Source organism: Patella vulgata, chromosome 6 (assembly GCF_932274485.2).
Source record: "Patella vulgata chromosome 6, xgPatVulg1.2, whole genome shotgun sequence".
NCBI classification, from domain to species: domain Eukaryota; kingdom Metazoa; phylum Mollusca; class Gastropoda; family Patellidae; genus Patella; species Patella vulgata.
Genome location: NC_065884.2, coordinates 51039705 through 51307880, shown reverse-complemented (window position 1 = coordinate 51307880; position 268176 = coordinate 51039705). Strand labels below are relative to the sequence as shown.

Genomic DNA, 268176 nt, shown 5'->3' with positions numbered 1-268176 from the left:
AACATAGGCCAGGTAGCTCGGACTGGGGAGTAACATAGGTCAGGTGGCGTTAGTCTACCACTTCCGGTTTCGGAGTTATGACCCCCGAGCGAAGCCGGGTATCCTGCTAGTATAATATAATAATGGGGGGTTTTGACCAGAGGGGGTTCTGACCGTATCCCGTTTTGCTCCTACTGGGCTAATGAAGACGAGCATACGCCATACAGTGTACTATGAGGGAAATTTTGCCCGAACAGCGGCACTACGGCCTACTCTTATATGGAAATATGGAATTCCAACTGTCAAGTGATCTTTTACGTGCACACGGGACAGCGGTTTTTCACACCATCCGAACGACTAGACAGCTGTCCTTGTCAGGCCCTCCGTCCGGGGAACCACGCCTGAAAATCTGGATGAACTTTCTCGGCCAATGCAGGGATCGAACACCAAACCTCCAGGCTAGCGAGCCAGCGTCTTACCCACTTAGCCACCGTGACCCCCGACAGATAACAGCCGATGCCCCCAAAATAACCATAAAAACCTACTTTTTATGCTGTTTGCATTAAGGTAACACCAATGCCAAAAAACCGAGGCCCACTCGATCCTCATACAAATGTTTCAATTTCTTACTGAAGAAGAGTTGAATCCAATATTTACATATCTTATTAGTGTATTTATATATAACTGTCATTTTAATGGGTTATTTGTATGTATCTGTTCAGCTTTGTAAAAATAGAGGGTGAGAATCGTATGAGCATGACAATTCAAATTGTATATAACTATTTACATATCTCAGTTTACTACAATAATGCACACCATCCGTCTTGATAACCACTCCACACTTTGGCAGTCGATGGCAGTTTACCCAGCTTCAAATCTTGTGTAGAGATCGCCATGAAAACTGATGCCCTTTAAAAGATTCGTTAACCAAATCCCACTTGACAATGGCATAACGCAAGTCTGCTTTCCAATAATAATATTATTGGTTTGTAGACCGGATCATTCAGTTCACGATACCTCCATAACGGTCGATATATAGTGGTGATGGATGTTGTGCACGAGACGGACCATGTCCAATATTTCTAGAAGACTTAATACCACATTTGATTACATCTTATATTCTATCTCTCGATATTCGTTGATTTCGGACATAATCGGCATTCCTCGATAAATCTCAGTTATATCCGTCGTGTTGGGTTCGATGTTTCAGCTGTCGACAGTTATTGAAAACTGATTTTTAAAAAAAAACCCAAAAAAACCAACAAAACTAATAGGGCCTTTTGGGGACATCCACGCGAGTGCCGTGCTTTAGCCATAAATGTCAACTAGACAAATGAGTTTAATTCATTAATTTGTCAACATAGTGACAGCAGATTGTTCTGATGTCAGGGAAACAATACAAACGAAACAGTAATTGACACTTTAAACCACGCAGTTATGGATATCACGTGAGTTCATGACATTGATTGACAGATGTCATTTGTGCAGAAAAATTCCCTCAAATGTTTCTTCCACAACGTCTATTAATTCCATAACAATATTGTTGGCATGTTTCCTCTTGACTATGCAATTATAGTGGTCCTCTAGACAGTTACAAATAGCGTATTGCTTGTACAGGTGCCAATTGATAACATTTCATTTCATTTCTCACTACTTTTATTTTGACAGGTCCTTCATTGTTTAAATGATGACCAACTTATGTCTTTGATAAGCTACCGGATTTCATTTCCACCCCTTAAATTCACATGAAAATATGTTAATTCCCATCCTTGATTCGAAGGGAGGATGACACAACGAGAATGTATTTGTCCCAGTGTTGCTAACTGTTCTAATTCCTGAAGCAATGATCACCAAATGATTTGCTCTCTAAAGTTGTCTTTTTGATTAGTCATCGTCCCCAAATATAGTTCAGTGAACAAAACTGATTAATTATACTGAAAGTTTTGGAACCCTTTATTCTGGATCCAAGTTTTAAAATTTCCGAAGCTCTTGGAAACGTTTCCAAAGAGACATTAGCGTCCAATTTGTCCTGTTGACTTAGGGACGAACAACTTCATAATTATTTCGCTTGTGTCTGAATAAACCTGTCTATAACGTAAACCTATAGTAACATCTTCATGTGATATGATCTTTTTCTTATCTCTTTATCGCGAGGAATATCATTTATTTTAGCTTATTGCTGTGTTTTATAATTATAATTACCTCGTGAAAGGCATAGCAGGGAACTTACATTTTATTCGTCCGTCTGTCTGTTCGTCCGTCACATGTTATGGGACACAATAACGTGGTTTCTTATTGGGCCATAATCTTCAACCTTGGTGCAGTTGCCATAACAGATCGAGTTCGGGTATGAACATAGTTAGTTGATTAAAGTTTAGTACACCCTATTCCATTTAGACGTGCTTGAGTCTTAAAATGCATCCAATACAGAATGTGTTGGGCCACTTGGGGAAATGTATTTTCTGTATTGCTTCATCAACACTGTAAGAATGCTTGTAAACTTATTATCCCTGTCACAGAAAGCTTGGAAACGCTCCGCTGCTCACATTTTCAACAAGTTGGGATTGCTTGATTATTGATAAGGAGGATTTACATAGATATTGCTTAGGTCACCGAAATCTTGAAATCGCTTTAGAAATAAAGTTACTGTATTTGATTGGCCATAAGAAATCATTTAGACATTCAGCGAACCGATGAGTCTGTCTCTTGAGCAGAACGTATTAGAAAGTATTCGTGATATTAAACTCCAAGCATGCCAGAATACAATTTTAATATAGAGTTTAAGACCTGCGGGATAAAACAGGACAGAACTAACTAAACTAATAAATTAATCTTTTAATAACCCATGCCCATACTTGCATTATATAGCCCTTGTCACGTCACTTTACATGCGGTAAGGTAAGGTGTTTATTGTTTATTTTCTAAAATTTCTTGCATAATTACGAACTACGGTTCTCGAAAATAATGCCAACTGGAACTGATTTAAACACCGACATTTTAGAGTTGAATTTCGTCTTTGGAAGGGGGGTTGGATGGCTGAATGGTTAGCACGCACGCGCTGTATCATAAAGTCTGTCATTGAGTCAACTGGCGTGGTTTCGAATCCCCGGTTGTACGTGACAAGGAGTAGGGTCGCCTGTCCAACCTCGTGGGTTTTCTCCGGGTCCTCCGGTTTCCCCCCACTGCTAAAGACCCCTACGCGCAAGCGAATTATTGAAATAAAATTAAACCATATGTTAGTCCCGAAATGACCTAGTTTGTGTCGAGTGGACGTTAAACCCCATTTCTCTCTCTCTCTCTTGTCTTTGGAAATCCACGCACAGGCCGAGATCTGGGAAGTAGGAAACATAACAATCTTATACTTGCATTTTAACCAACTTATTATGTAGTAACAATTTAAGACCGCAAACGTCGATATAAACAATTAATTTCTTACTGTGTATACCGTTGTTAGCAGACACTGTGTCAATCTGACATCACATCAAATTTCTAATAAGACAAGTAAACAATGTGCTTTAAATATAAAGATTTGATTTGTGTAGGCTTATCTTTCTTTTCTCTGGAGAATTAAAATACATGCGTATGGCATATATTATTAAAGTATGCATAGTCTGTTGGCCTAAATAAATGGGTAGTTAAATAAAAGGTGTTATGTGTTCGAACGAGATTAAATGTGGTTACATGATAAAATGATTCACAGATTATATAATCCTGTCTATGCATGTAAAGGGATTACCTTGTCTTTATCCAATGTCACAACAAAGGGATTGTGTTAATCTATATAAGGAACCCTCTATATCAGCTGGCATATGTAGTATAGTAAAAGTATTTGCCTTAGTACGCGAGATTTAGATCATATATCAAGCGCGGACATTTTGTTGCTATGATTAAGATGTACCCATGTATCTGCCCAAACGGTTTGCTAATCTGGAGCATAATTTAAATTTAAGCAATGGCGTGGCCAATAATTTAGTAATGCCCGCGATTGTTCCCATTTGAATATAAGAATCTCGAGAAGCAAACACGGAGAGTTTGCTAGGTCGATCGGGGACATGCTCTATGGATAAAATTTTGGTTACTTTTAGAGCAATTTCAATGGATTAGATGCTGAAATTTGGCTGATTGATTTGAAGAATTTGTATCAAAGGTATACTGTTTATTACCAAGGAAAACAATTCAACATAAAATTGATCTTGCAACCAGTTTGAAGAAATAAATGAAATGGATGTCTAAGCCCTGTTGATACGAGACAGCTAACACAATTTGGGCGAAATCGGAAATTCTCATATTGTTGATAGAATTATAAAACCTGTACAAATCTTTATGATTTGCATAATGATCTAATTGTTAAACTGTCCAGTTTTTCAAAACTATCGCGAATGATGCAATGTTACATGAAATCTTGATTTTACCATTATGGTTTCAGAAGATGAGTCGGCTACTGATTAAAATCAGAACCATCATAGCCTTGAAGAGCTATAAAGGCAGTCACGGTGACCCAGTGTGTGGGACATTGGCTCACTGGCCTGGAGATCCCGTGTTGGATCCCTGTTTGACCGAGAAAGTTCATCGGGATTTTCCGATGTCCCGCCCCCCTGTGAAAAAATTGTCGACCATAAAAAAAATAGATATACATTGTCCGTCAATTTTACAGCACTCCTGAGAACACTTCCCACCCCCCTCATTGCTCTGAGCTAGTTACGGCCCTGTCCGCATTGTAAATGTAACCATAGATATTCCAAAAATGACGGATGTAATTGACGAGGCATCATGTTCGTCGATCCTCGTAGTCCTTTGTTAAATTGTCAGCTCAGCATCCATAATTCCCACAGGTCACCAGCTCAGAACCAGACCGCGAAAGAAATGAAATGGAAATGAAATGGGGTTTAACGTCCTACTGTTCTGCTCCTAAACTGGGCTAATGAAGACGGGCATACGCCATACAGTGTGCTATGAGGGAAATTTTTCCTGGACAACGGCGCTACGGCCTACTCCTATATCGAATTCCAACTGCCAAGGGATCTTTTACGTGCACGCCAATGTGTACACGAGACAGCTGTCCTTGTCAGGCCCTCCGTCCTGCATCACTGACAAGGGGAAACCACGCCGGAAAATCTGGATGAACTTTCTCGGCCAATGCAGGGATCGAACACCCGACCTCCAGGCTAGCGAGCCAGCGTCTTACCCACTTAGCCACGTGATTCCCCAGACCGCGAAAGAGGCCCTAGATGGCATATGTAGCCTACATTATGTTGGTCGCAAAATAAGTAAGTCACTAAATGAATTAATGACGTAAACAAAAAATGCCAAAACAGAAAATAAGATCCAAAATAATATCTTTGCTTGAATCGGTGCACTTACATGTAAATTGCATACGTCACGCTCACGCAAAACTATAGTATAAAATAAACTTGTCATGTTTGAAAAAATGTTTTTCACTCTTATTCAGTTGTTCGTATGTTGCCATGTTAATCTAAGAAATGCCCCCCCCCCCCCCCACCCCCACCCCGAGTGAAAAAAATAGTCGGTCTCAAAAATAGTCGGTCACAAAAAAGTGCTCACCTCAGTCGGTCTCAGACTCAATGAATTATAATAATGAGGTAAACAAACAATGCTAAAATAGAAGGAAAAATCCCAAATACCTAAATATGTATTTGCGTAAATTCGTGCAACTAAATTGCATATGTCACGCCACGCACGCAAAACTATAGTATAAAATAACCTTGTCAACTTAATATGTTTGAAAAAATGTTTTTCACTCTTTTTCTGTTGCATGTTGGTATAAAAAAAAATTTATCCCAGGGAGAAAAATAGTCGGTCTCAGAATCAATGCAGTCACTGCATTCGGTCTCAAAATTATGCATCGGCGACCAAATGAATTAATGACGTAAACAAAAAAAATGCCAGATTAGAAGAGAAAAGTCTCAAATACTTAATATATGTATTTAATTTTCGCAAACTCGTGCACCTAAATTGCATACTTCACACAAAACTATAGTACAAAATAACCGTGTCAACTATCTCTCCCCCGTGAGAAAAAAATATTCGGTCTCAAAATAAGTGCTCACTGCAGTCGGTCTCTGACTAAATGAATTAATGGGGTAAACAAACAATGCCAAAATAAGAAGGGAAAAATTCCAAATACTTAAAGAGTGAATCTCGATTATGTTTTGGAGAATAAAACTGCTTAATTTTGTGTTAAAACCCCCTAAATCTCTACCGTCGGGCCGAGCAACTAACTCAATATAAGTGATACGATTTCAAACAATTTAAACCCGCCAGTCTTCGTCTGGAAATGGAGACCTGTGTCCCAAGCTGTATTATACGGTATCTGGATGGAACCAGACTTTTATTTTATAATAATAACGTGTGGGTGAAATTTACCTTTCGTTATCAAGTACATCACGTGGGTCATACACTGTATAGACCTCTAAAGGAACGGCAATAGATTATCAGGTCACCAGGTCACCAACGAAAAAATTGACCCCAAAATCTTAAAAGGGTTGCGAGTCCGGATAAGCGGTTTTGTCTTATACGTCCAAACGACTCCATAGTTTGAGCTGAATTAATTTTAAGGCAAGGTAAACACACCATTCCTCTATATTTTGGCGCTTAAATTTCATATTATGTACACAGACTTGTATTTTTGAGACTGTTAAAATAGGGAATTGCCCCTTTAATATAAGTATTTGTGTGAATATGTGCACCTAAATTGCAACGGTATACTATAAAATAATATTAGCCAAACAGTTTATTAAGAAGTTATCGGAAGCAAAGTTTTATCTTTTGGATTGGTAAAAGAAAAGGCGAGTTTGTTACGAAATTGAGAGAGCTTGTTACGAAGATTTTGATGTTTCAAAATATATTCTTGATTGTCATACGAATAATATTAGCCGAACAGTTAATTAAGAAGTTATCGGAAGCACAGTTTTATCGTTTGGTAAAAGAGAGGGTGAGTTTGTTTCAGAAATACGAAAAAAATCTGTAATTTATGAAATGTTAGGGCGATCTATTGAACTTAAAAATTTTTACTTGTTGCATATTCAATTAATCCCATTATATAGAAATTAAAACGTATATTACTTGTGTTAAAAGTGTTTTCTGACCATCAGAATTCTGCAAAATCTGCCCCAAACTCCAGGAAATGGCATTTCAGGGACATGACCCCGGACACCCCTAGAAAACTCGCACCTGCAGAGCTCAGATCGTGACTGCGTCACTGGTATTAGAGGCAAGTGCATCAGTCGATTGCATTTTTGCTAGACACCCCCGCCCCCCACCAACCCAAACAACCCTGGCTACCCCTTGTATTAGGTGACTAATTTGTATCAAGTTTTGATATAATAAATATTTGTGAATTCCTTACGCGGAACGGGGAGCCGCGGTGACTCACTGAGTAAGGCTCTGACCCAGGTGGTCCGAGGTTCGCTCCCGGTGTCGGTGAGAAAGTTTCGAGATTTTCCAGCGGTGGTTTCGCGGAGAATCTGGAAGGACAGTCTGTCGAATGGGGCGAAAACCGAGATCTCGGGTTGGCAGTTGGAATTCGATATAAGAGTAGACCATAGCGCCGCTGTCCAGTCTAAAATCTCCCTCATAGCACACTGTTTGGCGTATGCCCGTCTTCATTAGTCCAGTCGGTGCAGAAAGGTAGGACGTTAATCTTCAATTCATTTTCAGTTCTTATACAGAATCCATTATTACCATGAAATATTATAATGTGCATTTTGGTGGGAAGAAAGATTGTTTCGTATTTGGTATAATAAAAGGGCCTCTTTATTTGACAGTCAAAATTGAAGTGCAAAATTGATTAGATGTGTTGTTTTTGTTGGTTAGATGGATATCTCCTACGTTCAGATAAAAGTAGTTGATAATGTTTTAGCTGGCGGCCATTTAAACACACAAACGCATTCCTGAATTTTTGTCCCCCGCCTTTGGAAGAAAGCAGGGGACTATTAAAATGGGTTCGTCTGTCTGTCCGCCTGTCTGTCTGTCCGTCTGTCTCTCCGTCACACTTTTTGGGACACAATAACTCTCTTTCTAATTTAGCTAGAATGTTCAATCTTGGTGTAGGTGTTTATTAGGTCAATGCCTTGATGGAGTTCGAAGATGAGCATTTTCTGCTTAGGGGAAGCAGAGATAAGCAATTTGATTGGGTGATGCTTTGGGACAAGATATCTTTAGTTCTTATTAAGTGAGAGTGATGGAACTTGGTGTATAGTTTCATTACATCGATACCTTGACTAAGTTCGATGATGAGCAATTTCTGCTTAGGTAAAGCAGAGCGATAATCAATCTGATTGGTCAAGACTTTGGAACATAACAATTCTGCTTTTAATTGAGGTAGAATATTTAATCTTGATGTAGATGTTCATTAGGCGAATGTCTTGGCCGAGTTCAATTATTAAGATTTCGAACTGAAGCCAAGCAGAGCTAATCAATTTCATTGGTCGATGCTCTGGGACGAGATAATCTTGATTCTATCAGATAAAGAGTGACGAAATTTAGTGTATATTTTGATTGCTGGATACTTTCGAAAACAATAAATCTGCGATTAATTAATATGTGTCATCTATTTATTTTGGGATTTCATCGGGGGACATCAGCCTCACTGTTGGCTTGTTATTTATACAAAAATTGGCACCGATAAATTTTTTTTATATATATAGTACATTTGATTTAAAATGTTAACATCAGATATTTGAATACTTTTGGTATATTTATAGACTTTTGATTGTGTATGGTCTCATAACTATACTAAAACTTAATTTAATCGTAGTTAGGAAGATTACCGTATCAATGATCAAAATAAACACCAGATCTAATCAATTCCAGTGGAATAACTACTGTGGTACTGTCGGGAGAATCGGTATGGAACTGCAAAAGGAGCATTAATTAATTTGTTTGTGTTGTTACGTGTGCAATGTGGGGTAGGGAGTTCACGAGCTGTGGCGTTGCCTTTGCTTGTCTTCGAATTTCAACTGCCAATGGATCTTTAATTGCATATAGGACCTCGTTATTTTCTCCCATGAGTCCTTATGATCATTTGCCATATTTATGTGTCTGATAGAGACAATTTTGCCCGGACTGTGGCGTTTTAGTCGTTTTCAGCTGCATGGGGATCTTTTACTTGAACTAGTAATTGGTACACGTGCCCTCATTAAGTCCAACAAACACAACCACCTGACTTCTTGAATTCGGGCTTGAAAAATCCGAAAGGGTCTTCTCCACCCACGGCTATGTCCTATGTGATAATCACCCAACCACGGCAACCCCTAGGGATAGGTAATAAATATAAATTAGAACTACTCTGTGAAATTCAATGTACGTTTATTATAACTTATTCTAAAACAATTTCTTTTCACATACATTTACACCTACTTCTAATAAATAGCTCACCATTTACTTTTCCTATACTCTGTTATATCTTTTGAATCGATATGGTTTCATAATAGGTTGGGTTTTTTTGATGCTTCGGTCTAAATTTTTTATTCTATGGAAACATATGTATGTACTTAAAAGTGGTTCCAAATTAGATGTAGGATCCCCAAGGAAGTTCCAAAAGAAGAAACATAATTCATTATATTGCGATAAAAAGTATATGAAAATTATTTTTATCAATTTTAGAACATCTCACGTACTATTTCAAATAAATCATGATGATACGTTTCTGGAAACAAATCAGATATCAGAAATGTTAGGTTGTATTCATATTTATTTATTTATGGATATTTATTACACGTGGCCTATATTTTGACATATAACGTGTAAAAACAAATTTTCATCTTCGAGTACCTGCTTTTAGGTGATATACCTTCCATAAATGATTTACGGTAGTAATAATAATAAAGCAAACATTCTGCGTGCCAAATAATAGGTGATTGTTTCGGGGTTGTGGAAGGGATGTAAAAGATTTTAGGAATCCAATCCTAGGAAACATATGTTAATGTGTAGTTTGCAGAGACCTGGAAAACAGTCAGAAGATTCGAAATGAGGACATAACTTCGTCAAACAGTTTTAATTGGTATAAGATCGTTTCTCATTTATTTTAAAAATAAACAAAATATATGTAAACTTGAGGAAATTATTTTGAATGTAAAGACAAACAAATATTGGTATGCACGAATTAGTTAGTTTCAACCATATCAATTCAAAAATATATTTTATCACTATTGGCAAATATCATTGGTAAGCTTGGGTTAGTTATATCTTTATTCTGCCAAGAGAATGCAACCAGTTTTGAGTGACACATGTCAAGAACGGAGAAATCTACATCTATTTGTAAAACACATGATAAGGTCTAATATTGTTGTAGTATCTTTGTGTCATAAAATACACATTAACTGGTTATATATTGTCGTCATTCTGAAATCTTTATGACAAATCCATCTGCACTGCACCTCAACTATTTGGGTCGTACAACTTTAACACATAGAGTTTTACATACGCTTAAAAAACAATAAAAACTGTTAGAGATGTTATCTAGCAACAGATGAACATTACGTCATTAACAAATTCATTATAAAGCACAAAATAATATTTACACAAACACCTATAATAAAGCACATAGCACAAAGCCATTTGGGAAAAATTGAACGTCTGATAAAAATGAAATAATATTAATAATAATAATAATAAGACAAGGAAACATCCTTTGTTCACAATTTCTCCTTCTTCATAATATCATTATATACACAGCACTGAACACGTCTGTGACCGCCAAAACAAGAAAGTCACTCTTGCAATTGTTTATGCATGATGGAAATAATTATGATAAGAATACGTTGAAAGTTATATTTATAGATTTTTTACCGCTATTTTTTTTCATTTAAAAAAAACTTGCGTGCATTTTTTCGTCATTCTTAATCGCAGCATATCATGATATCATTTTGAATATATCCATTTCAGAAATGGCTAACATATGCCAAATCTCTCAATATAACTTCTTCTATGCACACATTGGATTTTAATATTAGAAATCTCTTATGGATACTTGATATAGTTCTATTAAATCTTAGGATTTCGGGCAAACTTTGCATCTAATACAGAACACATTCACAATTGACACATAATGTATTCCAAAAATATACAAATATTAAAGCTCCGTTTTTAATAACAATCAAATATGTTATTTATATATTTATATATTTTAATAACAATCAAATATGATATTTATATATATATATATATCAACGTGGATAGTTGACTATTTTTGTCTCTACTGGCTTTCAAAATGCATTCGATATTAAATATTTTCTTTCATAATAAATCGTTAACTACGATCACAACACTACGTCCATTTTCGTAGGACTGTAAATTCACTAACGCAAAACATTATCCGTACTATGAACTGTTCAGTTTTATCACATAACTAATTTGAACACATCCGTCATCAGTTTCCTCCTTCAGGTTTCGGTATAATTGTGGCTTCGTTATTTTCCTTTTTTTTTGGCCTACGTTTCCTATTCTTGTCGCCTCTACGATTTTTTCCCTTTTTTCCCTTATTTCGTTTCTTGTTTTTCTTCCTTTTGCCTTTTTTACCCTTTCCCTTCTTTTTGCGTCCGCCATTTTCTTTTTGTCCTTTGGTTTTATTATTATCTACTTCACCAGCGGTAAGTTCTTGGAATATTCCTTCACACAGATCGCCTTTTTTCATGGCACGAATGGCGCGCTTGAAGGCTTTGTTTTTACGTTGCCACGGCGTAACAAAAGACACAAACAATTCGTCTTTCACCTTATTTCCCATAATCAAGTATTTCCCCTGGGTTGTATTTACGGTGTCACAGGAGCACTTTTTACCATATTCTATCATAGGAAGCATTTTCTTCCTATCCTTTTTCGTTAAGTTTTGCTTTTTGAAGAATTTTTTCTTCTTTTTTATAAGGAAGCCCTTGTGACCGCTTAGAAGATCTCGTATTTCGTTAACTTTTGCCCTAACCACTGAAAAATACAAAAAAATACATGCCTTTAATCACACACCATTATTACTGTAGTTTTCTGCAATCGGATCTGGGGAAAAATCCGAAACAAATGATTCTTGCTTTTTATGAAAGGTCTATATGAGTACAACTTAAGGGAAAAAACCCCACCAAAATCGGCCTTGAGCAAAAAAGGTTATAGGCGTTCTGGTTTTCGTACCCACAATTTTTCTAACTTTTCCTCCCGTTTTTCGGCATGCTGAGAATATTTTTGTGCATCACAAATGCTTTTCCGCTATTAGACCATTGACAAAATCAGTAAATTCCCATGTTGGGAAATTCTACCCCACCCAGTGCATTTACCAACTGCATGAATTTGTTGCACAATGTTCAGCATCGTCATGTGCATCAAAAATGCCAAATGTCAGATATTTTCAGTGATGGAGTAAACTCGTCAGGCGTCCCTAATCGCCCCACCCACCATTCTAGCTCATTTACTAACCACACGAAACATGTTGCAAATGTTCAGTCAAATCACATGTATTAACAAAGACCACCTCCAGACATTTTCGGTGGTGGCGCATCCCCGCCGAGCAGGACGATCTACCCTCTACTACCAAACACTAACTAAACACTACCGAATACTATACCTCACTATTGTGGAAAACTAACATAATACTTCAATTATATTGGGTAGTATTGGGTTAACTTCCTGATGTCCCAGCCAGACGTTCCTATTTCCCCACACCAAAGGCTAAGCCAGATGGGCTAATTTACTTATCGCACGAAACTTGTTGCAAATTTCTCAACAAAGAAGGGCAATGGCCAGATATTTTCAATAGTGGGCAAAAGATAATGTACATTACCAAATTACTAACGTATAAAATGTACCTGAAAACCATCAACATATTCCAACGAATCATAAATGGCCACTCCCAGGCATTTTCAGTGATAAAGTATTCCTGCCACGTGGAACGTACAAACTATAAATCGGACCGTTCCCAACAATAATTGACTCACTGCGGTCACTGTAACTCTTTATCGCGAGAAGCATTGGCCCGAGAAATTCCTCCCTGGCCATTGCTAGATTGGCTTCTGATACTTGAGCTCTCGAGTCATGACGTAACATTATGTAAACATATTTGGTCCAATTTGGAGCTCTGTTTAAAGCGTAATGATATTGTTACACAGTTAGCTATTGGTTGTTAATCGGACTATTGACCAGTCATAATTTGGAACAGAAATTTGCTTCCATTACAGCAGTGTTAAGTGGGATTAGCTCTAATCAAACGAAACACTGCGAGGAGTGTGGACTACTTCAGCACTGTCAACACTCTTCAAGACCAAGCAAACTACACACGGGTAACGAAAGACCCCATTTCTACTCATCAAACCAATGACCCAAAACGCGTATGCCACCATCAAAATCCACCCAAAGCCAGGATATATGTGTGCTACCGAGGCGCTGTCTACTACAAAACTGCCCAATACCTTTTGAAATCCTTATTTTCACTTGACTGCAAAAACTTTTGTAATATCATCAACGTAGGTTCGTCTCCTACGATGTATATGAAACCAGCCCAAAACAATCAGTATCTCCATTACAAACCCAACGACCCGTATCAGACCAAGAAAGCCATCATCACGACACTCACCAACCGTCCCTCAATATTTGTGACCATGATCTCCTCCATAATGCAATCTCAAGCAATTTTTTTCAACATTTAACCAAACACCAGCTACTCAACACCACAAAGTCAACATAAACTGAGCCATCGCCCGTCCACGTCAGCATACAATGACAGTTCACCAGTTCATCCTACCAAATGAGACGATTGTGGTGGATATTAATAGTTGTGTTAATAATATTATTTTTAAAATATCATGGAGCTGAGTGCGTTTATGGTTACTTACAATTTGATAATACATTTAGAGTGCGTAAAGTTGGGGATAACGTAAATAGGTTTTTTTTTACAAGGATCATTCATTTTGAGGTCGGATGCCAAAACTAAATCGTTCATTAAAAAAATTGCCAAGGATTTTTTTTCTTGGGTGCTATGTACATACCGCCTTATAAAAAACAAAAATCATTTGTTTCGGATTTTTTTCCCTAGGTTGGAGTGTCTCCTACCAGCCTAAGCCGCTGCTTGCAGTAACTAAATTGTCTTGTAGTTGTACAGCGCTTTCTCTCTCTTGGCGAATATTAGTTTACACTTATGGATGGAGAACACACTGACATATGACAGATTTGTATCGTGAATCTGTGCAGGAGCGGCGGACTGGGTGGCTCTAGGTCCTCGGACCAGCTGGTTTCCTTAATGCGCCCCTATTGCGGTGAAGAATACGTGACCTGACGAGAAAACGAAACTAGCTTGATAACCCTTTCCCGCACTAGTCATAGGTCATTTTTCTCTTCGGATTTAGGTCAATATATTTTCATCGGATGCAAAGATGAATTTATTTATTTTGAAAAAAAAGAACATGTCAATTTTTTCCAATGAGAGTCAATGGGCCTCCGAACCACGTCCAACGGTCCGAGGCCCAATCCGCTCCTGAATCTGTAGATCTATTCACCAAAGTATCGCCATTTTTAATTCTGGTTGGACTGTACGCTTATGATAAGACTTCGGGTTTCGGAAAGACCTCTACGCTGTCATCATAATCAGATTGCTATACACGCTTGCCATGGCAGCCATTGTTATAGAACAAATAGTCATGGACCATTAACAAAATTAGAATTTCTTTGTTGATACGGTCAAAAAGTTGAGGTTCGTGTAATTAAAAGTGGGAGAAATGGAACCAAGTTAATTGGCTACTCCCAGTAATTATTAATGTCAATTGACCACATTAAGCAATTAACTTTAACACATCTGGCCGGGTTTTGCCGAAACCTGGGTTATGTGTTGGACTGTACGGAATAACTTGTTTTGTTTGGAATTGACGAGATAAAACGCGAATCCCCTAAAATCGCTGGCAATGGCCTGAATCGAGTGTAATTTAACTGATTAAAAGACATATGCCTATATGGGCTGCTTAAAGAGCTCCCAAGATTTGTCGATTTTGTAAACCTATCTTTGATTTATAATGCATTAGGTATCTCATTAGGGAATTCTCAGTCCAGGACTTCCAGAAGTCTATGAACAACCTACAATTTAACTGGCTGAAGAGAGTTCAATTCGGAGGTGAACAGCTCTCACTTTACAAAATGATAAAGTTTCAGTTACTGAAGTGTGACTTTCGAGATATATAACTTATGTCAGACAATGATTTATGACTTGTTACTTGAGCAAAATTATTTACACTTTTAACAATGACACGATAAAATAAGGCAACATAGTCATTAACGAAATGGCATTTAACTGACAAAGATGATAAACCAGGGACAATAACGACCTATCACACGTGATATGCCGAAAGTATCCAATTCATTTCGCGATAGGTTCGAGAATTTCTTTAAAATATCCAATGCCATTAACTCGCTGAAATCCAAACCATTTGTAAGATATATAACGAGAAACAATTTCTAATGAAACACGGGTGATATGTGTAGAGTGTGTATGTATAAGAAAAGGTATGAGTGTGGAAATATGTAAAAACGAGGAAAAAAGACTCTGATAACGTTTTTAATCTAAATACAAGGAGTGACTGTTTGCTCAGGTTTCAGTGGCTATATAATCTGCCGGCTTCAAGTATTCTAACACCGCGACATGTTGAGAATTTTAATGTAGAAAGAATTCATCTGGTTGACATTTCATGCAGACGTATGTGCGTTTTTTTTTGTCCTGCCTTAAATCTTTAAGTTTATATACGACGTTTATTTAAGTAAGTCTTTTTACATGTCATATAGCCCAATCCATTCAACGTAACAGACGAGCTTCTAAAATATTAAAGGAACGATAATATTTTTCTGTTTTAAAGAAAATTATCCGGACTCTCCCCTTTTCGCGCAGAGTATACTTTTTTCCCTCTCACCCTATATTCTTGGAATGATCAAACGTGCGATCAAACGTCCAACCCATTCAACGTAACAGACGAGCTTCTAAAATATTAAAGGAACGATAATAGTTTTCTGTTTTAAAGAAAATTATCCGGACTCTCCCCATTTCGCGCAGAGTGTCCTTTTTTTCCTCTCACCCTATATTCTTGGAATGATCAAACGTACGATCAAACGCCCAACCCATTCAACGTAACAGACGAGCTTCTAAAATATTAAAGGAACGATAATAGTTTTCTGTTTTAAAGAAAATTATCCGGACTTTCCCCCTTTTCGAGCAGAGCATACGTTTATTTTCTCTCGCCCTATATTCTTCGGATGATCAAACGTGCGAAGCTTTGTGGCTGTTTTGGCCTAACTCCACTCTAATCTTAAACACTATGCAACGAAATAAGCAGGCATCTTGTCTCAGCTTTTGATTATATAAAATTCTCGCGTAATCCCTCAGACCTCGAGATCAACTTTATGTTGTCTTCACCTTGAACCCCCGCTGCTCGAATTCCCGAACACGCCCCATCTGGTGCCTACATTAATTCACGCGACCATGTATTTCCATTTATCGGGCACAAACATCAGAGAATGGGATACATTTAGTTGTTTTTGCTTGATATTGCTGTGTAATTAATTAAAACCATCACAACTTTGTGGAAATTCGATTTAGTTGATGATTGATTCATTTTGAAAATTCGGGTGACAAAAATTTTTTTCGGACAAATAGCCCTAAGCCCCAGCTCTCCCAACTGATATTGCCCCCCTATGCCTATCCACGCGACGAAAAAATTATGTCAATATAGATAACGTCTTATATATTAGTTCTCGTGGCGTATAGAAGGGGATTTGGGGGTGTTGGGACTTTTTAACAGTTTACCCTGATTGACTAAAGATAAAGAAAGAAACATATTGCCTTAACAAACTTGGGTGGGGGGATGCTTAAATCGCTAATATTTGGGACCTAGAAATTGACAGAAGCGGGTCGCAACGCATATAATAATGTAATATGAATGTATATAAACTGATTTACATTCAATCGATCCCGTTTTTACTCTAATTTCAAATCAGTTATGTTCGGCGAAATACGTCAGAAGTCCCTTGTTATAAATGGCGCTGAAACGCATTATGGTACACGGTTCGTGTACCAATGGTAAAATGTTTTTTTTTTTCATAAATATTGGATATCAGAAGCCCATCTTTTCCCAATAAGATCACATCAATGTTGATTTAAATTGACAAATAATTCCTGTTTTCAATGTCGACGGCTTTGGGTGGTATTGAGTTAGAGACTTAGCTACTTTAACCACCTTAAATTCTTTATTTGGACTAAGAGAGTAATGAATTCTAGCTTGTTATCGTTATGTTACCTTCGGCAATTTGTTAAACGAATTCTTTTTACTGGACGAAGATACTCGAAAGCTAAAAAGTTCAACATCATGTTGTCTTTACACCCAATCAGTTCGACAGTAACATGACGTCGTTTTACAATTTCTTTCTATAATCATTCACAAATAATTAATTCATAATATGTTTGTGAATCATTTCGTTTTAAACGTGAAATGAAATTGGGTTTAACGTCCTACTGTTCTGCTCCGAACTGGGCTTATGAAGGCGGACATACGCCATACAGTGTGCGATGTGGGAAATTTTGCCCGGACAGCGGCACTACGGCCTACTCTTATATCGAATTCCAACTGTCAAGGGATCTTTTACGTGCACGCCAATGTGTACACGGGACCTCGGTTTTTCGCCCCATCCGGACGACTAGACAGCTGTCCTTGTCCACGCCGGAAAATCTGGATGAACTTTCTCGGCCAATGCAGGGATCGAACACCCGACCTCCAGACTAGCGAGCCAGTGTCTTACCCACTTAGCTACCGTGATCCCCGTTTTAAACGTAAAGCTTTAACTATCATGGATTGTCGTGTTAAAATTGATTATCCAGTCCTTTCAAAATTGGTGATTGTCTGGAATTTAGGACATTTACTTACAATTGTTTACCTCACTACACTTCACATACTATTCAAGGGCGCAGCCCTCCCCCCCCCCCTCCTCTTTTTATTCGAAATTTTCCGAAGGAGACCACCCGAACCTCCCGTTATGCGCTTCGTGACTTCGGCGTTCGCAGCGACTTAGCCACCCATGCCCCCCATGATTTTCTACATTGCTTAAAAATCTAAAATATATTCAGAATGCACGATACTTTAGAGGGTTTATAAATAGATCAGTAGACGATGTCCTGGCGTGATTGAAGCTGTGGCGTTTTCATTGGTTGTCGATAGTACAAAACTAAGAACACGACACAATGATATAAGTGCATTGCAGTATGGTAAAATATAAAATACAGAATATAAAACGAAGGAAAACGAATTGAACAACATCTGATTTTAATCAGATTGTGGCCTCCCCATTTCCCGGTTTATTTCCTAAGATCACCCATTCCATATTATAATACTTTGGTTTTGATATATAATCCTTAAAATTCTGTTTGTTTACTTTAAGTTTCTATACCAGTTGATTTTATAATACCAATGTGCACATGCACATTGCCCATATCTAAACATTAATCACCTACTGTTTTTTTTTCAAATCTGGGTGAATGGCGTAGCGGATCTAGAAGCTGTGAATTGGAGGGGGGGTGCAAATCTAGGGCCACATCCACAATCCCACTCCACAATGAAAAATTAATGAGACTGGCTATAACATAGATTGTGTTGTCTATATATAGTTGTTCGCCGATCGCTATCTCGTCGGAAAGCAGTTTTATTCCTGTTGACATAAAGTTCATGTCATATTATGAATGTTATTGATTTAGTTATCAACAACACCCCCCACACCCCAACCCTTTAATACCGCGCCAGTTAAAAAGTCTCATAAGGATCATAATATTCACAAGAAAGTGCTGACGAACAATAGAGACTTTTGGCAAGCGGAATTTGGCAATGTAGTTTTAGAGTATTACAGCATGATGGCAGTTATCTATCAAGATCACCACCAGTACTAGTCAAGTGCCTAGCCTACAAATTCCCAGAGGGAGTAAAGTCGATCGACAGTCGCTGAGCTATTAAAAAAATAAGTAATATCGAATCTTATTAAAAATCTTCGACTTCGACTCGATATCACTTTTTGGTTTCACTAATGCAGTGATTCTCAACAGGTGTGCCGCGAAGATCTTCCTCACAATAAAAAAAATGTGAAAAACCACGTGATCCCAATTCAGTATTCACTGGTGTCTACTGATAAGTTTATTGCTGTGTTTTCATTATTTAGTTTGAGTCATTGTATGTGTCTATGACTAGTCCCTGTATACGGTTGTATTCCGTCTGACTTACGATGTTTTTATTTTGCTAAATTCAAATATTTTTCATATATATATATCTAACCAGGTGTGTCGCTATTTTTTATGTGTTCCAAGGTGTGCAGTTGGCCAAAAAAAGGTTGAGAACAACTGCACTAATGTATCATTTCAGAAAATTTATACCCCTTTACCATAGAATCACATCATTTACAGAGTGCAAGGTCCCACCTCTCTAAATTTAGCACGTATATCAACCAGCATACAGACAGACGGGAAAAATATGAAAATTCCGAGAAAAATTTTATCAAAAACAATGATTCAATTCCAGTCTTTACCATGGTTAAAATCATCACATCAAATATACGCCTTAGTGTTCTAGGATACAAATAGATTCATGAAAACGTTATGGCACAACATTTCAGCGTCTAAAAGTAGCAAAAATACGGTAAAAAGACGGACCTTTTCCGCGAGAAAGCTGTTCGATACGTGCTGCCGTATCCGCGTGCCGTATCACCTATGAAAAATACACACACATTGATGACGTCACACGCAAAATCAATACGGATACGCGATATTGAACGGAGGTGAAGACAATATACTTTAGGATAACGTTGTTCCACAGAGGTCTGTTCTGGTTTCCCTTTTTTCAGCTGAACAAACAATACCACATTACAGTGAATGTAGAAATCGAAAACATTTTATTAACTATTAACTTTGAAGGACGACACATGTCTGCAGGCCCGGCGGAGTGGAGGGGCGGCTTTAGCCCCCGAATAATTTGGCCGTAAGTACTCTTTTCTCCAGGTTATTGTGGCCCCTGGACCCTTGCCTATAAGGACCTAGGATGGAAACCACCCTAATCAAGAATTGCTTCCGCCGGCCCTGCATGTCTGTACATATATCTCATTCGAGTTCCCTTTAATAAAAAACAATATACTATTATGTTAAAGAACTGATTCCAAATAAATGTGACAATGTTTACTTACCAAAGTCTGCTCTGCAAAAATTATCAACGATAGCTTCATACGTTAGAGGATGTTTACAGGCGGTACAGTTGTTATCTGCTGTAACATGAAAGGTTAAGACTTATCCCTTTATAGGCTAGCATGCAACTACAGACTAATGTTACATCGTCTCACTAGTACTACATTCACACAATAAGGTGCACTATTTAGATAACATTATATTTTTAAATTAAAAAATAAATAAATTATCATTTTTAACAGTGTAATTCCAATGGTTCACGTGGTTTGTTACTAACAAAATATCGACCAAGATTAAAATTTTATGCTTTAACCAATTTAACTATGAAACCGAATCCAATGTGTGTTTAGTGTGAATATTTTAAAGAAAAGGAAATATTAAATAAACTTTAAATAAATCTAAACATTACACCTGTATTACACAAGAAAGAACCCATGCAAACGGTTAAACAACAAATAATATATAAATACATAAGAACATACATCATGTCATCAATATATAGATATACGTTCTAGTCAAGGTCAAATTGTTGTCTTTTAATTTCTAAAGAAATGCCTGCCGTGATCAGTTTGTGTGTGTTTGTTTTGGTTTGGTTGTTCTTCGTTTGTTTTGGTTGTGGGTTTGTATTTTTAAAGTTATTTGATTGTTTGTTTATTTTGTTTGTCAGTTTTTGGGTTGGGTTTTTTTGTTTGTTTGTTTTTTTTAGTTTCTTAAGGGGGGGGGGGGATAATAATTTTTTGGGGTTATGTAAATGGAGCCGAACCATCAAAATTTAATCCCCTACCTTCTGTCTAAAAGGGTAGCACAAAAAGGTATGTAGACAGACAAGGAAATATGGGGTGTAGGTAGATCTACAACAAAACATAATTCCAAAAGATTAGATACTAACCGTGACCTCAAGAGTTTTAAAAAGGTTGTGTGAGATTGTCTATGGGTTCGATGCCATGGCTGGAAATTAGCCATGGTCTCCGGGTGATTCTTTATTTTATTTTTTCATGTTCCTTTGGGTGTAGGCTATACATAAACGTATAGTCTAATTGGCATATGCAGTAAAGTGTTTCTTTTTTCGCTCTTTTTTGAAATACCATTATACATTTTCAGAGAAGAAAGGCTGGGAAAACAACTATTCTTTTCCAGTGACGACAGGGTGTGCAGTTCGGGGTTTCACAGCCAATTATTAACGGTTATTTATATAAAATCTACAAATATATGCCAATTACTTTTTGAGAGCCCTCTTTAATTCTATCTATTTTAGATTTATTTACACCGTGTCCGTATTTTGACATCTTTTGTTCGACTAAAGAACGGCGCATTATATGTACTATGTTCTGTTTTTTTCTGGGCGTGGTAAAATTACTGGCTCACTTACCCTTTACAAAGACCTCCTGTTGAACAAATTGATCAGAATATGGAAGAATAGGATGAGTACTGAAAATACATCTCTAGACTTCGAAGGAAATTATCTTAATTGTTTCGGAGAATTCAGCTTGTTGTGTGTGTTTGAAGCGGAAAAGATGACACTTGGTTCACTCGACTGATCAGACGACCCCCCTTGTGGGATTCCCCATCGTTAACTTCAATTATGTACGAATAAGAAGCCGTTTTTCTTTCATAATTCTATGTCTTTATTACCCATCTCCCCCATTTGGTCTATTATTTTATATCGGTGGTGAAATAATTTAAATACTTGTATGTCGAAGTCTGGGACTATCTGCCTTTCGAAAGTCATTATTAAGGAGTGCTAAAGATCATTGCACCCGTCGCATTAAATCTGTATTATTTTGATACATGTTCTATAAGTTTCATTAGGTTTTCTTTGATCAAGATAACAATTAATAGTAATAGTTTGTAGAAAACGAAGAATGTTAAAGAGAGCAATAGGCTTCACCTTTTGTAACATTATTTATTTAGCTTTCCACGTTTTAACTCCCCACCTAAGACGTTTATCTGCTATACAGCAATTCAACAGTGTGTAAAATGAAGATGATTTTTCATGATCGACTAATGGTTTTCAAACAAGACGGTGGGTTTTTTTGTCACTAACATTAGTGTGTCTCGCTTTCCCCCACTCTTGATCAAAAGAGTCTATCTGTCCTGTACAACTTAATTCCAAAATTCCCCGCAGTAACGTTTTTAGTTTTTGTTTTGTCTTTTGATTTTAAATTCAAAACATGTTTACCATCCTGTCCAACCTCGTGGGTTTTCTCCGGGTCCTCCGGTTTCCTCCCACTGCTAAAGACCCCTACGCGCAAACGAACCTTATATTAGTCCCGAAATGACCTAGTTTGTGTTGAGTGGACGTTATCCCCCCTCTCTCTCTCTCTCTCTCTCTCTCTCATCATTTAACGATCATGGTTGCTTACGCAACACTATTCGGCTAAGTGAACATGTAGTAAAGTACGTGAATTGGTTAATTTTTTGAGTAATTAAATTCATTCATTTTCCGGTTGTTGGAGTAACAAGATTACATGTATATTGTCCACAACTTATACCGCAAGTTAAAGGGGGCAGACGTTGAAGCAATACAAAAGTATAAATGGTAGTAAACATTTAATAGACCCGATATGCTTAACAATGCATATACACGTGTAACTTGCAAATCTATTAGCTGTAGTCTTGTTCAGCTTCTACTAGATGTTGCAATATCATCAAGATTAATTATATCAGAAATTGGTGGCACTCAAGAACGTATAAATTACTACAATCCAGTTAAAATTATATCTTTAATCGGCTTAATCCTCGCGGTTTTAATTTTTGTACACTCCTTGTGCGCGAGTCCTTTTGTTGTTGTTGTTTTTTTTTTTACATAAATGGAACTGCAGCGTTCTCACTGGTTATTTACAGTACACCACTAATAACACGACATGGTAATTCAGTTCGGTAGATTATAAAAATCATAATATAAAATGAATTGTAAAACAACCGATTTAAATATTTGTCAGCAATGGCCAAGCGGGTAGACTGATATTGTTCGTAACCATTGCTGCAGGAATATCGCTGTAGCAAATCTTTAAGTAATTATCCGAAATTTTTGAATCCCTAAAAGTTTCTTCGCCCACTAATGTGCACAAAACCATAGATTTCAAAACGATATGATGATACATTTAGTATGTAGAGCGTCCAAAACATTGTATAGTATAACTAGGAAGCAATTATCGGGAAATCGTTTCACTAATGTAAGTAATGCATATAATTTTTTTTTAAAATAGATTTCATAAAGTGATATACAGCAATTATCCGAAATTCCTAAACCTCAGTGGGCGCAAAACTTTCCCCACAGCACACTGCATGGCGTGTGTCCGTCTTCATTAGACCAGTCGGGACAGAACAGTAGCAGGACGTTAAACCCCATTTCATTCACTTCGGTGGACTCTCCAAAATCTAAATCGGGGTGTTCATATTATTTTCAGTAATATTATACGACACAATTTATTTCTTGGTTAATGTATTATTGCCTCTATAAAGATGCATTATGTAAGATTTAGATAAAGAGCTGACAGTTCTCGTTATAATAGTTAAAAATAGATAATGAAATGGGAATATCTTGAACATTTCAGTTAAATTATTTCATTCTGAGCGACGTTAGGGCTGTTTGGAGAATGGCGGAGTCTCGACTGTCAATGCTACCGTTGTTACGATATTAAACAAAGTCTCGATTATCCATTTTTTAATTAAATCATTAACCGCCAATCGTATTTAAATCCGTTGAAAATCCGATGGCATTGGGAGTTGATTGGTCTTGAAAAGTTAATAAATATCTGATTAATAATTTATATAACATTTAAGAGCTAGAGAAAGACCTTCACTGGTCTGATTTAGCTCTATCATAATGCATCTTTAAGTAAAGGTGTTGAAAAGAATTGCCATATCGTGAGGCATGACGTGTTTGACTAAAACAAACAACATTGACAGTTAGTAGCGTACTTGAAATAAGGCGAGCTCCGTAACTCATATCAGAGTGTGTGTAAGTAAAGTAGATCTATAAGGATGTAAGTACTAGGTACATAGCCGTAACGTGTTATGTAACAAACTCTCTGCATGCTGTTGGTCGAGATGCATTTTAAACAGTTCTTGGGAATGGAGGGGTCATTCGGGGCTCAGAATGAAGGGGGCATTATCACTTATGACACGTTCGACAGTTGGTAAAAATCGGTTTGACATGATTTGACTATGGACAAATTAAATTCTTAGTGATTTTTAAGGAGTATACCGAATCTGTTTTACTTTGTATTGCCGTAAGACCATTGGAATGTCAGAAAATATGTCGTATCTTATAGGGGATTGGCAGACGAATATAATCTACATTTGAAAAGATCAACGAGATACCTAGTTTCGCTCGTCGCCAAAAACTGTGCTATGTTATCATAGTTGGAAATTTAAAGAGTCCCAAGGCATCTTTTCCTCCCCCAATACACCATGTAAACTAATTTTGTTAGTCCTTCTAATACAAAGAACCGAATGTAATATGTTCACAAAAATTAAAGAAATTTCAGATAGCCTGTGTACCTCAAATTAGCGGGAATTATTGATTGGCACTGTGATCAATGTGTACTATTACACCGATTTGTCATTTGGTATTTATATAAACCTTTAGAATTAAAGGTATTACTTTTTAAATGGTTTTAAAAACTGTTACATTTTTATAGTGTTTGACTTGTCTTAAATTACAAACACGAGACACTTGGGCCCATCTTGCTGAAATCAAAGTCAGCCATTCATAGTAACACAACTTCTTCGATTATTACATGCGACGTTTCTTAACTCTTATGTATCTTTATTTGCTTGATAAAGATATATGTTAGACTATTGAAACGTTACATGTAGTAAATCCATAAAGTTGTGTTATTATGAATGTTATACCTCTACTTCTAAATGGCATTTATGGATAAAACACGACAGCCACTTTAAAAAATATCGTACCTTTCAGGAAAATGTCCCTAATGGTAATTTAAACCACGTAGATATCTAGTCTATTAAACTAATTTATATATAGAGAGAGAGAAAGAGAGTAAATTAAAGTATACTTTGTAGTATGTAGGTTGTAAGTAAAGATGTCATGCTGTCTAGTCTAATGTTTAACATTTCAACAAGTTAGATTAGTGTCACACTGAATTTAGTGTTAAAATGTTACAAAAAAACCCCACAAATACCTTCACATCGTTACAACACAACATCAATAACAAAACAAAAAGAGAGAAAAATGTATGTTTACAGGGATGATAGATCGGTAATTTTCACCATAGTAATAGCCAAAGTCAGTCCAATGTGAATTTCCTATATTTAACAGAGATACATTAAATACCGTCTCCCATAGACCCATTGATAATCTAAATTACGATATTTCAATAGCCGCTTGTCTAATAAATCATTAAACAGGGGGTACTTGAACAAAATGATTTGAAAGATATATACCGCATCATCCCTTTCCACTGTTAGCTAACAAAAAAAACTCTACTATACTATAAATATTATTTATACCTGTTATTCTATCATCTATAAAGGGATAAGATAAAATTCATACTCCATTAATATATCATCTTTAAAATGTGGACATAATAAAACATAGATTTAAACTTTTTTTTAGCGGCATTATAAGATACAGCTATGAAATCAATCCATGCTAAAGTATATAGGCCAGTCAAATTGAAATTTGAACAGGTATAATCTAAGTCTAAAAAATAAAAGATCGTGTATCATAGACCTCTTGTTTATTTTACAAAAATATAAAATTAATGGCTTAAAAAATTATTTTTATTATAAAAGGAAATAATAAACTTACGTTTGATATGATTTTGTTGCTCAATACAGAGGTCGTTATCGACAGGAAATTTGTCGCACTTGAGCATATCAGGCCATGGGAATCCGTAAGGCTGCATTCGAACCATACACGCCTCCTTCACACTTTCACATAAAGACCTACATGGATAAATCGGTCTGTCTAGACAAACAGGGGAGAACAAAGAACACAGGAATAACTTAGTGTCTGGGTGACAGTGTATTCCTAATAACGGTACCCAAGATTTGGCCTGATGGGTTACTTCGTTTAATGTATCATGGTCCAATAAATTAGGTAACCGCATTCTAGAATATCCTATGTCCTGGCACAGAGTTAAATTTGCAGGAATATCTATACATTTGGGACGCTGTATACGACCGCTCATCGTCGCCCAATCCTGAGTCCAATCACTTAGGTAATCCCCCTGGCCGTACGTATCACTATAATATCGGTAATCATAATCAGCCGCTACCAAGGCCACCACAAACACTGCCAACCACCACATGTTAACGCCAATCCTCATTTTTTAAAATATTCTATTCTATACGCTATGCGATTCCTAGATTTAAGACCACCGGTTGATCGGCGTTGAATGAACTCAGGAGTGCCTCTTTCGCTGAAGATGTTTTAGTCGTTCACATAAAAGTATGAGGTTCAGCGCTGAATCATACTCGTCAGGATTCGTCTGCAGTTTGCATCCAAATGACACTGAGAACTAAGGAAAATGTGATTCTTATAATATGGAGTTTTTGAATTGTGATTATTTTAAAAAGTCACACATAATTTAACTCGCATCCAATAAACTTGCAGTATTATAAATTCGCGAGATCGAAGTGTCACAATCGGGTTCTTTGCTGACTAAAGTCAGTAGATCTATAACAATCGTACACCGACTCTTGGAATCTATAAAGTATGCCTATAGCTATTCACACGATTCATATGTTATATCTTTTAGATTTGACTAGCTTGGTTTATATTTTCGACATGTATTTATCTTCTATCACGTTCATAGGTAGCCATGCCTCGAGGCGGTTTGTCTAGCGTCGCCGTACTATTATTACAACCTCTATCTTCTTTCAACCATCAACATGACACGATGCACTGCAATTTAGAAACAGGAAAGGAAAAAAATATGAATAAAATATTACTTTCAATTGAAAACAGGGTTTCTGTTAAGACTTGAACACTTGTGTGTATATCTACCTTTTAAATGTATCTGCCAACAATTGAAAGCACATGCTCTTTGAAGAGAGCAAGGAGAAATAAGAGACCGGTGTTGGCTGTTCAAGATTGGGTGAGCCGTGTGGCAGGTTGACAGATCTGAAGCGGTTAAGATACGCCCCACAGAGATAGACATAATATAGCTGATGATGACATGGGTAAACTTTAGACGTGTCGCTACTAATTCAAACTATGCTCAAATATCTCTACTGCTCCGCCTACAGACAGTCTATAGTTTACATATCATACACGGTAAATGGACTACTTGATAGCCCCACTCGCGTCAATCAAGGCTGTCGAGGGGGTAAAGAATAGTTTGGGTGACCATTGATCCATGCTATTCTGTTCGTCAATCCATTCATTTATCTTATATGTGTACCATACAACATAATATAGATAACATGTAAATTATGCGGTTTATCAAATTATAAATCAGGCGGGGTTTTTTTTTCATTCAGAAATATTCGATTCCGCCATGACATAAATTTATCGCTAAACAAAATTGAAAATGCCGTATATTAAAAATATGTTTCTCATTTTGTCATCATACTGGTAAAAACAAATGTATGGTCGCATGCCCGTCTTTATTATGCCGGTGGGTGTGACCGAGTAAAACAATATGGAATCATATTGAGCAAGACAATTAACTTGGAATTTAAGAAGTCCACGTCCTTGTCATTTGTGTAAAATTCCAAATATATTTCATTTAAGGTTGCTTCCTATACACAACATAGAATTCGTCTATCAATTTATTAAGTAGACATATTCTCGAGTTTGAGGAATGTGTGTAATAGAAGATAGTTGGATTATACCTAGACGTACTGCTTAGACCCTTTACAACTTTTAGCACGTCAGATTATGATCGGTAATAATTTTTATTACGAACATTATATTGTTTGCTTAAGATAAGTGATATGCTGGCACGTTTGGGAGATCTAGGGGCTTTAAAAACAATTCCAATAGTTATATGAGAATAAGAAAGAGTTAAATGGCGGAATGTTTTACATTTTAAATCGTTTATGTACACGATGTTAAATCTAAATAGGTTTATCGCCAGAGTAATACTCGAGTGTAGCCCGCACAGTAGCGACGTGTCTCGAGTAGTAATTTCGTGGTGGCTGACACTTAAATGAAAATTCATTTACGTTTTGAATAATAAAAAAGAAGTATCCTTAACCAAAAGATAACTTGAGAAAAGGAAAAAACACATGCACCACCTGTCCAACCATCGGCTGTGGTATTAATTGTGTGCCATATCAGTTAAAGATACATTATGGGAGATTCGATAACGAGTTGGCAGTTCTCACTTTTATAGTTAAAAACTAGATAATGTAAAGGCTGAAAATTTCATTCAAATTGATCCACTATGAACCAAAAACTAAGCGATTGAAATTTCCGCCTAGCCTCGATCATCATTACTAAAGTCAGTACGATAAACATCATAGTCTCGATTATCCATTTAATCGTGAAGGGAAGTTATATGCAGTAAATCGGCTCATAATCCACTAAAGATCGAAGGCTAGCGATGCCAGCTAGAGTTGATTATGGTCTGGATAAGTTATTTAATGTCTAATTAATAATTTAGATAACATTTCAGGTCTAAAGAAAGACCTGCAATAGACAGATTTAGCTCTTGCATAATGTACGTTTAACTTTCATGAGCTTACCACCAAAACTGAGTAATGAAATAACTATTAGATCGAATTAGACGACACTTTTAATTTATCATGCTATCTGACAAGCTGTATACTTATGAATATAACAGAACTATGCCTATTTATGATCTTCTCCACGGTCGCTACCCCTGACATGTGGCAACTAGTGTTCCGCACGAATATTCGAATATTGTCAGTAATTGTTACCCGAATTTTCAGAATAAATCAATCTTTAACTAAACCGAGTTTATACAAAGCTCCACTGAAGTATTATAGTATTTAAAACGTACATCGCGAGCGATTTCATTTAAAAATTCTATTTCTATGTTATATGACCTCATTCTCTGATGTTTTTGCCAGAAATACGGAAAAACATTGCCCCAAAAATGATCAAGGCGCTTGACTGCCGCGGCCCCGTCATCTCGGAAGTACTTGTTATAGTTTTAACCACATTTAATTTGACATAAGTGACACAATATATTTGTATTTAATGACATTCCGTTTTATTGTTTTACTAACCTTCCTGGTTATTTAGGTCATACTATAGATATAATTTTAAAGCAATTACGTGAGAGAAAATAATTATGACTATCATCCTTCTATCCTTCTAATACATCATTCTGATGATGTCGGCAAATGGTAAATGACCTTTTCCGAACTTATATGAGAAAGAGAAAGAGAGAGGGAGAGGGGGAGAGAGGGTGGGGGGGGGAACTTTCACATCCACTCGACACAAACTAGATCATTTCGCAACTAACTTGGTTTAATTTCAATAATCGCATGCGCGTGGTGGTCTTTAGCAATGGGAGGAAATCGGGGGACCGGGTGAAAACCTATACAATGAAACTATATGAAGTTTAATAAGTCTTAAGTCAGTATTTTTGTGGTTATTCTCTATTTAAATAAAGAATATTGATAGTGCATTATAACTACTGCCGAACCCATATTTTCACCCAAAAGATAACCCCTCTAGCTTTATATCAAATATCACAACAAAATATACAAATATCTTAAAATCTTAAGATGTAATTGGAATTCAATCTTTTCAAAAATACAAATGCAGTGGTACGCTAATTACCCCCGTTTTACATATTTGGAATTCCTAAATACTAAGCTGTATTAAATTTCGCTCCTAAAATGTTCAGATAACATCTTCTTCTTTTATACTTTGTTGTAGGGCTCTGTAAAATTGAGATTTACAACTCAATTTAAATTTGCACAAAGAAGACTAATTGAAGATCTCAGCCGACGTTGTAACAAGAACGAAACCAGACAACTAAAATATTGCTTTTAGCATGGTTTTACTTTTCTCAAATATATTTTGTCTTTGATATTTAAGAAGTTCTGAGACATAAAACAAGAGCCATGTACCTATAAATCTCTGTTAGAAACCACATATTGAAAATTACTTACACGTTGATTGTTCTGGTGTACAGGGAAGGGTTAGAAATTCACTCTTGAACATGAAACGCGGGCCTTCTTTCCTAGACTATATTATTCAGAGTGCGGTCTGTTGGATATGACACTTCCAGATATCATGAACTATCTTGTAGACTGGTTGACTAGAAATGACAGTGTAATGGTATAAACACGCCGTTAAAGGGTATAGGTAAAATTGAAACGAGCGTTGTTGACATGTGTGATTAGTTAACGTGGACAGGTGTAAGTCCCTTTAATGATAGCGCTAACCAAATAAACTCTTTATGTTACTTGTTTATCACATAATGACAGTCTTCTAATATTATTATTGGGCGGTGGAGTTAAATAATCCAACCCACTGTGTCATTCCTCTCACTAACGTCGTTTATGTAAGGTCGTAATAGCGTGAAATAATAATTGTGACGATAATTGCTCGCCTTGCGTCAGCCCATCATCGTGACTCTAATTGGTTTGTATATTGTTCGCGTCAAATGAAGCGGATTTTAATCCCCAGGAAAAATAATAAACTCAGCAAAACACGTGGTGTCTTTGATGGTTTTCGTTTTAATTTAAGTGTCTACTGATATCAAATAAAATTGTGTAATATTCGAAATTTCTGGTTGTTTGAAAGTTTCATATTTTTACAACGATTTATTATATTTCTTTGACCACTCACGAGAACAACACGTTTAATAAACATTATGACATTTAATTTAGTTTTAGCACGATTCAAAATAAAATACGTCCGAATTTTTAAAATCCCACAGCCGTATATAATATCAAAAACATGTAATCCACTAACTTTTTCCAATATATATTTTTTTTTCTTATTCCCGGTCTTATTCATCATTGTTTCAACAATCTATATATCAAAAGTTAAACATTGCAATTGTCATAATGGTCGCGGAAATGTAAAACGTATGGATTAGAATTTATAAGTGAAGAATTCAGTAAGAATTTTAAGTAAATATATATCTTTCAGATACAATTAGGAACTAATTCATCAAATATTTTGAAACGGAATACACTTTCCGGTGTCTACAAATTTTAAATTAGATTTATCATTAGTAATGAACATATGCAATACATAGACTTATATACCATGGTATGCTACAATATGACTAGTTTAAATTTAACAATCTAACATACTGAAACATGCTGAGAATAAATCTGGAATCTAAAATTTGGCCGAAATGCAAAATGATTAAGTGAATTAATATAAAGATTTCAGAGATAAAATTTTTAAAAAGGTACAGCTAATTCGTATATAATTCAGTTTGTACATTTCAATCCACGTGGACGCTCTATTATGATTTTAACTTGGTTTTAATGCATTACATTCTTGTCACGGTAATGTCTATCATTATAATATTGTCACACAGCACAATCGACTTTGACGTCAATGTACTTTACTGCTTAGGAATTCACATAAAACCGCATATCTTCATTTAACGTTTACATTCCAATAAAATGTTTAACAACAGAAATTCCCCAAGTATTATCCTTAAAATGTCATTTAATATCTACAATGAAGTTTAACACCTAATTAAGGAGTTGGGTTCAGCGAACGCATAAACTTGTCTATTCTGAGTTTCCAAATGATGGACAGTGTGGGCCGAGGAATTGCTTCTAAGATTAGGTTTTAGGGTATAAGATTATTCCTTAAACTTGTACTATGAATATGCTTGTATAATGTGAGTTTTAAGTTAAATATTTTTGGTGCATATTCGGAATTTTCAACATTTAGAACGAAGGATATTATCAAATCTCTAAATCGTATTCAAAAGAAAACAAAATTAATAGAGACGTGGTTTCTTGTTTTATGGGACCTGGTACCATACACCCCTGAACACCGAAACAACGCCACAGAACTACTTCCCGGATTCATGTTTAGAAAGATGCTTATCTGAATCATGGAGATAGAAAATGAACATAATTAATGAAATCAGACAGATTGTACGTGAATGTTTGACAATAAAACCCCGTTAACAACCTTTAGTAAACGCTATAAAATCAACAGCTTTGTCGACCAGCCATCTTGCTCGGAAAATCATTCATAACTTCTATATCCCGTGCTGAAGAGCTCCACTCATCATGAACATCATCTATTTGAATGATATGATAATAAAACTGGTTAGAAATGAGGTGTGAACTATAAAGAGAGCATTTTACGAGCAAGAAAGTTGTAAATAGGCGTTGTGTTTAAAGATTTATACGTACATATATATATATATATCTAATGGAACGAACAGATCATTTACACAAATAATTACAAATGGCTAAATGTGCAGAAATTGTAATAAAAGCAATCGTGATACCATTAATAATTAGAGATAGAGAAATGCCTTTAGTGAACTCTGAACTAAAAGAAAAGAGCAATAATTATGCCACTGTTACATGGATGGATCCATACCTATATTATTAATGTCTATACACATCTATTTCTTGATTGTTCGTTCCATAACTATTACAAGGTTTACATAATTTGAAAAAATGTTCAGAAGAGAATTGTCAATGGTTAAATCGTTGGGCGTGTGTGTCAAATGATGAAAATTCATGGCATTGTATGCGCTAGGCATTCACCACTGGCGATATTTCTTTCCATTGGTCATAAAATATGTCATCCAGACAATATTTCTGGTCAATGAATATTTTGTGAATAAAATATTGTAAATCTGTAAAATCGGAACTAAACGTCACATTCATCAACACTTCTTTCCCTCATAGAACTATACGAGAAATCTATGTTTCGACTGCATCGCTGTTGTGTCGATTTTTAGTACCTAGTGTCGATCTTACCGGTCGCGACCAACATGTTGTTATCGGGACTGAAATAAATATTTCTTTCCGACACATCTCCAACGCCGAATTACCGATGACACGTGACATGGATACGTCAAAATCCTTTATGCTTTTGTGTACTAAATAAGTACAATTAACCATTTATTTTAAATATAATAAATACAACAAATGAATAAATAATTTGGCTACAAGTTTCTGATTTGGCTAATGATATGTGTATCTGACTAAAACAAATTGGCTAAAGGTTGTTGAAGGCTAGTGCGGTACTTACACCATGGTCATCAGGTAGGATACATAATTTGTTAAAAGGGGGGGGGGGCTGAGCCAACAACTTATAGGCAATTCGTGCATCTTAATAAATCAATTAAAATTTGTTCAGTTATCTTGGAAATGTGTTGAAGTCGAAAATGATTTTTACAGAGATAATACTCAATAGGAGAACAGTCATCATGAGAAAACCTGCAACACAGTGGCAGACAAAACTACATAAGAAACTTTGGAGAGTGGTGATTTATTCGTCTTGTGCCATTTTCAATCTAGAATCAACATATTTTTGTACCATCTCGCGTAATGCAATATAACGAAAGCCAGGATATGTGCTAATTAACATTTAACTACCTTATTACTCTGTCTTTTTTGTACCATTACTTACACCGAAGACGTTTAAATAACAGATGTTTTACCATTTCTCTTAAAGTTTTCTTGTCTGATGTAGATTACAGCACAGCATTGGTTATATATATATATCAACCTAACAACCATTGTAATTATTTTTCTTGTAGAATTCTCATATATTCTACATTACCATTTCTATATCTATTATTACATAGTCTAGACGATCTCTATATATAGAACTACGAGAATGTGATAAATTAATATCGATTACGATTAGTTTTATTCTAAATAGGCTTTACTTATTCATGTGCACGTTTCTGTCTTGAGGTGAATCCGGCCATGTTTATTACCAAATGAATGGGAAAAAACACAGGCACGTGAAGGGATTAAAATAAAACTTCTTACTACTGCTTGACTATATATTACAACGTATATCACCCGCCATATTGTTTTGACTTGTTGACGACATTTCGTCTGCTATCTCACAATACTCACTAGTTCAGACATAGAGATTTTATTTGATCATTATACAGCTTTCAATGTAATTAAATTGGTCATTTTACAGCGTTATTAATTACAAATCAAACCCGAAGCGCTATCACGTGGTGATTATCAACTTCGTCGGACCGGAAGTAACGCGAAATGATGTCAAAGGAATTCCCCTTTGTTTTTGTTAGTAACAGCCTGTATCACCCAGTCATATTAATGCACCGCAGTACAGTACATTAGTACATTAATATATATTTTTGAAAGATATATTTCCAGATCTCTTGGTTAGCCCCAATAACGGAATAAATATGAAGAATTTAACTTAATTGCAGAATTCATTTGATTTTTATTGTTACATAACTTATTTAATTATCTATATGCCGCTTTTATTAAAGCTTTCGTGTACCGATTGTTGCCAGTTGTATCAGTTTTACTCCAGGTACCATCATTTGTCAAATATGCAATGGATAATATCATAAAGCAAAGTACATGTATAATATATCTCGGCTGTTTCATTAGTGATCCGATATTCTATGCAATTCAGCTGGTAAATAAAGCAAAAAAAAAAAAATGATTTCATATCTAAAACATAAAAAAAAGACTTCCCTTTTTTCACCGGCGGAACAATATATTCTTCTAAAGTGATTACTTTTGAAAAAAAAAATACTACAGGAAATGAACGCATTATCTATTTCACACGGCTTCTTCGTGGCAAATAATTTTATTATATAAAGCCATGATAATTGCAGGATTGCTATTGATAAGATCTTATCATCGCTAATGTAAAGTTAAAAAACTAAATTACATGATATTAGAGCACAGTTTTTCTTCTTCATTCTAGCACTAAATCACCTCAGGGAAGTAAAAGACCTCCAACAGAATTCAGGGAAGAAACCTTACAATACTTATGTAATGCTTGATGAGGCCTGTGAAGAGGATTACAGATAACACACATCGACCAAAAAGTAAAGATTAAGTAGAATTGCATATGGCCTACCACCTCGAACACAAATTAACCATTGAAAATCATGTTTGTGGATGATTGATCACACGCACATGTTAATCAACAACTAGTTTGCCAAGTGACTAGAAATAGAAAGCCAAAATTCGTTTCTTGTCTGCACTTCTTATGATTTATCTAAGTTTGTTCAAGATCCTCAAAAAATGTTTCAGGCGTTGATAATGTCTGAAAAGTTCTGATACTGACGCACTTGAATTTAATACCATTATCTAACTAGGCAATTATTCATAATGTTCTAAGTATTGGGTGTGCTATTATGTAAGATTTTTGTGTTCCAAAAAGGAATCGACATGATAAAACATGTTTTGGACAAACTAAGCTCCTCAGGTAAAAAAAAGAATGTTCCACTGCGGGATGCAAAAAGATTAGAGGTCGAAATATTAGACTTTTCTTGACTACTAGTATGCAGTACCAAATAAAACAAGAGCAATAACTTATAATTCGAGAATTTAATTTTGGTATAGACAGGTGAGCCAAGTATTCCGTGGTTTGACGCCCATTCGACACAAACTAGGTCATTTCGGGACTAACAATATGGTTCATTTTTTTTTATTTCAATAATTGGTTTGCGCATAGAGGTCTACGAGGTTGGACAGGCGATCCTACTCCTCGTCACGTATAACCAGGGAATCGAAACCACACCAGTTGACGCCAAAAAAGACCTTATGATACAACGTGCACACGCTAACGATTCGATCACCCAACCTCCCGAAAGGCCGCACCTGGATTAAATAATCGCTTTGTAGTCGGTTTAATTCTTCTTAATGTAAGTTTGTATGATTTTGGATAATATCAAAAAATAAAATTATAAACCTCGTGCCTAACGACAACATAACAGTTTAATTTCAGACAACGTTACTGAAATCAAGAAAAATTAAGATCAAGCTTACTTTTGAACAGCTTCTCAGAACCAGGTTTTGTGGATACAGAACCCTTTGGTTTTATTGTAACGACATGACACATCTTTATGTTCTTTTAGAGGCATATATATAATTGCTCTACACATTTGTTACTGTACTTGCTTGAAAACGTTGAGAGAATACTCTTCGAAACGTCGCCCAAATAAATCAGTAATTGTTCTTCCATAAGTATGTGTTATAGTTTATTACATCTTTATGTCTTTACCTTTTTTCACCTTTTTTTTTCTTTTATCCGAAACGACATAACATATCGCCTAAAATTACTATTACAATACTTTTCCGGAACTGTATGTTGGACAGTAAATATAGAATGAGCGACTGGCCTTGGTAGTTTTTAGCATCGATAATCAGGAACAAAAAAACAATGATTCGTGTTCGCACGAATTCAAATTTGAACAGGACCCTTCCTTACGGCCAATATATAACAATAGCCGCATAATCTTGAAAGATTACTTTGAATTATATTTAAGTAGGTTTACGATATATTGTCCATATTTATTATTGTTGTAATATTTTACGCCATCGTAAAACTAATCGATATTTCAAATTGGTTGTTTTACCCTGGTAAGGAAATCTTGAAATTAATTAGTGATCTGACGCCCATTGGGAATCTTTTTACAAAATAAATAGTAAGTTTATACTTACATTAAGAGAACATCGTATCCATTTCCGAAATTCTATGCAAAAACGCGTCTGTAAATCTGGATTTAATTTAAATCTTGAGTTTTCTTACAGCGGACATTGACGTTAGCATTTTCATCTAGCTGAGGGCATAAAGCTCAATGCTGAAGCGTGTGCAACATAAGAGAATCCTGAGAAGGATGGTCGTATTTAGCTCACAAATAAACTTAACAACTGTCAAAATACACTATCTATTTATTTATTATCAAAAACTCATTAGCCTGTGTGGAAACACGATGACCCAGTGCTAAAGGCTAAGAATGTGCAGCAAGAATGAAATATGAGATAGCTTGCACTGTAGTTCTTAGTGTCGAATTCTGTTCACACGAAAATTAACTTCGCCCACGACGTAGATTCGATCGAGTACAGATCTTTGGGTGTTGTTTTGAAATGAAAATCACATTAAATGATTTCTTGAAAAAAGAAATAAATGCGGTTTTGCAGCACTTGTTTGCTCTTACGTGGTCTAAATCTAATTATAACAATATTGATCATGCGGGTGTGAAATTCATATTCGCTATAAGGCAATCACTCGCCATTCTAAGATACATCTACAGGAGTCCGTTATTTCAATAATAATGTTAGAGATTTTAAAACATAAAAGAAGTAAGCGTTCCAAATTCGAATGCCTTATTCATGAAAGCTTTGGCAGGGAAAACCAATCTCGTGCAGTTCTCAGGATTCTGGTTGTTAAAATGTTAATCAAGTATTTTATTGTTAGCTTGCAGTGTTAAGCCATTGGGAAATGGTCCGTCTGCCACAGCCCAAGTTTACCTATTATTACTTTACACGAAATGATATGGGATTTAACGTCCTCCTTTTCTGCATTGCTTATCACTTTTTCTTTTTAAGACACTTATATAGTTACTCTGTGTTGCACGGATGAAAAATCTCCATTTTTCTAACATAATAACGCAATAATCAATAATTGTCAAAGCAATCAATAAATACTGCACCTGATACAAAATAAATAGAACAATTAAATTCCTTGTAAACAAAAATAGTTATTACGAAGTTATTTTAAAATTTACACGTTCAATCGTTTGGATTCATATGGCGAAAAAACAAACATTCAAAGAAACGTCACGTTAAATCTTATTTAAACGTTCTCTTTAATATGTTAGCGGAGTTACCCGGTGTTTCACGTGTGAAAAATCTTTATTTTTCTAACATCCATAATAAAGCAATAATTATTAATTATCAATTTGATCATTAAATACTGCACCAAATACAAAATAAATCGGATCATTACCAAGTTATTTTAAAATTTACAAGTTAACCGTTCAAACAAAGTTTAACGCTCTCTTTTATATACGAGCTCATATTCCCATTCCATTAAGGGTGAAAAATCTCCATTCTTCTAACATCCATAATAACGCAATAATTATCAATTTGATCATTAAATACTGTAATAAATACAAAATACATAGCACCATTAAATTTCTTATAAAAACCCTGGTTATTTTGTTCAACCGTTTGGCTTTCCGTGGCGAACAAACAACTCTTCTCTATAGATTATAAAATTTGTAGTTTCGAGTTTATTGTCAAAATGTTTCAAGAAGAGAAATTGAAGATAAACCCCCATTAATCCTGTCATTAAATAACTCCATAAATTTTAAACTATAATAGGGTAATGTCTGTCAAATTCAGAATATTTGCTAATCGCATATGTCCGCCCTAGATTGTAATAGGCAGTAAGCAGAATGGTGATGTTTGAGGATAAATGTGGAGATCTCACCAGCCCATGACAAGCTAAGGACCGTGGTCACAGCATACACTTCTCTAGTTTATAGATTCAACCAATTTATCAGTGTTTGCGTGTCATGATTCGTTGACAAACCCAAGTCAACAGTGGCACACTTGTCTCGATTTGTTAGTAACTTTTTTCAACATGTTAAACTGTTAACAATTGTACGCCAAAATGAGTTAACGTCACCGACAAAAGGCGCTCTTTTTTCTGGGCTTAACTTTTCGACACCCGTCTACCGACATGAGCTAGGTACAATTTTATTTATATATAGACTAGACTATATAACGGAACCCATAAATAACGTTTTGTATAGTATACTCTAACTCCGAACAAGTTTGTTCTGAGCCTTTTTTTAGATAAATACTCCACCAAGGATCCACAAAACGTAGAAACACTCCCATGATCAAGGCATGGAAATTTAAAAGCAAACCAAATAAGCTGACACTACAGTTTTTGTATTGTTTACAAACTACAAATAGTATTTATAACAATGAACTTTTCTCTGAAATAATTCTCATAAAATGTCGGCTGCCTCTGGGATCGTTGCTTTGTATCTCATTGAAGCAAAATAGATCTGATAGTCGTAATAGACCCATCGATCCATATTGGGATTTCTGTAGAGAAAAGTAAAGCAGATCTAAATCGTAGCCCTACAACAGCGTAACAGCAAGTCTCACCAAAGTATAATTTAGTTCTACAAGAAACTCCTTTACCAAATGCGATGTGCGTATTACCCAATATTGACTGGGTAACGGGGGGAAACTGGTGTTGAAAATAGCGTTTTTTATTATCCACAGTGTAACCAACACAAGGGTATAATAGTTTAATGTGGAGAGCTAAGCCGTTGTTTATTAACATAGACTTAACTGTAAATTGTTGATTTGCTAAACAAAATGTATTGACATGTCACGAACCTAACACAGGCACGCTTGTCACCAATTGTTTTCTATAGCGTAATACCCTTTGCTTGTCGTTACGGCAGTTGAAATATAAAAATGCAATAATCCTGAGATAACAATAAAATTTATTTAAAGGGAGAAATCCCACGCTGTCTTGTATAACCGCTTCAACCACCAATGAGAATTATATGGAACAAAACGGAATTGTTTACCTAATGGTGAAACTGTTAATCAAACCGCACTAGACTCTACGCCATACATCGTACACCGTTACATTATCGGTGCATTTATTTCAAATTCAAACCATTTTACGAAACCCTGCTAAAGCCCAGTGCCAGTGGGCAAAAATAATACAATGTCAAAAGAGTTATTCCCCTTTCATACACAGAACACTAGGTCAGTCGCCATATCTAACCGGGCTGTGTCCATATCGATATCAGCGGTGTATCCAGGATTCCCGAAGGGGTCAGGCATTTTAAATTGTAAAAGTTTCTTAAAGGCAGATTCAAAAAGCGGTGGGGTGAGGGGTTTACCACACTGCCAATAACTTATTAGCTTCCCCCTAAAATAATTGTACATGTAGTAGTAGAAGTAATAGTAGCTGGTGGTATAGTGATACCACAGACAACCCCTAAAATGCGCTACTGAATTCTTGAATCCTTGTAGCCAACTGTTTATAATCAGATGACATGTATACAATCTTAGATATCCGGTCCATCTTGCGCTTCAAATATAATAGCTTGTAATTTCAATTTCATTAATTGTTTTGTTCTAAGGTCCGTCACTTTCCTCATTTCGTTAGCCAAGTATTTAGCAAAGGTCATATCCTCGTCCTCTGAACAATCTGTTACAATTGGGCGTAATTTCTTAAATCTACTAGATTCTAGTCTTGTTGATGTTCTTGGAGTTGCCTTGGAGGTACTTTGAGTTAAGCTCAATTTTCGCTTTGTTTCTACCCGTGGTGTTCTTTCGGAATCGGAATTATTATCGGTTTTAATTTGGGTCTCACTCTTAACATCCAGCTGCTCAGAATCGCTATCAGCTCCCTCGTCAATATCAGCAATCTGGTCAGCCGCTGAACCATTGGTTTCCTTTAAATAAATGTGACGATATTAGTCCATACGATGCAATAAAGTGTTCTCTTCAAGACTACTGAGTGGATGGGGTTATTGGATTCACGATATGAAGATCCTGTGGGATTTGTCAATCTTATATGGTTCTCTCTCAATCTATTATGGTGAAGCTCTGGGATAAGGGCGATACGTCGTCCTATACCCCCGGTCGTCTAACCTTGCCCTTTCTAGAACACGCTATGCTATACCACCTGGAAGACAGATAGCTAACCAATCTTCGTTCTACTATTGTAGATCTACTAGTATCTACCTGTATAAATTTACACGGGGCAGCGGTGGCTCTGTGATTAAGGCGCTGGCTCACTAACCAGGAGGTCCGGCTGCGATCCCAGTGTTGGCCGAGAAAGTTCCTCGCGATTTTCTGGCGTGGAGGGCCTGGTAAGGAACAAAGTTTAGTCGTTCTAATCGGAGGAACAACCGGGGTCCCGTGTATACTTTGGAGTGTACGTAAAAGAACCCGTGCCGCTGCCCAGACAAAATTTCCCTTATGGCCCACTGCGTGGTGTATACCCGTCTCATTATTTCGCTTGGTGCATTTTTTCATTTCTATAAATTACACTACTGGACTAAGATCAAACTCCACTCAGTGGTGTTTGGGTAAGTCGTTTTAATAACCCATACCATTTTACCTGTTCTCCAACTCTTTTAGGCATCACGTGATTTCGTAGAAAGGAGTCCAAGGAATCGTAATATATCCATAAGCATTGATAGTCGTCTCCGCCTTTCTTCGCCGCTATCTTTTTGCGAGTTTCCCGACAGTAATAAGATCTGAGGTTCTGAATTTTATTGCTTACGTATTCCGCTGGAAAACAATATTGAACAAATTAAGATAACTAATCGAAAAAGAAGTTAAATTAATCAATAAAAAAATTCGGAGATTCGGAAAATTGACAAAACGGTGCGTTTTGGTTCTGACTAAGCTGGTCGCCAGCCTTTAAAAATAGACTAATTCAAGCAAGCGCCGTTCCATCTAAATAAGCAAACAAGAAATTTTATTGAATTGTAATTAGGCCCCTAGGCCATATTGAAATTCACCCACAATTATTATTTCGTCCTCTTCGTCTTATCTATTTAGAAGTATAGGTATGAAATTTATTTAAAATAATATTTCCTACGGTAACTGATCATCCCCCCCCCCCGCCCCACACACCCGCCTCACCCCCGACCCTTAAATATTCCGGGTTCTTGGCTTCAGTCAGACAGCATCTGTAATAGCGTACAAATCAGTTCGGGTAGGTTTCGGTAGAGACTAAACACTTTAATTTAGATGTTTTATTTATTTAGGCCTATTCATTCATTTTTCTTTTTTTAAACTATACCAAAATAAGACCTTTTAATTACTATATTTTTGAAGAAAACATCAAAAGTTTTAATTAATTAGTAACCTGTAAATTCAGTTCCGAAACTTTCTTCCATTGCCTCTATAATATTGTCCGTAGATTGATTTCGTGACTCTTTATTATAATATGACGGGTGTTTTGTGTTCCATAAACATTCCTCACAACGATACATTTCTATTAACATATCAATCTGATCTTTTGTCATTTGCTCTCGAAATTTCGACATTTTCACCATCAATTTCCTGTCCGTATATCTTTGAAACAATATCTACAAAAGAGCAAATTATTGGAACACTAAATGCACCAAACCTCTTCGACAGACAGGACTTTGTACGATACGACAAAAAAGACGAATCCAACATGGCGCATAAGATTTTAGGTCGGATAATCATAGAAATTGTAGAGAGGGCTAGTACAATCTCTAGCGCGGTGAACATCCATTTTTTCAGCCATGCGCTACATTGTGAATCATGTGATATGAATGTAGTCTATTTATTTGGCCAACAACTCAAGTCTATTTAGATATTTCAAGGAACTAAGAATGTTGATTGTACTGTTTTAATTCAGACTACCAGCTGTACTGTAAATTTCATCGGAAGGACTAAACAGACTTATCAGCAAGACAGCAGTGAATATATTCGCTAAGCTAACAACAATCACTATAAGATATGACATCGGGCGCGTAGTAACATAAACCAGTCCGGACAGAGTGGTGCCTTTTACTCATTTTACGCCTTCGCGTACTATTATATACTTCAAAGACCTTTGTTTATTTTTCTAATACTTCCAAAAAAATGTTTTAAAATTTAATTTGCAGAAGGAAAAAGTTAATATTGTGAGTTAATTGACTTTTACGTAAGTCATCTCTTTCAGTAATTGTAGCGGCCTAGCGAATATTCACTGCTGATCAGTTTGAGGACTAAATTGTTGAGACGACGTCATCGGTCGAGACCCTGAAGGATGACTCGACCTTTGACATCGGTCACCTGCTATCACGTGATGTAAACAAAATGGCGTCGTGGGACAAGCTCTATCCAGAGTTGCAAAAGTATTTTACTCAGTATGCACTGCCAATTACTGTGTCTGCAGCCACAATCGGAGTTATTTTCTTTCTGAAGCGTTTTGGCATTATATACCAGTATTTTCATAAGGTTTTCTTGATTTTTAAACACATTTAGAAAGCAATTTTCAGCAAGGCCATGATTCACATAATAAAACTTGACAGTGGACTTTGACATATTTGGTTTGTGGCCTAATAATATTTGTCATCATAATTTTTACCTTTTTTGTTCTTTATCATAATTAATTATTTGTTTAACAATAATATTAAGATCTATTTATGGGTCAATTATTAAGGGAACCTCAAAATAGACGAAAATAGATCTAAATAAAATATATGAGTATGAGTGCTGATTTGCATTCAATTTTTAAAATTTTATTGTCATTTTTAATAAATTATGGTCGGTGAACATGCAAACAGTCCAAACTGAATGGCAGTCGTTTGCACCTGCTTAATCCATTCTACACTTTTTTTGTTGTTGTTATATTATCATTTATGAATCAGCTATTTGTAATTACTTCTGTGTCTTCTGGGGTATGTTTCACTTTGTTCATTACAAATGGTGCTGGAAACCGTTATGTCCACAAAGTAAACCACCTCCTGTACTGATTTTAAAATGTTAGCCTTGTCTTAAATATTGAATATTAGGATCCCATATTTTTGCGGTAAGATAAGATTATCTAATTCATGTTTTTAATTCTCAATATTATAGATAATATTGAGTTAGAGGTTTATAGCTCCTTTAATATCACTTCAATTTTAAATCATAAGTTTTTACAAATTTGCCATGATTTTTGTCCTGCCAGTACACAAATGAATTTGCTCTTTGTTGCAGGCAGATGAGACTTCAACAAGACATGGAGGAGAACTGGTGGCCCAGGTTTTAAAGGTTGGTTTGTCTTATTTTGAAAAGTTGGCTTAAAGGCCCAATTCTATAAACCCATTAATGATTTTTCCTGCAATGCCGATGAAACTATATTTGTAACTTAAAACATTAAATCATGAGTTCTTCACTATTTCAAATCTAAATATACTGTCATTCGACACACTCAGAGATGAATAGGATAGCTATCAATGCTTATTAATAAACACAATATTCATTGTAATATTGAAGTTAAAATTTATTAACTAAGTTACTGATAATAATAAAGCAAATGGGACCAAATTAAGTTAACGGATTATAAATGTTAAAATAATGCATACCTCAAGTAATAAGGCAAATGCACATATGAATGCTATTTAGAGCATGGTAACCAAATTCAATAGTGGGTCCTTTTCAATAAACTGTCAAATAGTGTACACTGTACAAAAGTACAGAATTTTATGATTATCTCTTGAACTGTGACATTTAAACCATTTTAGATATTGTATATTATTATTGACATCAGTTACAAGTATGTTCAGTTTGATGTTACCACTGCTGGTGCCAATAATTGTAACAGTCAAATTTCTCTTTGTACTGGTTTGATCTTTGCTTTGTCAGGGCTACACATCAGAGGCAGATGCACCACAAACTTCCCGGTACTGGATATATCTGCCCCAAAAAAACCCTCCCCACCCTCCCTGGGTAGTGTAGCTGTTAGACAAGGTTTGGAATTTTTCAAAAGATTGTCTATTAAGTATGTGAAATCTGTGTTTTGGTTTTGTAGGAACATAATATAAAACATGTATTTACGCTAGTTGGAGGACATATATCACCTATACTTGTAGCTTGTGAGAAGATTGGTATTAAAGTTATAGATACAAGACATGAGGTGATACTTTTGTTAGCTTTTATTGTGCTCATCTGCGCTTTGTAACACCTGTAATAGCCTCTGGATAGACAATCAGGAGACAACCCTTATCAAGAGAATAATGGCAAATGATATTCAATCAATCATATGTATGCATTTAGCATATCCTACATATTTTCAACATATGATTTATGGTCTTATGATCCCTGGTAAACATTTTCATACATGTGGGACTTCACTATCATCAGTTTAAAACAGGGATGCTGTTATAAAATTTTGTTCTACAGACATTTTTAGTGGGAAAGTAATAGAGGCCATTATAATCAATCAGTGGTACATTTAAAAATGTCAGTTGACACCAGGCTTCAAGAGAAAGGAAATATGCTGTTATATACCTACATTTTGTATATATTTTAGTTTGTCAAACTATTTTAAAACATTGCAAGATTAGGGAGTTTTTAATGGAGAAACCAGTAATCATATTAATTAATTGCAGGTAACTGCAGCTTTTGCTGCTGATGCAGTAGCACGAATGTCTGGTACTGTTGGTGTTTGTGCTGTGACAGCTGGCCCCGGTAATTATAATTTTCCTTCATAAATTTCTTCATTTATCAATTTATTGCATCAAGCACCTCAAAATGTTTTTTGATCTGGAAAATCGCAACATTAATGTACATATCACCTGGGTCATATTTTTGAGTACACATAAAGAATCACAAATCTATTGAACTTACATGTAGCGAGATGAGCCATTGCTTTATTGACAATACTTTTCACGCAGTGAGTGACTCTGACATTTCACTGCTTTTCTTAATTTCAAAGACGCTCTTTTGATACAGCCTGTCTTCAATATATTAACAAGTGATTAAGAGCTCACCTGAAAGTTTGGAAATACATGTATAGTCTTTGTGAAGATGAAATTTTTCATGTAACCAGGTAAAAGTCTGAGTAACTCAGGGTAAGATGAAAATACTATGAAGTGTTTTAAAAGTTTAAAATCGTTACATAGAATCTGATGTAACTGTTCTTTATAGACTGGATTTTACCTAATCTTCCCATTAAGAGTTATTTCCCTTAGCACATGTTATAGATTTGATGAATTTTCCTTTTAAATGTTACAGGTTTAACGAATACTGTAACAGCTATCAAAAATGCTCAGATGGCTGAATCGCCTGTGTTACTTTTAGGTGGAGCAGCAGCTACATTACTAAAGGTAAGAAATTCATGTGTAAAAACTATAGATACAAACTAATACTCAACGTCCCAAGGTGCCATTGGTTTTTGTTGCTAGAATATTACGTTTGTCATCTCTTAATCCATGCTAATATATACTCAAATTGATGATTTAACATTTTAATAAGACAACATAATAAAAATACTAAAGCTAGATAATGTCCTGGCATGGATTCAATTGGATTTAAAGCCAACTTTTAGGCAACGATAGAACAGGATCTGTAATGCTATTTTCATTTTGTAACGTACTTAGAAGTTTGTAAGTTTCAAAATCAATGGTCTAAAGGAGCCTTCAATGGGTATCTGATAATAGAATTAGGTTTAGATAATAAAACGCCAAAATGTGATGAAATAGTTACAGAATTTCATTGTTACGGAATTAGCTGTATTGAGAGTGGTAATATATGTAATGTCATTTTCCAATCTGATTAAAACACAGATCCTAATTCATTTCATTTTTATACGCCCACATTGAAATGTGGTCGTATATTGTCGTCACCCCCGTCCGTCCGTCAGTCCGTCTGTCCGTCTGGCGTCCACAATTGCTTGTGGACGCCCTAGAGGCTAAAGTTAATATCCGATTGACTTTAAATTTATATACAGTGTTTAAGGCCATGAGACAAAGAAGCCTATTGATTTTCAGCGATTTCCGATAATTACTGCCAGAGTTATGGCCCTTGATCACTTCAAAAAATCTTGTGGACACTCTAGAGGCCAATGTTAATATCCGATTGACTTTAAATTTATACACAGTGTTTAAGGTCATGAGACGAAGAAGCCTATTGATTTTCAGCGATTTCCGATAATTACTGCCAGAGTTATGGCCATTGACCACTTTAAAAAATCTTGTGGATGCTCTAGAGGCCAAAGTTAATATCCAATTGCCTTTAAATTTATACACAGTGTTTAAGGTCATGAGACGAAGAAGCCTATTGATTTTCAGCGATTTCCGATAATTACTGCCAGAGTTATGGCCCTTGATCACTTCAAAAAATCTTGTTGACGCTCTAGAGGCCAAAGTTAATATCCGATTGACTTTAAATTTATACACAGTGTTTACGGTCATGAGACGAATACGCCTTTTGATATTCAGCGATTTCCCATAATAACTGCCAGAGTTATGACCCTTGATCACTTAAAAAAATCCTGTGGACGCTCTAGAGGCCAAAGTTTAAAATCCGATTGACTGCAGATTGATACACAGAGTTTAAGATCTTGAGACGAACATGTATATTGATTTTCAATGAATTTTTATGACTTGGAACAGCTAAATTCATGATACAGTATTAAAAGATTTGTATACAAAACGTTAGCATGGGGCAGAACGTTATAAAAACCAAACAAATTCTAATGGTTTTCTGAGTTGTTGCTCTTAATCAGATTTTAGTGTATTATAAATGTTTCATTACCTAAAAAAGTAAAAATATGCGACAACTCTCTTGTTGACTGCCCGGACGATTTAGCTGCTGTGGGCGTATGTTTCGTTGCCTGGCAACCTATCTTTTATAGTTCAAAATACTACACTAGGATCTGGAAGAATTGTTATATTACCGGCATTCTGGTTGAAGTGAGGAATTAGCCAATGAAACGGTCTGTTACAGTGAGTTCTTGGCATGCGATGCACAAAACTGTGGGTAAACCACTAGAAACGTCATTGCTGATTGATTAATCAATGTTTGAAGCCAGAGGGTCTAAAGCCGCTCATATGACCCCTGACGCGACCTTCCAGTACAACCGTTCAGATCTTCATGTAGTGTAGGCCATCAAAATTGTAAAAAAACGAAACGAAATATAGATCTGTATTTTAATCAGATTGGTCGTTTTCAGACTTACTGACAATGCCACATGTTAACTATATTACTCATGTTATAATAATTTAAAAAAACCCAGCTTTATTCACTAAAATACGTTTGGGAAAGTGCTTTATTATGAGAAAAGTCAGTAATATGTTTGGGACTGTGTCTTTAATATGAAAAAAGTTAGTAATATTTTGATGAATATTTGTGTTACAGGGAAGAGGAGCTCTACAAGATATTGATCAGATGTCATTATTTAAACCACTGTGTAAATTCTGTGCTACTGTTACTACTGTTAGAGATATAGTACCTACAATACGTCAAGCTTTACAGGAAGCCCAATCTAATACACCAGGTTAGTTTTTACATTTTATACACCAGGTTAGTTTTTTACATTATATACAGCAGGTTAGTTTTTACATTATATACACCTGGTTAGTCTTTACATTATATACACCAGGGCCCTTATTCACAAAAACTTAAACTAAGTTACAACCAAAATTTTAAGAAATACTGCAACTTCATTGGATATATGCAAATTGATTTTACTGGTAAGCCAATCGAATTGCAGTATTTCTTAAAATTTCGATTGTATCTTAGTTCAAGTTTTCGTGAATAAGGGCCCAGGTTAGTCTTTACATTAAAATCCACCTGGTTAGTTTTTATATTATATCCACCTGGTTAGTTTGTTACATTATATATGGGTCATTCTTTAGTGGGGGGGTCCAATGTGTGACATAGATACAAATATTTTAAGTAATCTCAATCACTGATAAAATTATACCAATAATAGGAGTAATGTATGCCATTTGAAGGACAGTTGCTGATTTCTCATTGATGAGTTCCAAAGAAAAGATATGAACATCTTTACATGACAAGTTACGTGTAGAATTCTTGTGTAGATTTTTAATAAAATAAAGATTTTACAAAGTTGTTGAAGTTTGTTTGACCTTAACAGTCCATATGAACTATTTGTAAATCAATATCATGTATCAGTATCTACTTGAGGTATGTCTATCATGTGACCATAAACTAAACATATCTCTCTGCCAGCAAATACAGGGCGTTACAATTGGCATAAACAAGCACTTCATATAATGAACGAGGGACTCGAATTTACAACATCGACAAAGCTAATCAAATTTTCACAGATAATTTTACACAATACATCTGATTACGTTTTCCGAATTTGTTATTTATTTATACTTCAATGAAATGGAATTAAGATGAAACATTTTGTTTTGATTTGTCAAAGTAAGATCGTGACTAAAATGACAATAATACAATGTAAATATTAAGAACACAAAAGTTTACGTTGTGGGACGTGATTGAAAATCCTCCTATTGGGATTACTTACCACTTGTTTAGAAATGAAAAAATTGTAAATAAAATCTTAGATTCTCTGGTGCATGTTTTGTGAAAATAATTGGAAATAATAATCTTGTGCTTAATATGGTCTAGTAGTTACATTGTTAAGTACAAAATGTCCCCAAAATGTAACATAAAAATTCATGGACACCACGAATTGCAACATTGAAAAATTTAACCACAAACCGATTTTGAATATTTTAAAAGTAAATAAGTATAAAATAATAAACATATTACATGATCAATTAGATTTTTCAACAATTGGTAATCAGAAAATAAGTGTTTTTGTTGCTTTGAGCAATGATATATATACATTTTTATTCGGACCCCATATTAAATTTTGTGGAATGACCCATATACCAGGTTAGTTTTTAGGTTATATATTACAGTGTAGACACTTTATGATTATATAACTTGAGTTTTACATCTTAAGGTTGAGATACCAGGTTCGTACGCGTCAACAGACCATACATAATTTTTTTTCACAGGCAATTATATTTGTAGAATGATCTATCTACCAGTAGATGATTTTTATACGTCCACATTTTCAGGTGGACGTACATTGTCGTCGATCCTGTCTGCCTGACTGTCCACAATTTGTTTGTGGACACTACACAGGTCACAACTTTTATCCGGTTTTGACAAAACTTGAAATATAGGTTTATATCCCAAAGATCACGGTTCCTTTCAATATTGGCATGTATCAGACTGTAAATGTAGATTTATCACCCAAAGATCTCGGTTCCTTTCTATATTCGTGCATATTGGACTGTAATTTCATGGATTATGGCCCCTGATTGTACAAAAAATCACTTTTTTTAGCTTGTGGACCCTGTAGAGGCCACAAATTTTAGCTGATTTATGTAATTAGAATTAATACACCATATAAATTATATTTACAGGACCAGTATTTGTAGAATTACCTATAGATGTTTTATATAATTACAAATTAGTTCAAGATCAAATGGGTATAAAGGGTTCAGGAAAAGGCATTGTAGATAAAATTGTTCAGTGGTAAGACATCTTTTTTATTTTCGTCCGCCTTTCGAAGAAACACAATAACCCTGGTTTTAACTGAGTTAAGATGTTCAAAAGTGTTACAGATGTTCACTAGGAAAATGTCAGTGATGAGCAGATGATGGAGTGGGTTGATGAAAATTGTCTTATAACTTCCGCACATCAGTAATGTTACTAAACATATTTTATTTTGGGATAAAGGCAGCAGACATCAGATTTTATTGTTTTCATGTTATATCAAAGCTTTTATTAATAATGTGTCTGATCTACTGTGGAACTGTATTTACCATTCCTTCTAGACATGTAAAGCAAATCTGTTTTGTACACAGTCTAAACTTGACGCACATGGTGGAACTAAATTAGTGAAATTGAAAATAGGATCTAGGTTTTAGAGGTGATCACCATACAGTGCATCTTTATAACTATAAAGGAATGGATTATTCTTGTCTGATTCACAGGTATCTAAGAAATCATTTAGCAAATTTATTTTCTGGAGCCTGGGAACCTAGACCAACAGGACCATTGCCAGTTAAGCAACCCATGGCCAGTAGATCTCAGGGTAAGAACAATTACATGCAGCTTCCCTCTATTTTGACCCATGCCCACCAAGAGCGATGATTTCATCGTTGAACAGATTGGATTTTTGGTTTTCCTCGATGTTGATTTACACCTAGAATCAATTTCTACAAATCTGCATTGTTATTATACCAATTTATCTTAGAAGAAATTATGCATTCTTGGAAATTGGATCATTATTGCAGTTGCGTTAAATCTTTATGTTGCCATGTCATGACACTCTCAATGTATATGGGACAATGAAACTGCCATTCTCTTCAGTGTTAAAACCTGTCATTATTTACTTCCTATTTACAATAATTTCATGTTTTTAGTAATAAACTAGAAAACTTGTTAAAGCTATGTTTTGTATTAAAGATACAATATGGGAGATAAGATAACGAGATGGCAGTTCTCGCTATAATAGTTAAAAACTAGATAGTGTAAAGGTAATTTGCTGAAAATTTCAGTCAAATTGATCCACCATGAGCCGAGAAAGAAGCTCGTGAAATTTTGGCATAGTCTTGGTCATCATTACTAAAATCATTAATATAAACAGCAAGTCTCGATTATCCACCTTTATTGATTTAATTATCAATGGTCGTTAGTGGCATATAGGAATCTAATCCAGCCAACATCGAAGGCTAGCCTTGACATCGAGAGTTTATTATGGTCTGGATAAGTTAGTTAATGTCTTATTGATAATTTAGATAACATTTCAGGCCTAAAGAAAGACTTGTAATAAGCAGATTTTGCTCTTGCATAATGCATGTTTAAATGTTGCTGAGAGGAGGTTGTTTTAAATTGATCATTGTGCTGTTAAAGTACGATATTGATGCTATTTTAGTAAAACAGTGTAGTGAGTTAGTGTCTAGATCCAGGAAGCCTGTTGTATTAGTTGGTAGTCAAGCTACATTACCACCTACAGATGTCAATGATCTAAGATCAGCACTGGAGGTATAACATTTATTCTTACTTACTTACATATCAACCATAACTCATCTACAAGATATAATGGAATTATAGACCGGTTGGTATTTGGAGATCTTTACGGTATGGTTATAAAAAACAGAGGTTTCAAATTAGATTGTATGAATTAACAAGCTGGATAATTTGTCAGTTCAGGGATAATTAAAGCAATTAAACAGGCCCCTTATTCACGAAAACTTAAACTAAGTTACAACCGAAATTTTAAGAAATACTGCAACTTCATTGGATATATGCAAATTGATTTTACTGGTCAGCCAATCGAATTGCAGTATTTCTTAAAATTTCGATTGTATCTTAGTTTAAGTTTTCGTGAATAAGGGCCCAGTTATCATCTTTTTCCACTTTCTAGTGAAACTGTCGTTGAATGAGTGATTCTCAGTACAACTCTTTAGATTCCATATAATGAATAATGATCTGAGGGGGACTTTGACTTATTTTCTCAATATCATGGCATGGAGCAGTTTAAATAGAGCATGGTTTTGCTTGAAAAGGGCATGGGAGGGTGTGGTAACACTTGTAAAATCTTAAAGTCGATTTTTATGTATTGAAAACTGTATCATATTTGAATTGGCCACACCAATTTAAAGTAGCTAAGTCTCTAACTCAATATCATCCAAAGTCTTACACATTGAAAATACGAATTATTTGTCAATTCAAATCAACATTGATGTTGTGATCTTACCAGGAAAAGGCAGGATTCTGATATCCAATATTTAAGAAAAAATAAACGTTTTACCATTGGTACACGAATCGTGTACCATAGTGCGTTTTAGCATCATTTGCAACAAGTGACCAGAAAGAACGGGGCTAGACATATTCAACTGGAGAGCCTGCTTAATAGATTGGAATAACCTGACGCTATAAATCGCTATAGGGTTGAGACACATGCTGTATTTCGCTGGACATAACTGATTTGAAATTAGAGTCAGAAAGGAAACAATTGAATGTAAATCAGTTTTTATACAGTCAGATTACATTATTATATGAGTTTCGACCCATTTGGGTCAATTTCTAGGTCCCAAATATTAGCGATTTAGCTCCTTTAAACGTAATTTTTTGGGGAACCGCCTGTGAAAAATTTGCTTATTATTTCTTCAATAAACAATTAAATTAAAAGATGAACAAAAAATTTGTTGTTATTTTCAATGCCCTTAGCCGCCTTTTTTGTGGGTGGAAGTTAAAATAAAACCAGCGCTCACATAAGGTCTATTTGTCAAGATCCCAAATAACTAATATCAGATTGGTTTGGCCTTATAGAAATCTTGTTGATCTTACAGAGTATGGGTATACCATGTTTTTTGGGTGGTATGTCTCGTGGTTTACTAGGTAGGTACAGTAAAATACAGTGTCGACAGAAACGGCGTGATGCACTACGTGAAGCAGATTTAGTTATTTTAGCTGGTATGTTATACAATAATATTTACATTTATATTTAATACTGAGATTGAACCCTGGACCTCCTGGCTACTTAGCTTACACAAAGAGTATTGATCCACCATGGCCCCTCTACTAATTATATAAATGTGTTGTAATAAGAAATGTTTTGTATTCTGTCATATTATAGATGATAATGATTGATATTTATATTGATATGTATTTATGTTTTCTATTTGTTTAGGGTCTGTATGTGATTTTAGATTAAACTATGGCCGGGTGTTAAGTCGTAAATCAAAGATTATTGCTGTTAATAGGGATTATGATCAATTACATAAGGTATTTATAACATTTTCAAAAAATGTATAGATCAGATACTTTAAAAACAAATATATTTTTCTGCTTTTCCTCTAACAAGCTTCAAGAACTGGAATAAAACACTAGAGTTACAAGGCATATCAACTTGTCCTGCAAAAGGAAGGTAATGACCCAGCAGTCAGCAAGCTAGATATCTGAAGTCATGCATTTGCCTGATCTATCCTCACTCAAGTTTTGTGTCAAATCCTTGTGTCCTTGAATAAGACACTGTTTACGTTATTATGGTTTCACACTTTGTAACTAGTGTAAAACACTATTATTTTTGGTCGGATTACTTTTTATATTAGTTTATATTTTTTTCCATTAGGAAGTACTTGTGAGGTTGTTTTGCAGTCCTCGGCTTTCCTAAAAATGTGCAGTGACTTGGAGAATATAACTGTGTAAAATACTCCAAATCTTTGAATTTGTGCTGATTGAAAATATTGATAGAATTTGGACAGATCTTCAGAGTTATTCTGTGCCAGATTGCAAAATGTGAAATTTAAAAAAAAAAGCTTTTTTTATTTGTGGATATGCAGTTTGCCCTAGCACTAATTGCAGTAACACATCAGATCAACTGAATTAAATACTTGATTTTGATCTTTTTAAACACATATTTTTCAATGAAATGTTTTTTTTTTTTATCTCACTAACTGCAGTGAATAACATGGCTTAATTTTGGGGAAAAGACTCTTGCAAACCTTTACACTAGGGTAGCCCTGTGTGATTATTTTTTTATATACAAAGTATATAGGCTACATTCAGTACATTGTCACATTTTGTGACAGTAAACTGTTATAAATTGAAGTAAGTATAAATGCTGTATCCTGTTTACATGTCAATTGCTTAAAGATGCATTTCCATGTAGATAATTAGGGCATCCATTGCTTATTTCTAACTTAAAATTTGAGTTACATTTCACAAACTGAAAAATTGTGTTTAGTAAATTTTGTAGTTTTAGCCAGCAAATCAATTTGTACTGGTATTTTAATATATCATCTAATCAATGATTACGAAATTTAAATTCCTGATAACAACAGAATATATCATTTAAGTTATATTAAACAGTTAAAGGAAGACATGTAGGACGTTAAACTCTTATTTCATTTCTGTTCATTTCTAAAACACTTGTCTAAAAAAAAAAAAAACACTAAAGAAAAAGTATTTATTTGAAAAGTGGAATATAAACAAATAAATATTTTACATAGTTTTAAAGAAACTGTTTACATAATCTCTATTTTGAGTTTAAAAACGGGTTCTGCTTGAAATGAAACTAATGACATTTAGGATCAACAACATAGGCCATTTCATTTAATTTCATTTCTGTTTTTTTCATAAGACACATGTCTGAAATAAAAAAAATATCAAACACTAAAGAAAATATATTTATTTGAAAAATGGAATATAAACAAATAAATAATTTATAACAATCTGCATAATTTCAAAGAAACTGTCCCATAATCGCCATTTTGAATTTAAAGATAGATTCTGCTATGAAACCAATGGCTTTATAAATTGTTTTGGTATACCAGCTTTAAGGCAGACTTGTCACTGAATGAGCCTATTAGATTTATAAATTGTTTTAATACACCAGCTTTAAAGAAGAATGGTCACTGAATCTAACCTGTTAAACAGTATCTCCTCATACATTGTAAATCACCCTTTTTTTTGCACATCTGACACATAATTCTGGCCAGAATTGTACCAGTTAAACCTTCCGTGCCTGAAATAAAGTAAATTTTCATTTAAAGACATTAAAATTAATTTGTATCCTATTCCATTGCTCCAGGTTTTACACAGGACATGTTTCATGATGTGTACATAAAGTTCGGATCGGGGAGCAGACAGCGTCTTTGTCTATGTAATCCCCCTGCCTATCCACCCCCCTGCCATTCTTCTGTTGGTACAAGTCAAGCCAAACTTAAGATTTAAAGTGATTCCAGGGTAAAACATTGAAATAGATAAGTAATTAATTAGATATGTTGAAATATTCAGTTGATGAACATAAAGGATATTCAAAAGTAATTGATATCTTATTAATTTAGTTTGATGAAATCAGAAGATCATCAAACATATTAAAGATTTTGATATAAATTAAGGCTCACATTTTTGCTAAAATACCAAATTTCTCATGCCCTAATAAATGCTAAATATGTACTCAGATTGGATATGTAATATTTGATTAAGAAAAACAAAATCAAAATACCAACACTAGATAATCTACCAGCTTGGATTCATGTTAAAATAATCATACAACAGATTTCCAAGAGTAATTCAATTCTTTTTATACACCCACATTTACATGTGGATGTATAGTGTCATCGCCCTTATTTGTCCGGACGTCCATCCACAATTTGTTTGTGGACATTCTACAGGTCCCAATTTATTTTGATGAAAATTGTAAAATATGTTGATCTCCCACAGATATATCGAATCGTAACTTCATGGATTATGGCCTCTAATTGTATGAAAAATCATGTTTTGATGAAACTTGAATATATGTTTATATCCCAAGGATATAACTTTCGGGATTATGGGCCCTGATTGTACGAAAAATTGTGTTTTTTGGCTTTTGGACCCTCAAAATTTGTATCTGATTTTAAAAAACGTTCAAATATATTAGCGCATACAACTTCTTTGATTATAGCCCCTGATTGTACGAAAAATCATGTTTTTAGCTTGTGGTACCTCTAGAGATCACATCGAAAAAATCATTTAAATATATCACTGTTACACCCTAATGAGGGTTATGTTCAAATTTTGTGAAAATCAGACTGAAACTGCTGACAGAATGGTTGCTCGTATGCAAATAGGGTAAAACTATGTAATTTCAAGATTATTGACATCTAGAAGTTATGATTTTTATCCGATTTTGATGAAATTTGAAATATATGTTTATAATTATAACCAAGAGATCTTGTTTCCGTTCGATATTCGTGCATATCGGACCATAAATTCCTGGATTATGGTCCATGATGTACCAAAAATCACATTTTTGTTTAGCTCATTTTCGGTCCATCCCTTGCCAAATTTGGGCATATCTTCCATGTCAATAACTTGCTTGTTAAATTGGTCACAAACTATGATTTTGGGAACCGTTGTGTAAATTTTTTGTTAATCAAGGGAAGTTTCAATGTATTTGCTCTTGAATATACAATATCTGAATGAGAACCTAAATATAAAGTGATTAGAATCTTTCAAAATACACATAATACTCATACTTACCTCTCTGTTTTGCAGAAGTTACACTTAACAGAAATATACATAATATCCCCAGTAGTAAAACTTTAAAAAGTAGATTCATTGTGATTGTCAAGAATGAATATATCAGACTCCACTCAATGACAGAAACTAATATAATACATGTAGTTGTTAAAACTATGTCATTTTTATTGTCCTTTCACTCATATCCCTGTATTATATTCGTCTCTTATTTACTATTTCGTCAGATCCTATGGAATTATTGTAAATAAAGTGGTTGATTTATCATAAAGAGGCATTGGCACTTTGATTTTCGATTTGACTAGATTTCAGACTACTATGCTGTCACGTGAAGGGTTTTATTAATAGAATTGTGTGCAATATCTCACAGACATATTGGCCAATTGAGATAAGCCTAATTCACTCGTGACACTGTGACTGTGACAAATTTCCCAAAACAAACATGGGATAACTGCTGGAGTTTCAGAATATCAGCCTGATTTTATTATAAAATCTATAGTTAAATTTTAATTATGAATATGAAATTAATTACATTTATTTTCTTTTTGAATGTAATAATGCCTCTTTAATTCTATAATAGGATATGTATCATTGTTGCTATAATTGAACAGATACTTCATACTAATGGGTATGTAAGTGATATTTTCCAGAAAATTGTAGGATATTTATCATTGTTGCTCTAATTAAACAAGTACTTCATACTAATTCTTATAAAGGATCTTTGTACTGGTTTTAAAGTATCATGTGTATGTGTCAAGATTCTTTCATTGTCGGATCATTCAGAACGCTTCAATTATTATCTTGAAAGTGTGGCTGACTTTAAGATTATATCTGTTTCTCAAGTATTGCGACTAACCAACGTGTCCTAAATATTTCAGAATTTGTCATTTTCTAAATTATTGCTGTCTATTTTTATAAACCAGCGGCTGCCAGGCAAGATACACCCACATTTTGCAAGAAATGGATAGAGAACAAGCTAAAACAAATGTGATGTTTCATAAAGAAATATTTCAAGTTTCATTATAATCGGATCCAAATTGTGACTTATAAAGGGTCCACAACCTTGATATACCATACATTTACGAGGGGTGGCATTTTGTCCGGAAGTTTTGGTCCCATTTTCACAAAATTTGAACTCGACCATCATTTGGTGATATATTCATATTTTTTTTTAAACCGAAAAAGATTTGTGACCTCTAGAGGGATCACATGCTAAAACACGATTTTTCGTCCAATCGAGGGCCATAATTCAGGAAGTTATGATCCCATATACGTGAATATCGAAAGGAACCAAGATCTTTGGGTTATAAACATGTATTTCAAGTTTCATCAAAATCAGATGAAAATTGTGACCTCTAGAGTGTCCACAACCTAAAAATGTGATTTTTCGTACAATCAGGGGCCATAATCCATGAAGTTTCAATCTGATACATGCCAATATCGAAAGGAACTGAGATCTTTTGGAGATAAACCTATATTTCAAGTTTTGCCAAAATCGGATAAGAATTGTGACCTGTAGAGTGTCCACAAACAAATTGTGGACGGACGTCCAGACAGACAGGGGCTTATAAAAAAGGGTCAATGTTTTGATGTTCAACAAATCATTACAAATGTTAGGCATCAGGTTTTGAAAATTTGACTCTTAACAAAAAACAATTATTTTTTAATTTGTATGGCTTTTTCCTAAACTGCAATTCTCTGATTCAATTTATGTATCCCAAATAATTTTTTTATTGGCCGATTTGTTTCAAACAAGTTCATATTATTTTTCCCTAATAAAACATTTATCAACAAAGTTATTTTCTCAATTATCAGTAACCTTTTTCGAAATTGTGTTTTTGGCTTTAAACTAATTAATAACTATCTGATTTACACAGAATTGACAGCATAAGATGCATCTTGGCATTGGCCATGACATAGGATCAAACAATTTGAAGAGAATGTGACGAAATGTTTAGCAAACCTTTACTTTTTACCTTTTTGGAACACTATTTGGGTGGTAAATAATATTAATTAATCTGATTCTTACTTAACTATTATTTCTGGGTAACTTTCTTGAATCCTTATTACAAATTTTCATACCATTTTGATCTAAAGGTGCAGAAAGTAAAAAAAACCCTATCTTTTTTAAATGCATAAATGTTTTTAAGATTGTTCGATATTTATTGTTAATGTTTATAAATATATAGCATTAATGTCTGTAATTACAATCGTATATAATATCAAACATGAGCAATCGCAAAGAAATATCCTATTAAACATGAATCTCATTTCAAGTTTTGCTGTCTGAAAAAAAGGTGATTTTTTTTTTTAATTTTCACCAATTGATGATCCATGTCCAACTGGTGATCAGTATATTCAACCAATTGCAATTTTGTATTGTCTCACACTGAATTTTCGAACTTTTGGAAATACCTTTGTAGAGAAATTGAATACTAGTACACATCAGATATTTCTAGATATTTGTTGCAATGTTTCATTGTTAATGGAAGTTATGTGATTTGCAGGTTAAAGGATACTATATCTGTGAAACCAGCCATTAGTTAGTATTTTTTATCAGAAACATATTTTCAAATAGTAATGAAAATATTTTAATGTTTATTATAGAATTCTGATATGTTCTGGAAGCCTACTGTTGGTGTACAGGGTGATGTGGCTAGTTTTGTTGTAGAATTACAGGCAGAATTAGGTGATAATTATAAATGTGATCAAGATTGGGTTAAACAGCTTACTGTACGTGATGATGAAAAAGAAAAGGCCAATAGGTATGATGAATTTCAGAATTATTTCTCCTAAGTTAAATTTGACAATTTCAAAACTCTTAATCATTCTCAACCCTAAGTCTGATGAAGAATGGTAAAAAGTGTGTTAAAAAAGGTCAGTCAAGTACCGATATCAGCTTTGTGCTTTTGTTGGAGTTTGTGTTAACCTGAGCTTAATTATCTGATGTTCTGGTCAGCAAAAAGATTACACCTTGGAAATATATTAAATTCTAACATGGTCAATTTCATCAATTAATCTGTTCATATACATATATTTACATTATTAGTGGAGAATTATATGATTCCAATGAGACAAGCACTTAAAGACTAATTCACTATTTTGACCTCCACCAAGTTTTCCCATTATTCACCATGGGCTTGTGGGGTTGAGTGACCAAATGGTTAATGCTTGTGCATTGAATCTGAAGGTCTTTCATTCAGCCAAGTGGCGTGGTTTTGATTCCCCACTTGTATGTGACATGGAGTAGGGTCACCTGTTCAGCGTGGTGGGTTTTCTCCGGGTTCGCCTGTTTCCTCCCACTGCTAAAGACCCCTACGTGCAAGCGAATTATTGAAATAAAATTGAACCATATGTTAGTCCCAAAAAGACCTAGTTTATGTCGAGTAAACGTTAAACTTCATTTCTCTCTCTCTCAACATGGGCTCCCGTAAGACAGTAACACAAAATCTGGAATTTCAAGGCTCGACATCTCTTGAAATAGGTCATCAAATCTTAGAAGCAGAATAAGTGGAAACTATGTTAAAATTTGTTGAAGCCTCTATTGTAGTTTGCAATTATCTCTCTTTTTGCTGAACACTTTATTTGCTGTTACTCAAAAACACTAACTCTGTCTTTGACCTCACAATGTTTGTAAATATATTGAAATTCTTGAATTTTAATTTTCAGAGCTAAAGCTGAGGAAAGTACCGATCAACATTTAAATCCATTAAAAGTTCTACAGATAGTAGAAGAAGTAATGTCTGATAATACTATTATGGTTGCTGATGGTGGAGATTTTGTAGCTACAGCTGCTTATATACTCAGGTATTAATATCTCACTATCACTGACCAGAGAATTTAGATTGAAATGAAATGAAATGAAATGGGGTTTAAAGTCCTACTGTTCTGCTCCGAACTGGGCTAATAAAGACCAGCATACACCTTACAGTGTGCTATGAGAGAAATTTTGCCCGGACAGTGGCACTATGGACTACTCTTATATCGAATTCCAACTGTCAAGGGATCTTTTACGTGCATGCCAATGTGTCCACGGGACCTTGGTTTTTCATCCCATCCAAATGACTAGACAGCTTTCCTTGCAGTTCCTCTGTCCTCCTATCACTGACAAGGGGGAACCTCGCCGGAAAATCTGGATGAACTTTCTCGGCCAATGCAGGGATCGAACACTGTACCTCCAGGCTAGCGAGCCAGCGTCTTATCGTGACCCCCCAAAATTTAGATTGATACTAACTTTAACTATATAATGTACATGAACAAGGAAGGTTAAGGATTTGTTGGACCCTAAGCCTAACATTGGACCAAACAAAATCTTTCTTTCCAGGACTAAAGATTATTAAATGTTTTTCTTGTCCTCTAAACAATTTAGGATTTTCCGCACCAAAGGAAAAACACTAGACAAAACCTCTAGGGATATAGGAATATATTACTAAGCATAGAGAGAGTTACACAATCAATTTTAAAATCATTGCGTAGTAATAAAAACATCTAACTTTAGACTATTGATTTATAAAATGTTTAAGTTGTCATTTAATGTTTTCGTTATGATAGACTCATACTAAACCAGGGAATAATGAACAGAAATGTATTTAAAATAGAACAGGTTTATGCAGGCGTTTTGAAGATTTAAAGATACATTATGTAAGATTTAGATAAAGAACTAGCCATTCTTGCTATAATAGTTTGAAAGTAGATGATGTAAAATGAATAATTTGAAAATTTCATTCAAATTACTCTATTTCAAGCGAAGATATTAGCCTTTGAAGGTTTGACAGACGTGTGCAATAATTTCAACCACTGTACTGGTTGATCGAAGCTAAGTCTCGATCCTCCATATTTGATTAAATCAAAGTATCGCTGAACCCTTCTAATCTATTTAATATCGGAGAAATCTGATTCCATCGAGAGTTGATTAAGGCCTGGATCAATTAATTAATGTCTAATTAATACTTTAGAAAACATTTCAGGCTTAAAGAAAGACCTGCAATAGGCAGATTTAGCTCTTGCATAATGCATGTTTAATGAACTTTTTTTTTGTAATTTACAGGCCATTGAATCGCCTAATACAACTGTATTATAATTTATGTTAATGAAGACACAATTTATTTTCCACAATAGTCTATTTTCACTACACATAGGAATACGATATAATGTAAATATTTATTTGTTTAGACCAAGAGGGCCCTTAAGATGGCTAGATCCTGGGGCATTTGGTACATTAGGTGTTGGAGGAGGGTTTGCTTTAGGAGCTAAATTATGTCGTCCTGATGCTGATGTATGGATTATATATGGAGATGGTACTGTTGGTTATAGTATAGCTGAATATGATACATTTACTAGACATAAGGTTTGTATATATTGTATACACCAACATAAATAATCTACTAATCTTCTAAAGTAATAACTTTATTACTGTATAATAATAAATTGATAATATCTGTTTTGAGGCACTGTTTACAAAGTATAGCATATTAAAACACGGGTTCACATATATCACAGAAAAGTATGGTAACACAAATTATTAAAACCAGTTAGTTAAATCCTCCCTAAACAAATTAGTCTTCAGGTTCTTCTTAAATCTTCAGTATATTTTAATTGAATTCCACAGATTAGGGGCAACCAAGTTTAAACATCGATGATCGAGATTGGTGTTCATTTTTGGTACGACCAAATAAATGCTCTTAAAGAGTAATGTGGTATAATATTGCAGACACAGCTCCTTAACAACCTTTTGCTGTATCCATTAAGTGTCTGTATCTTTTTTTCTCTGACATAGTAAGCAAATCCTTTTGTTAAACAATTGGTAATATCCAAATGTTAGTTAGCTTGTATTAAAAAAATGGGTGATTGCTGTTATTGTAGTTACCAGTTATATCTGTTGTTGGTAATGATGCTGGTTGGACACAGATAGAAAGAGATCAAGTACCTTTATTACATAGTGATGTAGCTTGTAAATTAGCTGTAAGTACTTTTATTACATAGTGACGTAGCTTGTAAATTAGCTGTATTACCTTTATTACATAGTGACGTAGCTTGTAAATTTGTTGTAAGTAACTTTATTACATAGTGATGTAGCTTGTAAATTAGTTGTAAGTACCTTTATTACATAGTGGTGTAGCTTGTAAATTAACTAAGTACCTTTATTACATAGTGATGCATTTTGTAAATTAGCTGTAAGTAACAATAAATAGAGTCCTTCATTATTGATTTGGATTATGCCAGAATTTTTAAAATTATAACTTTTATTTGTAATTAGTGCTTAACTGCTCATCACTATATTAACGCCTGTCTAACATGGTGGGTTTTCTCTGGTTTCCTCCCACTGCTAAGTCCCCTACGTGCAAGCAAATTATTGAAATAAAATTGTACTAAATCTTAGTCCCAAAATAACCTAATTTGTGTTGAGTGGATGTTAAACCCCATTTCTCTCTCTCTCTGTCTTTTTATAGCCAAACAGTTGCAAATTTTAGACTCTGAGTAGGTTTGTATTCCTGTCCATACATTAAATACTTTGACCCAGTTTTAACCCTTTATGCCTTTAACTCTGTTTAAGTACTTGCAAATAGGGTTAGGTAATTATTTATACTAAAAATAAACGCTGTCTAGCATGTTGTGAAAGTTAAGATCTGCATCATAGTAGCCAAAGTATAAATTTGAGCTGTGCTTTGATTTCAATTAGTATTATTTATTGTTTGTTCTTTTGTCATGTGGAAATCAGTGCATGATAAATATTCCCATAATTACAATTTAAAATTTCTATTTTTAGTTTACTGATTATGACAAAGTAGCAGAAGGATATGGGGGTAAAGGTTACCGTCTGGATAGTACCAACGAAGATAGAATCAAAGAAGTTCTACAAGAAGCTCTGAAGGAAAGTCAAAATGGAAATGCTGTATTAATTAATACATTGATTGGAAAAACTAATTTTAGAGAAGGCAGTATATCGATTTAAATGAGTGACAGTAGTAACTTCAAGATGGCCAATAAAAATCAATTAAACAAATAAATTTTGAATGAAATGTGATCGTTTCAATTTTGCAAAAATCTAGCTTTTAAAGATATCTACTTTTTGCATGGTTTCAGTTGCTTGGTTGTAACTAGCAACTTAAATTATTGTTTTGATTTTGAAAATACATATGATCTAAAATAGTATGCACCTGTGTGTGAAAAGGGTTAATGATAGTGAACATTCTCGATTTGTATAACATTGCTTCTTTGTAAACATCCTCTACTTTCACATTAATTAATGAAATGTTTTACATAAATTCTTACGCAATTCAATCATATCAATATTATTCATATTATTTATCTAATTTGCAGGAAATATAACATTTATTATTTATGATTATTTTTTTTTAGTTGTTTTTTTGTTATTTAAAAAGAAAAACATGCAAATTTGTTATGTTTAATTTTTCTACCATTTTGTATTTGTTTCTTTAGTATTTTTGCTTTAATATTCCAAGTATCAATAATATTAATGATTTTATTGTTTGTATAATTAAATTTGTTCAGAATTTATGCCATGTTTAGCAATATATACTGAGACACAAGGAAAAACATGCCACTGAGTTGACTCAAAATGTTAGTTAGACATATAGTTGACATGATCTTGGGCTGGACATTTATCAACAAAGAAAACCAACAACAATGTCAACAACCTACGGAGGCCTATAGTGAAAGTAGGCACAATCAGCAAAAACAGTGTAGTCGACAATGAAGCATTGTCAGCATTGACAAAACCATGTGGACTCCTCACTTTAGCACCAGTATGGAAAGTTTGAAGTAATATAATTTTATTATTTTCGAACACAATTTCTATATTTAGCCTTATAATATTATCATGTTATAAATTTACTGTATCTCTAAAGATTATTAATAAATATATCTGTTGAATTCTTCTTTGAATTGAAAAACTTGACCATTGTCTTTGAAAGAGTTCAGTATGACAGTATTGTATACTTATGTAATGACTTCTCAAGCCAAACATCACAATGTGTTCTGTCTTTGAAGATATAGGTCACTGAGTGACTGGCATGACTTAAAGATGTAATGGGGTTTTACGTCCTACTGGGCAAATGAAGATGGGGCTGAAAGACCAATTACATTGCTATGGTACTATGTAAATCTGGATAGCTTTTCAGGCTGTAAATTGATATCACATTAACCAAGTTGAATGGTTAATGGGTAACGTCAACTTCAGTGGTGTGATACTTCAGACAAGAAATGGAAGTAGCAACTTGAAATGCTTGTTACAGTTTTAATCACTAAATATGCCTGATTTAGTCGTTAATGAATGGTGCATATCAAAATGTGCCCTGCAATTCATAAATTGAAGCACTAGAACAATACTTACTTAAAATTGTTTATGTAACAACATCGTCTTTGTCAACTTAGCATGCTTAAAAAAAACCACACTATTTAAAAAAAAATATAAATTTACTTTATTCCATAAAAGATCTCTACATCTAAATTGAAGTCACAACAATATTAAATTCATTTTATTTTGTTGAAAATGCTGCACATCAATAAATATTTCTAACAAATGAATAGTTTGCTATTTAATTTATATTTTATATGAATCAAATTTAAAATACAATGGCCATTACGAAAATTAAACAGTTCAACTTTGGTAAAGAAAATATAATGAACATTTATCATAAAGTTGGCACAAAAAACACAAATGTTATCAGTGAACCTGAAATGGTTACTTGATAAATTTTGAGTTTTTTTTTTGATTATTATCATTACAAAAAATATTAATATTGAATGAACAATAAAATACACTATAATGGAATTTAAAAAAAGAGCTGCCAGTTCACTAACTTCTACATAAAAAAACAATTTTTCGATATATTTCTTAATTCTTAACAGTTATCTAAATGTAACCTATTACTCTAGTTAAATACAATTCGTTAACAATGTTTAGTCCTGTTAAAAGCCAGTTTTAAATATAATGAAAAAGCAAATTGGAATTGTAGACAATAAAAATACAATTGACTAGCCATATAAATAAGCATTAACAGAATATGCCACAACACAGAATAATTCAATTATAAAAATATCTGAATGCAACTAATATAAGTGTATTTAAAAAAAAAAAGAGTTATGTACACTGAATATATATTGAGATATACATTATGATGATCCAACATTGATTATGCAAGAATATACACAGCAACTAAATTAGGAAATATTTTTATATCAAGCATGTACCTGAACATGAGTATGCATCTGATATGTGTATCATATAAATTAATATTAACAATTATTTTCGAATGAATTAGTCTAAAATATTTGACCGTCTTAAGCCTCTAAAACCTTCTTTGGTGGCTGGTAGAAGAGTCAAAATCTTTAAGCCCTGTTTATTGTGGATAATTCCTCACTGTCAATGGGACAAGGATTTTTGGGAAGATAAAGAAAACCAAAAAAAAAAAAAAAAAAAAACCAAACAAAAAAAACTACTCACAAATGTAGGCTATATATCATTAAAGAAAAAACATCCACAATTTAAATGCACAGTGACTAATTTAATTGAGCTACTTTAATCAGTTCTGATATTGTTTGTAACAGCATTAAATCCTATGACATCATTCCCAGGCAGACAGGTCAACTCCACAGGATTCAGAAACATATTTCCATCAATAAATAGGGCCAAATACTTATGACTCCCTTCTATATTCTAGCAAACATGTGTCATCAAAACCTTATAATTCTCTTCCAGCCACCATGTGTCATCAATATAAGTCAGAGGCCTGGCAGAAGTCAAATATTTAGTACTCTTAATGGAAAATGGTAAACATAATCTTACAAGTTATTTCAGCTATTACATTTTTTCTTATTGATAAGAATTTACATTAATATGTATTTATGTAATTATTATAACTGACATAATGTACTAGAAAACAAAAACAACACAAATATACAATGACATTATTTTCATGTTAGAAAAGCACCTTTTAGAAATATGCACTTCTTTTATTATGAGGTTAAAATACAAGCAATAACAGGAACAAAAAGAAATAACATATAAATGACAACTATAAAATCTATATGAGAGATTCGTTGATTACTCAGTAAAGGCAACTTATCAGTTAATTAAGACCACTTGTAATACCAACTTAACAAAATATAGTTTCACACAGCTAACCATTTGATCATGCGCCTTACTCCACATCCTATTTTAACTAAAAAATTATATTTTAAAGATAATATATTTGTGGCTCTAAAATGTTTTGCTTAAGCACCATCAATGAAAACAGGACAGGTTTCTACTAGTATGTGCTTCGTTAATAATAGTCTGATATATAGGGTCGTAGATCCATAAAATTATCCCAGGTTGGCTTACAATAACATCGTACTCGACTAGCACTTGGACTTCTTTCCCCACTATATAAATATGAAAAGAAAATCAATATTAGATACGTATTATGGTAATGTATTATTCAGAAGAACATAATTCATACTTTTCAATACTATTCTCTTGTATTTATCTTGTACACACAAATGGCAGTTGTTCAGTCATTTTCAATATGGGAATACTCGATTGAATGTTCCGGAATGAAATTCTCTCAATTCCAAAAATAGTGTCAATCGATTGAAAGGAGAATTTCGGACTACAATGCATGTGTGCCGACTGCATAAAATATCTCAACCATTTGTGACAGATGAAACATATTTATTACTTAAAATACATCACGATTCTACTCATACCGTCACAGATTTAGGGACTGGCAGAATTGTGACTGCGTTGAATTCCGTGACACTCAATTGCAATTTGTCAATTCGGGACTGACAATCAAGCACCCGGCTATTTAGTCTTTCAAGGGAGATAATCAAAGACTTTAATTCCCTGACATTTTTGGCAATATTAATTTAATATCAGAACTGCTTTGAAAAAGAATTTTCAGGTCAAAAATTTTAATTCTTTCAATTGATTTCATTGAACATATCTCAAAACTTTAAAAAACTAATCATTATTATGGAATTGATGTGTCAAGGGAGATAATTCAATAGTAGGCCCACATGCAATATTTTACATTTTTTATGTGGGGATTGTTTTTGCAGTTTTCTCTAAATACATTTTGAGCATTCTCCAGATACTCACATACAATTATTACAATCAGCAACTTGCCTCGTATATTGTTGATTATTAGGAACACAATCATTATCCATGATGTCAAGACTAGCTTCATTCTCTAAAGTAGAATTGCTGTACGTTTCATCACATAAATCCATGATCATATCATTCTAACAAAAATAAAATCGAAAATAATGAATTACTACATTGCAAAATGTCACTCACAAAAATAATTTCCCTCATTTTAAATTACTGTGTTCAAGGTTTCTAAAAAGCCATTAGTTCTCTCAAATGACGATCAGACTCAGAGACTTTAAGGGACATGTAATGATTAACAAAATCAAGATTTAAATATGTGTGTTTCCTAAATAGTGTGTAAGTATACCAAGCCAGAGAAGCTGGGGCTGGGCTCTTATTAAACAGTTCACCCGGAAAAGGTAACCATAGCCTTCTGTATGAAATCTTGCCGGAACTAATAACATAAACAAGACTTGTTTCTACTTATCCAAATAAATAACAGCATACCTGTGGCTGCGTTATATTTTGAGATTCTATTTGTTGACTATTCTGAAAACATGGTGCTGCTGCTACATCTTTTATACATCCATGAATTTCCTGAAAATAATTCATACAGAATAGAAATAAATTGTTTCAACCAATATCAAGCAATATCTAATATCATTTTTATTAAATTTCCTTTTACCAAGTAACAAAAAGCAAAAGATAACAAAATTTTACCTGATGTTGATCTGAGACAGGTAAAAATTGTGTTTGATGATTGAGATCTTGATGAATTGTGTTGTGGTTAATTTCACTTTGTTCCATCTGCTGAGATTCTTCAAACTGTTGCTGAGATTCTCCAAACTGTTGCTGACAAAGGCGTTTGCTTGGTACCATCTATAATTAGAAATAAATTCAACATTTTTATAACATTAAATATTACTGTGGTGAAAACATTTTCTGTTGCAGAATGAATGCCTTTCAATTCTACTTTAGTTTTAGTAGTAAAAGTAGCCTATTTTAAAGTGGGTGTGAAGACACAGGTCTGAAAATATTTGTAATTAAAATCGTTTTATCATTGATTGCCAATAGGTATTAAACTTGTCCTACAAATACAATTAAACAATATTGTGGGCCACTGGGTTGGAAGAATTATCACAAACCTCACCTGACAATAATATAAACCCATTCCTGAAGCACTAAAAATTAATGGTATGAGTGCTCTTTCTGCACAAAGACCTTTACTTACTTTATCTAGGCCTGCAACTTCATTCTGTCGGCAAATTATTCAATAATCAGAATAGAACTAAATCTTACCCCTGATTCTAAGCACATTGTTTCTTCGTGATTTTCATTGCTGTGTTTTCTTTTGTTATTATACACTGGATAGACAGCAGGTTGCTGGAATTGCCAACCTCCTGAACCATATTCAGATCCAGGAATTAAAGGCATCTTATGATTTTAGTTAGATCCAGTAGGGTAGATATAAATATATTTTTCTGAAAAACAAATTATTATCAATGATACGGAAGTAAAATAGAATTAGAATTCGCGGCAAAGCTGAAGTTCGTGCAAAAACAAAACAGAGAAAACGTTTGCCTCATGCCTGTGGCTGTCTTCCCTGTATTACTTAGGCCTAGACATAGATCTAAATTAAAATACCCATATTAATTGAGAATTTTAATTAGTAATCACCTATTAATAACCGACAACAAGATTTGAATTCGACCACCGTTATATCAATTTATTATCATTGAATCAACCACGCTGGTTTCACAACCAGTGTTTAGTACAACTACTGAACTAGGTCATCGGTCAATCAACTCCTGTTTGATTGCCGCCGCCTGTGTTATATTTTGATCACGTGACCTTTTATTTTTTTCGGGTGTTTCTTGTATATTTTAAAGATCTTTTATATTCAATTTCAATAATATGACGAAAGTGAAAATATGAGTTGAGTGGTAAGTAATATTATTGTCTTTTACAAAAATATATTTAATTAGCGCTAACAAATAACCCAGCATGCCCCACATAGTTTACATCATGGCGGTAGAGATGAATGTGTTCAGAAACAAATTAGTGTTTGTTATTGTTTTGTTGTTGACACAATGCTCTGTGAACATTTTCGTGTTAGCATCAACGACGGTACCGCCTACTGGAGGTTCTACGGCTCCTGTAGGAACAGAGTCCTCACCTGCACCCACATTACCAGCATCCACAGTCCCTACGCCGCAAGTCCAGACAACAACCCCCATTACCGCGACGCCATCACCGATACCTGTCAACACTGGTAAATATCACGCTTTAATAATGTAACCGTTTTGACTACTTTTATGCATTTACTTTGGTTGAAGGTGACAAATAAAACTGTCGATTTTCATTTTGACAAAGAATGGTTTCTGGTGATCAGAATGGAAACAAGGAATCTGCTGGGAGTAAAACCAGCAATATGGCTGCTACTGTAACTACGACAACAGAATCTACAATAATTCCGGAGCAATTAGAATGCTCGAACTTGGCAAACACAAAAGAGAAAACACCAATGTGTCTACTAAACGAGTTAGCTCGTTACAACAAGATCTCTCACCAGTATATAACTTATAAGGAGCTATTAAATTGCTAGGACCTAGAAATTGGCACAACAAATGCCAAATGGGTCGCAACACGTCATAATACATTTGTAATATGATTAAATATGAATGTAGGCCTATATAAACTGATTTACATTCAATCGTTTCCTTTTTTACTCTAATTTCAAATCAGTTATTTTCCGGCGAAATATGCCAGAAGTCTCAATCGAATGGCAATCTCTAATGCCTGGTTATTCCAGTCTACTCTCCGCATGCTCTCCAGATTAGAATATGATGTCACTATTTGACATGAATTGTGGAATATGTTTAGCCTTGTTCTTCGAGTCTCTTGTTACAGGGCGGGGTGGATGGCCGAATGGTTAGCATGTGCGCGCTTTATCATACGGTCTGTCTGTTGCAAAACAGTAGGACGTTAAACTCCATTTCATTTCATACGGTCTGTCATTGAGTCAACTAGCGTGGTTTTGATTCCCCGGTTGTACGTGACAAGGAGTAGTGTCACCTGTCCAACCTCGTGGGTTTTCTCCGGGTCCTCCGATTTCCTCCCAATGCTAAAGACCCCTACGCGCAAGCGAATTATTGAAATAAAATTGAACCATGTGTTAGCCCCGAAATGACCTAGTTAGTGTCGAGTGGATGTTAAACCCCATCTCTCTCTCTCCCTTGTTACAAATGACACTGAAACACAAATGTTATGGTACAAGACCTGTGTACCAGTGGTAAAATGTTTCTTTTGTCAGAATCCCATCTTTTCCCGGTAAGATCACAACAACATTGTTGATTTAAATTGACAAATAATTTGTGTTTTCAATGTCGAAGACTTTGGATGATATTGAGTTAGAGACTTACATGTAGCTACTTTAAGCCTGATGATATGTAGTTCAGCTCTGAACGTAAGTCTCGTTACACTAGCCTTCTACGTTGAGGAAATCCGCGGTTGTACGTGACAAGGAGTAGGGTCGCCTGTCCAACCTCGTGGGTTTTCTCCGGGTCCTCCGGTTTCCTCCCACTGCTAAAGACCCCTACACGCAAGCAAATTTTTGAAATAAAATTGAACCATGTGTTAGTCCCGAAATGACCTAGTTTGTGTTGAGTGGACGTTAAACCCCATCTCTCTCTCTCTCTCTCTCTCTCTCTCTCTCTCTCTCTCTCTCTCCTTCCGTTGAGGAAAGGGCCTATTGTCTCCTTGTCGAAATAGGGCAACTTTTTACTGCTGAACGGTGGTGTGTCAGTCCCTGTGAACACATGTACAATGTAAAGGAACATTTTAGAGAGAAAATAAGACCTTGCTGTTAAAAATATGCCCCAACCTGCCAAGTAACTTGGACGCGGCCACTGTACATTGTACAGGCGTTCAGAGTAAAAAGTTGCCCAGTAAATTCTACTGGGGAATCAAAAAATTTTGACTCGTTCCTGAACGTAGCTGAACTAGATGCAATGAACAATCATCTAGCATTTCAACATTACCGTACTTGACTTGCTGTGTTAACAAGTTTTCTGTGACTAATTAATTCAAATACTCTACTGATGGATACATTGTTTATTGATCTTGAATTCTGGGATGTTACCAGGCATTCCAGGTTTGACTCTGGTATTGGCCATGATTTCCTCTTTTCAGTGGTGCAGGCCTGGAGCCTGGCAAAATTTTTCTTATAGCACACAGTATGGCATATGCCTGTCTTCATTATCCCGGTGGATGCAGAAAAGAGTGATGTTCAACCCCTATTCATTCAATCATTCCTTATGAGTAATAGTGGAGGGAACAGATAAGAAAATTTACACTGTTATCTTTTATTAAATAAAATTATTAACTTGATTATTTTATTTTTTTTAAAAATCAGATTTAGCTTATTGTCCATGTGATGTAACTGGTAATGCCTGTGATGTTAACTGTTGTTGTGATGGAGATTGTACAGCAGATGATAGACTGGCATTCAGTGAATGCCTTAATATATCTGTCAGGTATAAATTGAATTTTATTAGTAAGGATGCTAAATGAACATAAAATATATGGTATATGAATACACAATTTATTTTTTAAAATTTCAATATAATACCTGATTTGGCAAAACTACTTTTAATGAGATAGGACTTGTTTAAATTGTAGAATAAAATATGGAACCTTTATTTCAGTACTGATGATCGTTTATGTATGAGATCTGAACTAATTTTATTTGATAACTCACCATATGTTTCTAATTATACATCCGATGAATTATTCTGTTTGTACTTTGATAATAGTAAGTATACAAGATTTAATAACATTTAATAAATCATAATCATTTAATAAATCATACAGCCAGTGTTCAAAATTAACCACGGCATACAGCAAAACTGTGGTAAAAGCCAAAGCAAACACGGACTGCTACAGCAAAATGAAAATGGCCTAAATTGTAAAGTTGTCCACGTGTACACGTATCAAGTGTTCATGTAATAAAAATGACATACTAGATGGTTTTCTACTCAAAAATTAATTCCTTTTATATAGATAGTAAAGATGACACATGAAATTAATAGGTCATAACCTTTCAATATCATACAGTGGCAAGATTTCCTTTTATTACGTCTAGGCTAGAGTTATGGCCCTTGTTTCACTTTATTTAACCTTGTAAACACCCAAAGTTATCATCCGATCTTTGTGAAATTTATATGCATTATTTGAATTATTTGAATTAGTGAAATGAAGAACCCTATTGAATTTCAACAATTTCCCTTAATTACTTCTAGAGTTTTGGCCCTTGTTTCACTTTGTTGCACCTTGTGAACATGCTAACATCTAAAGTTATCTGCCGATCTGTATGAATTTTATATGTGTCATTTAAATTAGTAAAAAGTAGAATCCTATTGAATTTCAGCAATTTCTGTTTATTACTTCTAGAGTTATGGCCCTTGGTTCACTTTGTTGCACTTTGTGAATGCTCTAACATCGAAAGTTATCTGACGATCTGTATGAAATTTATATGCGTCATTTAAATTAGTAAAAAGAAGAATCCTATTGAATTTCAGCAATTTCCCTTTATTATGTCCAGAGTTATGGCCCTTGTTTCACTTTGTTGAACCTTGTGCACACTCTAACGCCAAAAGTTATCATCTGATCTGTATGAAATTTATATGCATCATTTAGATTAGTGAAAGCACAAAGCCTATTGAATTTCAGCAGTTACAATAATTACTTCTAGAGTTATGGCCCTTGTTTCACTTTGTTCAACCATGTTACACTTTGTTCAACCTTGTTAATGCTCGATTGATGAAAGTTATCATCCGATATGTATGAAATTTATATGCATCATTTAAATTTATGAAACGGAGGTCTATTGAATTTCAGCAATTTCCATCAATTATTTCTAGAGTTATGGCCCTTGTTTTATTTTGTGAACCTTGCGAGCGTTCGAATGACAAAAGTTATCATCCAATCTGTATGAAATTTATTTGCATTATTGAGATTAGTAAAACGAAAAAGCCTGTCAAATTTCAAAATTTTATGTAAATTACTTCCAGAGTTAAGCCCTTGTTTCAGTTTGTAGAACCTTGTGAACCCTCAAACGACAAAAATTATAATCTGATCTGTATGAAATTGTCTTGTAAATGTTTCACTGTCAGCATCTGATATCGGTACAACAGATAGTAGCTATATTGGTACATCACTAATACAAATACATATTATTAGTTGTATTAAATACAATTTTAGATCCACATAATACCTTCTAGCTTGATGCTTGCAGATAGATTTCATACAAAAACTCCTACTTAACTCAGTTATTTAATGTAAATTTTTGACTACTATTAGTCTCTAAGCCTGGAAATAACTTTTAAATGTGTGTCTGACACCATGTCTGGCTGGATGAACATTCTGCCTGACATTTTAAAATTTCGGTCGGACTTAATATTCTGACATTTGGGTTGGCACAAAGTCTATCAAGATCTATTCTGTTGACTAATATCTTTTGCGATCCATTTGACGTGAGCCAGGGCAGTTTTGTTGGACGAAATTAAAATACCTCGGTCGGGAAATGCAGGGTGCTATTTTATGTTTAAGGAATGAATAAATGGGTCACGCTTCCTGAGGATTTAAAATACACACCACCCATTGAGAACTTAACTATTTGTTGTATGATTAAATAAAGTATGATTGAGACTTTGTGTTACTGTTCATTACAATATAAATCCCAAATTTCATCGGCACCCATCATCCGATAATATAGCTTTCCGCCTTTGACAATGTTGGCCTAACCACGTGACAATTTCCCGCCTTTTCTATAAAAGGTTGAAAATACGATCTTGTTTTGGGAACTTATTTGTTTGTTGTATTATTAATTGATAAAGTATTATTTAGATTATCAGTTAATAAATGTCGAAAACAATACATATCTTGACCTTGCAAATATTAAATATTAAATCCCTTTAAAAACTGGAGTGGCTACACAGTCTATGTACACGTTACCATGAAAACATGCAAAGATTACTACGCCGTAAATACTACATCTGAATAATAATATAATATGGAACTTCTGGGGTATGGATAATTATTTTGCTGTAGTTTACGAACTTGTAAGAAATTTTAAACAGAAAGCCTATTTTGTAAATATGCAGGAATACGTTTCATCAAAATTTGTAATAAAAGGTTCTATGTTGAAATACATACAACCGAATTACACCATTCGACTGACGACTGCGCAGTGTGTATCAGCATTGGATTTAATGAGAAAATATCAAATCTCTGAAGCAGGACGACATTGTATAAATTCCACAACAATGTATGTTTTATCTTGTAAGGTTCCCTTGAATATATGTGAAAAAAATCGGTAAATTTTAGTATTCGGAACCTACTATAAATTTACTTCGTCTGTTTTCGATACATTGTTGAACCATGATATCAAAAATATTTGATTGCTCATTGGGCTCGACCCTGTCAATATTTGACTTCCCGTAGTTTTTTCCTGATTATAACCCTGTATACGTTGGGTGTTAGAATAGTTATATTTTAAATTATAGAGCTACTCTCACTCGCCAACATTATCTTTATGTCTGTTAATGGAATTCCGAGACTATGGCCATGGCCATAAAAGCAAGCCCACGTGGTTGATTGACTAGACTGTGACATGTTTCAGAAAAAAAAGTAATACTATAGATTAATAGACTTTTATGTGCATTTTCCGACTGTGGGTTGTGACATAACCTACAAGTTATAGAATATGGAGCTACTAAGAAAGTAAAGTTAAAAATTCACGAAAGGTAGCAGTCTACCATACTTTCATTTTCCGAAAGTGGCGATAATCTGCCGATAAATTTTTCCTCAGACAAAATGACAGACTGTTTGGAAGCTTCTCCTCACAATGTGCGAAATCGATCAGACTTGGTCCGTGTCCGACCAGTTATTTCCAGGCATGTTTGTCTCATAATAAATGTTTGCTTAATGAAAAGGATGTGACTTTGTGCAGATTGGTTTGATAATACTGGTTAGAAATGGAACTTGGTTGTTTTATGTTAAAAGAAGAAGTAAATATAACCCTTAGCTATTGGATATTACACAAAGAGCTTTTAATCATTTCAGATGCAGCTAGAAATTATTACACAATACCAGACTTAGTTACAACTGAAGAGGTGTTTAAATCTTATGTTAAAGACTATGCTGAGTTTTCTTTTGAACCATCAAGCCCTGAACCAGTAACTTATGGTGATTACTACAAGGTAACAATTGTTATATATAATCAAACATGTAACAGTAGTGTCGAGAGTAGATATAATGCCCCAACGAAACCTCCCGACTTAATGTCTCATAAACAGATATCTCTGAAACCTATAAAATCTTATTTGGCACAGGCCTCAAAATGTTACAAAATTGATTTCATATTACTTGATCCATATTGTTATATATAAAAATTCTAGAGAATCTCTGAATTTTAAAGAATCACTGAATTATTTCCTGACCAGCACTTTGTGTGTAATCTGAATTCATCTTGATTCTGCCAAGTATCAAACATATACAAAAATATGAATCAGTGTCTAATAATGGCAATATTCTAAAATATTGGTAATAAACTGGATGTTAAAACATGATGGCATGTAGAGGACCAGTAATACCCTATGGAATTTCTTTTTCAGTTTCTGTCCTTATTTTGTCCTAAAATTATATTTTAAATACTCCGTATATGATTGTTTTGGTTTGTTTTGTCCTATGTCCTAGTTAAGCCTTATATTTGACAATGCTTAGAACATTTTCTGTAGCAGAATTACATCTTTTGAATAATATGTAAAGGATACTTATTTTATCGGTATACATGTGTACTATAGATACTTCACAGTGCTATGAAACAGATGAAAACAAGCTTAGTGTAATATATTCAGAAGAAGTATTATTTCAGATTGGGGATTAGATATATACATGTATATTGTATAACATTGTTACATATATATTTTCTATGTATTATTTTAGCATGGCTCTATACTATTTATACTATTCAAAAAAAGTAGGGGATATTTGATTTTTAAGTGTTATTAAAGTCACCTAATGAAACTGACGAAGAAACAAATGACAAAATGAAATGAAGTTCACATTCATCGATTTATTCCAAATGATCGTTAGACTAAGTAAGGCACAGACTGACCATTATAAGGGTAAAATGATACCCGGGGTCAAACAGCAAAGTTACCACAGCATCACAACCAAGTCAGTAACGGGTAAATCCTCCTCTGTTTGCCAAACAAGCATTGATCCGACGTGGCATACTCCTAATGAGACGTCTAAGGTCATTTTGGTCCAGATTGTCCCATTCCTGTTGCAACGCAGCAGCAAGTTCTTGGACATTGGCAGGACGTTGTTGACGTTGACGTAACCTCTGTCCAAGCATGTCCCAGACATGCTCGATGGGGGAGAGGTTGGGACTCAGTGCTGGCCAAGGTAATGTGGTGATGTTCTGTTGTTGGAGGTAACCTGTAACGATCCTGGCCCTGTGACATCTTGCGTTGTCATCCTGGAAGATGAAACGGCGGCCATGACGTCGTGCGAACGGCACAACGTGGACTGCCAAGATGTTGTCCCGGTAGTACTGGCCTGTAACACGCCCTGCAACAAAATGTAAAGCCGTTCTTCCAGCAACAGTGATGCCTCCCCACACCATAACAGAACCACCCCCAAATCGATCATGTCTGATGACGTTAACGTCTTGGAAGCGCTCGTTTCGACGACGCCACACCCTCCTACGTCTGTCCAAAAAATCAACAGTGAACCTTGACTCATCTGAAAACATCACATTGCTCCAGCGTCGATTATCCCAGTGTTGACGATCCCTACACCAATGATGTCTTGCCTGAATGTGATGATCTCTCAAACAAGGGATCATGCGAGGACGTCGGGCGCGAAGGTGACCCCTATGCAGTCGATTCCGAATCGTCTGGCCACTCACTCTCACACCAGTGTCTGTTTGAAGACGAGCGCTGATCTGATTTGCTGTGATGACACGATTTCTCAAGGCCAAGGTACGGATAAATCGATCCTGGGCTTGAGTTGTCGCCCTTGGTCGACCTGAGCGTGGTCTGTCCTGTACAGATTGTGTATCACGGTATCTGGACCATAGCCTGCTTATGACAGACTTAGAAACATTCATCGTCCGCGCCACAACCGCCTGTGTTGTGCCGATCTGTAGCATGCCAAGGGCACGTAACCTTTCATTTTGGGTAAGCCGACGCATATCAAAATTTGTTTTCTGGTCACTAAAACAATTAAACTGATGTTTCCACCCTGGAATTCAATGCCACAATGACTGTAACATTCAAAGTCAGAGTCGTGCAAATCTTGGGTTGGACCCCCATGATGATCCCAAGCATCACCTGCATTCCATGCGGTAGCTATTGGTGCGTTTGGGCGTCACATGTAACTGGAAATGTTTCTTCTGTTAGGTTCTATAGTGACTTTTTTCGTAGTCATTTGCATATTTTAGTATTATGCCCCAAAAATCAAATATCCCCTACTTATTTTGAATAGTATATTTTAAATGTATTATTTTAGAGTGGAGATGAGATCTATATTGTATATGATAGCAGATCTCAAGGTAAATTATCTTTACCTACTGCCCTGGCATCAACTTTATGTGCCGATGGAAATCCAGCAGGTATATATTTTTAAAAACATCTTTATTCGAATGTCTCTTAATGCAATTGTCTTTTTGCATTTACAATTACTTGACTTGATTCTAAAGATTTACTAAACACTGTTTGAAACATAATAAGAAAACTGTACTGAATTAGAGTATTTGGGCTAATTAATTTTGTTGGTAACAACTATATTTGTGTCTTAATGCAAGTGTACATGTGTCGCTAATCTCTGATTCATCAAATTAATTAACACCTTGATGTTAGGAGTAGATTAAGATTGGCAGGATTAAGAATGTTGTCTTTTGTATGTTGGCCAGATCAAAAATATAGGTTCACACAAACCTTGCAATAATCTTTTTTTTTTGACTTTGCAAAGTGATAAATACGAATTAAATCTTACCTGGACTAATTGTACATCAAATACAAACTTAGCATTGTGGTCAGGTGTATCTGTCCTACCGTCTCCTCTCATCATTATACCTTTCTCATTTAATCTGACACCGACAATGTAATCGGCTTGGAATTCTTTCCATTCTAAATTAATAGCTGGGTGTAATATAGTTTCTTGGTGATTTATGTTGGTTGCAGCATGTACATGTTCGAGAATGTCATTACTTTGGACGAAAGAAAATCAACCGCACATTAAGTATCTTTTCTTTGCTGGAATTGCCACAACTCCCAACAAAACAAAGATAATGTGTCATTTTAAAATTCACTCTAACATATTCCAGTCACAAGTATGTATCTATTATAATTCAAGACGAGAAAGGTCAGCTCTTAAAAATGCTTTGAATTATAGTGATTTGTAGCTTACACGTAGGTAATTATAATCGGGTAGTGATTAGGTCAGTAATTGAACCGTCAATACACACTAGTCGACTGGTAGTGTATATGGATAGTGATAAGACCTTAATACTAATAATAGTGTATATTGTATGTGTGGTCCCTGTGGCATCACAGATTAAGACTGTAATTGAAAAAGTTTTGCTGTGAGCTTGCTGTAAAGTGTACATAGTGACCACTGGCTATAAGTACAGAAATTTTCGTCTGGTGACCTTTTTTGAAACTTTTTGTTTGTAGCTTACTTGACAGATACTCAAACACAGTGTATACGGTCTATCACTAGTTTGGCAACTCAATGTACTAGTCTACCATCTTTATCAGCCAGTACATATTATGAAGGTTTTCGTGTTGTAGTTGTAAGTATAAGTTTTCTCGCACAGTAATTTACTTTATAGAATAGAATAAATAAAATTTCCTGCAAAAATAATTTTCTTTTGACTATTTATTGTTTTTTTACGTCATGTATTTAATTCATAGGGACTTCCTGTTTATTACTGTATTTTGAATTGATTTATTTTCAGTCACCAGCATTATTCCAGAAATATGTCCCCACAAATGATACAAATTCTACATCTACAGGTAAAATACTACTAAAGTGTCTTGAAATAAAAAATGTTCATGTTAGTCCTGAAATGAACAAGTTGTGCTGAGAGCACATTAAATCCAATTTCCTTTCTTCATTGGATTTTTCCCTAAGTATAATTAATTTTATATATGTAAGAGACTACTAGCATACCTCAATAAGTTCTTGTAATATCTTGTGTTTTTATAATGGTCTCAAACATCATGCAGTCAGAAGGTTTAACCCAGAAAGTAGATTTTTTTTTGTTCTATCAAGATGTAGAACTGGATAATCTATATGACATGTGTGCATAATGCCAGGCAAATTACTAGGTAATAGTCAAGGAATGTCATTTATATCATTTTTCGTGAAATAAGTTAAATACTTACTTTCTGGCTCAGTAAGTAAGACGATGGTTGGTTGACCAAGAAAGATACTGTGACAGTTGGAAGAGTAGACCTTAAGACCTTGGGGCCGCTGTCCGCATAGTCTATACAAGAATTAATTTGTTTTAGAGGTACAAAAGCTTAATGTATTTTTGACTTTTTGATGTAAAAGAGAGGAATGATATGGGTACAATGATTATTTATTATAATGCTGATCTATTTTGTGTTTCAGTTAATTTAGATAGTGTAACAGATTTATATAATAATAGTTATACAGTAGCTGTAGAGTTAGGATCTATAACATGTAAAGATGAGACAACTGGTCTTATAGCAGCATGCAATATATCATTACCATCATATACTTCACCAACCTGTCTTAATACAGTACTTCAGGTATACATACACTTTTTATATAGCTTCATTCAATTCTTACAGGTTTGTTTTATGTATGTATTGGTCCCAATAATGTAGTTGAAATAGGAACTTAAACTATATGTGCTAAACTAGGGTGCCCCGTGCAGGCAAAATTTTCTCTACTGAAAGTTGAACTCGACACGACGAATGTGCACGCCTCGGTGGCTTGTCTCAAAGTGATTCTGGCTAGTCACACGGTGCGATAACACTCAGTGCAAGAGTCTATGAGTCTATAAATAGCCATTAAATGTGAAATTCTCTACATATCTATCAACTATTACAGCTGTAAAAAATCTATTGTTGACGATTCTGAATAGCAATAATATTTAGCTTTTTGGTTATTACAGCAGCTTTAGAAATTACGTTTGTTTTATTTTTTAAATTGCTTTATCATTAACTATACCGTTAAGAGCGGAATCTTTTGGTTTAGTACAAATATTATCTCTGAAACACTCGGGTTAGGCAAGAACATGATTCTATTAGTAATTTTACTTTTAAAAGGTTCTTCAAACAATTGTTGAGTTGCCTAATGTGCGTGTTTCTTAATTCAATTTCTTGTTCCAACTTTCTGTTATGTTTCGTAAAAAAGTAGTTTTGATTATCCCGGCCTGTCAATCAGACGGAGAAGGGTCGGTAGACTGGTTAAGTGAGACTAATTTCAAAACAAGGGCATGTAGTAACCTATTTTTTACTAAAAAGTGCCAGGATGTTATGGCCGACACTAGTAACCATTTTTCAGTGTATTATTTATGGATGGTTAAATGGTCAAAGCTTATTAAGTACAACATGACCGTTTATTTAGTGACTATATGTGCAAAACTGATTTAATGCTTGGTATGTATATAAATATTGTGGTGTAATTGTCGAGATATTTGGAGATATCTATTTATGGTGGGGCACCCTAGCTAAACTACCTGGAACATGTTACAGTGGTGTGTGTGTGTGTACACAGAACAAGGCACCTAGAAAGTTTCTTGTAATCATCTTGGCCTTCAAATAAATCTTGGTACTTTCTACAGTAATGTTTTATGTCATTGTAACTACATCTGGGATTATATTTTATTTTTGTTGGTCTCCTTGTTTTTGGTACAAGTATTTGCTTCACAGTGTTTCAAATTCTTCAACCATGATGTATTAATGTGATGTTAATGTTTATATTTACAGACAAGTTATATGATAAAACATGTTGTATTAAACTGTTTATATCTATAGACTAGTTATACATGTATAATAGAACATGATGTATTAAACCATGGTTATTGTTTATATTTACAAACTAGTTATATAATAGAACATGATGGTACTAAAAAGTTGATATTGTTTATATTTACAGACTAGTTATATAATACAACATGATGGTACTAAAGGTATAACACAAGTTACAGTAGATATTTTACTAGGTTCTATATCAGATACTACCAATCTTCATTCACAAGATTTCTCTGTACAGTTTAATGGCGTAAGTTATTCCATTGTATTCTTTTTTTATAGTATAATTGTTTACATTAAGTTGATGATTGCAATGAAATTGATTTGTTTATGAAAGCCTAACAAACTGAAATTTATGCCAAATGGGCACAAGATGATAACAGGCTACAATCTGTTTAATTCATTTCATTCTCTTCTTTTCAATAGTAAAAAGTTGAGGTATCTCCATGACTTGATTATGGCCTTTTGAAGTTCTGATCAGTGCCAATCGATTTCACATTGCAACCCTTTTGTTTGTGGTTAATAAGAATAATTTTAAATCTTTTCCATAGAAGTCATCTACAGTATTTGTTTAGTTAACATATATTCAGGATTTTATTTAAATATAAATGTTTATTATACATGTAGATAAATGATGGAGAGAAGTTTATACGAAGTGGTAATCCAGGTTATAGACAAGGTGAACCTTTAATGGCAGGAGTCTTAAATGGTACCACTGATGCAGATGGCAATGTTAAATATCCTTTATTTTTATCAAATTTATCGTTTCATAAAATTATCATTTATACTATAGAGAAATTATATATTGCAAAAAAAACAAAACATTGGATACTATAATTTGCACGAAGACATCATTAATTTAAAAAAACAGTCTGAATTTTCCTTTGTGAACCATGCAATAATATTAACCAAATATTATATTTATAAGACACATCTAATCAACCTACTAAAGAAGGGTACATTGCATTTCTAGATTCAAACACAAAGATAGACTCACTAGTAAATAAGAACAATTTTGAAAAGTGGAAATTCCTTTTGAGTCACTGATCCCCCTTGAACTGTTAAGATTGTAAAGTTTATTATTATAAACATTGTGAACAGATTGTAATGATAAATGTGTCTGTAATCGCTTTCTTTTTATGTACATGTTTGTTAAAGAATATTACTGTATTATCACTGTAAATTTCTATCATCGTACACCAACATCAATATTTTTAGCCCTCATTTGTCTATAATTTAGATAATGATATGATTCATTCAGTTACGTTCTCAGGTTTCTTTAACTAGTATTAATCAGGTGATATTATTAAACAGTAATAGAGATGAATGGTTAACTATAGGAACTAGTGGTTCTACTGGGCAATGTGGTACTTCAGATAGATTATCTGTACAATTTGGTCAAGATATACGATCTGGTTGTTTCTTACAGTAAGATTTTAATATTCTTTTTTACTTACCACTGTTTAATAGAACTCCAGTGCTATCCATAAATGGGGGGTTGGATGGCCGGAATGGTTAGCACATGCGCGCTGTATCATAAGGCCTGTCATTGTAGATGACAAGGAGTAGGGTCGCCTGTCCAACCTCGTGGGTTTTCTCCGGGTCCTCCGGTTTCCTCCCACTGCTAAAGACCTCTACGCGCAAGCAAATTATTGAAATAAAATTAAACCATATGTAAGTCCCGAAATGACCTAGTTTGTGTCGAGTGGACGTTAAACCCCATTTCTTGCCCTCTCTCTCTCCATAAATCGTTTCTACAGCCACTGGTTGTGTCAAGATATTTTAAAGACAAAAATACAAATCTGAACTGTACACATTTTAAAAGGTATTGAATATTGTTTTGTAGAATATCTCTGGCAAATGTTACTGATTACTGTGAACTTATACAACAGCGTATAATAAACGCTTTAGAAGGAGATCAGGCACCTGTATATGATGTTGCAGCAGGTACATTTGATTCAACTCTACGTTATGTGGCTACTTTTGGTAATTCTGACCCAGAAAAGGTTGGGGATTGGTTACCCATCCAAGTTCAAAATCGACCTAACCCAAGTCCAGTAAGTTTGATTGTTGATATTTGAAACACAATGTATTGTTCATTGTTATAGGTGGCGTTACTAATAATTTGAGATCTTATTACTCTTCTGCATCAAATAAATTTAATTAAGCTAATTTTTTTAATTTTATAACAGGCCATAGGACAAAGATGTTCTCTCTCATTAGGAATGGGTATACAAGTGTTATATGCTAAAGTTGGTTCACTGACAAATGCTCAATCTAAAATACTGGGTGTGGCCTTTGTTTACAACCAGGCAGAAGATGTATATTATAGAGTAAGTTGTTTATTCAGATTATATACTGTATGTCAAATTGTTCACACATGAATTCAGATGCACCAACGAATATTTAACAGTTACAGGATGATTGCAGAACAAAAGTTTGATTCATTAAGCCAATTTTTAACTGAACATATTAATGTGAAAAAGAACAACATTTGCTAAAAAGGATGCGCATGAAATAATAAAACTGCTGAAAATAATGAGTAGGCTAAGGGCCCACTGTCTTACTTTATTTTTATCACAGCAATGCAGTGTGCCACTTCTATCCCTGATTTAGATGTTCTATTTTTAAAAAGGAAATAGTCTATTGAGTTAGATTCAAAATAAAGGGGTGTTGATTGAATTTTGATGCCTTGATTTATTTTCTGAAATGGTTGTTAATGTATAATAAATTTTATGTTCAATAGTCGAAGGTTTAAATAAATTCTTTGCTTTTGCCTAAATCAAAAGATAATCTTCTTGAAATGTAACAACTAATTTTATACACTTTGCCATAACAGTATTTACGCTAACTGGATGTCCAGTTATATTTAGTTCAAAAGTAAGAAACATCATAGATTACCGAGTAGGAACTATTTAAGTGTTAACTTCATTTTGCACTAAATCAATTGCTATATTTAGCTAAACTCTTTTTTTGTTTTTTGTCTCGAAATATGTTATCTCAAAATTATAAGGGGTCTTTGTTTTATTATCAGTTTATGCATAGACAAATGTTGATATATTTTTCATTTTTCAGTGTGTTGGTCCATATTGTCAACCTGGAGCAGATCTCAGTCAGAAACTAGAAATTACAAGTTCTGTAACATTTATTGATGTATCAAACCCAGCTGTAGGTTTTGAAGCTGAACCACCGTTATTCCTGGCCAAAGTACCATATGATTTCTTTTATCCATTTCTCACAGGGACAGCTCCCACAATTCATCTTAATTTATTAATTGTTCTGTTTGTTGTTTTAAAGACAGTATGTTATTTATAGTAGTTATCGTATGTAGGTATTTATATGTAAATCAGTGGGAATATACAGTAGATAGACATGCGTATAATGGACATTGATTCAATCCTAAATTTCTCTTAAATGCACAAGCCATATGTTGACATATATATGTCTCAAAACAAAATTCAAAAATATATGTAAATATTGTTATTATTATGTAACTAAACACATTTGAGTATAAAAAAAACTTTCAAGAATGGGCTGGCTTGTATGAAAAAGCAACATTATTATTAATCCAAGGTAAAAAAAAAAGATTGAAGCACTCCAAAGCATAAATTCTCAAGTAGGTATAAATAACAAATTCAGATTTGTTTCCCTAATCACTGAAACTTTCTTAGTAGAAGGTTTTCTATTAAAGGTGGTTTTATTTGTTGATTAGTGTTGGTTTCACAATTAAATAATCAATCATTCCCTTTTTATATCTATAATTTGTATATATGTAGATATTTGTATGTATGTAAAATAATACTTATAGAAATGACTGAATATTCATTGTTAAATTATGTATTCTCCGTCCAATTTTATTTATACATTTGTTATAGATATGTACTAGTATTTTATTAATTGAACAAGTATAGAAATTAAATTAAATAATTACCATCATTTGCATTAATTTCAAATTCAATATAGATTTGTAAAATAAAAATATAAAGTAGGGTTTAGTTTTGCTGGTAAATCAGCATTAGCACCCCTAAAACAATAGTTGATAGGCTAATTAAGGCTGGTTGCTAACTTAAAAAATAATTTTTAACTTTTATAAAAGTAGCAACCTAGTCTTTAATTTAGACAAGCAGATTATCTGGATCGCATTTAATTCATTACTCAATTATGATTACTCCCTGCAGGTTGCATTAATTTGATGGCACATTGATTTCGTGTTTTACAGTTATGTTGAAAATATATCTTTATCTCACATAATAATCATATTATTCTTTATGTTCATTTTATATGTTGAATATAGAATATGTAAATCATGATCATTGTGTTTTAGATTTATAAATATTTTTATACCTGATAGTATTCGCTTGTGAAATTTATTTGATAAGTTACTCCTGGTACCATATTTAAGAACAAGAAAGGGCATTACATGCAATTTTGTGGGATGGTCACTTTCAAGTGATAACTCATAATGCTGTAAAATCTTTGTAAGATAACAACCAGTGTGCTGTGATTGTAATATACATGGTTCTGACCATGAAAAACTTTGGCAATGTTTTTTCATTGCAAGGGAGACAATTCTGTCTGGTTTGATTTTGCAAATTGTAACAGTGAAAAGTGATCAAGTGTATTAAGTCTGAAAGTAATTCTAGACTTCTTCATTTTATGAATATAAATATAAAGGCACTCGGAAAATAAATTATCTAGAGTCTCCACATGATTTACGAATGCCTACTGTATATATTTGTAGATTTTCACAAAGTTATCTTCTGATTGATTTTAAATTACTGCCAAACAAATTACTAGGTAAATGGATATATCAACAGCAGGAACAAAGAGTAGAGTCAAAAATATAAAACTGTCATTTAAAACCATTATACATGTCCACTACATGGTTTAAATAGCAGTTTTATATTTTTGACTACACGCCCGATAACCATATATGACCACATTTCAATGTGGCTGTATGAAAAGGAAATGTTCAATACTTTCCCTAGATCATTTTTAAAGTAACCTCTTTGGGATCAACTATCGTGGGTTCTTTTGTGTGCACTCTGGAAATTCCAATTCCCCAACAGCTTGACTGTTCTGGGGGCTATCCACTAGTATCCAGCTTGTGTGATATAGATCAGGTCAGTCATTGACAGATGTGCCATGGTTTGGATCCAAGGCTTTTAAGTGACAAGTTGGGGGTCATCTACCTAACCCCATTTATTTTTTGAATTTCCTCCACTGCTAAAGATCCCTGCGTGCAATTCGCAAGATAATTATTGAAATAAATGACCTAGTTAGTCTTAAAGTTTAAATCCCATTTCTCTCTCTTGATTATTTGCTCAAAGTTTCACAAGTTAATTTCAGGGGAGCAAATTGGCTTGGAACAGCTGTCTGTCTCGTCCAATACAAAACATAACTATAAGTTGTTCTGGTATGTATTTATAATAAGCACAATCATCTGATAAATTACTCCCATCCTCTTCATAAATATAAATAAACAATAAAATAGTCAATCATATAATATATATATATGTATTACACCATTTAAAATATACACCAAAAAACCCTTTAAAAACTGGAATTTAGAATATATAAGGAAATATGTAGGCTATATATTAAGATATATAAGTGATAAGTTGAAGATCTATAATAAGATGTGATTAGAATGTCCATGATAATAAAGGCCAACTGATTGTTTGAGGTAGCTGAAATAGTTGCTCTTATTTCATCCAAATACTAGTCTCCACACATAATCCACTTTTTGCTACATTTGTTTTAGCCTCCTTAGCTTCACAAGCAAGCACATATATGATGCAGAGCTTCTTTTTAAAACTGTTGATATAGCCAATTGCCATACAATTTGACTAAGTAAATATATGTGTAATGCTGTCCTTAGCACTAACTTTTAGTGTTCTACATTTTATATTCGTATAGAAATAGCAAGCAAAGCACATTCTTCATTCAAACTAATGTACATAGCGTTAAAAAATGAGAAATTTAAGCTTCATTAGATAAAGTGGGTTAATTTTCGCCTCTTTCTGATATGCTAAGATGTAATTATGTCTGCTTATGTTCCTTATCCAGAACATACTCGAAATCTCTCCCTCCCTCCACCCCTCTTTTTTCAGGAAAATCCTAAACCAGCTTTAAACTAACACTTGTCTTAAAATGACAATTTTTACAAGTTACACCATTGCTTAAGTTATCAAAGACAGTGATTACGAATTAATATTGATTCAAACAGTCATCCTATTTTGTGGACACTTTGCAAATCAGACACGAGACATACATAGCGTCGTTAAAATGACTAGCATTAGCACAAAGCCGTAATTTACTCTTTATGAATATTACAAATCAACGCCTTAAACTCACCTTACTTCACACACCTTTGTTTATCTTGATTTAAACAATAACCAATATAAGAGTCTTTCCTATCAAATTACCAAAATCCTTTAAAGGAACTAAACATTCAATCGTTTCCGTTTTTATTCTAATTTCAAATCAGTTATGTTCAGCGAAATTCTCCAGAAGTCCTAATCTAATGGTAATCTCAAGCTTCTGGTTATTCAAGTCTATACTGATAGTATTTATTGCGCATGTTTGACAGGACTTGTGGAATATTTCTAGCCTCGTTCTTCAATTCCCTTGCTACAAAATGGAGCTGAAACGCATTATGGTACACGATTCATGTACCAATGGTAAAGTGATTATTCTGTCTTAAATATTGGATATCAGAAGCCCATCTTTTCCAGGTAAGATCATGACATCAATGTTGATTTAAATTGACAAATAATTTGTGTTTTCAATGTCGGAGACTTTTGGTGATATTAAGTTAGAGACTTAGCTACTTAAAGATGGGATGACAACACTTTAATTACAACCTAAAGTATTCTCTAGTATAATCATCATTTACGTTAATTAAATAACTCGGGTATGGCTTATATTAATGCATTTATGAATCAATTACAAAATTAATGCCCATAGTTTGACTGTTTATCCAACCTGAACCAAATAATTCTAAGCTTCCAGTCGATTTCTACATTTACAATTTTTTCAAAGTCAAATAGATAACATTATACTGATGTAAAATCAACACATTTAATATTTACATATTTTTGAGCGCATTAAAAAAAGGTCTACAATCATTATACTTTGTGTATATCACTAAATTAATAAATTTAACAAGAGAATTGCAAATAATGAAATTATATACAATCATTTCATACAAATGAAAGGCACACTTTCCTTACTTTGAAGTAGAATTTATTATAAAAACTTAGCAATATAGTTAAATAGGCACTACTGTAATCAATCTATAGCTAATTAAACAAGCCAACAGTGAGGCTGATGTCCCCCGCCGAAATTGCAAAATAATTAGATGACACATATTAATTAATCGCACAATTATTTTTTTTCCACCAAATTTCATCACTCTCTATCAGATAGAATCAAGATTATCTTGTCCCAAACCATCGACAAATGAAATCGATTAGCTCTGCTTAGCTTTAGCTCGAAATGTTAATCATTGAACTCAGTCAAGACATTCGCCTAATGAACATCTACATAAAGCTTAACCATTCACCTAATAGACACCTACACCAAGTTTGAGCATTCTACCTCAATTAGAAGAAGAGTTATTGTGTTCCAAAGTCTCGACCAATCAAATTGCTTATCATTCTGCACAATCAAACTGCTTATCTCTGCTTACCCTAAGCAGAAAATTCCCATCCTCAAACTCCATCAAGGCATTCACCTAATTGACACCTACGCCAAGTGTGAACATTCTAACTCAATTAGAATGAGAGTTATTGTGTTCCAAAGTCTCGACCAATCAAATTGCTTATCACTCTGCTTACCCTGACAAGAAAATGCTCATTATCGAACTCCATCAAGGCATTGACCTAATAAACACCTACACAAAATTTGAACATTCTAGCTCAATTAGGAGAGTTATTGTGTCCCAAAAAGTGTGACGGACAGACGAACCCATTTTAATAGTCCCCTGCTTTCTTCGAAAGGCGGGTGGCAAAAATATTGAGAGCTTTTTTTTTATTTTAACCCAAGGAACTGGTTTTTAGAGATGGGAGATTTTGGAATAAGGAAAGTGGACCATATATTTACAATGTACATGCATATCAATTGAGGCACTTCAAAATCAACAAATATCCATTAAAAACTTTAATAAATTTTAACAAAATTTTGTTCACTGGCTAGGGTAAATTCAAATTCCTGAAACAATGGGTTTTTAAGCTTTATTTTAGGAATATCATGTCCTTTAATTCTTTCAGTACCATAAGGCACTGTGAGTGGCTCAGATTTACACCAAATTCATCCAGTAGCTGATGTCAACTGATCTGCTTTCAACTGACTATGTGAACCAATCAATAAATGATCTTTAAAAGCCAATCAAATCGCATGGTCGATAGTAGATAGATATTTATCTTTGTGAAGTGGTAGAAAATCACTGTAAGTGTTTTTATTTAGAAAATTTCACTACACAGTAGCTACTAAAAAATAATGGCAGCCTAAGTGTAAAACTGTTATGGAGGAACTGTATTATTAAACTGCGACAAGAACCATCTTATTAAAACATGTTTTGATAATGACTGATCGTAGTAATAAATGAAAACCAGAAAGATCATAAAAATTTGGGTTATATATTCTGAAAGCAAATTTATCCAGGATTATTTGTTTTAGCAAGCACAATTAAAACTATTTTATAACTCAGTACATTTTAAGGTTTCTTGTGTATGTGGTTCCATCAGTGATATAGCATGGAAATTATCTTTTTGGAGAAAAGAGTTAATAGACTTTTTATTTTGCAATTTTGTTGAAAAATCTATCATTGCAAGCAAGCTTCTTTTTTTTCAGTCTACTTGTTGAAATGGTTGAGATTTTTACAGTAAAAATTAATGATAATATAATTACTGGAGGTTATTGAACGTTATTCCAATTCTCTCAAATATATACCATAACAAAATGCAGGACATACACATCATTACAGAGATCAACCAACAATAGGTTTTTAAAACACATCAAAGTATTGAACAAAAGTTTGAATCAAAATGGGAGCAAATAACTAATACTAGTTTCTTCTATCCACAAATTATTATTTAGGAATTTAATGATTATATCAAATATGATTAAAATGCAATATTTCTGCCAGTTTCTATTAATGCAATTCTTCAAGTGTGATTTTTCAATGTAAACTGTTTAACAAGACTTAATTCAAGTCAATATCAACAAATTTATAGCAAAATAATTACATTACAGCTACATACCTCATGATCTACACATGATCATCCGACCACCCGCAATGGGCGGAATATTCATAGACAAAATTTACATAATTTAAAAAGTAACCATATTTTTGGTTCTTTAGAACTCTTTTTCTGGGACTTAAGGTGCATTTAAAGATATGGACTAAAATTATCAAATAAAAACGCCAAAATGTAGAAAGACGTTTTTGTATTTGATCTTGTGCGAACAATGAGCCAACTATCTGTAGAACATGAGGCATGTAGAATGTACAGATACTATGTTATATAATATGAAAAAATACAACAAAAAAATAAAAAATAATATACAATGAAGTGGGAGAAGAATAATATATACTGGTTGTTAAATAGACTTGAAGAAACTAAATAGCAATTAACAACTTTGATCCAGTAAACTGACCAACATTCAATGATTAAGGTTTAAACACTTCCAGACAAAAACAATAATAATAAGTAATATTATATTTATACCATTTCAATATAACCTAATAATAGTATACAACCAGATAAAAATCTAATTATTAATATGTACATCCTTAGAGGATCATACAAATATATATAACAAGTTACATAATGAAATCTTTTGATTAATGAAGTACAAAATTTCTCAAACTTATATACAACAAATTTATGAGCACATCCACTAAACGGCTGTATACCATTAATTGTATAAACAAGTTATATTAACGGCTAAAAAACAGGATTGATCTGTGTTGAGAGAGTGTGTACCGTAATGTGCTTCAGTAATGTTTTTTGGTCTTAAGTGTTATTAACAAGATTCTTCTGTGGATTAGATCATTTGCCAATAATGCAATGATCATGCATATAAAATGGCATATGCACAATTAACTCGCACTTTCTTGCCAAAAATCTGTTTACAACAAAAATGAAAGAAGAAAATATGGAGACTGTCTTGCTAAGGTGATTGCATTATCACGACTCGTTAAGGAGATCGTCTTATCACAACATGTTAAGGAGACTGCCTTATCATGACTTGTTAAGGAGATTGGATTATCTCGACTTGTGAAGGAGAATTTAAGTTAATACAATCATAAATCCTTAAGTATGACTTACTTCAAAAACTTATTAAATCTGGAATAGGTTATTCACTATGAGAAAGTTTTGTGGTTGCTCAAATATCAGATTATATCCTAAAATTACATATAAGTAACATTACTGCACATCCGAACATTTCACCATCATCTTCATTCTTATAATATTACACACTGAAAAAATATATAAGACATAAGACTATATAATAATTATAACAAAGATAGGTTGCCAGACACACACCAGCAGTTTTGTAATCCATAAAATATGAATAATTTTAACAATCCCCGCAACGTTAATAAGTCTAATTAACAAAATATTGTCTACCAATTCAACAATTAATTTGTACATTATTTTCGTACATTGTACTGCACGTTTTTTTTAAGGATTCTAAATTTGTCACGACAGTTAACTAAATTATTTGTAAGCATTCAGCAGACTACATTTATCATTCAATTTGTTTTTAATTTACTAGCTTATCTACCTGCATTGAATATGGCTGAGTGCCTTATATTATATGAACTTTAAGCTAAGAATTTTCCAGAATAATAACATTATTTTCCTAAATGTAATGGACCAGCCTACAATGGTGTGTTCTAGAAGGTTCCCATAATAACACAATATTAATTATCAATTTCGTAATTAAATACTGCAACAATTTCAAAATAAACAGCATCAATAAGTTTATAAGTTCAACCTTTTGGTTTTCTATGGCAAGCAAACAAACAATCTTTCTCTTTTACTTGCATCATTTTTTTTTCACATTATTGACTCAATTGAATTTCATCCTGATTAATTCCATAATTTATTGTTTTGAACAAACAGTATTATACTTACATTATCTTTATCTTTTTGTTTTTCTCTATCTCTATCTCTATTACGACGTGGAATGGAAGGTTGACTAGGACCAGGTTGAGAGGGAGGTGCTGCTCTCTGTTGATGTGCAGCTTCTTCAGCTGCAGCTCTACGATCTTCTTCTTCTTGTAATCTCTTTGCAAACTCATGACTTTAAGAAATATAATACCAGAAATAAATTTGTATAACATTTACCAAATCCTTTTATTTAATTTTCTGATTCAAAATACATGCTTCACTTGAAAGGAATATTAGTCCAAAAATGATTCAAGTCCATTCAGTATTTACAAAGATATAATAAATTGAGATTTCACAACAATCGACATCCACGGCAGGTGATACAAACAAGTCAGTGCCACCTGTAAGTGTTGGGTAAAATCTTATGATAGGCCTCTTTTCTATCTGAATGAATTCAAGGCAGAAGATTTTCTACTGTTGATATTTTAATTATATGTTAATTATACAAACTGACAACTTTTTAGAGAGGAATAAGACATGAAGAATTAGATATTATATGAAAATACAAACAGCAATCAGTGGGCTTTAAGGTACAAAATGGTGGAAGAAATGCAGACCTAGCTATATAAGTGTATATTTTTAAATTCTAAACTAGGGGTGTCGAACATCTGGTTCGCAGGCCAGATACGGCCCGCCAAGGATTTAAATGTAGCCTGTGAAACAAATTTCAACAAACTGACGTGTAGATAATTCTTAGAAACTAGCAGTGGAAATCATTTATTATTATTTTCCGGTTTCAGTAAAACTCTGACTTTGTACTGTATGTCATAGATATCTAAGTTGTATGTAATACAAGAGAAATTTTGTATATCTCCGGCCCACTTGAGGTAAAATTTTAGTTCATGTGGCCCCTGAATCGAAATGAGTTTGACACCCCTGTGCTAAACTATAATTCATGATCTTAAAAAGAACTTACTCCTTCTGAGCAATAGTTGCACTATCTTTCTCATAACTTGCCCAAGCAGTGGCTTCAGATTCAGCTAATGGTGGATCTTGTTGTAAAGACAAAGCTACCAGGTAACTACAAAATTAGAATGGTATTAATATAATATTCAACATAATTCATACAGAAACTCTAACTTAAATTCAAAGAATTTTTTAAGGTAATAAAGATAAGTTGCCAGACAAAGAAACATACACCAACAGCAGGTAAGTCGTCCGAGCAATCCACAAGGGTTGGCCCATACTTTCTTCTTTTGTCGGTAATGAAAGCACTTACAAGACACTAAAAACTGATTAAGAGTAACAACCCAATTAAGTAATTATCAGAAATCATTAGAATTTGTTTGGCTTCAAATTATGACAAAGTAAATCCGATAATAACTTTGGCGGTATTTACCAGATATTGTATCTAGAGCAATCACAAAGCCAACATATAATATATACACCAATGGTTAAAAGATGCATTCTATAATATATGCTTTAGGAACCACCTGTTATTTAGCACAGAGCATCTTGCCCAAAACAAATTTAAACACTACAGCCAAATTTTTATTTGAAATGATCAACAAATGAATTAAAATTTCATTTATTTGTGGTTATTTATAGAAAATTTTGCAAAGCCGTCATGGGTATGGGTATTTTTTATCTCTAAAATTCTACCTGGTATGAACTTGAGATTAAAATTGAAAAAACTTCCGCTTTTGTTTACAGCATTTAGACAGACAGACAACATGAGCCCTCACACATCAGTCCAATATGTAAATAAGCCAACAGTGAGGCCGATGTCCCCCGCCGAAATCCCAAAATAAATAGATGACACATTTTAATTTATCGCACATTTATCAAATTGCTTATCTCTTGTTTACCCCAAGCAGAAAATTGCCATCTTCAAACTCCGTCAAGGCATTCACCTAATAAACAACTACGCCAAGTGTGAACATTCTAGCTCAATTAGAATGAGATTTATTGTGTTCCAAAGTCTCGACCAATCAAAAAGTGTGACGGACGTACAGACCCATTAAGTCCACATCACACAAACCAGGTCATTTCGGGACTAACACATGGTTCAATTTTATTTCAATAATTCGAGAAAACCCCCACAAGGTTGGACAGGAACCACCACAGCTGACTCAATGACAGAACTTATGATACAGTGCACACATGCTAACCATTCGGCCATCCAACCCCCCTTAAAGTTTATAAAGGCAGAATGAGGTAAAAAATATGTAAATAGGCGAACAGCCTTCCCAGATTTCTCTCAGCTACTAGTTTCGTTCTATTCAAACTCTTCAGGCTTGATTGAGGATGTGCGGTTGCCCACTTTATATAGTCGGTGGGGATCGGAGCATGTGACGTCACAGATGGACCAGAGTCAATCTTTAACACCGGAGTTGATTATTCCAAAATAATTGGGAACTCGTCCAGCTTTTCACTCTCTGCCCTGACTGAGTTAGGCTAAGAATTATGCTACTATTTTGTATACTTTGAAAAGTGGCTCTTGGAAAGTCTTTTTTGAATTCTACAAGGAGCTCACGAAGTTGTTTTTGTGTTTCTCGATTGAAACGTAAAAATACCTAGTCTTCTTTACTGAGGTTCAATTCTGCCAAATCATCGCGATTCAATGTGCAAAAAACTGGCCATGCCTCTAGTTCATGGGAAGGATTAACTCCTTCACAAAAAGCCTCCCAGTTACTCATGGTTGGGAAAGGTATCGGACAGGGTGATCTGTCATTTTTATCCTCCACTGTTTCGGAGACAGTGTCTGTAATAATTGCATCAGAGTTTTTGATGCTATTATTTTAACAAATTTCCTCACAGTGAGGGGAAAGATGACCGATGCTCTGTTCACAGTGGCGTCCAAGATATCGACTTGGTGTTTAGTTTTCTGGTGTCGAGTAAGATCGTCCAACCTTTTGTAATTTTGGTTGCACGATTTACACCAGAAGGCAGAATGAGTCAAACCTGTGTGTGTATATATATTTTATAAAAAAAAAATACTTCAAAGTTCAAATCATAGAAGACGGGTGCACTGGGTAACAAAAAAATACATGGTTCAACAATGATTGACACAAAAAAAACATTTCCTTCCCCCTTTTTAAACAGAAGCCAGCTATCAATGTTTAAAAGGTATACACAAGATCATTGATCTTAGGTTTAATCTAAAGAATGAATGTAATTACATTCATTTCTGGCTTTGTCAGGATTTTTGTTGTTGAAACATTTGTTTTTTTAAATCTTTACTTCTATTTGTGCCCTTTCATTTGAATAATTTCTTTTATTTTAAAAGTTTAACATATTTGCCATTGTCCTTCCTGTTAGCCAAAATGCAAATATTTCAACAGAATTATTTTGTTAAATTACACGCTCTATGCAATGAGACTATGTGTTTCTGGGAATATTAATAAATATTAACCCTGGAATTAATAACTACACATAAAATTGATGGGCAAGTCCGAATCACAATTGCCCCGTCGGAACAGAACAGTAGGATGTTAAACCCCATTTCTTTTCATTTCCAAAGGACTGCAATTATGTACTCTCACCGGTACTCTGCAAACTGTCATTCCACATGACAAAAAAAATGTGCAACTATATCTTTGAAATAGTAGGATATGATGTATTGATAGGAAAAAAGACATTGAAGCCAATCACTGAAAAATCAAACAATGAACAGACCCATGTCCACCATCAAATTAAGTGTCTTTTTGTTGTTTTTAAGAGAGATAATTTGCAGGTATCCGTTAAAATTTCCAGGGTAGTGGGAGGAATGCATGATTTGTTTGTGTGGAATTTTTAGCACCATATGTTGGGTATGTGACAATATTGACTCAACGATCGCAGTTTACATCGTAAGCTTTGACCACAGTCCACAGAATAATCTCTCATGGTGATCGGTCAACAACCATCAGCAAAATGTTGAAAATGGCCAGTTCCTTGATGACCTCAAATCAGATATTTGAAGTAAACAAAGATTAAGAGAGACAAGAAGATCAGTAGTATAGCTGGACTGGTTAAAAAGCTGTGATTAGTAGCCAGGCATTGATTAGAAACAAAGCCACATCAAACACCTTACTGATACCCCCACACAATTTACACCTCAACTTGAAAATCTGTTTAAAGATAACGGATTCAAGCGCAACGTACTGGCCTCCTGCCATACTTATTCCTTTCACTATTTTTTTTCATTTCTACAAAAGGGAATGTTTTTGTTCTTAACTGGTTTGATAGTTTATTAAATTTCAACAGGATGATTATGAATTAAAATTTTTAAAACATATTCATAAATTTTAAAGATGTATTATGGGAGATTAGATAAAGAGCTGGCAGTTCTCACTATAATTGTTAAAAACTAGATAATGTAAAGGCAATTTGCTGAAAATTTCAGTCGATTTGATCCTTTCTGAACTGAGAATTTAGCGATTGAAATTTCGGTCCAGCCTCGATCATCATAACTCAAGTCGGTATGATAAAAAACATTGTCTCGATTATCCATTTCATGATTAAATCATCAATGAAAGTTGAGCAGCAAATCAGATCGTAATCCAATAAATATCGTAGACTAGCGATGACATTGAGAGTTGATTATGGTCTAGATAAGTATTATTGTCTAATTAATAATTTAGATAACATTTCAGGCCTTAAGGAAGACCTGCAATAGGAAGATTTAGCTCTTGCATAAACTAGGTCATTTCGGGACTAACACATGGTTCAATCCTATTTCAATCATTCGCTTGCCCGTAGGGGTCTTTAGCAGTGGGAGGAAACCGGAGGACACGTAAAAAACCCACGAGGTAGGACAGGCGACCCTACTCCTTGTCACGTACCCGGGGAATCGAAACACCGCCAGTTGACTCAATGACAGACCGTATGATACAGCATGCGCGTGCTAACCATTCGGCCATTCAACTCCCCCTTTTAAAATGAAAGGTCAAAGCTTAAACAACATACAATAATATAATCCTTGAAAACACTAAAAGTCATTCATAAACTTCACTCAATAAAAAGTTCCATATTAAAATCCCTTTTCATGGTTGAATGTTGTATTGAAATTTGTGTTCATGGTTGAAATGGTATTGAAAATTCCTTTACATGGTTGAATATGGTACTAAACTTCTTATTCATGGTTGAAACTGTTATTGAACTTTTTGTTTATGGTTGAATATAGTATTGAAAATTTTTGTTGATGGTATATTTAACTTCTCATTCATGCTTGGATATGGTACTGAAACTTCTTATTCATGGTTGAATATGGTATTAAAACTTCTTATTCATGGTTGAATATGATATTAAAACTTCTTATTCATGGTTGAATATGGTATTAAAACTTCTTATTCATGGTTGAATATGATATTAAAACTTCTTATTCATGATTGAATATGGTACTGAAACTTCTTATTCATGATTGAATATGGTACTGAAACTTCTAATTCATAGTTGAATAATGAATATTGTAGTATTGGTATTGTAACTTATTTTTTTTAATTATTAGATCTTTTAGTAGAGTGGACTGAAAGAGTTTTGTATTTTATGCAGAAATGTAAAGGCAATTAAAAATAAATACCAGTCTACAACATATTTTCTGGGTGACTGACTACAGAATAAATTTAATATAAGAGATAAGGTGGCTATGAAGACCTGGTTATCTCGAATGTCAGTGACTAGTTTCGTTCGTATTGAACTCTTCAGACTGATTCCTCGTAATGAACTCTTCAGACTGATTTATTTTATCTTACTCTCTGCTTACGATCTCGTTATGGCAAATTTTGTTGATTAAATTGGTCAGTTGTGATTCCTTCTTTTGCCTAGGAATAAACCACCACTTTGACGGAAGATATTCTCTAGGCTAAAAAATCTTTATTCTCTCTGCTACAAGAGATACGTAGAATCAAACCGGTCCAGAGCCGATCTTGTTGATAAGAAGCCGCTCATTTGACATTGACACATAACCGAAGGTGAATAGGCCTACCCGTCCAGTTAATATAACGGACAATCTCATATCGGTCCACAAAAGATAGACACATACTAGTCGCCTCCTACTTCCGATTTCCAAGGCATTTTAATCCAAACCTTGACTCTCATACAAAAAAACCATTTGGTACTATTTCGTACCTATATCATATTAAACCCCTCGGGTGCCATGTTGAATTACACAGTATTTAACGTTCTAAAACATAACTACTTTATGGAATCAACGACAAATCCAAACTTGGGCACTCCAACCATTTTTATTTTTGTTTTACAGAATTAATTTTCTTAACAGTTACATGTATATTCTAAAAGTCATAGAGGACTATTAACAAAGAAATCAACTCTGTAATATATATATCCTTTTAATTGTATGATATACCAACCAAAACATCACAGCCGTAAAACGAAAAACTTACATATTTTGGCAGAAATACCAATCGTTACAACTGAATCCGAAACAATTTCATTTTTCACAAAAATGTAACGAATTGACCCAGATTCAATACCGTAAATACTTACTCATGATCTATTTGTTCTTCACTTCCAATTTCTACATTAGGTGGTGGTATAGGATGAGTGGATGGCTCCGGTTTGGTATATGTTCTAAAATTACTATCTACAAAATGGCAGTCTCCTTCAACATTAGATAAAGTTTCCCATACAACATTGGTTTCTGTTAAAAATCCTTGATCTGTTACCAACATAAATAGTTCTTGCTGAAATAGACAAGTATACTACTATATTTATTTCATGTCCTTTCTTGAAAAAAATAACAAAACAAGGGAACAAACAAATAGCAGTACTTTTATGAAAGATGTAATTAACACTGTGCGATTCTCAGGGAATGCAGCTCACCGATGTGTGTTCTCTAAGTATCGGAAATGAATACAGATTCTTGGAATAGATCTTCAACACTTTATTTCAGAAGCAAATATAACAGCAACAATGGAACAACTTATAATTTTCTATAAATCGGAACTCCAACTAGTATATAGGTTCTCTAAGCTGGTCTCTCCAACTAATGAATCATCTTAAATGCATTTGTCTTTTTATATACTATTCAAAAAAAGTAGGGGATATTTGATTTTTAAGTGTTATTAAAGTCACCTAATGAAACTGACGAAGAAACAAATGACAAAATGAAATGAAGTTCACATTCATCGATTTATTCCAAATGATCGTTAGACTAAGTAAGGCACAGACTGACCATTATAAGGGTAAAATGATACCCGGGGTCAAACAGCAAAGTTACCACAGCATCTCAACCAAGTCAGTAACGGGTAAATCCTCCTCTGTTTGCCAAACAAGCATTGATCCGACGTGGCATACTCCTAATGAGACGTCTAAGGTCATTTTGGTCCAGATTGTCCCATTCCTGTTGCAACGCAGCAGCAAGTTCTTGGACATTGGCAGGACGTTGTTGACGTTGACGTAACCTCTGTCCAAGCATGTCCCAGACATGCTCGATGGGGGAGAGGTCGGGACTCAGTGCTGGCCAAGGTAATGTGGTGATGTTCTGTTGTTGGAGGTAACCTGTAACGATCCTGGCCCTGTGACATCTTGCGTGGTCATCCTGGAAGATGAAACGGCGGCCATGACGTCGTGCGAACGGCACAACATGGACTGCCAAGATGTTGTCCCGGTAGTACTGGCCTGTAACACGCCCTGCAACAACATGTAAAGCCGTTCTTCCAGCAACAGTGATGCCTCCCCACACCATAACAGAACCACCCCCAAATCGATCATGTCTGATGACGTTAACGTCTTGGAAGCGCTCGTTTCAACGACGCCACACCCTCCTACGTCTGTCCAAAAAATCAACAGTGAACCTTGACTCATCTGAAAACATCACATTGCTCCAGCGTCGATTATCCCAGTGTTGACGATCCCTACACCAACGATGTCTTGCCTGAATGTGATGATCTCTCAAACAAGGGATCACGCGAGGACGTCGGGCGCAAAGGTGACCCCTATGCAGTCGATTCCGAATCGTCTGGCCACTCACTCTCACACCAGTGTCTGTTTGAAGACGAGCACTGATCTGATTTGCTGTGATGACACGATTTCTCAAGGCCAAGGTACGGATAAATCGATCCTGGGCTTGAGTTGTCGCCCTTGAGCGTGGTCTGTCCTGTACAGATTGTGTATCACGGTATCTGGACCATAGCCTGCTTATGACAGACTGAGAAACATTCATCGTCCGCGCCACAACCGCCTGTGTTGTGCCGATCTGTAGCATGCCAAGGGCACGTAACCTTTCATTTTGGGTAAGCCGACGCATATCAAAATTTGTTTTCTGGTCACTAAAACAATTAAACTGATGTTTCCACCCTGGAATTCAATGCCACAATGACTGTAACATTCAAAGTCAGAGTCGTGCAAATCTTGGGTTGGACCCCCATCATGATCCCAAGCATCACCTGCATTCCATGCGGTAGCTATTGGTGCGTTTGGGCGTCACATGTAACTGGAAATGTTTCTTCTGTTAGGTTCTATAGTGACTTTTTTCGTAGTCATTTGCATATTTTAGTGTTATGCCCCCAAAATCAAATATCCCCTACTTTTTTTGAATAGTATATAAATTAGTTACTATAAAAGGTGTTGACATAAAAAAAATAAACATATAACTATTGAAGGATTAAGTCTTAAGACATTTAAAACAATAGATCAAACACTTTAGTTGCCAGCCTATAATAATCTAAATTAACTGACAGATTAATTGCTGTCTGCCTCTAAATGACTAACCAAGCATTAATGAATTTTAATAATAAAATAACAGTGGAAACCGGTTTATCCCATTTCTCACAAATTTCCCGGAGTCTGGGCCATTCTAGGCCTAGAATAGCCAGTGGTATCAACCAACACTAAAATAACAAGACACCAAAAGGACCAAAAGTGAATTATCATTATGTTATATGGATGGGCAGTATTCTGGCCTCTTAACGTACGACAAGCAAAATTTTGAATCGGCATCCCTGCACCCTACTCGTGCGAGGATAAACAGTATTATATAGTAGTTGTATTAATGATACCCTACTCATGTGAGGATTAGCAGTTTCACATATTATAGTAGTAGTAGCATTAATTGTACCCTACTCCGGTGAGGATTATCAGTATCTATAGTTCATAAATATCTCAAAATGCACTACATAATGAAAATACTATGCATAATAAGAATTTTTAAATGTCATAAATCCAACCAGTTCAGGCATATTGATAACAAGTGCTATTTGATCAATGTATTGAACTATCTAGTACAAATGAACTATGTAACTAAGAACAAATTGGAGTTTTAGTCCCAAAATCCATTTTTTTTTAAAAAAAACCAAATCAATTAAGACACATAATGTTTGTTAGTTAATCATGTTCGTTACATGTTTTTTCTCTGTTATTCTACCAAAATAAAATTTGCTTTAATCAAGTTTTCATTAAATGTAGCAAACATTTTTTCTAAGATCAATTAAAAGCTAACAAGGAACAATGATTTTATAGCTATGGTCGTAGGTAACAGACCTTAGGTCATGAATTGTCACAATACTGAAGGAATAAAATGTCATAAAACTTGTAGTTGGATCCATAATCTTTTTTCAAATTGCAATATGCATCACTAAGGCCATACTACCAAATCATCAATTTCCCAAGAATTTTGAGAAAGAATCTCTTTAAGCGACGGAAATGATAATTTATATAAGGCTGACCTTAAAAATATCTTTGTTTCACCAAACCCGACCCACAATCGAGGAGAAGGGTCGGTAGGTCGGGTTTTTTTCAGATTTTTTTTTTTAAGAGCTAATTTGACAGCTTGATAATTTTCCGGATGCAAACATTCGTCTTCTTTTATTGGCAAACAAATCAATGACATCGGGATTTTTCTTGATGCACGACTCGAACACAAATTGCGACAAACTCACGTTTGAAACTCCCTCAACACGTTTTTAACGATCGTGCGGGTTGTGCCTTTATTTTTCTCGAAAATGGATATTGAAAATATCGTCGTCATGTTTAAAACGACGCCCACAGACATAGAGGCAGAATCATTTCGTGGGAATGGACGTGCTTTCGTCTGCAACCATTTTGTTGAGAAGCGACACCTATGACGCTTTCGTCTTGATCAACCAGTTTCAATAATGAATCAAACCATAGCCATAGTAAAGGGAAATAACTCTCGTGATATATTTCAGGTTGACACACAAAATAAAATAAAAAGATCGCGGAAAAGTGCAATAAAATAATTTAAGTCGGGGGTGGTTTTAGTTAGTCGGTCGCGTTAGGCGAAACAAAGATATTTTTAAGGTCAGCCTAACAAATGTCTGCAATGGAAAGCAGCACATTTTTTCCTATCTAAACTTAAGTAGACAAGATTTAAATCCCCCAGTAAATATGTTCTAAGTTAAGTTGTTTGACGTGTTCGAACGCAAAAAAAAACTCGCCCCTAATCTTACTTTATTATACCAAACATTCTAAAAGTCTATTTCAGTTGAGCAATATTTCTATTTAGCTCCCTTAAACAATGTTGCGTCTGACTCCGTAAAAAGTTAAACAGAATGTAGATGGAATGGAAGGAGAGACAGATACACAATATGTGAGACATAGTTGAGAGTATCCACTATCATTTTATCTAGACAAACCAATATAACAACAAGCAATGATCAATATCAAATAAAGAGAAAACCTCCATCAAATTTAATACATGTGCAACTAGTGTCAATATATTTCTATCATGCTTCCATCTTTTATCAAACAGACGGATTAAGTGAGAAAAGCTTGGATAAAACAAACCAATGTGTCTCTTGGAATCATGTTCTAAGTCTAGAAAGTAAAATTCAGCAAATTTATAGCAATTCACACAAGTCTTTTTAATATAAGGATCTCAAATATTTGCCAGGTTGCCCAAATAATATCTAATATGGGGGTAAAACTTAAATATTTAATATGTAAGATTTAGATAAAGAGCTGACCATTCTTGCTACAATAGTTCAAAAATAGTTAAAGAAAATGAATATATTGAAAACTCATTCAAAATACTTTATTCTTTGCCATTTATGACTGTTTGAAGATGTAGCGTAGATTGTTTATTATCGTAGCAATGATACGTGACAACTGAGGCAATTTCTTGATTATCTATTATATCGTTAAATTTTAAATATTGCAAGTGTATTAATTCATTTAAATCTCAGCCATCTAATGGTCTGGCGAGTTGATTATTGGCATGCCAATGTCATGTGAATCAAGTTCTATATGAAAGTTTATATGACATTGTAAGGAAAAATAAAGACCTGCAATAGATAGATTTAGCTTTTACATAATGCGTCTTTAAAATCTCTAATCAAACTGTTGTCCAAATAATTGTGCTGTAAGAAAGAAAGGGTTTAATAACTTATACCTATTGTACAAGGTTATTGTTGATGGGCATGACAACAATATACTACCACATTTCAAATCATGTGATTATGAATCTCTCAAATAAATAAGAACCTAACAATACTTATAACTAAGGATAAGTAATCTGGATTTAAGTCCGATTGTCTCTGTCATGCCGTCATAGTCCAGGCATTTAAACTAATTTCGCACCATTTCGGGCAGTTGCGCTGCAATATAAATGCTGACCATGGTTTATAGTCGGTCTAGATGTATATTATCACCAATAAAAAAGTCCAAGTCCGAAATCTATGCCCAAATGAGTCAAATTAGCAAAAATCCAAAATGGCTGCCAGTTTTGACATGAAAATGGCAATTTTTATCATAATATGATCAAGTTTGGTATCAAAATATATCCTTTCAGGGTAGCTGAACCATTTCCATACACATTTTGGTGATTACTTATACCGTGGAGTCAATATTGGGAAATAATTCCAGATTGCAGTCAGTTTTGGCAGGAAAATTCAAATTATTAATTAGAACAGGTTTCACTTTAGTTTTTATATTTTACGCTGACATTTATTACTTTAAATCTTCCTAGTGCTAAACCAGAAAATGTGACCTTTTGACCTCTGGGATCACAAAGAACAAAGGTGAATTTTGCAAGTTTACATTTTTATTGAAAGTGTGATTACTTTCAATCATTTTCAGCTTATTTTCAAGATACAAGAATGACTGCGCATTCACTTTCAGTGCAAATGAACCCATTTGACCTTTGACCCTGAATATCTTAAAAACGCCCCAACGGCAGCCTGATTACCACTCAGTATCGTATTCTACGCAAAATTTTATTCTAGAAACTCTAGAAAAATTGGGTCTGGTTTTGTGCCCATTTGATGGACCCCCCAGCCGCACTTAGCCTCCAGACTATAAAACTACCTAAAAGACTGTGACCTCGAGGGTATCATCTTCCAAATTCAAGGGTAAATGGAACTCCTTCTTTCCAAACCTCATATCCACGAGCCAATATTTTTGTTTTAACTGCTGAATGACTGGCAAACCTTTGTGTTTACCAATGAAAGCCTTTAATACAATAAACATACTTATGTCTCACATCAAAACATTGTTCCTTAAACTATTATTGAACTATTGAAGTAGACCTAATAAAATTCAACTTCTCGATATACAAAATAAGAGTTGCCAAATTAACAGCGTCAAAAAACAAAAACAGGGATTAGTTTGACAATCTGAACCCTGAACTCCATTTTTGACAAGATACCAGGGGGTGGGGTGGACATTGGCAACCAGTTGTCACCAGCTATATTGTTAACTGTATTTCTGTTTACACTGTATCTCCTATCTTAACTCTAAATAACATCTACAACCTCTTGTAAAAACATGTTTGGCTCTACTTAGATTTATATTTGTCAACTTAATCTTTTGAAAGCACAATGACTGCACATTTCTCAAATTTTAAGAACAGCAAACAAAAATAAAACTTTTTTTGATTCATGCCCAGTGGTTGGGTTTAGATTTTTTTTATATGCGATACATACAGTATTTACACACAACTTATTCTTAGGTAAATGTCCTAATCACACACCAAAACTGGTACCAATAACTGGTAATTTGAATTATAATATAGTTATTTTAACTGTTCATTCATTTTCCTTCAGGAAACCTACTTCCCAATTTAGCTATTATTTGTCATCTTCCATCATTTAGAGATGCTTGTAAGAGCTAATTCTTCCTATCACAGGTCTTTTTTCTGGTTTTAAACCTTATATAAATATCTATTAATTTTCATAATAACACAACTTTATGGATTTACTACTCCTTGGTTTATTAATTCATTCACATGACGAGCCCATAATTAACTATCTAGGCCATTGGATGGCTGAGATATTAAATGGATTAGAACACCCACACCATTTAATAATCTAATGTTAAAAATGCATTATGTAGGATTTAGATAAAGATCTGGCCCCGAGTTCACAAAACATTCTCAGACTTAAGTTAAGAATTTACTCAAAACTGCTTGCCTTTTTCTAAGTAAAATATAGCCCTTTATAAAACTCTTGTCTTAATGTATCAAATACCTCAAAAAGAAACTATGTGCAAAGTTTTGTGTTTTTGGATCAAAGATATTTCTCATAACCAGTGATTGAAAGTTTAGTAAATTCTTAACTTAAGTCTGAGAATGCTTTGTGAACTCGGGGCCAGATCGTTCCTACCATCGAGTTTTAATCTCACCGATAATTGAGTGTTTGCTTCACACCTACCGATTGAAGGCCGGATTATACGGTGTCGATTCAATGGAAACCATATGACGGGACGGCTGATTGACGTCGTAATCCGGAATATTCAGAGGTCGAATTACCCAGAGATTTTTTGGCTGAAGTAATGAGGAAATAAATCGGGACATAAAAATGTGGTCGGATTTCACAGAGTGCCGGAGTGATCAGAGGTTGGAAGTGACAGAGTGCACTGTAGTTCCAAAATAGATAATTCAAAATTAATTAAAAGTTTTATTCAAATTACTTTATTCTGAGCAATGTAATCATTGTTTGAAGTTTTGACATAGATTGTTTATTATCGTACCAACAGTACTTGTTAATCGAGACTCAGCCTCACTTCTCCATTTTTAAATTAAATCATGAAATGGCGATCATATTTTAATCCATTTACATCTGCGCCATCCGATGATCTAGAGAGTTGATTATAGGCTTGTCATGTGAATAGATGTCTAAATAATAATCTATATAAGATTTGATGCCAAAATACAAACCTGTAATAGGCAGATTTAGCTCTTACATAACACATCTTTAAAATGGATAACAGAGTATCTGTTTATTATCATAGCAATGGTACTTAACACAATCCAGTAGACGTGGTACAAGGGTTAATCAGTGAACTGGATGTATGAGATGTGTTGTTGACGTTTGGGAAAGTAGGATGAGGGGAAATGTGTAGGGAGTGAAGTGCTGTAAAGGGATAGATGTATTATGAATGGTTAGAGTGGCTGTGATGTTACGGTGAAATACTATGCCGCCACCGTAACACCACAGCTTTATGATTTGTTAGACAGGAGTGATGTAATGGGTGTCAACAACTGGGTATGCTGGTACTGTCGCAACGTAGCCGTGAAATATATATTGTGGGGGGGAAGGGCGGAAACGGAAAAATATACAATGTTGACAGTATGTGCCAGGCATGAGGCTGCGCAGACCGAGCGGCAGCTCGATAGGGAGTGTGTGGGAGGGTCACCCTCATAAAAATTTTTTTTTTTAAATTTCAGTTTTCTGTAAGCAGTGAAAACACTATTTTGGCATTGTTTGCGGGGTTAAACCTAAAAATCACATTAATACACCTATTGCACGATATTGTGAAACTAGCTGACGAAGACAGCTCGGGCGGCGATTGTTCGACTCGGGGCTGCTCTGTCAGTATCTAACAAACGCATTTAGTTGGCGTACAACTTTTAAAAACCGAATGTCAGTATGGTATTTCTCACATAATTGGTTATCGCATAAACAGAGTAAACTGAAAGCGAGTAATCTCGACTCAAACCTATAGTCTATAGCCTACTTACTACACTCGTCACTAGGCTTCCTATATTATTGTTTGTGGACGGTTTACTACTCAGTGATAAGCCTGCGCCGCAAAAAGAGGTCTCGCCTTTTATTATTAGTATAATGACTTCCTCATGTGCGGCAGGTTAGTTTGCTTCTAAAAACACTGTTTTCCGTTCCAAAAAATACAAAAGTAATTTTCTACCAGATGACCATGGTTCTTTTCACCGAGACTAGATAATTTCTCTTGGTGTAAGGATATAGCTATGGATAAGTTCATACAAGGTCAATAAATCCGCGGTCACTTCGGGTCACACTGTTGAGAAAATAAACCGATGGGTTTGTTTAGTAGCAAATCGAGCGTGAATCAACTGAGTTTGTACTGAAAAATGTTTGAGTGATATGTATGAACTGTCTTCACACATTCGGTTTATAATTAGTGATACACAGGTACAGTGGCAAGTGTTGTACTTCACAGACTGTTTACCTCCGAACTACCTCCGCACGAAATCCCCGATTTGGGTACTTGTTAAAAGAAAAAGAAATAGTACCTGTGCGCATGCCAGTAAAAAAAAACTAAGAGTTCGCGCATAAAAATGCCCGAACGTACCAGGCGCCAGGTCATCAAGAGTTCAAGACTATCTACACAACCTCTTGTCAAAACTTCAAACACTCGCTCAGAATAAAGTAACAGTATGTTTTCAATATATTTTTTTTTCATTATCTATTTTTGAACTATTATATAGAAAGAACAGCCAGTTCTTTATCTAAATCTTACTTAATGCAGCTTTAAAGTATTTTATATCTAACAAATGGCATTAACTTTTATTTTTTGAATCGTAATGGTAAATCTAATTCTTGACCTCAATTTAATTTGATAATAGTACTAAACTGATATGAAATAATTCAACAAATATTGTTAAAGCTAAATGTCTATTTCATTGTTTTTAAAACGTGCCCAATGAACTGTCAAATCTGTATTCTACTTTGTTTGTCAAATTTACATGACTGGGACAATATGTTTTATGACAAATTGTTTATTCATGTTTCTGTACACAATTCTATGTGCACTCTTGGCTCTGATCAAAGTTTTTTGTTCCCTCTGATGTTACTCTATTTCAGAAAGTATAATGTGTCTTTCTCATTAAGGATTTACACAAATGTTTAATTAACGGAGGAAAATCTGCTTCTTTTTATTGACCTATCTCTTGATTAAAGAGATGTTTCAATATTGACAAGTTTGCCACTTTGTTAGTTTAATATGCTTCAACTGCACTTTAAGTAAATTTACAAACTTTAAGACAGGCCATCGTTAATCAGCATACACAAAAGGGATTTAGGCCATCGAATTTACATACTGCAGGTTGTCGGAAGATCCAGGCACATCAACTCCAAATCGTTATTGATATTTAAAAAAGAATAGTTCAAAATTTATACAACCTATAAGAAAGGATGGAACCCCAGCATGGTGTCATAGAAATGCAGCAAATACAAAAAAAAATGCCAAACATTTCTTACATTTTTCATTGATTTAAAGACACATGGATGAAGCTTGCCATCAAACAGATGCATGCAATCAAACAGAGGGTAAAATGTATAAAAAACTTTTGAAAAAAATTCCTTAGAGATAAACTTTGAATCCTTTGATGGTGTGAGTCAACATTGCAAATTACATAAGTTTTTGTTCGTATTTTCTGATCACAAAAGGTTAGAGACATTATGTAATAATTAACTTATTTAATTTATTGTGAGTTTATAAATAGTCTATGATTTGATTTTCCCGACAATACTATATACCGGAAAACACCGAAAAACACTGGAAAACAACCGGAAAACACCATGTTATACTGAATACCGGAAAATACCCTAAATAGGTAACCCGGAGACTGGCACCCTAAATAGGTAACCCGGAACCTGGTCCTCTGTGTGCCTGGGTTAGGGTTAGTTTCTGGTTTATAGTATAGCCCTCTCTGGGTTACCTATTTAGGGTGTTTTCCAGTATTTAGTGTGTTTTCCGGTATTTAGTGTTTTCCGGTATTCAGTATAACATGGTGTTTTCCGGTAGTTTTCCGGTATATAGTATAGCCCGATTTTCCTGGTCATTAGAAATGTCATACTTTCGGATTAAAAAAAGAAAGTTTAGCTGGGTCTGACTTGGAACAGACCACCTAATTAAAGAGTGAGGATTTTTTTTTGCATGTGAAAATAATATGTATAAAGTATGGAAGAATTTTTCTTCATAAGCACATTTCTGTGTGAAAATGTATCAAATATATGTAACGTGAGGATTGTTACACAATTAAATACTTTCAAATAGATATTAACATTACGGTATTTAAACATTGAAGGATCACTGTATACAAAAACAGATCAAACAATAACATAATACAGCTGAGAAAGTCAATTATGATGTATTTTCCCAAAGACATTATAGCCATGAGAAATTAATAAAAAAACCTCTTGGAAGAAAGATCTCTAAAGAATGTCCTTTATCAAAGATAAACTGATAGTTTCATTTATTTTCCTAATCAAATTATCATCATCAGATTGTATGTCAACATGACTTGACAAATAAACTATTTCCTAACAAATGAAATTTGCACCTGAATGACTGCACGCAGCTATAAATTGAAATTTGCACCAGACCTAATTTAGCTTCAATATAAAGCTTATAACTTCTAAAAATTGCTACTGTAGCCTCAACTTACATACCAACTTCTACCTCATACGCATACCTTGTTAATCTATTTTATGCATGTGTCTGCTCACTATTCAAATTATGAAATCACAGTGTTCTTCGAGGACAAAGAAAAGTCTGTTTTTCTTCCTGTAACAAACGACATATGGTTTTATAGCTATTCAATGAACTCAATTCCTTCTAAATTCATATTCAATGTGCATCCAATACAGAACAGACATCCCTTAGCAACTGCACAGACACTATTATATTCTAACATTAACAACTATACTGAGATTTGCCTTTGGAAGTAAAATTTTCAATTCAACAATGAGTGAATCGACATCTGCTAGATATCTAAGATAGTATTTTTATTATCAAAAGATGAAAATATGAATGCTAAAAGGACAATAAACTGCTTTAACATCATTTTTTTCTGCTTACCACAAAAATAATTTACTGACAGTTTATCATCTATAAATAAATTTGCCAATGGCTGTACGCTAATAAAATTATAGCTATATCTATTTATCTATTAAATGAAACCAATTTATTTTAATTTTTTCAACTACCAACTTTTGATTTTCCTTTATAGATAATACTACAACCTTTTCAACAGCTGCTATGATTTAACCATAAAAATAAAGATAGCTTGCCCGGCAACGATACATACGCCCACAGAAGCTACATCGTCCAGGCAGTAAACAAGGGTTGTCAAATATTTTTTCTTTTGTCAGTAATGAAAACACTTACAACATACTAAAATCGGATTACGAGTAGCAACCCCTTAAATAATAATCAGAAATCATTAGAATTTGTTTGGCTTCTAGTTCTGCCCTAGCATACAAAACATTTAACATCAAGGGCCATATATCAATAGGCCTCTTCGTCTCATGACCTTAAACACTGTGTATGGCGACGTCAGCTATTTCTGTATCACGTGATCATTAGCGAAATACTGATTGGATGTTTTGCTCTTCATTGAAATTCAACAGAAACGAGACCAACAAGAACATTTGTTGGCCAAAAAATGTTTATGAAATCAAAAAAGTTTGATTTCGCGAACATTGCTCAACCGACAAATTTCATGTTGAAATCCAACGCATACCAGCTAACTTTTGTCAGAAAACATTGTTTGTACCAACACTTTCATATTTAAGAAACAACAGGGGGTGAATTTGACAGAACCCTATGTATCCAAAACACTTATAAATTAAACTAAATCTAATTAATAAAACAGATGAAATACTTGATAGCATGGCGAGTAATGATATCTACAACAGTATAAGCATCAAGTACATCAGATGGTAAAATACATCAAATCAATATGCTACTCCCTAGGTATGTAATGCACACGCAAAAAAACATACCAACACTCAGCAGATAGAATAATACATATGTGAAAAAATCAGAAATGTGTTTTAGATGCATTATATAAAACTCTAGCGGTGAAAAATTTGTATGAAATCATGTGGAAACCTCAAACCCATAAATAAGCCAGGAACACTATCTCAAGCAGACCTCCTGAAATGCCATAGTCAACTTAACTTTCCAAACTAGTGCAAAGTTTTTGAGGAGGGTTAGATCTGCTAATTTTCACAATTAAGGTTTCAGTTATTATGTATTACTATTAAAGAGAAAAAGAGGTGGTGTTAAATGAGAGAAGATTTAACATTCACTCAACAAAAACTAGGTCATTTCGGGACTAACATACAGTTCAATTTTATTTCAATAAATCGCTTGCGCAGGGGTCTTTAGCACCGGAGGACCCAGAGAAAACCCATGAGGTTTGACTGGTGACCATACTCCTCGTCACGTACAACAGGGGAATCGAAACCATGCCAGTTGACTCAATGACAAACTTATGATTCAATGCGTACACGCTAACTATTCGGCCATCCAACACCCCGTGAAATATTATAGGTTGTCCATCTATTTCAATTACAAACATATAATGTTTAGACTTAATGTTATCAAGTTTTTGTTCGCGCCAATATTAATACAGTCGGCAATAGAAAATATTTAAAAAAGAATAAGAAAACATTTATATTCGATCATTTAGCTTCAGAAGAAAAATGTTGTTCTCCATGCTCTTTGAAGAAAAAATATTTGTTGATGACAGTGTGTCGCTTTGATAGAAGTAAATATTAACATAGGCAAACCGCCACAAATTTTCAACTAGCTTACATTTTTTTTTTCTTGTACCTAAAATATAGTCATTCTTAAAATGAAGACTAATTGAATTTCAACTTTAAATGATCTGAATTTTTATAAGTAACTTTTAAATTATCAATTACATGAGAAGATTTCTCATTTGTACAAGTTTGACATTCTTGACTGGTTAAAAGCAGGTAGGGATTTCAACAGCACATCTGTTGCTGTGCATAAAATCAATGGAGAAGAGTTATCTGCCCCTAGTAAACAGCAGACCTCCAGAAAGACAGTTGTGTATCTTGTCAATAGACGGCTTGCCAGACAAGCACCCAGCTTTTCATTGAAGATCAGTGTATTTTCTTCACCAAACTTGAAGGCTTGCAAACATTGAATTGTAAGAATAACCTGTATTCTATCTATATATGAATATATTGGATGTGATTATTTAGGAGAATATTTTTTTCTTGTCATTTCTAAAGGACTTTAAAATGCAGCTTACAGAAGTTTTTCGTGTATTTAGTGGAACTATTCTTGTCTTTGGATGGATTTTGACAGGTGAGAATTCAGATTTATTTTAATTCATAATTTCTAAAATTCATTTAATTCATAATTTTTAAAATTCATTTTAATTCATAATTTTTAAAATTCATTTTAATTCATAATTTTTATGATTCATTTTAATTCATAAATTTTAAAATTCATTTTAAAGTCTTTTTTCTTTTCTTTTCACACCAACAAAATCTTTCAGTTTTATTCACCATTCACTCTAAATAAATCAACAGTTTTCAGGAATTATGTCTTCAGAACACATTTAATTTGAAAAATAACAATTTGGGTTCCTTGAAGGAAAAATCTAAAATAATTTTGCATCCATTACGCAAAAGATAAGAGATATGTTTGAAAACTGCTATGATTCAGATAAGCAACTTATAAGTAAACAGCCAATTACAATTAAGGATGTACAACAATTTATCATGAAGTTAATGACCTGAGTAAGACAAATACTAGGTGTGTGGGAGACAAAAAATTAGAATGAAAAAGATACTATTTTTTTCGCATTCCCGAAGATCCTTTTTTTTACACAACATTTTTTAGAAATGTATTTTAGAAGTATTATAGAAATTCAAATATCTTAATATAGTACCAGTACTATAAAACTGTCTTTCAAATATGTATGATATATTATATATGCTCCTAAACTAGAAAATTAAATGCCATAAATAAATAACTACAATAAAATTTTACATAAATATAAAATGGACAATTTTTTTATAAAAAAATTTACATAACTTTCCCATGTATATCATTACAATATCAACAGCATTCCATCTTGCCAAGACTTAACAAGGTTATTTTCAGACTAACTTAAATGTTATTTATTTTTTGATATTCATTTGGGCAGTGTGAGAGAAAAGAATTCAGCCCAGGTAGCAACATTTAATACTTCTCGACAATTTGAACAGTCAAAAGATATTTTACATGCAATAGCGATGTGTACAGTACACAAGACCTCTTTATTTCGTCCATCAAAATTTTCTTGTCCACCCTGCAGATTTAACCATGAGAAGAGGGAACAGAGTTTTGAAAATCTCAAAGGTCCTTCTTGGGGGCCTTTACTTGGATTCATAATAATTCAACATTATAGTGATTTCAGTGCCTCAAAATATACAGATTATTAACTATATATTGGTTTTAAGTTGATTCCAATCATCAAAGGCCCCTCGTCAGTGTGGCAGAAAAGCTATTTTAAGAAAATTTCACTGTCTCACTAGACCTTCCTGGTCTAGTTTTACCAACAGGAATTCTAATTAAATGATAATTCCTTCAAGATCCTAGGAGAGGAGGGGGGATTATTGAGGCTATTAAGGAGCATCTAGTGCTAGGAGGCAAGTAACACCAGCTGATCTGAAAGGAGCAAAAACAAAATATCACAGCTCTTAGGAATATTATGCCATCAATATGGCAAGTACAATAATATAAATTGTTTGGCATAATGGTATGTAACAAAGGTGGACAAATGAACATGACATGTTGACAAACAATTATTGACTTAGCGTCACCATCTTGTGAAGTGGAAGTTTTTGGTCAAACTTGTGAAAACCAATGACTGTTCTGTACACCAAACACTGTGACTCATTTACATCAGAGGTATGCCATGCCATGGCATTTTAAACGGAATTTAAAAGGTTTTTAAAAAAAATCAGTTGACTGGGGCAAGAGAACATGATGCTGACACAATACAGCCATTGTGTAGACATGGTAAGAGTGGAAACAGACATAATTGATCCGTCTGCTAGCAGTTAAGAAAAAAACACATAGAAATATATTGAAATATGGCACAAACTTATGACACTCCCCTCAAGTTATAAACTTAGGTGTAATAACATATAATCTCAAGAAATAAATGTTAACTCAATCTAAAAGTCTCTGAAACTTGTTAGTTTGTGATCAATTGAAATTCTGGGGAAATGGTGGATTTCCTTTTTGAGTAAAATGAACTCAGTGTATACTTTTAATAATGAAATGGATGCTAAATGTCTCATCTAAGATTAACAAGGTAACTTTTTTGTCACTCAATCTGTATAGCATGTTACAACAATTGGTTATCCAATGTTATCTGTCAGACTATTTTAGTCAATAAAAAAGTTATTAATTTTATTAATCCGTGTATGATTTTAGTTGTAGAAGGCTGTGATGAGGAGTCAGTATATGATGCATTACAAGCATGTCAAGATCAACGAGAACAACTATCTTCTGCCAGTGGTACATCACTATCTGGCAACCAAGGAAACTATACACAACTATGTTTGTAAGTAATGCAATCAATCATGTATTAAAAACTATGTACTCTTTCTCTAACAACTGGTAACACTTTTTACAAGGAGATTTTGTCGTGTATTTACAAAGTTTTGCCGCATTCATCCAATGTTCTTTGATGAATTTTGAGTACTGGACCCATTTCACAAAACATTCTCAGACTTATGTTAAGAATTTACTCAAAATTCTTCACCTTATTTTAATTAAAATATAGCTCTTTATAAAATGTTTGTTGTTTTAATGTATCAAATACATCAATAAGAAACTATGTGCAAATGTGCAGGGGCCCTTCTCAGAATATCTGGAACATCATGTCTTGCACATAATTTTCACAAACTCAGATCGCTTTTTGTGGTATCTTGGGCACTTCCACTGAACTCTTGAGTACTGCCTCAGGAGGGTCCATATCAAGTTTTCAGTCCATTCCCTTTTTTAGACAATTTCTTGGAAGGAAATGTGTTTTTTGCATTTGTGGATGGATCCAATATAAACTGTTACTGGGGTCAATTGTGCTTGATTTTTATTAGACCATAACCATTCATTGCAAAACTTTTGCAATGAAAATATGTTATTCTTCCAAGAAACACAGGATGTTTGTAAAACAGCATGAGACTGTAGACAGTTCTATGCCCACACCAAACAACAAATTTCTAACCTGATTTTAATCTCACAGCACAGAGCTAATTAGTGCAAAACAATTTTACCTCTAATTTATTTTAGTTAATTTAAAATCATTAAGAGCAGCTATCTCATCTTGTTTCACAACTTCCAGTTTTAATCAAATGGTAATGCAGATATGCACAATAATGAGCATGCAGTGCATTATAATGTAACATTATCAAAAACTGAAGTAGTTAAAAACTTAAAGCAACTGTTCAAAAGATTGTTGAAGAGGATGTTCAAAAGATGATAAATTCATATCCCACTTTAGACCAGGATAAAATGCACTTGAAATGCTTCAATTCTTAAATTACTTCACACATACACGTAAAATAAAACTAGGATGTTTTAAGAGCATCTTGAAATCTCATTTAAAAGTAATGGATGAATGGACATCTGTCCCACTGTGACTAACTAGTACTTGATTTACATAGTTTTTGACAGGAACAGAATCCTTTATCAACTGCGTCTGCAATCTTTGTATGTTTTTTTAGACATTGGATTATTCTGTAGATTGCAGACAGGAAAATTATCAAAAATTACATTAAACTAGCAGTTAATGTGCATTACTAATCTAAAGACATCTTTAGACTAAAGATTAAAAAAAATTATTATAATATAGCCATTTCAAAATATCTGAATATAGACAGAATGGTGAAGAACATTTCTGTAAATAATTCTCAGTGAACAGTTATTATAAAATAAGAAAAAGTGTGCAATATCTCTAGCAACCCAACTGACATTTTTTATATGGAATCAGTGCATTCACACAGAGTTTTTATCCATACCTTCAGATCAAGATTCTGCTTTTTATTCCATACAAATAGCTCATAGTATATGGGTTCACATATACACCATAAATTCATACACTATTACCAATATAAATATAACAGAATCTGCTAACTAAAGTGTTCTAAAAAGCAATAAAATATTGGTCTTTTTTAGAACTTTTCGAGTTTTGAATGTTGGCACTATAAACAGACAAACATTACATAACTTCGGTTTTCATCCATTTCATATTATTTCAAATTTCTATCAACTGATTTCTGTTACAGACTAATGAAAATCATTACCTAATTAGTTTACTGGACTAAATCACAAAAATGTTGATTTCAAAAGTTGACTTTCCCTTCACAGGTCGTGGAATTTTAAAAAAAAGAACTGTAACAGGTCCAGACTGCTTTTCACAAGATAACATTTACAACTGTCACACTAAATGTTGGGACGTTAAGCAGTTCTTTTTTTTTTTTTAAATAAACTTTACGTTTTTGTTGACAATTCTCATTAGTTCTATAGCATCTGAACAAGAAAACGTGAAATAAAAACACCAAAAATACCCCAGATCAAACAAATTACACACAAAATTAACAGTTTAGCTTGGCTGGATTACACGTATCTAAATGGGGGAAAACAAGTATCCTTCACTTATAAATATCCTTGTCAGTGTTGGGTGATATTTCAATTTTTACTAATAAAACATTCTACAAATAGTTATCTTGGTTACTAATTACTAACAATACTGAAAAAATGAAATTTTTACCTTTTTCTCTCTCAATTATTTGATATTATTGATATTAAAAAAAATAAAAAAAATATATATGCCTACTTTGCTGGAATTTGATTACAACAATTTACAACAATGTTTACAACAATATTGAAAATCTGATTGCCAGGCAATAAAACACATTCCCACTGCAGTTAAGTCATCCAAGCAATTCATAAAGCTTGTCGCATTATGAATCTTTATGTAAATAAAAATCAAATCTTTGTATTGTGTAAATAATACCATAATATTGGGACAATATATCCATGCAAAAAACAATACTTAGTTAAAGTTGACCAATCATAGACATTCCAATAATTACCTTGAAGGAAACTTTATTAACATAATATATTAATATTATTATGAAAATGATCATGGTTTATAAGGCTAATACTAATATTATTAATTATAGTTTTTCAAATATCATGCTATCAAATTATTTCTCAAACAACCAACACCAATCTTTATCATTACATGTATGTACATACACCCATTGTTGAAAAGCAACTAAAAGCATGACAAAGATATAATCTAATCTCACATGTACGTATTTTTTGTCATGTTTTGTCCAGAGAAAAAATTTAGATTCCATAGATTCTGTGTTCCTTTCACACTACTTCATTGTAATGGAGGTCAACTTCATTTACGGTTTTAAAATAGTTCAAATTGACAAATCTCTTCAAACCATCAAATATTTAACTCAATTGTTTTCTGTCTGTGTTGAAAGTACGCAAAAAATTCAAATTCATTCAGCTCTTTGACCGACATCTTTAAGAGTGAACATATACCGTAAGACGAGAAATATAACAGTACATTTGTCAGGAAATCACAATACAAACTAAAATAACTAAAAACATGGATTTTTGTAATTTTAATAAAAGAAGAAGCAGACATGTCAGGTGATAAATTGCATTAGATCACAAATTTTTGTTTGTTATGTAAATAGTTTTGCTTTTAAATTTATCCTTTTAGCACTTGGAGCACCCAAAACTAGTGCTCCTTAGAGCAACTCTAACAGTCAGTCACTTGAATCCAGGGATCTATTCACATGACTCATGTAGTTTAAGGTGGATCAAGGGAGATGTAGAATCGGACAGCTTCACGCTGTCTAGGGATATACCAGTATGAACTATTTTATTTTTTCGGGGCAGTGTTGTGGTCAACATTTACATGTACTAAGTGTTAAAGGGTTATAATAAAACACTCAAATATTAGGTTTTTAAATATGGTAATAATATGGCATTGTAACATGTAATCATAGGGTAAAATATTTTTGCATCTGTTAAATAAATATCAACGGACTAGTTAAAACAAGTAGAGGGGGTATTTAAAAAAGCTTTGCACTTTTTCAATGTTGTCAAATGAAATAAAATTCAGTTAAGTTCACCTACAGTCACTCAGTGAGTACGACCCTTGCTCACAAGATCTCTGGTTCGATTCTGGTGTTGTCAGAGAAACTTTCTCAGGATACTGCTGTCTGCTTCCGCTTGGAATTTGAAATAAGAGTAGACATCATTGACAGAGAATTAAGTTTGTTCATACAACGTATCTTTAACCCTTCCATTACTGGTCAGTATTACCACCATCTGACTGTGCCAATTCCTACTATAGACTATTCTAATAATAAGCTGTAAGCGAGCCCCAAGTAATGAAAATTTGTCATTGGTCATTGTGGTCTACTGGGCTATGATATGCCTAGAATAGACATATAATTTAAGACATATCTGATGACACAAATGACACCAGGAATGGAATGAAAAGTTTAAAATGTTATGGTCAACATGCAAAAAACAGTCTGTTGTTAACAGTTTTATGTGACTCAACCCACGAACAATATTTATTTATAAAGATTACAACAATGCTATGAATAATATCCTAGCTTTAAACCATCTAAAAATACACACCATTTCTAAATTAAAGACATTTTACTTGCATTCTCCAACGCAACTATAACACTGAAACAATTTTTAGCCATCTGTGAATAAAGATGCCTAAATGTGTGGATAGAATTTGCAACAAAAATCCCCAAACCCCATAAGAATATTGCAAGTAGCTGGCAAAGCTGGCAAAAACATGCCTAGCCATGTGCAAAACTTCTCTATAAAATATTCAGAATAATTCAGCATTGTGACTGTCATAAGAATTTCACTAAAACCTTAAACCATGGGATTACCATACCTCCGCTCAAATTATCCGCATATTTTTTTTTTTTAACAGATTCAAAACTCAAAAGTTTTGATGCATATGCCAACACTGTCAGATTAGCAATTACATGCAACCAGCATCGTCTTTAAGACTCAATATTTACTGTGTCTTAGCACCATGGTTAAAATGTTTGTTTATTTGCTTGTGATTGCAGGGCCTTCCGCAACTATGTAAGCTGTATGGATCCTAGAATTGGAAATTGTAATGGTACTGCTACTTCAGCTTTCAAAATTATCAAAGACACATACTCTGCTGAACCGTATAGCTGTTCAACCAGTCATGGTTATGTGAATCCAGGTAAATAAATAATAAATACAATCATTTACATCAACAAAGTGTACCTTGCGTTTTCTAAAAATTATAATTTGTCAAAGGGGAGAGGACAGACATCCACTCGACACAAACAAGGTCATTTCAGGACTAATATGGTACAATTTTATTTAAGTAATTTGCTTGTGCTTAGGCGTCTTCAGCAGTGGGAGGAAACCAAAGGACCCAGAAAAAACAGGGACTCTACTCCTTTTTTATGCATAAAGCTTAGCATAAAAAGCACACCACTTGACTCAATGATAGAACTTATGATCTAAAGTGCATGCGATGGACCACTTGATCACCCAACCCCTCAATTTGTCAAAGGTTAATTCTACTTCAAATTTCAAAGAATACTACAGTATTTGATTTGTGGAGAACATAAGACTTCACTATTGCTCACAGTTAGATATGATAATTAAATCTATTAGCAGTATATCTGTTCAAGTTTTTAATTTTGAAGGCAACTTGTGTTGTTAACATTTCAATAAAATACTTGCTAAAAAATTTGATTTATAAATAGATAATATAAACCGATTAACTACGGTTTTAATTCAACAAAAAAATTAAAAAATTGATGAAGTCAAAATGTTTACATTCTTTAAGCATTCTTGGATGTCATTCATAGCATACCGAGACAGTTGATAATTCTTTACTGTGTCACATGACGACAGAGTCATATCTTTTGTAAGGACATGAGTCCTATCCAAAATTTTCTAACTATTGATTACCGGTACCTAAAAGCACTAGGAAGGGATTTTAACAACTTGTCAACACAATACTTCCATAAATTTCTTTTTGATATGCAGGGGGAAGGAAAAACATCTTGACAGCAAGTGGCATTTCCTCTAAGCATTCTTTTACAGGAATTACTGATCTGTTTTGTGTTCATATTGCGAAATAAATTTCATGGAATTATCATTCTGTTATGTCCTATATATTTACTAAAGACAATTTACTAATTTACTCTTATGGTCATATTCTGTGAATAAGAATTACCTTAACCAATTCTACTATTATGGCTTCCATAAAATGACCATATCTCATTGAATGGATGGTTTCACCTTAAAATAGATGATTTCATTGAGTCTTATATGTTGATTTACATAGTGGGGTGACAATCATTAAACACTCTATGTCTAGCCATAAAGCCAGTATTGATCTATAACTGATTGTAGCGATGATTATAGGTGGCACTGTCTTGTTTGGATCATAACCTGTTTAACCTGTTGGCTTAGGCCAATAAAGAAATAAAGACAATTATCAAAGTTTTTAGATAATATTTAATTTTTCACTCCACAATCCACGTTAACACGTACTCAAATGTCAAAGTTTTTGGATAATATTTAATTTTTCACAGCTCAATCCATGCTAACATGTACTTAAATGTTTGGATAATATTTAATCTTTTGCACAGCCCAATCCAGGCTAACATGTACTCAAATTTCACCTTTAATTAAGAGAACCAAACCAAAATATCAAGAGTGTATAATTTGTCAGCACCTTTAAGGTGGAACTGGGTTGTTTATATAGTCTACAGAGGATGTTGAATGTTGTGAAACATTCAATTCATCATATCATTGGATATACTGAGCGGAATTGACCCTTTTTTTATTGATAGATCATCTCCTTTTTTTTCAGTACAAGTAAATGAAGATATCAACATTCCTCCAAAAACAAATGATAATTCACTTTCAGAAGATAAAAGTGGTCCAGAATCAGCTGCCACCACTGTTACATATTTTGGAGTCTCACCTCTACTGTTTTTACTTATACATCAAATCTTATAAAGACATTTTTACAATAAAATAAATTAATGATACTATAGGGTTATTTATGTTTTGTAAATTGATCGCTAAAAATCATCCTATCATGTTTCTACTACCATCAATTTCATCATTAAAAAAAAATAATTCATTATAGTTTCATTAATCTCATTCCTATTTTTATTTTAAAGTATCTTAATTTTGTGAAAAAAATGTTTATATAATAGAACTATTATTGTATGTTTTTATATTGTTATATCATTTTGTTTACTAAACTAGAGAACAACATATATAAACTTTTAATAATACATGTATAGTAGTCTACTTTAATCATCTTGCAAAGCAATTTCTCATTGACCCTAATCATGTTTTATTTGTCAAAAAAGCAAACGTTAGTGATTACACCAAGTTAAAGCACCCAATGTTATGATTTCTCCAGTAAATTTATAATTTTACTGTGTGTGGTTTTTTTAAGCAAAAATTTCCTATTTTTTTTTTTTTTTAAATCTCCTTCTCAGGAGTAAATTATTAAACAGTCAAAAGTTGTACACATTCATTTAATGTTATGGCAGAAGTCTATTTGTATTATAACACTGCAGTCAAATGGCTATGAGAAAGACAATATATGAATATAGCACAGAATAAACAGTGAATGTAGGCTACACTGTTGAAACAATTTCAAATTAGCTACACAAACCCAATATTAGACCAAATCCCGCTCACAGACAAATCTATTGATAGGTTTTACTGAAGAGAGTAAAAATACCCTGCCCCAAGCACAATGCATGTGACTTATTCCTATAACATTACACAATGGAAACTGTTACAATCACAGTTTCCATATTTTACACCCTACCATCCCTATAACAAAGACACTGTTTAGGCCTCTTTGCTTTTAAAATGAAAATACAATTTTATCCAACAGTTTGTAATCACTCCACAACTAGAAGTTTAAAGTTAATCTTTCTTTATATGTTGCAATAATTTTAAATAAAATATTGTAAAACTGTTCTATTTTTCTGACATCCTGTAATTTTGTTCTATTTTCTATTTTGACTGTTTATTTTTACGTACTTGCCCAGTCAATGTAAAAAGTATTTTAGCTATTACAATATTTCATAAACAACACTCTACAACTAATATTTTTGTTTTAACAACTAATTGGATACCTAATTATAGCCTAAAATACAACTTCCTGTAGTCCATGTAATGCAATGTTGACATAACAGACAGTATCTCAAAAAACTGACCATAGAGTGATGACAAGAATTAGCGTAGCACATGTCTCCATTAAGAAGTTGTACGACAGTGACAGTCAACACACTAAATATTTTCTAAAATAAAATTTAAAGATGTAAATTTCCAATATTTTGCTTAAGTTATATTAGTTATAACCTATATTGTATCTTAATTATCTATATTGATTAAGCTGGTGTTTAAGTTGAAATTCTCAAGAACATTGAAGTTTTTGTCTTTTTGTATGTCAAGAATAATGACATGTTTCTTGAGAACATAGTTCTTGAGAACATAGTAACCGATTATCTTAGTTTTGTGTATAAGAGGAATAAAATAGTCTTTAAAGAATTGTCTCCCCTTATTATTTATCTCCACCTGCAATTATCATATAACTTTGCGCACAAATGATCGTTTCACACCTCTTGAGGTAAGATGCAAGGGGGGTAACTCTCATGATGTGACAAGTATAAAGATTAGTAGGCCCTACTGGTAATTTCAGTATTAAATTGATACCATTTATTAGCCTTTAAGACTTTTTAAACACATACTAATGATCTAAATCTTTGTAACCACAAGAGCCTGACATTTCACAATCATCTTATATCTTGAAGGGAAGTGACAATCTAGATTTTTTTTCTACCCCAAATCTGTTAACCTTTTCTACATCAAATTTGTTTACCTCCCAATAACTTCAAAGCTATTACATATCAAATATTACATGCAATGTTTATTTTGTAGAAAATTAAAGGGCTCTCACAACATTATCAATTGAGGATGTTTCAATGAAATGGCTCTCATAACATTATAAATAGAGGATGTTTCCGTTAAATGGCTCTCACAACATTATCAATTGAGGATGTTTCCGTTAAATATATTTCATTTTGGAAGGATAAGTCACAAAAATATAACAGCAATATTATGCTGCATTTGTAGCAGTCTTGATTCACATCTTAATGGAGCTAAATCTCTTTGATTTGAATAAAAATAAAGTATTGAATTGGATTATTTCAACTAGAGATGTCCCAAACAAAATACCAATAAATTTTGGTTTGAAAGATAAAGCGGAATTCAGCTTCTTCAGTGATCTTAGTTTAAGTTTTGACTTACTGTGTCAACAGTGAAACACAAAATCGGTTACACTGGGTTTATAGACGGATTACAGATTGTTACCACAGATAACATATTAACACATAAAATACAATGAATATGACCAACATCCTTCTCAAAACTTGGTTTTCATGAGGGAATACCCCCCCCATCTATAAAAAATTTATCAAAAGAGGTTATGTTTGTGTCACATGACTTGGCTGACACAGTACCTAGCAACAGGTGTGAAGCCAGAGAAGAATTCATTGCATATACAAGACAATGTTGTCTTTAATCTCTGTCCATTTATCATAAATATCGAAGCCTAATTAAATTCTCGGATTATCCACTGGCCGCATCTTTTTCCATGTTTTTTATCTCAGAAACTCTTGTACGCTTAAGTTTGCCATTAAGTTTATCAACATATACATCAAGCACTCACTAACGCTGAGAGATCAGTCAATTTTCACTTGCAACCCTTGACGTCACTTGAGCAGACATGCCTAATTGTCGGGTTGCCATTTAGGTAAACCCTTACATTTTTGTCATGTGGGTTTTTTTTCAGGGAATCCAATATTTTACTAGTAAGATTGGATGTTTCTACTTTGCATATATACCAAAATTGCCATACTTCTATTGGAAATAACCACCCAATAAATACTTTTGTTGGAAAGTATCTTTAACAGTCACTGCATATTATTATAGCCAGTTGGTAATGACAAACATGCGTAAGTCAGAAGCGAGCAAATTGGTATTTTATGATATCAAAATGTCTTGAAATATACTCAATACAATTCATAAAATATTTCCCTGAACTTTTACACTGATGTAAACTGTTAAATAAAAACAAATATATGAGAAATAAAAACCCAAAGGTCTGCTCTTAAAGGGGAAATCCCAGATATATTTCAATGAATAAAACAGGTTTTCAATTGACTACATGTCTTATATCAAAGAGAAAGCAATTTCTTTAAAAGTCCTTAAAGATTGCAATGTTGTAAAGACTAATAAAATAAAAACAATTTTGAACTATAAAAAAATTAAATAAATCAGAATCTGTGTTTTAATCAGATTGCTGGAAAGGATAGAAATGAAAATGAAATGGGGTTTAACGTCCTACTATTCTGTTCCAACTGGGCTAATGAAGACGGGCATATGCCATACAGTGTGCTATAAGGGAAATTTTGTCCGGGCAGCAACACTATGGCCTACTCTTATATCGAATTCCAACTGCCAAAGATCTTTTACATGCACGCCAATGTATACACGGGACCTCGGTTTTCCGTCCCATCTGAATGACTTGAAAGTTGTCCTTGTCAGACCCTTCATGCTGCGTCACTGACAAAGGGAAACCATCTCAAAAAATCCTGATGAACTGTAAAGGATAGAGCATGGGTAAGGCAACACTATAAGAATAGTCTATTTTTCAAGAAATAAGTCTAACAATTAGATACTTACATTGTGCTTAAATAAAGTTGTAAAATGATTATTTCTGAAGAAGACACAGAGTTGATTATCTTTAACTGTATGACATAGTTCACATATACCATGATACGTGAGTTGAGAAGCAGATCGTTCTAAAAACTGTTCAGCTACAAGTGCTACAAACAGACAAACATTAATTTCAAATTATTATAGTATCATACACAAGGACAAGAGTTAGCGCTTGGGGAAATGTAGTACCATACACAAGGACAAGAGTTAGCATTTGGGGAAATGTAGTACCATACACAAAGACAAGTAAGAAATTGGAGAAATGTAGTACCATACACAAAGACAGAAGTTAGAAATTAGGGAAATGTTGTACCATACACAAAGACGAGTAAGAAATTGGGGAAATGCAGTACCACACACAAAGACAGAAGTTAGAAATTAGGGAAATGTAGTACCATACACAAGGACAAGAGTAAGAAATTGGGGAAATTTTGTACCATACACAAGAGTAAGAATTTGGGGAAATGTAGTCAAATGAGTTGAAGAGAAACAAGGGCTTTAAATATTGCTGCAGGTGAGGCACATGGTCTACAAAACCTATCACTTTCAAATTTCCTTGAAATCACACTTCACTGCTCCCTCCTCAGTCAACTGACTGACAAATACTTCTGTTGTGTGCTTTGAAAAAGACAAAAAAATGTTGAAGAAATACTGACATAACCTGTAATTCAAGGGAAGTAACCACATCTAAAATTGTAAATTAATAGCCTTTTTTATAAGTCCCGGTCAAGTTTTCAGACGTTAAACAATGTTTTGCTGCAACTAACCAAATCTTATGTGATATGAAAGCCGACAGAGAAGGTCTTATCAAGAAATAATTGACAAATTATCCTAGTACTGAATCCTAATATGTATTACATACATGTACTATCAAGAAATAATTGACAAATTATCCTAGTACTGAATCAAGAAAACATCTATGTTTTAATAATTATTTGCTGAAATTATCCAGGATTTAGCTCTTTTTTTAAAACTGACTGGGACATTCTAAAAAAAAAAGCCCATCCCAAAAACAAACTAGTATTGCTAAACCATTACAAGAAATCTACAAAAAATGAGACAGCTTAGAAAAGATTACATGTCTTTTTGTTTTTCTTTTTCAACTAATAAAATGCAAAAAAAGGGTGTTTGAAATCAATAGAAACTAATATAAACTTCAAATGCTAATAACTTAATTAGAATGACTGATTTGTTCGATTTTAGACTAACAAGTACTTCAATAAGTATACTTTTTGTCTTTCATTCTGCCATGCAGTCCCTCCCAATTAGGTACATTTAGGTTTATATAAATTCAAATAAATATTGGAGACTGTCAAGAAACGACAGGATTCATTCTTATTGATAAACTAAACTAATAATACCTTCTCGGGCATCTTCTTCCTTGTCTGAGCTTTTCTGAGTGATGATTTTTTCTACTACCTGATTATAACTCAGTTTACCAATGGCCTCTACACACTTTGAATCTTGTGGATCTACCAACCAACCATGATATAAAGGAATTTCTAGCAGATCAAAAATAATACATTCTGGAGTATATTCAAAATCGTCCACACTTAAAAAAAATAAAAACAAATACAATATCAATGTCCAATAAGCTTGGAAAGTTAAAAAAAAAAACCCAAAAAAACTCACACAGTTGGGGATATTCCAAAGAAAGGAAAACAAATCCAAAACATTAAAGTAAATTTTTGAAAGGATTATGAAAAACTATGAGTTAATCACATAGTTTAAGTTTATAATCACTCTTATTGGATTGATACATAGTCCGACAAAGGAAAAGCAATGACTTCTGTTCAGGATTGGATTGATGAATTGTCCAACAAAGGATTAAGTCAGCCAATCAAGGCAGATTAAATAGTTAATCAAGGTAGGTGTATAGATGGTATAACACAATAAATACGTTGATCACTTAATTACCTAATCAATCCAGTAAATTATCAACGATAAACGGGATAGTAATAGTTATATACCCAGTACAATCAAATAATTTTGGAAATTTAATATTATTCACCATATCCTGAAGTCCGATTGTGCATATTCCTACACAGACGTTTGGAAAATAACGTAAGACACGTCCGGCATATACGGGCAAATTAGCATTTTTTGATACCCCTGCAATTGTTACACAGTACCCCTATTTATTCTCATTTGCATAAAATTATCAATGTTTAGATAATTTGATTACCTTTAACAGAGATTTTTGAGTCGCGCTGTGTAGAGATTGAAACAACTGTGCAATCAAACGTACATTTGTAGCAGTTACAGATGAAAATGTCTGTAGTATCATAACTCAAGACCATCCAACTTTCCAAGTACATGTACCAATTACACTGAACATGTTAAAGGAAGTAAGTCTCTAACTCAATATCATCCACAGTCTTGAACATTGCAAACGCGACTTATTGGTCAATTTAAATCAACATTGATTTTGCTATCTTACCATAAAAAATTGGGCTTCTGATATCCAATATTTAAGACAAAATGAAATTTTAAAACTGGCACGTGCCAGAATGCATTTGGGCGCCATTTGTAATAAGCAACTCGATGAAGAGGCTAAACATGTCCCACCAGAGAATACTAGAATAACTGGAATAACCAGATGCCAAAGACTGTCATTCAATTTGGACTCTTCGCATATTTCACCGAACATAACTGATTAGAAATTACAGTAAAAACAGAAACAGTTGAATGTAAATTAGTTTATATACATTCATATTACAATTATTATATGCATTGCAATCAATTTGTGTCCGTTTCTAGGTGCCAAAGAACTTACCCATTAAATTTCACATTAACATCCAGTCCAGTTTGTAGTTTACACATAATATTAATACCATCCTGCATATTCTGCTCATAGTTGGCTTGAATATTTTCTGACAGATTCTATAATAAAAATGTGCCGGTCAAGAAAAAACAAAACTTTATGCCATGCAACCTGGGCAATTATAGTGTTTATTCTTTTACCATTGTGTAGAAAACAAAAAAATGAAATAAAGTTTAAACGTCCTACTTATCTGCTCTGTCTGGGTTAATGAAGATGGGCATACCCCATACAGTGATATATGAGGGACATTTTGCCCAGACAGTGGTGCTACAGTCTACTCTTATATCGAATTCCAGTTGTCCAGGGTTCTTTTACGAACGTGCCAATATTTTGGTTTTCTGTCCCATCCAAACGACTACACATTGTCCCTTGCCAGGCCCTCAATCCTGCACCACTGACAAGAGGGAACTATGCACGGAAAATCGTGATGAACTTTCTCAGCCAACACTGGGATCAAACACAAGACCTCCAGGTTAGCGAGCCAACGTCTTGTCTTACTCACTGAGCCTCCGTTCATAGAAGATATGAGAAGATTCTTTCAGAACAGTATAATGAACTAGTTTAAACCACTTCTGGTTCTGGGTTTTGTCGCCCATTTTATTTACCATCTACATAGACGGTAAATAGGTGTAAGAGTAGCAACTCTGGTCATAGGCGTACGGGGAAATTTTTAACTGGGGAGGCGGTGGTGGTTGGTGCCCAAAAAATGTAGTTGGGTTCTTAGTATGTTACATAATAATAATAAATTCGCTGTTAAAGTGGACACATTCAAGAACACAATATCTTTTTTTATACAACTTTTACAAAATACAATTGTGTGCCCAAATTTTCCCAGCATTTGGTGCCCAAAATGGGGGGGCGGCTGCTCGTACGCCTATGACTCTGGTTGTAAGATTGGGACTGTTTACATAGGGGCTATAGCGTATGCAGATGATGTAACTTTCATAACGCCTAAGTAGGCTGGGATTATAGATATTGCAAGTAGTTTTTCAAATGAATATAATGTAAATTTTAACCCAGAGATGTGCAAGTTAGTTGTTTTTAATCCTAAATCTTGAGATGAGGATGTAATTAAAGATATTTTTCTTGATGATAAAACTCATTGAACACGTCAGTTTCGAAAAACACTTCGGAAAAGCACTCAGCAATGTATTTAGTTCTGAGATTATTGAATCTTTTATTCACAATTTTCAGACAAAAGTAAATGTAATACTTAAGAATTTTAAAGTTGCTCATCCATAATTCATATTGTATGCCACTTTATGGGTGTCAGTTATGGAATTACTCCCATAAAAGCATTGCTGTTTTCTTTTGTGCATAGTGAAAAGCCATTCGTAAAATATGGAATATACCACAACGGCCATACTGTAATTTATTGAATCTAATCTGTTCTGATTATTCTATTGAAGCACAGCTTCATAAAAGGTTTTTAAAGTTTGTCAAAAGTACTGTCAATAGTAAAAAAATATGTACAAACATCTGTGCTAAGTTAGCTGTACACGGCTGACAGTCAACTCTGGGTAACAGTTTCAATTATATTTGTCACAGAGATGGTTTATCAAAATATGAACTGACTAATATGTCTCTTAGTAAAATTTTATCTAGAGTAAATAAAATCGATATCAATTCAAAATCGGAGAATGATAAAATTAAGGCAGGCACCGTCAGAGATTTTCTATCTTTAAGAGAAAACAGTAACAATTTAAATGATATAATTAATAAATTTTGTACAAACTGTATTTAACATTATGTATATATTAACATCAGATTTATGTTTGTATTGATACTTTTGTAATTGTACTTATTTTGTACGAATAAATTATTATTATTATCATTTTTATATACCTCAACAAGGCCCTGAACACTTGACTATTGAGGCTCCACAAATCCCAAATAATTAGGTGTGTTTTGAAGAGAAGGTGTCTAACTTCACATCAAAAATTTCTTTGCCTGCATAGTAGCTTTTCAAACTATTCTTCATTGAATTTCAACTGCATTAAATTTAAGAAAATACTATAGAGACCAAAGAATCACTCTCAATAGATTTTAATTGAAGGTGAGTAGGCAAGCATTACAACTTAAGAAGTATACAGGTTATGAATTAAGTCATTGATTTGAATAAGGTATGAGGCAAGGGGACGGTTTCTCTCTTATGTTTTAAATTCAAGTAAGTTTAAGTGAGGGCAAGTGATAACACTTCTTTTTATGGTAAGTCTCCAAGACCTCCATTTTTAATCACATTTTTACAACTGTATACATTTTTAGGTGGGTTTTGAGCAGGCCTACACAATAAACAAGATGTTTCAACTCACCTTAGGTTTATTTTCAAAGATATAATCTCCTAAATATGTCATAAGTTGTTCACTTGTTATCATTTCAATCATCTGGGGTAGCTTTAAACTTCCTTTCAATAACAAAACATTCACAATGGCCAGTAATGGACAGGGACCATTTTCATTCTGAGTTATAATGGGCACTTGGTTATTATTAAAATTGATCCATTTTATATAATACGTATTTTGTCCGTTCTCTGATTTCTCTGTCTTCGAACTTTCGACACCACCGCTAGCTGTATCACTTTTAACTTCATTTTCAGACTCATCCACTGACTTTACTGAAGGTAGGTCTGCTGGAATAGCTTGATCAGGTGACAGCTCGTCTAGTTTAGGTTGCTTGGCAGAAATGATTTCTGTATCAGACTGGGCAGTCTCTATATTTATTTGTCCATCAGATTCTTGGTTGGTTTCCTCATTTGTATCTGTTAGCACTAAATTGGACGAATCATTTAGTTTTTCATCTTTATTTTCTATAGCTGATGCAGATATATTGCCCACCTGACACGTTGAGTTATCAGTTAGTGTTTCTGATTGTGTATCGCTTCCAGAAGCTTTAGTATCTTGGGTATTTCCAGAAGAGATGGGAGCTACCTGAGTTGAATTACATGCGATATTTGAATTATGTGGCTCACCATTCTCTGCTGAAACACAAAATAAAATGTGGTAATTACACGCTGATTGTATTTGTTAATCTAAAGTCAAAAAACTTGTTGATGTAAAATCAGAGTTTTAAATGTCTCAGATTTCCTGGAAATTGGCTATAGTATAATATGACATCAAAGTATCAAAGGCTTTATCAGTTCATCTTTGAGCTTAATGTGAAATTCATTCTTGACACATATTAAATGACTTGAACTTTTTTATGTCAACAAAATGACTTTCACTTAATCTTTCAAAAAATTAATTTTAATACATAGAGCTTGCTCCATCCCACAACTAATCAAAATAATAAATGAGGTCAATCTATCTCAATAATTTTATTTTGACCCAAATCACAGAGGTTTGACTTCTTAATGGGAACAGATACTTTATTAAATATATTTAAAGTACAAATACTGTCAACATAAGAACTGAAAGTTGAACAAACTTCAGTTGATTGCATTTTGAATTCACTGCAAACAGCATCAGAAATTGAATTCTAAATCCCTATAGAAAATGTTACAAGCTATCAAAATTTTGAAAACAACTGTTCTGAAGCAATAAACACCCTAACACGTACCAATCTGATTAAAACATATATCCTATTTTATAGTTCAAAAATTCGTTTTACTTGTCTTTACTACAATAGGATCTGGAAGAGTTCTTATATAATGCACGTATTGGTTGATGTGATAGATTAGCCAATGCACAGAACTATGAGTATCCTACTAGAAACATCAATGTTGATTGGTTATTCAAATGTCTGACGTCATAGGGTCAAAAGCCCCTTGTATGACCCCTGACACGACCTCCAACTACATCTGTTGACACGTATACATGTAGAGGGTTACATAGTCTCTTAAGTAGATATTTCATTTTTTCCTTCTTCTATTAGTGTATAACGTCTACTTCCATCGAGGGTGATATCGCAGACAAGTTGTCCTTTTTAACTGGAGTACCCGGAGTGAACCCACGAGGTTGAGAAGGCCGCTCTATCTCCAAGCCACATACACTCACACCAGGGATCGAAACCACAAGCTAGAAGTGACCGGCCAGCTAGAGCTTCAAGTGCGACACTCTAGACCACTAGGCCATCCCAACCTATATTTCTTATATTTCCTGTAGTTTAATTTACTTTACATGAAATCTAGTAATTAATCAAATAAATTCATGTATATTATAACTAATATACTCTTTGTGTATTCTTTGTATGTACATGTAAATCAATCTAGTATACTGTGTATTCTCTAAGATATATGTATCTCATATTGGTGTAATGAATAATAATCAAACCAGTCTGTGTACTATATGTTGTAGATATTGTAATTAATTTGTTATGTGTGTATTCAATAGGTGTATATGATATTGGTGTACTGTATAATTAAATTATTCTCTGTATTCAATGTGTTAGATTCTATAGCCTCCTGTGTATTATGTGTGTAAGGTATAATTAATTCATTCTTTGCATATTCAATGTGTTAGATATTATAGCCTAAACTGTGTATCATATGATATTGATATAGAGAATAATTAGATCAGTCCATGTGTATTCAGTGTGTAAGATATTGCAACTAATTCCATGCTATGTGTATTTAATGTGTTAGATTTATAGCCTCATGTGTATCCTGTGTGTATATGTAAGTACTCTGTGAGCAAGATTTTGTTACTAATTTGATTTGTATTCTGTGTGTAAATGATATTGGTATACATTATAATTAAATCATGTTCCATGTGTATTTGATGTGCTAGATTTATAGCATGATGTGTATAAATGATATATTATGTAAGTATTCAGTCAGCAAGATATTGTAACTAATTTCATGTGTATTGTAAGTGTGTATATAAAATTGGTTCAATTATTCTATGTGTGTATATCTTGCTGTTGTAGAGAATAAATAAATCAATCCATGTACGGTATATTTAGTGTGTAATTAAATCATTCAATGTGCAAAATAATTAAATCAGTCCATATATATATATTCAAGGTGTTTAATATTTTAACTGTTTTATCAGTCTATCTATGTGTATATTGAACATTGAAAATAAATCTCTTGCCAAACTTATTTATTGCTCGTTGTATTTGACTACTGTTTAAAACCAATTTTACCTTTTTTTAAATTTTATTGTATACCATATAATTAAATCAGTCTATATACTATGTGTATATTGGATGTGTAAGCCATAATTGTATAGAGTATTTGATTAAATCGGTCCATGTGTATTCATATCAAAAGGTGTAGAGTATGTAATTAAATCAATGTTAAAGATATAATGCTTGTATAGAGTATTTAATTAAATCAGTTTATGTGTATTTAAAGTAAAAGATATACTACAAAAGTTGCAATCTTCCACTGTTTTCATCTTGTCTGCGATATCACTTCGGTGGAAGCGGACGTTAAATAAAGCTATTTCACACACATTGTTTTCATCAGTCGTAAGGCACTGTAATATTGAACAAGCCAACAGTGAGGCTGATGTCCCTCGCCGAAATCCCAAAATAAATAGATGACACATTAATTAATAGCACATTTTTCTTTTTCAAAAGTACTGAGTAATCAAACTGATTACCTAAGTACAAAATTTCTTCGATCACACTCTATCAAGGTGTTGAGGTACCTGGTAGTGTTTTTTATGTTCCAAAGTCTTGACCAATCAAATTGCTTATCACTACTTAGCCTAAGCAGAAAATCCTCATGGTATTGATATGAATCTATACTCAAGAGTTTTATCACTTTCACGTCACCCAATTAGAACCAAAGTTATCGTGTTCCATGGTCTCAACCAATCAAATTGCTTATCTCTGCTTACCCTGAGCAGAAAACTCTATCAAGACATTCAGTTAATGAATGCCTACACCAGGTTTGAACATTGTACCTCAATTAGAAGGAGAGTTATTGTGTTCCAAAGCCTCAACCAATCAAATTGCTTATCGCACTGCTTACCCTGAGCAGAAAATGCTCATTATCGAAATTAGTCAAGGTATTGATAAAATGAAACTATACACCAAGTTTCATCACTCTCACTTAATTAGAAATAAAGTTATCATGTCCCAAAGCATCAATCAATCAAATTGCTTATCTCTGCTTACCCTAAGCAGAAAATGCTCATCTTCGAACTCCATCAAGGCATTCACCTAATAAACACCTACCCCAAGTTTGAACATTATAGCTCAATTAGAAGGAGAGTTATTGTGTCCCAAAAAGTGTGACGGATGGAAGAAGATAGACAGACACATATTAATAGTTCCCTGTTTTCTTCGAAAAGTGGAGGACATAAAAATAATCAAAAGGATATAAGCTCTTTATATAGAGGATTGATAATATCCATTCCGACACAAAATTTTAAGGAGTCATTATTTGAGGAAACAGTCTAGAACCAAACATACAACAGAGTAATTGCAGATCTAGCACATAAACCACATTGGGGTTTTTTTTTCCAATTTTATCGGGGATATCCAAAAAATCACTCATTTTTTCATGAGACTTTATTTGCTTTATTACTATCAGGGAAAGATTAGGGTGGTCAGTTGACCTATGCTTGACTTATGACATGTATGTAACCCCAGTACATCAATCATCAAGGTTACATGTAGGTAATAGTAATATCTATTTTAAGTAATGTCAATCAGACATCAAACATATATTATACATGTCTTCCATATACAAAACAATGACTAGGTTACACAAAGCATTCGCTCAAATCCAGCAAAACAATCAATTATTTCTAATCTCTATATGTGGTTTCTAGTCATAACAATTTACATACAAAATGCCAATAGATGTCAGATATTTTATAGCACAATGTTAAAACTTTAAAACTGCACTTAATCACACAAAATGATTCTAAAATTAAGTCAATTGTTAAAACTCTTATTAATCACACAAAATGATTTATTCAATTTAGTTGAGGTGTTTTATCTTCCCTGGTTCTGCCCCAAGCAGATTCTATAAAAACAGATTTTTCCTGCTGTCATTTGCATTTTTCAGGCAATATCTAATTTTTCACTACTTCATCCACGTCTAAAATTGATTATTTAACATTTAATTAAGAAAACAAATGCCGAGACCCATCAAAAGATTTTACACTTAAATACCATCTGCATATGATGCTGAATGTTGGGACATTTTCCGAAACAGACTCAGTTTATAAAACATATATTTAACTTAATTCAAATGATATCTTGGCGAAAGACTCATTTAGTCAAAATCAACCATTTCCACTCTGATTTTTTCATTTCAGGTCAGAGAGTGCCTAACAGTTTTTGTTTCCAATCGAAACCTTCAAAATTTATTTAAAATTGGATCATATCAAGATTGAACTGAATTGAATGTTGTCCAGTTTAGATTAAGAATCAACCTCTTTTTATTCGATTTGATCGCTCTTATTTGACGATCATCAGAAATTCCTAGCTTGCTTCACTTCAAACACAACAACAACAAACTAAAAGTAAAATGTGGTTATAATTATCCATAGATTAGACACAATCATCTTTGATCCCCAGAGTAGTAAATTCAATCAATTTCATGGCATTCCGTCAACAAGCCTTTTATTATATTCATGCATTATAGCATTAAAAACAGGCTCGTACAAGAGAACCAGTAATCAAAGTTACTGAAACAGTCAATCAAGTGATCCATAATTGATATGGCTTCAGATACCAGAGGCACAATTAATGTAAATCAAAGCCACGCAACAGAACCAAATCTGTTTTATTTTGATTTATGTGGTTAGACAGTCAGAATTTAACTGATAAGAATCTTGGAAAATTTGAGAAAATCAAATCTAAACATTTTTTAAACCATTCTGTTTAAATGAAAAGATAGGTTGCAAGCAAAGAAACTTAGACCCACAGATGCCACAGTAGCCAAGTCTTTCAAGCAGTCAACAAATGTTGTCGCATATTTATAGGGGCATTCACAAGACACTAAAAAAAAAATCAACGGCCATAACCAGGACACTAATTATTGGAAATTGTTGAAAATCAATAGGCTTCTTAGATAATAGGCGGGTTTGATGGGCGAATAGTTAGTGCACGCGTGCTGTATCATAAGGTCTGTCATTGAATTTGGCAGGATGTTTCCACGGTAGCATACTCTTTTTCAAATTTTAAACGACAAGGGTTCTTTATTATGAGTTCACCGATAGATCTACACATGACCTTGGCTTTTCATCCCATTTAGAATGACTAGACATTTTTCCTTGTCGGACCCTATCATATTTAAAATTTGAAAGAAATCTGAAAAGCCATCTCCCATTTATCTCCTGGAAGTGCACTTACATTCAATTCTGTTAGGCCTCCATAGTCCATAAGGTGAAATTTAATGGGGTTTAAGTAACATCTTACTCTTTGCACAAAAGGTGCAAATAAAGACAGGAACACAATATGAATAAATATGACAATAACAACGTCTTAAAACTAAGTGATTTTTCAAACAGTTGAAAATCCATTCAGATAAAACTTTACTATCGCATCAACTGACAACAACAAACAGATGTCAGATCCAAATAAGAATCTGACTCAACAAATTCACTAAAACTAGTGTGTACCTGAATTCTCTGCAACATTAACAGCAGAATCGTGTGGTGGCGATTTCTTTACGACACTGCCAGTTTCTTGATCCATGTCTAATAAATATCATCACCATCCTATTTCAAATTCTTTAGAAACTTCGTATTTTATCTAACATTGTTTTGATGGGGATAATACAGTCTTCTCTTCTATTACAAACCGGATATCTCCCACCAAAACAAGCGCATGAGCAGAGGTCTTGATCGCCATCTTGGTGAATTTCGCGATTTCTACAGGATTAAACTTTGATTTTATAGTGTTGTTTGTGAAATGTTTTCTTTTTGTTGTGTCGTTATAATAATATAGCAAAAGACAATTGTCTAGTAGACAGAAGGCATTAAGAGCATAACGCAAACTCACAATAGTGTTTTTTGAGGTCAAATTCCTTCACGGGTCTCATTGAAAATTGTGATATATTTTCTTCGAAAAGTTACAAGCACCGATACGTATTCTTTCCCGTTAGCAAGAGGTAAGTTGAAAATGACAGCACATTACGAAGATGCGTATTTGATGGAATTAATGGTATAGGTATATGGAAAAGCGTGTCAAAATTGAGCTCATTATAAATGAAGTGTGCAGTTGCTATGAATGTCAGTAAATGTCAGAAGGAAATTTTGGGGTCGCGACCGATCTCTTTTTTGGGGTTATGTCAAAAATAGAAATGTTCAAATTGAGAGGTCCTTAAAAATAAATATGATTTTATTGTTGGATAGTTTTCACTATACTATTCAGATATTTTAGTAATAAACTGTTTATCGTGGAATTCAAAGTTTGTGAGTGGGCCCATTTCATAATCATATTAATATATAATATTAATATTTGTTAACATGACGATTTGGATTTGTTATTTTTTTAATGTTTTAATAAACTTGTGATATAAAATGTAAGCTATGACAGAACCTTCGTTTGCGATTATTTCGTGTAAGAGGCTCTGCATTGATATTTTTCAAGACTGACACCCGACGGTCCTTGTCTGAGTTCAGTGGAGCAAGTCATCTGTCGGCTCACTTGCCGTAGGTCGTGGGAACACCTGCTTACCATATTTGGAAACTACCAATAGGCTTTGTCCCAAACTCGCTGTTTAGTTGTCCTCCCCCTGAATTTAACCGCGCTTATTTTCTAGCCATTTTTAAAGCGCTAATAGAATTTAATTGACATCATCGTTTGTAACTATAACAAATGTTTTATTTTTCTCTCGCAGTGCTAAGATTTATCTCTGGCACTGTTCGCGTCTAGATTTTGTAACTGCTTGGGGTTTTGTTTATGTTCAATTACTGTAAGAGCCTAGCATCATTGTTCTCACGATGTCAGATGCAAATAGATTTTCCCACGAGTGCTCATTTCAAAGTCTCGAGTAAGACGGTGTTACTTAATGTTTGAAACTTTGTAAAGGGTGGTGACTTTTTTCTCACAGCATGTATATGTTATAATATGATCTACTGACACATTTGGATTGTATATGTATAGAATTTGCTTTTTGTAATTGGGAACGTTTAACTCTATAGTTTTCACCCGCGAATGTACTGCGTAACTGCCGTGGGATTTTGTTTTACGCATAGTGGTTTCTCGCCAGTACAATGAATGAACATCACCTCTTTGGTTCTCAAGTAAGTAAAACACGAACGATACATATTAAAACAAGTGAAATCAAGTGTAATTTTTAAAGAAATAATTTATAAATTCTGTTTTGTTTGGCAAAGAGACAAGTTCAGTAGGCGATATTTTACTGTTAGTATTTGGTGTTTTAATGGGACTCGGTAAAGAGCGTGAGAAAAGTTCCCACGCTTCACAGGGCCTTTGTTTAATCGGCTGGTCATCATTAGTTTTACTGTGTGTCCATTTGTTTAAACGACCTAGGTATGTGGTTGGCCTGTGATAACAAAATACTAAGTTTTCTCAGTGATTTTAGCAATGATTAACAGATTGCCATGTTTCAATAAATGTTTCTAACTTGTTAATCAAATATATGGCTGTTGACATTTCAGAGAAATTCAGTCCATTTACATTCTTTGTGAAGAGATGGAAAGACAAATTTCTCATATGAAAATCAAATAAGATAGATTTTTTTTTAAATTCTGAACTGAACGGAGTTGGTTGCCTTTATTAGTTTAGTTGAGAATTAATTAAAAATTAAGAATGTTGTACCCTTTGAGCACATTTCCTCCATTTTGGGTTAGTTTTCAAATTTTGTAAAAATGTGTATGTTATAATAAATTGTTGCCTTTGATTATTTTAGTTGATAAGTAATGCAAAATTAAGAATTTTTTCGTACAAAAATAAAAAAAAGTAATATTAATAAATATATTAATTAAAGGTACAATGTATTTTTAAAAAAAAAAAATGTGGTACCCTTTGAGGCCATTTACTCCATTTTGGGTTACATTTATTTTGGTTTAAATTGGAATATTGAAAAAGGAAATATTCAGATTTTGTACAAATGTGTACCTTGTAATAAATTGTATATGTCTTTGTCATTAATATATTAAGTTATTAGAGCTTTTCTTCTTTAACTCATGGAATAATAATCTGAACTGTGAAGTATAACAGTGATATATTAATGTGAAATATTGAATATTTTTCATAAAGGGGGTAACAATAATACACCCTTATTGATTATTGCACTAACTAAACAAGTGGTGGTTATTCCAAAATACACAATTATGGCATAATATTGTGTAAAACTAAACCCATCAATACACACAAAAAAATAATTATTAAGATAGTTGTTTATGTAGTATTAAATATGATATTTGAGTGCTTTGTAACAAGTCTTAAGAGGTTTTCCCAGGGTAGGACTTTATGATTTAATTTATAATATCTTATATCAATATAACATTTGGAGACCTTTTTATTTGTGCGTGATATTTAATTTAAGTAGTAACTTGTGACAAGTGTTATAGTGTTTGAGGTGCTGATATCCCCTGGCGAGGACTTGTTGAATCTGTAATACAAACCATATGCTGTTTTACACCAGTTCTAACATTAGCAGGTGGCTCTTAAAAACTTTTGAAGTACCATTTTGATTATTGATTTTATTTTATCCTCAATTTTTTTAACTGTTATTAGGCTATGTCTGTAACCATTGCTTTTTGTTGTCCATTCTTAAAGGATGGTGGGTGAACAAATGGTCTGAAAGCGAGAATTGGAAATTTTTGATCTCTCACACAAAAAATATGTTCATCAGTAGAAGAGAAATAGGGTTGTCTCCATAACCTAGCGGGCTTTCTTCGGGTTCTCTAGTTTTATCAGAATTCTTTGGACTCCCATTGCTCAAGAGCCCTTCAAACAGGCTATACTATTTACTACAATGTATCTACAGATACCAATTAATGTTTGTCCCTAATTGACCTGGTTCTGGAGATCTTAATCCCCATATATCTCACACCCCACATGTATGTATTTTTGTATTTTTGAACCAAGAACTGGTCACCAAGCTCTGCTCATCTTGTTGGGGAGACACTATTTGAAAAAAGTCTAAGGATCTGCCAATTTATGTACGATTGACATGAAACTTGGCATATTTGCTCCTTGGACAATTGGGCATCAATTGATTGTGATTTTTGTTGACTTCACAATTTCAAGATGGCTGCGATGAAATCATCTCAGTTCCTGGTTCATAGTACGGTTGAACTTGCTTAAATTCATGTGCATTTTAAAACTTCATAGCTCTTCTAATTTTTATTAGGATTTCTCCATTTCACCCCAGCTGCATATATGGAGAATGATTGTATTACTTTGGGGAGGATTCTTCCACGACAGTGACTTGGAAGTTGGTATCAAACTGACATTTTGTACTGATCTCTTAGATATTTTGACCATACCATATGTTAAAATGTGTAAAGGATGCTTGATTCAATGTCTTTAGCCAATGGGTTTAATGTGTCATTACATTAAGAAGGACCAGCCATGTCAATTGTCCTTAAATGCTATTGTTTGCTTGTGTAACAGATTCTCCGGTTTGTAAGTGAAAGGAAGTGATTGGCCAGATTATATCCTATAATGGTACAGCCATCTGTTTCCGTGATACATGTGTACATGTTGAATAGCATACAATACATGGAAATATCTGATAAAAAGTTGATTATATTATTTTTGTTCAGTATTACATGTATTCCATTAATAACAATAATATAACTGTTATATAATAATGATTTTGGGTTGAAAGAAGACATACAGTGTACATCTGTATCGCCCATGCGATAGATCACATTTACTTGTATTGTCATCAGCGCAATATCACATGTCTGCATGGAAAGAAGTAGGGTCGGTTGCACAACCTCTTGTGATTGCTCCACTGTTAATTAAAGATCCACTTTCATGTGAATTTTTAAGTTAGGATAGTCCCAGAATGACCTAAATAATGTACATCCTTGTTTTCAAGTACTCTTTGATAATAACACAACATATCTCAATATCTAAGTATGTTTGCTTCAATTTTTACAATATTCTTAAAGTTGAAACTCCAAAAATTCATAATCGGACACAGTTGTCAGAACATTTTATTAATTTATAGCCAGTGACTTTATAATGCATTATAATTTGAATGCCAACCACTGTTGGTATTCTAATAGGACAGGTGAAATGATAGGAATTGTCCATTTAGTGACATTTGTAACAGGCTTGTTGACAGCACTTGGCTTTATTCTTGAATGCCTTGGCCATCTGTGATGGTGTATGGTCCAAACTTAACCATAACACCCAGTTATAAATGACCACCACTGGTGTAAAGTGGGCAACATTTGATACTCTTTACATTTATGAGTTCACACAGTATCTCTGGTGGCTTTTCAGATAAAGTCTCTAATTAGGTAAATGGTGAGAAACTTTTTTTTCCCTTGACTATTTAAGCATAACATGATTTTGTGTGAAGTAAACCTGTTAAAAATTGTTGTATTATTCAGTTTGGTTGATAGCCCAAACATTTCTATCACTAAGTATTTATCTGAGATATGTATGTGAACATAATTTGACTTATTATATTCACATGAATAAAAACCCTTGTACGTTTTTATACCGTATTTATGTTAAATTTATACCTTAAGAAATTTCTAAATCTATTCTAATTTTGAAATAAGAATACATTTTTCAGCATTGCTATCAATAAAATTTGATTTTAATTTTTCATTTCTTTGTGGTTGATTAAAATGAAGGATATTGTTTCAGTCCAGGAAGGATATTGTTTTGGTACTATAACGGTATAACTGTTCGTATTTCACATGCAGATAGATTATGTTCATAGATTAGATTAGAAATGTTATTGCAAACTAAATATTATATCGGTAGTTATCAAGCAGCTCTATATTTTCATGATTCCACCAGAAACAGCACTCCATATGTGAATTATGGAAACAAGATTTTACTGGAATATTCAGATCAGGCTCCTATTTTGTCTTATGTATACACATAGGAGTGACAGAATTGCAAATGATTGACACAGGAATGAGTTCAGTCATGGTTCTTTTATTTCCGATAACTAATGTGATGTAAACCGCGAGGTCACCAAACCATTCTAGCGTGTTTCCAGTGTCATGGTTGGTTTTGATATTTCTTATTTTTATTTTGGAACTTTCGATTGTGCTGTTGTAATTGTTCATGGAATTGAACTAACTCACTGTTTGATCGAGAATTCCTCAAAGTGATTAGTGATATTTGGAGGTTATAGAAGAAAAATATTAGTCCCAAATCTTCTGATTTTACAATTAGATCTAATAGGTCTATATTATTTTAACTGAAAGGTTTTATTAATTGTTGTTCATTTAGAATGTGGTTAAACTATAACACATACTTATGGAGAAAACAACTACTTATTTATTTGAGCGATGTTTCAAAGAGCATTCTCTCAATGTTATCAAGCTAATACAGTAATACAAAATTGTAAGGCAAATATATACAGAAAAAATTATAACAACAGATTTGAACCATCATGTGCTTAAAAGGGTGATAATCTGCTGAGGAACTAATCAACTAATGATTAGTGAAGCCACTGAGTAGTGGTTAAGTGAAAATTAAGTAGCAGGGATTACAGATAATACAGAATGGTAACCAGTTATACAATAAATGGTAATTAAATTTATGCGAAGAATAACACAACCATAGTAATTGTTATTCCATAAAAGTGTGTTTTTGATTTGAATAACACAACTTAATATGTGGGAATAATTAGTACATTTCGTATACTTGAGGTGATTAATCTTAAACAACTTTTTTAATAATGTGTGTATAATCTGGTAATGCTGGCGTAAACTATATATTAATAATGATATTATTATTATAATATTTGTGATGATGTAATATGGGTAATGATTAAATCATAATGATAATAATATATAAAGGTAAACTTAATTGCACAGTACTATAGAATAAATGGAAGTAAGGAGACTCATGTGGATAAATAGAGAAAAATTATTTAATTAGTTCATCATAGGCGTTTGGCGAGAATATCCCTGTGGCACAGTTTAGGTCTGTGGTTGTTTTTAATATTTGACTGACAGGGACTTTTTGTGACACTATGGCCAAATATTGAATAACAGGAAACATTGGCAATGAAAGTAACATATGTCATTAACATTAAATATTTTACATCATGAGTTGTAAACAGTGCCAGAAATGTTGTTAACAAATGGAAATTGTAGGCCTAACTAGGGAATAGATGGAGAGGTCAAACACTCAGAAAGAAAATATAGTTAAGTTTGAAAGTAACATATGTCATTAACATTAAATATTTTACATCATGAGTTGTAAACAGTGCCACAAATGTTATTAAGAAATGGAAATTGTAGGCCTAACTAGAGAATAAATGTAGAGGTCAAACACTCAGAAAATATAGTTAAGTTTGAAAGTAACATATGTCATTAACATTAAATATTTTACATCATGAGTTGTAAACAGTGCCACAAATGTTATTAAGAAATGGAAATTGTAGGCCTAACTAGAGAATAAATGTAGAGGTCAAACACTCAGAAAATATAGTTAAGTTTGAAAACAAGCCTTGTTTTGTTTAAAATGAGGTCATTTGTCTTTTCTCGGTTAAATAGTATTAATCAGAGGGGTAAGTCTCTAAATTGATCTTCAACAGGCTGATCAAATAAAGGATGAATGACTCCATTTATCTAATTATCCAAGTAATATTATCGCGTACAGTACATTTGATATATCTTAAGTTCCTACCAAAGTCATAGTTGATAGTTTTCAAGTCAGTTAGTGACGTGTATTTGTTTAACCTAATTCGATGGAGAAGTTTGAATAATATATAATTATTGTGACTTTACAGATCAGATAGAGTTGAATTACTTATCAATTAAAGTGTTAATAACACTGATTTGTTTTGTCTGGTATTTAACTATAATCATTGTGTCAGATCAATAGAACAAATGAAATATTAACACATTGAGACTTTTATCTAACACATGAGTTTGTTATTTGTCATGTATTATACATTTTAGGTAGATATATAATAGATAAAACACTTCATTAAACATAAGTTCGAACTTTCTAAAAAAAAAAATTAATAATAATGTTTTACATTGTGAAAGGTCATGAATATTTTTTTTTTTAAATGAAATTATAGTTTATTTAGTAAAAGAACAGAATTTAAAACTCTGTGAAAGATTATGAATATTATAGTTTATTTAGTAAACAATCTGATTAAAACACAGATCCTATTTTGTTTTGTTTTTATAGTTCAAAATTTCGTTTTAGTGTAGGCCATCAAAGTATAAAAAAATGAAACGAAATGTAGATCTGTATTTTAATCAGATTGTTTAATAAAAGAACAGAATTTAAAACTCTATGAAAGATCATGAAATATTATAGTTTATTTAGTAAAGGAACAGAATTTAAAACTCTGTGAAAGATTATGAATATTATAGTTTATTTAGTAAAAGAACAGAATTTAAAATATTGTCTGAACTTTTATTCATTGAATACTTAATTTCATATGATATGCTAATAATTACTAATGTGTGAAACCATATTTAACTGGAAACTTGAATTGATTTAGTGCTGCAGGTAATTACAATTTTCCAAAAAACTACTCTGATTAAAATTGTATCTTTATTATGTTTTGTCTTAGTGGTTGTGATTTTCTGCACTATGCAAGATCTAAATATTGATAATGGCTGATGTTTAGTTCTCTGATATCAGTTGTGTTATGCACAAAACTAACGTGTCTTTATAAATAGATCAGTGGACCGACCATGTCTTGGAAAAACTGAATTTAATTGTTTATTTACAATATATAAGTCTGAACACAAAACAAAGATAAAACTTAGTCAGGTGTTAAAAAAAATTGACTCCCATAAAATATTAAATATGGAATATAAAGCAAAATAAAATAAAATATGTATTAGAAAACAGATTGGGACAAAAATAGAATTGATGGTACATGTACTTGAAGCTTCAGTATGATTTTGTACCTGCTTTTAGTCGTGCAGTTTTCCACCATTGTCCGTTTTCAGGAATCAATAATTATTCAACAATGTGACTAAATTTGTCTGGAAAAGAACAAACGTTACTAATGATTGGCATAATACAAAGCCTATGTATTGTTATACTAGAATACAATATGTATTGTTTGAATTTTTCTGACGTCTGCATTTTGAATTAATTTATAATTATTTCGTATAGATAGATCAAAGATTTTTGTAAAGCCTAACAAAAAATGTTTTTATTGAAATACATGGTATAAGGAGTTATTCAGGCATGTCCAGACTAGGACTAATTTTAGAAATCTATGAATATTATATATGTTATAATACTTTGAACTATTAAAACAGAGCTTCAAGAAATGCAATAAAATATTGAGGCTAAATAATAGCACTTGCTTCTAAAGCGAAAATAGATTGTGACGTATATTTTGGATATAGGTTTGTACTAACCAATCTGAACATGCTCAGCTCAATCTGTCAAATGAAGGAGAGTTTATGCCTTAACTTGCAGGGTTTTTCCAAAACAACATTTTTCACAATATAGTACCAGTCAGTAGTTTACAAATGATTAAAAATCCCTCAACCATATTAGAGACTTTAATTTTAATAAAGCAAAACTTGAAATTAAAAAAATAAAACAGAACAAATCATTGTTGGATTGATTAATTGTTCATCTGGTTTAAGCTTGTGTAATTCCAGGATGGAGGTATCTGCTCAAACCTTTGGATTCAGTTGAGAGATCATCATTGTAGAACTGATATATTTCTGATTTTAGACATTTGTTAAATTAAAAAGCATACAAGATGGGGGATCAGTTTTTTATCGTAAATCAAAAGATCACTTTGTTGCACATTTATAATCCATGGTACAAAGAATTTTAGTCCTTTCAGAAATTTCCCTTTGAAGTTATATATATTTGTGTCATTCTCTTTTTATTTATCAGAAAATCTTGAAGTCAATCTTTAGTAGGGGAATATTTATATATGAAGTACAGTTAATACAAGGATTTTAAAAAGATATTTAATTTATCAGTAAATACAACATGTTTAAAGTCAAGTGGTAAATCTGAATTTTAATCCCGACATATTTTAAACTTGTACAGTTTTTTTTTTTGAAGTCTGTGAATTGAGACTGTCAAGGATATCAGTGTCAGCAAAAAAAGCCCATGATCAAATGCAGCAGGGTTGAGGGGTCAGAGTCAAAGGTCGGTAAAGGTCAACTAATGCTGTGAGAATATATGTCTGTCCATGACCTACATGTTTTTTCCCCCATGCCTTTTCTCACCAGTTAGTGTAGCTGGCTAATTTAGCTTCTCACTCCTTTGCATATTTTTTACATACTCATTGATAAGTACTGTCTGATTTGCCCTGGTGATTTCTTGCATGACTGACCAAAGTGAAGGGAGGGGGTTTGGTATGTGCCAGGAAGTCTTGACCCCTTACTGACCCTTCTTGAGAGTGGGCAAAAAAAATAAAAATCTCTTCTGTTCTCTAAAAGTTTTCAAGTCATTCAGTAATGAAAAGAAGGATAAATCTAACTGTCGACTGACAATATCTGCATGACCGATTTCATATTTTTATGGCCCCTCTGTTTGAATAGTAGCAGTGGTTAACATTTGATTGTAGTGTTAACTGGTTTGAATGAAGATAGAGTTAAATAGAGGTATAGTCTATGTTTTTACAAATACACCCAAGTCTTCTTATGTATATAGACTTGTTCAATACTAAAAAACTTCCACACATTAAGGACTAAACACAGGTAGTTGAATGTCAAATAGAGGTAATTTGTGGGTATTGAACTGGTCCACTAAGATTTCTGAAAGTTATTAAATTGTGTTTTATGGCTTGTTAAAAAACTTTTATCACCTTGTTGGAATATTGGATATCAGAAAAGGTATAATGGTTTGTTTAAAGTTTTATTACCTCATCGGAATATTGCATTAGAGTCAAATAACTTTTAAAAATACCATTTTGTAGAATCTTTCACATGAGCCAGTTGAAGATGTTAAAACACAATTAGACACCCCAAACCAGCTTGGGGCTTCACAATGATCATGATGGTTAGCTCATATCCTGCTGTATTTGAATATTAGAATTCAGATTTTAGTTTCACATTTAGGGGCAAATTGAAAAGAAATGAAACATTTATATTTTACATTATATGAAATGAAAAATTGTTAAAAACAATTTGAAGCAATTTGCAATTGATCGCTAAAATAAGAAATGCGAAAATACAACTTGTGGTATAGAATGTTATGTTTCTAATATTGTTTTGTTTTATTGTTACCGAGAGTACATTTTCCTGTCCCATAAAATATTTTTTTCGTTGCATTTTTCAGGACAATTATGGTTTGAATTTGGACACAGCAGCACTTACACACCATGGAGTACAGTTTGCCATACACAGTAATGGTAACTTTGTTAGTTCCCAGCAAGGTCGAGGAATTAAAAGAACTAACCATGAACTGCCACCACACTTAAATACAGTCCACTACCTCATAAATGGCCACATGGCTCAAGCAGGGGTTGAAAATCCTGTGGACTTATCAAATGGACGTATATCCATCAATGGATTGAGTGAAAGTGAAAATCAGTACGAAACCGATGATAGACAATCCCAATCACAGTATAGACACAGTGGTGTGCGTGTAGGCATTCCGGATCAATCACATGGTAAAATGACCAATTTCAAATTTTTCTGTTTTAGAAAAAGTGTTTGGGGCGGGTGCTTATCAACAAATTTACAATTCTCTATTCATTGGACATAAGTATATGTGCTTAATGGTGTTTGTGTGTTAATAGCTTGTATAAAGTTATATACAAAGACTTGACAATCAATCAATTTAAGTTGTTGGGAAGGCTAGTTCAGATATTCGATAAAAGGGCTTTAAATTACTCTTAATAGCAAATATAATCTTAAAGAAATACATTATATAAATATCAAAGACTAATTACAAGCCAGAATAGATTTGTCATAGTTGACAATTGACACTAATTACAACAGAATTAGAATAATTGTAGGCCTATATATTTATTTTATTAATTAATAAAGAGCCAATAGACACGTACGCACAATAAATTATTTCCAATATTTATTTCTCCTGAGAAAAAATAAAACTAGTCAATTTTTCAAGGCTGACATGAAAACCGTGTCTAGTTGTTTAGATGGGATGGAAAATCTTGGTCTTTTGTACAAATTGGCAGTGCACTTGGAAGGTCCTTTGGCAGCTAGAATTTGAAGAAAAAGAGTAGGTACAAAGGCTATTATCCAGACAAAATTTCTGCTGTGTTCAAAAGAAATAAAAATTACTATTTGCTATCAAAAACTCCAGTGTTTATTAGAAATAAAAATTACCATTAGATATCAAAATGATAGTGAAAAGTAAAACACTAACAAGACATTTTAACTAAAATCCCTTTCATTCCATCATTGAAAATCAAATGATAAAAATTTTCTTTGAAATTCTAAAGAACATCAATACTTCACAGATGATTAAATGTATTACAACATTAAACTGTCAGTAATTGTTTACATTGTCAACTTATTGATTACCAATAATTACCTTCAGTATTAATCATGTAGAAATCATAACTTTAGCAAAGAAAAACACTTGTTATTTAAGACGTCAGACTAAAAAGAACAGTCACCACGATGAACAAATACTGGTTACAATTTATTTTACTTATTCATGTTACAAGCCCCAGTAGCAAAACAGACATAGACACTGTTTAATTAGCAGACAGGCCGGGACAATGTATTCACAGAACATTGCTTAAGAAGTGTGGGAAAATCTTGGAGTCTTGCAGATGGGACATCTCTTATCAATAGCTGATAAGCGCTCTATACCATGCATGGCCCTTTTCAGATAACTTAGTCATTGGAAAAATCGAATTCCCTGGAAAATATTGACAGCAAAAATTGAGATAGTCTACCAAACGGTTTCAGAATATTTTTGGACATTGTGGCCCAGGGATCATGATGTCTCATAGCGTTGCCGAGTATGCATACGATGATTTTAGCCATTTTATGATAGAAGGTAATGAGTGATATTTGTAACGATTTTCTCTACCATATGGTTGTTCAGACAGCTGGGTTGTCGACGGTTTATTGGTATATTGTTATTGTTTTTCTAGTTTAGGTAGGGGTGTGGTATCTCTACCACGTATCATATAGATCATATGTTACTTATTTTTACCAATCTTTCGTGTATTATTGCTGTATGTTGTAGTCTTTGATAAGTAAATAACTATGGAATATATTTCCAATTGATTAGTCTTGAGAGTCGTGACATATTTTATCGACCGCCATTTTCAACCATAGTGGTAGATTTTTATCAATTATCAAAACAAGCAATTATTGAATAAAAATGCATGGGAAAATGTCCACATTTTGAAGAAATCTTTGATAGAATTTGGCACTGGGTAAAATTCCCATGAGAATTACCGACATGCTGCGACTAGTTTTTGATTCCTGTTCTGTAATTCTGTCTCATTGATTTGCCATAACTTCACATGGTTTTCTTCTCACCAATAGATAATGGATGGAATCGGATGTTTGAAATTAAGTGATTTCTTGCCCTCTTTATCTGATTTATCTTTTCAACACCATTAGGTTTCAATAATCATGTTTGATGTCTCAACATGTCAAATTGCGATAAACTTGAGCTAGTGAACTTAAAACATTCAGCATTACAATTTAAGTGATAAATGTTTTTAATGTCTACATGAATTAATAAACATACTTTGGGTGCATTTACCTACATCACACAAACTAATCTGTCCAAGTTCTTTAGACTTAAAATAAATGTAAACTTGCAACTAAAACATACAAGTTACAAGTTTTCAATTATTTTTATAAGTAAAATGGGGTTTATCTTTATGTTTTTTCTGCACTGACTGGGCTAATGAAGAAAATCAATTGGTACTTTTATGTTAAAAATAGGGCTGTCAAAAAATTTGATATAGATACATGTAGTGCAATACGGATCCACCAAAGTACTAGTCGCAATGCAAAATCTGGTGTATCAATATGGTCATTCTTATGTTTTCTATATTCCATACTTTCTGTCATTTAATTCATTAAATTAAACAATGAACCCTTGGATAAATTATTTGGTGTGCCACCATCACTAATAGAGATATTCTCTTGAATTTTTGATTTTGAAATATATTGCAATAATTATCGTAATACATTTGGCTGTATTGCAACATATTCCAATACGATTGTAGGTTCCATTATGCTGTCCTGTTAAAAAAGATTCGATCAATAACATAATTTTGTACAAGTTTGAATAATAAATGACATGACGTAAAATAAATGAAATGGGGATAAACACCCTACTGTTCTACTCCTATAAAACAAAAGATTTACAAAAATACTCATTGAAGGAATGTTGAATCAAAGAAAATACTTCTTGAAGGAATGTTGCATCAATACATGTAGATTAGATAACTGTCTTATCAAAAAATTGTTTTTATGATTAAGCCCAATTTTCGTTCATTTTATCTAGAATAGTATAATGATAATGTAAACATATTTATTGCATAGCCTAAAATAACAGTACAAAATTAAATATTCATTTATACAACAAAAATAACGCAAAGAATGTCAATTATCGTATTGTTTGTTAAGAAATTTATTGTTATGATACTTGCCGGTTGGGTATTAACTTTTGTTAATAACAATAAAATGATTTATCTGTTAACACAACAGTTTAGGGTCTATAACAAAAGGGACGACTAACATTGTAGGTGAGGTGAGGATCTTACCAATATTAAATGGACTCAAATCCTAGCGGGTGTCCAGAATGAAGTTCTAGTTTGACAACTTAGATAGGGAATATGGATTCTCTCATTGCATTTTCAAGGCTGTATGCTTCACGCTATAATGATTTTGAATTTCTAACTTTTAGAAATATGCAATAGGCCACTTCCAATAAATGCATTTTTATACAAACATATACCCTCTTTTGTTCTTGAATACATGAAAGGTGTTTGACATCTTATCTTGGAAAAACCCTGATCGATGCATGAACTCTGGCAAGTGTTAAAAAGTGCAAAGCTTTTTATTCCTGTCATCTTTAGCCTAGTTTGTGCAGAGAACAGTAGGACATTTCTTTTGTTTTATATCATGTCATTATTATTCAAACTTGTACAAAATTATGTTATTGATACATGCATTGCTTTTGATATTTGTAGAACAGTAAGATGTTAATGTTAAACCCCATTTCATTTCTTTTGATATTAAAAAAAAGTAGGATTTCAACTTAAGTAAGATCGGGTGTAAAAAAACATTTGATAATTATGTCCTATTTGGTGTTTTTTCAGATGCAACTTCACATTTATTTACGGGTTCACTCACACCTCCTGACAAACTTAATGGAGACCTTGTTCCTATGTCCACTACCAGTCCCCTCAGTATCAGTACTATTGGTCCCCCCATGCAAGCCCCACCTAGCCCATTACCTACCCCCTCTCCACCCATGCGACACCCGTCAGACGGATCCGGATTAAGAGTTCCAAGTTATGAACAGTCTCATCATAGGTGAGTTGGTTTTTTTTTATTTATTTTACATGTACATTAAAGCTGCTTATCATCAATTAAGGGATGTTTTAATCCCTTGCAGACTACACACTGTGAAAGTTAAATCTCTAAAGCAAATATTAGTCCAAAAATAGTTTATTTCCGTTCAGTATATCCAATGATATGATGAATTGAACATTTCACAACAGTCAACATTCTCTGTAGACTATATAAACAACCCAGTTCCACCTTAAACGTGCTGACAGATTATACACTGTTGATATTTTGGTTGATTATCTTAATTGAAGGGTAAATTTGAGTACATATTAGCTGTGAAAAATTAGATATTATGATAATTGCTTTTCTTTATCAATCTTATGTTGTGTTTATTTCACTCAAATTACATTATGAGAATATTTTTATTCGTAAACTAAAGATATTTTGCCCACACGCATCTGTAATGTAGAAAACACAACTTAGATGTTAAAACTTCATAATTGCCATGAATACTACGTGGCTCAACTACTGCAATATTATAAGCAGAGTCATTAATTTACATGTAGTCACAGATTTGATTCAGTTCACTCTGTTTCTCTCACTCCTATGCTCAGTAAGTAAGACATTTGCCAAGAAAGTTCATCATGATTTTCCGACATCGTTCCCCCTTGTCAGTGGTGCAGGGTGGGACAATGTATAGTCATTCAAAAAACCAAAGTTCTGTGTACACATTAGAATATTAGTTGATTTCATTGAATTAAAGGTACTTTCCCAAGTACAAACTATGATTTGATGATACATTTGGACTAAAAACATATTCAAACTAATTAATCTTTAAAAAATTTACTTCAAATCCCTCTCAAAACTTTGTATTCGCCGAGAATTTATTTTTCATTCCTTACTGTCCATTTACCATACATATTGAGACCTTAATTCGTAATTATTTTCTGTCAGCTTCCTTTTCCACCGTCTTTTGTACATTAGCACCCCTCAGTGTTCCCAAAACCACCTAACTATTTTGTTAAGAAATAACAACCTCTCCCTCAGTCAAGCTAGCAATCGGATTGCCATTTAGTGATACACTGACATTTTTGCCCAGTGCTTGCCCCGTGGGTGTTTTTCGGGTAATCCAGTATTTTTCTAGTAAGATTGGGCGTCTATGCTTTCCATATATATATACCAAATCTCCATACTTTTATTGGAAATAACCACCCGATAAATACTTTTGGTACAATGTATGTGTATCTTTAATAGTACTAAAGGAGAGAGTTTGACTTTTAATTGAATATAGTTTGTATTTTTTTTTATTTTTTTTTTACCCATATTAAACTATTTCCAACATGTTCTAATTATATCATAAATTCTTAATTATTTTCTGTCAACTTCCTTTTCCACCGTTTAATTGCAGAGTCTTTTGTACGTTGACACCCCTCAATGTTCCCAAAACCGCCCAACCATTTGATAAAAAAATAACAACTGCTCCCTCCGTGAAGATACACACAACAGTCGGGTTGCCAGTTAGTGATACCCTGACATTTTTGCCCAGTGCTTGCCCCATGAGTGTTTTCCGGGTAATACTGTATTTTTCAAGTAATATTGGGTGTCTATACTTTCCAAATATACCAAATTTGCCATACTTTTATTGGAAATAAAGACCCAGTAAATACGTTTGGAAAAATGTATCCTGTAATATTTTAAATATTGGAGACAAAAAAAAAAAATTTAATTCTATTACTTTTAACTGACATCGAATGACGTATACCAAAAATGACTTTAAATAGCCATGAAAAATTATTTGATAGTAAATATTTGTGTGGACATTAAAAATGGAAGGTGACATGGATTTTTGTTGCCAGACAGGATAGTAGAGTTTTAAGTATTTGCTCTTGTATGCAATATTTTACCAGTTTCCATAGGGAAAATGGCTGCATTTTCTATCTTTGAATAAAACTTGGATTTAAGAATAGTTTTGAAAGTTGAAGGTAGTTTTGAATTGTCTGGTTTACATGCTGAGAGAGAGAAATAGAGACATATTGAATGTTCAAGTCAATTTCCAGTGAATTAATGCACCTAAATTACCCTCCATTATGATATTAATTGAGTGGTGTAAGGTAAACAGTGTCAATCTCTTTTGTTCCGCTTGACTACATCACTATAATATTCATGTAGACATGTTATGTTGAGAAAATATCACTGACCGAATAACTGAAATTCTAAACTTACACGTATATTCACATAGACGGTTTATATTTAGTTAAAATTTTAAATTGCGTAATATAAAAGATTTTTTTTACCAATAAGTAAACCCTAGTATTTGTAGTCAGTTTCTGTTACTGAGATTTTGTGCAAAAACAAAAAGAGTAGGATAAGAAAAACAAAGGAATGTTTCACTGACAATTATATATAACCATTCATGTTCGATATGAGAATGAACACAGCATGAATTGGTTGAAACTTTGTGAATTGAATGAAAGTACAACTGGTTATATTCTTTTGGAGCCATGGTGGCTAATAGGGTAAGACGCTGACTCACTAGCCTGGAGGTCGCGTGTTCAATCCCTGCATTGGCCGAAAAAGTTCATTGGGATTTTCCAATGTGGTTTCCCCTTGTCCGTTGGTAAGGACGGAGGGCCTGACAAGGACAGCTGTCTAATCGTTCGGATGGGATGAAAAACCGAGGTTCCATATACACATGGGTGTGCACGTAAAAGATCCCTATTCGCTATAAGAGTAGGCCATAGTGCCGCTGCCTGGGCAAACTTTTTCTTATAGCACACTGTATTGCGTATGCCGGTCTTCATTAGCCCAGTCGGAGCAGAACAGTTAAACTTGAATTTATTTCTTTATATTCTTTTCTGAATTCTGAAAAAAAACCACAACACAGTTCTAAGTCTATGGATAACAATCACTATATTATATATAGTATCAAGCATACAAATAAAATAATATATTGTAATTGCCAAACATCCAATTGACCCAACATTCCTTAATTCAGTATACTGTTCAAATTAATACTTGCAACAAGTGTAAAGCTAATATGGACGCAATGCTAACAGATTTTAACAGCATAATATTGTTTTGATGGGCCTTTCTTCTTAAAAATAAATAAAACATGGATGTAATCCCCCCAACTGAACTGCATAGTTCCATTTCAAAGCTTAGTACGTATGGTTATGAATAGGTGTTGGTGCACTGTCTGAGCTAGCAAAAGTAATTCATATACATAGGGCGTGTAATCTGAAACACATTAGTTATACGACTTTTATGTGAGTTTTTATAATAACGAATCTATATTATATATAACCATTCATAAACATTTACATGTATATTGTTCTCATTGTACATTTAGAGTTTTTAAATCCACATATGAAATATGAATTACCCTTAATGACACGGTAACATAGATATGGTATATAAGTAAAGTTGTAGGTGAAATCAAACTGTACTTAACCTTGCAATATACAATTGATATAATCCAAATGGGATAGTATATTTTCCATTGAATATTATAGAAACATGTTTTTCTTGCCACAAAATACAAAGACACAATATTACGAAATGGATGTTCTTTTCTTGCTCTCCAAGGGTTTTTAGTTTGACATATTTTATTAGTGGTACAGTTTTTCTATGTTTTCTGAATGAATATTGATAAAAATTCATAAATAATGATATAGAAAATCCGGCCATTTACATCAAATGGATCATTTTGCAAACAACTAATTATTTCTGTCCAAGCTAGATGTCTTGGGGCCTCAGTGCATCATTTGCATTTTTCAGCAAATATCAAATTTTTCTTAACTTAGCCCAGGAAAAATTTAACAAATCAAAATATCAATGGAAGGTAATCTGTCAGCTTGCATTCTATTGATTAAAATATTTTAGCGGCTTTAAATTAAAACAGGCCAAAAATTTGGTAAAAACAGACAACTTTAATCGTAATGGTCATAAAAAAAAAATAAAAACAGTAAACAGTTATATAAACTATTAATTAGGCATTTATTAACATAAAAAGACTGTAATCAACTTTCGATGCCATCTTATGCATTGAATTTTCACTGGATTTGAATCCGATTTGCTGCTCAGCACTCATTGATGATTAAATCCAAAAATGGTTAATCGAGACTATGTTTTTTATTGTACCGACTTTAGTAATGATGATCGAGGCTAGGCCTAAAATTCAATCGCCAATATCTCGAGTGGAACATTATCTAGGTTTTAACTATTATAGTGAGAACTGCCAGCTCTTTATCTAATCTTCCATAATGCCCCTTCGATAAGAATCTAGTGATATTATATTTAAATAAAACTAAACTGAATTATGACTTGGAGAGCAACAACTCTGATCACACCCATTCCTGTGAATATCGTTAGTCAGACTTTCATAAGAGTTAGATTGACTGAAATTTTGGAACATAATTAGAAAGTTAAAAATAATCAAGTCCAAAAATATTAATAATTGTTGACTATGTTTAGACATCAGTGGTGAAGGAGCACATTGTTGCAAAGCTAATACATGTATTCCTAAGCAGGCTACTTTCAAAATTTATTTATCCGTCAAGAAACAATGAGATATGCTTTGATCCCAGTCTTACTGATATATAAATTTTTATGTTCATTATATATTGTCATGGATAAATAGGCCATCTGAACCAGTCAGTATTGATTACATTGTTGATACTATAGCTACATAATAGAAATATCTTTATTGTATTAATTACAATAATTCATTTATTTTCAGCTTAAGAAAAGATCAGAGATTAACAAGGTAAGTTTATATCGCGATACTTTGATTTAATCAAATATGGAGGACCGAGATTTAGCTTCGATCAACCAGTACGGTGGTTGAAATTATTGCACACGTCTGTCAAACCTTCAAAGGCTAATATCTTCGCTTGTAATAGAGTAATTTGAATGAAATTTTCAAATTATTCATTTTACATCATCTACTTTCGAACTATTATAGCAAGAATGGCTAGTTCTTTATCTAAATCTTACATAATGTATCTTTAAGATCAATGTATTTTAAAATTTAAGAGCTGAAAAAGACAAATTTTAATTATTTTATTTTGACAGATCTACTTTTATTGATTGCAGGTAACGCTAAATTTAGTTTACTCTACAAATACAGTTATTTGATAATATTTTGTCTTCGTCATTTTCTTTACAGAGAAGCAATGCGAAAATATTTACGAGACAGAAGCGATCAAATATTAGTAATTCTCCATGCTAAAGTCGCTCAAAAATCCTATGGGAATGAAAAAAGGTAAGCAGATTTGATATTCTATTTGTAAAAAAGAATCAAGGTTGGGCATTATTTTAAATTACTTTCTTTTGTTCAACCTCAAACTCAATATTTTCCATAATATTAAAAATTAAAAACATGAATTAAAATTCAATATTAGTCCATTTCAATCAATATTGACCTCTAAATGTGTGAGTCTAATATCCAATATTTAAGACATAAAAAACATTTTAAAATAAGTACATGAATCATGTATTTCTATGGTTTTGGGTGGGACACCATTTGTAATGAACAAAGAAAAACATATCCCACAAGACAATGCAAAAATAATTCGTAATGAATAATTCATAAACAGCAAAATAATAATTAAAAACATGTAGAATGACTAGGCAGGCAAAAGTGACTGCCGTTCAATTTGGACTTTTTACGTATTTCACCGAACAAAATTAATTAGGAATTACAATTTAAATTTTAGAAATAAGATATAAATCACTTTACATTAATATTTGCTTTAACAGTTTTAGACCCATTTTTGTCTATATTAAGGTTCCAAAGAATATAGCCATACATCCTTTAAAGTTTACTCAGTTGACCACAAATATTTTTTTACTTGGATCTTTATTTTGTCAGGTTTTTCTGTCCACCTCCGTGTATATATTTATTTGGGAAGGGATGGAAGAGAAAACACGAGCAAATGGAAGGTGAAGGTTGTACGAAAGAAGAAGCCCAAGTCTGTGCTTTTATGGGTATAGGTAATTCAGATCAAGAAATGGTACAACTTCACTTAGAAGACAAGGTAGGTTAATATTGTATGCAGCGCCTGTGGACCAAGACCCTTTTGGCACCCCGCACATGGATAGTGATGATTTCAGCCTATTTTACTAAATATTGCTAAATTGCATAATAAAGTAAGAAAAAAACCAGTAAAATTGCATCTAGTAAATGTTATAAAAATCATAAGTTTAATGTTTGAAATTTGAGCAGAAATTTAAATCTGAAAAAATAAACAGACGAGGACATAATTATTAAGTAACAGGTATTAATTAGGCTAATAAAAATACCTGTGTTGACAGTTACTTGGCAGCAAAAAATAGGGGCGGTCAGAAAATATACATTTTTTTTTTTTTTGGTGGGGTTTGTATTATCTATTTTCTAGAAATTCTAACTTAATTACTGATGATGGTTCTTGAAAATGATAACAAAATTTCAGTGTTGGAATTTGTCTTAGAGAAAATCACGCCAAGGCCAAGCTATAGGGCCTGGAAAATGAGACAAAAATGAAGGCTCAGTGATTTTGGCTTTAAAAATTAGGATCGGTCAGATAACTGTAAACACATGTATTTTTTATTTTGGTCCTATGTACAACTTAAAGATACTTTCCCATGTACAAACCGTGTGATTTGTTAATATATTTGGACTAAAAACATATTTAAACTAATTAATCTATCAAAATTTGCTTCAAATCCTGCTCAAAACTTGGCATTTGTGTGGAGATCCTCCAAGCTATAAATAAACTGTCGTTAGAAGCCATGTTTGTTACTTCATTGAGGGAGGGTCCATTTGTCAGAATGTATTTTCATTACGTACTGTCCATTAACCATACATATTGAGGATTAAGTAAACTCATCCTTTTCCACCCTTTAATTGCAGAGTCTTTCGTACCTTGACACACCTCAATGTTCTCAAAACTGCCTAACAATTTGATCAAGAAATAATAACTGCTCCCTCATTCAAGCTAGCAGCAACAGTCAGGTTGCCAGTTAGTGATACCGTGACATATTTCCCCATATTGAGACCTAAGTAAATTTTTGATTATTTTCTGTCTGCTTCCTTTTCCACCTTCTTTTGTACATTGACACCCCTCAATGATCCCAAAACCACATAACCATTTTATCAAGAAATAACAACCTCTCCCTCAGTCAAGCTAGCTGACATTTTTGCCCAGTGCTTGCCCCATAAGTGTGTTTCGGGTAATCCAGTATTTTTCTAATAAGATTGGTCATCTATGCTTTCCATTTACCAAATTTGCCATACTTTTATTGGAAATAACCACTCGATAGTACTTAGGGAGAGAGATTAACTTCTAATTGAATATAGTTTATTTTTTATTTTTTTTACCCATATTAAACATTTGCGACATGTTCTGATTATATCATAAATCATATTTACAGGATTACTGTGCTGCCAAAACTTTGTACATATCAGACTCAGACAAAAGAAAACATTTTATGTTGTCTGTGAAAATGTTTTATGGCAACGGACAAGACATTGGCTTATTTCTGGGAAAAAGGATAAAAGTGATATCAAAACCTTCCAAGAAAAAGCAGTCTTTAAAAAATGCAGAATGTAAGTAAATTTTACCTTGGTTGATCAAATGAAGTTAAGGAAGTGATATTGAAATGTGCTCAATATATCCTTCCATCCAGGTTTTTTTAAGATCATAAATTACTATTACATCTTTATGATGATTGATGATCTTAAAAATGATTAGACTAGATCATTTCTATTTTTTACCCCAATATTTTTCATTTCTTTCACTTAATTATGTCACTTTTAAATAATACAACAATTTCATCCTATATGATTTATGATGCTTATCTGACAATAAGAGACAGTAAAATTCCTGTATAAGATAGTTTATTCTGTTACAATCATCTATGATAATTACTTGATGTATAATTTATCATTTTGTAATTTATTATGACATAAAGGCTCATAATAGCATATTAAAATTGAGAGTATCCCCTAGGACTATAATTGTGACAGCTAGCGAGTAATGACTGGGTGCAGGGGGGGGGGGGCAGAAAATTATTGGAAAAATACCCTAAATTACAACCTCTTATTTTTAACAGAAAAATACACCAAACATTTTAAGGTAACATAACCTGTTTATTAAAAAAGGAATGTTTGCAACATTAATATTATACCGTACCAAAGATTTAAAGGTATATCGAAATAAACAGCCTCAGGTTTTTCGGCAAATTTTCAAAATATTTAAAACTTATCATTATCAATTTACAATTGTTATAACACCAACTGCAACATACTGTACCTGTCTTCAAGCATTATAAAATGTATAATGCACAGGTATAATCCACCATGGTATAAAACACAGCTGAATCCCAAGATGGAACATTAATCAACATACAGAATTGACCTGTGGTGTATGTGGAAATTACCATTACAGTTTTATATATTCGAAGAATTTGAATAGAGAGAGAAATGGGGTTTAACGTCCACTCGACACAAACAAGGTCATTTCGGGACTAACATATGGTTTAACTTTAATTTCAATAATTCGCTTGCGCATAGGGGTCTTTAGCAGTGGGAGGAAACCGGAGGACCCGGAGAAACCCCTCGAGGTTGGACAGGCGACCCTACTCCTTGTCACGTACAACCGGGGATTCGAAACTACGCCAGTCGACTCAATGACAAGAATCTGAATAATTGAACCCTTAAATCAAACGTTAAATATTTTTATCTTTTTGTCTTTGCAGTGTGCATAGCTTCTGGGACCAAAGTGGCTTTGTTCAACCGTTTACGTTCTCAAACTGTTAGTACCCGCTACTTACATGTAGAAAGCTATAATGGAAAATGTAACTTCCATGCTAGCTCAACACAGTGGGGTGCATTTACCATTCATTTATGTAAGTATAAAATAGACAACTGTTATTATTTATTTAAGTGTGACAATACATTTTTTTTATTGTACCTATATAAGCAATTTGAAACCAAGTGTACAATTCAGTGTAAAATATTGTGTTTTGTACAGTTATAATAGAATTCAAAGCGAGATATATTACATACTCTCATATGACGTATATACAAGTAATATTAGTATATGCTCCAAGACAAGTTATATTATATACTGTAAGGCAAGAAATATTATATACTGTAATACAAGTAATATTATATTCTCTAAGACAAGTAATATTATATACTGTTAGACAAGTAATATTACCGTACAAGAAATTAATGTCAAGAAAAAAATACGACTTTAGAGCAGTTTACATAAATGCTCGTTTTAGTTTAGAGAACAAAAATGTGTACCTGTATTGAAATTAATGTGACTTGTAACAGGTCACATTTAACATACAAATTTTTGCTCACCTTAATTTAGGTGTTGTACTCTATATATGTATCAGCCTATAGGATTGATGTTTATTTTGATGATCATATATTTTTTAGTGGATGATAATGAAGGGGAATCAGAAGAATTTACTGTAAGAGATGGCTATATTCACTATGGCAGCACAGTCAAATTAGTTTGTTCTGTAACTGGCATGGCACTACCTCGATTGGTAAGTCACAAAAAAAATGCTTTCATAATTAATTTTATTCACACTCTACATGTTTAAATAATGAATTTGGAAGAGGTGTTGCGAATCTGTCTTAACCATAGATGATTGGTTTATTCAGTTATCACCCCCCCCCCCCCACTATTGATTAATATTTAGAACATAATTTGTTTTGATAATTAAGAACAATGGCGGATTATGATTTATTTTGTTTGTAGGTTATACGTAAAGTTGATAAACAGACAGCATTATTAGATGCTGATGACCCGGTGTCCCAATTACATAAATGTGCATTTTATCTGAAAGATACTGAACGCATGTACCTCTGTCTTTCTCAGGAGAGAATTATCCAGTTTCAGGTAAGTTTTTATTATAAATAATATGAATTTATTTATCCACTACTCTGACTTAACTATGACACTCATGAAGGCTAGGTATTTTCATTTGCACAGTCTGTTCTCCAACCACTTTAAGAATACACTTTTTAAATTAAGCTTTTGAAAATCATGTGCAGGGACTTCGCTCAGGCGGGATTCATGCAGAAATTGACTTAATACTGAAACCTAGCTTATTATAGCATACCAAACAATAAGGCGGTGCTATTGTTCTTAAGATATGACATATTTTTGCAGTGCAATATTTAAAAGAGTTGATTCATTTCAAAATAGAGTATTACTATAAGTATTTTAGAGTAACCATTCTATAATTCTTATTTTGTTGGGGTTTTTATTTTTTTGATTCTGTTGCAGTGTTATTTATACTCAATTATCTTGTGTTAATCCTGAAATATAACATAACCTTTATTTAAAGAGACAACATAGATTCTCCAAACCTAGTATAATAATATTTTAAATGTTAGTTCAGGTATAAAGCTTTGAGGTTTGGTCTCATAAAAATAATAAGAATTTGATAATGACCAGAATTGGACTCGGTCTATAAGCTTACCTAATATATTAAAATGTATCATACAATGAATGAATTGGTTACATATAAGAGGTCGATGAAATTTGATTTAAAGTGGGTGTCTTTATTTTCTTTTTTCACACCTTTAGATATTCTCCAACAGTATGTGTAATTTGAGTTGTGTTATATTGTAGGGTTTTTTCGTTATACCTGATCAAACTTGTGGGCCTTTGAATACATTATTGAGATAGGACTTTATATCTTTTAGATAAATAAACAGCTCTGTTTAGTTTTCTAGTTCAATAGTATTTTGATGTAGGTATAAATGTAATAATGTATGTATTTTTAGGCCACACCTTGTCCAAAAGAACCTAATAAAGAGATGATCAATGATGGTGCTTCATGGACTATTATTAGTACTGATAAAGCAGAATATACCTTTTACGAAGGAATGGGTCCTGTGAAAAATTCCTTAACACCAGTTCCAGTAGTAAATAGCTTACATGTGAGTTATATTTTACAATTAACATAATTGTAGAGTAATTACATAATTATCAAATTAACATTACATGTATGTATAAAACTCTTTTAAAGGGGCATTTTGTTTTGACCAAACACAGTCCATGATGAAGTTATATCTCAAAAGGCAATTTGTATTGAGTTATTCATATAATCATATGCAGTCGTGTTAGTAAATACAAGAAACTTAAAGTATGTTTGATTCTTTCCTGAAGCAGAATCCTACAGATTTTAATCTGCATCCAGATTCATTTACATTTGAATTTTTCTATGCTATAAGTGGTGGGTAGCTGTCAAAGATTATGTTTTCAAAATTTTACTCATTTAACCAATCAGTAATAGAGTACTGGTACTGTATAGCAGCCTTCTGTTAAATCTTATTCAGAAAATTGTTTGTTCATGACTTGAATCTGGAAAGATAAATTAGATTTGGATTGTTGGCCATCAGACTTAGCTTATGGTGTAGGCAATAATGGATGATGAAGTCTGAGGCCTAAAATAACATTTGACTGGTCACATAATTTTAGAGATGATACAGTTAGTTGTACAAGGTTGATAGATTTCTTGTATTTTTCTAGTTAAATGGAGGAGGTGATGTGGCTATGTTGGAACTTAATGGTGAAAATTTTAATCCTTCGTTAAAAGTGTGGTTTGGTGATGTAGAAGCAGAAACCATGTTTAGGTAATTACATATAAATATATTTCTTACTCTATAAACAAATAAAAACAGACCTGTCATAGATCCAGATATGTGACCCTTCCCTCAATCTCCTAATCACGATAAGTGATACCCCAATTTTATCACAGTTTAAGGGGGGGCGTTGTGGCTCGACAAGACACTGGTTCACTAACTAGGAGGTATTAGGTTTTCTTCTGGTGTTGGCCGAGAAAGTTTTCCCTTGTCGTAGTGCTGGACAGAGATCCTGACAAGGATATTGTCTAGTCATTCGGATGGTACGAAAAAATTAAGTTTTGTGTTCACATTGGTGTGCACTTAAAGATCCCTTGACAGTTGAAATTCAAAATATAAAGTAGACAGTCCGGAGTGGACCAAATTCCCCTCATAGCACTGTAAGGTATATGCCCGTCTTCATTAGTCCAGTCGGTGCAGTACATTAGGACATTGAACCCCATTTCATTACACGGTTTAGGACAGTAATAGAAATTACGGTCATGTTATAATTTTCTATTAACAGAAACATGTACACAAATCAAATGCATGATAATAACAATGGTGGGTCATCAGTGTTTGCTTGTAAAACCTCTGGATTATGACTGCAATCTCCAGCAGTTCATTAATTATTCCCATCACCAGTAATTGTTAAAAAATAACACTGAAAGCTGTTAATGTCGATTGAACTAATAATTAGGATGTGTTCTGGAGGAAAATGAAATGAACATTAATGATTTATGTTTTTTAAAAATAGGGCAGAAGACAGTATGTTATGTGTGGTACCAGATATTTCAGCTTTCCGCGCAGGGTGGAAGTGGGTGCGACAACCCTTACAAGTAAGTAGAAAGAGGAGTTCTAATTAATATTACCTGTATTTTAAGAAAACAAATTTCTTTTGTGTTTTCACATTTTCGTTATGAAATTTGAATCGTTACAGGGTGTTTTCAGATCTGATATACTTTCAATATCTTTTTGTTAAATAGTAGAAAAAACAACATTGTTTTCAAATTAGTAGTGCATTTTATTGAAACTCTAATCATTTAATAAAAGAAAAACATCTTAGATGTCAAGATGTTATGTTAAAAGTCAATTTTTGCTTTCAAATTATTTAATAACTCATATTATGTTTTCTATTGTAGGCGCCAGTATCATTAGTACGAACAGATGGTGTAATATATGCCACCGGTCTTACATTCACATATACCCCAGAACCTGGCCCCAGGCAGCATTGTAAAGATATGGAAAGATTAGTGGGGCGAACCTCATCAGCCAGTCCTGATTCTACCTCACACAGTACCTTGTGATTTGGGACTGTTCTAATGTATCAAACTTTATGAAAAAAAAAACATTGGGACATAGACTATAGGATACCATATGGGTTTCACAATGTATACAACAGTGTGCTTCACAACAGTTTTATTAAACACCAGTACACTGGTTAATAACAACTACAAACAAATATAGTGCTGTTTATAACAACTTCAGGAATGAGTGCTGTTTAAAATGTTGTTTTAAAGACTTGATAAAGAAAAGAACAACTATCGGATACAGTACTGTGACAAATATAGAATACCATTGTTTTTATTATTATTATTATTACATTCTTAGAAGACAGTTCAACTTACATCAACATAAGAAATTCAAGAAGTTCTGTGAACTGTGCGGTTTTAGACTGAAATATGCATAGTGCTGTTGAAAACATTAAGACACAGTGTGCTTCTTCACCAAAAAGCTGGGATTATATGTGGTTTAAACCTGCATTTAATACTAAGAAAAACACACTTTCATACTTTTTCTTTATTCAAATCCAGGAATATTCTTTGGCCGTCATTGTATTAAACAAATCATCTTTAGAGTATATTTTAATCTCTTGTGTTAGGATTCTGTTTGCCTTTTTTTTAAGTTCAATTATAGAGATACGTTTATCATTCACAATTCTTTAATAATTATTTTAAGTAAAAACCTGTAAAAATTCCATATGTGTTATTTGAACACCTCAAGAAAATGTGCTATTATAAAATCAAGTGAAAAAGTTCGGTTTGTTATAGATTTTGTTTGTTATTTGTTCACCAGAAATATTAGATTGTTTCCTTTTTTGTTTTCCTTTCTGTGAAGGGTGTGAATTTAATATTCATTCACACAAACTTGGAGCAAAATTTTTGTTATAGTTTTTTATGAATTAAATATGTAAACGAAATTTAAAAATGTACATGTAGGAGGGTGGGAGGAAAATATTATATATAGGTTTACAACAAGGAGCGTCACTATTACCACCTAAATCACTTTTATTAATAAATCAAAATGTTTCCACTTTTAACGACATGCCTAGATTATTGGGGGTGATTTTTATTATTGGCACTTTGACTGGAATATATACACCATCAAATATATTATATATATATTATGTTACTTTTTTTGTCTTCAAATGTATAGTATTTGAATTTTTTTCGGTGACAATCAATAAATACCATCATTTTATTATATAGATATTGAATATATTTACATAAACACTACATATACATATATCATTATAAAATTGGCTTGTACAAAAAGCCCTTTATTGATCTTAGAAATATTTAATATATCTTTGTACAAAGGAATGTATGAAATCAAAATGGCATTAATAATTTTTTTTTTTATTATAATTTTAAGTTTTAGGAAAAATCTATAATAATAGTTTATAACAAAAAAAAGGTGACTTCTTGTTGATATCTAGAAGTTAAGAATTTCTACTTAAAGTGGTTCATATTAAAAACCTATGAAATGTGCTATATAAGAAAGAAAAAGGTTAATTTGTGCCTTGTTTATTTGTGCTATGGTTAATAATTAAAGTGCCTTTTAAAGGTCTCTGTGTAGGATATTTTATATCTCTCTATGGTTAATGTATTTACTGTATATATTTCATTATTAAAAGCACAAAACTCAAACCATTTTAACATGTTTTCATTTTGATGAATAAATAACAATTCTCATATGAACTTCTGTGTCTTGTGTTCTGACACAAAACAAAGGAATGTCTAGAGTGCAGTTACAACAGACTTGCATAGCATAAACTATCTATGAATTATATTTAAAAATACCCAAACCCTAATAATCATGTGATCTAAAATGAGCGGAGTAAATGAGTCTTGGGCATGTAACATTGACAGGTCTAAAATACTGGGATCAATTCAAATCCAGGAATAATGAACAAGAAGAGCCTTTAGGATTTTCAAGCCAAATCTCGCTTTGTGGAGATGGTGCTTGCAGGTCTGACAAAGATTGTGTGCCAAATTATTTGGACGTAGAATAAACCCTCACGCATGTATGTGAACGAACTCTTGGCTGTGGAAATTTAAGAATTAATGTAGACGGAAATACAGCTGTCCAAACCAATTTATCTCCCTAATATTGCATGCATAAAACTAGAAATAAAAATTACCATATCTTTGTGCCAAATTCCCAAAGTAATGAGTTGATGAATTACTAAATTCCATTTATATAGCAGTGTTAGAATGCCTTTCCACATACAAACTGTGAAATGAAATGGGGTTTAACGTCCTACTGTTCTGCTCCGAACTGGGCTAATGAAGAAGGGCATAAGCCATACAGTGTGCTATGAGGGAAATTTTGCCCAGACAGCGGCACTACGGCCTACTCTTATATCGAATTCTAACTGTCAAGGGATCTTTTACGTGCACGCCAATGTGTACACGGGACCTCAGTTTTTCGTACCATCCGAACGACTAGACAGCTGTCCTTGTCAGGTCCTGCATCACTGACAAGGGGGAACCACGCCGGAAACAAACTGTGTGATTTGATGATCTATTTGGATTAAAACCATATTCAAACTTGATTTATCTATCAAGTTTGCTTTAAATCCCTTTCAAAACATTTAAATCAGCAGAAAACTACCCCATGTTGCGAGAATCAGGCTTGTTTATCAAGTGACTTGAGGGAGAATCCATTGTCGACTTGTATTTGTACATTAACCATAAATATCAAAGCCTAGGGCATAAGTAATTCTTTTTCCACCATTTATTCCGGTCTACTGGATGTTTAATTCTATCTATGTTCTCACAACCGTTGGCCATTAGATCAACCCATCAAAGGCACTCCTTACGTCACTCCAAGAGACAGGCTATCATTAAGGGATACCCTCACATTTTCGTCTTGTGCACGCCCAATGGGTATTTTTGGGGAAAACCAGTATTTTTCTGATTGGATGTCTCTACTTTCGATGTACCAGGGTATACCAAAATTGCATTACTTTTTATTGGAAAAATCTACCTGATAAATACTTCCACGTTTTGCTCTTTGTGTCAACTGGACTGAGTTCAATCATGCATCTATAAAGACAGAAGATTCCTATGCCCTGTACATATTTTGTCAAAGTTCCATGCTTTTTATTCCCCTAAAATTGCACAACAATTTACATGATCACTTTGTTGAATCATATTTAATTATTTTCCACACCAACGTGCTGTCATGTCTACCAAGGGGGCACTAGAACGCCCTTTGTCTAGTGGTGTGGCTCAACCAAGGTCCATATAAAGTGTATCATCAAGAAGTGTAGTGCACATGTATCTTATCAAGGAATTTGCACATTAAATACAGACTTTTTAAAGATACATTATGGGAGATTTTAAAAGAGAGTTGGCTATTCTTGCTATAACAGTTCAAAAATAGATGATGAAAGAAGAATGTATTGAAAATTACAGTCAAATTACTTTATTCTGAACAAAGTTATCACCATTGTAATTTTTGACTAGAAATAGGAGTCAACTCTCTCTTCACCGTCTCCAAGAATGGCCGATCGTTTGATTGACAAGCGTTAACTCCACCTACATAATCTCGATTATCAAGTAACGTTTTCAATGGCGGTGGTACTGTTAGCCTATTCGGTTTGAGACGGGGTTGCAATTCAATTCGTATCAAATTTATTTTTACTATAAATTAAAAATAAGACACTTAATATATAGATAAGAAGCGAAAGTTTGAAAGGAATGGACGAAATCAATGAGGCATAAGTATAGCCGACTTCTTGTTAGCCTGTGTGTACTCTTGTACGTAACTCCCGAAGCAGACAAGTAACAAATACTATAGGAACTGGGGTGATGTTAGCTGCGATTTTTATCAATTTCCATAATATTTCTGTAAACGCAAGTGACAAAAGAGCGTATAATACCGACATCCAAACTCTCATTTTAACCACAACTAAACATAATATCAAGGCCGTATATATCGAACTTTCACTCAAATTGACTGACATGCGGCCTCGCTCAACAGCGGCCTCGCTTCATACACTCTATCATTTAGCCTTGATCTAAAATTTCCGGGAGTATGACGTCAACTTAACGGTTAATCTCCGCTCACGACGCCATGTCAAAATTTAATCAATCAATGAAATCCTGTTTAAATCCAAGCCATCAGAGTTGATTTTGTGCTTGTTGTACAAATAAAGATCTAATTTATAATTTCTATGACATCTGAAGCCTAAATAAAGACTTGCAATAATCAGATTTAGCTCTTGCATAATCTATGTTTAAAGAGAGGTGGCGCTAAAATTTCAAAATGCTAATGCATTGAGTTATGTTATTACTATCTGACTGCAAGAACACTGATCTCTTCTAAGTTTTTGCACTTATCATATTTTCCACACTGCTGTTGTACTCATATTGATTATTTGACATTTAATTCAGAAAATTAAATAAAAAAGTCAATAGTATGATTAAAAGATCAATAGCAAGATTAGAGATGGTGATGGATTTTCAAAAAATATCATATTTTACACAGCTGTTGAAATGCTAAAATGTACTCATATTAAAGGAACTATCCCTTATTTGAACAGAGCCTTAAAATTAAAATCTGAGTAGCCTATGTATGAAATTTTAACGCCAAAATATAGAGGAATGGTGTATTGACCGTATCTTAAAATTTCAGCTCAAAATATTGAGTCGTTTGGATGTGACCGTCAAAACTGCTTATCTGGACACGTAACCCTTTTAAGATTTTGGGTCAATTTTTTTGTTGGGAGACCTGATAATCGAATCCCGTTCATTGAGAGGTCTATACAGTGAATGACCCAAATGCTGTACCTGATAATGAAAGGTAAATTTCACCTACACATTATTTTTATACAAAAAATGTCTGGTTTTATCTAGACACCGCATAATACAGCTTTGGGACACTGGTCTCCATTTCCAGATGGAGACTGATGGGTTTCAGTTATTTGAAAACTTATCACAAATATTGAGTTAGTTCCTCGGCCCTTAGGTAGAGGATTTGAAGGGATTTTAAAACAAAATTAAACAGTTTTATTCTCCAAAAAATTATCGGGATTAGCCCTTTAATATTTGTCATTTAATTTAGATAATTAAATATAAATGTCAATAATATGATCAAAAAATCACTAGCAAATTTTTAAATCACCATATCTTTGTAAATATTGAACTGAAATGAACCATTTTTGGACTGATATGCCTCTTAGAGATTCAACTTCCACAATATTGTAGTTATCGACAGATTCAGCAATCCCTCAAAATGATGTCCAGAGACTTTAAATCCCTGCTTATGTATAAAGAAATAAGAGTATCTAACAGGTAACACAAACAATGTGAACATGTTTATTATATTAAATGACATGATAAATAGTGTGTTATACATGATGATGGTTGGCATTCTTGATAAAGATTCAGTATACAATTACAATATATAACTCTTTAACATTTTCACAGGTTAACATTATCTATCTTTATATGTGCAATGTCAAAGCAACAATTTCAAATATCAAACTCTAAACAGTGGACTTTTTGGAACCCAAGGAAAAGACAGGTTGCCAGGCAATAAATATACACCAACAGCAGCTAAGAGGTCTGAGTAGTGAATAAAGGTTTGCATACTTTCATTTTTTTAACTATTAATATCACTAGAAATAATGTAATATTCTAAATAGTGAGCAAGGGAAATAAATCTAGCAGTAAGACATAAGACATTATTGAAACTGACAAGCATTCACAAGATTTAAAAAGTGAGCAATGGCAATAAGTTATGGAGTAAAATTCGAAACTTGCTGAAATCTGATAGACTTTCATGCCTCATTAATTGAAACAAGGCATGTAAATATACAGTAGCCAGGCTAATAAATTTCATTGTATAGCATTCACAAAGCTTTAAAAGGTAATAACTCCACTGAAATTCAATAGACTTTTTTGTGTCTTTGACCATAGTATGATAAAGAATGAAACATCTATCACAGCTATAACGTTTGTATATCATATTTTTTATTCAATACTTGTCAACTAGTATCACTACACTCATCGTGTAATCTTCTAAATACAGCCAAATATTTATCACCACTATTTCTAGTTACTTTCTGTCCTTCTTCTGTACTGTCATATAGTTTCTCTACAACTATATCATTACTCTGAAATAAAATAGTACAAGTCATGTATGAATTAAATTATTTTCGGTTATCTATTTAAAGATACGAATTATATAAGTATCTTGTGTTTTTCTGAAGTACATTCTGTAGTATATCATGAAACTTCTGTTTGTTACGATAAGTAATTAATCATGAGAAGAGAATAATTCAACTTCAGTAATTTTAGGAAAATAAAGTCTATTTATAGCTATTGGTGGTTTGTTGTTCAAATCTATTTAATTACGATAAGAAAGACTTTGACAATTATTGCACCTTTAATACCAGTACTTGTCTACAGTTAAATCTCCTGTTATCATTAATCATGTGCAAGGCCAGATCTTCTTGTTTTTAAGTGGGTGGAGGAGGGGGAGTCTAACTGGTTATTATTTTATGACTATTAATCATACTTACTAATTCTTCTTCAGGTACCCTTTCAAACAGTGGAAATTTAATAAAATGTTCAACCATCCATTCATGTAAATCTTTAACATCAGTTATCGTATATACTAAACCCTAAAATAACAAACATAATACCAGTACTAAATATTTCTATAACAAGAACATGACCATACGTTATTAAGATAGAATTTGAGAAGTATTTTGGGATTATTTTTGAAGGATTGCTTCCTTTTTGCTCCTACGGTATCACTGAGATCCATGCTGACCTCCACTTTTCCAGGAATACTTCTACCCACTACTACTACTTTAGTAAGAAGTTTATTTGTCGCAGTCTTGGAATCACTAAGTATTCAAACCTTTAAGTAAAATACTGTCGACCATCAAAAGTTGAATGTCAAAATTTATAAATTTCAGGACCAGGTACTACTCATCTTACTGTACGTCTTGTTCTTCTTCATTTTCTTAGAAAAAAGTGTAAGGCTCAGCCATTCAAGTAAGATCGACATAAAACTTTGCAAGCCTGTTCCTTAGACAATTGCACATTGATTAATAGAGTTTGATATTTGATATGACATCATAATTCCACGCTGGCTGCGATGACATCATGCTTGATTCCTGGTCCACATAGTAAGATTGTAAATGGCAGCATTTTTCCCAAACTAAGCCTGCAATGCAAGTCGATCTTTGTAAACTGGACATACCTGTTCATTTTGATAATATAAAAATTCTATTGTACTTACACCTTCTCTTAACACATATGCATACTCTGCTAATAAAGTGGTACTGATAATTCTCCATTTGTGTTTTGTCTTTTTAAAATGAGGATCAGGAAAAAGGAAAAACATTTTTGCCAACTGAAAACACAAGGAGTATTAACCAAATATTCATATATTTATACATGTACATCTATAATAAAAAAATTAGGTTAAAAAAAGTGTCCTGTTGCATAAAGTCTAGTGCTGGGTTTAAAGTATCTATTGTCGTCAGTAAATCGTTACAATGTTGGAGTTTCGGATTCAAAATTGATCGGATTCCACCATAAGTGCATTCAGCAGTTGACCAATTTGTCAGTAAATTGTTACAATGTTGGAGTTTCAGATTCAAAATTGATAGGATTTCAACATAAGTGCATTCAGCAGTTGACCAATTTTTGTCCAGATAGTTGGAGAACTTCAAAATTGTTTCTTTTGACAGTAAATCCCAGTATTGTGGGCATACAAACTGAAAATTTAATTAGACAGTATATATATCCTTATAATAAATTTACTATAACCATGGACATTATATTATATGCTTTATGGAATGAGGCTCTGAAACTAAAGCATTGCCCCAAAAGAAACAGAGAAAATCTACCATATTTGCCACTTACCTGTCCTTTACAGAAGAAATTGGGGAGATATTTCATGGCATTTGATCTTATACATGCTATGTTTTGATATTTTCCTGGTTCTTTCAATCGAAGAACTTGTATTCTATCTTTCACAAAATCAGACACTTTCACTCTTATCTCCATTCCTAACATTAGTGTATCAGGAAATAAGGGAGATAATTTCACTGAAACATAAAATAAGTCAAACATCTGTTTTTGTACCGGTAGCTTCTTATACTGAGCGCATTTCATGCTATATGTAATTATGAACTAGAAAATTACGTATGTTAATATGGTTAAAGATACATTATGCCAGATTTAGGGAAAGAGCTGTCCATTCTTGCTATAATAGTTCAGAAATACATAACGCAAAATGAATGTATTAAAATTTCAGTCAAATTACTTTATTCTGAGCAAAGTTGTGAATGGCTACTTTTATCTGGTTTCAGACAGCGGACGAACATGAAATTAGAATTGTATTTAATTTGTATTATATTACTGCTAATCCCAATACAACTTTTAATATATCAAAGAATATAAAGCTGTGTATAATTCTATAGAGATTAAGGAATCTTTTATTGTACAAAATTTATTGTAGAATACCTAACAATCCACCATAGCCACAACCAATATCAGCAAATTCTACTTGATGTTTGACAACAGTTTTATCATTTGTATCTGATGGTGGCTTACAATAATCTGGAAAATATGATGACCAATCCATTTCATCTGGTTTGATAGGACTGAAAATTACAAAACATGAAATCAAATTGTGTTATTTATCATTCATTCAATATTTACTCTTAAAGTAACGATGCAGCATTTGCAGTTTTTGCTAAAATATCAAATTCCTCATGACTTAATCCACTTTAATATACTCAGATTGATTATCAAACATTTAATTAAGAAAACATAATCAAAATACCAACAACTGATAACTTTCCGGCTTGGATTTAATAAAATTTAAAAAAAACCTATCATTTCTGTTCTCCTACAACAAAATTGCAGCAGGCTTATCACATAGCATGCAACATAGATCGATAAAATTTCCATTCGACAGATATTCCTAATAGAGATTTACCGTTCACAGTATTGTAATTTACAAGGAATTCCTATTGCTTAAAATGATGCATCGAGAATCTAATACATATTTTAGAAAGTTGCTAATATGTAACGAAAATTGTATAGTGTAGATTCAACTTTGGTGTAAATAAACATTGGCCAGATATTAATGCTGTTATGTGTAGTGCCTCTGACATCACCAACCTATATCCTGTTATTGTTGTGATCACCTATCTGATTAAAACACAGATCCTAATTCGTTTCGTTTTTTTATAGTTCAAAATTTTGTTTTAATTGTTTTTACTACACTAGTATCTGGATGAGTTGTTATATTACCGGCATTCTGGTTGAAGTGAGGGACTAGCCAATGAAACGATCTGTTACGGCGAGTTCTTGGTGTGCAATGCACGAAACTGAGGGTAAACCACTAGAAACGTCAACGCTGATTGATTAATCTATGTCTGATGTCATAGGGTCAAAAGCCATTCGTAAGTGTAGTGTAAGCCATCGAAAGTATAAAAAAATGAAATATAGATCTGTATTTTAATCAGATTGTATGATCATGACATTTAAAAGTGATTTTAAGCATGTGATATGTTAATGGTTATATATCAAATAATTTCAATCAGTTGTGTGTGGAAGTTATAATCAAAGCGGTTCCATCCTCTTGTATGTGTTCTTTAATATTACGTTAGTATCTCTGTATATTGAGATGTTATTCTAAGAATGGTGCGTTCATTATTGGTCATGATTAACACATGTTACTGATCGACTTGTATAATGTTTGATATACTGTAGGATGTAGACACATGATGTGAACTGAACTTGTAGTAGAAAAAGATATTCAAGAATGACTAAAAATCAAAACCCTTTTTTGGTGGCTGCATGATAGAGAGCCTGGCAAAGACAGTGTCGCTTGTTCGAATGGGACAAAAAAACCAAGGTCATGTGTAGTGTTAGGGTGCCCATAAAAGAACCTTAGCTGCAATATTGCAACGGGGACTTGTCGTGTCCGTTGCTACAATTGATAGACTCTTCAAGCTTTTGCGCAAGTAAAAACAGCTTAATTATGCAAAATTCGCAACACATATCATAGCAGTTTTAAATAGTGAAGAGTGGAACACTGAAATAGATACTGAACAGTTCTTCTACATTTATGAAGTGAGTTTTAATCACGTGTGTGTTCTTATTCTGCTTTGGCGGACATTTTTTTAAAGAGAGAAATATTGCATAGCCATTGGATTTTATTCAATTTATGAATTTATCTGGTAAGGTTTAACCTTTATTTCAATGGAAATTGGTTTTTTTTATGTTAAGCTATGTGCAGTACTGAATGTGGAGCAAGACTGAAGATATCAGTAGTGGAACCATTTCTAAGTAAAAAGAACCCTTGCTTGACCTAAGAGTAAGAGTAGGCCGTAGCACCACTGTATGGGCAAAATTTCACTCATACCAAACCAGATGGTCTACACCCGTCTACATTAGGCCAGCTGGTGCAGAAAATTAGGACATTGAACCCCATTTCATTTCATTTATTCTGGACAGACAAATCGACACAACTAATTTAATTAGCCTAGTTATAGTTTGTATCGTCATGGACCTTATAATACATAAATGGTAATATAATATAGAGCAAAGCTAGAGTTACACGGGAGCGTAACTAAAACTGTCACCCACAGACTGTTGATTAAAAAAAATTCATAGAAATATTCTATTACGTATCTAATCAATGACGTGTCTAATCAATGACGTCACATATTTTTGACATATCAGTGAAAATAATTCTCACATTTTTTGTTCTTTTTTTTTTTTTTTTAAAATTACTCATACAATTTTGATGATGATGATCTAAATTAAAATCAATTCGGAAAAACGAAATTATTTAACATTATTTGTATCACTTGAGAAACTTAATTATGAAGGTTTTACATCAGCTTCGCTCTTTTCTGGCAATGTCTTTTTTTAGTACTTTTAGTTTTACATATTATTTTTATAAGCCTATAATATAAGGTCCATGCCTACGTCAGAAGAATCAGTTGAGATCTCATCATAACATCAAGCTTACTAATCTAAATTGTGGTCAGATATTGGATTCGAGTGGGCTCGCTGTCTATAATATTTTTTTTGTGGTAGTTTAGGTTCATTTTTTTCATCTGTAGAGAGTTTTGCAGAACTTTCGTCCACATGGGGCACATGTTCCATGTTTTCGTTTTCGTCCTCCATCATTTTCCGGTGCTCATTTTCCATTTTCCCGATCTTCCAGTACAGTACAACCATAGAGTTATATATAGAAACCAATCAAAAACGTCAGTTAACACAATTGTCTGGTTGTACGAGTCTTGTTTACAGGAAGCAGGTACTTGAAACTCTCAAAACAAAATTGCTAATCTTTATATTTCATTGATTTGAAGTTAAAATGGAGTTATTTGATTATACGACTGGCTTTTGTATGACATACAATAATTTAAAAAACGAAAATGACATTATCCTCTGTGTATGTCACTTGTGATAAATAATAAAAAAAATATGAAATTATGGAATGATTTATGTTGAGATTATATGTTGACATGTCAAGCTTCCACTGTGGCAGAGTTTGTTCGATGTACTGTTGTCTTGGTAAGTTTCTCTGGAGAAGCCTAGAGAGTAATCTGTGTTGTTAATTGGCCAATCAAGACCATTAATTAATATATAATGTGAGATAATTGTATACGCATTATCTCTATGTAGCTTTACTTTATCAGTGTCATCAATGAACTTCAAATTCCCCTTCCCCACTCAAAAAAAAGTAAAACTAAAAAAGGGAGTAAATGAAAAAATGAAATGGGGTTTAACATCCTACTGTTCTGATCCAAACTGGGCTAATGAGGATGGACATACACCATACAGTGTGCCGCAAGGGCAATTTTGCCCGGACGGCAGCATTCCGGCCTACTCTTATATCAAATTCAACTGACAAGGGATCTTTTACGTGCATACCAATGTGTACACAGTCACAGGACCTCGGTTTTTGATCCCATCCGAACGATTAGACAGCTGTCCTTGTCAGGCCCTCCGTCCTGCATCACTGACAAGGGGAAACCACGCCGGAAAATCTGGATGAACTTTCTCGGCCAATGGAAGGGGGTTGGATGGTGGAATGGTTAGCATGTGCACGATGTATCATAAGGTCTGTCATTGAGTCAACTGGTGTGGTTTCGATTCCCTGGTTGTACGTGACAAGGAGTAGGGTCGCCTGTCCAACCTCGTGGGTTTTCTCTGGGTCCTCCGGTTTCCTCCCACTGTTAAAGACCCCTACGGGCCAGCGAATTATTGAAATAAAATTGAACCATGTGTTAGTCCCGAAATGACCTAGTTTGTGTCGAGTGGACGTTAAACCCCATTTCTCTCTTTCTCGGCCAATGTAGGAATCGGCATCTTACCCCCTTAACGAGTAAAGATACAACTGTAACTGACATGAAATGTGGCTTAAAGGAGTCTCTTACTCGAGTCTCTTACTCAGTATTTTCCATAATATTCGAAATCAAAAACACAATCAATTTTATAATCAGTACAGGAGTGCCAGTTTGTAATGAACAAATAAAAACAAATCCTACATCACAATGTGGAAGTAATTAGCAAACGACAAAATAGTTATTTTAAAAAATGTGTAGAATACACTAAGCAGACGTAAACGAACACTGTTCAATTTGAACTGTTCACATATTTCACCGAACATAATTGATTAGAAATTACAACATATTTTTTCAAAAGTTGAATATAAGTCACTTTACATACATTTTTTATTACATTAATAGGCCTATGTGCTTTTAGATCCATGTTTGTCTATTTCAAGGTTCCAAAAAATAAAGCCATACGCCTTTTAACGTCCTATTGGTCTGCTCTGTGGTTTTTGCTTGTTGGTACGTCTATTTTGGAAGTAGAATTTTGCGATTCAGCCACGAACATGCCAGTTTCATAATGACTACCTATTCAAACGTGTTTTGTTTAGGTTTTTGAATCGCAAAATTGAAAATAGCGTTGAATTATAAATGATTCCTTTTGGCGGAAAAAAAAAAGAATCACAGTGAAAAATAGAAGATAAGGATTCCAAAATAGCCTTAGAACAAAGATGCGGGTAGAGCTGTATTTTCATATTGCATCTTAATAGGTGCAAACAGTAACAATGAGAGGACACTGTGTATACCTGTCTTCATTATCCCTGTTACATCAGAAAAGTAGAACATTAACCTCACCTCATTTCATTACTTACTTCTAATTATCAGCTAACTTAATGGAATACCACTTACCACTGGGCTTAACTGTTTGGTGGCCTGTGATAATTTCACATACATGTAGCACAAAAATCAGCTTTCTATTCATTGATTTTTGGATTTTTCGGTAAGCTATTGACTCAATCTCTGCCATATCAGCATTATTTATTGTCATTGATAGTAGGGTGATTCAAATTGTGATACAAAAATCAGACTACACTTGGGTTAGAATGTTTGGTTTCCTTAATAATTTTTTGAATCATTTTTATTATAGGTATTAGAAGTATGGAGAAGCCGAAGTAATTTATGTCAAATCTGCTTAATTAAATGTATTCATCATGAATAAAGAACAGCTAGATATAACACCTATTGTATATTCCGTCTTTATTTCCCTGTCCATTCTGTGTGCACTCCTTCAATATTGGGCCCACAAGATCAGACGAGATGAAACAATTGGAAATAATCCACAGTTTCTCAAATTTCAAAGAGGTTATTTCGCAGTTTATCTTGTGGCTATGTTTGCAGATTGGTTACAAGGACCATATTTGTATAAATTATACAGCTATTATGGATTTCAAGAAGAACAAATTGCCATCTTATATGTGTTTGGATTTGCCTCAACAGTTATTTTAGGTACATGGACACCAATTGCAGCTGACCAATTTGGAAGAAAGAAACTTTGCATCGTATTTACTGTTACTTATTCCTTATCGTGTATGCTCAAGCTATCTAGAAGTTATGGTATTTTACTGATTGGTCGTGTGTTGGGTGGAGTGGCCACATCAGTTCTTTTCTCGGCATTTGAAGCCTGGTATGTCCATGAACATATTGAAACACATGATTTTCCAAAAGAATGGATTTCCGTGACATTTGCAAAGGCATCATTTTGGAATGGTCTGCTTGCGGTTCTGGCTGGAATGACCACAAACATTTTCTCAGAATGGTTCGGATTGGGCCCTGTGGCTCCATATATGATGGCTGTGCCTTTTCTGATATTTGTCGGAATCATCATATCAACTCATTGGAATGAAAACTACAGTGCTCATAAAGTAAATTTTACTAAATCTTGTTGTGAGGGATTAAGAAACATTGTATCAAGTGAGAAAATATTTATGATTGGAGCCATTGAATCTCTTTATGAAAGTGTAATTTACATAGTGATCTTTTTGTGGACACCTATTTTGGACACTGGTCATTCGGCATTGGGTCTTGTTTTTGCCAGCTTTATGGTCAGCATCTTAATTGGTCAAGCGGTATTTCACATTTTGGCATGGAGAAATATTCCAGTTGTTGCCTTGCTACTCTCGTCAACAAGTTTAGCAGCTGTTGCGAATATTATCTGTGTGTTTTCTTCTCATCCTGAAAAACGTGATATCCAGGCTTCATTTATTGCATTCCTAATATTTCAGTTTGGTGTTGGCATGTACTTTCCGGCAATGGGATATTTACGGAATCGTGTAATCCCTGAAAACTATAGGTACAGTATAATGAATTGGTTTCGAATTCCACTAAATCTTATTTCATGTGCTGTACTAATGTTATTACATGAAGATGTGTTTCGTCATGGAAACCGAATGATTTTTGTTATTTGTACATTTTTACTGTTTCTGGCATTATTGTGCGGAGTGCGATTTTTGAAACTCTCTAAAGGAGATGAAGAATTGAAACAGGATGTGTATATGATGGAAAGTGAACACATCCATAATATTTTCTAAATACAGGTATTGTCTTCTATGAACAGAATATTATTCATTGTTAAATAAATCATCAACTTTGTGAAATATACATGTACATGTACCACTTGGAACAAACTTCAGGTGTTGTTGGGTCAAGAATGCTGGATGTATACCCTTTTTTGGATGATCAATACAAGTTTACATTACATTTAATCTTCATCACATAGCCCTTATTTCTCACAGGCACCTGTAACATGGAAACTCTTTTTCAAAAATGGCACTAAACTGAGTCTAAGTAGACATACATGTATAATGTCTAAAGTCTATTGCTAGACTCCAATTTTTACTACAGGTTGTAAAGTCAATGGGTGAGCATTGCGACTGGTTGACTGATCCTAACTTTATTTGGCAGTGTGTTTCTCACCTTTCTATGTAATATCTACTGAATCGGTTTTAGACGAGTTATTTAATAATATCATTTATGAACATGAATGTAATACGACTTTAGACACAATATGCCTGGGTATGGGACAGTTTGTCCTCTGACAACCTGTCTTGAGAACTCGTCCCCTGGGACTATCCGTACCCCCACCAAATTGTCCCCATATAATTCGTCCTTAAACAATTCGTCCCCTAGCACTATTCGTTCCCTAGCACTATTCGTCCCCTAGCACTATTCAACCCCTGGATAATTCATACCTGATGACAATTCGTCCCCTAGGTCTAGTTGTCCCTGTGTTGTTAAAAAAAAAATCACGCGTATCAGAATGTGACTTCCTGGATTATGGCACCTGATTGGTCGAAAAATCACGTTTTAGCTTGAGGACCCTCTTAAAGTCACAATTTGTATTCAATTTTAAAAACCATTTAAATATATCACTGTTATACCTCAATGAAGATTGAATTCAAATCTTGTAAAAATCAGACCGAAACTGCTGGACAAAAGAGCCGCTCCATGTACGCAAATAGTTAAAAGTGTGTAATACCAAGGTTGTGGACCCTCTAGAAGTCACAATTTTTATCCGATTTTGATGAAACTTGACCGTTATGTTTATAACCCAAAGATCTTGGTTCCTTTTGATATTCGTGCATATCAGACCGCAACTTCCTGGATTATGGCCCCTGATTTTACGAAAAATTATGTTTTCTTAGCTTGTGGATCAGTTAAAGGTCACAATTTTTATCCGATTAAACTATATAACGATGGTTGAGTTCGAATTTCGTGAAAAACTGCCCGAAACTGCCCAACAAAATCGCTGCTACATGTACTTGTACGAAAATAGTGCACTACCACGGTTGTGGACCCTCTAGAAGTCACAATTTTTATCCGATCTTGGTGATATTGATTTCCGATAATTACGGCCAGAGTTATGGCCCTTGATGGCTTAAAAAAATCTTGTGGACGCTCTACAGGTCAAAGTTAATATCCGATTGAAATTTATACACAGTGTTTAAGGTCATGAGACGATGAAGCCTATTGATTTTCAACGATTTCAGATAATTACTGCCAGAGTTATGGCCCTTGATCACTTTGAAAAATCTTGTGGACGCTCTAGAGGCCAAAGTCCATATCCGGTTGACTTTAAATTTATACACAGTGTTTAAGGTCATGAGACAAAGAAGTCTATTCATTTTCAGTGATTTTCGATAATTACTGTCACAGTTATGGCCCTTGATCACTTTGAAAAATCTTGTGACGCTCTAGAGGCTAAAGTTATCATCCGATTGACTTCAGATTGATACACAGAGTTTAAGAGCTTGAGACGAACAAGTATATTGATTTTCAATGAATTTTTATGACTTGAACAGCTAAATCCATGATATTAAAAACCAAACAAATTCTAATGGTTTTCTGATAATTACTTCATGAGTGTATTATAAATGTTTCATTACCAAAAGAAGTAAAAATATGCGACGACACTTGTTGACTGCCCGGACGATTTAGCTGCTGTGGGCGTATGTTTCGTTGCCTGGCAACCTATCTTTTTAGCTTGTTCTCTATCCAACTCTTGCAAAATGTGGGTGTATATTGCCTGGTAACCACTGGTTATAACCATGCAGATGCTATTTCTATCAATTACCACTTCAGGACCATTTAGTTAAGGTCTAGATTTAATACTAAACGTAAAACTATGTAGGCCTAATTCTAGCATCAAAACTGAGATTTAGGATAAAGGGTAAAGATTAATTCAGTTTTTGTTAATGGAATTACCATTATTGTTGTCCTGGGACAAATTGTCCAAAAGGGTATGAATTGTCCTATGTGACGAATAGTCATGAGACAAATTGTCTGGGGACGAATAGTAACGAGAAAAATTGTCCCGTGACAAATTGTCCTTGGGAACGAGTTGTCTGGGGTCAAATAGCTCTAGGGGATAAATAGTCCTATGGGACAATCCAGGACAAGTCATTCAGGAACGAATTGTCCTAGAGCCAATAGGCCTACCCAGAGCCTTATATATATATATGGCTCTGGGCCTACCTACTTAGCCTCAGTTTAATGTTATTTTTGGATGAGATTTCCCTTGTTACAAACGCCAGTGGTGTTTCTGCGTGTTTAAAACTGGCTTAATACAACAATGTTAAATCATGTTTACAATATTTATAATAATTATGTTTTGCATAGTAAACTGAGATAGAGAGAGAGAGAGAGGTTGAAATAAATGGGATATATAATTCAAGGTGTTTGTTAATTGGTGGAACTAAAGATGTTTTACGTATTTGTTATAAATTTTAATCAGATCTTTATTATTGTGTTTTGTTATACTCCCACATGGAAATGTGGTCATACATGTAAATTGTTGTCGCCTAGTGTGACACAGAAGCCTATTGAATTTCATCAATTTCTGTTAATTATTTTGAAGTAATGGGCTTATTATTGTGTTTTATTATACTCCCACATGAAAATGTGGTTGTACAATGTCGTAGATGTAAATTATCGTCGCCTATGTCCATTGGCCACAATTTCTTATGAACATTCTACAGACTACATTTATTATTCAACCTTTCTGAAATTTATATACGTTGTTAGTAGTTGTTACATTAGTGAGACGAAGAATCCTATTGAATTTCATCATTTTCCGTTAATTATTTAGAACATTGCTTGATAACGGTGAGAGTAACCTCATTGAAACGTTGCAGTTAATAAACCTAGTGAATGTCATCCATAAAGCTGTCTGTTATTATTTAGAACATTATGGGCTTATGGCCCTTGTGTCACTTTGTATAACCTTTTGAAAGAACTAACAACTATGGTTATCATCCGATCTGTATTAAATTTATATGCATTATTTAAATTAGTAAAACCAAGAAGCCTATTGTATTTCAACAAATTAGGTTAATAACTTCTAGAGTAATGGCCCTTGAATCTGTATGAAATTGATACCAGTGTCTTGTAAATGCTCCTATTACCAACTAAAGAATAAATATGGAATTTTTCTTGTTGACTGCTCGGACGAATTAGCTGCTGTGGGCGTATATTTCATTGCCTGGCAACCTATCTTTATCAATAGATGGATTCAGTATCAAAAAGGTGTGAATTTTGTTACATTGTTGTACTTATGGTTGTATTATTATACTGTTGAATTATGTTCTAGAATATTGAAATTTATTGTTACTTTATTAATATTTGCTACAAATTTGCATTGGTTACATTTACATAAGTAGCCATGTTTTGTTTTCTTTCTGTAGATCCTACAAAGTTAATCATAAAATTATGAAAATATGTGGTTGCATATATATACATTTATGGTAGAAATTTTTAAGTGTGACAGCAGAGCCCATTTTCAGTCATAGTTGAAAAGTTATTATAAATATAGCTGTATTGAAATATAGTGTATGTAGCTTTACACACCCACCATTCAAAGGTGTTGGTAGGCCTACATTTCTCAGTATACATATATATTCTTATTTTGCTTGCTTGCTTGCTTACAGTAGGCCTACATGTATTTTTATAAATTGTTACAGAAGAGATTATTAGTACTAATACTGTGCGTGTACTAATATTTGCATTGTATATGAATAGGATACTCAGATTAATTAAAAAGAAGAATTAAGCCTATTATTGAAATATTCCTGAGATTCCGTGCATTTTATGTAGATTTGGTTTAATGCCTTATATGTACATGTATTATCTCCTGCCACTGAATTTTCATAATTGGCCTTGTAACCATATGTGACCAGCTATGACAAAATGATCTGAACACATCTGTGCATAAATTTATCTTCTGTATTCAGATATCTTTAAAATTGTATATGATATACGAGGGCTGGCTGAAAAGTTCTAAGCCTGCAAAGGTTGAAATCAATTGGGTTGAAACAACCAACAAGTACAACCATTGAATGAACAATAGACGTGAAAACTGCAACTGTAGTGTTATTATTGTCTTCGTACCAGACCATCTTGTTCACCTACCCATTGAATTCACCAGAAATTAACAAAACTGCCTATAGAGCAGTCATCAAGTACCTGCAACTGGACTATAACCCCAACACAGATACATGTCGACAGTAAAGAAGTGGGCTGCAGAATTTAAGCATGGCAGAGAGAGTCTTGACGATAACTTGCGTCCTTGAAGGCCATCAACAGCAACCAGTCAAGAAAACATTACCCGTGCATAACATGGTGATGGTTGATTGACCACTCATCCTATTGCCAGTGTTGTGGGCATCTCTCATGAGAGGGTTGAGCACATTATAGCCAACGAGTTAGGAATGACAAGAGCTTCTGCAAGATGGGTGCCAAAGCTCTCAACGGTGTCAGATTCCTGACGCCCCATGACAATCTGAGCCCTTTTGAAGCAGATCCTGATAATTTTTGGGCCAAAATTGTAACCATGGATGAGACCGTTTCCTAGTAATGATGACGTCATGTCAGCTGCGAATGACTTTTTTAGGGTGGCTTAAGAAAACTTCTTCCTGACCAGCGTCCAAGCTTTGTAACGTCGTTGGCAAAAGTCTGTACACCTCGAAGGGGTCTACATGTATGTAGAAAAATAAATGGAAACCATCGACTTTGTACAGGCCTTTCACAGATAGGCTGTAAACTTTTCAGTCAGCCCTCTTATGTATTTATTTTAGAGATATTTAGCCATTTTAAGGGAAACAGGTGATTGAACATCACTGAAACAAAGCAAAACCCCAGAGCAAGTAAAAGCAGAAAATTTGATGCATTGGGAAGATAATATGTAGATAATTCTTCTTTGATTGACATTTAGTAATTGAACATATTAACACAAGGTACAATTTTATGGATACACAATTACTGAGTTTAATACTAAGTGTCGTTTCGACGAAGATACTCTTGTCTTTATCAAGCAAATGATACAGGTATGTGAATAGTAGGCAAATATATACAGAATATGCAACAAAAATAACAATCAAATACAATTAAAACTTAACACCTTTGATTAGGGGGCCATTTACAACTAAACCTACACAGCGGAAACTCTTTACAGGGATTAAAGGGGGATGGGGGATGCTATTATTTATAAAGATCAATGTATTAACATTAACACTATTAATGGAAAACCAATTAACCTTAGCTCTAGATAAACAATAATTTAAAGAGAAGTGTCTATGTATGGGGGTATGAGTGAACAAGAGTGATTGCTCATGCAAGGGAAATAAAACAAATATATTCAATAAACAGAAAATCATGAAAGATATAAAACCTATTTTTAGACTATAAAACTGGACGAAGAGAACCGTAAATATATTAATTTAATAAATTGAAAATCAAGACATGTAAAATATATTACCAGACTGTAAAACTGGATAAGTACTGAAAACCAAGATATGTAAAATGCATAATTAGACTGTAAAACTGGATAAGCACTGAAATGTATTAATTCAATAAGCTGAAAATCATGAAAGATGAAACCTGTTATTAGACTATAAACCTGGACCAGGGAAACCGTAAATATATTAATTCATTAAACTGAAAGTCAATAAATGTGAAATGTATTATCAGACTGGATAAGTACTGAAAATCAAGATATGTAAAAATTTGACTGTAAAAACTGGTTAAGCACTAAAATAGAACAAAAGTATTGGAATCAATGTATAAGCTGGTCATAAGCCCTTGGTATAAAGAGTCCCACATCACGTTTTAACTTGGGCTTGATGCGTTTTATATTGATTGCCTCAAGAAGTTTCCTGGTTTTCTTCTGGTGATGATTTACTGCAAGGGTTCTTGTTTGGTCACATAAGATTGTATGATAATAATATGCTCTGCTACGGCTCAGGGATTGGTGGAAGCTAGTGACTTGTGCTCTTTTATTCGTACATCAAGTGGACGCTTCGTTTCACCTACATTCTTTGGGCTGTGGGGGGTTTCCGCTGTGTAGGTTTAGTTGTAAATGACCCTCTAATCAATGGTGTTAAGTTTTAATTGTATTTGATTGTTATTTTTGTTGCATATTCTGTATATATTCTGTATCATTTGCTTGATAAAGACTAGAGTATCCTCGTTGAAACGTCGCTTAGTATTAAACTCAGTAATTGTGTGTCCATAAAATTGTACCTTATGTTGGTAATTATGATGGAAACTCAAAATCAGTAAGTAAGGGGTCTTCAGTGTGTCTCATTTAGCCAAGCTGGACATATATTCAGTGCTGTCATTTTTTTATACACCCACATTAAAATGTGGTCTTATATTGTTGTTGCCCCCGTCTGTCCTCCTTCCTCAGTTTATGGTGATGAGATGAAGAAGCCTATTGATAATTACCGTCTAAGTTATGGCCTTTAATCACTCTGAAAAATCTTCTGGACATTCTAGATGCTAAAGTTATTATCCGATTGACTTGAGATTTATGCACAGTATTTATGTACACAAGGTGCATGTTGATTTTCAATGATTTCTAGTGCCAGAGTTATTGCCCTTGAGGAATCTTGCAGATGTTCAAGATTATAAATATATTTCTCAAGTGCCTTTAAACACACATTGTTTATGTTTATAAAGTGAAGAAGTCTAGAATTACTTTCAGCATTATTACCCTTGATCACTTTTAAAAATCTTGTGTGAACCCTCTAGTTTCGTTTAATATCTACAATGAACTGTCATGATTACCATAATATAATTTTGGAAGATTATTTTAAGGTTCAAACCTTGGTTTCCCTCTAGGTCAGTAGGAGACTTGATGATCAAATATAGTCTTAACACCTTGATTTATCCACACCCTATATTCTTCCCTATTACCCAGGAGAACAGAACACTTTCATATTATCGTAGCCCCTGTCTGTCCGTAGTCCACAATTTCTTGAGACATTTTACATGCTTAGGTTATCATTTGATGGACTCAAAATTTATACATAGGGTTTTCTTTTGTCTGAACAAATTAGCTGCTGTGGACGCATTTTATACTTTGATTATCTTTATTACTTAAGTATCTAAAATGACACCTTTGCCTTTTATTGAATTTAAGAATCTTTTTTTTTTCATTGTCTTAAATAACTATCATAATGTTTAATGGTGCTGTAGCTAATAATTGTAGATTCTTTGCTAAAGTCGACTATCAATTTACAGCATTTCTACAATCATGTGTGTTAAATGTAATAGCTATTATATTTTTAAATTACAATAAATTGTTTTTGTTAATTGTATATAGATATTTATTATAAATAATAAATAATATTATTTATAACAGCTTCCGGTGATTATCAAAAGGTTCATAAGGATTTTCTGGCGTGGTTTCCCCTGGACAGTGAACGGCCTGACAAGGAAGGATGTCTAGTCATTGGGAGGGACGAAAAAATAAGGTCCTGTGTACTCATTGGCGTGCACTTAAAAGATCCCTTGGCAGTTGGAATTTGAGTCTGGGCAAAATTTCCATCAGCACATTGTGGTATGACATATGCCTGTCTTCATTAGTCCAGATGGGGCAGAACAGTAGGATGTTAAACCCCATTTCGTAATCAAAACAGCAATATACTGCACCTCATCAACTTTCAGCTTAGTGATTATTTGTTGTAGTTGAAGCAGAGACATATTACAAAGCAATCAAGACTGAAAATGGTCAACAAGGGTGTCGCAAATTAAATCTTTTGTAGGTAATGGGGGTATTTACAACAGAATTTCATACAGATTAGATTATGATTTTCGTCCTTTCAGCATTCACAAGGTGTTACAAACTGAAACAAGGACCTAAACTCTGGAAGTAATATACAAAAATTGTTGAAATTCAACAGCATTTTTCGTTTTACTAATTTACATAATGCATATAAATTTCATACAGATATGAGAATTTTTAGAAATTGCTGAAATTCAATAGGATTCTTCGTTTCAATAATTAAATTGAAGCATACAGATCGGATGATACTTTTCATCATTCGAGCATTCACAAGATATGTGTGTGTATATATATATATATACATATACATATACACACATCTTGTGAATGCTCGAATGATGAAAAGTATACCTAGTAGGACCTTGGTAACATCCAAATTGCTAGATAGCTTTCCCTGTCAGCTCTACAAAAACCATAATGAAATAGAGATCTTGGATTTTGAAATAGCTCTTGTCCCATCATTGCTATCTCTTTAAAAGGGATGATATTTGAAACAAACGGAAATAAATTTAAACATGAGACAAATGCTTTTATTGACTTCAGACACTTACCAGCAATAGCATCAAAACAAACATTTAAAATAAATTCTGATTTAATTCTGAAAATTCTTAGCTATGCCATAAGAGAACAAAATGGATTTAAATTAAAATATTCATTGAATATCTTTGAAATCAATCTATAGAAATCATTCATATTAAGGCATCTCAATATAATTTGGTAAAATGCAAAGAGATAGACATCTATAAAAGAGAATAAACAAAGATAATTACTAATGCATAATCTAAAAGTAAAAAATAACATTTCAATAAAAACATTAAATTGTTTTAAAACATAAACAAATGTACAATCTGAGAGATGTTAAAATTATGTCTACGTAAAAAAAACCTAGAAATCGTCTAAAGCTTATACTCAACGTCTATAATTATATTATGTATTAATACAACTTTAAACAAAAAGTTCTTTAACTATAGTCTACACACCGTATACCATCTAATAATCACTAAAGTTACGTTAAATAAATTAACATTATATTGATAATTAAGGCCTTATTTGCCTACAATGTATACAAATGAAGAGGGGGGGATGTATGTATTAATTATTTTAATGCACTAAATGAATAATGAATCACAATTGACATAAACTTGATATACATATCTTTGTCCATTTTATCTGTTGACCTTTCACAAGATAAACAAGCAGTGCATAAATCGAAAGAAATTGCGAATTAGATTTAGTTGTGATGAAACACACATGCCCTAGTTCAACAACTACATGAATGATGGGACACACGAAAGCCTTTGGTACATTTTAAACACTCTTGAAATCTTTCAATTTAGGAATGATACAAGTACACAAAAACATGGACGCTGTTTACATGGATCATCCTCTATTATAGATTATTACCATACTGATGACAAAGAGCATATTTGTTAAAGCGATATTTAGAACTTGACATATAATGTCGGACACAATATTTAAAATGCGTTAATTAAAACCATAGTATATAATTTTAATATAATATTGACATAATAGCACTGAGAAGTATAAGACTCTATTTGGTAGATAAAATGGGCAGATAAAACAAATTTAAAATTTTTGAGTGCATGTAAAAAATGGCTATCTTTCTAAAAACATCCATGATTTAATCAGCCATCAACCCATTAAACCATGATTTATTAATTCAGCACTTTTCTTCTTCATGGTTGATAAATGAAACAGATGCCTTCACTATGATTGCACACCAAAAATTACCATAAACCAGTTGATCTACCTCCAGGTGGGTTAGCTACCCGAGTATGTCCTCGTCTTGGTTTATCATCATCAATCTGAGCACCTATAAAAACAAACAAAAAATTATTAGACTGATAACATTTAAAACAGCTAGAACAATGTCAACTTAAAAGAGAGAAAGACAGAGAAATGGGGTTTAAGGTCCACTTGATACAAACTATGTGTTGAAACCGGAGGACAGGGAGAAAACCTGTGAGGTTGGACTCCTTGTCATGTACAAGTGGGGAATCGAAACCATGCCACTTTACTCAATGACAGACCTCATGATGTAAAGTGCAAGCCTTAGGCTATTTGGCCACCCTACCCTCCTGCCAAGATACACTTCTGAATTTAGTGACTTGACATATTTCACAAATGATTTCTGGAACTGAAGTACAATTATCACGAGTTAACTAATTGTCCAGGCACAGGGTATATCACATTGAAATCATTTAGAAGCTAATGGACTTGGGTTGTTGTTGTTCGTAGGGTTTAACATCCGCTTCCATCGAAGCTGGTATTGCAGACAAGTTGTCTTTAGTATATTTTACACCCGTGTCTTTTGTGAGAAAGTGTCCCTATTTCCAGGCCACATATGCACACAACATTTAACACATAAACCAAATCAACAACAACCAGGTACTGACATTCAATGTATGTGACAGCATTGAAACAGTAGAAACCATCAAAGTAAGACACATATTGAACAAGTAGACATATCATTAGATAATGTTTGTTTCCAACAAAACCTCTCATTTAAATTAATACAATTAATATTATTAATAGAAAATACAGTCATACATACCACTTAACTGAAAGCTAGATTCTTGCATATTGCGTACTCCATCTACTTTACTTCTATTATGGAAAGATTCAGGTGATTTAGGTGTAATAGGATTAGCTGATTGTACTTTATTAGCTAAAACTTCGTGCATTACTTCTATAACAGGTCCAGTATAATCTTCTCTCTCTACTCTTTGTGGCTGACACATCTAAAACAATCAAAATATTTTAATATTATAGCAGCAATACTCTAGAAGGCCAATAGACAGTTTTCTTATTAAAAATATTACAAAAATGATGACTGAAAAATGTTTTGTAGATACTAACTTAAGACAATTAACACATTGTTGTTACCAAATTGGCATTGATGTTTGTGGTTAAAAATGAATTAATTGAAAATTAATTTTATGAAGACCACTCCTTTATTTTATGTTTTTTTCTTAAAATATATATTTGCCGGTTTTTGAAAAAGTTGGTTTTTAAGTTAACAACAGAGAAGCATCAACAATCTGTATTTTCTGTTCGATGACAATAGCTTTTCTATTTAGTATATTCTCTGAGAAAGGATATAACTAGTATACTTAAATGCTATATTACTGTTTTATTGAAACAATTAACAACTTACTTGTTCCCTGGTTCGTATTTTACCATAAACATATTCTGGATTACAAGGTGTTTCAATAAATCTTCCTAATCCCTGGGTCACCTTTAACTGTAATCAAAATAAACAGGTACATATAACAGATAAAAAATATAAATTTATTTAAATTTAATATACCACAACACAATCAATTTGATGCAATCATTAAGAGAGCCATGGGAATTCAGTAAGTACAGTGCTGACTCCCTAACCTGCAGATTCCAGGTTCGATGATTTTGTTGCATGGATTTCACTTGTCATTGGTGCAGGACGAAGGGTCTGGCAAGAAACAGTGTCTAGTTGTTTGGATAGCACAAAATAAATTGAGATCCCAAGGACACACTGGCGTGCACATAAAAGGAAATGAAATGAAATGGGGTTTAACGTCCTACTGTTCAGCTCCTAACCTGGGCTAATGAAGACCGGCATACGCCGTACAGTGTGCTATGACCTAATAAGGGAAATTTTGCCCGGGCAGCGGCGCTACAGCCTACTCTTATATCGAATTCCAACTGCCAAGGGATCTTTTACGGGCACGCCAATGTGTACACGGGACCTCGGTTTTTCATATCATCCGAATGACTAGACAGCTGTCCTTGTCAGGCCCTCCATCCTGCATCACTGACAAGGGGAAACCACACACATAAAAAGACCCTTGACAGTTGGAATTTGAAATTAGAGTAGGCCATAGCGATGTGGTTCAGACAAAATTTCTCTCATAGCACACTGCATTACGTATGTTCGTCTTCATTAGTCCAGATGGAGCTGAACAGTAGGACGTTAAACCTCATTTCCTATCATTTCATTGAACCCCTGAAAGTTGCCTTGCTTGGTATGAGTTAAAATTTGAACATGTATCCTGCAAATTATACCTTATTGTGAGGAATTAAGAACCAGATTTCAATTCAGTAGGAACTATGGTGATTCAATTCTATATTGAATGAAAGCTGTTTAATGCAGAATATTATTTATAAATATATTCTTACCTGTCCTTCATCTAAGACAACTTGTCCATTTGTTATAACATACAAAGGTACACCATGTACGGTCATACCCTCAAATATATTAAAATCTACAGCTTGGTGATGTGTTTTAGCTGAAATAGTTCTCTTCTCATTAGGATCCCAGATAACAATATCAGCATCCGAACCTACTGCTACACGACCCTGTAATATAATACAAATTTAAGTATTGATATAGATACAAATTTCAGTATTGATATAAATACAAATTCCAATATTGATAGAAATATAAATTTCAATATTGATAGAAATACAAGAGTTCAACATAACTTGTTCTCTATGTAAATTTGTTATCAGGTGTTCTAGAAATGTTCATATGTATTGAATGATATCATATTTGTACAAACATTTTTCCACAAATTCTACAAAAGTGGAATCAGAATTTCTAGAAAGTTCTAAAATAACCTGGGGGCAAATTTTAAATGTTTTTCTACTGCTTTTTGGCAGGAATTTTTAAATATCAATATTAGCCCAATTTCTCTTGAACACACCAATTTACTAACCTTTTTAGGATAGAGATTAAATATTTTAGCAGCATTAGTACTAGTTACAGCTACAAATCTACATGGGTCCATTTTACCAGATCTCTGGAAAGCAAAAAAACATGGATAAGTGAAAAAATAATATGTCTGGTATTCGAAAAATTAATATACTTTCGGGTAAATAATTAACTTTAACATTATTTTAACTGATCTAATTTTTCTGTGGATTGTCCAAATAAATTAATTTATATATTATTTCCCCAATACTGCCAATTAGATTTACAGATAAGATGGAAAATATTTTTAACTGAAAAGTATAAATAAATGTCAGAATCTGAGAAACTTACAACTCCTTTTTCCCAAATAATAGACATTCTATCTTCTACACCATTAACTCCATTAGGTATATTTCTAAAATCATCTTTACCAATAGCTTTCTGATCAGCATTAAATGTACAATTATCAGTAGCAGATACAGACAGATCATTACTAAAAATAACAAATAATATTATATTAATTTAAAAATTGAGCTTTATATATCTATATAATTACATTAATTTATCTTATAAAATCAAATATTGTATATTATTATGGCCAATTATAAAACCACAAATTAGTCAACTCTCAACAACAATTTCAAAAATACACGTTAATTCAGAAAATAATTCTTTTTTAAAAAAATATTTTTCCAAAATAGTATCATATAGGTTTACTTACTTTGCTAAGAGATCCATGAGGTAACCAGGAGTGCTAGGGTCAGGACGAAGAGGTGGTCCCATCACATGACCTGCAGCATGTCTCCAACATTTATTCCAGTAATGAGTTCCATCAGTACCTAAACCAGCAGCCAGTGCTTCACCAAAAACAACTTTACCTACACAATTAAGTTATTAAACCATATTAAAATCATTTTTCATTCTTAAAAAAGGTTGGGCTGATGAAGATGGGCATACATCATGCAGTGTGCTATGAGTGAAATTTCAAATTCCAACTGTCAAGGGTTCTTGCACGTGCACACCAATATGTACAGAAGATCTCCATGTTAACAGTTTTACTCACTGAGCCACTATTAAATCTGCTAACAGTTCTATCTATGAAATAAGATTGGAATTTTTGCTGTATTTTATTTAATGTGTACATTTTTAGTAAGCTTATAGGCACAAATTTTGACGGTAAGCTCCTAAAAAAAATGTATTCTACGGTTTTAAAAGAATAAAGTGAAATATTACCTTTTCTTCTTTCATTAGCTACTACTTCACCTGCACTCTTACTCATAACATGTACTACATACAGTGGAGCATTAGCTTGATTAGCTACAGTTATAGCTCTCTGTGTTGCTTCAGCTTCAACCTTTAATAATAGAGACAGGTTCTATCTATTAAAAATATCTTCATTTCCAAAACCTATATCTTGTTTTTAAATAATGAAATAACTTAAAATATATTTAATTCTATACATAAACCAAAGTAATCTTTTTTATTTTAGAAACATTCCATGTACAGATATTAAAGACATAATACAAAATATAGTTATTTCTGATTACAACAAATGAATGCATACCTCTTCTGGTCGACACATTTCATGTGCTTCTGGTCCTGTTATACCTTTGGAAACCATTTCTTTAGATTTCTGAAAAAAAGTCAAATTAAATTATAACAACAATCTTTTTTAAGATAGGTTGCCAGGCAACGAAACATACGCCCACAGCAGCTAAATCGTCTGGGCAGTCAACAAGAGTTGTCGCATATTTTTACTTTTTTCGGTAATGAAACATTTATAATACACTAAAATCTGATTAAGAGCAACAACTCAGAAAACCATTAGAATTTGTTTGGTTTTTATAAAGTTCTGCCCCATGCTAACATTTTGTATACAAAACTTTTAATACTGTATCATGGATTTAGCTGTTCCAAGTCATAAAAATTCATTGAAAATCAATATACTTGTTCGTCTCAATATCTTAAACTCTGTGTATCAATCTGAAGTCAATCGGATATTAACTTTGGCCTCTAGAGCGTCCACAAGATTTTTCAAAGTGATCAAGGGCCATAACTTTGGCAGTAATTATCAGAAATCTTTGAAGATCAATAGGATTCTTCGCCTCGTGACCTCAAACACTGTTTATAAATTTAAAGTCAATCAGATATTAACTTTCGCCTCTAGAGCATCCACAAGGTTTTTTGAAGTGAAAATGAATAGACTTCTTCGTCTCATGACCTTAAACACTGTGTATAAATTTAAAGTCAATCGGATATTAACTTTAGACTCTAGAGCGTCCACAAGATTTTTTGAAGTGATCAAGGGCCATAACTCTGGCAGTAATTATCAGAAATCGCTGAAAATCAATAGGATTCTTCGTCTCATGACCTTAAACACTGTGTATAAATTTAAAGTCAATCAGATATTAACTTTTGCCTCTAGAGCGTCCACAAGATTTTTTGAAGTGATCAAGGGCCATAACTCTGGCAGTAATTATCGGAAATCGCTGAAAATGAATAGGCTTCTTCGTCTCATGACCTTAAACACTGTGTATAAATTTAAAGTCAATCGGATATTAACTTTAGACTCTAGAGCGTCCACAAGATTTTTTGAAGTGATCAAGGGCCATAACTCTGGCAGTAACTATCGGAAATCGCTGAAAATCAATAGGCTTCTTCGTCTCATGGCTTTAAACACTGTATATAAATTTAAAGTCAATCGGATATTAACTTTAGCCTCTAGAGCGTCCACAAGCAATTGTGGACGCCGGACCGACGGACGGGGGCGACGACAATATACGACCACATTTCAATGTGGGCGTATAAAAATGATATTTTACAGCTCTAACACACCCTAGATTCAAAAATATTTAGATTCAAAAGAACCATTAAATATCTATTCTTATACAGTAATTCAAAACTTGTTTTACTTACAATATCAATAAGATGACCATTTTCTGCATGCACCATAGGCACAGCACCTAATTCATTACATTTCCTAAATACAGCATACATATCATCATCAGGTAACATAAACACATCTTTATATGCCATAAATACTTTAAACGAGTTTACACCTGCAACAAATAATCAGAATATTAAAATAATTTGTTCCATGAGAAGACTCTCAAAGTAAAAATGACAAAATATATGAATTCACTTTCATCAAATTGAATACTTTCTTCTATTTTCCAAGAAAAATGTTAATTTCTTTTTATTGGCATCCAACATTATCCAATACTTTGATATACATGTAATATACTATATGTGAATATATAATAATATACTCTTCAAAAAAAGTAGGGCATATTGAAATGCAAATACCTATGCAGGTTGTGATATGATAAACAGTCATGGACACTTGACATGCTTTGAGAGTATGTTCACAGATGAAGAACTTATCGCCGCAACAGAATCACTGAGCTGCACATGCGACACGCAATAGCGGCATATATGTGGGAGGGGTTCATTGTCAAATTTGACACTTCAAGGAAAGGTTGATGAAAACTGCTGGTTTATCTATCCATGTTTGCTCTCCTATCGGTTCCTGCATAAGTTTTACTGTTTAGCGTATCTTTGCTTTAGTGTATTATGTTTAATTTGATCTGGAGACGTGTTCGTCGACGCCAATGTCAACAGATAAGAATTGGCCGTGGCACTGCAAGAGGAGTCGGTCAGATTGCCCCAAATCGTGATTGGACGGTTGATTAGGAGCATGCTGAATGTCTGAGGATTGGTGGAGCAATTACTCATTAAGTCAAAAATCAAAAACGTCCATTTTCACTTTTGACGGTGTATCTCTTTGTGAGTGAAATGTGGCTCTCAGATAAGCCGCCCAAATGAACTGTTTATGTTCATGTGTAGGCAATTGGTCTGTTATTAACATACACTGGTTACCTCTAATAAAAACAGCAGTGCATTTCTGTAGTTTTGTATTGTTTCTGAATATCTCCTACTTTTTTTGAAGAGTATATATCAATATCAGTCAGATATCTTGTGCCCTCTTGTTGAACTTACCTTTTTCTTTACAAAGAATTTCCATTTCTTTTGCTACCTGGTCACTCCACCACGTAACACCAACATGTAAGGCATAATCACAACAAACTTTGGCATCTGCCCATCCTCGCCATTTTTCATAAGCATCTAACAAAGATACTCCCTTCTGATCTATTACAAAGTCAACTGAAAACAGAACACATTTAATTTACTTTGTAATGTTAGGATATAACAAATCATTGTTTTCAGTCTATATAAAGGGAGATAATGTATAAGAGTTGTCTCCCCTTAGACCACAGATACCAATGAAATTGAACTCATTCTATGGACTGTCACTTTTCAAAGACAAACAGCAATAAACCGAATACTTTTCATGGAAACTTTGGAAAAACTGTTCAAACGACCTGAATCTAGTCAGTTGTAACAAAATAAGAATAATTATCTAAAATCACGAACTTACTTATCATGGTAGTTCCACCTGCTAAGGCCGCCTTGGTCCCACTGTAGAAATCATCTGCTGCTGTTGTTCCCATAAATGGAAGCTGCATGTGCGTGTGGGGGTCAATACCACCTGAAACAATCAAAATTAATGTACAATCTATCTTTATATTTAGTAAAATGTTACTGTATTTTACCTTCGAAAAGTTTAAATAAACATTACATTTTATTGACACCTGTTAATACTTGGATATAACATGTGTGAAATAGTTATCTTTAATGTCTGCTTCCACAATGAAGTGATATATAACAGACATAATAAGTGATATAAGTAGGGATTTACATAAATAGTCTCACTGAACTGAACTATGAAAAGTTACACATTGAAGCCCCTTGTTAATAAGACAAGGGATTACAATGACCTCTTGCTATATAATGCCTCTTCCAGAACATATCACTTCGGTGGAAGCGGACATTAAATAAAGCTATTTCACACACACACATGACAAATGCCAGTGTCTACATAAAATTACAAGTGTCAACACTTAGAACATATATACAGATCTTGATGTTCCAGATGGTCAAAGTCTGGTGTTCTAATTTAACATATACTTGTGTATAAATACATTTGTTTATAAATTTTTGAATGGCCGAGACCAATCCTATAAAGTTGAAATTTATATGACTCACAAAATATCAACAAAATTGTTAGCACTGGTAGACTATGTTAGAGCGACCTGAAACAAGGTCAATTACAGTTTCCAGGCAGAAAAAAAATAGACTCTTTCCAAAGGCACTAACCTGGAATAATGAGCTTTCCTTTAGCATCGATAGTTCTGGCACCCCCAGGTATAACCAAGTTTTGACCAAGTTGCCTGTAATAAACATCATGTCATATACATAAATCAAACTATGTCTGTATATAATAAAGGTCACTTTGCTCTAACCAACCTCTAACTGTCCCATATAACCAAACTGATTTTGGGGGTTTTGTTGTGTGAAAATGTGTACAAATAATATTTTGTGTTCTGCTCTTGATTCAGCTTAAGTCATATATTATTGAGACATTACTAGTCAATGTAAATATCAAGTCAAGACATTTACTAATGTCAAGTTATTCTACATCATATTTGTATATTTACAATTCAGAAATATTAAAATCACTGAAGTAAGAATATTGCACACAGCCATTATGAATGAATAAAATGTAATTAATAGATGTAATGCACCAAATAAGTGTTTTGTTAAAAAATCAAATTGATAATTTTCATAATTTGGCTTTGTGCCCAAAGATCTATACCATATCTAATATTTAATGGTAATATTTATCAAATAATTTATTAGACAAGCAGTAACTGACACAAATTAGATGTACACTGAATAACTTACTTGATGATGCCATCTTCAATGTAGACGTCTGCGTAAAAAGTCTGATCGTCATTGACGATTTTTCCACCTTTTAAGAAAAGTCTGGACTGAGCACTCTGAAAAGATAAGAAATAATTCATTAATGAGATGATTTAGCTACACAATGGAAAAAACTCACACATTTTATATTAAAAGTAATAATGCAGGAAATGAGATTCAATGACCATATTAACTAGTATATAACACTATATAGCGAACAATAGAATATGTGAGGAATGCAATGTGTTCCACTTCAACAAGGTTACAACAATATACTCGTACTATACATGTATATTAAACAATGAACAATACATAATTACTAACATTAACAAGTCATTCCATTATTAATCAACTAAAAACATAATTATTTCATGCAATAATTCCACATAATTTGTTACCATTTCAACAGTTCAGTGTACAACTTCTAGTTATCTCTCTATCCTAACCAATATGGTAGTATCACTTCTGTACGAGTTCAATGTTATACCAGGCTTGTATTAACAGCAGGAAAAAGGAAGGTTATCCTGCTCCTAGACAGAATCAAAGTAGTGAGTTAGAGTCTGTAACAGACAATTCTCAACGACTAGGAACTGATCAATGAGGGGACTTTGACCTACTACCACATGGAGATTGCAATAATGAAACCTTCAAACACAGCATGGTAGCCTCTTTTAGTGGTTAAACGACCAATGAAATCCAACTTCTGTGATGATATGACCTGTCAACTTTATTATGATAATCCTTTATCTCTAAGAGTAATCATATGTAAACAATTAACAAGATTTAGCTAATTACTCATATCCTCAGTTCATTTATGATGCACATAGTATAAGTAGTATTACATCACAGGATAGGTGAGTATAATACTTATAGATAAGCACTGCCAGATAGACAGATTACAATTGTTCTTTACAGATAGATCACTAACAATGGAACAAGAAAACATACTGATAATTCACTTAAGATGAAATCCAGGGTAATGACATCCAGAATAATCAAAGAATCTCAATTAAATTTATAAAATTATTCAAACTCTTATAACCAGCATGACCCTGTGAATGTTTAGGAAATGAAATAAAATGAAATGGGGTTTAACGTCCTACTGTTCTGCTCCTAAAATGGGCTAGTGAAGACGGGCATATGCCATACACTGTGATAATTCACTTAAGATGAAATCCAGGGTAATGACATCCAGAATAATTAAAGAATCTCAATTAAATTTATAAAATTATTTGAACTCTTATAACCAGCTTGACCCTGTGAATGTTTTAGGAAATGAAATGAAATGAAATGGGTTTTAACGTCCTACTGTTCTGCTCCTAAACTGGGCTAATGGAGACGGGCATATGCCATACACTGTGCTATGAGGGAAATTTTGCCTGGGCAGCGGCGCTACGGCCTACTCTTATATCGAATTCCAACTTCTAAGGGATCTTTTATGTGCACGCCAATATGTACATGGGACCTCGGTTTTTCGTCCCATCCGAATGACTAGACAGCTGTCCTTGTCAGGCCCTCTGTCCTGCATCACTGACAAGGGGAAACCACGCCAGAAAATCTGGATGAACTTTCTCGGCCAATGCAGGAATCGAACACCCGACCTCCAGGCTAGCGAGCCAGCGTCTTTCCCACTTAGCCACATGATCCCCGAATGTTTTAGGCCATCGAATTTGGACCCTAGGTGAATTGGGTCCCTGGGCGAAGTGAGTCTCCTGTTAGTTTTGATTTAATATAATCCAAGTTATTTTGATACATTATTTTTACATCAAGAATAAGCATTTACTGATAGATTCTTTTCAAATTTAAACTTTTGCTGAATCCTGATTAACAAGCCAAATACATTTAAACAACAAATTTGATCAAAATCAGAATAAAGCAAATCATTAATGCATTTCCTAAACAAGTGTAGTAGGACATTCATCCCCATTTCATTTCATTTCATTTAATTTCCTAACAAGCGTGGACACTCTGCCAGACACTGAATATATTGGCATGACGAGACAATCTAATTTAAGCTACAATGACTTACAAAATACTAATATTACCTGATCCCCAAGAATAAAGCTGTTTTAGTATTTGTTTAAATTGTATGAAATCAAATTTTTCGACAAATGCCACACCCACTTGCATTGGACAAGATTAATACTGAATTATATTTTTCGGCACCAACTGGGCTAAAGTAGTGTGCTATGATAGTATGAGTATGAGGGAAATTTTGTCCAGACAGGAGAGTTTCCTGAATTATCAAATTAACTGACACTTGTCTAAACACATTACTCGTCAAAAGTATGAGGTGATAACATGTACATCCATGCAAACAAAGAATTAAATAAATTCCATTCTTACAATATGATCAGTACACTGACAAAACCATTGATCCTTCATCTTCATGTAAAACTTATCACTGACTGACATTTTAACACAATATACTCGCTTTCGTTTCTTTATATGTACACCTGCACTTATAATCGAAATATTATCTTCTCAAAATCGTTCCTATAGAATGCTCACCACAAACAAATGAGAAGTACATGTAAACTGCAGTGATAATCAATGTAATTAATAACCATGCCATGTGTGGCGGCGAAATGGTTTCACCAATTATTCACCTACAGTCGACCAATAATGATACAAAGAAAAAAATAGCGAACTCATTCGATTAATTTGCAAACATAATCCATTTAAACAAACCACATCACCCCAGGTAACAAGTTCTGGTGGAGCAGGTTAATGTTATGGATGGGTATAACCCAGTCTAGGATGGTCTGTTTATTCCAAGTTAAAGACAGATCCAGAAATTACCATTCCTCTATTTTTAACATCCTGCCAGAAGTCAGATATAAATTTATATATACAATCTAAGTAACCTGGAGAGTTAGAAATCTCATTATAATTTTCTACTACATCTGTTGATTTACAGAACAAAATTAATGCCAATTTCATCCCTGAATCTTCACAGTTATGACTCAATTCTACATTTTTAAATATAGAAAGGTATTTTGATTAGATAGCCTTTGGTACCTGTACACCTGTTCGTTAGATACACAGGCAGTCAAATTTAAAAGTGAAGTAATATTACTTTTAAACGTCTATAGCAAACTGATCAAAAGAAATACATAAGCTTATAATACTGAACACACTAGAAGCCTGGCTATAAAATGATTTTTAAATTGTTAAAGGAAAAAGATGTTGAACAGTTCATCACTGGCATGAAAATTAAGCCAAAATTCTCCATCTTAAGCACTGAAATGTATATAAATCCTTTTTCTTTAACAGCACAACTGCACAAAGTGATCATTCCAGCCTTATGATCATTCATTCCTCAATAAAATAACTGGGCTGGTGACTCGACTAATGGTCCTTTGTTCCAAGGTAAACTTCTACCTTTGACTTCTTAAAATCTATATCCATGCATTTGAGGCAAGGTATGCTTACTACAGATGCCACTTCTTGTTTGAAACGATCACATAATCAACAAAGTCTTGAATGTTAGGAACATAATGAAATGGGGATTAATGTCCAACTTTTCTGTACCCACCTAGCTTATGAAGATGGGCCTACATCACAGTGTGCTAGTACTACGAAGAAAAGTTTGCACTGACAGCACCGTTAGAATTCCAACTGCCATGGGTTCTTATGTGCACAGCAACATGTACACAGGTACTAGGTTTTTCGTGCCACCCGAACACAAAAGATGTTTCTTACCCATGTAAATAAATAAAACCTTATATCTTCCTTTACACTGTCTTTATGATATCAGGCTGTCAACTGTCAATTTCACCCTACTTTTCCCTGTTAAGGATAGCTCCATCTTCCTACTCCCGCTGTTTTGCTAAATATTGCTATTTCTACATTGCCCTACATATTTTTCTCATATGTACTATTATTTGTATGAATATGTATTCTATCCTATCAATGTATACATGTATGTTCATGTATGAGTTTTCTGTGTAATGTATTATTAAATGTATGTGATTCTGTGTAAATGTAGATATTTCATGCTGTCCATGATAATGGAGGTCTTGATGCAATGAACTATCATCTAGTGTTTCATTTCTAAGCTCCAAATCCATCGAAACTAACATATGGTGCTGTTATCTGGTCTACCAATGAAATCAATACACTGAAGTTGTAATGACAGAGGTGCAATTCATTCTTCAGTTTGCATGTGTACTACATAATGGCAGCTACATTTAAAGATTACTTTCTAATTAATGGTTATGTAGGATCAGAATTGCCATGGAAATATATCTTTAAAACAATGTATAATTTTTTTTTACTTAGATATAATGGTATAATATAAAAGTTTAAATGATAAACCCATGTCTATCCAATTGTGAGGTACAGTATCTAAATTCTTTAAGATGGAGCATCTGCATCATATTAAAGTCCATATGGAATTAAGTAAAATCAGCTGATAAACAAATCATATTCATAAATAACCAGAGTGGTAATGCTGTTTTTATCTCTGATAAATTATAATAAGTGGCAATTTAATGAATACATGTCTTTTTCTAATAACAATCTGTCCACAAAAATGTCTTGAATACATTCTTTTACTGTCACTCATTCCAACATTCTTTGTAGGATTGTAGGAGTTACCTCCCATTATTTCATTTTGACATACAAATTCACTGGTCAATAATAGCTCTACTTTTTATTATTTTTTTTTTACCCAACAGTGCTAGCAACATATGGGGTATAACCACCGCTTGTGCTCTTTTCTCTTCTTGTAGACAGTTTGTTTGTGACCAGGGTTCAGCCGTTCATGACAGTAACATGACAAAAGCTCATTGTAAACCACAGGTTTGTTGTAGTGGGTGTGGACCTTGCTATCAGTACACCTACACCAAAATATATTAAATTGACATATTATCAATTACTAGAATTTTATAGAAAAGCAGCTTTACAACAAATTTTATAAAACAGTTTTCTACCCATAGTTAGATGTATATATTGTAGGCCTACTAGTTCATGAGGTTACTATAGTAACAAAGGATATTTGCCAGTTACAACTATTCTTAGTCTTGAAGGGAACAATCTGAGTCACACTATCTTATATGTAGGAATGTGGAGTTAGACAATATACAACTGATTGCATGTAGACTTGAACTCCATTTTAAAGCCAAGTGGATCAAGTCAGGAGCAAAAAAAACATGTCAATGTGAACTGGAATCAGTTCTTTTCCGATGAGTTTGTTGATAGAAACATAGTTTAAAGAAAAAATCTTGCTCTTTCGACAAATCTTTATAAACAATGTGATTGTTTAACTGTTGACAATACTTAAAAAATAATTACCCTTGCCACACCTAGTTTTATATTTCTATCATTGACCCTTTAACACACACACTTTACATGGTAGGTACCATCTGTTAGCAGAGTACACAAGGTGTTAACTATATTATTCATAATGTTCAACTTGACCATTACTAGACACATGCATGCATGAACAGGACAGTCCATGCTAAAACTGAAAACTGATTGTGAATATTTTGTGATTTTGCAAACTTGTATGTGTGGCAACCAAATAAATGAATGTTCTGTATACAAGGAGAAAACTATGGTGGCTGATTTGTATCATGTTGTGATGTCGTGGTGGCGCCCTTCATAGGGCGACAACCCAACAACACAACATTTTAACCCGACAATACAACATTTTCACCCAATACCACAACATTAAAAATGTTGTAATGTTGCGTAAAAATGTCGTATTGTCAGGTTATAATGTTGTGATGTCGGGTTGTCATGGTGTCGACCATATTCCTCTTAATACTATAATTATGTACACTGATCCTGTTGTTGGTCAAGAAAGTTCCCCAGGATTTTGCAGTGTGGTTTCTCCCTGTTGGTAGTGCAGCACAGAGGGCCTGGCAAAGAACTGTGCCTAGTTGTGTAGATGATACAAAAAAAAAAAACAAGCTCATGTGTACACAATGGCGTGCATATAAAAGAATCCTCCACAGTTTAATTTCGATTAAGAAATGCCACAGTCCAGTCCATTAAAACTTTCCATCATAGCACTCTGCACAGGGTATGCCTTATATCTTCAAGAGTCCGAAGGGCACAGAAAAGCAGGCAAATTGAATGAAATGAAATTGGGTTTAACATCCTATGTTCTGCTCTGACTAGGCTAATGAAGACAGGCATACGCTATACAGTGACACTTTTATATTGAATTCCAACTGTCTGGGGGTCTTTTATGTGCACGCTGATGTACACGGAACCTCGATTTTTCATCCCATCTAAAAAAAACATTACGTTATCCCTTTCCTGGCCCTCGGGCTCTACCACTGTAAAGAGGCCGGAAAATGCCTGATGAGCTTTCTCGGCCAACACAGGGAACGAACACCAGATCTCAACGTTCGCGAGCCAATGTCTTACTCACTAAGTCACCGTGACTCCCAGAAAAGTAAGACATTAACCCCATTTCCGGAGTGATAACTTTAATGTCAATCGGATAGTAACTTTAGAGCGTCCACAAGATTTTGAAAGTGATCAAGGGCCATAACTCTGGCTGCAAATTGCTGCAAATCAAAAGGCCTTTTCGTCTCATGACCTTAAACACTGTGTATAAATTTAAAGTCAATCGGATATTAACTTTAGCCTCTAGAGCATCCAAAAGGAATTGTGGATGCCAGATCGATGACAAAGTTTTTACTTTGCATGTTTATTGTTTGTTGGTAAACTTGTCAAAACAAAACAATAATTATAATGACAATATAATCTACCTAGGTATATAATACCTCCTACATACTCTCGCCAAATACTGTGGCATTCGGCCAAATATGTTACCCTTATTATATACCAGTAATAAAGTCAGTTCTGTGTATTGTACAGTAGCCAATCCCTTGACATTATCAGGTAGTTGCTCACCAAAATTAATAGGAACTACATTATATTCTTCTAATTTAGTCCTTTGACATTTCTGGCTAGGAAGCCACCTGCTTTGGGGTATCAAATTCATGTATTTTCAATATTAGATAAGATACTTTGTATATACATTCCCTCTCTCTCTTGTTTATACACAGATTTTACTTGTTTAAATATCTAGTTAAAATGATATACCAGTTCAAACATATACATGACACACAAAAAACATGTACCATCACCATCATACGTTTGTGACCAGTAATATTAATATCATGATTACAACATTAAACCATGTCTTCAATACAGATTGGGAGCCACAGTGGCTCAGTGAGTAAGACATTGGCTTGCTAACCTGGAGGTACCCTGTTCGATCCCTGTATTTGGATTTCCGTCGTGGTTCCCACTTAAACCCCATTTCATTTCATTTTTAATACATATCATGGGTGGGGAGTTAAACGGTTGTATCAGGCGTTTTTGACTAAATTCACTTTTTTGCTTCTTGAGAATCAGAATTTCCTTATGCATCTTTTCATTTAATTCGGAAAAATGTGTTGGGCTTTTAATTTCTGTCTACAGGTATTTCCAAACATTTCCACAAATTTAAGAGATCACCATTATATTCTCCATGCCCTTTTCATACAAAATAGACAAATTATGCTAAACCTTTCCAATGCTGTCAATTGTTCAAGTTATCAACCTAGATTGGATTCATATTCACAAATGAACTTTAAAGTAGCTAAGTCTCTAACTCAATATCATCCAAAATCTTCAACATTGAAAACGCTTATTATTACTCAATTTAAATCAACATTGATGCTGTGATCTTACTGGAAAAAGATGAGCTTCTGATACCATAATGCGTTTCAGCCCCAGTTGTAACAAGAGACTCGAGGAACGAGGCTAGACACATTGCACCAAATCAAACGGTGTCGCCATATTCTTATCTGGAGACCATGCCCAATAAATACTATGTAGACTGGAATAACCAGACGCTAGAAATTTGCATTCGATTGAGACTGCTGGCTTATTTCGCCGAACATAACTGATTTGAAATTAGATTATAAATGGAAACCATTGAATGTATATACATTCATATTACAGTATTATACGTGTTGCGACCCAATTGTGTCAATTTCTAGGTTCCAAATGTTAGCAATTTAGCTCCTTAAAATTAAGTTTATCAATTTTGTTTAATTACATAATACCATTTTAATATACATTTGAACTATATTTTGATAGTAATTTTCCGGCGTGGTTCTCCCTTGTCAGTGATGCAGGACGGAGGGGCTGACAAGGAAAGCTGTCTAGTCGTTCGGATGGGACGAAAAACCGAGGTCCCCTGTACACATTGGCGTGCACGTAAAAGATCCCTTGGCAGTTGGAATTCGATATAAGAGTAGGCCGTAGTGCCGCTGTCCGGGCAAAATTTCCCTCATAGCAAACTGTATGGCGTATGCCCGTCTTCATTAGCCCAGGTTAGGAGCAGAACAGTAGGACGTTAAACCCCATTTCATTTCATTTCATTTTTTGATAGTAATGATGATGTCATGACTCTATCGCATGTTTCCATGGTAATGCATGAAGGATATTATTTTCTCATCCAGTTTTATATTTTATCCAACTGTTATTCCATACATGTATTAAAGCTTTAGTTTGAAGTAATTATCTCTAAAATCAGTATACTAAACTGGTATGCAACTTTTCAGGGAGGATACTCTTGTTTTTCAGCATTTGCTTGAGAGTATGTAGTGGAAGTTGCAAAGGAGTTTCTAATGTAAGTTAAATAATGTCATTCATAAAATAGTCTGTAATGTCAGTTGCAACATAATCTGTAATGTTAATTGCCAAATGGTTTGTAATGTCAGTTATAACATAGTCTGTAATTTCATTTGTAACATGGTTTGTAATGTCAGTTATACCATAGTTTGTAATGTCAGTTGTAACATGGTTTGTAATGCCAGTTAAAACATAGTCTGTAATGTCAGATGTAACATGGTTTATAATGTCAGCTATAACATAGTCTGTTCTGTAATGTTAGTTGTAACACAGTTTGTAAATTCCATGTATTTATAATAATTAGAATATTGAGCTTATATAGTTTATTAGATAGTTTATATATAATTTATAAGTGATATTGATTGTGTTACAGCTGCTTTATGTTTATAATACAATATAAAATAATCAATATCAACACTGGCAAGATATGTGTATATATATGATTTACATTCCAGTTCATTAACATATTATATTATACAATATACAATACACAAACGTATCCCTGACAATACATATATTATTACTTTATTTTAACCAGTTATGCATAATATGGAAATATGTGATTTTTCTGACTAAGATATTGTAATTCTACAAGTCAGGTTATACACCTGTAAAGGTGGATTGCAATATCTTAGGTTTTAGAGCATCATGATAATTGATAAGAGATGAGCATTCATTTACTTTACCATAGTTCAATCATATATAAGTCTTGAGCAGGTATTTTTTTTTTTTTTTTTTTTTAAAAGTCTACCAGTTCTACACCTACATGAATGCTATAGGATGTGTTTGCATCTCTGTAACTCAAGTTTATTCTGTTGCCTGAAAAGCCTGTAGCCATAACAACAAGTATCTTTATAAACCTGTCTAAGTGTAATGAATTCACAGCCTTGTCTGGACAGTGAACTTACCAGCACCTTTAATCATAATATTTACTTATCCTTATTTAACTACTCAGTTATAGAACAACCTAATGTGAACTCAGGATTAAGAATAGAGTTATTGAATTCACTTGATACTACTATCCTGTTATAGTATATATACTTAACCCACCCTCTTTACATAGAAATATTGATAAATTCATTTTATCCCACATGAATCACTGGAATGACTAATGTTTTATATGAGTAAGTAACATCCTCATATACATGTGCATGTAGTATGAGAAATTATGACAGATAACTTAAAGGAGCTAAATCACTAATATTTTGGACCTAGAAATTGGCACAAATGGGTCGCAACACATATAATAATGTAATATGAATTTATATAAACTGTTTTACATTCAATCGTGTCTGAAATACGCCAGAAGTCTCAACTGCAACTCAGTTTCTAGCATCTGGTTATTCCAGTCAACACCGATATTATTTATTGTGCATGCTCTCCAAATAAGAACATGATATCACAGTTCAACATGACTTGTGGAATATGTCTAGCCACATTTTTTGAGCACTTTGTTACAAATGGCGCTGAAACGCATTATGGTACACGATTCGTGTACCAATGGTAAAATGTTTATTTTGTCTTAAATATTGGATATCAGAAGCCCATCTTTTCCAGGTAAGATCACAACACCAATGCTGATTTAAATTGCAAAAAATTTTGTGTTTTAAATGTCGAAGATTTTGGATCATATTGAGTTACGGACTTAGCTACTTTAAGCATTTGAAAAAATACATGTACATTAAAGTATCTAAGTCTGTAACTCAATATCATCCAAAGTCTTACACGTTGAAAACACGAATTATTTGTCAATTCAAATCAACATTGATGTTGTGATCTTACCGGGAAAAGGTGGGCTTCTGATATGCAATATTTAAGATAAAATAAACATTTTACCATTGGTACACGAATTGTGTACCATAGTGCGTTTCATCGTCATGTGTAACAACTGACCAGAAAGAACGAGGCTAGACATATTCCACAACTCATTCAAATGGTATCGCCATGAGAGCATGCGTAATAGACTGGAATAACCAGATGCTAGAAATAGCGATTCGGGTGGGACTCATGCCGTATTTCACTGGAGATAACTGATTTGAAATTAGAGTCAAAATGGAAACAATTGAATGTAAATCAGTTTATATACAATCAGATTACATTATTATATGCGTTGCGACCCATTTGGGTCAATTTCTAGGTCCCAAATATTAGCGATTTAGCCCCTTAAACATAAGATGATGTTGACATTCGAAAAGATCACCCTATTTGACTGTACAAGCAGATGTGGATTTCTTGTATGAGGCAGGGCATGCTTACTCTTTCTAGAAATGTCTGCTATATTGGTTTCATATTCAGTCTGCAATATTCATGTCATCTTAAATCTTAAATTCAGACTTATGAAAAGAAAGATATGTACATAATATATATATATATATATATATATATATATATAGGCTACAGTAGCCGCTACATACTATTACTTATTATGCTTATAACTATATTAGTTCCTTTGTGGGTATAAGATTACAAATTTATGCAAGTTCACTCATGATATATACATGTACAAGTTCACTCATGATATATACAAGTAGGCATACCTTAGTTTTAGATGCTATTGCAAACATTTTCAAAAAACTAAAGGTTACATCTGTAGGAAAATACATCATGCAGTTACATGAATTATATTTACATGACATGAACAGCATAATTCAGCTATTTCTTCACATTTTGACATTTAATTTACACACTTAACCTCACTTTAAACATGTAAGGATATATGTGTATTGTATTTTCCTATATCAGCAAAAAAACTCAGTTTATTAAATAGTTCACAGTTTCAAACAGATTTAGGCATTCCAGTCAGTGAACTGTCAAGGTATAACAGTGTAATGGTATATTGACATTTAGTAATCACCTCTCTATGTTTACTTAAACTAACTGTAACCAGTAGATTAACAAACTTTTTCTTTTTACATTTCAGAAACTCGGATGTCCCCTTGATATTATACACATTACCAGCACTTAACTTGATATACATGTACATTAATACACCTCATGCTGCCTGGAATCAAATTAATTTGATGACAATTTTTATAAACTGGATAGGATTAAGGAAATATTATGAGAGAGAGAGAGAGAGAGAGAGAGAGAGAGAGAGTTCAATTTTACTTCAATAACTCACTTGCAGTGAGAGGAAACCAGAGGACCCAGAGAAAACTCCTTGTGTCATGTTCAAGTGGAGAATCAAAACCATGCCACTTCACCAAATGACAAACCTTGTGATTTCACGTGTATGCATTAAACCACTAGGAACCCCCTCCCCCGAAATATCAAAGGGTATCAGCTTTAAAATGTGTCACAAATCGATAAGTCTATAAATAACCAAACATTATGAATAGTCAAAAACAAGGTTGAATACAGACAAAATTAACCACACACACAAGTAGTAAAACTTTGCAAACTGTAATTACATTGTTTGATATCTCTGACCAGGTCAATTCAACAGGTTATCATAAGGTCAAGGTTGTTTTTTTTAAATCTCTTAATCAAACCCAGCTACCAGGTGAGATCATGAATTGAAAATCAAAATGTACAAAATACACTAAAAGAAATCTTCACAGGACAATGTGCAATGCACCATTGAAACAAAATATAAAATCCTTTATCACTTTTACAAACTGCATAAATTAAATCCAATATTGAATATCTCTTAGAAGTGTGAATGACTGAATAGCACAATATAAATTTGAATATCAGTTTGAGCAGATATACAAGTATGCAAACAGTTTTATCAGATAGTATATATTTGATAGTATTTTATCTACATTTACCTCATCACCATTTACATCAGTATGATTCTTGTCAGTTTCCACTTCTGGCATTTTGATAGGTATTTAAATCTTTGACAGTGTGTGACTGTAGCCTAAAAGACCTCCAACTGTTGTCTATATATGCTTCACTATAGCTATTAAGTACACAACTAGGCAACGAATGGCCTCTTACTACCGTAGATGTCCTGATTCTTTACAATTTTATAAATGAGTCGTCTGCTCTGACCTTTTTAGTACAGCAAGACAGTTATTCATGTAAACTGGGAAAATCTCAACCATATATTAAATACAATATACTCAGATATAGAAATCAATATAACCTTTATATCGCCAAGCCTGGTATAAATTGATTAAATTTATTATAATATACATTCAAAAAAAAACCTGAATGCAGATGGTACACATAATTAATTCAAATTTGGAAAATGTAGTCCTATAAAATTGTTGCAGACAGAAAATTGTATTTCTATAAAATTAAATAGGATAAAATTATTGACAAAACTTCATTATATAACCACTGGTAGAGATTGCAGACACTTTAATTTGAATCAAGTATAGTATTGGGCCTAGTTATATTTAAATGTATATCTTAAAAGTCAGTTCATGATGCAACAAGCCATCGATCAATAGAATTCAGAAGGCAGAAGATCTTTCAAGTGAACGTCTTCATTAGCCCAGTCTGTCAAGTGATCTGTTAGTATCAATATATAGCATTTCAATAGATAAATTTATAATGATTCTATATTAGTTGAAGTTTGTATTTCTTAACCCATGAAACTTAAGTCACTAGATGGAACAATCGCTCAGATTAAACTGAATTATGCAGATTATCTCCCCTATTTGGCTACTACCATGTAGATAATTCCAAAATATTTATACTTGAATGTTACTGTTTAACAGTACAAGCAAATAAACTAATGATCTATGCATGTTATATTTGACTGTTATTGTTTAATAGTACAAGCAACTAAACTATGATATATGTAAGTTATGTCAAGTTTCAGGTAATGAGGTAATGGTAACCAAGAAGTCTAAAGATAAGCGTCATTGATATTTATTCACTCAAATATAATTTATAATTACAGATAAAAAGCTCAACTATGGACAATATGATCTCCAACAAGTGAGTTATTAATGATTTAGTATGAAAATTGTACAATATGCCCAATTTTTTTATATTTACTAATTTTCATGAGGATAACCAAATCTTTACAATATGTATGAAGATTCTTCATATATAATATATTATACCAAATCGGTACAACTTTTGGGAAATAATGACATTACAAGGTATTTTACATCTTATTTAGTAACTCGTTTCTCACCTTTGTACAAATTCTACAAAACATCTGATTAACAGGAGCTCAATGGACATATTTAATACATGCTGAAACATGTACTTGAAAATAACATAATTATTTTGTGCAATGCAATCTACATTCTAATTCATTATTTACAAATTCTTCTGTGTAGTGTTTACCTAACCAAAAATACAGGTTACAATTTACATGTAAGAGCAACATTTTTTGTCCACAAAAACATTCAAAATGCCAGAATATAAAATACTGTTACACATAACTGATTCTAACCACAAATGAATGGGATAATTGAGAGGAATTCGGTTGAAGCTGCAATACAAATTTTTTCAACTTTTAATTTATTCATTGATCCAACAACTCTTCCATAAGACTCCACATTTACATACATGTACATGTATTACTACAATGGATGCCTAATAGATCCATAAGACTCTAGCTATTGTTGTTCATCATTAATAGTCAATTATTCCATCTTTGTTTTACAGATATTGGCAACATGTAGGATCAGTATTTATTGATTCTAACTATAGAATAATCAGTCAAATGACTCATCTCTTCACATTATCTTAACAAAAATCAATTGATGACATATCTTCTATACTGTCTTTGATGTTCAACAATCTTAACAATTTGTCTACAGAATTATCTAATAGTCTCAGATCTTTGGATCCAAATTAACAGACTATAAAAGCATATTCTAGTCGTAACAAGCATTATCACTCTATCACCGCTCATTAACTAACCACTGTCACATTTAGAATCTTAGATTATGGGTGAATGTCTAATAAGAATGGAATCGAATAGGGTTTAATGTCTTGCCAACTCAATAAGCTTACTCAGGTCTGGAAATAATGATTTTAGTTGTACCTGACCGGAACTAATGAACTACTACTAGACATTTAAATTACTGTGCCAGTCATAAACATGTATTAAAAATATCATTTAAAACCACTGAAAAAAGAAAAATCTGTGCAAGACAAAATGACAGGCACCACAGACATTGTGTCTGACAATGTCTGTGACAGGTGCCTTATTTCTAGGCTTTGTCATTTTGAGACAAACATGGTAATTTTTATTTCTATGGTGCAATGCAAGGTAGGAGAATTCTGAGGAGAATTCTGCCTGAGCTGCAGTGTTTCCACATATTAAATATTCTTTATTTATGTGCACGCCATTGCGGACCTCAGTATTTCATCCTATTCCACCCCTGAAAAAACCTAAAGTTTCTTCTTGACCCACACCCAGTTTCAAACTCAAAATTCTAGTTGATCGTCCAATGCCCTGACCAGTGGATCAGTTATGAATGAGTCGTTGCAAATCAATATTCAGTAATAAATACGAGCTTATACAAATAATGCACAGGATCAGTAAGAACGTTACTGCTGACTCGTCATACTCAAATATCAGGAGTTAATCAATTAAAGGAGAGACAGAAGGATGTCTGTCGGGAATCTGTATAAAATATTCCATAATGGTGCCTGGTTCTGTTGTATACGTACAGTAATCAAAGTGCATGTATATATTACTTGTTTAAAATGTGAGCAAGCTAGAATGATTGATTGTATAGTCAAATAGCAAACATATTATTTTTTATTTTATATTTTATTGAAGAACACTGCAGCATTGCATAGCAACTGGCATAAATGTCATTGATATTAAGAGCAATTGTATTGATTTTTCTGCGTATTCTGTCAGATACAAAGACATACTTTCTGAATCCTATGTTAAACATACATGAAATTGAGAGAACCAGTCTAGTCAAGAATATTAGAATATATTATAACCTTTCTATAAATACAATGTACCCAGTTCAAACTTCATAATATATCGATCCCAACTGATCTATACATGTCAGATTTGATGACCTGGAGATATTTCACTATTGATTTCAGGTTTTATTGTGAATGACAATATTATGGAATGTCTTCTTTTATTCTGTAAATTGGGTTTCAATATATTAACCTTTTTAAATGTTATCGACAAATTAATTAATTTAAGTTTATTGCATTTTGTCTGGAAAATGGGTGTTATAACTTATACCTGAATTATTTGTATTCCTCTGATCAAATTTATCATAAAAACTGAAGAACCAAATTAGCCAGGCATGCTCATCACATTTAGAATAACAGAAATAAGGATGAAAATCTTACAGTTACAGTTTGTATATTTTTGTGGTATTGATGATTTTCTCCCTGACCTTTTGCCTTCCTAGTAATTATCATGTGTTAATCACAGCTGCAATACCTGGTATATATTATACAATTAAATACACTGGATTTCTTAACAATGCTTGCCTATAGCACTTGTAATGAAATAAGGTAACCTACCGATTTCATCTGGATATTTAAATTAAAACATAATCCACTCCTGTATTTTCTAGCAAACAGAATTGAATTAATAGCCTAGTTTTCAACAATCTTTTAATATAGCTTTAGTACATGTAGTATCTTCTTCTGTTTATTTAATAAACAGATGTTAAAATCTATTTATTTTTCATCCAGCTTTATGATTTTAACAGCAGGAAGTCAACTGTATCACGGTATGTGCTGTTCAAGTTTCCTGGTATACAACATCTAATAATAAGATAGAATAAAGACATGAAAAATATCAAACTTATCATGTATGTATATCAAATAATTTTTTTTATCCAGTAGATTATAGTTATTTAGTATATTTAAGCAAGATCCATATCCAGATAACACTATATTTCACCCATCAGAAGCTTAGAATGTGACAGGTGTTGACCTTGATTCAGAAGATGGTTCAGCGTCTTTAGTGGCCTTTAATGAATTAACATACTTAAGAGTTTTTGTATTATCTTATTTTTAATCCATGTCCCTTTCATTATTTTTGTTTCTTCAATTTCTATCTCATTGACAAAGACAAAACAAATCAGACCTTTCACATATATCTCAAACGTCAACAAGCAGTTTCCATGCAAGATACGCCCACATTTTGCAATATGGACAGACAACAATCTAAAAAAAAATAATTAATTTTTCGTACAATAATCCTGGAAGTTATGATCCAATATGCGCAAATATCGAAAGGAAGTAAGATCTGTGGTTATAATAATAATACATTTTAAGTTTCCATAAAATTGTATAAAAATTGTTACCTCTAGAATTTCCACATGCTAAACACATGATATTTTCGTATAATCAGGGGCCATAATCCATGAAGTTACTTTCTGATACGTGTCAATATCAAAAGGAAAAGAGATCTTCGGGATATAAACCTATATTTCAAGTTTCATCAAAATTGGATAAAAATTGTGACCTATAGTGTCCACATGAAAATGTGAATCAAAATAAAAAAAAAGTGAGAGGAATCAAAAAGCATTTGAAAAACATCAGCTTGTGCTTCAAATTTCATTTGAGTAGCTGTGTATTCTCTGAGAAAGTAAGTTTTTACACTTACAAAACATTAGATGCTATAAAAGATGCTTTTGTGATACCCATGAATTGATTTTAACCACATGAAAATGTTGGCTTATAAAAATATTTAATACTTTATTGTAAAGACAGTTATTATGTAATTAAGCACATTTGAGTATTGCCCCAACCCCCTCCAAAACAAAACCTTCACAAGGAATGAGCCTTTGTGTACGAAAAAGATAGAATTATTAATGATTTGTTAATTATTAGTTCATGACCTATGTGAAATAATAAAAAAAAAAAGGTCCCTTCACGAGGAATGGGCCGTTGTGTACAAAAAAGATAGAATTATTATTGATTTGTTAAATATTAGTTCATGACCTATGTGAAATCAAAAGAAAGTGGAATAGAAACCAATTTCAATTTTTACATGTAGCAATAGATCAATTTGAATAATTTAAATGGAATTTTTTTTTTTTTTAAACAAACATACTTCTGATTTTCTGTGGAGAGAGAGAAATAGGATTAACGTCCACTCGGGACTAACACATGGTTCAATTTTATTACAATAATTCGCTTGCGCGTAGTGGTCTTTAGCAGTGAGCAGCAACCGGAGGACCCAGAGAAAACCCACAAGGTTGGACAGGCGACCCTACTCGTTGACAGGTACAACCAGGGAATAGAAACTCTGCCAGTTGACTCAATGACAGACCTTATTATACAGCACGCACATGTTAACCAATCGGCCATCCACCCCGATTTTCTGTGGACGTTAAAAACTTTAATATTTATTAATCGTTCATATCTGGGCTTTACTTTAGTGAATGTTTATTTTAAATAAAGATAATGAAGATGGAGATAATATAGTGTCATGCTACCCCTGAATGTATATTATTTCTTAAGACAATATTTGTTTTTAGAAAATTAATAATCCTTGCCTTAGAATATCATATACACTAACAATTTTAATCACAGTCAAATTAACTATAAATACCACACACATTCTTATCAAATTTTAGATGTACAAATATACATTTTATTGCTTTTTCTGCCAAAGATTTTTTAAATAAAGATATGTACATATAAAAGTAAAGTGTGTGACAAGTGATGAAATACAGACATACTGGTACTCATCTTGATTATTACTATAAAATTGTTTATAGTTATGGGCAGGGTTTTAAGAGCATTTTATCAGTTTGTACAAAGTTTAGTAGATGTTGAAGACATGATTTACATAGATGAATTTATGTTCTCTAAACACTTTAAACAAACTGTATACACTTTTCTTGCAGTTCCAGCTCATAAAACATTATTACTGTCAACTATTTTATGCACTTTCTTTAGCTATATTAAACTTTTACTGCAGATTTAAATTCAAAGGAAGTGAAAATGAAATGGGGTTTTAACGTCCTACTTGTTCTGCTCCAACTAAGATAATGAAGACGGGCATATGCCATGCAGTGTGCAATGAGGGAAATTTTGCCTGGACAGCAGCGCTAAACCTACTGTTATATCAAATTCCAATGGCCAAAGGATCTTTTACGTAAATGCCAATGTGTAAACGGGACCTTGTTTGTTTTGTCCATTGCCAACGACTATACATTTTCCCTTGCCGGGCCCTCAGTACACACCAATTGTTATTCATTTACATTTACACATGCAAATGAGCCTACAGTATGTTACAGGTCAAGATAATGAATAGGCAACATTTTGATCTGGGGTTTTATATCTTTCATTAAAAATTTTGAGCAAGACTTTATTTTGAGAGATAATTGATCATGTGTTCAACTGTTCATACAACAATAAGAAAAAAAAAAATTGTAACCAAACAACTACCCACTCTATATTTCAAAACAAAATTTAATCATTACCTCAGATCTATAATAGGCTACATTGTACTTGGTCATTTGTACTTGATAACTATAAGAGGATACTTACCGAAACATTGTGTTTGGTTATAATAAACCAACGATTGTTATAATAATAATTAATAACCCAACAATTGTTGTCTCATAAAGTGTTAGTTTTTCTATACAATCTAAAATAAACTTACATATTCTCTGTGAATCCATTAAAATGAAACTTTGACATGCAAAAAGTTTCATTCCCTAACCATTTATTCTAATCTTATTACTAAGATTTTATTTCATGTATTATAATCTCATCTTCCTTTAACAAGTTTAACAATTATCAATAAATGTAAGTTTCATCTTACTATCACTTGAATCCCTCTTTACCTGGTATATATTTAATTAAAAATAAACATTCTCTTCACAGTAAGTTTACACATGGAACACCTAACAATGGTCTCATTCACAAACGCTCACAAAATATACATGTACAAGGACCTGACAAAGTCCTTTGATCTTTTACCATGTCATCCTCTTTGTCCTTTTCATCAGCTGATAGATAAATTTACATGTGTGTTTATAACATACAATGTATCATATCAAATAATTGACAATTAACAAAAATTTGATAACGCTGACCTTTGAACAAAATCAACCTATAAGCCTGGAGTATTCAACAATAATTATTCAATTCTTTGGGGAGTAGAAACAACTGTTCCATGGCATAGGTCAATAATGAACCATTTAATGGTTTATTCCATTTAGCATAAGAATAAGTCATAAACTAACAGGTACAAAGCACATAATAGCTAATCAACTTAATGAGATACAATTATGCACACATAATACATGTATGTGTGACAGCTGTAATGACCCTGTCCACTAGCTGTCACAAAAACATAAACAATCACTTTTATTGCAACATAAACAATCACTTTTATTGGGTAACTTTTTACAACACCAAGCTAACAACAGTATCATTTGCAACAGTCTGACATAGTACAAAATCCTACAGAAATTTTGAGATACAGAAGTAGCATATAAAATACATGTTGTGTGTGTTTGCAAACGGAGTTACCCATTGTTTTAAACGCTAACTGGTACATGATGAACTACATTTTACATGTACTTTAATTACAAGTAGCCACTCAATTTAGATACAACTATGTGTAGGGTGTGGGGGTGATACTTGTATGATACAGCATTAATTTCAATGTGCTTAAGCCATGCTTCAATCATGATAAACAGATTCAAGTAGACCAGAAAAATTTAAATTGAACCAAATGGCTCCCTGACTTTCAGTTCCTCTATCTGGTATTCTCATTATCTACTGTGTCCATACAGTCCATCCATCACTGTCAGCAAATCCCTAACTACCATCTCAACTTTCACTGTTACCTAGACCTGCACAATATTCCTAATTAATGTTATCATAATCAAAGCCAAGTCTTAATCAACCTCACAAATACTGCACACTGTTACAAGCTGTGTTATTTTCATATGGTAAAGAATAAATACTCTCTGACACCCTTCAACACTCACCAATTCTCAAACTGGCAATAACACCAATATAAATATTCCAGTGACAAAATTATATCTTGCAGCTTTCTCATTCAATTCAATTCAAAATAATGAAAGTATCAAATAAAATTGCACGTGTATAAATAGATCAATCATGGTTAGAATTCTCATAAGACATCAAGCCCTGTTTGAAAATTAAATATGACATTTAATAAGGTTAAAGAACTCACTTGGCTTCTGGTAATATAAGCCAGATCAAAGAATTGTCAGTAGCACTTCATCATATCTATTTTACCATTCTGACATCTAACTACAACATGATCTTAACTAGACATATCTAGTAATGCATGTTTCCTAAAACACAACTTAAACTCAAGGTAACAAATGGTAAATGGAGGCCTGTATACAAAAGTTCTAGTAGCACTATGAGTATACTATGAAATATAGTAGATATTACCCAAATAGAAATTTGATAGTTTTGTTTTAGAAAAAGGGTGAAATTTTTGGCAAACCAAAAGCTTCATTTATTACCAGATCTTCTGTGATGCATCACCGATTTTTTAACAACAGAATGATTCTTGATTATAAATGAATAACATACTCCAACACTATCATCTTAATATAAGTCTTATTCATTCTCCCTTACAGATAATCTGTTAATAACTTTGAAAGATGTTATTATGATAAACTTAGGCTAGTCTAGGGTTATTTTGTAATGTACACATCTAGTATTAAAGTGAACATGGATGAAATTAACATTTTGATTAGGATGAAATTCTTTATATGATTTGTCATTATGTTTGAAGCTTTAGAGGCATGGATCTGAACAATGTGATTTTATGTACTAAAGATATATCCTGGTGAATCTAGCCAATGTGCATAAAATAGTTTAAACCCACATCACACTACACTACTGTACAATGTACACCTGTGAAGGTCTTTAACTGGACATTATGACCACTGATCATTTACCGGTAATAATATAATAGAGAAGTAGGACAAAGTTCACTGCAACAAAGATAAAGTCAATAGACTTTTTCACCTCTCTCTCATCTGTCTTTGTTTTGTACTCCAATGTTTGCCTTATACTAGCATCTACTACAAAGGACTTGGTAACATACAAACAAATCTGTCTCCATCATTCATCAAATTTGTACCTTTTGTAGGTGAAGTTTCAAGACACTTATTTATACTTAATTAAGAATAAGTCCAGAGATTTGGCTTGATATTGTTTTAAGACTGTAACAATTATTTCTTCAAAGTAAGCTTATATCTTCAACATTAAGGGATTGTAAAAGGAATATATTAGCCATAACTCTTAAGAATATTTTTACTTCATATAGTAGTGGAAAAATGTAAAACATTCTTCTGAGCACTATGCATTAGCAAAAGCATAATAATGCATCTTAGATCAGAATGCATACATTGTATAACATGTGAGGGGTGGAATCTAAACTAAGATCTATCTTATTCAGTGTTAAACCTTATTTGCTAACCTTTGGAGATGATCAAAAAAAATCTAGTCCATGTTTGCTAACCTTTAAAAAAATAATCATAAAGAAGCTACATGTAAATGTAGATCTATGTGTAGTTACCTATATAACCTTAGTAAATAAAATTGTGAGTATATATATTACATGTAAGGTAGGCTAGTTTGAATATATCTAACATTATGTAAATAACAAATACTAACAGGTGGGGATAGGACATAGGTTATGCATACAGGGACGACCTTTCTGTTTCAGCTATATATTCCTGTAATGTATGTTTGCCCCCAACTAATAGAAGTGTTGCGCTTGCTGGTCTCGGCCAACCCTAGAAGACAGATGACTAGATAATTATCACTCTAAATAGTCAATTGACATAGCATTTCATACAAAAAAAAATATCGCACTAGAGGTGTATTAATTGTGCATTATTATACAAGTAGCTTTTCGTTGACAAAGCATTTCTCTAGTCTAAATCATAATTAACAGTTACACTGGGAAAAAAGTGCGGCAGGACAATTTGTCCATACTACCTCACTAAAAAGACCAACAGAATATTTATTTCAATATCAATTTGCTAATTACAGAAAATTAGACAAATAGGTATGGTAACATAGAATGTCTATTTATAGTACCACAAGTATATGGTGGTACTGTACATGTGTGGTTGGTAGTATTGAATTAGTATTGGGTGGTATTACAATGTAGGTAAATCAACTGGTTCCTGTTCGGAAAAAAAGAGTAGTGAAAAATGTATCAAGCTTTGATAAAATTAACTTGCCTGCCATACCTCAACAGCTCATATGAACTGATAATAAAATAAGCTAATAATATACAGGAAAAAAAATAGACTACATGTAATTATGTTTATAGCTTTTTCGAGAGAGGTATTTTTCCTGCTGACAATTTAATGAATACAAATGTATGTACTATGCACAACTATTGAATACATGTACCAAAAGAGGACAGCATATTTTCATTTAATATCATCTTTGTGATAAAAATGGGTATTGTGATACCAGTATTTCCTTTTTCAACTATTTAAGATGTTGATGCACACACTGATTCAATCCATCTAAGTTTAAAGCAACTAGCAGATGTTACCATTATTCTTTCAATCACTGTTCATACAATACAGATGTAAATATACCTATTGATTGTGAGGGAAAGGGACCTACTAAGCTGAAAATTGCTTTTACATCACCATCGTTCGATCTAAGTTATCTCCCTTTATCACCCAATACATTTAACCAGTATCAAAAACTTACTCAATACAAAATGATTAATTTATTAAAAATTAATTATTTATTATTATGTTTTGCTATTCCACATATCAGTACCCTCCTTTATCAATGATCCATTAAGGCTTTACTATATAAAGAAACAATTTTTTCAAACTGTCCTGGAATAAACTCAATTTTAATGAACCAACTGAAGTATTTGGTCCTTTTTAAAACTAATTGGTATTGCATCGAGGTATTTGGTTTTTACTGGGTAAATTATCCTACCAGATGGAACATAACAATTCAAGGTACCTCTGCTGCTACAAATAATATTTTACAAGCCAACACAAAAGTATCTGTCAAATTGTCAATAATTTTATTACAAAATTCCCCCAATACCTTCAAAATTATAAACAAAGAGCAACTCTGAATGTTCACTAACTTGCCCTTACTGGTAAATGTAGTGTAGTTCAAAATACATGAATAATTTATAATCTGTCCACTTCTAAAGTCAATGTTCATCAAGAAATAGGATTTCAATTGTTTGCAATAAAAAAAATTGCAGACATAAAGAATAAGAATCATGAATCAATATTACCTACTGATAGATGCAGCTACTGAGTTATTATTACAACCAAAGATGAAAAAAACCCAAAAAAAACAATTAAAAAAAACCTGATACAGTGTTGCATCAATAACCCTATCAGAACCTAACCACATGGAATAAATTAGTTAATAATAGTTGGGGTATAAATAATACAATGTGATTTGCATGTGTTAGTATTTTACAAAAACAATGTTCTTTAGTGGGCTCCATGCAATCCATTACATCATCCACACAATGCATAAATTACAACTCCATTGATATGGTAACTAATCAAAATTCGTTGCCAGTGTATTCAACCCTCCTTACAACTCAGTTGACAGTGTCAACAAAACGTGACCCACATTCAACAATTTCAACACAGTGAGTGACATCAAAATTACTGATTCAAAATTACCGATGTTGTATTTTAAAGTATATTCTCAACAAACAAAAGGAGTGCGTGGATAACAAATTAGACTGACGTGTCCTGGAATTATATATTTCATCAGAGAGCCTCACAGTCATCACTGCCATCCCATATTTCTAACACACTGGAATCGTTTTGAATATAAAACATCTCATCATAATGCTTACCTGCAAATGAATGGGTACTTTTTTCACCGGCGTTCTGTTACTCATTATGATTTTATTGTGAGATCAAAGAAACGTGATTTATTCCACATGTGACTTCAAAAATAAAACTAACAACTATTGTACCAAAGGACGTTATAACCACTGTTTAGTTTCACTCAACAAGATCACTCACTAGTCTCGGAACTTCCAGGAAATTATCACCAGATTCCAACCGAAAAAATACCACGGGGGTTGGTTGGTTCTTTGTTAAAATGTCGCCACTCTGTCTTATAGCACTCTAAAATGTTCCGAGGATTGTAGATAAATTACAAGTGCCCCTATTCTGCGTAATAATCCTTCAAATTAACTAGCGCATACAACGGATACTGGAGAAAATATAGCGACAGTGTAAAAATGGTTCCCGCTCAATACGCGACCGTATCGACGTGCTGCATTCGAGTGGCCCTAACCATGAATTATTATCATAACTTAGTCTGCCTGCCGGAACTACTATTTATAAGCGCACGAGACAACTATTTTCATAATAGATGCACGTGTTGCAGAAATGACAGGAGCAGACGAAAATATTAAACCATCAAACTGGGTCGGCGTACCGCAGTGAAAAAGACTTGAAGAGACCAATCAAATTAATGTGGTTCACCTCTGTTCATATTAATTTATATATATTAGCAAATTATACTGAATTTCTTACACATATTGGATCTAATTAATTCATTTATACCTGTGTAGCCGGCCTACTCGCTACTGCAATTACCCCCCCCCCCCCCAACTCAACCATCAGGCAATAGGCCTACATAGGCAATTAGATGGGTTTTAAAAAAAAAAATAACCTCCAAATTTATCTGGGTAGACCATCATTATTCTATTTCCTAATTAACAAAATATCCAATTGACAATATATTATTATTAAGCAACATAGTGGTAAATTTGAAACCAGCCTGACACAATTATTTTAAATGAAAGAGATTGTAGATGAGAGAAGGAAAAAACAAAATACTTTAATCTTTAAAATTTATTTGGTAAGGTATTTCAGAAAGGTAAGTTATTCCAGAAAACATCTAATTTATTTGGGGTTGTGGTAAGTATTAATATAATATACTTGAAAAATACACCATTTCATATTTAAAGGTGCTGTTCGAGATGGGTTACAGACATAATGGACATAAACCAAATTATGGCCATTTTGACCAATGCAAATTTTGTCTATTCTGGTTTATGGCAATTGTGACCACATACCTTCCTGATTTCATAGGGTTTAAATATGCAAATCGAATAAGTCTTATTTACTAAAGTTTACCATGACTGGTTCCTTTATACCAACTCATCAAGTAATGGAAAAATCCAACCAACAACAAACAGACACTAAAAAAAAACATCTATACTTCAAAAATGAATATATATATATGTAGAGTAGGGAGATATTTATATAACAGCTGTTGAGGGATGTCAGACTTCTTATGTTACCTTCCAAAACACACGCCTAATGACTCAACCTACACATGTAAGAGGTTCAGAAATAAGAAACAACATTTAGCTCAGAAAACCAATATATTATTTAAAGCACCAAATTTTCCATCAACATATTTACATTCATGACTTATTGACATGTTTCTGCAAAACTATCTTTTAAAGTTTAGAATTTGGTTAATTTTCCTTCTTTGAAGAGTAATTAATATCTTTATTACTTTCTTATCTCATGAAAATAACAAATTCATAATCCTGGAAAGCTCTATATTTTCTTTACATATGAATATTTGACACATTAAAAAAGCAGAGAATTGTATTCCTTTATTTTTCATTTTTACTGGAAAATAAAGAATACAATTTTACCTGTAAAAATATGGTTTAAATTCCCCATTGATACAATAATACTATAATATACCTGTTAACAGATTCACTATAGAAAAAAGTTTATGGATTTCATGACCTTTATCAAAAGATTAGGAATGGTTTTTAGGTGTCAAATGCCCCTTGGTGATCTCTTCATGACCTTTGTAAGACACTATTGTCAAGATATTAGAAAGACATAGATAAAACAATGTTATAAGCTAATTCTATCAGCTTTGTTCACTAGACCATTGTTAATCCAGTTCAGGAACAAACTAAATCTTTTATCTGGGACAGCTTAAGTTACATAATGTCACTAATACAAAGGTTAGCAAAGCTTCACATAGGGGTGGACTACCCTACAGGTAAATTCAAACCGTGTCCTGAGACAAAGGGGATTTTTATAGAAAACAAATTAGTTATGAGGGGGCCTTCATACCTGTTGTCATTAGTACTTCACTTTTTCTTTTCATAGATATGTTTTACCAAGCCAACAGTGAGGCTGATGTCCCCCGCCAAAATCCCAAAATAAATAGATGACACATATTAATTAATCGCACATCTATTTTTTTCAAAAGTATCGAGCAATCAAACTGATTATCAACTATACTATACACTAAGTTTCATCACTCTCTATCAGACAGAATCAAAGTTATCTTGTCCCAAAGCATCAACCAAGGAAATTGCTTATCTCTGCTTAGCTTTAGCTCGATATGTTAATCATTGAACTCAGTCAAGACGAACATCTTCATCAAGTTTAAACATTCTACCTCAATTAGAAGCAGAGTTGTTATGTTCCAAAGTCTTGACCAATCAAAATGCTTATTGCTCCTTGGCCTAAGCAGACAATTCTCATCATCGAACTTAGTCAAGGTATTGATCTAATGAAACTATACACCAAGTTTCATCACTCTCACTTAATTAGAACTAAAGTGTGTCCCAAAGCATCAAACAATCAAATTGCTTATCTCTACTTACCATAAACAGAAAATGCTCATCTTCACACTCCATCAAGGCATTGACCTGCACCAAGTTTGAACATTTTAGCTCAATTAGAAGGAGAGTTATTGTGTTCCAAAGTCTCGGCCAATCAAATTGCTTATCACTCTGCTTACCCTGAGCAGAAAATTCTCATCATCGAACTTAGTCAAGGTATTGATCTAATGAAACTATACACCAAGTTTCATCACTCTCACTTAATTAGAACTAAAGTTATCGTGTCCCAAAGCATCAACCAATCAAATTGCTTATCTCTACTTACCCTAAGAAAATGCTCATCTTCACACTCCATCAAGGCATTGACCTAATAAACACCTACACCAAGTTTGAACATTTTAGCTCAATTAGAAGGAGAGTTATTGTGTTCCAAAGTCTTGGCCAATCAAATTGCTTAACACTCTGCTTACCCTGAGCAGAAAATGCTCATTATCGAACTTAGTCAAGGTATTGATGTAATGAAACTATACACCAAGTTTCATCACTCTCACTTAATTAGAACTAAAGTTGTTGTGTCCCAAAGCATCAACCAATCAAATTGCTTATCTCTGCTCACCCTAAGCAGAAAATGCACATCTTCAAACTCCACCAAGGCATTGACCTAATAAACAACTACACCGAGTTTCAACATTCTAGGTCAAATAGAAGGAGAGTTATTGTGTCCCAAAAAGTGTGACGGACAGACAGACAGACGGACGAACCAATTTTAATAGTCCCCTGCTTTCTTTGAAAGATGGGGGACAATAATAAAAGACAAAATAAGCCTGACTACCAGAATATGGGGACATTTTCCAGATGTGGATTTCCTCTAAGCCAAAACATTTTACAGATTTTACAGTTAATTTCATAGGTCAGTTAGGACTACTTGTTTGCTCCAGGTCTACTAGGTCAACTATGCAACCTAAAAACTTTAAAATATGATATTTCTAATCAGACTAGGAAAGATGAAATTAGGCCTGAACTGAATATTAAAGCTGCTGATCATCATTTAATGGATTTTAAATTCCAGGCAAACTACAAAATGGTTCAACTGCATTTGCTATTTACACAGGTATGATGAATTAAAAATTGAAAATTCTTAACATTTAGCATCCTCTGCAGACATTATAAAAAAAAATTAAAAAAACAGTGCCGCCTATAAGTGTTGGGTGAAATTTTTTGATGAGACTCTTTTTATAATTCAACTGAATCCATGCTGGGAGATTATCTAGAGTTCATATTTTTTTTCTTTTTTAATAATTTTAGGAGAGGGGTTTTATATAGACTAAGTCTGTTCCCCAATCCCCAATAAAAATATTGGTTATAATATAAAAAAATTTAAAAAATAATAATAATTTTGGGGATAGATTTTAGCATTAAGCTGTGAAAAAGTTAGTTGTTGTTCGAAAGATACAAATGACGATTAGCATTTTTAAGCTAACAATAACTAGAATAAATAAATCTTATCATGTCTATTAGCATGTTATTTGCCCATCAGAATTCTGTAAATGATGATAATGTGATCGAACAAATGACATTATTTTGAGATTTGCAATAAATAAAAAAAAAGAAATCTCAACCTAATGCTAGGAAAGTTTATATTTTTCCTGGTAATCTTGACATGACTTTAACAAAAAGAGCATTAAGTCATCTTTAGATAATCACCATACACAATTGGAACTAAATATTGTAAGTTAGGCTAGATACCATCTTGTTATCATAGATAGTTAACATGGATAGTAAAGAGTTATCATTCAGACATAGACTAGTAGAGAGAGAGAGGTGACCTCTCAGGACTAACATAAAGTTCAATCTTGTTTCAATAATTCGCATGCGCATATGGGTCTTTAGCAGAGGGAGGACCCGGAGAAAACCCACGAGGTTGGACAGGCGACCCTTCTCCCTGTCACATACAACCAGGGAATCAAAACCATGCCAGTTGACTCAATGACAGACCTAATGATACGACACCATGTACTAGCCATTTGGCCACCCAACCCCCAGACTAGGAAAGAAAGCAGAGGGTAGTGTGAACTCTAAATGATCATAACTATAGTTGGGTCTTAAAAGACTAAATTACCTGACTAATTAACTGGAAGAGCATGAAAATGCTTTTGTTTAACTGTATATTTACTAAAAGTTTGATTGACTTGTTGCCAATGCTCAAAAAAAGTAAAAATGTATATTATAAATAACATTTTTCTTTTTTTGTTCTTTCAAAACTTATTTTGTCAAACCAGATAAAAAAGATCAAAAAAGAAATATCACAGAAATTTTTTTAAAATTGAATACAAGCATGGGTATAATGGTATTTTATGACAAGTGAATTTCTCATCAATTTCTCATGGTGTGGAGTGGTATTCATATTTTGGTACAAGAGTACTGCTGGAGTTACTTCCCCTTGATCACAGAGCTTTTTAAATACAAATTCATTAACACCTTTTTCAAAAAAATAATAATAATACAGCTCGACAATCAGATTAAAATCAATTGTTTTTTTTCAATTTTATTGTACTCGCTTCTACTTAACATGTGACAAGTTTTGTCATTGTGTTATGTTCTGACTGTTTTCAATTGTGTAATTTTTGTACTGCTGTTGTTTGAATCAGATTTGAATTAGCTTACTGACCAAAGTCTGAATCAGGTTATTATTTTGAAAAATACCCCAGAAGTAATTGGACTAGCTGATGAAATGGAATTTAGAAAGACGCTATGTTATCCATGTTGCCAAGGCAGTGCTTCATAAATAATCCCACTTCACACAGGCATACCAAAGTATTTTCTTAACTCATTTATTAAGTGATGCATGCAATTAACTGTCCTGTCAAAACAGCTTATATCATATCTTGGTTCAACATTACATGCCATTGTGTTGAGCTTAGATTTAGTCTAGTGTAAAGAAAGTTTTGTCATGTATACACATCAAATATTGTTCAATATTCTCTATAGATTTAATAGTTAGTCAGATAACAGGATGTCATGCTATCAAATTTTTTATCTTGAAGCTCTTATTACTTTATTAAAACAAGGTTAGTTCTTGACTTATTAGATTCTCTCGGTAATGAACAATGGTGGGACCAGTAGAAAATCAGACAGTTCCTCTCATTAAATCGAAAAGAATTCAAGTAATTACATTCATAAAATCAAATTATGAAATATTAATAAGGATCTAGAGATAGTGCCAATATTTAATGACGGCACGTTCATGAATCATTTTTGAATTATAGTTATATAATTGAATCTAAAGCTGAATGTTCTATCGATCAAATTTAAAAAAGCGAACTGCATGATTTATACAATTATACAGCAAGTTTTCAACCATAAACTATAACAGGCACCATTTCTCAACATGACATTCTGGTAATCTAATTAAACCTGTCAAATTGTAGGTAAACAGGACAGCTAATGGAGGAGTTCAGTAGGAGCATGTCTGATACCACGGCATAGATAAATATCAAGTATCAGTACCAACTTTAACTGAATTGGTGCCCATATATTCCTGTAAAAGTGATAACCATTTCTACATGGTAAAGTGGCATTTCTGATTGGTATTCTCCTGGAGCAAGGTTTCTGTTTCAAAATTTTAACTGTCTGACATTTTTAATTGCGGTAAACAGAGACCACAATTGAATTAAGTCTCCAGAAGTCAGTGTCAAGTTTAGGAAATAGGGTGATCAGTAAGCTTCCATTCCCATTAAAAGACTTCAACTGCAAATGTTTCTTACGTCATAATGTAGCATAGCATATCATATTCTAAATAACATTTCTAATTACCACAAAAAAAATAATAAAGAAAAGTAGGTGCATCTTATTTCCATATTATTTAATTCATGTATGGGCTTCAAGTTCATGTCAATAATATTCCCCAATGATTAATTATCTTCATAGAGATAAGCACCAAAATACCCTTTTCCTAACAACCATGTGCAAGTTTATCCCTATGACTCCACTGTATATATTGTTATGATACAATCTCCTAGAGATTTATATGCAGTTCACATTGAAATAAACTAATATTCTGAAAAGTTTAATCATGCCAGTTTGAATAATGTATTGTTTTAACAATTTAAAAAAGTAAAAATGTTTTAATTGGTCTACAAAAGAACCTGGTAGACAAGTTAATGAGTTGATAAAGTTTGCTACCATTGCTTTCAGAATATGATTGTATGTAATGTGACACCCCTTTATTTTGGTAAATATAATCATTCTACTAGGCACTCAGTCACACAAAAGGAACCACACTGCAGCTCGCACTGAAATAAACTAGGCATTCTGAAAAGATTAATCAATAGGATTAAATGATGTAGACCAATGAAATCAATCACCAATAAATTTATATTAATGAGCTTGATACCACGTTAACTTTTATCTACTCAGTAAATTACTTAAAGTAGCCAAGTCTTTAACTGAGTATCATCCACAGTCTTCAACATTGCAAACACCGCTTATTAGTCAATTTTATTCAACATTGATGTTGTTATCTTATTGTGAAATGATGGGCTTCTGGTATCCAATATTTAAGACACGATGAAAATTTTAAACTTGGCATACAATTCGCGTACCAGAATGCTTTTGGGTGCCATTTGTAATGAGTGACTCGGTGGATGAGGCTAAACATATCCCACAAGGGAAAACTACTGGAGTAAACTGGAATAACCATTCAATTTGCACTCTTCGTGTAATTTGCCAAACATAACTGTTTAGAAATTACAATAAAAACAGGAAAGATTGAATGTAAATCAGTTTATATACATTTTTATATGCATTGCGATCCATTTATGTCCATTTCTTAGTGCCAAAGAAAAGAGATTTAGCTCCTTTAATATATAAAATAATATTTTCAAGAAATTGTTCTTATCTATTAATTTCAGACCTGGATGATAGAAGCTTCTAATAAGCCCCTTCAATAAGGGTCATAATGACCACAATGTTACAAAACATCCCAACAGATGGCTCTGCTAAAGTTGGCTAGACTAGTACAAAATACAACCACCGAAACAATGATTCATCCTGGCAGTGTGTTATAAATTGTTGTATGTTACTACCAGTACTCTAAGTTTATGTAATAGGACTACTCAATATGAACTATTGCTCATGCATTATTCATGCAATGTAACAAGGCACTATGGCTGCATGGCACCATTTAAAAGTCCTTTCGAACAATTTTACTAATACTGAATTCATGTCATAAGTATTTCTTTAGATTTATAGTATCACAAACCGAATTAAAACCCAGACACTGAGTTTATTGATTTATATTTCTTTTTTAACAATGTTCCCAAAAATAATTGGATGGCATAGTCATCAATATTCTTGACTTTGTGTGCATGTCTGGAAGATATACAGAAAGATAAACTTAAAGATACAGCAAAAATATAGATGGTGTCATACATCTCTTTTTTCCCACCTTCTTCTATTAGACATAAGTGTGATTAAAAACATCTAGCTGCATGTTTTTGTATTATCAAAGCATTAAATGACATATTCATTGCAATATGCAAGAATGATGTAAGTCTGGAATACAAAACTGTTTATAAACATAATAGGGTATCATAGGAAAAGGAAATAAACATCTATACTAAAATATAATTAATAATTTCAACAAAGATAGGTTGCCAGGCAATGAAACACAGCAGCTAAATCGTCTGAGAGGTCGACAAGGGTTGTCACATTTATTCTTTTGTAGGTAATTGGGGGCATTTACAAGACAATTTTACAGAGATCAGATAATAATTTTCATCGTTTGAAGGTTCACAAGATTCTACAAACTGAAACAAGGGCCTTAACTCTGTAAGTAATTTACAGAAATTGTTGAAATTCGACAGGCTTTTTCGTTTTACTAATTTAAATTTCATACAGATTGGAAGATAACTTTTGTCATTTAAACGTTCACAAGGTTCACAAAATAAAACAAGTGCCATAACTCTAGAAGTAATCGACCAGAATTGCTGAAATTCAATAGGATTCTTCGTTTCACAAATTTAAATGATGCATATAAATGTTATACATATCGGATGATAACTTTCATCAATTGAACATTAACAAGGTTGATATACATTTCATACAGATTGGATAACTTTTGGCATTAGAGCATTTACAAGGTTCAACAAAGTGAAACAAGGGCCGTAACTCTAGACGTAATAAACGGAAATTGCTGAAATTCAATAGGTTTCTTCGTTTAACTAGTTAAAATGATGCATATAAATTTCACAGAGATCGGATGATAACTCTTGGCGTTAGAAGGGTCACAAGGTTCAACAAAGTGAAACAAGGGCCATAACTCTAGACATAATAAACGGACACTGCTGAAATTCAATAGGATTCTTCGATACACTAGTTTAAATAATGCATATAAATTTCATAAAGATTAGATGATAATTTTCAACATTTGAGCATTCAAAAGGTTCAACAAGGGCCATATTGATAACTATTGATGTTAGAGCATTCACAAGGTGCAACAAAGTGAAACAAGGGCCATAACTCTAGATGTTATTAATGGAAATTGCTGAAATTCAATAGGATTCTTCTTTTTACTAATTACTAATTTAAATGACACATATAAATTTCATACAGATCGGCAGATAACTTTTGATGTTAGAGCATTCACAAAGTGCAACAAAATGAAACAAGGGACATAACTCTAGAAGTAATTAATGGAAATTATTGAAATTAAATAGGCTTCTTCATCTCACTAATGTAAACAACATATATCAATTTCAAAACAATCAGATGATAAGTTTTGGCATTCACAAGAAATTGTGGATGACAGAGCGACAGACAGACGGACGTGGGCCACGGCAATATACATCAACATTTTCATGTCAGCATAAAAACTGCCCCAGAGAAAAATAATTTACAAGAAATGACTTCCATTCTTCCTACAAATAATGTTTGGTATTTTTTCCAGATGCCATGGGACAACATTAAGCATGCACATGTCTCAAAGTTTTGATGTATTTTTACCAAACACATTTAGCTACATTTTTTACAACATTCAGCACAAATGCATAGATTTAGACCAATTTCAATTTCCAACAAGGTCAATCTATACTTGTTTCTTGCAGATGTACTGCATGTCTTTTTGTTTGCAAGTATTGATCCTGTTGCACAGTTAAACACAATTAGTGATAGTGATAATTAGTGATAACAAAAATGTGTATCTTTTGACAACAATAAACGATTTATGTGTTTTAAGTAGACAATATCTGGATAACTGGGGTTGTATTTACTGATTCTAAACCCAACCAAAACTTCACAAGAGAGTCTGTGAAAATTATTAGAATGTTAGGACCAATAGGCTACTCTACACAAAATTATATGCATTAATAGTCTATACATTTTTGCAGTGGCCTTTAACTTTTAAGGTAATTACCGATATACAATACTATCTGTTTAGGTTCCAGTTATTTTAAATATACTATAGTCTTTAAATCTTGAATTTATGCCAGACATCTGTCATCGTTGACATTTGAAATGAGGAGAAAAATCTGGAACAATATTACACTACTTTTAATGTCTGATTATCTGCAGAACTTAAAAGTTAGTTCAACCAAAGTTTTAAATTCTCCATTCTTCTAGTCAATAAAATTAAAACACAAATGAATAGGTTGTGTTGAGGATTAATGTTCAATCCTTTACAAATTTTAAAGTAAGAAAAACAACAATTGTCTATCACTTATTTGTATAAAACTTAAATTCTTTCTCCAATTGATTAAAATCTTTATAAACTAAAAATATCCTAATCGCAGTACAATATTAAATATATTATTTGATTATGTCAGAGTTAGTCAAAACATATTTAATCATTCACATCTAACATAAGGATCTTAATAAACATGCAGTTGCTTAATAAAATCTTCTCAAAATATACCCTAATATCTAAACTGTTCTTACATGATATCTGTTATGTTTTCGTTCCTTATGCTGTCAGATAACATGGTATTTAGTGTCATGTCTTGTAATTAACAATTGATATGCTCTGTAGGTATGCCAAGTACATGATTGTATCTTAACAGCAGAAACTGTTGTTACTGTAAACAGACTACTTATAATTTGAACCACATGTCCGTCTGGATGGCCATAGGGCTATAGAAATAGAACAAAACAATTTTCGATGAAAATCATAATATTTTCATATGCCTGGAGTAGGCAATTTTTATTTATGCCTGAAATAATTTATCAGAGTTCTGATTTAAAGTTTGGAATCATATCAAACATTTACTTATCCCTGAATTTTGTTCATTAATATATACACATAACAAGAATCCTCTTTCATTTTGGGTCAAGACTATAATTATAAATTTCAATGGATTTTGTATGTTCATTAGTTTTTCGGGGAATGACAACTGAGAATTCTATGTATAAAGAAAAGGGTAGTATACCAGTAAGCTGAAAATAAAACTAAAATGAGTAAATATTTGATTGTATAGTTTGCTCCAGGAAATAAGACAACAGACCAACATAATTTGACAATACTTTATAACCAATTAGTGGTTTCAGCTCCTTTAAAACATTTTACTATAACTAGCATTACATACTCAAACATAGTTTGCCAGGTGCGGTAACCAAATTCTACAAACTGATCAAGGGCAATAACCTTGCAAGTAGTTAATTTGACTACAGTAATTACAAATTTCCACAAAATGGTCACATGCAATATTTAAAATTGGGCATATATATTTTAAAAACCAAAATAGTTTAATTTAAATTATTAAAAATGTCAAAAATATTTAGTTGTGAAGCTGGTATGTCCCATAAAATTTTCAAGAAACTCCAAAAGTATTCTGAATTTCAATAGGGTTCCTATATATGCCACTTTGAATAATCTGACCAATTTTTTGTTTTATATATTCCATTTCGAACATTTCTGGCATTGTGTTCACATGCTTTAAAGAAGAACTGGGAATTCCCTCTCCCCCCCCCCCCCAAAAAAAGAAATTTAAAAAGTATCGCAAGTAAAGTGAGCTAGTAACTTTAATCGCTTTCAATGTCAAATGCATTTAGGGTGACAAAAATTTCATAAATGGAGTCAAACATGTCCCAATTACATCTAATATAGTATGGTGGAGCATTTTATATTTTATTATTTATTTAACGGTAACTGTTAATCTGATTTCATTCATTTCAACATTCATTTAAAATTAAATCTAGTCAGATTAAATTGAAATACACAAAGAAATTGAAGTTTGTATGTCCCTTTAAGACTGCTATACCATGGGTTACCTCTGAATATTGCTGACATCTGGTGCCAATTATAAAGCTGTAACCTTTGCTCCTTGATTGACACAACAAATACCTTTCTATTTGCAGGTATGTCAATTTAAACAAGAAAACCCGGGTAAAATAAAATAAAAGGTAGAAGTAATAAGTGACTTAAAATTCAAACACTGGAACATGCTGATCTCTTATTTGCATTTCAGTTCAAAGTTGCAATCTTAAATTCATTTCAAATTAAATATGTCTAAATAAATGAATCCCCTGGTCTACTTTTCTAAGATCTAAACACAATTATGGTTTTTTGATATTTTTAAATTTTAAAGCATCTATGCCTGATTTTACAACGTCTCCATTATGTGGGTTTTATTTTAATATGCAAATCTACAGGTCACTAATTGAATATTGAATATTTTAAGTCATTATTCGAATTCTATCTGAATATTTAATTCAATCTGCATTACTAAAGGAGTATTAACAACTTTAACATTCATATCAGATCAGACCAATCAAGACTATCACATATTCTACAGACACTGGTAGAAATTTTGGAATATGAAACTAAGTACTGATAGTAATTAGATCTGGGAGTAGTTATTTGGTTAAATAAAGTGTTTTGAAAACAATCTCAAAAACTTTGACCTGTAGACTGAGAAAAGTGACAACAACATGAAATGTGGGTGTATGATAAAATTGCATCATAAAACATAGTCAAGTTAAGGCAAAGCACAACACAAATTTTCTATAAATTTGCAGTATGTTACTGAACAGCTTAAACTTAAAGCTAAAAAAAACCAACCCAAAACAACAAGAACCAAAAAATTGTTTACCAGTGGGTTGGGTTAGGCTATCACTGTATCAATAATTTCTCTATCTGACAAGTAGCATATCCACCAATTTCATTGAGTGGTTTAGAAAGCAAAAACATCACCCTACCCAGTTACTACAGTACAACGGTATATAACTGTAAATTCTAAATAAGCAATTTCTATGAAACGTACCTATCAAATTGGGTTGAATGAAATATATCAAGCAGTTGGGATTTTCCCTTTTGAATTGCCCCTGCCCCACATCAATGGAATCAATTGACTTCATTTGAACAAATCTTAATAAGAACTATCCAAACAACATAAATCAAGAGCCAAACGGACAAACTCCTCCACATTATCATAACTTCCCACACTGTTAGGCAAAATAATTTGAGCTTTTAGCATACCATGTCTTAAAGGTTCTGATTGTTATTTAGGAGATTTTTAATCTCTGGCAAACCTAAGACATTTTGAAAGTTAAATCTTTTTAAGGAATATCAGTCAAAAAATGGTGCAATTCCATTTAGTATTTATAATGACTTAAAAATGAAAATTGGTCAACATAAACAGAATATGATCAAAACAATCCAGTGCCTATAATCTTTACTAAAATCTTCTGATGGGCCTCTTTTTAGTCTGATTGAATCCCAAGGTGGTAGATTATCTACTGTTGATAATTAGATAATTGTTTTCTTGATTAAATGCTAAGTAATCAATTTGAGAGCATTTTAGCACAATTTAAGCTGTGAACTTAGATATTGACCAAAAAATGCAAATGGCGATTAGCATGCAGCTTTCTTGACTAAGCATGCACACGGCTTGAACGCAGTCAGTTACAACTGCTGCTAACTAGACAGGTGGAGATTGTTACAAGTGTAATCATAGAGACAACCTATCATTAAAAGCTGGTTGAACAATGCATATTCATATGCATACCCGTTCCTTATTACAGAAGCTTCTCTTTTGTCACGACTTCCAATTATCTTAGCCATAGATTAAGGTCCAGTGCAGAACAGTTTGAGACGAGGGATGTTATATAGGCCCTTTCAGCCAATGGCCCAATGGAATAAAAATGTTTCCTCACACAAAAGCATTTAACACTGAAAGCACAAACACAACACATGGAAAAAAAACACTTTTAAATACATGCTGGTATGAAGTATTTACCCCTTTGGAAGTGTCCCATGGTTGAGCATCAACCACACAATATTCTTTAGATTCAACAATTTCTTCTATTATAGGTTCAGGTTCCGGTTCCGGTTCTGTTTCTTTCTCTTCTTCAGGTTCTGGCTCAGGAACTTTTTTCACTCTCCTCTGATCACCTGTGAAAGCGAGTGATTTTTCTGAATATGCATCAGGCACCATTTCAAAAAAAGAGTTTTTCACTCGTGGTTTGGGATTTGGATGAGGAGCAAAAAAGTCGAATTCCTCTTCTTTCTTCTGCTCTTTTGGTTCTGTTTCTTCACTAGTTCCGTTACTTGCCATGATTCTTTTTGTTATTTATTAGGTGGGTGATACAATGAAAATGGCCTGAAATACATTGAAACAAAGTTTAATAAATACCGGTACATATATTATAATGTTTGTAATCTAAATGATTACAGCAAAAGGATTACAGGTATATAAAACGAAGACCTTTGTTTTCCTTTTGATTGTAGGCCTACTATTTCAATCTGAGGAAGTTTTTTGCAGAGTACTGTTACCCAATACTTCCTGCAAGTATAAATATATAAAGGAAATGAACTGAAATGGGATTTAACATCTTACATTTGGAACCAGTCAGGCTAATGAAGATGAGCATACGCCAAACAGTGTGCTATGAGGGAAATATTGCCAGCGCTACGACCTACTCTTATTTTAATTTCCAACAGTAAAGGATCTTGAAGATGGGCATACGTCACACACTGTGTCACAAGGGAAATTTTTCCAGGACACCAGCACTACAGGCTACTCTTATTTCTATTTCGAACTATAAAGGATCTTAAATAAACTGGCAATGGTATACAGGGAAAAACTAGATGGAAAATCTTGACAAACTTTCTTGATCAATAATAGGATTGTACCCAGGTAAGTGAGTCAGAGCCAACACCATACTCACCAGGGAACTCTGGCTAAGAGAACATAAAGGAGTAAGATCTCTTTGATTTAGGTCAAGAAATAATGCTACATATTGAATTAAATTCATTTGATTGGCCCTATCTGCTGACCTAAAATTTTAAATGGATACACATATCAAATTCGCAAGAGGATTAGTAGTCACATCTAATTTAATTAAATGACCATTTCATTTTATACCCAAATCCAGGAGGTTGTCATTTTAAAAGCAGGGCTTCAATGAAAATCCAACACTAGGAGTAGCAGGTCAAAGTGTTTACATCTTAATGACATAACCCCTACCAATCTCACTGTTAGCTCATCAGACATGGAAGTCATTTTATCAAAATGTCAAAGGTAACTTCATTCACAAATCCGGCACACACACACATGCCACAGATTAAAACAAATTGCCTGATTCAGAGTTTTTTTAAATGAGTGTCTGGATTTTCATATTCAACCATACAAGTAAGCTAAATCAGTGTGTTAACAGAATAAATTATTCGCATTCGAGGGTGTTTCCTATATTACAATAACAAACATGTATAGATATTAACTGAGGAATTTTACATACTAGACATGCATTAATTCTTCTAAAAGCATATCTGCGTAAATAAAAAAGTGTTTTTGAAATAAAACCAATGTTTACACTTACCTTCCAAAGTAATCATTATAGTTTACTTTACTTGTTTTCCTTTCTGCTGATTTCAATTTCAGATCATTTTACTAAAGGTTTTCTTCCAAGACGTAAAAAAAACTATTTATTTGAAAAAAATCTTACCTGATGATCACAGATATTATCAGTTGAACTGTAAACTGTATTCAGTGTGTATATCTGTTTCAATCAGACAGAATCATTTACTTTGATCAAAATTCTAGTTGTAGTGAACAAGAGTTTGGCTGGCCATAGGGCAGACATGCAACAGATTTACCATTCTTCTTTATGAGATAATGAACCAGCTGGTGTTTCAACTTTTAACTTAATTCTATCAATGATTGTTTTAGTCAGTAATAGTTCTACCAACAAAGAAACCCAAATGTAAATAACTTGCTTCAATTTAATCAGGAGTTTGATCAGATTTCTTCAAGGATGGTCATGACATTAAAAATAATTCTATCAAGTATGTCTGCGTAATCAATGAATAAAATTTTATATAAAACAGGTGTTGACCTGATCATGTTTAGTACTGGTAGATGCAATGCTAATCGTTCGATCAAAGTTTGCCAAAAATGTTAAATATTCAATTTCATCAGATGCTATGCATACATTACTGGTTATATCATTTTAGGCATGTGTGTCTAATTTTATTCTTAAATTAAACAATATTTCGTAGCTACAATACATGTTAATTCATGAACTGTATTTTATCTTAAAACACAACTTGACAGTTCAGATGTTAAGTTAAGCTGATTCAATAACGTTGGTGATCATTAAGCTAAGTTAAAGGTAGGTCAAATCCCAGCTCATTACCTGTCTTGCCAGGTTTTTTTTTTAAAAGGCTTGTCTTAGCCATCTGAATGAGTCTTCTCAAAAACGCCTGCTCCAGCTAGCTCTGGACATTCACATTAACTTATAGCCCGTTCAGACGCTTATTTTTTAACCAGTTCATAATAGCTGGGGGTTTTAAGTTTTAAGACAGCATCGTGTTGCGTTCACACGTACTATAAGCCAAACCAGTTTAACTATTCTGACCTCTTCGGTCGGAGGTAACTGCGCATGGGTAGCTTCATATTCTTTATTCGGTTCTCGCACGCTTTCGATAAGAATGGCACTGTCTGACCCCAATATTTTCACAGGAATGTAACTACTGCGTACTGCGCATGCTCAAAGCAAGCTGGAGCCGTGATTTTTAAGCCAACTCGTTCAGGTGGCTAAGATGAACCAGTTTAAAATAAAAAGCCTTCTCGAAGATGCTTAAGTTAAACTGGTTTAACGATCCCCAGGGTTTTTAAACCAGTTCAACGGGCTATTATCTTCCATGGAAAATGGTAGCATGTACCCATGCAATAAACATGTTAGACTAGTTAAGTTGGTTTGGCTTAAAGTATGTGTGATCACTTCACTCTCTTGACTTAAAACTCCCAGCATTTTTGAACTAGCTTAAAAAAGATTTAAATGATATACAATTAAAAAGGAACATATCTTTAAAAGACTATGGAAATTGAAGCTGATCAGTAAAGATCTAATGTTTAATTAGACATGACATGAATGCACCATTACAGGAGATACATAGATTCAAAAACTGAGAGAAAACAGAGAATTTTGAGTCTATTTACAACATTTCAGGAGCTGAACACATGGACACCATAAAATAAATCAATGACAGGCTTATCTGGCTTATCTTGCTGTTCAATACCTGTGTCATGACACACAGCATGTCCTGGAAAACTGTACAATTCATCACTAATGACAACAGGACTGTCCCAGTATGGTGCACAGTAAAATGGCACAGGTATAAGTTCACATGTGTAAAATAGGAAAAATACTGAAATATGCACAAATATTAATCAATTTCTTCAAAACAAATATATAGTTATTGTTAACTATGTGCTTTAATTACTGAATTATGATATGGTGCTTCTAGCTGTCTTAGTCACAACATTAGATTTTATTTTAAGCTTTATTTCAGTATTTAATGTATACATTTTTTGTCTTTTGTGGTTCAATTATGTGCTTTAATTACTTAAGTTACATGTGAATGATATACTGGTGGTAATTACCATTCAATGTGTTCTTTCTATTTGTAATGAATAGTATAATGTATATACATACTTTTAAATTTTTTCTTTAGTTGTGCCAATTTTTCGTGGTTTCCACTTGCACCCTTTTTACCTGTGCCATTATTTCTAAAATTCACGCCAGTAGACACAGTTATTGTCATTTGTTAACTAGACAGATTAAATATCTATGAATATTATATTTTACAGGCATTTTTGTATGATGTAATTGTACACCGCTGAAATTTCCGACAAATTCAGACAAAATATATTCTAACTGACAGTCCAATAAATAATAAAACCTGAAAACACCACCTGGAAACTGAAAGGTAATATTTATTCAAAAAGTAGCCCAGGGCAATTCATATAGATGCAAAGAACTAGGATAAAGAATTAACTAGTTTTTATTGAGTAAAGTATATGCTAAAAAGCTACTGGATTACAGAGATGGTAACCTCCCCTCTAGAAAATGTGAACCTCCATGCCTTTGTATTTTCGCTTGGAAAAGGCTTCATTTGTTGACTTCTTAATAATGTATTTAAAAACACTAAATAAAAAAAATTAACGTTAGCTTACTGTATATGATCCATAACCAAACAATTTAGTAATAAAGTTACACAGTTACTACCTACTATCCACCATTTCTGAATCGATTCTGATATTGTGGCATAATTATGCACTGTATTTACATTACATGCTGCCAGAAAATCTATAATCTGCTTAATTTACAACCCAAATTCTTTAATATCAACTTGTTCACATTCGATAAATCTATAAATAATAAACATCTGAAGGTTTTTTCAAATTTATGAAAAATTATAACATCAATCTAATTTCATTTTTTATTTTGTCTTTAAATAGTATTTGAGACAGTATTGATTATCCACCTATTGAGCTAAATATGTACGACCCTAAATGTCACCCCAACTTTTAAGATTTGTCATCGAAACAGATGAATGATGATTAATGACGCTACCGTTTTACTCATTTATAACCAGAATATACATTTTGCTTTTTTTATGTGTTTAAAGCCATCGATAGTCATTTACTTTTTTCAGATAATATCTAAGGTTTTAACGCTTAACCCACACTATAATGTACTTGAATAAATAATTTAACATTTAATCAACCGTAGATAGTCTCCCTAATTTGGATTCAATCAGATTATTTATAAGGAGGTCTATCAAAAGATTTTACCAAACACCTATAGGTTACACTGGCTTGTTTATATCATCTGCAGAGAATGTTGAATGTTGTCAAATTTTTAATTTGTCATATCTTTGTAAATACTGAACAGATCTGATCCATGTTTATGCTTATATTCATTTTATAGGTTCAACTTTCACAATATTTCGGTTTGCAAGGGAGTCAAAATGCCCCAAAATGAATGACTTTAGTATTGTATAGACATACATATAAATACTTCAAGCTTACAGCTTAAAAAAAAAACACCTGGTTTTCCCCTACAGGTAAATTGTCATCTAATCTGTCCTATAATCATGTATAGTTGTAGAGATTATAACATTATTATTTTGATGGCAAACATTATACTCCTAAAGTGTACCAAACATATTTCAGAAAACACCAAAAATATCCTGAAGAGTCTAGACACATACAATATATTATGCCAAAGTAAAAGTAGAATATTGATTACAGTGGTATTCATGGTATGTGTTGTATACACTACTATGGCATTTACTGCTTGACTATTTTATTGTTTCACGACTGTCCTATTGTGGACATCATTGTCATTCTTCAAAATTATTCATAACGATCACATTCATTTGATATTTAATAAATATAAAATACATATTTGGTCATTATTATATAAAGATCACATAATAATATTATTTTATACCTACGTGAATGTGTTGACATCAATCAATAGATGATACAATCTGAACAACCAAAGAGCATATTTCATGCTGAATATAAACTACATTTTAAACAGCTTCTTACCTTATCTCTTCAATTGCGAGCATGTCACCCCAACATTATGCACATGTGCTTCTGGCATTGTAATATTGTACTACTGTAGTATGATGAAGTCAAGCTGACACATGTCTATGACAATGCTATTTGTATTCAATGAAATCAAATGGGTACCTGATTGTCTTCAAAACAGATGTATCCTATTATAGTAGATCATGATCTAATCATTTATAGATATTTTACCATATGTAAACAAACTCCAAATCACAGCACTGAATTGATGTGAATGTCATGCAATGCTTTTAGAACCGGCACAAAAATATGTGAATCACATCAATATTATTACCCTTATTAAAGCTAGAATTGAGCACTAACCTTGGACTGTGTTTCTTCAATGTTAGGGTGAAATTCTACACTCTGGTTTTCAGTGACGAAGGTCTCTAATTCAAGATGCACATTGGTTCCATTTGCAAAACGGCAAAACAAGCACAAGAAGTTCGTATGGTAGAAATGTGATCAAAAATACAGCAGCTGCTTGACTTATTTATTCATGTTCAGGGCCTTTCTCTGCTAGCTGTATGATAGCTGACTGCTAAACTTGTCTGTGGAATTGGTCTGGCTGATTTCTACATTGAGCTAGCAATATAATGGGTTTGACATGGCTGACTAAATTATTAATGTAAAAAATGTTGATTATGTTGATACAGTAGTAGGGATGATATAAGTGATGGGTGATGAAGATAGGGATGAGTAAAATAACAAGAATCACTCTTACACTTTGGTAGTACAAAAAACTGTCGAAAAATTGCACTTTGATGACTAAGAAGTGAGTCTACAGACCCATTTCATTTTGGCAGAAGCCAAGTCTGGCAGATGTTTTAATGTTGTCAAACACTGCAGATCGCTTATCATATAAATCACTGACAGCTTTAAACTAGTAACCTAACACTAGACTGTTAACATAAATGCTGCCATCTTGAAGTGGCCAAACATGTATTAAAAGTTTGTTTTGATGAAAGATATTAAATGTTTGTTTTGATGAAAGATGTTAAAATTGAGAAAAAATTTAATATAAATTAATTTTTAAAGAATTTTCTCGATAATTTATCTGGTGTTATTTTAATCTGAGATAGAGTGAAAGTTCCCTGATTTTTATACTCGAATCGGTATACATATAATATTGTTGTTTATTGTTGTTACCTCTGTTGATATCAGCCTGTCCTACTACAGATCTAGGGGTTAAGGTATCACAACGTAACAGTAACTCAAAGTTCCTTCAATTTTCAAAATTGGTGGGGTCATTTGCTTAGTTATAAGGATAAACATTATCGAAATTGTCCCTATCATTGAAACTGTGTCAATTTTTTTATCAATTATTAGTTCACACACTGTGTCAAGATTTTCTTTTTCTTATTATTATAAATTTCACAAACCACCATTTAAAAATATAACACGATTTAATTGCAGGTGAGGTGACCGTTTAGTTGCCTGGCAACTATTCTTGACTTAAACTGTTAAAAGTAGTTGTCCCAAATTTCACCTGATATCATAAATTGTAGAAACTTGTAGCAAAATTTCAAATCAAATTATTAAGCCATTCAGAAATGATAGCTAGATTTACTTAACAGGGTTACATAACTCAATTAAGGACTTTAAGTCTTCAAGTTTATGAATGACTTGATAATCACAACTGTAGTTTTGATAATAATATAGACATTGTTATTCAAGGACTAACAAAGCATGAAATTTGGGGAACTTACAATGACCAACCACAGGGATTTGAAAGATGATATTTCTTTTAATAACCAGCGGATCGATCGGCAATTACACAACTTCAGAGAGTTACAGAACTAGCATAAATGTTTATAAGTCTTACACTCTGAATCAATCAGTTTTATTCACTAAAACAGACCTGGAATTTCTCCTTTGACAGCTTACGGCTATCTTGACCATATCTTCACATTGGTTGGATCTAGGGGCTCAAAATTTTAAATGTAGAGAAAGAAGTCACAAGATAATCAAATTAACCAGATACCATATTCTTAACATGACAGAATTATGTAAACTAAAAAATCACCTTAGCAGATACCATATTCTTAACATGACAGAATTATGTAAACTAAAAAATCACCTTAGCTTTACATTACCTTTTTCATATTATTGTATTAGAATTTCAAATTGAATTTAAATTATCAACTACTAGGTAAAAGACAATAATTCCCTACTTCAGAACCAGTACTGATATTTTGAAAAATAATTTACAATTCATGATGCAAACAGCTTTGTCTACAACATAAATGGAGTCGGTAATACATAAAGAGAAAAATAAATCAGTTAGCTGCGACTTGTGGTTTAAATTGTAGGGAAACATAGTTACATGTAACTCTCTTATAAATATATTTTAATAAAAGAGTTGGGTGTTAGTTATATAAATAACATGGATATTCACACTGAAACCTCACATTAGAGTAATAATAAGGACCTAATATGCCTAATATATATTTATTGTAACTGCAGTCTGACTGTGTATTCATCTACCGAGGCTGGTAAACTCATTTAACATGTACTTGATAAACGGCTAGGATTTCAAGATTTTTTTTTTTTTATAAATCTGAGAGAAATGATATACTTGTGGATAAGACAAAATTAGCATTTGAGAAATACTAGTAATTTTGAAGCCATAAAAACGATATCTTTTATCAATAAATATATTGATAATAGGGAGATAAAAGACCAGATCCATCCAATGTTATAAGGAGTAATGATTCTACTCATCATAAGGTTAGATAGCCTTATCTTCAAACAGACAGATAGGAAGATACTATAGGTGTATCATATTTACTAAAAACATTCAGACCAAAATCGTTAAACATATGTTGCCAGGCAACCAAACATGCATCCACAAGCAGCTTTACCCAAACTCATGGGTATCGTATATAAACTCTCTCAATTGAGCACTTATATTAATGAACCAGTATCATAAGAGTGTCATCAAATGAAAGAAATCTAGAATACAAATAACTGTGGGAAATGTCACACATGTAGTCTTGTGGTTTATTACACATTTCAGTGTTCATCAGAGAATTCAGTCAGTAAGTTTTACGTAAGTTACCTCAGTTAAAATTTAAAAAAAGCTATTTCACTGGCATATTGCTAACTCATTGTCTGATTTCCTCCATTTAATTTCTAGCTTACTTATTGTTCATTAATTTATAAAGGATACAAGAAATTACAGAGTGCATGCAGGGCCAGGATGTCGTAGTTTGTTATATTCTACTGGACAAAATTCACCTATTTCTAACATTATAAGGGGTTTACCAGATATATTTGTTTAATTTGCACGATACAATAATATAAACCATAGAAATCTATACAGCTCTACATATTTTTACGCATAAATATATTGTTATTGAGTTCGAGCGCATATCAAAAAACAGGATTGTATGAATTGGATGGCTTTATTAATATTTAAAAATTTACAATATCAGTCGGTATTTATCTTTTGTCCTCGGGTTCTACATCATGCGATCACATTCATATAGTACAGAGCCAGGGCTTTCAGATTTGAACGGAAAGAAAATGTACAGAGCTAGAATTTGAATTTAAAATGATTCATGTGCCAGATCTACTGCTGACAAACATGGCCTTACTCAAGATTGCGTCTTTCATACATCATGCAAGGAAAATTAAAAACCAAAACATCGAGGTTTTGAAAGTTGTTAGAATACATTTTCTATCATTTCAACTACTGACAAACAAAACCTAAGGTTTGTTCTAGTTGCGCTTTAAAGATGGGTTCCCAGAAAAGTATTTATCGGGTGGTTATTTCCAATAAAAGTATGGTAATTTTGGTATATATGGTAAGTAGAGATATCCAATCTTACTAGAAAAATACTGGATTCCCCGAAAAACACTCATGGAGCGTATACAGGACAAAAATTTAAGGGTTCCCCTAATCAACAGCCCGACGATTAGGAATTTCTGCACGCGTGATGTCAAAGGTCACACACGAACATTGAGCGCTTGATGTACAAGTTGATAAACTTTATGAAGAGTTAGACGTACAACACTTTCTGAGATAAAAAAAAGACACGTGTAGTGGATAATCTGATAATTTAATTAGGATTCGATATTTGTAATAAATAGTAAGCGATTAAAGACAACATCATCTTATGTATGCAATGAATTCTCCTCTGACTTCCAAGAAAGGTAAGTCACGTGACGTAAACATGACCTGGTTTGATCAAATTTTTATAGGACATTCCTTCGCAATTACAATGTTTGAGAAGGGTTTGAAGCAAAGTTATGACAAATTAATTAGTTTGAATATGTTTTTAGTCCATATGTACCATTAAATCACCCAGTTTGTACGCAAGAACCCATCTTTAAATTATCCAAGTAATAAAGAAATTTCTTCTGCAAGATTAGTCATAATATACGGAATTCTTTTTGATGACGTAATGTACTATGATATAATCAATATAATACTTGCTTCCATTTAGATCAATTGAACTACAGTGTTCTTTCGTTGAATAATCTACATATTTGATCTGTGGAAATGATATTGGAAGTCATAAAACTGACAGTTCTAATAAGTATTTAAAACAATAAATAGGCTTATCTATTTATTACAATTTCTTATTTAAACATACATTAAGCAAGAGCTAAATCTCCCTATTGCAGGTCTTTCTTTAGGCCTGAAATGTTATATAAACTGTTAATTGGACATTTATTAACAAAACAAGACCATAATCAACTCTCAATGGCATCGGATATTCAAGATTTTCACTACATTAGAACGGTTCATCATTTAACAATTTAATTTAAAGATAGGTTGCCAGGCAACTAAACATACGCCCACAGCAGCTAAATCTTCCGGGCAGTCAACAAGAGTTGCGCATATTTTTACCTTTGTCGGTAATGAAACATTTATAATACATTAAAATCTGATTAAGAGTAACAACTCATTAAGTAATTATCAGAAAACCATTAGAATTTGTTTGGTTTTTATAAAGTTCTGCCCCATGCTAACGTTTAGTATACAAAACTTTTAACATCATGGATTTAGCTGTCCAAGTCATAAAAATTCATTAAAAATCAATATACTTGTTCGTCGGATGATAACTTTAGCCTCTAGAGCGTCACAAGATTTTTCAAAGTGATCAAGGGCCATAACTTTGGCAGTAATTATCGGAAATCGTTGAAAATCAATATGTTTCTTCGTCTCATGACCTCAAACACTGTGTATAAATTTAAAGTCAATCAGATATTAACTTTAGTCTCTAGAGCGTCCACAAGATTTTTTGAAGTGATCAAGGGCCATAACTCTGGCAGTAATTATCGAAACTTGCTGAAAATGAATAGACTTCTTCGTCTCATAACCTTAAACACTGTATATCAATTTAAAGTCAATCAGATATTAACTTTAGCCTCTAGAGCGTCCACAAGATTTTTCAAAGTGATCAAGGGCCATCACTCTGGCAGTAATTATCTGAAATCGCTGAAAATCAATAGGCATCTTTGTCTCATGACCTTAAACACTGTGTATAAATTTAAAGTCAATCGGATATTAACTTTGACCTCTAGAGCATCTGCAAGATTTTTTGAAGTGATCAAGGGCCATAACTCTGGCAGTAATTATCGGAAATCTCTGAAAAGCAATAGGCTTCTTCATCTCATGACCTTAATCACTGTGTATAAATTTAAAGTAAATCGGATATTAAATTTGACCTCTAGAGTGCCCACAAGATTTTTCAAAGTGATCAAGGGCCATAACACTGGCAGTAATTATCGGAAATTGATGAAAATCAATTGGCTTCTTCGTCTCATGACCTGAAACACTGTGTATAAATTTAAAATCAATCAGATATTAACTTTAGCCTCTAGAGCATCCACAAGCAATTGTGGACTGATGGACGGACGGACGGACAGGGGCGACAACAATATACGAGGCTAAGTCTCGAATATACCAGTGCCCTGGTTACCACAATGCATACATCTTGTCAAAACTACAAACAGTGATAACTTGGCTCAAAATGAAGTAATTTGAATGAAATTTTCAATATTTTCATTTTACATTATCTATATTTGAGCTATTATAGGAAGAATGGTCAGCCCTTTATCTAAATCTTACAGAAGGTATCTTAAAGTGTTTAGTAAAGACAGTGAGGCTCACATTCTTTTTATAAAGCATTGAGCAAAGTCTCTACTAATCAAATTGCTTTCCTCTGCTTAAAGCGGAAATTTCAAATTTTTAAGTTATATTTTTAAAATTTATTAAAATAAAGCCTTAAAATAGATGATATCCATAAACAGTCCTAGCTTGTTAAAGAATAATCCTATTAATCATATAATTCACTATTGCTAGCTGAGAAATTGGCAAAAATGTCATTTTCAACTTCAAATTCCAACGTTGAGGAAATGGCTGACCATTGTTTTCAATAGGAAGAAAAAGGGAGGTAATTGTGTTGTTATTTCCTGTGTAAATGAGTTTTAAGTGTGAGAATGACACCTTTGATCGTATAATAGTGAGTTGATAACCTATTGAGCAAAAGTCATAGAAATAATTATGTTTTGACTTTCTTAGAAAATATGAAATTCTCACTTTAACCTAAGCAGAAAATGCTCTTCATCAAACTCAGTCATGACATTCACCTAACATCTACCTACATGGCTACACCAAGTTTGAACATTGTACTTTTGCTAGTAGAGCTGACCTCTGCCAGTGTGATGATAGACAGTTGGGCAGAAAAACTCATTTTAGTACCCGCCTGTTTCATCAGCGGGGTGTGTGTGTGTGTGTGTGTGTGTGGGGGGGGGGGGGGGGGTGATGTTATGTCGAAGTGATTGAAAGGAATATTTATGCATAGATTGGAATAAGACTTATTTAAACATGTTAAAGTTTATCAAGAAAGTCTATGTTATTACCTGTGTCAAAATTCAAATTATACATAAAATAAACATCCTAATTACAAATTCTCAAAGGGGTAGCCTATTTTAATTATAATTTTAAGCAAACTTACATGGTCTTGGAAAATCAACACTATAACAAAGATCCACCTTATAGAACATAAGTATTATAGATGCTCTTAACAGATTTTCACCTTATTAAGCATTCAGTTTCCTTATTGAAAGTCAAAATAATGTAATAAATGTCAATCATATTTTCATACAACACATGGTATATTTTATAAGTACATGTACTGTCACACCTGACCACAAAGTTCACAAAAATAAATCACATTCTACACAGTACTCTTTTGTAGGCCTTGGTGTAATGATGTACATTGTACACCAAGGTTACCAAGTTTTTTATCTTGACAGTCGACAGGAATTGTTAGAATGCAAATTTACAAACAAAAATATATATATACGGAAAAGTGGAAATCCCAAAATTGAATGCAAACTCCCAAACAGTTTATCAGACTTTGACTTATGATAAGATAAATATCTACAACAGAATAATGACTATTTGAACTGCTCATGGGATGGGGCTACTCAGAATAAACAGGGGCAAGCTACATTAAATAGAACTACGGAACAACTTCATGTATTTCTATGCTGAATGATAGTATATATAACAATTTTTGTACTGAAAGTAAAGTATAGTATATTTAAGCTTGTATGGTTATAATAAATAGGATGACATGCATTCTGACTTCCAGAGATATTTTAATTGACATGCATCACTGATTTCCAATTCACAGAGGGCAACTGGGTGCTGAAGTCACCAAAGAATGTAAATGAGGAAATTTAATTGATATTGTGAATTATATCTGGCATTGCTATGTTTAGGATTATTTTGAAAACATTTATATATTGATGAAAATATAATTTTGTAATATGTATTTTCATTCACATTTATTGAAAATATTTTATATTAAAGTAGCTAAGTCTCTAACTCAATATCACCCAAAGTATGGCGGGCGAAGGCATATACGCCATGTGCGCTACAGGCGCGCATTTAGTGGGGGTCTTGGTGCCTCCCCCAGAAGATTTTTTAAAATTAGGATGCCTCAAAATGCTATCTGAGACCATTTCTGGGCATTGTACATCGGCATGTTCGGAAATATAGGCTACATTTCCCTGGCTGAAAATAAGACTTTTGAAATTTTATCGATGCATTTTTCTGGGTGGGACGAGGCATATGAAATCCCCCCCAGTGAAAATCCAGGGGGACCCCCATCCCACCCCGGGATCTGCAGCACTGAATCTGATTAAAACACAGATCTTATTTCATATTATTTTTTATAGTTCAAAATTTCATTTTACCATACTTGTCTTTACTACACTAGGATCTGGAAGAGTTGTTATATTACCAGCGTTCTGGTTGAAGTGAAGGATTCGCCAACGAAAGCATGGAACTGTGTGTAAACCACTAGAACTGTCAACACTGATTGATTAATCAGTGTCTGATGCCATAGGGTCAAAAGCCGCTCATACGAACCCTGACTGGACCTTTTTCATGTAGTGTAGGCCAATATATAGATCTGTATTTAAATCAGATTGGAAATACAGAAAAAGATCAACACTGATACATTTCTGCCAAAGGGGCTCGGTGATTGTGGTGCCGGCTCACTAACCAGGTCTCGAGTTAGATCACAGACATTCCTAGTGTTCACTGTTGGCTGGGAAAGTTTCTCAGAATTTCCCAGTCTGGTTTCCCTTTGTCACTGCTGTAGGCTGGACGGCCTGGCAATAAAATAAATGTTTCTATTTGTTTGGATGGAATAGAAAACCAGCGGCTGCCAGGCAGGATACGCCCACATTTTCGAGAGATGGATAGAGAACAAGCTAAGAAGAAAGTGATTTTTCCTACAATCAAGGGCCATAATTCAGGAAATTACAATTCGATATGCGCAAATATCGAAAGGAACCGAGATCTTTGTGTTATAAACTTACATTTCAAGTTTCAACAAAATCGAATAAAAATTTTGACTTCCATAGGGTTCACAACTTTGATATACCCTATTTTTACGCTATTTGAGAACGAAGGGCGACCATTTTGTCTGTCAGTTTTGGGTCGATTTTCACGAAATTCGAACTCAGCCATCCTTAGGGTATAACGGTGATATAATAATACGTTTTTTTAAATCGGATAAAAATTATGACCTCTATAGGGTCCACAAGCTAAAAACGCGTATTTTCGTACAATCAGTGGGCCATAATTCAGGAAGTTATCGTCCGATATGCGCAAATATCAAAAGGAACTGAGACCTTTGGGTTATAAACTTACATTTAAAGTTTCAACAAAATCGGATAAAAATTGTGACCTCCATAGGGTCCACAACCTTGATATACCATATTTTTACGCTATTTGAGAACGAACGGCGGCCATTTTGTCTGTCAATTTTGGGCCGATTTTCACGAAATTCGAACTCAGCCTACCTTAGGGTGTAACAGTGATATAATAATACAGTTTTTTAAATCGGATAAAAATTATGACCTCTATAGGGTCCACAAGCTAAAAATGCGATTTTTCGTACAATCAGGGGCTATAATTCAGGCAGTTACGGTCCGATATGCGCGAATATCGAAAGGAACCGAGATCTTTGGGTTATAAACTTACATTTCAAGTTTCAAAAAGATCAGATAAAAATTGTGACCTCTATAGGGTCCACAAGCTAAAAACGTTATTTTTCGTACAATCAGGGGCCATAATCCATGAAGTTTTGATCCGATACATGCCAATATCGAAAGAAGCCGAGATCTTTTGGGGATAAACCTATATTTCAAGTTTCATTAAAATCGGATAAGAATTGTGACCTGTAGAGAGTCCACAAACAATTGTGGACGTCCGGACGGACAGGGGCGACGACATAATATGTCCACATGAAAATGTGGGCGTATAAAAAAACAGGATTTAAGTTGGCATTGAGTTGACAGTTGGGATTTGTCGAAGAGTCTGGGGAAAGTTTTCCTCATAGCATACTGCATAGCATATGGACATCTTAGATAACCTTGTTGATACAGAAAGGTAGAATGAATGTAAAACCCCATTTCATTTCCTTTCATTTACTTAGTCCATACGACAATAAAATGTTAGGTGTTAGTAGTGGGCACAAATTCTAAAAGATCAGGATGGAGTGAACTTAACACACCTTTTCTTTTTTATATACATATTCACCTTATAACCTTATGAAATAGCTTAGATTTCTTGACAGTTTCTTAATGTTTGTAATGTGATATTCAACATTAGCATAAGCTTACAACCATTATTATGAAGTACCACTTTAAAGCAACATAAACAAAATAATTTGGTGATTGTCCTCGCATGACCTGATAAATTTACATGACCTGAATGGCCCTATATAACTTTCTGAAAACAGTACACCTTGCTATCAAATCTATTAAAGGTTTGCTACAGTACAGATTAGTAATCAATTCCAATGTCAAATCGAGAATGATGTGTTAATACTTAGAAATTGGTATTCTCAAAATCTCGATCTATATAAACACATTACAGTATCCTAATGATGGTATACATCCATACACAAAGACAAATTGGTTTCTTATAGTTATTAAGCATTAAGAAAGGCAGAGGTTATAATGTGGCAACGATTCAATCTATGTTAACAAAATGTGTAAATTGATTCTTTTTTTTTTTAACCCTTAAAAAACATAGAAAAAACTCTCAACCGACCTGAAAATTAAATACTTGAATGAATACCTAACATATTTTTGCTCAAAAAAATCACAAAGGTAACCATTATATTTTATGCTCCAATAATCTTTAACTCTGCTATGTGTAATATTTTGCATTACTCTACACAAAAAAGAAAGAAAGAAATTCAAAATGAGACTACAAAACTTTGCAGCTGACCCTATATGTCCTTATAACAGGAGGATCAAACAAACTCCAGTTATGAGTATGACCATTTACGTTTGTTTCTAGTTTTTTCTAACCTTTATCTTTATTTAATTATAATTCTGGTATGTTTCCCATTCAAGTATGGGGGTGGGGGGTTGGATGGTCGAAGGGTTAACATGCACACTGTATCATAAGGTCTATCATTAAGTTAACTGGCATAGTTTCAATTCCCCGGTTGTACGTGACAAGGAGTAGGGTCACCTGTCCAACCTTGTGGGTTTTCTCTGGGTTCCCTGGTTTCTTCCCACATGCAAATTAATGAAATAAAGTTTACCATGTGTTAGTCCCAAAATGACCTAGTTTGGGTTGAGTGGACATTAAACCTCTCTCTCTCTCTCCCGCATTCCAGTACACAAACACTAAATTGATAATGAAATCGACAAGCTGGTCAATCCCAAGATCTATTATTAAAAATTCTTCATAAAATTCATGTAGTATAATAACCAAAATGTATTGTCTCATGAAATTGACAAAATTTTACTTACTGTCATAGGCATTGTAGTACTTGACAAATACATTTTCAAACTTTAGTTTAAAGGGATCAAAATATCCAAATATATATACACGCCCTTACTAAAGCCGTTAGCCTACCAACTATTTTAATGTTGACTCCACTTGGATTGTCAATAATAATACATTTCTAGACAGGGTATTATATTAATAAATGGATATTTATCCCATTGATTGTAGGCACATGAGGTTTTGTTTTGTTTCAGTCAAAAAGTTCAAAAATGTTTTTCAGTGTCCCGTCCATATTGTCTGTCAGTTGTTGACACTAGATAAAAAAAAACTAAAAAGACAACATCCCAAATAGACTGCATCCCTGCATCAGACTAGTTGTTGTACAAATAAGTAGCCAGTATTGGTCTAGATCTATAGATCTTTCTATAGTACCGGTATTTTATATATCTTATGCTTGCCAAATTGAAATTTTGCATTAACAACTGTACTTTGTAATCACCGAACTTAAATGTAAACACTTACACTTACCATCTTATGTGAAACCATGCGAAACCAACTTTTGTTAAGAAGAAAAACAGAACTTGACGGTAGTCTGCTATACGTCGTGTCTCTTGAGTAGGATCAATTCAAGTGGAAAGACGTTGGCCAAACAAGAAGATCGGATATGATTTTAAGCAGACGATTTTTCACGGGCCTTTTTTCTCTTTATTGTATTATTGTTTCCTTTTACCTTTTAACAGCACCTTTTGAAAAGAATAATAAATAAACTCCACTGTCAAGTCATAAGTAAGAAATTAATTAGAACTTAATAAAAGTGATCCAGTTTTTCTAATTTTAGTATTTTATAACTTAGATGGAAGTTTTAAAAACCCCGGGAAATTGTACGATCTGAACTCTTCAAAACTGAAAACCAGAAAATTCAAACTCTCGTGTTATCTCGTGAAGTACCGTTTGGTCTTTTACACGCATCTTTTGTCCAGAGTACGTGGTATGTCTCTTATCTAATTAAGAATCGAGTGTAATCCCAATATTTTAGACATGGTATGGTCAAATAAAGTTAATTAACTGTTACTTCAATAATATAACAATGAATTAATCGAATATTTCTAGGTACTTGCTTTTTGAAGTGTGTTTAAATTGTTAAATAAAATATCCAGGCGGCTACCTCTAGAAAATGACAATTTGAAGAAAATACCCCGCCCCCTTATGATTGTCATGAGACTGACACGTATATATACTATTCAAAAAAAGTAGGGGATATTTGATTTTTAAGTGTTATTAAAGTCACCTAATGAAACTGACGAAGAAACAAATGACAAAATGAAATGAAGTTCACATTCATCGATTTATTCCAAATGATCGTTAGACTAAGTAAGGCACAGACTGACCATTATAAGGGTAAAATGATACCCGGGGTCAAACAGCAAAGTTACCACAGCATCACAACCAAGTCAGTAACAGGTAAATCCTCCTCTGTTTGCCAAACAAGCATTGATCCGACGTGGCATACTCCTAATGAGACGTCTAAGGTCATTTTGGTCCAGATTGTCCCATTCCTGTTGCAACGCAGCAGCAAGTTCTTGGACATTGGCAGGACGTTGTTGACGTTGACGTAACCTCTGTCCAAGCATGTCCCAGACATGCTCGATGGGGGAGAGGTCGGGACTCAGTGCTGGCCAAGGTAATGTGGTGATGTTCTGTTGTTGGAGGTAACCTGTAACGATCCTGGCCCTGTGACATCTTGCGTTGTCATCCTGGAAGATGGAACGGCGGCCATGACGTCGTGCGAACGGCACAACATGGACTGCCAAGATGTTGTCCCGGTAGTACTGGCCTGTAACACGCCCTGCAACAACATGTAAAGCCGTTCTTCCAGCAACAGTGATGCCTCCCCACACCATAACAGAACCACCCCCAAATCGATGATGACGTTGACGTCTTGGAAGCGCTCGTTTCGACGACGCCACACCCTCCTACGTCTGTCCAAAAAATCAACAGTGAACCTTGACTCATCTGAAAACATCACATTGCTCCAGCGTCGATTATCCCAGTGTTGACGATCCCTACACCAACGACGTCTTGCCTGAATGTGATGATCTCTCAAACAAGGGATCACACGAGGACGTCGGGCGCGAAGGTGACCCCTATGCAGTCGATTCCGAATCGTCTGGCCACTCACTCTCACACCAGTGTCTGTTTGAAGACGAGCGCTGATCTGATTTGCTGTGATGACACGATTTCTCAAGGCCAAGGTACGGATAAATCGATCCTGGGCTTGAGTTGTCGCCCTTGGTCGACCTGAGCGTGGTCTGTCCTGTACAGATTGTGTATCACGGTATCTGGACCATAGCCTGCTTATGACAGACTGAGAAACATTCATCGTCCGCGCCACAACCGCCTGTGTTGTGCCGATCTGTAGCATGCCAAGGGCACGTAACCTTTCATTTTGGGTAAGCCGACGCATATCAAAATTTGTTTTCTGGTCACTAAAACAATTAAACTGATGTTTCCACCCTGGAATTCAATGCCACAATGACTGTAACATTCAAAGTCAGAGTCGTGCAAATCTTGGGTTGGACCCCCATGATGATCCCAAGCATCACCTGCATTCCATGCGGTAGCTATTGGTGCGTTTGGGCGTCACATGTAACTGGAAATGTTTCTTCTGTTAGGTTCTATAGTGACTTTTTTCGTAGTCATTTGCATATTTTAGTATTATGCCCCCAAAATCAAATATCCCCTACTTTTTTTGAATAGTATATTTAGAAAAATACTATAAACATCAGGAAGTTCGAAAGACTAATGAATTGTTATATGGTCATTTGAACGTTACCATCATTTTAAAGGCTCAATACCACTCTTGTTGTAACTGAATAATATGTCCCAATCTTTATTCTGGTCACTAAATTGTACTGTTTTAGAATATTTCAATTAATTGATGCAAATTTCATCTTAACACACCTTATTTAAAGATTTTGAAAAATTCAACGTAATGCCAATGGTTTGAAACTCTAACGTAAACCTTTTCAAATGAAACTTCGATTTAAAAATATTTTCGAACCCTCTGGACAAGTAAAATAGGATGTAATGGATAATTTACACAGTAGGACACTTAAACATCTAGTACTTAGATAGAGATATTATTTATTTTCTGGAGCTTTCAAGCCAACAAGAGTGTTATTGTCCCTTTAAGGTTACTGAATAATGGCGTTAGATTAGAAATAGAATGAATAGTATTATTTAGGGACGAGTTCACTCAATCACTGTAAGACTAGTCAATATGTTAACTCCACATCGGGCACATATACGCCATGTGTTGATCACAAAATTCTGCAGATTCTCGATATGGGTATATTTTACTCTTCATTAAAGGCTCAATACCACTCTTGTTGTAACTGAATAATATGTCCCAATCTTTATTCTGGTCAACAAATTGTACTATTTAGTATTTTAGAATATTTCAATTAATTGATACAAATTTCATCTTAACACACCTTATTTAAAGATTTTGAAAATGAAACTTTGATTTAAAAATATTTTCGAACCCTCTGGACAAGTAAAATAGGATGTAATGGATAATTTACACAACAAGTAGGACACTTAAACATCTAGTACTTAGATAGAGATATTATTTATTTTCTGGAGCTTTCAAGCCAGCAAGAGTGTTATTGTCCCTTTAACTGGAGATGGTTTGACCGTTCAATTTATATTTATTGTCTTTATCATACGAGTTACGACCATACTCCTACTGTCATCATCACGACATGCACTCGTTAGTCATATTTTCACTTTCCACTAAACCTGGAAAGTTTTCCTTTTACTGTCGTTATTATTAAATAAAACCTATCAATGTTATTGAGGAAACTCATCATTAAATATTGGGCACTGACGTTAATAGGTTTCTTATGTATAAAGTGTTGTGCATTCTTATTCATTTGATATAAGACCGAAAAAATTAAATGTCAGTGTTACGTTGATGGATTGACTCACAGTGGTGCCTTGAAAGGCAAAGAAGGGGAGTGTGCTATTATTAAATAAAACCTATCAATGTTATTGAGGCATTGTAGCTTTCACCAGGAATATGATATATTGAATTGATGCAGACTATATTTAAAATGACCGCAGCTCGGAAACTCATCATTAAATATTGGGCACTGACGTTAATAGGTTTCTTATGTATAAAGTGTTTTGCATTCTTATTCATTTGACGTAAGACCGAAAAAATTAAATGTCAGTGTTACGTTGATGGATTGACTCACAGCGGTGCCTTGAAAGGCAAAGAAGGGGAGTGTGTCCTAGCTTTCCCCACAGATCTATTCCTGAATTTCACACACGAAAGTTTAAATATTGCCTACCAGCCGCAAAAAGTCTATATGTCCACTTAAACATGCATTATGCAAGAGCTAAATCTTCTTTCGTCGTTCGTTTCTGGAGTTTTACGTCCACTTCCACCTAAGGTGATATCGTAGACAAGAGCTAAATCTGTCTATTGCAGGGCTTTCTTTAGGCCTGAAATGTTATCTAAATTATTAATTTGACATTAATTAACCTATCCCGACCATAATCAACTCTTAGATGGCATCGCTAGCCTGCGATCTTTGGTGGATTATGAGCTGATTTACTGCATAACTTTCCTTCACGATTAAATGGATAATCCAGACTATGCTGTTTATCGTACTGACTTTAGACTTAGTAATAATGATCAAGGCTAGGCAGAAATTTCAATCGCTTAGTTCTCGTTTAATAGTGGATCAATTTGAATGAAATTTTCAGGGAATTGCCTTTACATTATCTAGTTGTGCCTAGAAGTAGAAGCTACATGTAGTACTTAAAATGAGAATAAAGAAAAAATCCAGTATACCGAACTGATACATTTGGGCAACAAAGAGTAGGCAAAAAAAGGTCAATACGTGGGGAAAAAGAGTTGACAGGACTTAAGCTCTGCACAGATACTGCCACTGGTATCTATGTGTTGAATATTCTCTCAGTTTACCGTCTAAATATTGAATAACATTTGTTTTGAATATTTTTTGTAGCCTAGTGGCAGTAAACCAAGATGGGGGCATACAAGTATATGCAAGAAATCTACCGCAAAAAGCAGAGTGATGTTATGCGGTTTCTGCTTCGTGTGAGATGCTGGCAGTATCGTCAATTAAACCCAGTTCATCGTTGTCCAAGACCAACTCGACCAGAAAAGGCAAGACAGCTTGGTTACAAAGCTAAACAAGGTATTTATCCTAAGCATTACATTTAGACCTGAGGATCAACTAATTGAGTATGATCGACATGAAATTTGGTGTCCATGTTTCCTGGACAATTTCACATCGATCGATGGATTTCAATTTTTGATATGACGTCACAATTCCAAGCTGACAGTGATGACGTCAGTCTCGTTTTCTGGTCCATACAGTACTTGTTTAAAATTTAGGCTTTGGAAAATTATTAATAAATGCTCTTAATATTTTTTCAGGCTTTGTTATCTACAGAGTACGTGTACGTAGAGGTAGTCGCAAGAAGCCAGTTAGAAAGGGTATTACATATGGTAAACCTAAAAGACATTGTGTTGTTCGACTCAAGTATGCCAGAAACCTGAGATCCGTTGCTGAGGTAATCTTATGTTTGATGACATAATCAAATTTTAAACCGCTTAATTTAATGTTTTCAAAAATAAAATGCTGAAGACTGAAACAAGAATATGGTAGATTATGAAATAAAACATGGTTAATAATTAAAAATACAATCCACTTTTGTTTAATTTGATACATCAAAGTTTACTTTTGTTTCATTCCTGAAAATAAAATATTATAAATTCTATTTCAGGAACGTGTTGGGCGCAGATGTGGAAATCTCAGAGTTTTAAACTCTTATTGGGTTTGTCAAGACTCTATGTTCAAGTTTTATGAAGTAATCTTGGTTGATCCATTCCACAAAGCTATCCGAAGAAATCCACGCACACAATGGATATGCAGACCTGTAATGAAACACAGAGAATTACGTGGCTTGACCAATGCTGGAAAATCATCCCGCGGTTTGGGTAAAGGTCATAAATTCAATAAAACTACTGGTGGATCTAGATGGGCCAACTGGAAGAAACACAATACTGAGCAGATGCTCAGGAAACGTTAATTTTTTTTTTTTTTTCAAAAAATTTTTTTTCCTTCCAAAATCAATGTTTTTCTACATTGCATAAAAATTATGTGGTTCCAGGGAGAAGAAAAAGCCATCTGGATGAAAATCTGTCAATAAAAAACATCACTCATACCCATTCTTATTATTGTTGAACTGTTTATTTGACTTCACCCCCATATTCCTGAAGCAATGGCCCGAGAAATCCCTCTTTGACCATTGCTGGATTTGCTTCTGATACTTGAGCTTTGGAGGGAGTGTGTCTATTCTCCCCCGTTCAATCAAATCTATCCCTATAAGTAAAGCAACATGACAGCCCTTCGTTTAATCTGGGGTCTGCCCTAAAACTTTGGACAGTGATTTAAGGTATTAAAAACAGTGAAAGTATTGTTTGACTAACAATATTGTATTCGTGTTGATAGCCTCGTTTGTCACGCAATTAGTTTTTCTGCAATATTCTGCTGTGCCCCGATTAATTGGGCATAATAAAATCCCGAGTTGTGACGTAACGTTATGTAAACATTTGGTCCAATTTGGAGTCTGTTTAAAGCTAATGATTTTGTTATACAGTTAGCTATTGTTTGTTAATCGGACTATTGACCAGGCAGAAATATGCTTCCATTACAGTAGTATTAAGTGGGATTAGCTCTAATCAAACAAAACACTGCAGGGAGTATTTTTTGCCCCCCAACATGTCACTAAACTAAATCCACAAATTGGAAAACAGAATTTTATTTATGGCTCTTGTTCAGACTGAGCTGGCTATCGTGATGGCCCGTGTGGGAATGCAAGACTAAACTGTAGCTTGCGGCTTCTAAATCTACCATTAGGGGGTTATGTGGCCAAGTTGTCACTTGCATGTTTTTTGGATCATGTTTTGTCATCTGGTTTACTTCACGACTTAAAACGCCTGCATAAAAAATATACAATGTTAGTCTGAAATTTGTCGAACCATACATCGCTCCTTCCCTTTAAGCTTTATTCTTTCTGTACAATGTGAAACATAATTAAGGATCGGGGGCCCCGTGTCTCGAAATCTTAACTAAAGTTAAAATCCAAATTTTAATAGATACTTCAATTTTGATTGGCTAAGCACTAAAATCAATCTAATATTATCCAATCAAATTACTAAAATTTTGATTTTATCTTAATTAAAATTTCGTGAAACGGGGCCCCAGGAATAATGAACACATAACGTCTGTTCCCATGATTGTGCCATACAAATCTGGGGAATGTAGGAGTTGAATGTTAGTAAACTCCATTAGCCTAGCCCAGTAGGGCGTTAACACCCCCCCTCCCCAGAGTTATAGCCCTTGATCACTTTGAAAAATCTTGTTGACACTCTAGAGGTTAAAGTTAATATCCGATTGACTTTAAATCTATACACAGTGTTTAAGGTCTTGAGACGAAGAAGCCTGTTGATTTTCAACGATTTCCGATAATTACTGCCAGAGTTATGACCCTTGATCACTTCAAGAAATCTTGTGGACGCACTAGAGGCCAAAGTTAATATCCGATTGACCTTAAATTTATACACAGTGTTTAAGGTCATGAGACGAAGAGTCCTATTGATTTTCAACGATAATTACTGCCAAAGTTATGACCCTTGATCACTTTGTGACGCTGTATCATACGGTCTGTCATTGAGTCAACTGGCGGGGTTTCGATTTCCCGGTTGTACGTGACAAGTAGGGTCGCCTGTCCAACCTCGTGGGTTTTCTCCGGGTCATCCGGTTTCCTTCCACTGCTAAAGACCCCGGCGCTATTGCACTTTCGTACCTCTACCAGTTCCCGTGGTCGTAGGCACTTGAAATTTTCAGAGGATGTTAAGGGGGGCTAGCAATGACCACGCACCAAATTTCAGCCGAATCGATAAATAACTTTTTATTTTACCGACCTTTTAATTTCTAACGAGAGAGAACTTCATCCGTTTGACGCCATTTGCTTTGTTTACTAATTAGACTTGAATAACAAGACACTAAGACGGAAACCGACTCGAATAACAAGACACTAAGACGGAAACCGACTCGAATAACAAGACACTTAGACGGAAACCGACACACTGCACTAGCTGCCTAACACTCCAGTTCATAAAAATTAATATAATTTTCGTATACTTTAATTTTTGTGCGAAGCCACCATTTTCTATAAAATACTATTTGGTGTTGATCAGTGGATTGGCCTTTGGGTGTAAATATTGCCGTGACCTTGATTTTGACCTTGAGGCCAAACTTCCCATCCATATCGGGGCCTTTGCGTTTATGCTTGCCGTGGCCTTATTTCCTACTGTATTATCAAAGTTAATGTTCGAGGTGAAAGCAGAGATGACGTCCTTCAGAAAAGATAATTGGGTTAAAGTCGTAGGTCAAGGTCATGTTACAGAAAACTAAACTCAAACTTTTCAAAGTCATTTTTGGGACATTTGACCTTGACTTACGACCTTGACCCCGTAACCATTTTCGAAGGCTATCACATTGGCTTGAATCATGAACGTTTTTCTTGGTCCTATCGCACACTGCTCGGTCAGAAAACGGTCAAACGCAGAGGGTCCGTGTCCGAAAGGAAGTCAATGGGCGTGGTCAATGTGAAAGGTCGTGGTGACCTCCACTAGTCACCGTTAACCATCCGTAACCTTGACTCTGACCTTGAGTCCAAACGTCCCATCCATCTCGGGCCCTTTGCGTTTATGCTTGCCGTGGCCTTATTTCTAACTGTATTATCAAAGTTAATGTTCGAGGTGAAAGCAGAGACGACGTCCTCCAGAAAAGATAATTGGGTCAAAGTCGTAGGTCAAGGTCATCTTACAGAAAACTAAACTCGGACTTTTCAAAGTCAGTTTTGGGACATTTGACCTTGACTTACGACCTTGACCTCGTAACCATTTTCGAAGGCTATCACCTTGACTTGAACCATCGACGTTTACTTTGGTCCTGTCGCACACTGTTCGGTCAGAAAAGGGTCAAACGCAAAGGGCCCGTGTCCGAAAGGAAGTCAATGGGCGTGGTCAATGTGAAAGGTCGTGGTGACCTCCACTAGTCACCTTTAACCATCCGTGACCTTGACTTTGACCTTGAGTCCAAACTTCCTATCCATCTCGGGCCCTTTTCGTTTATGCTTGCCGTGACCCTATTTCTTACTGTATTATCAAAGTTAATGCTTGAGGTGAAAGCAGAGACAACGTCCTTCAGAAAAGTTAAAAGGTCAAAGTCAAGGTCATGTTACAGAAAACTAAACTCAAACTTTCAAAGTCAGTTTTGGGACATTTGACCTTGACTTACGACCTTGACCCCGTAACCATTTTCGAAGGCTATCAACTTGGCTTGAATCATGGGCGTTTACCTTGGTCCTGTCGCTTACTGCTCGATCAGAAAACGGTCAAACGCAGAGGGGCCCGTGCCCGAAAGGAAGTCAAGGGCGTGGTCAATGTGAAAGTTCGTGGTGACCTCCACTAGTCACCTTTAACCATCCGTGACCTCGACTTCGACCTTGAGTCCAAACTTCCCATCAATCTCGGGCCCTTTTCGTTTATGCTTGCCGTGACCCTATTTCTTACTGTATTATCAAAGTTAATGCTTGAGGTGAAAGCAGAGACAACGTCCTTCAGAAAAGATAAATGGGTCAAAGTCGTAGGTCAAGGTCATGTTACAGAAAACTGAACTCAAACTTTTCAAAGTCAGTTTTGGGACATTTGACCTTGACTTACGACCTTGATCCCATAACCATTTTTAAAGCCCATAATCTTGGCTTGAACCATCAACGTTTACCCTGGCCCTGTCGCACACTGCTCGGTCAGAAAACGGTCAAACGCAGAGGGTCCCGTGTCCGAAAGGACGTCAAAGGGCGTGGTCAATGTGAAAGTTCGTGGTGACCTCCACTAGTCACCTTTAACCATCCGTGACCTTGACTTCGACCTTGAGTCCAAACTTCCCATCAATCTCGGGCCCTTTTCGTTTATGCTTGCCGTGACCCTATTTCTTACTGTATTATCAAAGTTAATGCTTGAGGTGAAATCAAAGACAACGTCCTTCAGAAAAGATAATTGGGTCAAAGTCGTAGGTCAAGGTCATGTTATAGAAAACTGAACTCAAACTTTTCAAGGTCAGTTTTGGGACATTTGACCTTGACTTACGAGCTTGACCCGTAACCATTTTCAAAGCCCATCATCTTGGCTTGAACCATCGACGTTTACCCTGGCCCTGTCCCAAAAATGAAATAAGGTCACGGCACGCATAAACGCAAAGGGTCCGAGATGGATGGGAAGTTCGGACTCTAGGTCAGGGTCAAGGTCACGGATGGTTAACGGTGACTAGTGGAGGTCACTACGACCTTTCACATTGACCACGCCCATTGACTTCCTTTCGGACACGGGGCCCCTCTCCGTTTGACCCTTTTCTGACCGAGCAGTGTGTGACAGAACCAAGGTAAACGTCCATGATTCAAGCCATGGTGATAGCCTTCGAAAATGGTTACGGGGTCAAGGTCGTAAGTCAAGGTCAAATGTCCCAAAAATGACTTTGAAAAGTTTGAGTTTAGTTTTCTGTAACATGACCTTGACCTACGACTTTGACCCAATCATCTTTTCCGAAGGACGTCGTCTCTGCTTTCACCTCGAACATTAACTTTGAAAATACAGTAAGAAATAAGGCCACGGCAATCATAAACGCAAAGGCCCTGATATGGATGAGAAGTTAAGACTCAAGGTCAAAATCAAGGTCACGGCAATATTCACACCTAAAGGCCAATCCACTGATCAACACCAAATAGTATTTTATAGAACATGGTGGCTTCGCGCAAAAATTAAAGTACACGAAAATTATATTAAGTTTTATGAACTGCAGAGATAGGCAGCTAGTGCAGTGTGTCGGTTTCCGTCTTAGTGTCTTGTTATTCGAGTCTAAATAGTAAACAAAGCAAATGGCGTCAAACAGATAAAGTTCTCTCTCGTTAGAAATTAAAAGGTCGGTAAAATAAAAAGTTATTGATCGATTCGGCTGAAATTTGGTGTGTGGTCATTGTTAGTCCCCCGTAACATCCTCTAATAATTTCAAGTTCCTACGACCACAGGAACTGGTAGAGGTACGAAAGTGCAATAGCGCCAAAGACCCCTACGTGCAAGCGAATTATTGAAATAAAATTGAACCATGTGTTAGTCCCGAAATGACCTAGTTTGTGTCGAGTGGACGTTAAACCCCATTTCTCTCTCTCTCTCTCTCTCTCCAATCAGATTTAAGTGTTTTATAAGGTTTATTACCGAAAAAAGTAAAAATATGCGACAACTCTTGTTGACTGCACGGACGATTTAGCTGCTGTTGGCGTATGTTTCGTTGCCTGGCAACCTTTCTTTTATTTTAAACTGGCCCCATCAGTGATTCGGTAGTTGTGAAACCACACGGCATGCTTTGAGAAGTGGAACTTGTTTTGCGTTGAATATGCGTAAAGGGACGTAACCCCAAATACGGTACGGAGGCAGACCACCATTAATTTCCCCATTGACTTAACGTTAATTCTGGCCTCTTTGCCCACCTCCAACTTTTCCCAAATTTTCTTTGGGCTGAATGCTTTTCACTACGGAGGAACAAATGGTCATGGCTTTGCACTAAAATTTGTATGAGGTTGACCACCAAAATTTTGAGATGCACAAACTTGAAGAAGCATACTAAAAACATGTAACTCATTGCCGTACATATCACCGTAGCCAACCTGATAACCCCTTTATCCTTCCGCCTCAAAATCATGAATATTTACCAATACTTGGCAGAAAATGTTAATTCAAACCCTCTTTGTCCATTCTAGATCAAAAAATCAACAAAAATGGACATGCAAAAGGGGAGAAAAGAGACGGAGAGAATTGCTACAAATTCGAGATAGTGAAATTTAATGGTGTCTGTACCGAGATAGTGAAATTTAATGGTGGCTTGCCTGCATACCACTATCAATTTCCCATAGACCAGCTCTATCTTTTCCCAAAATTTTCGTTGGGCTGAAAGCCTTCCGCCCCAATATGAAAATTCTCTAAATCCTATCTTTATTACTATCCATATGGAACGCGGGAAATTAAATTTCCCATGGCTACCAGAAAACGACTATGAGATGCCCAGTTCTAAAATTCATTTTATAAAGATTTATTTTTCATATAGTCCATCTATCTATCTCTTTTAAACAAATTCATATGTTGTCACGTCCTCATCTTCTTTTAATTTAAATCAGATCGCTTAAGTAAAATACCGTTCACTTTGACAAAAGCATGAAAATTGGCAAATAGGTAGTGTTTGATGTTCTCTTACGAATAAGAGCGGGACACACGCGATCTGACCCCCATTTTCGACCCCGATTTTGGATTCAAAATGGCCGCTTCCGAAATATGGGATTTGGGCTTCCCAATACGATAGAAACTTTATAGTGACAAAATATATGCTTTAACACCCACTAATTTCACCAGAAGTGCTTTCATTATAATTTCAAGATTAGTTACCGAAAACGCGCATATCCGACTTTCATGCTCTCTAGAAAACGGCTGAAATCGACATTCACGCGGTTTTCGAATTAAACTCTCTATAATATTAACGATTTATAGATTACTAGTTAACTTGATGAGTTTGTAAAACTTGAATAAACGGAGCAAATAAAATTGAATGGAAGGATCAACTAACTTGAAAATTCACCCACCATATTCAATCTTTTATTGGGCATATAGGCTTATTCAGTGGATGGGATTCTCTCGATTTATCGTCCTTTAGCAAACTATAGTTTTTCTTACTTTGTTCACTTCTGAGAGTTTGCTCGTTTGTCATACATGAGTATTGCAGATCTTTGTAATTTACGTAGCTGCCCTGGTAGACTTGGTGGCGGTATTTGAAACAGTTTGAGGAATACGTCAGTAATGTCTTGGCTTATTGTCAGGTATCCCACGTTGTTTTCTTAATCCAATACCACTATATGACGAATGCGCTTATTGAACATTCTTAAAGTGTATCAAGAAGATGTCTTGACTCAAGCTTTAGTACAGCAGCAAAAACATTCAAATCAGAGTAACTGGGGATGGACAATTGATACAAATGGTCTATCTATACCTTACTGGTCATCTCTACACGAGGCATCCAAACATTGTAAAGAAATCATCAGGTGGTTGCAAGAAAGTCAGCAAATCACCTTATAAATGCATGGCAGCTTTATTATTATGTACTGTACTTTGTATCAGCGACAAGGCCTAAAATAAGATTAAATTCTTGTAGCACGGATTCTGTGTCCGGTGGATTAAGCTCCGGTTTCCCATCCTTATTTTAATACTTAAGATCACAGATACTACCGAAAATTAGTGAAAATTATGTCAAAAATAAAGTGAAAGTGAAATGACGGTCAAGGACGCAGCGGAGTCGATCGGGCGCCAACAGATCTGATCTGACCTTCGCAACTGACCACCACATTAGGGGTCAGGAGGCATTGCTACCTAGGGCTTAAACTTTTTCGGAGCCTTACGCCATTTCTTTCAGAGCACGGTTTTCTTATTTTCGAAGCACGGATTTTTCATTTCGTGCTCCAAGGCACGTTATTTTAGGCCCTGACCAGCGATGGAACTTGTTATCGAACGTGACCAATAAAAGAATGAACATGGTATGGTGGGTGAATTTTCAAGTTAGTTGACACTCCCGTTCAATTTTATTTGCCCCGTTTATTCAAGTTTTAAAAGGTGGCTACCAGTAATCTAGAAATAGTTTATTATCGTTAATATTATAATGAGTTTAATACGAAAACTGCGTGAATGTCGATTTCAGACGTTTTCTAGTGATGCGTGGCAATTCCCGGAAGCTCGGAGCATGAAATTCAAAGATGTGTGTTTTCGGTAACTAAACATGGCAACCTGATAATGGAAGCACTTCCGGTGAATTCAGTGGGTGCTAAAACATAGATTTCGACACTTAGATCAGGTTTCTATCGTATTATGAAGCCAAAATCTCATATTTCGGAAGCGGCGGCCATTTTGAATCCAAAATGGCGACCGAAAATGGGGTCAGATCGCTTTTGTCCCGCTTTTATTCGAAAGTGAACATCAAAAACTACATGCCAATTGTCATGATTTTGTCAAAAAGTGAACGATTCTATGAAAATATCTACCTAAGCTACTGGACTATATACTAGTCCTCTAGCTGAGTGGTAACTTAAAGTTTATATCACTTTATTGAATGAAAACAAGAATAATATTACATGCAATTATAATTTAATACGTATTAATTTATAAAATGACATTTTCATAAAATATTAACTGGGAATATTATTTATTATATCAGGGATCGATAACTTTGGTCCAGTTATCTATTTATACAATGTGCATTAAAGTACAACATAACAGCCTGTT

At 33.6% G+C, this 268176-nt stretch overlaps 11 protein-coding genes and 2 long non-coding RNA genes across 26 annotated transcripts; 6 read left to right on the top strand and 7 right to left on the bottom strand.

Annotated features, from left to right (window-relative positions):
- Positions 1-9289: 9289 nt before the first annotated feature.
- LOC126823220 (secreted frizzled-related protein 5) lies at positions 9290-36986 on the bottom strand. 6 transcript variants are annotated; one of them, XM_050551885.2, is made up of 5 exons: positions 36725-36984; positions 25941-27038; positions 25640-25654; positions 20164-20238; positions 9290-11916 (listed from the first exon to the last, which is right to left on the bottom strand). In XM_050551885.2, exons 2-5 carry the CDS (start codon positions 26458-26460, stop codon positions 11369-11371), a joined length of 1158 nt encoding a protein of 385 aa, XP_050407842.1. In that variant the 5' UTR covers positions 26461-27038; positions 36725-36984; the 3' UTR covers positions 9290-11368. The 6 variants fall into 6 exon arrangements, with proteins under 6 accessions (XP_050407842.1, XP_050407837.1, XP_050407839.1 ...); XM_050551880.2 differs by having other exon boundaries at positions 20164-20241; positions 36725-36983; XM_050551882.2 differs by lacking the exon at positions 36725-36984 and adding an exon at positions 30227-30510 and having other exon boundaries at positions 20164-20241.
- Positions 36987-40362: 3376 nt separating this feature from the next.
- On the bottom strand, positions 40363-42284 carry LOC126823469 (uncharacterized). The gene is made up of 3 exons (XR_007681174.2): positions 41928-42284; positions 41172-41344; positions 40363-40500 (listed from the first exon to the last, which is right to left on the bottom strand). It is a non-coding gene; the product is annotated as an uncharacterized LOC126823469 (long non-coding RNA).
- Positions 42285-42700: 416 nt separating this feature from the next.
- LOC126823465 (2-hydroxyacyl-CoA lyase 2) lies at positions 42701-64485 on the top strand. Its single transcript, XM_050552329.2, has 16 exons — positions 42701-43033; positions 43778-43831; positions 44592-44696; positions 45172-45250; positions 45797-45888; positions 47921-48059; positions 49975-50086; positions 50548-50648; positions 51492-51601; positions 52912-53035; positions 53253-53347; positions 59195-59352; positions 60257-60394; positions 61760-61934; positions 62450-62548; positions 63354-64485. The coding sequence occupies exons 1-16, from the start codon at positions 42893-42895 to the stop codon at positions 63537-63539; spliced, it is 1908 nt and encodes a 635-aa protein (XP_050408286.1). The 5' UTR covers positions 42701-42892; the 3' UTR covers positions 63540-64485.
- On the bottom strand, positions 54517-56903 carry LOC126823467 (uncharacterized). The gene is made up of 3 exons (XR_007681173.2): positions 56591-56903; positions 54990-55088; positions 54517-54712 (listed from the first exon to the last, which is right to left on the bottom strand). It is a non-coding gene; the product is annotated as an uncharacterized LOC126823467 (long non-coding RNA).
- Positions 64486-65036: 551 nt separating the features above from the next.
- On the bottom strand, positions 65037-69498 carry LOC126823466 (uncharacterized). 2 transcript variants are annotated; one of them, XM_050552330.2, is made up of 6 exons: positions 69360-69498; positions 68982-69163; positions 68403-68561; positions 68190-68279; positions 67692-67834; positions 65037-66973 (listed from the first exon to the last, which is right to left on the bottom strand). In XM_050552330.2, exons 2-6 carry the CDS (start codon positions 69114-69116, stop codon positions 66874-66876), a joined length of 627 nt encoding a protein of 208 aa, XP_050408287.1. In that variant the 5' UTR covers positions 69117-69163; positions 69360-69498; the 3' UTR covers positions 65037-66873. The 2 variants fall into 2 exon arrangements, with proteins under 2 accessions (XP_050408287.1, XP_050408288.1); XM_050552331.2 differs by having other exon boundaries at positions 67719-67834.
- A 207-nt stretch (positions 69499-69705) lies between these two features.
- On the top strand, positions 69706-86102 carry LOC126824159 (tectonic-3). The gene is made up of 14 exons (XM_050553339.1): positions 69706-69954; positions 72097-72217; positions 72389-72495; positions 75807-75943; positions 78261-78363; positions 79427-79545; positions 79711-79768; positions 80370-80530; positions 81885-82010; positions 82388-82497; positions 83054-83188; positions 83607-83817; positions 83953-84093; positions 84836-86102. Exons 1-14 carry the CDS (start codon positions 69708-69710, stop codon positions 85073-85075), a joined length of 2016 nt encoding a protein of 671 aa, XP_050409296.1. The 5' UTR covers positions 69706-69707; the 3' UTR covers positions 85076-86102.
- Positions 86103-88724: 2622 nt separating this feature from the next.
- On the bottom strand, positions 88725-137275 carry LOC126824812 (ubiquitin carboxyl-terminal hydrolase MINDY-2). Of its 2 annotated transcripts, none has more exons than XM_050554205.2 (9): positions 137080-137275; positions 130870-131534; positions 128510-128616; positions 127095-127285; positions 125698-125840; positions 99376-99572; positions 93863-93967; positions 92911-93079; positions 88725-92249 (listed from the first exon to the last, which is right to left on the bottom strand). In XM_050554205.2, exons 1-9 carry the CDS (start codon positions 137153-137155, stop codon positions 92235-92237), a joined length of 1668 nt encoding a protein of 555 aa, XP_050410162.1. In that variant the 5' UTR covers positions 137156-137275; the 3' UTR covers positions 88725-92234. The 2 variants fall into 2 exon arrangements, with proteins under 2 accessions (XP_050410162.1, XP_050410163.1); XM_050554206.2 differs by having other exon boundaries at positions 130870-131531.
- Positions 112872-123501, top strand: LOC126824813 (uncharacterized). The gene is made up of 4 exons (XM_050554207.2): positions 112872-113172; positions 115297-115426; positions 119997-120139; positions 121793-123501. Exons 1-4 carry the CDS (start codon positions 113106-113108, stop codon positions 121939-121941), a joined length of 489 nt encoding a protein of 162 aa, XP_050410164.1. The 5' UTR covers positions 112872-113105; the 3' UTR covers positions 121942-123501.
- A 23-nt stretch (positions 137276-137298) lies between the features above and the next one.
- LOC126824811 (recombining binding protein suppressor of hairless) lies at positions 137299-166611 on the top strand. 3 transcript variants are annotated; one of them, XM_050554202.2, is made up of 14 exons: positions 137299-137570; positions 147866-148199; positions 151854-152070; positions 156785-156811; positions 157214-157309; positions 157919-158084; positions 159460-159634; positions 160786-160935; positions 161477-161589; positions 161805-161945; positions 162839-162994; positions 163587-163690; positions 164436-164517; positions 164821-166611. In XM_050554202.2, the coding sequence occupies exons 2-14, from the start codon at positions 148037-148039 to the stop codon at positions 164983-164985; spliced, it is 1755 nt and encodes a 584-aa protein (XP_050410159.1). In that variant the 5' UTR covers positions 137299-137570; positions 147866-148036; the 3' UTR covers positions 164986-166611. The 3 variants fall into 3 exon arrangements, with proteins under 3 accessions (XP_050410159.1, XP_050410158.1, XP_050410160.1); XM_050554201.2 differs by lacking the exon at positions 137299-137570 and adding an exon at positions 138428-138708; XM_050554203.2 differs by lacking the exon at positions 137299-137570 and adding an exon at positions 147296-147420.
- A 3659-nt stretch (positions 166612-170270) lies between these two features.
- On the bottom strand, positions 170271-176179 carry LOC126824810 (tRNA (guanine-N(7)-)-methyltransferase). The gene is made up of 6 exons (XM_050554200.2): positions 175979-176179; positions 173455-173594; positions 172852-173036; positions 172223-172336; positions 171495-171596; positions 170271-171086 (listed from the first exon to the last, which is right to left on the bottom strand). The coding sequence occupies exons 1-6, from the start codon at positions 176158-176160 to the stop codon at positions 170958-170960; spliced, it is 852 nt and encodes a 283-aa protein (XP_050410157.1). The 5' UTR covers positions 176161-176179; the 3' UTR covers positions 170271-170957.
- A 236-nt stretch (positions 176180-176415) lies between these two features.
- LOC126824808 (molybdate-anion transporter) lies at positions 176416-187436 on the top strand. The gene is made up of 2 exons (XM_050554198.2): positions 176416-176529; positions 178438-187436. Exon 2 carries the CDS (start codon positions 178502-178504, stop codon positions 179876-179878), a length of 1377 nt encoding a protein of 458 aa, XP_050410155.1. The 5' UTR covers positions 176416-176529; positions 178438-178501; the 3' UTR covers positions 179879-187436.
- A 976-nt stretch (positions 187437-188412) lies between these two features.
- Positions 188413-242898, bottom strand: LOC126824807 (dihydropyrimidinase). Of its 5 annotated transcripts, XM_050554192.2 has the most exons (16): positions 242741-242898; positions 236789-237151; positions 198407-198501; positions 197819-197892; positions 197040-197150; positions 196601-196765; positions 195518-195660; positions 194166-194234; positions 193835-193955; positions 193323-193479; positions 192953-193094; positions 192627-192710; positions 192088-192267; positions 191087-191173; positions 190484-190670; positions 188413-189742 (listed from the first exon to the last, which is right to left on the bottom strand). In XM_050554192.2, exons 2-16 carry the CDS (start codon positions 237104-237106, stop codon positions 189657-189659), a joined length of 2019 nt encoding a protein of 672 aa, XP_050410149.1. In that variant the 5' UTR covers positions 237107-237151; positions 242741-242898; the 3' UTR covers positions 188413-189656. The 5 variants fall into 5 exon arrangements, with proteins under 5 accessions (XP_050410149.1, XP_050410151.1, XP_050410153.1 ...); XM_050554194.2 differs by lacking the exons at positions 236789-237151; positions 242741-242898 and adding an exon at positions 222798-223236; XM_050554196.2 differs by lacking the exons at positions 236789-237151; positions 242741-242898 and adding an exon at positions 214487-214623.
- An 11645-nt stretch (positions 242899-254543) lies between these two features.
- Positions 254544-259964, top strand: LOC126824809 (60S ribosomal protein L15). The gene is made up of 4 exons (XM_050554199.2): positions 254544-254685; positions 258734-258925; positions 259168-259304; positions 259518-259964. Exons 2-4 carry the CDS (start codon positions 258754-258756, stop codon positions 259821-259823), a joined length of 615 nt encoding a protein of 204 aa, XP_050410156.1. The 5' UTR covers positions 254544-254685; positions 258734-258753; the 3' UTR covers positions 259824-259964.
- Positions 259965-268176: the final 8212 nt, after the last annotated feature.

What these genes read in the sequence shown, in the direction of transcription:
- LOC126823220 (XM_050551880.2), bottom strand. Translation starts at nt 26,460, where the DNA reads ATGAGGATTGGCGTTAACATGTGGTGGTTGGCAGTGTTTGTGGTGGCC. An exon ending in TTTTTGCAGAGCAGACTTTG is followed by an intron (nt 11,917 to 20,163) that starts GTAAGTAAACAT and finishes TGTATTTTTCAG; the next exon opens with TGGTTAGGGCAAAAGTTAAC.
- LOC126823465 (XM_050552329.2), top strand. Translation starts at nt 42,893, where the DNA reads ATGGCGTCGTGGGACAAGCTCTATCCAGAGTTGCAAAAGTATTTTACT. An exon ending in AGATTTAGTTATTTTAGCTG is followed by an intron (nt 53,036 to 53,252) that starts GTATGTTATACA and finishes CTATTTGTTTAG; the next exon opens with GGTCTGTATGTGATTTTAGA. An exon ending in ATGTAGCTTGTAAATTAGCT is followed by an intron (nt 62,549 to 63,353) that starts GTAAGTACTTTT and finishes TTCTATTTTTAG; the next exon opens with TTTACTGATTATGACAAAGT.
- LOC126823466 (XM_050552330.2), bottom strand. Translation starts at nt 69,116, where the DNA reads ATGCCTTTAATTCCTGGATCTGAATATGGTTCAGGAGGTTGGCAATTC. An exon ending in CTGTCTCAGATCAACATCAG is followed by an intron (nt 68,280 to 68,402) that starts GTAAAATTTTGT and finishes AATTATTTTCAG; the next exon opens with GAAATTCATGGATGTATAAA. An exon ending in AAAATATAACGCAGCCACAG is followed by an intron (nt 67,835 to 68,189) that starts GTATGCTGTTAT and finishes TATTTTTGTTAG; the next exon opens with AATGATATGATCATGGATTT.
- LOC126824159 (XM_050553339.1), top strand. Translation starts at nt 69,708, where the DNA reads ATGGCGGTAGAGATGAATGTGTTCAGAAACAAATTAGTGTTTGTTATT. An exon ending in GATGCAGATGGCAATGTTAA is followed by an intron (nt 82,498 to 83,053) that starts ATATCCTTTATT and finishes AACTAGTATTAA; the next exon opens with TCAGGTGATATTATTAAACA. An exon ending in CAGAAGATGTATATTATAGA is followed by an intron (nt 84,094 to 84,835) that starts GTAAGTTGTTTA and finishes TTCATTTTTCAG; the next exon opens with TGTGTTGGTCCATATTGTCA.
- LOC126824813 (XM_050554207.2), top strand. Translation starts at nt 113,106, where the DNA reads ATGCAGCTTACAGAAGTTTTTCGTGTATTTAGTGGAACTATTCTTGTC. An exon ending in CTTTGGATGGATTTTGACAG is followed by an intron (nt 113,173 to 115,296) that starts GTGAGAATTCAG and finishes GTATGATTTTAG; the next exon opens with TTGTAGAAGGCTGTGATGAG. An exon ending in AACTATACACAACTATGTTT is followed by an intron (nt 115,427 to 119,996) that starts GTAAGTAATGCA and finishes TTGTGATTGCAG; the next exon opens with GGCCTTCCGCAACTATGTAA.
- LOC126824812 (XM_050554205.2), bottom strand. Translation starts at nt 137,155, where the DNA reads ATGGATCAAGAAACTGGCAGTGTCGTAAAGAAATCGCCACCACACGAT. An exon ending in CAACTTTATTTAAGCACAAT is followed by an intron (nt 99,573 to 125,697) that starts GTAAGTATCTAA and finishes TGTCTATTTCAG; the next exon opens with CAAGAACTATTTATGTTGGT. An exon ending in GCAACTATTGCTCAGAAGGA is followed by an intron (nt 93,080 to 93,862) that starts GTAAGTTCTTTT and finishes TATTTCTTAAAG; the next exon opens with TCATGAGTTTGCAAAGAGAT.
- LOC126824811 (XM_050554201.2), top strand. Translation starts at nt 138,679, where the DNA reads ATGAATGAACATCACCTCTTTGGTTCTCAA. An exon ending in TGCATTTACCATTCATTTAT is followed by an intron (nt 160,936 to 161,476) that starts GTAAGTATAAAA and finishes TATATTTTTTAG; the next exon opens with TGGATGATAATGAAGGGGAA. An exon ending in GGGTGCGACAACCCTTACAA is followed by an intron (nt 164,518 to 164,820) that starts GTAAGTAGAAAG and finishes TTTCTATTGTAG; the next exon opens with GCGCCAGTATCATTAGTACG.
- LOC126824810 (XM_050554200.2), bottom strand. Translation starts at nt 176,160, where the DNA reads ATGGAAAATGAGCACCGGAAAATGATGGAGGACGAAAACGAAAACATG. An exon ending in TCTGACCACAATTTAGATTA is followed by an intron (nt 173,595 to 175,978) that starts GTAAGCTTGATG and finishes TGTAATTTTCAG; the next exon opens with TCCTATCAAACCAGATGAAA. An exon ending in GGGTACCTGAAGAAGAATTA is followed by an intron (nt 171,087 to 171,494) that starts GTAAGTATGATT and finishes ATTTTATTTCAG; the next exon opens with AGTAATGATATAGTTGTAGA.
- LOC126824808 (XM_050554198.2), top strand. Translation starts at nt 178,502, where the DNA reads ATGAATAAAGAACAGCTAGATATAACACCTATTGTATATTCCGTCTTT.
- LOC126824807 (XM_050554192.2), bottom strand. Translation starts at nt 237,106, where the DNA reads ATGGCAAGTAACGGAACTAGTGAAGAAACAGAACCAAAAGAGCAGAAG. An exon ending in AGGTGGAACTACCATGATAA is followed by an intron (nt 196,766 to 197,039) that starts GTAAGTTCGTGA and finishes TTCTGTTTTCAG; the next exon opens with TTGACTTTGTAATAGATCAG. An exon ending in AGCTAATGAAAGAAGAAAAG is followed by an intron (nt 193,480 to 193,834) that starts GTAATATTTCAC and finishes TTAATTGTGTAG; the next exon opens with GTAAAGTTGTTTTTGGTGAA.
- LOC126824809 (XM_050554199.2), top strand. Translation starts at nt 258,754, where the DNA reads ATGGGGGCATACAAGTATATGCAAGAAATCTACCGCAAAAAGCAGAGT. An exon ending in TGGTTACAAAGCTAAACAAG is followed by an intron (nt 258,926 to 259,167) that starts GTATTTATCCTA and finishes ATATTTTTTCAG; the next exon opens with GCTTTGTTATCTACAGAGTA. An exon ending in ACCTGAGATCCGTTGCTGAG is followed by an intron (nt 259,305 to 259,517) that starts GTAATCTTATGT and finishes ATTCTATTTCAG; the next exon opens with GAACGTGTTGGGCGCAGATG.